General features: G+C 40.2%; 2 protein-coding genes across 6 annotated transcripts; one reads left to right on the forward strand and one right to left on the reverse strand.

Moving 5' to 3' along the window:
* The first annotated feature begins 30,970 nt into the window (after nucleotides 1–30,970).
* SEMA3C (semaphorin 3C) lies at nucleotides 30,971–150,897 on the forward strand. The gene is made up of 17 exons (XM_075713785.1): nucleotides 30,971–31,092; nucleotides 97,000–97,160; nucleotides 99,594–99,656; nucleotides 105,968–106,087; nucleotides 109,839–109,929; nucleotides 113,852–113,971; nucleotides 115,990–116,132; nucleotides 118,173–118,287; nucleotides 120,321–120,390; nucleotides 123,148–123,292; nucleotides 128,121–128,343; nucleotides 138,362–138,450; nucleotides 140,623–140,664; nucleotides 141,930–142,087; nucleotides 145,118–145,185; nucleotides 148,401–148,531; nucleotides 150,484–150,897. The coding sequence occupies exons 1-17, from the start codon at nucleotides 30,990–30,992 to the stop codon at nucleotides 150,895–150,897; spliced, it is 2,256 nt and encodes a 751-aa protein (XP_075569900.1). The 5' UTR covers nucleotides 30,971–30,989.
* A 31,133-nt stretch (nucleotides 150,898–182,030) lies between these two features.
* CD36 (CD36 molecule (CD36 blood group)) lies at nucleotides 182,031–224,466 on the reverse strand. Of its 5 annotated transcripts, none has more exons than XM_075706936.1 (14): nucleotides 224,429–224,466; nucleotides 210,719–210,955; nucleotides 202,781–202,941; nucleotides 200,456–200,600; nucleotides 195,649–195,828; nucleotides 195,410–195,501; nucleotides 194,927–194,973; nucleotides 192,313–192,382; nucleotides 190,477–190,664; nucleotides 189,544–189,662; nucleotides 186,397–186,470; nucleotides 185,558–185,612; nucleotides 185,197–185,361; nucleotides 182,031–184,458 (listed from the first exon to the last, which is right to left on the reverse strand). In XM_075706936.1, the coding sequence occupies exons 2-13, from the start codon at nucleotides 210,836–210,838 to the stop codon at nucleotides 185,197–185,199; spliced, it is 1,416 nt and encodes a 471-aa protein (XP_075563051.1). In that variant the 5' UTR covers nucleotides 210,839–210,955; nucleotides 224,429–224,466; the 3' UTR covers nucleotides 182,031–184,458. The 5 variants fall into 5 exon arrangements, with proteins under 5 accessions (XP_075563051.1, XP_075563043.1, XP_075563025.1 ...); XM_075706928.1 differs by lacking the exon at nucleotides 224,429–224,466 and adding an exon at nucleotides 223,681–223,767 and having other exon boundaries at nucleotides 210,719–210,952; XM_075706910.1 differs by lacking the exon at nucleotides 224,429–224,466 and adding an exon at nucleotides 223,681–223,767.
* Nucleotides 224,467–287,484: the final 63,018 nt, after the last annotated feature.

Genomic DNA, 287,484 nt, shown 5'->3' on the forward strand with positions numbered 1-287,484 from the left:
TTCAGTTAGAACCCATGTTACCTATCATTGCGCTTTCCTGGTTCAGGTTGTCTACTGTTATGCTTTCCAAGTTCAGGTTGGTGTTTACCATCAATAAAGTGTTTAATTGATCATTTGGTGTCTTTTCATCTTAATTTAGCCCAAGGGAATCACAACACCTCCATGATCCTCTCTGGGCAGCCCAGTTTGGTTCATGACAGATGCCAAGCTGAGTGATGCAGTTGCTAAGCTTCAGGGAAGGGATGCCATCCAGAGGGACCTTGACAGGCTTGAGGGGTGGGCCCATGTGAGCCTCATGAAGTTCAACAAGGCCAACTGCAACGTCCTGCACCTGGGTCAGAGCAATCCCCAATATCAGTACAGAATGGGGGATGAAGGGATTGAGAAAAGCCCTGCTGAGAAGGACCTGCAGATACTGGTGGGTGAAAAAATTGGGCATGAACCAGCAATGTACACTTGCAGCACAAAAAGCCAATCGTATCCTGGGCTGCATAAAATAATAAACCATGGCCAGTGGGTCAAGTGAGGTGATTCTCCCCCTCTAGTATCTTCTTGTGAGACAGAACTCACAAGATGCACCTGGAGTACCGCATCCAGTTCTAGGGTCCCCAGTACAAGAAGGACATGGACCTGTTAGAGCAGGTCTAGCCAAGGGCCACAAAAATGATCAGGGGGATGGAACACCTCTCCTGTGAAGACAGGCTGAGAGAGTTGGGGTTGTTCAGACTGGAGAAGAGAGGGCTCTGGGGAGTCCTTAATGCAGCCTTTTAATATATAAAAGGGGCTTATAAGGAAGATGGAGAGAGACTTTTTACCAGGGTCTGTAGTGGCAGGACAGGGCACAATGGTTTCAAACTGTTTTAGACTGGACAGAAGTAAGAATTTTTTTATGATGAAGGTGGGGAGACAGGGGTTTCCCAGAAAGTGTGGATGCCCCATCCCTGGAAGTGTTCAAGGTCAGGTTGGATGGGGCTTTGAGCAGTCTGATCTAGTGAAAAATGTCCCTGCCCATGGCAGAGGGGTTAGACTAGATGATCTTTAATGGTCCCTTCCAACCTAAACCATTCTATGATTCTATGACAAATGTAGCTCATTGGGGCCTAACTCAATAAGGCAGCTACTGCTCGTCTGTGTAGGTTTTGCTCTTAGGAACAGGCAATTAAAATCAGTGCAATAATTGAGAACAAAAGGTTTACTGCAAGAATTGGTCATTATATTTTTATGTCCTTGCATCAATTAAAAAGGTTATTACGTGTTCAAAAGTTAGTCATTTGATTGGTTCATAAGATAATAAAGTTGTTTAATATAGCAATTTGATGTCAAATAATAAGGGTTCTATTTTCTGATCAAGTTGAAGGTGTTTGAAGTTGTAATACCTTACAAATAACCTTTCCAAATTTTCTAGAAATTATATCAAGATTTATCACTAATAGCTCCAAGCAAAATGACATTCCATCCACTGCTGGGCATAATTTATTATCCACAGAGATCTACAAATAATGAGGAAAAATCTTGAAAATAAAACATGTACTTTTTAAACTTTAGGAATTACCAGGAGTAGAATAAAACCAGAAAACAACTAGTGGGATTGAAAATGTTTTATCAACTTTCTTTATCCATACTTTCTTAAATTGTCCTCTCTCACAGTTTCTGTGAAAACTTTGTTTTAACTTTTTCTTTTTTTTTTAAATAAACCTGAGGTTTTGGACCATGTTTTATAAATATGCTGTCTTAGTTGTCTTGCCAGGTTTGCAAGTATGCATCATTAGAACTATATACTACACATTGTATAAAGGAACATTTATAAAAAGTGGAATCAACACTATTTCTCTTTTGTCACTCCTGGAGGAAAAAGCTTAAATATCCATCAAAAGCGCAGAGCATATCTGAAAGAATTCTTTGTCAGAACAGTGGCTGTTTCTAAAGGCAATTTCTTAAGAAAAAAACATTAGCTACTCACAGCCTTGTGTAAAAAGGTAATGATAAATGTAAAAAGTAATTTTCAAAGACACTGGTTACACAAAGAGTTGCTTGTTATTTCTTGTTATGTCTGTGATCATCAAGGCAGTTTTTGCTTCTTGTTTTTCATTAAGATTTCAATCAGCTATTTTTTATTGTATATATCATACACACAATTGTAATAAGCTCCAGATCTCTGCCTTGGCAATAGTTTTCTAAACAACACAAACAAAAGACAACACCATTGCAAGACACTTAGTAAGTCTGGAATGATTTACATCCAGCTACTCTACCGAACTATTACGGGTTGTCTTTATAACCTAGCTGAGAGTAACTACTTTATTTTCTACCATGAATTCTTCATAATCAGGAATCCTTGTGTGGACACTTCTGTACTTTTACACTAGCTGTCCTCTGCAACTGATTCTAACAACAATTCTACACGTTAATGTTCAGAGGCTTTCATTAGTACTTTTCTTGGAAATTAGGCCAACGTACTTAGTCGTAACACTAAAGAAAATTGGCATATGATTGACAAATCACATTATGTAAATACTGAGAACAGAATAATGCTGAAGAGTATTTACACCGCTGCTGAAAGTTAAAAAACAGCCAGGAATGAAATTAAGAAAAGAACTATCAGGCCAAAAAGAAAAGACTTGAACTTGTGTTCTTATTTTCAATTGCAAGGGTTTTTTCTTTCTGCCGGTGTGCATTACAACTTGCATACATCTCAGTGCTATTTTTCATTCTTCTTGTAGCTTCCTCCACTTGAATAATAACACACAGAGAAAGTCAGCTTGACTTATGGTTTAATCCTGTGAGATACTGAGCTTGCTACTGAAGATGTTGGGAGGCAGACACACCTTTTCTAGTATTTATCAACGATGAGCTGAGGGAGGACTTTAGATATTGAATGCCCATGAAAAATCAGGGTCCTGGGCATGTTCGTAAAGGTGTGGAGACTCTTCAGGATTTAGTCCCAAAGTTGTATTTTGAAATTACTTCTTGTAACAAAAGATGAATTGTAGCAGGGGGCTTGCTTTTTTTTGCTTTTTTTTCCTTTCTATGGTACATTGGTGCCACTAAGTAGCTCAAAGCAGCCTAGCAACAGTTAGTACAGACTGTATGTGTGACAGAAACACCACATTCCAGTTCTTATCATTTCTGGGATATGGCCATGAGAAAGAAAATATGCCCAGATCACTGCTGAGTGAATCTGAACTGTCTGCTCACAGCTGGGTATTTCAAAAGAGCCAGAAGAACCGCTGCTGTCTTGTCAGCTGCTTTACAATAAGAGAAAAAATTCCATATCAGCACCCTTTCCTCACCCTTAATCACCCTACCATCATCTTCTACAAAGGAGGCAGCAGAGTAATTCAAGCAAACTTTGTAGACTTTAGCATATATTTGCATATGATGAATTAGAAATTGTGAAGATTAAGGGTTAGCTTTGATCGAAGCAATAGGTATGGCTGCAGGAGCACAACTCCAAGGGCAAATAAAAAGAAAATTTCCCTACCACAAGAATGGCATTACATGTCTACAGTAGCACTTCCCCAGTAAAGCTGCAGGTACTGGGAAGGACAGCATGCCTCCATGGGAGAAGAAGCCCTTGGACAGCCTTTGAGGGGGCAGAGGCATTCAAAGAGTTTCTAAGCACAACCCCAACTAGCAGAACTACGGGGAGGAGAGGAGGTAGAAGTCCATGCCTCACTTTAAAGACGACTCCTTCTCTTTTGCAATCTGCTCAGAGGAGGATATACTAGTGTGAAGTAGGTGGAGGGGGTGTGTGGGCAGAGAGGCAGCAAGACCCAATCTTTGTCAGCTACACACTACATGATCACCAGATATAGGTGCAATTCCTCAGATGCCAGAGCATTTCTTGACTTGGTCCCCTGAAAAATTCCCAGATGAGCTCTTCTGCCTAGTCCTTGATGAAGTTAAGGTGACTTAACATGTTAGCTTTTGGTCTTCCTCTGCTGGGAAGGGCCAGAGGGATCACTCTTATCACCATCACTTATCACTTATCTGGAAAGGGCAATTAGTGTCAGAGAGAGAAAGAAGATATTTTATGGGATTTGACCTAGACTTGTTAGCAGGCTCAGTAGCCTCTAACAACCCAGGAAAAAGCACATGGAGAAAAAATACAGAAATATGAAGAATAAATTAAATAATAGGTTCCCAGGAGAGATATGATCCAGACTTCATGTGCAATAGTGTATAAATATAATGAGATTAAATACTTACAGCAGTAAGGATCAAAGGCCAGGTTTACAGCACATTTTTGGCAGGGTTATGCAGAAACAAATCAATGCCTGGTGGCTGACAGATGCCTAGTAGGATGGTCCTATCTCCCAGTGAAATCGGGGTAGGTCAAAAACTTCTGAAAATCCCATTAAGTGCCTTAGTGGCAGCTAAGTTAGATTTTGAAAAATTTAACTCTCAGCTAAATCATCAATCCAAAAGTAGAAGATAGCAGTCAACAAAGGATTACAGTTTTCATCATGTTTTCTGTCTCACACAGGAAAAAGGAAAAAGCAGAAATATGAAAAATAAAACATTACATTTTTAAGAGTTTGTAATGACACTAAGAATTTCACATCTGTGTTTTGGATACAAATTGATGTACTATATCCCAAAAAGCAGATAAAATCCAAAATGGGAATACCAAAACATTGAAGCACTTTTAATTTTTTTACAAGTCTGATTAATATTCATTAAACTTAGCTGACATGACAAAGTTCAACATAGTAACAGAAACCTATTGTGATCTAATATACTATTAGAAAAAGCAGCATGGCATTTTCCGAGTTTAGATTATCAGTGGAAAGTTTTAGCACAGATGTCACTGGTCTTTCCTGTGTGTGTCATGGCCAGTATCCCCATACTGGATACACAGTTTGATGGTGAGCTCACTCATTTACCCCTCAAAATTGCCAGCCCAAACAAAAAGACACCACTTGCATCACAAGCTCGGTGACTCATACCATAAAATCAGGCTTCCTCTTTATTTGGACCTTGAACAACTGGCTTGACCCAAGATGTAACAACTGTTTGCAGGGGAAAAAAAAAGCAGCAATTTCCCTTAAGCATAAGCAGAGCTGGTAATAACAGACGTCAGCTTAAGTGGGTTAACAGGGTCACAGAACCATTTACGTTTTGTTTGGTGTGTGAGTTTTTGAAGTTCTGTGTAGCTTTTAAACAAATGCAGTTTTTGTGCTAGGAAAGGAGGGGAGACAACCCCAGCAACCTTTATACGAATAATAGATCTGCTAGCTAAGAGAGTTCAGAAATCTCACTCCTTTATGTTGGAAACTGTGTTACTGACTACAAATAAATATGCTTTCAAAAGCACAGGGAGCAAACAATTTAGAAGACATTGCAGACAAAACAATCAGTACTCTTTTTAACCTGAGCAGATACCAATGCTTCATATATTCAATTTGATTTTTCATTACTATTTTTACTTTAAAATTAAATTTTGTTTTAACTTGTGAAGGTCTTCATTATTGCCAAATCAAATTTCCCAGCTATTTCTCCCTCTATTGCCCCCAGACTCAGCTAATGCCCTGCATGTTTAATCTGTGCTTTTTATCATTTGTGCATTATCAATATTCATAACTATTCTGCAGACAGATTTCTATTCCTCTATTACCCTTATATTTTTCCTTTGCTTACACCTGTACAACCCCATTGCCTTCATAGCACATCCTCAGGTACACCTGTGTAACATTACTGAGAATAATGGCCATGTTATGCCACCTTATATATTAAAAAAAACCATTTTATTTATAAAAAAGCAGAACTGTAAGTGACTCTCCTTGGACAATACTGAAATTACCATCTCAAAGACATAACAACATAAAAATCTAATGCCAACAAAAGAACGTCAAGTATTACATCGTTTATTCATATCAACCCAACACAATCAAACTACGCTCACAATCACAAAATGCTGCAGAAGTATAGTATAAAGAGACAACCTTTTGTTCTCTATTAATCAGAGATAAGCGCAGGTTACCTAGTTGGGGTTTCACTAGAATTACTAATCAATTTCTGGACTATAAGGGGATTCAGTGAGAATTAAATCCTTAGCAAAATAAAACACAGGAACTATCAATACTGTTTATGCTTCAAGATATTGTTGTGATTTGTCACAGTGAACCAAACACAACCACCAAAGCAGAAACAGTTTAGGCAATCCACAGCTTGCTGCCAAATATTTCTGAGAATTCACATGGTCAAGCACACAATATATGAAAAGACAACTTGAAATCTTTTTCCTCTCTGCCAGACAGGTGGGCATTGTCTATGTAGAATTATTATTTTTTTTCCTTTATTTTTTCCCCCACCCTAAGAGCTGCCTGGTACAGAGAACTCTCTGTTGATAAAAACAACTCAGGCTTGAAAGTTCAAATCTATATCAATACTTACTGCCAACACACAGAAGTGAGGAATGTTTAAGAGTTAGTCACAACAGTGAAGTAAGGGGGTAACATAAAACTGCTCCTTTTTGTTCAGCCCTCAGCATTCCCTGCATTGGAGCCCAGACTGCCGTGGAAACACGAGCTGAGTCAGACAGGGGAAAGCTGCTGAGCCCATGGGCAAGCCCTCTTCTTTTGCACCAGCAGAAATCCACATTCATCCCTCTGTCTTTGATGCAATGATTAGGCCCGTATCTGGGCTTGCTGAGAGATTTTGGCCTGGCAGATCTTAGATCTTATTTTGGTAGTCAAAAGATTCCAGAGATGGCTTCTAAAGAAGGGTACTTCTTTTAATGATTGCAGCCATCTCCTAATATTTTACTATATCACGGCAGTGTTTCATCCAGAAGAGCTTTTTAAGTTATCCAGACGTCATGTGAAATATATGTCTGTCCATGGTCCAGACTGATTATGAAAGCTCCAAAAATCATACCCAGACTTCATCAGGAGTAAACTGACATCATCCTATTGAATCTGTTGACTGCACTGTCTATATCCAAGATGCCTAGAACTGCCAATATGGGAAATATATTGCATCACCTGCAAATTTTATACATCCTTTTATAACCATATAGAAAAAATGTCTGCCAGTATATAGGGGAAAAAAGTTATTTAATTATTTTTCTCCTTGAATTATAGGAAAGTTCAATAAGTAATCTTCATTATGCGGTAAGGATATCTCCCCCTTCATAAGTGCTTTTCGTTCCAACATTCCCTCACCAAAATCTCATAAAACATTTTTATGAGCTGTATAAGAAAAAGTTGTTCTTATTTTTCCGTACTCAAAATACACAATATCTATTGTCACAGGCTATGATTTTAAGCTATTCAGTGGAGGCTGTCTATCTGTCTATATATTAGATAGATGACAAAAAATCGCTTTATGTTTGGATCCCTTACACAAAGCCAGTGCACTACACTTAATAGTTATCTAGTAGAGCTCAGCTCTGCGGTACTTTCGTTCATTCTCAGGATTTTTGTTTTACTGGAATACATCCACACATAGGGTATGAAACATGAATCATTCTGACTTAGCACATTACTTTTCTGGGAGGAGGCTTGAAAAGTATTGTGTCCTTATAAAACTAGAGGGAAATGTAGGCACCACTATAAACAGTACTTTCACTTAGCTGTAATTTGCCGAGGCCCATAGCACTAACATATCTGTACTTGCTAATCACCAATTTGGATAAGTGCTAAGCCCTGCAATTTTGCAAGTCTTCAGATGTTACGGGAGTGTTTTCACTTCTCAAGATCAGACCTTCAATAAATTATGGGTTACTTAATAATGGCAAATGATCAGCTTTATGTCTCATCCAGCTTTATGGATCATCGTCAAACTATGAGAGGAGAGTAAGATCAATTTAATTACAAAGTTTGAAGACGACTTACTTATTATTACTCATTTTCAGAGCTCCTATATGTCTGTCTGCTGTATGAGTCAATATCCCCAGGCATATTACACTAGACTTCTGCATTAAATTGGTCCTCTTAAGACAACAAAATGAAATGCAAGAAAAGTGATCCCCTTACAGACTTCCTGTGTGGAAAACTTTCTGGTCACACATGTTTAAACACAAAATACTATCCCCAATTTGCACCTCCTCTTTTTCTCTAAATTCCAGACAACTGGGAAACCCACATAGAATCATAGAATCATAGAATTGTTTAGGTTGGAAAAAACCTTTAAGATCATCAAGTCAACCATTAATCTACCATTAACTTAACACTACTGAGTCCACCACTAAACCATACCCTTAAGTGCCACATCTACACGTCTTTTAAATACTTCCAGGGATGATGACTCAACGGCTTCCCTGGCAAGCCTGTTCCAGTGCTTGACAACCCTTTCAGTGAAGAAATTTTTCCTAATATCCAATCTAAAACTCCCTGGTGCCACTTGAGGCCATCTCCTCTTGTCCTATCACTTGTTACTTGGGAGACTGACACCCACCTCCTTTCAGGTAGTTGTAGAGAGTGATAAGGTGTCTCCTGAATCTCCTTTTCTCCAGGCTGAACAACCCCAGTTGCCACTCCTCATAAGATTTGTGCTCTAGACCCTTCACCAGCTTTTACATTCTTTGATGGCAGCATCACTGCAGGTAAGTACTTCTAAGACACATCTTTTGTGATCGTTTTCATCACGTATAACACCAGCCACACTGCTTTGAGAGTCCATCTAGCCCAGTAATGTCTCCAGAAGTGTCCATTTGTGGACATATAAGGAAAAAGAGGATCAGAGCAAGAATGCATCATATTTCACCCATAATATCCTGTTTACCTCCAGCTACTTTCAGATTTATTTTCTAAGTGCTCGTCCAATCTGTCTGTTAACCCATATAAATGCTTTGCAAACAGCATCTTTTGGCAAAGAACTCCACAGTCATAAAACCTGCTGCATGAAGATTCACTTCTTTTTGTTTTGAAGTTCTCTACTACTAGATAATAGCACAGGGGGAGCATCTGATGGATCTTGTACTGGAAAAAAAACTGAATAGATTCCTATCTACCTTCTCTATGGCACTTATTATTTTGCAGATCTTTACCTTACTCCTAGGCTTTCTCTTTTGTAGGCTACCTACTCATTTATTGCTTGTATGAAAACTGTTCTATATCTTTGTTCAACCTTATTGCCCACGTTCCTTTCTTTTGAGATAGCCAAGTACACAGATTATGAAACAAGGAATCATACACTAGCTTAATTATGTTTTTTTTGTTTCTCTTTCTATTACTTTCCTAACATTTCCTTACATTTTATTTTCTTTTTTTTTGACCACTGCAACACTCTGAGCTCATGTCTCCATAGAACTATTGTATCAGTGAGGTTAAAAGAATTATAGAACTAGTTCAGTGTATTTTAAACCTTTGAGGCTTTATTCAAAGTAGTGATGTGCTAAGTAGTTCTGATAATAACTATGACTGAATAGTAGAGCTTTCATTGTTGGCTTTAGCTGTGATGTTTCAGTGATGAGAGACAGACATTCAGCTGACAAAGAAGTTACCATCTACAGCAGCTCTGATACTGGAGTAATCATGCCTGGCTATATTCAGGTGTGGTATAATGAAGAGGATAAGGCAGCATTAGACTGCCCTATAAATAAGGGCTGGTAAACGGTAGGTTTCTATGACACATTTGTACAGTTATGTGGTATCCACCTTTACAACTGCCCTAGCTATATTTTCTTCTATAAAAAGTCCCAAGACCTAATTTCTACCTCTTTGTCTTGAGACATCTGAGGAAAACAACAGCACTCTCAGCATTTTGAAATTCTTGCAGGTTCATTGTCTGCTGAAACAAAAGCTCAGTCAAAAATTGGGACAGAGGCTAAAGAATTAAATAAAAAAGTTTCAAGTGCCTGCTTTTGTGCTAAAATACTGTAGTAAAATAGCCACATTGCCACATTAACAAGGCATGGGGTGTTTTGATATGACTAATTTTCTGGGTGTTGCAGAACCACTTTGGTAGTCACTGGCTACAAAGTCACTGTGCTGCAAATGTTGGTTTCTTTGTTAGTTAAAATATGTACTTATTCCAGAAACTTTCTAGCCCACCACTGAAACACTGTACCTGAATTCAACACTACATTGCACCAAACACCAGCCACAGTGTCAGTATCTCCCATTTTGTGCTCACATTTTTTTTTTTTTTTAGATAATGAAGGCATAATTTTATGCTGCTTTCCAAAGACACTGGTCTTGTTCTTTCTCATATGAATTAGAATTGAGGAGAAAGGGTAAATGCTTGCTCTTGCTGTTAGAGAGAATGGAGATAAGACCTGAACTATCTGAATATTTCACTATCCTGCTTTTAGTTTGTCTTGATATAGCTCCTCCAAAGCCCCAACAAGAGCTTTTGGCAGGGATTCCTGTTCCCATGCATAGTGTATGCAATGTTATCACTCCTCATTAGATCCTGTTGATTCACTTTGGTGTTAAAGGAACCCAGGATGGATATCTGACCGCTTTTAGAAGTAACTGCGTAGCTATTATAATACACAGTGTAAAGACTTTTATTCAGGGACAGATAATATAGTCCTGAGAATATGAAATGTGAAGAGGCAAAATATAGATGAAGGAGGAAAAGGTTCAGGGTACTGTAAAAATAAAATAGCTGCAAAGAGCAATTGACATGTTCCTTGTTAAAGCCAGCATTTCAATTGGGGGCGACTGCTTTTAAAATACTGTAAGAAAGAGCAAGGTTGCCAGGTTGGATAGCTAGCTTTAGATGGAAAGCCAGAATAAGGTGTAGTTTGAGCAGAAGATCAAAGAGAGGGACTTACAGCCATTGCATGGCATGCTGGCTACTAGCACAGGAAGCTACAGTCAAGGCAACCAAGTCAAAGACACAGCACAATTATTTAAAAACACAAATTAATACAGCATGTCCCTGCTTGGCATTCAGATCTGTTTGTAACCCTATAACTCAGGCTGGAAGTGAACTTCTATTAGCAGGAAAAGTAGAGAGAGAAACCATAAAATGCTTTGCAGATCTGGTTGTCTTTATCTTCATTAGTGAATCTCGCCAACCCAGTGAAATTATTCCAGTGCGTAAATGATTGAGCAAACCTTACAGAAAACAGAGGGGAAAGTGGGAAGAGAAGCACATGATATTGTGGAAAAATCTGTTGACTACTTGACTGCTTAAGAGATTTTTTTTGCCCCAGTCATGTTAATATGTTGGTGGCAAGGTCTCTCGCATTGCAGAATAATTATTTTCTCCACAATAAACTTTTAGATCAGTATGTTCAATGAACAAAAGGCACAGGGGATTCACCCTGCCATGCTACTCTAACCTTCTGCAGGATACGGGCCTTACGATTTTTCTAAACTGGCTTTTATTTAATCACTCTATGCAGACTCATAAAGCCAGGACTACAATTTCAATCTCACAATATATTGAAACAAAACTGGATTTCAATTCTTCATGAGCTTTATGATTGAGCTGATTGCATATACAGATTCTCCTGATAAATAAACATGAGAAACAGCAAACAAAGAGCAGAGAATGAGTCATACAATCTTCAATCAATGATACTATCCTGATCAGCATACACATGGCAGTAAAGATACAGGATGTATCTTTGCCTACTTTCTCCTGAAGTCACAATGAGCCTTGGGATCCCAATCTATCAGTCATTCAAGCTGGCACATAATCAGACACACGCTGTCTGCCTTTTATGCCAAGCACCCAACTTTCCTTTGCATGGAAATAGGAAACCATTCATTGGTGCTACAGTAAGAGAGGTAGCAGCAGCAAATTTTGTTCTTGTTAGTTTGCACCAAAAGACATTTGCCTAGTTAGATTGCTGTCAGGAGTATCATTCACTTTCTGTTTATCCCAGAAGATTTGTTTGCAAACACTGCTGAACAAGTCAGCCAAGTTCAATATTCTCCTAATGAAATAAAATATATCATCATGACAACTATTTCTCATGCCTAATTACAATGCCCTCATGGGCTTTAAAATTTTGCCAGTGCTGTTAAATAACTAAAGGCTTGATCCTTACAACTCTTTCCTTGCTGTGCAGCACTTAAATTATGTGAGCCCTCCCATTCACTTCAGGGAGATTGCTGGAGTCATTCATCACAAATCAGGATTCTATCATGGGCATCTGTCATTAGATAATGTCAGTGTCTGCAGGAAGCCCAGTATTTTCTATGATGGGTCACTCAACACAAACTTGAAGAAAATTCAACTTTCTTTTGGTAAACTACTGCATCCTTAAGATACCAGTGCTGTAGCTGGTGCAGTTACTCATGTATTTTGGGAATAGGCAGGTGTGCTGGGTGCGAGGTTTCAGGTACACACATTATCCTGTCATATTTCACAGTTTCAGGTTCCATATATCCTCCTTTTCATTTCCTTATTTTCTCTGCCTTGGAAGAATTCTTGTACAGTTATGATATATGAAGATTTTTTTTTTTTCCCCCAAAGGCTCAAAAATGCCACGTTCACTTCCAAACCTATGTCTCTTCTCAGACAGCAGTGCAGTGCAATGCTGCCAAATCCAAACTTGCGGGCTAGATGCCTTGTTTAACAAAAGTAACCTGAAACTCTGTAAGCTTTGTATAATGCTAACATCTGCATTTATTTAGCTGTAAATTATATGCACGAGGCTAGCTCCTAGCTGGTGTAAACAAGGACAACTTCTCTGAAGTCACCGAGGATTGCCTCCACTTACACAATCTAAACATATGGTATATATTCATCAGTTCCCTTACACAAAGTTGGTCAGATTGCCAGTGAGGTATTCATTCATAGACTACTCATACATACTCTTCTGCTTAAATTAAAGCCCTCAATTATAAATTCAAATATATATCATTGCTCAGATCAAAGATGTGCTGAGGCAGTTTCATCTGGTACAAACAGTTCTTGAAACCAACATCGATTCTTAAATATTCCATTTAAAAATGAATCTCAGAAAGTTTAACTCTGTTGCAGCTGTCCTTTTGTGCACAGATTGGGCAACTGTGTTGGCTCTTTCTCTGCTGCTCCATTCCCGCTCAGTCGTGGATGCAGAAATACCTACTTGCTGTGCATATATGGAAGAGAAAACTCTGGTTTCCCCCTGCCCCACAGCCTGTCCTCAGCTTTTACCTCATGGCCACTAGCCCATGCCCAGAATCAACCGAAGTTTGATATCCAGCTCCTGGCTTAAAAGCGAGGAAGAGCAAACAGAACAAGAAAAGAGGACAGAGAAGGGGGGATCAAATAGCAATCTTGACTACATAAAAGGGAGTTGCAAAGACAGAGGCAGATTCGCCTTGCAGGAGCACAGTGGGAGAACAGGGGGTGATCAAGGAAAGGATGGGCCAGAAACGATGTAAGGAAACTCCACTTAGACAGGAGGAAAAATTCTTTGCTATGAGAGTGCCTATGCACAGGAGCAGGCGGCAGCAGAACATCAGCCCTTGGAGATTTTCAAGACCTGACAGGATAAGGAACAATGTGATCTCACTTTGAGGTTGGATTTAACTCCAGAGTTAGTCCTGCTTTGAAAGGGGATTGAATGAGATTAAATCCCTGCAACCCTAAATCATTCTGTGATTCTGTGGTTTAGTTCAACTTATTTTTCAGGTAACAAAAGTGTCAACAACAGACAGTTCCAGTGACTGCAGGTGAGTAACACTGCACTAACATTAATATAATTTACAACGAAACCCATGCACTCCTTTATGACTGGGATTATATTATATATTATATACTTTAATATGATGATATGATATGATATGATATGATGATATAATATATAGTATAATTTTTTCATTTAAGCTCCCCCCTCCCCAACAGATGATAGCCTAATCTTTCTGAGATGCTCTGATAAAATCTACAATTTAGGCAGACACACACACAGAGAAAGTGAGAAAACACTTTCAGCTATTTGTTATAGAATACAGGTTTCCTGACCTAACGTGCCAGCTTTGATAGCTTAGAAGATTTTGCTTCATCCTCAGCAAGAAATTTCTAAAGAAAATGTAGACTTTAAAGAACAGGGACATGAAACAGTATTATAAGAATGGAACATTTTAGTGTCTGGCATTTTCTGTATATGTTAAATATCAAAGGATTTCCATCTCTTTTGATACTAAAGATTAAAAAAACAATTTATTGGTCATTTTATCTTGATGTGTTTTCTAAATCTGTAAATGCTAGTAAAATACACTTTATTTCTAACTTCTCTAGAGCTTATGATGATAACTAGATGTTTTGTTTGTAAAAAATGAACTTTTTACTCCAAATTCCCTTCAATGCTATTATTCGCTGTTTATTTTTTACTAATACCAGCTAAGATGCTATAACCCCCAGAAGGAATCTAAGTGATTAAAAAAAAATCCAAAATGTTGTTTGTTTGTTTCCCTCATATTAGTACACCCTATATAAAAATTACTTTTATTTAGACTGTGTGCAGGGGGGGCCTCTGCTCACTGAAAGCAGCTGATCTGTGTACAAATTCTGTGTTCCTGTGTCATAAGAAATTACTAACTCCATACATGGAAATCATGTTTTTCACTTATTGCAATTGTGCAAAAGGAACATAAAAATAAAATTAAAAATTAAATCATTCTCTTCTGATTGCAATTTACATCACCTTGCACCTGTGTAAACCACCAAACAAGGTGTGAAGTAGTCAGCTGCGAGGGCCAAAACACCTCTTCACTAACAAAAATGCTTTAAAAAGATTATTGTCAAAAACTAGTTTCTATGATAGGAAAAGAAAAGTAGCATCTTTAAATATTTACAAAGTGAATGTCTATTTTAATACCAACTAGGAAATCAACATCCTCTCTAAGATGTAAATAGTCTGACAAACTATTCAGAATGAAAAATGTATTCGACAACTTGAGCCCCATTATCTTTTTATGAATCTTTTGTGAATAGACTTGATTTTTAATAATGCTCTCATTATTCAAAAATATTTTAACCAGTCATTACCCAAAGATGAAGATAAGCAGGAGTAAGTCCTGAGGCTGTTTGAGGTGGCTCACAAATATTCATTTGCACTTGAAAAGGGTTTTTTGGGGTTTTTTTTTTTTGCATATCGGAATTGTTCTTTCAGTGCTCACAGAGTTTGAAAGATGATAGAAGATACTCTTGGTAAATGTTCTTTTTCCCTGCAGTGACTCCTTTCAGCTTTAGCTATGTTGCTAACTTCTTGCCTTTTCTTGATTTGAAAGGAAGTCTCATACAAATACAGCAAATATGTGACACTATCTTAGACAAAGTAGATTTGCACAACATCAAAAACACAGGTATGTTCTGGCTTTACTTCTTAAAAGCTCTTCAGTGTTTGCTTTAAGTCATAATGGATTAGTTTTAAGAATCCACCTAAAGGCAATATATCATTAGGTGAAGAACGCATCAGGAAACAGATCCTTTCTGAAAAGTTTCCTATTCAAACAGAGAAGCTAGAGAAAGAATGTGGAGAGGGAGTCTTCTTGCCTCCTTTTCTGTGGGAGGTGAAGTTATGGCACATAGGAATGGAGGTGAAGTTGTGATACACAGGAATTAACCATCAAGATCACAGAAGAAACTCAAAACTCTGCATTTATTTCAGGTTTTAGCTGGGGGGAAAAAAAGATTGTTTGGTTGGTTGGCTGGTTGGGTTTAGTCCAAAACCTGCAGCAGTGAATAGAAAATACTTCTGTATAATCTCATTTGTTTTTTGACCAGGCCCAACCTGAATAAATATTGTCCCCAAAACCGGGCAGAAATAGGAGAATGGGACACCTGAGTACAAGTTTGAAGCATGCAGAAGGCTGTAACATTCCTTCAGAGTGATGCCACAAAGGAGACGAAAGGAAAGTGTATCCGCTGGCCTATGGAAGCCAATGACTCTTGAAGTGATAACAGATATTTTCTTCTAATAGAGGAAAAGTAATAGGTCTTTCGTACCTGACTACCCCACCTGTTTCCAAAACAGTTCTAATGAACTGCCTAAAATAACATTTCATGAAGCAGTTGTGTGTTTAAAGGTACTGGAAAAATACTGAAAAACCTTGAAACCTGGACCTAATGTGTGTTCCCAGGATGCATAATCTTTGTGCTAAAGAGAGAACTAAAACAACAGAGGAGGTACGCTTTTTATTATTACTATTATTATTAAAAGATAACCTAAGCCTGCTTGTAATACAAAGGAGAAAATTGCTTGGCAGAAGGCTCCCAAATAGGTGCAGATGCTATTGCATGCCCATCTCCAGTTGAGTCTTAAGGATGTGTAATGCTCTGGATGGAAGTGCCTGCATTTCCAGCAGCCGTAATACTTTGTAGCACCTAAAAGGGCCAACAGTCGTCAGTATAATTCCCCGTTAGTGACTACAATTTTCCAATTATTTACATGTAACTACAAACTTCTATTGCTTCAGATCTCCAAGTATGTAGGTAATAATCACAGCAATAACAATAAAGACCACAAAAAATTACAGAAAAACAGGAAGAATTTTGGAAGTGCAGTAGCCAGGATGTTTGACAAATAAATATTGCATGATTTTGTTCAGCCATATATGTGAATCCATACAAGTGGTTCCACAAGTCATTCCACAAGTGGAGCAAGCGCAGCACTCCCAAAAGCTGCCAGTCATGAAGCTGTCTGATTTTAACCTGTTCCCTATAAAGACACCAGTTTGCATGTTGGAATTTAGCCCAGCTGTAGTCCATCATTTCAAATATTTGTTACTTGATGAATTTAACAAAAATTCTGGCATTCTTCCTAAAGCAGAAGGAGGGTGAAAAATCTGAGGTTGCAGATGCAGAATTTAATTGATAGGATTTCCATGTTTAATGGCAGGGATTCCAAAACAGATACTGAGCTATCATTGCCTTAGGGAATATATCTAATTCTTATCAAGACATGCAGGTGTTAGCAGAAATTGTTTTTCAATTCTTAACTCAGTGGACCTACTGGCTTCACCAGAACAATCTTTTTTTGTGCCAGCTGCAGCATTGGCTTTTCAACCCTTAATGTAATGTCCGTGCAATGAGGAAGTGGGTTGAAATTCAAAGACTATAAATCTTTCCCCTACAGAATTCATTTAATATTAATTAATAATTCTTCATAAAACTACCCAGATGACAAAATCACCAAATTCAGCTCTTAATTTCAACTACCATTTTCTGCAAATAACAGATTACTGCTGGATCCCTGCGCTTTTCTGGTATATGCCAATGGAAAAAAAAGATCTGACAAGCTGGAGAATATCCAAAACATATCTGAAAGCAATTTGTATTCTGCTTGTCAAATTGTTTTTCCCTATAGTTGTTAGTGAAAATGATTTAGAGGTAGAGATCATGTGATAAATTACATAATTCTGGGAAACAGGACAATAAAATACATCCTTGGTATATGCTAAATAATATTAAGTCAGAAAATGATGTTCTGAGAGACTCAGAATTAAAGGAATCCATTGCTTATTGGGGTGAACAAGGATGATGCGACCAAATACTTGTCTAGAGACATTTGCAATACCTGATAGAACAGGCATACGGGTAAGACATAGACAATCACTGCCCAAGACACCCAAGATGTGTGGTCTTGAGTCTGTCTCTCTTCATGAAGAGCAGAACTGCAGCTTACATGGTAACAGTCTTTCAGGGCTCTGAAAGCCCCACATAGCACATATTTTTTTGTTAACAACTTTTCTTGTTCCAGAATGAAGAATTTTCTATCTTTCTGGGAAATAATCCAACATTCATTGACATTAGCAGAAGTCATTACAGCATGTTTTGGGATCTAACTTCTACTCTGAATTTTTTGCTGGGGAGGGGAGAAGAGACAACTCTTTTCCATCCCAAAGGTTTCTCAGGTCCGTATTTCGACATGGCATATCTCTGTATTCCTCCCATTCTCACAACCTACATCACTCATAAAAAATGTCAGAGGCTCAGGTTTAAGATCTTTTTCTTTTTTCTTTTTTTGATTCACAGCAGGAACATAAGAATTCATGTCTTTTGTCCCACATGGGCTCTACTCTTTTCTTCAGTCCTTTTTTCATAATAAAGCTTCCAGGGTCTCATTTTTGCTGTCTTGCTGCTTGTTTCAAGGGAAGCACATGAATGCATCTTTAACTTCCATTCACATGGAGAGCATAAGCAAGTGCTTAATGTTAGCTCTGCCTAGGCATACTTTCTGAATTGCGTCCATAGGTCAAACCACCAACTTCTGGCTTTGTCGTCTTCTGTGGTAATTTCTAAACTGCAAAAGTAGTACTTTGCTGCTTCTTTGGTCTTCCCTTGTGTTTTCAGGCTATCCAGTAAGAAAACCCAGGGCAGTGAACTATGCCTGTCCCAGTAACTCATTTAAGGTATTCCTAATTGTAGAAGTATTCATATTTTTTAATCCTTCGGTGCATGAGTGTATAGAATTGCCATTTCTTAAAACATATGTGCTTATGTTGAGATGCATTTTCTATTCTAAGTGCATGAATAATGCCCTCTTATGGCAAAATTTAGGGATTCCCAAAAGTTCATCTGGTCTAAGATCATTTACATTACCAATTTATGTTCACAAAAAAACACTTATCCTGGAAGGAAAAAACAATGAAAAAGAAAAATATGCCGTGCATGATATTACACTCATAACGAGTCATACTAACTATTTTTAATTTATCCTTTCTCCACTTCTGGGATATTTGAGAGGAAAATCCAGTCTTAGAAGCATTTTTTTTAACAATAAGAATAAGGAACTCATTTTCAGAACATTTTGATGAGTGTTCTTTGCCAAGTGCTAAATCAAAATGGGTGTATATAAAACAAAGAGCAAGCATATATTATGCTTGTATTTATTGATACTGACAACAAAGGATTTAACTGATTTCTGGAAGTGTTTGTAATATAAGTAAACTGTAAGGAATAAACAGGCAAGACTGTGGTGAAATATTACCAAAAATGTTTGTCTCCAATTTCATAATACTTTAGAAGTACATTAAGATAAATTTGTATGAAGTAGTACAAGTTAAGTGTTTTAAATGTTAGCAATAGCAAATAATAAAGTTCTTCAGAAACATTTTGTATCTATTCTGTGTTTTTCTTTTGCCTTTTCTTCCTCCTAATTGACTTTGAATAACTGACAATGAATAAATTGATTTTAAGTTATAGAGGTGTAATTTTGGATAAGATACTGTGTTCTGGCTGCCATCCAAACTATAGAATTTTTTTTGCCTTCTTGGCTTACAACAAACTACCACTAATAGATTCAAATAAAGATTCAATTAACAGATGTTCTGGAGAGAGTCAGATAAAAAAAAGATAAATATTTAGTGACATGTTTACGTTGTTCGAGAAAAAATTAAATGTAGACTCACTGTAAATTGTGGTTCTTTCAATTAGAAGCCAAGAACCAAGCTAAAGCAACAGAAACTTTTCCGTATGATAGAAAATTCTGAGACTTAATTCACAATGTTAGATTACATGATGCTGTATTCCTCATGCATCAGGTGCTTCCATGAAGCCTGTGTTAACTTTGGATGGGCAGCTAATAAAATAATAGGCATAAAGCATATTTTTAATCCATAACAGCCAATAAATATGTAGGTCAGATGCTATGACTGCTTCTCAGTCCTTTTTTAACTAATAAAATATGATGTTAAGCTGATGAGTTAATGTTATTTTAAATTAACCCATATCCTGATTGTCCTGAAGCCCAAAAAACGTACAAAGAAGTCAGCAGACCCTCTTAAACCCCACTGAACATACATTGACTTCATAGGCTTTCACTATCTAGGCCAAATGTTTGCTCATGCTTTTTAAACAACACATTCTAATGAATACAATGGGGTGGCTTTCAAGAAGGGTTTTGATGATTGAAATATGATAACTTAATATACTGCAGAAAGCATTTTTAAGAGCCTTTCAAAACATCTATTACACTGACAGTGAAAAAAGGAAAGCAGAGGCTCCTGTCCCCGTGAATCATGAGCATTCGGAGGCACTGTATGACTATCTGTGACAAAGGAAGAAGAGAGTTCACACAATCAAGAATACAGCACAGAACACAATCAAGACCAGAGTTTCAATTTCATCTTCTTCAGGACCTGAGAAGAATGCAGTAGTATCTATATAACAAAGCACTAAAATGATCAATATTACAGCTAAAACATCAGGCCAACACCATCTGTACCACGCTGATTCCAGAGACAAACCTTGGTTCATAGCAGACAACATGACAGACTCTTTAAGAAATGGAAAAGAACACTTTGCTGGAAGCAAGAATGTTGTCCTGGTTTCAGCTGGGATAGAGTTAATTTTCTTCCTAGTAGCAGGCACAGTGCTGTGTTTTGGATTTAGCATGAGAATAATGTTTATAACACACTGATGTTTTTAGTTGTTGCTAAGTACTGCTTATGCTAGTCAAGGGCTTTTCAGCTTCCCATGCTCTGCCAGGTGCACAAGAAACTGGGAGGGGGCACAGCCAGGACAGCTGACCCAAACTGGCCAAAGGGCTATTCCATACCATATGGTGTCATGCTCAGTATAGAAACTGGGGGGAGTTGGCCGGGGGGAGCAATTGCTGCTCAGGGACGGGCTGGGCATCGGTCGGCGGGTGGTGAGCAACTGCATTGTGCATCACTTGCTTTGTATATTGTTATTACTACTACTACTATTACTTACTACTACTACTATTTAACTTTATTTTATTTCAATTATTAAACTGTTCTCATCTCAACCCATGAGTTTTCTCACTTTTACTCTTCCGATTCTCTCCCCCATCCCACCAGGGCAGGGGCAGTGAGTGAGCAGCTGTGTGGTGCTTAGCTGCTGGCTAGGGTTAAACCATGACAAATATCTTCCTTAATACTGAGATAATACTATGGTAAAGAATTAGGACTTCAATCCTATAGCATCTCAATGTTTTCCACCTTGGGGGAACTATAGGGTACTTTGGATTTACTTTAAAATTGCCACTGCTACTTCCGTTTCCTAAAGAAAAGGTAAGAATGGTCATAGTGGGTCACTTGAGAGATCTTGTTTAAAATCCCTACTCCAGTGATAGGTAGGATGTAATGCAAAAGGATCAGGCTTGATGAGTAGGAGAGGAGACATCTCTGGGGCCTGTTCCATTCCTTGGTGTCCTCTGGTCCATACACAGATCCTTGACATCTCCAGGGGTCAGTGGGCATTATTCAGATTGTTTCAGTCAATGCTCCGCTTGGCATGCATAATTTAAATTATGACCTTTTTCATTAGCTTTTTTCTTCTTTCATCTAAGACACAAGTTCTTTAACTGTTATTTCTTCTGCATGAGAAAAACTTCCTCAGGGAAAGTAACAGGGACACTGGCCAACAGGACATGTTTAGGAAAGGACAAGGCATATACAGAATGGTCCTTCTGCTCCTCTTCTAAAGTAACAGCTTGCAGAATGCAAACAATATGCAGTGAGCAATTAGCTGACAAATACCATCAGTGAAGCTTAGTCTGTACTTACAGAGAACAAAACAAATCGAAGACTGCGAGGTATGCAGTCATTACTTTTCATTTGAAGATGAAGGACGGTGGGAAATAGGTAGGACTGTGCTGGTATATTGTCTGGGACCTGACTGGGGTGGATAGTTTTAGATAATCAGGCTTCTAGGAGTGTGTTTCAAACCTAAGATGAATGGGAAAAAAATAATAAGCTTCTTTTTTTTTTTTTTTTTTTTTTCCCAAACCAGTGATTCACATAATGGTCTGTAAACACTGAGTTAGCTGAATCAATGGCAGAAAGTTACCTTTCCAAAACCTCCTTCCAACAGAGTGAGAGGACTCCCTTGAGTGCTGTGAGCCCGGTAGCATGTAGCAATGGAACAAGCAGCAGGCTGGAGAGTGGCATATCAGGCTGGAAACTTGCCATCACGCCCAGGGATGTCACTGCCCCTTTCTATGCTGCAGTAATTTTCTCCCTTCCTTTCCCTTCCTCTTCCCTTCCCTCTCCTCCCCTCCCCTCCCATCCACTCCTACCTCTATTTGTCTGTTTGGATAAAAAAGCTTCTCCATAACTGCTCCTGCTTTAGTTCCCTGTGTGTTTGTAGAGCTCCTTGCACCATAGGACCATCATTCCAAGTAATTCCAATACACAGATTACACATTGTTGCATCCTCTACGCACTTGTGCTTTCTTGTATTTATAGCTTTCTTGGCCTGAAGCCATCCTTGGTGCATCAATGACCCACCCCTTTTATTCAAGTCTTCCTAACACATATTCTTACTAATCAACTTGCAAAATAATGATTACTTGTTTTGTTAAAAACTCAAACCCAGCTTTGTGCAAGCACAGTGACTCTGGTTATATCACTGACCTCATTTAGTCATAGCGGCTGAAAGGTAGAAGATCTGACCAAAACCCTGTATTTCTCCTAAAAACAGCAATAATGTGGTTGCCTTGCTGAAAAGGGGAGGCATGAAGGCCTGGTAGGATACCAGGAATCAGCTTCCATCTTTTGTACAGACACAGAAGTACTTATTTGACGATGACCTTACAGAAATCACAGTCTGTTCAATGACAGAGATCAGTAAGAAGTGCTGGCTCACTGACTTCCAGAGAAGCCATTCAGCGCTGAGTCTATTTGACTGGAGACAACTGGAGTTTTATCAAACTACTAGCATAATGTTTTTCTCTGTTCCCATACAGGTAGTAGTGCTTCATTAATGTGGTCACACTGATCCTGTTCCTAAGCACCTACTTTTTCTTAAGCTGTGAAAAGACCAATTGCCTCCTGCAAATGGACTTTCACAGAACCTTAAGTAGTAAAAAGCAAACTGATGAATTCAGTTTGACAACTCATTGTTAGTTACAAGCCAGCAGTTTCATAAAGCTTTGACCTTGGCGATGAAGTGTCACTCTTCATGAGCAGTCCTTATTTGACCCACCTGAATAAGCCCATTGACAAGTTAGGGCACACTATGTCCGAGGACCTTACACCATCTCTGATCACACAGTGGTATCACCAGTAGCTTTATCTGTACTATCTCTTGAATATTTGGACTATTTGTTGTGAAAAAGAACATAAACTGCTATTCATACTAGCACACCTTCAAAACAAACACCTAATAGCTTTCCCACAATGAACTGCTGATGTATTTCACACTTTCCCCAGTTCTTGTCACTGTAAGAAAGAAAATTAACAACGATGAACTAACTGGATTATCTAATGACCTTGAATTTCTCTAAGGTGATTTGACATTCATAAATGAGGACAGAGGAAATAGAAGTTGATAGCATTTTCTCTCATGACTTGGAATCTGGACACTTAGTGTACACACAATTCCTTTGATTTTTAAGGAAGGAATGGATTACATTTGACGGTCACTTTATCATGCCTTTACTACATTTTTCTTTATAATAGATCTTGATTTGATCTTGTCTGAATTGTAAGTCTGTGCTTGTGTTCAAAGCAGAAACTGATTATTGAGCCTGTTGATCTCAATGGCTAGTTGTTGCCAATCCAGTGAAATGATTTGATTTTTTTGACTATGCTGTCTTTAACCATCCAACTGTGTCTCAGGAGGTTCCTGTCTTCCTTCTCTGCCTTCTTCATCCATCTTAGTTTCTTTTCTCTGCCTTCCCTCTTTTAAACTTGTGTTCCTTCTGATTCTACTGCCTCCTATAATCTGTGCACTTTTTCAGGAGCTTAAAATCTAAGTGGGGAGAAACAAAACCAAAACAAACCAAAAAAGCCAAACCCCAAAACAAAATGTTAAGTAAACGCCCCAATGCACTCTTGTCTTTCTCGTTCCTGGCTTCAGTTACTGTTTAGGTCTAAAGCTAGGCCTGGGTCCATTAGGATGATTTGTTTGGGTAAGAAGCAAACGCCATGCACAGATACAGCAAAATCAGCATCTGTTTGTTTTGGCCACGAGTGTTTGCCTGCTCAGATCATACCACAAGAGTCAGAACTGCTCCGACTCCGAAGCTGAGAGCGAGGGCCTGACTGTCCTGACACACGTGATGCAACCTGGAGTAACTGCGCTTTGTTAAAATCTCACATGCACCAAATCAGAACTAGAAGCAAACTGTACGACACCTTGTATGCTTTGTGTAATATAGGAATGATTACAAATCAGCTGCAAAGCGGAGTCCAACTTACTTGTCCTCATCCCTGTGTTAGCCTGCAAAACACACAGCCTGGAAAACAAGTGTCTTGCATACTTTTCATTTCACTCACAGGGCTGATTCATGCCAGTAAATATTGAAACCCCACCTCATAGTTTGGAGAAGTAATTTCCATTCCATGAGTTTTGCTTGAAGCTAATACATGCTATTACAAAACATCTAAAGTAAAACTTTAACCATTTCACTCAGCCCAGCTGTGAAGTTCAAACTGCTTTTTAAAGTTAATTATCATGCTCTGACCTGCACATATGCACATGTTAAATATAAATAAATCAATACGGCATGCTTATTCTTGTTTCAATTTGCTTTTTGTTTTTAAAATTAGCATACTCTTGCTTTGCCTAACAGATATATGAGTGCGATGGTATCTCACAGATTAAAGTTTTGTGTTTGTCTCTTTGTAGTTCATTTGCTATTTTATAAACCCAAAGTCCTTGAAGGAGTGTCGGAAAGCCCCATAATTTTCCTCAATGTTCCATTTTACCTTTTATCTCTGATGTAGCTAGCACATGTGAAAAAGAAATGCAGAGAGCCAGATGGCTCTCCGGTGTCCATGCGTACAAAAGCACTAACAAACACAAGTGGCTTTAACTAATGCTGATGTTGATTCATGCTTGAGTATATTCTTTTTGTTGTCTTTTTCTAATGCTATATTATTAGGAGCATGTGTTTGTGATCTTACATAGAAGATTGTTATTCTGAATTTTAAGAAGAAAAAGTAGAATCATCATACCTTTTTTTTTTATTAAGGCAAAAATATCTGGGGAGGACAGTTAGAATCATCACAATTTTTAGTGTTGGTATTTCATGGTAACATTCTCCTTTTCCTTTGACTGGTATTGCCAACCATTACACATCTCCCAAAAATCTCCTAAAAGAGAGGTTATTTTGTATTTGCTTTGTGGTTTTCTGTGCACTCTCCTCTGAATCACCCTGCAAAGACCACAGCAAGAGGGAGAATACTGAATTAGCTGATTCACTTCTGTTGCTTGGTGTGGTGAAGTCTGATTGCACTTAGTTGTGGGGATTTTCCAAAGCAGACAAGTGACTTCTCCTTTTGCCAGGGTGCTGCTGTCAGACTGAGGCTTTTGAACATCACCACATTTCAAGGATGAGCAGCATCATGTTGACAGCCACACTGCCTGCCCATTGAGAGAACAAGCTCCCTGATGGCTAGTTTAACAGTTCTCTAGGACAGCAAATGTTCACACATTTCTGCATAGTTTACTTGTGTTAAGGAGGAGAACTGGAAGAGCATCAATATTTTTAAGGACTCATGATCTGGAGAGTTTAGTTCATCTGAAGGCATCAGTGAATTCATCCTCAAGATATGAAGTGGGTCAAGCTTTTCAAAATTCTGAACCCATTTCTTTTCTGGCATCAGCTGCAAATCTGATGTTTCACTTCAGAGGAAGGGGCACCCCATATTTTCAGGTTCTCTGGGATTATAAGTGCCTTATACCACTGGAATTTCTTGCTTGAAGGAAGCACTAACTTTGCTAGGCTGGCACTGAAGCCTGGGGGAGAGACTATTTGAAATATGTGTGACCCTAACTCATGCAGATGAGCTTTTACACCAAGTAGCCTAGACACAGACCATAAAGACATCCACACGTATAGACAAAATTTATTTAGTAAGGGCACTGTATTCAGGCTACTCCCTGCTCTCTGGCTATAATGCATTAGTATTATTGACTGCTTTGGTTAGTATGGCCAGAGTGTGTAATAGTTGGAAATAAAATTGTAACTTGAGTATGTGCACTGATTCGTTGTGGGTACTTGTTTACTTGTTAACATACTTCTGCCTGTGGGATACGGCTACAAGAGAATCACGAGATGTGCTCCTTCAAAGTATTGCTGTGACGGTACCCTGCCATGCAACCTGCACCGCCTCAGCTGGATGAGAGACCACCTCTCCTTGCAAAAGCGGGAATCTTGATTCAAAACAAGTTTGCACCTAGCAGGCCAGACTAGAACAGCAAACGCTTGCAAGACAACTTAGGAAAACCTAACCCAGAACCCAAATACTGTTGTTTGGAAAATTCTAGTGGCTTTAATGGAGCTATGCTGCAGTTCACCTTTTCCACACACCTTGGGTAAAATTTTCAAAGCAGAAATCTCAGCAAAGCCGGAAAGTCTGCAACAACTAATAGTTCAGTATCTTGGGGGGGGGCAAGAAAAAAAAAAAAAGAGCTTGAGCAAATGCAGCTCCCAGACTCCTAAACTGCAAAAGAGCTTCTGAAAGCTTGTGGTAAAACTCCTAGAGCAACCAGGAGACTGAACTACAAATCTAACGACTGGCCTAGCGCTCCTTTCTTACTCTTCTTCGCTCATTTTCCTTTAAAGTTTCACACGGAGCAAATAATTCAGGGGGGAAAAAAAAGAAAGCCCAAACCTCTGAGCGGGGCTGGATGCGACCTGGTTTTCTCCTCAGCACAGCCCCGGCTCTTTCCCTCTCTTCACAGTGACACCTACCGGCCTCCCCCGAAAGCTCCCCGCTGCCCCGCCGCCCTTCCACCCGCGCCCGCTCCCCGGGCGCTCGGCGCCGCCCGGGCCCGCTCGCAGCCCGGGGCCGCTCCCCGCGGGGCCGCTCTGCCCCGGGACCCCGCTCTGCCCCGGGACCCCGCTCCCCGCCCGGGGCCGCTCTGCCCCGGGACCCCGCTCTGCCCCGGGACCCCGCTCTGCCCCGGGACCCCGCTCCCCGCCCGGGGCCGCTCTGCCCCGGGACCCCGCTCTGCCCCGGGACCCCGCTCCCCGCCCGGGGCCGCTCTGCCCCGGGACCCCGCTCTGCCCCGGGACCCCGCTCTGCCCCGGGACCCCGCTCCCCGCCCGGGGCCGCTCTGCCCCGGGACCCCGCTCTGCCCCGGGACCCCGCTCCCCGCCCGGGGCCGCTCTGCCCCAGGACCCCGCTCCCGCCCGGCACCGCCGCCCCGTCCCGTCCCGCCCCGCCGGGCTTGGCCGGCAGCCCCGGCGCTGCCGTCGGGCCGCGCTCGGAGCCCCGGGCCGGCGCGCACAGCGGGGCAGAAACTTCGCCGGCCGAGTTTCCCTCCCTCCTGCGGCGAGCCCCGCGGGCGCGCAGCCTGCGCGTACGGGGGCCGGAAGCTCCCTGCGGCTCCCTGCGGCTCCCTGCCGCTCCCTGCCGCTCCCCGCCGCTCCCCGCCGCTCGGGGCCAAGGCGGGGGCGGGGGGCTGTTCCCCTGGAAGGCCCTTGGCTGCACCGTGCCCCCCCGCGCAGCGCAGCCCGCCCCGGCCCGGCGCCCCGCGGCCCCGCTGCGCCCTGCTGCCCAGCGCAGCCCGCGGCCCCGCGCTGCCCGGGGCGGGCCGGGCCGGGCTGGGCCGGGCGGCCGCCGCGCTCGGCGGGGTGTGGCCTCGCCATTATTTATGAGCTCCAGCCCCTATTTGCTCAGCTAATGATGCACCGGAGGCCGCGGAGCCTCGCCTCGCTAGCGCGGCGGCGACGGGGGCCGGGCAGCGGCTGTGACTGGGAGCCGGAGCCTTCAGCCGCGGCGCCCGGCGCCTCCCGTGCGCTCCGGGGAGCCTGACCGGGGCGGGGGAGAGCGCTCCCGGCGCACGACGGGTCCAGCTGCGAGGATTATTTCACAAAGGAGCCGGGAGTACCTTTGCACCCTCCGGGAAGACAGACTTTTTTTTTTTTTTTTTATTCCCCCCCTCCCAGCATGAGCCAGGTTTGGAATTAAAATGTTCTGGTGACAGGAGTGGAGTCCATAAACTGATAGAAACCAGATAGGAATCTGTATTACTGGTTCCTCCAATAGCTGGGTAAGCATAATTGAAAGTTCTCTTTCTTTTCTGTAATAGAATCATAGAATCGTTTAGATGTGAGATGTGTTTGATGGTTGAATTTTCTTACCGTTCAGAGATAGTTAAAGCAGTATTTTCCAGATTAACATAGTCTGTGTTTGGCAGGGGTTTCGTTTTTTGGGGTTTTTTTTTTTTTTTTTCCCCCTTTCTTTCTTTCCTTTCTTCTATTGAATGATTTTCCTTGCAGGATTTAAGGGTAGTACTCAGGCTGTGGCGGATGACACCTGCACAGCACTTTGCAGCAAAGCTATATAATACTTTCCAAAAGCAATACAGCATGCTGAAAGTGACCTGCGTGGCAGGAAAACTTCACCACCACTCTTTAGTAACGGTTTGCCACTTTGCTTACAGTTAGAATAGGGTATAAGAGCAGAAATAGAATTAGACATTGCTTTTTGTCTGTCCTAAAAGATTCTTTAAAAGTACTTGCAAGGTTTTAGGGTTGTCTGTGGGTTGTCAGCAGAGATCATGTGCACAGGACATGCTGAATATAGTATCATGACTTACTGAGATAAATTCAGAACTGGGATATAAGCCCAAACCGAGATTCAAACCTGCAACCAGTTTGTGTTCAGTTACCAGGTATGCAGATCTCTGAAATTACACCTATTTCCATTAGGTAACTCACGTCAGACACCCTGAGGTACCTTTTTGGCACCATATACATTTATTATTTATGTGTCTAACAGGTGGGTAGGAACCATGCAGCTCAGAATTTGAATCTTACATTTGCCTGTCACGTCTGTGTTAACGGTGAAGATCTGCAATTTGAGCAACGAAACGTAGCAATGTTTCACTCCTATAACTGATCACACTAGAATTGGCAGGAGGCATGAGAGTGGGAGGGAAATGGTGCTGAAAGGGTTTTTTCATTATTATTTCCTACAATATCATTTAAGGGAAGAGAGAAAGCCACACACTTGTTCCTCTGACTTTTTATCTCTATTGCGAAGAAAGCATAGTGCTACTACTGTAAAATACTAATCCCATTGCATCTGTTAAATCACATGTTCAGCATGATTGGCTATTTGTTTTGGCCTGACAAAGAAATTTTATCAGGATTTAATGGCATTTCTCTCTTAGAAGAGGGGTAAGTTAAAGGATATCCCATGGGCTAGTCACAAGGTATTAAGTTTAAAGCTTACAAAGCAGCATTAAAACTAGAGTTTCTGCAGCCTGTTTAAAACATTATTCTTGGCGAAAACTCTGCAACTATCATTTTATTAGTTAACAGACCCTTCGAGATAATTTGGAACTGGGCCAGAATGGATACGTTTCTCCTGTAAACCAGATCTGTAGCCGGCAAATTTCTGACACAGTTTTTTTTGTCAATTAGCAGAGTTGTAGTGTTACTTGATCTTCATGCGTTTCTCAGTACTCCAGAGCAAATCATGAAGGAGAGCTTAGAGCGTGTGCTGCAGGGCTGTGCCCGCACTCGCATGCTCTCCATCCCGCCCCCAGCTTCGTGTGAAGTTCTCCTGCAGAGAGAAGCCTTTCAAAACGATGTACAGTGAGTGGATGGGGAATGACGGAGGCAGTAATGAGATGCAGGGCTTTCACCGCTAAGTCAGTGGTGTGGATCCAGCCCAAATTGGTGTTGACCTAAAGTCATCCCTGTCTGACAGCTGGTTCCTGCCGTGCGGTGGGGGTTACAGCCGGTTCTTTCAGGACAGGTGTGAATCTCGGAGGGACGGAACAAACAAGCGTGTAGAAATACTGGCTTCCACTGGAGGGACTGTAGTGCTAGAGCACAGCTGAGGTAAAGTATAAGATGATTGCACAGGCAACAAAACTCTTCATGAAATAAAGGTATAGCCTTTAGTGCTGTCTTCTAGCTGTAGGAGTTGTATCCTTCAAAGTGCTTCCAGTTACCATAGAATCAAATATATCACCTGATTAACCAATAAGTGATGTCTAGTGGAAGGGCTGTTGATGCCAAAAAGAAAGAATATATATAAGCAGGGAAGTAGAATGGGCCTAAAATGAGAAGTGTGCTTTATTCACATTTTTACAGCTGAGCTGAAGAACGAAGTTGTTATCATAGGTGAAATTACATTTGAACTTCACAATTTTTGGAGAGATGCCATTTAGGAGCATTATAAATATGTAATATTCAGCTTCTAATGTCTGCTGGGTTTTATGGGTCTGGTCCAAAGTCCATTGGAACTGACAGGAAAGTGCCACTGATTCCAGTGAGCTCAAGCCCTTCCTGAACTAAGAAAAGATGCAGATTTGTTTTGGGGTGTTCTCTGATTCTCTGAGGAGCTCAGTCTCCTCAGCAGCTAAGCCCTATAAAATGAATGTAGATTCAGCAGGTGTGCAGGAGGACTAGCGGAAGTGTCAAGTGTAATGCACTGTCCAACACTGGGTATTCTTAGTGCTCTATAGCAGTCTATGACAGCAGGTAAGTAACCCAAAAGGAGCTAGCCCAAAAAGCAAATGTTGAGTAACAGTTTCACGCATGTTGAAATACTTCTGGTTTTGATGGTTTTGAAATTAGTGACGTACGTAGTCAGGATTTCATCTTAAAAGAAGATCTAGAGGGCTATTAAGAGAACTCAACTTCCTCAAACTTAAAGCTCATTTCCAAGCACCTTTGATTTCGAATGTTAAAAGAAAAAAACTAAATAACAACCCAAACCTACCCCCCCGCCAAAAAAAAAAACCATAAGAGGGAGATCAAATATGATGTAAAGTAAGGAGAGATGTCTAAAAATATCAGCCAGCTTTTTATTCGTGAAACTTTATCTCCTGTCCTTGCTTTGCTTCTGCCTTGACATTTAGTATAATTATTTTTCCAGCAGGTGGAATTGTCCTTATTTAAATAAACTGAATCTAATGCTGTAGTCTGCCTTAGCCAAAACTCAGGCTCTGTTGGTTCATAGTAACAGGCAGAGAGCTCCTTTTGTGCCAGCACAGAAGACTGCTGGAGAAAACCATTTTCAGATCTGCAAAGTAAAAACAGAAGCGCCCTACCTCCTTCGCATTATCGTATATTATGGCTTCAGCTGGAAGAGCTTTCTGACACAGATCTTTCTGTAGTGTTGTTTTTGCTCCACAAAACTGTATAACAGCAGTAATGTGGTATCTCTGTCTTTCAGGTTTCGTTTCTTGGATATTAAGTTGCAAACCTGGAGATGGCATTTCTTGCGCTGCACGTGTTGCTTGGGATATTTATTTACTTTAGCAGTGTAAAAGGATCTTCCCAGCCTCAAGCAAGGGTGTTTTTAACATTCAATGGTAAGAAAGAAGATAAACATTCTTAAGCAAATGTTATGATTGAGCATTTTCTTCTTCCCCTTAAATTCAGTAACTGAGTAGAAATTGGCTTTTTGATCTGCATCCACAATTATTATTTGTTGTTTGTGTTGCTGAGGTACCCATCAGCCTAAATGTGATTTTTACCTCAAGTTCATTGCTACTATAGCTATAGGTACATAATTAATAATACCTTCTCTTTATTTTGAACGTTATTATGACTTACTAACAACTAAAGATTTTATTTCTTATCCTTAACTTTGTTTTTGGAAAGATGATAGCACATGAGGCACATGGCATGTAGCGGAAGTTATTAATGATTTGAGTTGCTTTCATTCGGTGCTGAACTGAGACACATTATACTCTGAAAATCAGGCTGCCTGAAGGTTTACCAAGATAGTTAGTTAGCAAGACACAGAGTCCTTTGACAAAATGTCATTCCTTGTGCACTTTGTACAGTGTGTCAGATGTACAGAGCGTGTAGCAATCACTGATGCCTGCACACTGTAAACAAGCAATCAAAATTATTATTTTCAAAAGAAAGGTGCATTTACTTCTGAAGTGATGAGCAATACCTTATTACTGTAAATACCTCGGTATTACTTTAATAATAAGGTAGATTATTCTTCCAGTATTAATCCCCATCTTAAACGCTGATTTTTAGCCACTACTTCAGAATATATGTGTTCTTTGGTCTTACTGATTCTGTTAAATTTGAACAGAAATTGTCTGTCACTAAATAATGGGGGCATTGGCTTTCTTCAGCCCTCTGCCTTTTCTGCAACGGTGTTTGAGGCATGAGGACTTGCTACTCCCTGCACCAATACCGTCTGCTTTAGGATGGTGTGTATGGTTCACAAGTGCAGGGATGCCCTGCAACTGCCATGTCCTGCCATGGAAATATTCTGTGTCTTTAAAGAATCACTTTAAAAATAATCGTAGCTAGTAAGTACCTCAAACTGCTATTTGCCGCAATGATCGTAACTATGTACTCTTGAATCTGAGAGACTTCTGGAAGGAGACCTGCCAAGTTAGACCTTCCACAAATACCAACCAGCAGACCGAACAATTACAAGATATTGTGTATTGTAGAGCATAGGGCCCTAAACTTACAACCGCAATGCTTAATAGGTGTAAATTGCCATGGTTCCAGAAAAGCAATAGTAGAAATCGCGTTCCAAGAGGGAACTGCCAAATGAAGAACTAGGTGGGAATTTCTTTTCCTTGCTTAAGTAACACTGGCTTAATGTAGATGGCACTGATTCAGCACAGTTCAGCACAGAAGCGAGTTTGGCTGTGGTTGCGTGTTACACTCGCTGGTTTGTCACAGTTACGCAAAACAAGCTGGTTCAGATTTCCACATCGTGTCCGTGGTGGCCTCGAAAGCAATCTAGGCTTCCCCTGATCTCTGGTATGAGCATGAAGTAGGAAGTGTTCAGGTTTTGTGGTATTCAGCCTTGTGAATGGGAAGGAATCACTAGGAGGGGCAAATGGTTTTAACCTGGGCTCAGGAGATTGGCGTTTTGTTCCTTGGCTCATCGCAGGTATCATGCAGATCTGAAACACAGGACCACCCCTAAAAACCCCAAAACCTAGCGATTTGGAGAAAATAATGGCTGGGTGAATTGACGCCTTAGTTTCTCTGTGCCTCTCTGAAAGGAGGTGGTCCCTCCTTCCTTTCCAAGGGGTTATGGCAGCTGTATGTCACCCAGCCCCTTCCTCGGGGGAGGTTCTTGGGCCCCAAGAACTCTGCCACCCCGTAGCAGCCCTGGGGACGTGGCCTCAGCTCTCCGGTTCCTGACCATAGCCCTGCTGGGCTGCCTCGATTACGGCTTGCTTCCGCAATATCATGTACAGTAGTTGCATGTCTTGTGTCCTCTCCTTGATTTTTAAAGTGATGCTTTGAACGGGTAAAACTGAGTGTGTCTAGCCTCAGCGAAAGTTAGAGGAAAGTAAGTGTCACCAGAGCCTTGCAATACTATCTGATTCTCCTAAAATGGACATTTTACTTTCTCTGATACTTATCTCAACATTCAGCCTTTCAAAAAAAATTGCATTTTGAAGTACTTGATTTTTAATGGATCTTTCAAAGTCATAAAAGTAAGAAATTAATCATGCATTTTATAATATGACAAGTAATGTCTGGAATAAAGGGCTGAGCTTTTCATACAATATAAAACCAGTAATTTTATTTTTAAGCCCAATTTCCAGATGGTAAGAAACAGCTTTCGTTATGTGAAAAGAGTTGGAGGTTGTTGTGTATAAAAAGGTAATAACCCCACCTGTAGTATGAATGTCTGTTCTACAAATCTTCATGTATTTACGTGGGTACTGATATAAGAGAAAAAGGTGAAACTTTGTATTGTTCTCTTGCCAAGTGTGGTAACATACTCTTTCTGCATAAATCGCTTCATAGCTTATTGTTTTTAAACCATGTAGAACTAGCAAGTTATTGGCTGTCTCCTTGCCCTGAAAAGTTGTCAGTTTTTATGGAATTGTCACTCTTTTGAAGTGCATCATTTGAAAATAAAACTATAATTAGGACTCCTTATGTCTTAAATGACATTAGACAATAAAGACAAGTCATCCAAGCTTAGGGTACTTACATGATATTTTTCAAGTTCTGAATTGGATTTGGCTTGGTGTCTATAATTACATTGCATAAGTTTTGGGGGTAGAATATATGCAGGAGGAGAAAATGAGTGATGCTTTTCAAGGCTAACCTGCTCCTTCAGGATCAAGTCAACTGAGCTTATTCACGTCGCAGCATTTCTCATGGGAAAATTCAGCAAGTATCTTGACCTATTCTGTTGTTCATCAGGAAAGATAAAAATGCGAATCGTTTGAATCATGGGCTGCTTTTCTCTTTGCCGTCTACTTCATTAAGAATCAAATGTAATTAAAATTAAGCCTGGATAATACCTCAAGAGCCTGATAATAGGGATTTTGCAATTAACTTCAATGGATGAAGGACTGCAACCCTAGTTTCTATTTTTGAAATCAAAAGCCTGGCCCCTTGTCTAATTAAAATGTAGTTCATGACTTAGTTGGTGTTAAATGTGCGCTTGACGTGAGTGTGGAACCTACTGCTGCCTGCACCCTGAGTGCCTTGAAAATTGCAGTGCCGTACAGAACCCAGAGGCCCAATTTCTGTTGCTTTGGACCTTGTATAGCCATTTACTCAGAGGAAGGAAAAGGCCCGGCTGGAGCTGAACTGCATGCTTTGCACAGGTACGCGCGGTTATGCATGGCAGTAGGCTTATGGCGAATCAGGTGAAGGGGTTCTCACTTTGCTTGGGATGATTTGTCATAACCCAATTGTCCTGTTCCACTGTGATGGCTCAGACCATCAGTATTTCTGCAACATCTGCACTTGAAGAGCTGCTGCAGGTGAAGAAAGAAAGGTGGCTCTAGCTTTTTCTGATTCTGAAATTGCAAATTGCAAAGAGGTGAAGGCTGTGGTGCAGCAGCCGCAGTGATGTTGCGGAGTCACCTACTGTGTTACCATGGAGCACTGGGAGAGCAAGGGAACTTGGGATGAGGGAAGAAAAGGACTTGACACATCTCCCTACACTATTGGTATACCATCCCCCCTCCTCTTACCTCTTCTGGCACCTTGTCCCCAGAATAGGTTTTCCTTAATCTACTTAAATCACCCACCATAATTTAAAGCACCATAGTTTATTTTCTCCCCATAGCAAAAGACTTACCTTATCTGTTTATGAACTATCAAGTACAGTGCCTGCTGTTTCTCAAGCTGCATGCATTCCTCCTTGTTACTGCACGTTCCTGAACAGATAATTGGGAGCTGTATCCTTCAGTCTTTACAGGGGCAGAACCTTTCTCAAATCCAGTGGGAGTATTATCAAAATAAGAAAGGAGTTATTAGACTCCCGGGTAGTGTCAGACTTGTTTCATTCCAATTCAAATTTACATTTTGGGTTTTATTGCAACCCTAAGATGTTGGGCCATACCATTTGAACATTAGATTCTGAATCAATCAAAGCAGTTCCAGTACGTATTTTTGAAAATACACTCAAACACATCTTTTTTGAGCTTTGAATTTATATGGAGATGCACAGCCAAGTGTTAATTTCACAATTTACTGGGAACATTTCATGCATTCCTACCTAAAATGTCTGGTCAAGCAGATATTTCCCATGCAGATTCTCCCATTGTCTCCAGTGAAAATTCCATATGAGAAGTGGATCAAGGCTAATTTGCAGACGGTTTTGTTCCTCTTTTTGTCATAAAATTACTAGAACACGTAAAGCACTTTTAAGAAAGTATCAGCTGAGTTCATTAATGACAATTAAAAAGCATAAAATGTCACCAGAGCAACAGCAGCACTTATTCAACTGTCAACATATTTTAAAAGATTTAATGCAACCCCTGTGGTTACCCTCAAGGAAAAATAAAGGAACTGTGAACCATTTTCTTTGAGCTCTTGAGCAACAGCAGTACAACTTGTTTTTAAACAATCCCGCATTGTAATGTTAATGTTACCACAGTTAATAAAAAGTTCATTTATTATTTGGGGGACTTTGTGCTGATGACAGTCTAGTAGGCAAGGGTTTATGCTCAAATAGTAGATTGGATCTTTGGTGGTGTCCACGGAATGAAATGAAGTAGAGGTAAAGCATATAAAATGCAAAATGAAGTAGAGGTAAAGCATATTAAAAAAAAAAAAAGGGGGGGGGGGGGACGAGCAAAGAAAGAGAGAGAAAAGAGAACCATGGTTTTATTTTTGTTTAGATGCAGAACTCATACAGAAATCTCTTGAGTGTTTATATAGTTGCATAATTTTCACCGAATTGTGGGTCAGATTTTCTCAAAAGTAACTGATTTGTGGTTTTCACAGCTTCATGAATCTTAAATAATACTAATTTATAAAGCGCTGAACACCAGCCATGTGAAAATTCTTCCGCTTCAATTGTCTCACACTGGAGATCTAAAAACTTAACTCACTTTTTGAATACTGTCAATTAAAAATAAAATCCTTTCTTGTCTTTAGTAGCGAAGTTGGTATTTTTACGTTTGGTCTAATTGACAACTTTTGTTGTTCTTAAAGACAAATACCTCATTTACAAATTGAAGTCTTTGGGGGTCATTTTTAGAGTTTATCTTCTCTGTATATGATTTTTTTTTCTTGCTTTGCTTGCTTTTTATAATCGCACCTGCGAAATGACATTGAATCTGCTTATTCTCACACTCTTGTTCAGTGGCAGTGTCACTGACTTGACTTCAACTTCATTGTTGACATGAGTATACAGGAGAGGAGAATTTCTTGTATTGTTTCTGTATTTAGATTGTGCCATGTGCTCTAACTTCAGTTATGAAAACAATCAAGCAATAAAGCTGAAGTCACGGGTGATGTTTGGTCCAGTTCTTTGTTCTCTGACGTTACCAGAAGAGGCACCCTTGGAGGAAAGCACAAACAAGTACATGGTCTTCAAAGTAGTTAACTATCAGGCCCCAAATTTAGAGGAAAAGCTTGTAAATTTGATCCTACTCTTGGATGAAGAACTCATGCAAATTTTACAAAGTTTGAGAAGACTTGAGTGTTTCTTGCATGATAAAAAGTAGGTCTGTTAGCTAAGAGATGACTTCCTTTAATCTCTCTCTGTTCCCCAACTCAGGCAATATGACCCGTATCTGAACCATCTCTTTTTTTTTTGTATGGAAAAATCGAACTTTATCTTAGAACGTTTTGACAGGTTCGACATATCTTAGCTCTCTCTACTTGTCATAGAAGAAAGCAGCTTATCTTGGCCCATTCCACTGCTCTCTCGTTACAATTCTCCCTTGTGTTGCCTGTCCAAGGCGAACGCTGAAGTCCCCACATAGGCAGTTATATTGCCATTATCGTACAACACATCTCCTTTTATGTTTAAAAAAATGTGATGAGAGAAAAATGGCATAGACAGTTCTATTACCCTATCTTTTTCAGGCCTGTTCGAGTACCAGTAACAAGAGCTTCTCTGTGAGCCATTTCCATGCTGGATAAGTTCACAGTGCACTTTGATACGTGGTGCTGCACGAGCCTTTTTGTCTATCGGATGTAACTGACGTGACTCACAATAATTGCTCATTTTATTGAAGTGCGTTGACTGAGATCCTGCCATGAATAAATACATAGACCAAGACCTTATCCTGTCATTTGAACTGGCTGTTTCCTCAACATGTGTGTTTTGTTCTTTTTGGTGCCGACTTTTCAGTGTCCTCAATAGCACTCCTTAATAAAAAGGCGAGGCACTCTTTCTTGGGGAAAGGCCTTTGTCATGGGGACACAGTTTGCTGATTTACAGCGTGCCTTCTCGTCGCATCTTGCATTCAGACAGCGATGGCTGCAGCGGACACCAGGTTAAAAGGCGGCTCTGTGGTTTCCCCTGTTCATCCGATTACAGACTTGGGGTCTCAGGGATGCATCTGAGGAGTGGAAAATACTCCATTACCTGCGTGAGTCAGTGTGATGTTGGATCTTCTGTCTTACTGTGAAGTGTGCAAATCAAGTGCGTGTTTGCGGTAATGAAGTGAATGATAGTGATTAACGGAGGGTTTACGCTGTCTGGCCTTCCTCCCTTCCCTTCATACCTCCATCCTTATTCAATGCAAACTTGACAGAATTGCATTTGCACCATTACTTCATCTGCCATTGATAGGGCTTCTTCCTGGAAGCAGAAATCCTGCTTACTGGTTTGCTGAAGCGAAGACTCAGGCTGGTCACAGTGGGAGGAAGGTAAGGAGTGATAGCTTTGCCTCTCCCATGAAACCGCTCTGGAGCTCAGACCATCGTGCCCTTTAGAGAACTGAGTTTTTCTTCTTATCCTTGTGAATATAAGGCTAGCTGTCTCTCCTTGAGGAAAAGTCTCTTGCTTCTTGTGTGGGTAAGATTGCTGGAGGTTATGTTTCCTGCCCCTTTGCACAGCAGCTCCCAGCTGCTACTCTCACCCAGCAAACCAGTTATGCAAAAGTGAGTGCTACAAAGGCACCTCAATTACCGCAAGTAATACCCAGATTATACCTAGATTATTTTCAGAAACACAGTATAAATATTTGTAACTAATGACCTTAAAATAATTACTTTATATTCCAAGACAGTGATAAAAACAGGAGACAATATTCTGAAGAAATGTCCTGCTGCCGTCTTACATCTTATCTACAAGAAACTGTAGCCCATGGTATTTCCTTACTATCTGAAAAAAACCCCTTTTTTTCTGGAACCCCACCATCAAACCATCTTGATAAAAACCACTCTGGAACAGCATTTCACCAGTACACAACTCCAGTGTGCTCAATCAGGGAGTCCTAAGAAATGCAGGATCTATTAGGAACTCTGTGTGTTAGGGAGAGAAAGTGAATTTCAGCCCTGGTGTGTGAATGCCCTCAAATCACCGTGAGTTTAGAGTTTGGTCTATGAGTACCTTTCAGGGCGAGATTCTTAATTTGGCCACCATTTTAGGAGTGTTATATGACGTCTTTTATGACATCGGTAATCCTGGGGAAAGAAGAATGGGTTTGGTTTTGGGTTTTCTTTATTTTTATGTGGGGGCTGTAAGGAAATACTTCATATAAAACTCACCCTATTTTTATGAGAATTTTTTACTTCTAGTACGAATTTCAAATGCAAATTCAATTTTTTGAAATGCAACATTTAGAAATAGTTTGGAATGAATACCCAGACTTTTGAACTGTTCTGTTTAATCTTACTGCTCTGGGATAAATGATTGCCTCACCAAAATTATCTTCTAGAATGTGGATGAGGAGACATCACAAGCACCCTGGATTGCCAAGTTGCTTAATGGAAAAAAATGTGTCTTGGCAGTTAATTTTATTAAAAGAAAAAACAAAAAAAAACCCCAAAATTAAGCTGAAGCCAAATTCTTTAAATAAAGGCATCACTTTCAGCCGTTAAGAGGGTCAGACTGGTATTCTGTAATGAAGAAAAAGGACTTTACACGGTAAATTTATGTATTTTGTATTAAAATTCACTTTCAACTATCTATTGTCTCAACTATTGTCTCCTTTTAGTATTTCCTTTGCAATTTCTCAGTTCCTGTATTGCTTTGCAAATGCAACTGAAAAAACCAAGGCCTTGTAAATCCTTCCCTGAGAGTAATAGGCTTTCTCAGTCACCTGTTTTTCTGATCATTTGTTGTTGTTTCTTAGAATTTTTTCCTTTTGCTTAATACCATTTCTCTTTACCATTCTAAATGAAAAATACATTTGCTTTTAAAAGCTTCAAGTTATGTAGAATAAATCAATTTCTGTCAGCTCAGAATCAATTAAATTGGGCAAATATTTGGCTTCTTTTAACACTGTATAAATCAGGCTATATTTCTCAGTCTCACAGCTTAAAGGAGCTGCAGAGTTAGATTTACAGGGATAAGGGAAATATGTGAGGCAAGTGTCTGATCGCTCATTCAGTTCAACGGCTGGGAATGACAAGGTTCGTTTTCTTTCCTTCTCATGTAACAGACCAAGAATGCAAAGTTTTGAACAGCAGAAGGAGAAGATAAATATCATAATATGTATGCACACAAAAATTAATAGTGTAACAGGAAACAAAGAGGGAAAGATAGTAGGATAGATGTATTCATAATCCTGCAGTAATTTATTTTAATGCAAAAAGTCATGTGTATTCAAAACACTGTATCATACATAAATCAGTAGGTACACCTGCATTTTCTGCTTATTGATCCCAAACATTTTACTAGGTGTAAACCTAAAACTGATACAGAAGCTCCTTGAAAACAACTACTGATCTCAGAAGACAAGAAGAGTGGAGTTTTCTTGTCCTCTACTGAGCCACAGCCAGCCAGGGAACGAAACACGGTGTTTTCCTTGGGGCGAACCCTGTCACGCACTTCTTTGGCCTTTCTAGTGCATTTCAATGGCACAGGACAGTTCGTAACACATTTAATTCCTACAGTTCTTAGAAATTCCTCCTTGTCTGAAATAAGCAGCCTGCATGCCTGTCATTGCAGTTTTCTCAGATAGTCTCTGTGTTAATATGTTGAGTGCTCTTACAAGGCACGATATCAAATTAGTATACAAAAATGTAAGCACTTGCATCTTCAGAATGGCACTTTCTGGTTTTTTAATATCAACCAATTAAGATGTTATTTTCAAGGAGAGGCTTGGCATTTTTTCAAAAATTTACTTTTTGAGGCCTGAAAAGGATTTAGTTGGCATGGAGAGCTGATCCTGGGCTTAGAGTTTTCGATGGCTTCAGCGTGAACACAGCTGGAATTTTTTAAGCTGATTCGACTAAAAACCCACTTCCTGCCACTGTTGAAAATAATGCACCGTCATTTTATTTTTCCTAGAGCAGACAAACCTACAGCAAAGACAAAAGAGTTTAAAGCCCTCATGAGGTGTTTTATTGTGGTTTGCGTTAGGGAAATAAAGCTGTGCATACATGGCTATAAAATACGAATATGCCTGTAAAGCCATTACCTCTGATTTAATAACTTACCATCTTTATAGCGTTGATAAGTCCCTTTAAAATGAGAAGTGTGTCAGCCATTCATTTCTCCAGTAGAAACCTTGTTTTTCTTATGGATACTTGCAAATGTAAGACTTTTTCAGACATAGTTTTCAAAAGTAGAGGAGGAGAAGAATCAAATGTCCATGATTTTTATTTCATTGGATGCTTCTTCAAGCTCCTTCTCTACTGTTTCCTGGAATCAGGTAAATGTGTTCTTAAGCTCACACAGGCAGCTGAAAAAGTCTGTTCCTAAAGGTGCAAAACTGCATAAAATTGCAAAAATAATTTGAAATGTTCGGATGTGGCGTACACCACTATCTGTACTAACACTGTTCAGAAAGTGAAGCAAGGAGAAGACTTACAGACTTGGACAGTATGGTTTGGCCCACCAGCCAGATCTGACAAACAACAGGTTTTTATCTCGTCCCATCTTTTCCTTCGAGACACGGGAGCATCTTTGCTTGGACAGTATGTGTTTCCTTAGCCGATGAATTCTTCCTTCAGCTCCAGCAAGCTGAAGATGAGCAGTGAGTTCATGAAGCACTAGCGTGGTGTTTGTAGAAGAGAAAGAGCATGAGTCTTGATGCATTTGTGTGTATATGTGTGACTGGACTAGTTAAAGCTGCTGCTGTATCCACTTCAATAAAAGCAGGCGCTGGGGGAGAGGGGCAAGCACAGCAATTCAGCATCTCCCCAGCAGCTGGGGAGAGCAGACCACCCTGATGCAGGAGCTCTGAAGAGGGTTTTATGGAGGAAGGTTGTGCCAGCTGAATCAATACTGGGGCAGGTTTCATACCTACTGTGGTAGTTTACATAGATGTGTCGGGGGGGTGTGTGATCTAACAGAATTAATTTTTTTTTTTTTAAAAAACACAACCTTCCTTGAGTTGGATTTGTTTGCAGATACAGGAATCTGCCACAGGTGATGACTTAATTTTCATTTGCTGTTTCAAGAAAAGACACATTTAATTCCAGATTCTCAGGGTGTCATTGACAAAGAGCTTTCCCTTGCAAGAGCACTCCAGATACATCCAGTACTGAAGTACGGTGATGAGATCCCTCTCCATTATTGTTATTATTATTATCATTATATTTGTGCTTCTATTGAGTGTATTTGTATTGGTATTTTGGTACTGGTATTGGTATTATTGGAGTCAGGCATTGAATGCTGGGTATGAGGCAGCCTGTCCTTCTCTTTGTATACTCAGTTCCTCTCTTATCTTGTCCTTAAAGAGGTGAAAGAAATCTGCCTGGACTTGTCCAACAGGCAGGCAGCTGATTTTTTTTCTTTTCACTCTGCATGGTCACTGTGAAGGAGCTTTGCTGTAAGGCTATTCTCTTTCTACACATGAGGGGACAATGGCATTTGGAGGGGTTTGTGGCTTGCTTATGCCTGTTGAAAGCTTTCGTAGCCAGCTGGAGAAAACTCCCTTTCAGATCAGGTGGGATGTGAGACAAAACAGCTAACGTGTAAGATCAACTAAACTTGAGATTGTGTGTAACATCAATAAACCACAGCACTCTGAATAAACAAGGTGGCCACTCACTGTTTACTGCTCCGTTTGCTTATTTTTCCTGCTCGTTGTCTGTGATGGCCCCAACCTGTTTGCTGAACAGCTGAAAATGAGTGGTGTTCAAAGTGGGTCTAATTCTTGGTTGATAGGTATGAGTCCTATGTGGAAATGTGTGACAGAGAAATAGCAGACTGTGGGACATTCTTTTTTCTCTAAAAGGCCCTTTCAAGAAAGCAACTGTTTCTCTGCGGAGAGCGAGGGGTGACACAGCAGCTGCCAAGAGGTGGAAGGGCCTTGCTGAGGTTACTCACAGGCACAAGAAGTTGGGGTGCATTTACTCCACCTCATCTCATGTTGTATGAGAACATCCAGCCATACCGGCTGCTCTAGAGATAATTTCCAGCTCCTTTGAAGCTGACTTCAGATCTGATACCAGATCTTCTCATGCTGAAGAAAGTACACGCGTGTATTCTCTTTAGGCTCAGTTAGAAGGCAAAACGCTAATTTTCTACGCAGGAGTTGAGCATGGGTCTGACCTACTGTGTCATTTATGTGTTAAAAGTTTTCTGCAATCCTGCCAATTCATTTGTTTTGATTTGTAGAGAGGAGAGATCAGGGAAAGAGATTGTTGTGTCCAGTTTTGGGCCCTCCCAGCCTGAGGTGCTGGCAAAATAGAAGCAGCTCGGTGAGGGGCTTCTGAGCTGCGAAGGGGTGCTGGAGCGCGTGGTGGACAAGGAGGCCGAGACCGCTGAGTTTCTTCAGCCTGGAGAAGAGAAGGACAAGGGGCATCTCGTGGCTGTCCTCAACTGCCTGATGGGGAGATTATGGAGAGGACAGAGCCAGACTCTTAAAGGTCACAGGTTTTAGCAAAAGCAGTTCTGTTTAGGCGTTAGGACTTCCTTTTCTCACCATGAGCATGGTTGGACATTGAGGCAGGTTGTCCAGGGAGGCTATGGGCTCTCCATCATTCCAGGTACTCAAAACTCAGCTGAGTTAGATGAGGTCCTGTGCAAACCCATCTCATCTTCAATAGCTAGCCTGTTCTGAGCAGGATTTTGGCTGACATAACCTTCAGATGTCCTTTCCAACCTGCATGCTTTGTGGTTTTGTGACTTTATCAGTGATCAGCAGGTGTGAGCATTAAGACGTTGGTATCTATTTTGGCAGTGTTTCCAGCACAGCTTATCTACTAAAGCAGTTCTGAAGAAGAAAGTTAGCTTTTCTCAAAAAGGTCAGAAATCTGACCCAAATGACCTGGCAGCCGGTGTCCACAGTGGAAGCTATAAACAAGCAACATCAGGAATTTTTATTTAGATACCTACTGCAAATTATTGTGCCTGAAGTGTGGGCTTCCAAGCTTAAAAGATTGCATGTTGTGTAAAATGTTTTCTTACAGTTTAATGCAATAGATTTCCCTAGTGTGGAAGGGGAAAACAAGGTCTGTCTGTAGTTGCACAGTAAAAGATAAAAATTCCTCTTCTAAGGAATGGCAGTAATCCTAGATATGCAGCATTACATGAAATGATATGAAAGCAATGTCAGATGATTCTACCTGTATTTTCTGCACACAATCTCCTTTGTTCTCTTAAGAAAAAGAGATTGCCTTCTTGCTGTTAAACTGAGCTCATTCATAATACAATGAGTAAATCACTACATTTTGTGATGGAGTGTGCAGAATGTAACTATATTTACAGGTGCAGAATTTATTTTTTTTTTTTTAAATTCTATTGAACTCGTTTAATACCAAATTAAAATTAAAGTGCCATTAAATAAGTGACATTTCTGACCAAATTTCACAGTCCACATTTGGTCTCAGAACAGATGTTAGAACTTTACTTATGGTGACATCTGGTTCTAGTTTACTTTCAAAGTTTGTATCTGTACATGTGTATAATGTTACATAGAACAGATAAAGCAGGCTTCTGCAGTACATACTGTGTTTGTGGGGGTGTATGTGTCTACTTCTGGGCAGGTTTTATGTTATCTGATGTATGGCAGATGTATAGCAAAAAAAGTTTGCAAAAATGATACTAAAATGGCAAAGTCCAGAGTGAGAAGTTCTAAACTACCTGGCCACATCCTGTTTCATATGCATAGCACCCTAAATTTGTCCAAGCTTTGGTATTTTCTTTTCAGCAGCTGAGTTTGCAAGCTTGATCTCTGTTCTTTAATAATAAATGTGCACACACACACACACACACATGCATGCACAACCAGCATACAAAAAACTAGTAATATGATACGTGCTTCTGAGATTATTCTTTTCAGTCATGTGATTGATACTGTATTATTTTGAATATTTGAAAAAGTCATTACAAGTGTATTGATTGTTAGGCTGTGCAGACTTAAGGAAACTTTCTTTAACCTCTCAGAAAGGCTGTAATGGTCTCTTGCTGACTTTACTTAGCAAAACCACCACATTTTTCCTGTTGTCCATAGAATCACAGAATCGCATGGGTTGGAAGGCCCCTCCAGCCACCATCCTGCTCCAAGCAGGTCTGATTAGGTCAGGTTGCTCTGAGACATGTCCACTTCAGTCTTGAATAACTGCAAGGGTGGAAATCGCACCCTGTAATGTCAGTGTTCCAGTAGCCTCCCAGTAGGTCATGGTACACAGCAATAAGGTTTTCCCTTTTCCTTTGCTTCTTAAAACTGAACAAGCCCAGCTCTCTCACCTCTCTGTGTATGCCATATGCTCCAGAAACCGTATTAGTTCTTTGGCTTATTTTTAGTCTTGGAAGGTGATTCTTCCGTTCTAATGGTGAGCTGCGCGCTTCAGTAACTGCTCGCCATCTCTTCACCGCTCCCCGGGCTCCTCTCCACATAGAGTATGACCAGTCTTACTCTGTTCGTATTACAATAGTTCATCATTCAGCTGCTTTAAAACTTGAGTACAATCAGAATCAGGACCATATATCTATCTGTGTATGTACTTAATGGCTATTGAGTTGTTTCAGTGTCCAGTTGGGGAAGAAAAAGGAGGATTTTGCTGGCTGCAGTGGAGTTAGAGTCAACTATTGAGTTTTTTTTCCAGAGAGTGTGAACGAGTGTGTTGTGTCCCATGGCACTTGCTGAGTATTTCTTGAGACTAGATGTCATATCAAGAGGAACCCACCTGCCAGCCATTTTTAGAGAAGTTTTCCTATAACTTTCTGAGAATACCTTTCGATTCCTGACCATAACTCAATTCACATAAGCAATTTAAAAGGAAAAGCCTGTGAATCCATTACCAGTTCCCTATTAATTTACATTTTGGGCATTAATTCTTGTCCCTGCGGGAAGCCAAACCATTGTGTCATTTTGGTAATACCAAAATAGAAGCAGAATAGCTTGTATATGAATGATAAAATAGAAAAGATCTCAATTCACTGCTTTAAACTCTACTTTGTGCAGACAAATTCATTCTCTGTGTGGTAAAGGATAGGTGGATTTTGTCTGTAAAGAGGAATTCATTTTCATTTGATCTGCCTTAATCCTGAGGATATGGGTTCAGATCCCAGAGCCATTGAAAATATTAGCTTGATGCTTCCATCAGCCTTCAAAAGCTCTGTGATTGAAGGCTCTCAGCAGCTTTTATCTACTATAATAAATGCCAATGATAAAGAAGACTAGATGAGATGAAGATATTTTTTGAAGAACAAAAAAAACTATTTTCCTTCTAAAGTAACTTAGGAAGAAAGTCCTTTCATGATTTCTTTATTGATAGAAAATACCAACTAGATTGTTCTTGGATAAAGTAATTGTTCTTTTCCACAAATATTGCTTAGGATTTGGGGGTCACAGTTCATAGCAGAACATGCCGCCTCTGTTTGCCCAGCTACCACACCTTCTCTGCCTTGTCTCTTCCTGCACGTGAAAAAAGAGGCTGAAAGCAAGGTAAAGGGGATAACAGATTTAGTGCTGCTCTGCTTGTAGACCATAATTACTGTAAATGGTGTTACAGGATTAAGAATTTTTGCTTCCATGTACATACCCACCCGACAGGAATTCTGCCCTAGTATTTACCACAGTGAAGAGCGCATAGTCTCTCAGTGTGGTTTTGACTAGATAGCAGCATGCAACGGTGATCCAGAATGCAAGAATAAGTCTTGCAAGTTTTTTTACTATGTTTTTTTTCTTTACTGTTAAGTCAGGATTGCAACAACTGCAAACTGCTGCTCCAGCATAACTAGGGCGATCTAGATAGAATGGGACCTCAGAAAGAAGCAAGCCAAAATGTCAAAAACAAAGGAAACTCTTAAGGAGAAAAAGGACATGGAAAGGCTGTTTCTTCCAGCTTTCATTCTGAGTTCAATTTAACGGATGTTACACACAAATTAAAGTAAGATTGTGTTACAGAACTTTGTGTTACAAAACTGATGGTACAAAACTTAAAAAAAAAATCTGTATTCATGTCTGTGTCTCCATACAGTTTGAGCAGATGCATTTTAATTTTAAAATGGTCCGCAGAGATTTATACACCGCATACAGCTTGCACTGCAGCAGTCTTTCTCTGCCTTACATGTTTCCATTTGGTTTTGGCAAAACAAAAGGAAACAATAACTAAAAAGACATTTTATTTTCTGGGGGAAAAAACCAGAACAAAACATCAATCCTTCTGAAGTCCACTGATGTTATTGAGCTTTGGATCATGATTGTATTTTCCAATGGGTTCAGTATTTCAGTTAGAAATCTACATTTAATCACTCTCCACCCTAAAAGAAGGTGTCTAGTTATGAACACAGTGATACACGACGGTGTTCAATGGTTTTTTTTCACTGTAAGAGAGTATTCAACTTCCTAATGAAAGTTAGAATGAAACCAAAAAAGATTAGAATGAGTTTCTCTGTTTTTACATATTTTTACAATTTTTTCTTACATCCCAACTTCAGCATGAAGCGTTTATCCAGTTGAGAGGTTTCAAAGTCCGTGGAAGTGGGGATGCATTAACAGGGGGGCACTTAACACGTCTCAGGACTGGCTGCTTCCTTGGCAATGATGAAAACGGTACACGTTTGCTGCTGTCCCTTCCTCACTGCCCGTGCCAGTAATTGCCACTTTGTATTATTTATAGAGACAGAGTTGGTTTGCAGGTTTGTTTTTTCCTTCTTTTCTCTTTAGCCACTACCCCACACGACTGCACCCAAGCTTTTTGTTGAGGTTTGTCTTGTGGAAGCAGAATGAAAAATTTGTGTGTACTTTGCCATCTTATGACAACGGGTAGCAACTGAAATGAGCCATGTCAAGCAACTACCACAAAAAGAAATCAGTAATTTAGAAGTTCAGACAAAGGTTAAAGAAACAGACCTTCTCTCTAATTGTGCTGTCTCATACAGTTAGTTAATATTTTCACATTTGAGGATATTTAATTTTCCTAATTGAAGGAATGTTACACTACAGTTCAGAAGAGAATGTGAAATCAAAACCAAAATACTTGCTTTTTCAGCAGAGCAGTGCTAACGCTTGTGTTAGTCGGTGGGAATAACATGGGGGTGGATGGGAAACAATAATTCATTACTGTCTCTCCTGCAGTCAATTAAATATGTCTCATACCTAACTGATTAAAACTGCCTTTTTTCCATTATGATAATAATAATAAGATTATTCTGAAACAGACTGAGAGTAGGATCATTTCTCCCAGCATCTCAAATCTTTAAAGGCAGTGAAAAAGTAAAATCCAAATGCCAGCTTTACCAGTCTGAGTTTGATTATGCAGAGTCAAAATCAAATAAAGATTTTTCAAAATAGAAAGAAGAACAAGACACTCAGCTACAGAGTGTCTTTAATGAAAACAATCTCAACAAGGTTTCATAAGAAACATGAGATACCTAGAAATGTTTATAAACTTTTTAATACTGCTAGTACGAATGTGGCCATTTGTGCTAATGCTGCCTCTTTATTCACAGGGGTGTTGGAAAAATAAAATTTATTTTTGACTCTGAGACTTGCAAATATCTGACTTATGAGGACCATATAAGTACTGAGGGGGTAATTGTATTCTCTACAAATACAATTTCTATAGCTGCAAAGTTTTTCTTCCTACTCTGATGTTGACTCCTGTTAATAGCTAGACCTGCTGAATCTTAAACATTGCAACACATTTGAGAAATTTTCACACATTATAAAACCATGGGTCAGAAAGCTGATGATCCGCTGGGTAGATACAAGTTTAATAGATGAAGATCCTATGTGAAATCACAGATTGTCTCATGTAGCAAAGGAGTTCCTGCTTTCTGTACCCTTCCCCCGTGTCCAATTTGGCTGCCTTTCAAATAGTATAATTACAGAAGGATTTCACAGAGTTGATCTCTTTAACATCCTTCTCTTTCTGTAAAAACTATTGTTATTTATTTCTAAGCTCCTTAAGAGGCTGCATACTATTTTGCCAGGCTAAAATGTTCTTCACACTTAACCGTCTCCTCCAATTTGATTTACATTTGCTCCTTTCTGTATCTACTCTCCTGCCCAAGTTAAAAAGTAAAAGAAAGTAGAAGAGGTGTTTGGGCCTCTGAACACATTGCTAAAAGGTTCCCTTTTCTACACACAAGTGTTCGGAGTATTTTTCACAGAAGAATAGCATAAATTATGGAGATTGTGTTCACAGAACAGTGAATGGTATTGTCACTTTGCTTAGGAAAAAGTAATGGGGTTGTAAAGAAATACTATCTGCTTTATTAGGGTAGAAATTGACAGCTGGAAAAACAAGGGCAATAGGCTGGCTTCCATTTTCCATTGATTTTAGCACCTAACATTCAGAAGACTTCCTTTTCAGCAAAACCACATCCACGCTGCCTACACATGAACACACAATGCTCTTTTGCTTCAAGCAGAGGCAGGTTAAACTTCATTAGGAGAGTAAAGCTTAAGGAAAGTTCAAACTGTAACAGATAGTAATTTGACAAATAAAGAATTAGGGTTTGTTTTACTAAAGCAAAAAATACAGGCTAGAGCGAGGTTCCCATGGTTCTTTTGTGCCTTTAACCATTGGGTAGGAATACAGTCACTTTTCACAATCTGGTTTACATACCGTATAAGCCTGTAGCCACATATGATGGCTTTTTTAACGCACTTAAGCACCCAGTGGAAGCACACGTATCTCATTAAATAAACAAAAATATGCCTATAAAGTATTTACCTTAGAGCAAGAAATAAGAACTGGAACAAGAATATATGTTCAGAGAATTCTTAGGTAGATGCACCAGTAGCTCAGCTTAAAAGCAACAAGAATGAATGCATTTTATGTCTGGATAGATTGGATTAGCTTTCTGTAGCATCATTAAATTCTCACCTGAGCACCCTCATAGTTACACACTTTCCCAGGCCTTGCTAGCTCTAGGATAAAGGGTGGATCACTGCAGTTGAGTGACAGATACCTGTGGTAACTGATGAGCTGTGATTTGAGAACTGAAGTTGTTCTCACTCCACTAGCAAACTGTGTAATGGCTAACGTGCAGTAGTGCAATCATGTACAGAGGTCTCTAACATTAATACCTGAAAACTTTTTATTAATTTGTATTGGATGAGCTTCAACAGACAATTTAACGAATTATGCTACTTGCTCTTTGTTATATGCTGGAATGCACAACAATATTACAAAGGGAGGCTTAATACAACAAAGGAATAACGTGCTGAAATGCCTGGCAAAACCACTATGTGCCTGGCTCCTGAATGGTGTTCAAAGCCTGTGTTAGGTGTCTGTGCTTGCTCTTGAGCCCATGGGGAGAGTTAGGCACCTCAGATTGGGGGCTGAAGCAACCCTGTCAAATAGACCAATGCTGCCAAAAATCATCTTGCTTCTTCCACCATTACCTTGAAGTAGCTAGGGGAGAATCTTTGAGGACAGGAGTAGGACACAGATCTTGGTATTTAGTTGTCTTATTCAGGTCTGCAGGGAGGTACCTCCATCAGCCTGGAATCCACTTGCAGGGTCATTGCCTGAAGAGAAATGCTGCATAGTTTACATTCAAAGAACTGAGCGCAGATTGCTTTCTTTTCTGCACTGTATATAATAAAGAGTGAGAAAAAAATGTTTTAATTTCCATCTCAGCTTGGAAGCAAAGAGACAGAAGTTTCAATTCCAGCCTGTGTTTCCTAAATAGCTGTCATACGTAGGAGGTGTAAGGTAAGCTAATCAATGAAGTGTACTTTTCACTCCTCCCTTTAAGGTCTGCCCACTATCCACAAAAAATAATGCAGAATGAACTGAACTGGACTGAGAAGCATAAAGAGCAGTGGATTAGATCTGAGCCCTAGCTGCAGGTTTTTGTTTTTATAATTGCAACTTTATTTTATACCTATTGGTAGCTCTGTAAAACAGAAACTGTCCATTAGGAGCAGGCTCCAGGATGGTGGAAGACCAGAGCTGTGGCCAGCCGCTGTTCCATTCTTCACATCCACCAGATGATTCCTATAGCCCACTGTCATCAGCCAACTGACCCCAAAATCTTCTCTTTTGACTGTCTTCTGCACAGATTAGGCCTCAGAGATTAACTGGTAGGTTGCATCTCCAAGGCTGGTTGTAGGGAAACATCTAATTTTGAAAGGCTGCTACCACTTCGGCCTAATTTTAGGCTGGCTTACAGATGCCAGAACTGAGTTAATTTTGTGTATGTCACCATAAGATACTCCTGTGCTTGCAGGTTTTAAGTTCTTGCTGTTAGGAGTGAACAAATCTGTCATTTCTATATGCTAGTGATCCCCAGATGCTGCATACAGACATACAGAGGTGCCTGTGTTCTGGAATGGATTTAAGCCCTGGTGAATATCTCCTTAAAACTTTGATAAGGTTAATTAAATTGTTGTTTGGTGCTTTGTAAGAACAATTTACTTTATGACTCGAAGGAAAGTACTGCACTGAAAACAACTATAAAATGATGAAGACTGTGAATTTAGTTGTTTTATAAATTATTTTTACACAAGTAAGGGAAAAAAAAGAGATAAAACAAGAGTCGGGGTGATTACTTCCGATATAAGGCATAGTTTGTAGTCAGTATGTGTATCAGAACAATCCTGAAGATACTCATTTAAAAACCGTGAAGTGCATGGCAATACATACTTACAAGCGAATTCTGAAGTGCATAATTAATAAAAATTGCCCTATGTTGCAATTACAATTTGTGCTGACAGCGAAAAATACAGTTTGAAGCCACACATTTCGGCTGACTCCCTCGTCTCTCTTCATCATTCAAGTAGCCTTCTCAGCTATGTATGTGGGGGCAGCTGCATTTACCTCTAATGAAATTATGCCAGCAGAGAATTTGGCACGGTTTCATTAACTTTGCTTGTTTCTTGGAGCTTTTATGTCTCATTCCCTCAAGCAACAGGATAGATATCTCTTCAAGATACTTGTGAATTCAGAACACTATAATTTTTGCCTCAGGTAAGAAAGATATCTAAATATCTTTCTTTCCTAATATGTACACATGTACACACACTTCTCTATCCCTTTGTCTATGTGTGCACACAAATATACATAGGCAAAAAATGTCATTGTGAGACCTCTGTCTTAAGAAATAGACCAAATCAATATTAAAATCCAGTCTTAATGAAAATACATGTCTTATAACTGTAGGAATCTTGAAAATCAGAAATATTAGAAATCTTTAACTCCTATAACCCACCTCATTTTAAGTGAAAAAGTGTTCGCTCCAGCACATTTTTGTAGCGCTTTCTCTTGTTCAGGAATGAATGTCCTAAGCACAGAAACTTTTTTCTGAGCTGTTATTTCAGGAAGAAGAATTATTTTCTAACTATGAGCCTTTGTTTTCTATTTTGTAACTCTTTGTAACAGTGAATTATACTTTTGTGCACCATCCTAATCCTATCCCGTCTGAGCACAGAGCACTCACACAGAACTGTTGTTATGTTGCTTTGCAATAATTTTTTGGCCTTGCTGGCCATCCTTTGGTTTGTTTGTTTGTTCATGTTTTCTTGATCTTCCTTCATAATTCAGTCTCTTCATCTCTTGAATACTTACAGCGTTCCAAACTCATGCCAATTTTCCTTCACATTACTTATACTGAAGAGTTTAGCAAGGGAGCTCATTATTCCATGGATAATCTCAGGGTGGTAAAGGGCTTTTCTCTGACGGGATTCACCCAGGTAGGGTTCAAAGTAATGCTAAATACAATTCAGTGCTTTTTTAATTTATTTCTTGCAGGTGCATATGCTTCCGTTGTTCTAATGGTAATTTAATTTGTGCAAATCCAGACTAACTCCCTTGAAGTCAGTGAATATGTATCACCTTCCTCACTGTGCATTAAGGTATTAGATACTGTAGAAATACAGTGAGCCAAGTCCGTAGGCACCCTAACATATCACCAGTGACAGTACTAGTGAAGTAATGGAGCCAAGACTGTGGACAACTCTATTTACATGCTTATGTGCACGCTGTTTCCTGAAGCTTGTCATTTTGCCATTGACTCACCAGCTGTACAAATGCGTAGGGCTGCACTTTCAGCTTTTTAATATATTCAGGCGCATGTCTATTCTTGCCCTCTAAAGACACATGTGCAGTAGGACAGAAGCATAAATTAGAGGGTATGTCATTCCAGAAGTTTTCAGACTAAGTCATCCTAGATTTTGCTATTCGCTTTGACTGGAGATGGAAATCTCAGGTTTTACCTACAAAAGGAAATGATACCTGAAGTCACGCACCTGAAGGTCACTCACGTAATTTCCTTACTGATGCCCGAGACAGGGTTCCCTTGGCAGGTGTAATGGGGGAGACCCGTGCTAAGTTGGGTTGCTGCTAAGGGCAGGCGGCGATGCTGCATTAGGCTGCTTTCACCTCAGGGATTTGTCTCCCTGCTTCACCCCACAGCACTTCATGACTCTGCTTTTATGTGTCAAGGCAATCTGCTGTGCTTGACGTATGCAGACAAGAAGCAGGGAGGTCCAGATACGGTGCTATGATACTGGAATAGGGACCTCACGTTGTAGGAACCAGTTACATGTTTCTCACTCTGCAACTGTTAGTGTCAGTATTGTTACTAGGGTTGGAATATTCCAGTGAAAGCAGATTTTATCAGATTTGTTCATAACAGAGACTTGCTGCCAACTCTGAATCCTTCCTTTCTATATTCCTCATGTCTATGGGTATGTCTGTTCCTCTGAGGGCTTCCTTGAAGAGCAGGGTTTTGACTTGGTCCTACAGACTTGTGCTCTGAACAGTCTCGTATTTAAACAACGAGGGTATTTAGGTCTGAAGTTTGGTGTGAGCCTCAGGCGTGGTGTAATACTGTTTACTCAGACAATTGTCACTGGTGCCAGCAGTGCTTATTATACAGCTTAGAAATCTGCTGCCTCCTTGGCCCCTCTTACGGCATCAAGGCATATCCCGCAGAATTTACTCATCCTCTCTGCATGCCCTGAAAGAAGATAGTGATGGAAAGGAGATGAAAATGTAGTTCAGCAGTGGAGTCGTAACTGCTGTTGTGCAGTATGCGCGTAAAATCATCTCCTTATGCCTGCTGCTTACTATGTAACAAAAAAGAAGTTGCACTGCTGAGGAATTTGCACTCTTAAGAAGAAAAAGTTTAGCTGATCCGTCAGTTCTTTGAGCTGGAGTTGAAAGGGATAGAGAGAAACAAGGGCTTGCGGAGGTGAATAGGCTTTTGTTAAAGAGCAATAGAAACCAAGAAAGACTTGCCATGATGCTCAGGAAAAGCTTGTGTTTTCTCTAATGCTTAAGATATTTTTTTCTAGCAAATGTATCCTTGCAAAATAGGACCCAGGTAAATCAAACTAACAAAAGAAATTAGACTTATATGGTTGGTTGTATTTTTTTTTTTTTTTATTTTAAGTGCATAAGATGCCTGAAGGCAGTTTTAGCTTGCATAGGTTTCAAAGGATTGTAAAATCAGTTATATGGTATGTGCAAAATAAGAAGACTTTCTGGTTTGTTCGTTTGCTTTCTTTGTGGTTAAATGTCTGTGTGCCATGCAGCAGGCAGGTTTAAAGTGCAGAAGTGTTTAGGTATGCAGTAGGGAATGGTGTTTAATTAATGATGGTTAATTAATTTGATGCTGCTGTTCTTTGAGTAAATTAATGTAGCCTGTACTTTTTGAGCCCATTAGCTTTATCAGTTCCTTGAAGGTATGAAAAAATTTGGAAGAAGCATTAGAACAAGTATTAAATAAAATTCAAAATGCTTATATTTTCATTGGAATAATTAGAATTTGTCCTTGGATTTTAAAGCAGTTTTTAATTGCCTACTGTGAAGAGTTTTTGCATAAAAGCCAAAAAACCTGGCTGAGAACATTGTGCAATACTCAGCGTATCAGGAGAACATTGTGCAATACTCAGCATATCGGGAGGCTCTACGTGGGAGAGCCTCTGCATAAGCTACAGAAATGGCATCAAGATCCGTGAGATTTCTAGGAAAACAAGACTCCGCTATCATGTTACAATGTGGACTAGACATCAGAACTGAAAAGAATATAGGGGAAATCAAGCATTCTAATCTTCAGTTGCATTTTATGTAATTTTTGCTCCTGCTTCTCTCCATTACTTTCCAAAATTAAATACAGAGCTTTGTCTAGTAATGCTGCAGCAGCTGTAACGGCCATTCTTCCCGCGGCTGGTTTGACCCTTTGCTTCTCACACTTTACCCAAACCTGTGTCTGAACAGGGACTTTGCTGGGGCAGTGGACGTGGGGGTGCATCTGGCCGCCCCTGCCCACTCTCGGTGCCCCCGTGAGAGCAGCCCGGCACCCCGCCGGCGGCCGCGGCCGCGCAGGACTCGCGGCGCTGCTCTGCGGGGCCACGGCCCGTGCCGGCCTCGGCGCTCTTGGCTTTTGGCCCAGGTGGCCGGGCTGCCCGGCGAGGCGCGCCGGGGTGACGGCCGTCGCTCCGTGCCCGCGGCGCAGCGCAAGGCAGCCTTCCCGGCCGGAGGTGCCACTGCCGGCAGGCAGCTGCGTCTGGCTTGGGGTATTTTTGGAAGTCTCTGAACTTTACAGTTAAAGATGTGTCAGAAGTAGTTAGGAAAAGTTCAGGAGGCACTGAGCACTTGAGTGCTTGCTTTCTAACCCACTGGTCTGACAGCGTTAATAAAACCTAGTCTGACAGTCCTGAACTGAACCAAGTGGATCAAGCTTACAGCTGCAGGTTAGTTTGCTTAATTTGCCTCATGTCCAGAAATTACTTTTGCTGATTAGAAACCCTCACCATTTGTTAAAAGTGATTAAAATACATTTTCAAGTTTCTAATAAAGGAGAGCTTTTAAGGCGATGTTTTTTCCCGGGGATGAGGGAGTTGCGATACGTTCTGGATCAACGTGGGCTGAGCGAGCGCTTAGCAGCGCTGCTGAGGTGCTGCAGTGGCCGGCTGTGCTCGGCAGTGCTGGCGGAGGGGTGAGGGGGGCTAGAGAGGGGGTGGGGAATGATGGCAGGAGGAGGGCAGAAGTGGACTCTGCTTCAGAATGAGCAGACCAGCCAGGAAAGTGCTGAGGTGCATTAAAGTAGGAAAGAAATTTTTATTTTTTTAGGTTTTTTTTTTTTTCTTAGAAAAGGAGTCATGAAAAGCTTTGGTTAGTCTGTCATGGAGTCTAATTTAGTTAACCTCGGTGGGCCACTTACCGGCTTCCAAGCAAGGAGGAACTGTATCCATTAAATCATGTTCAGAATGAATAAAAATTTCCTGTTGCTTCAAGTGTTCCACCTTTTTCTTCTGTAATGCTCCTAAGTATTTCCCACGAGGGACTCATTTGCTTCTCAGGGGATTTAGCATTCATGTAACAGTCCAGAAATATAATTGTCTTATGATTTGGTATTACAGGAGTATTTTGAAGAGATTTATGGGGGGAGAGGGTTACGAGGAACAACGCAGTGCCCGCTGTCTTCTCACAACAGGTTTTTGCCGTTCCTCCCATGCACTTTGGCACCTGTAAAGGGCTCAGTGTGTGCTGCTCTTTCACTGTACCTATTCCTGCTCTGCCTCCCACCTTTGTCCCTACCCTCTGGTACTGCGTACTGCTTTTGCTGCCTTCACTTCTCTCTGCCCATGAAGTAGAAGCTTAGAAATCATTAAATCGCTAAAATCACTAAAACAATGTAATGCAATGTTTTGCTTCTGCAACTGTTGAACAGTTGTAGTGAACGCTGCCTGGAGCAGAACTTCTAAAGCATCTTGGAGTAGTGATTTGTGATCTGTCCACCCATACAAATCCACATCCAATATATGTATTTTAATTTTGTAGCTATTTTTGGCTCTCTAAAACATAAATGACTGCAGTTTTTCTTTTGTTAGTTTATTCTGTTTTCCAGTATAAGCAGGTCTTTGTCTAGAACACACAAGTAAAAAGATTGGGGGGAGTCTTTGGGTAAAAATGTTTTTCAGTCTAAATATTAAAAGTATTAGTGGGACCAGATTGGATTGTGATTGGTCCAGGCTGCTATTAGGCTAATTCCTGAAGAAAAGTTGAGTATGGAAACAAAGCAGTTTACAGTGAGAATCTCCTGCGCTGCAAATCTAAATTGAGGGATGGAAAAAGAAACACTTCCCTACAGTGGTCACACGTAAGCTCTTGTTCCTTCAGGGGTCACTTTACCCATTTAGCTGTCCTTAATCATTACTAAAACAGAACTACTTAAAAATTCTAAATGTTTTTCTGTTCATGTGATCTTCTGAGCTGAGACTGTGCAGCACTTCAACCACTAAAGATTACAGCCTAGTCTACGGATGTGTACCATATAGGAAGAGGCTCTTCACATTTTCTGCCTGATAACTGTATTTTTGCTTTCTCTCTTTGTGTTGTTTTTAAATTTGCTCAAAGTGCTTTGAATCCTGTAGTGAGCACTGTTTTCACTAGGTAGTAAACTCCAATACACTTATAGCAGAGAAGATTGAAGCTTGCATTCATGGAGCCAATGCATGACTTGAAAGCTTCAATGATGAAACCTTTGCCTGTAGTCTACAATTTCTACATACTGTTTCCTGAGCATTCACCTAACTCTTTTAGGTTTTTATTTTCTTTATATATTTTGGGTATCTGCCATGAACAGGACACTACTTACTGTTCAGCATAAAGCAAAGTTGATGAGTGTATTCAGGGAGGAGTTGTGTCTCAACAATATGTCAAAAGTTGGGAAGTTAAAAGAGTTTGACACAGCTCTTCTGAGTGCCTCAGTTGAAATCTCTTTGAAATGTTTAACTTTGCCACTTAGTATAATTTGTTTTACATGTCCAGCCTAGAAAGTTTCAATAAATCTGACTTGTAATACTGCTAAAAATAGAAATTTTGATACACCAAACACTGATCTGTACATGTGTGGAGGCATTTTATGGGGAAAAGATAGATTCTCATTTGAAAAATCATTTCCGTTATGTTCTGCCTGTATAGCTATTTTGGGGTAGACACTGTGTAGGCCTTTGGTGTGAGCTAAAACAGCTTTCTTCAGGTTCTAACATAAAGGCCATTAAGCATTTCACAGAAAGATTCCTACAGATTGCATGGCTGTCTGGCTGTCTGGCCATGCTCTGTGCAACAGGTGTTTAATTATGATCTCAGTCATGTATACCAATAGTCCTGGGTGCTGCCTTTCAATACTTGGTTTTAGCTCAAAATCTAATAGTTTCAACTTGATATCACTATTGATTGATAGCACTCCAGTGCTCATGAATTTCTATCTGTGTAGTAAACACAGCAGAAAAAACAGTCCGAAGTTCATTTGGTCTAAAAAAAGGCAGTTACTATGACTGAATTATTATTATTTTAAGAATTGTAATAATTAAAAAAAAAATCACAAAGACTCACACCTACTTTTTCCATCTTTTCCCTTTTAGCCATCAACATGTTTTACCCAGCAGGTCTAACAAACAGCCATATGCTCTCTAGTCTCAAGGGAAGTAGTTCCAGCTTGAAAATCAATATGTCACTACCAGGCTGTGGTAATGGATGCTTACAGCAGCAGGTTTATATAAGCTAATGGTACACCGTGCAACGGCAACTCATTTAGATGAAAGGGTTGCCTAGTCTCATTCAAATGTTTGGGGCAGCAAAAGATGAATGTTTGTAAAAGTTAATCAAAATGGAAATCTGTTCACTGAAGAGCAAGCTGTCTATACGCTGGAGATCCTACCAAGGAATACATTCAGTACACTAGTCCGAGCTTTTTTTTCTGCAAGATGTTTTCATATTTGTGGAATAGACTGGCGCTATCCTATGAGCCAGCATAAAACAGCATAGCTTAAACTGGGGCTTTTTCTTGCACAATTATCAACACCTCTGGCCTTGGATAAGCTGGAATAAATCTGCACAAAACCGAAGCTGTAAATATGTGTGTGAAATTTGGATAGATTTTTACAAAAATACCCACAAATCATCAAGAGTTGGATTTAGGTATGCTTTGAAAAGAGAAAGCCTAAGTGAGAGGCCTAAAATAAAGGGGATTTTTAAAAGAATCTTACCTTGATATTTTTTGCGGTTTGTTGTGGAGAGCAATGATGGCATACCATATGGATGAAAATCTGTTGAAACAAACTATTTTTATGCTGTGTGCCATTGGAAAGCCATTCACAGTGCCACTAGTGACATCCTGCTTGCTTCCACAGAAACTGCTGCTAATACATTGTACCTTAGTGTCTTTCAGAGGAGTTAAAAAACTCTTCCAGTATAGCGTATCACTACCTCTTTCAGAGCAGTGGAAAGCAGTCTTCAGTACCAAGTACAAAAGAAGCTGCAGACATGTACGTTGTTAAAAACATGTACAGTTTCCCTTTCTTTTCATATGCTATATGGTAATGCTCAGAGTCTCGTTTCTTTCTGTTGCTTGAGACAACCACAGTGTATTTTTTCACCTAAAGTATGTGTTCTAGTTAGCAAGGACAAGAGCAGGCTTTTGGCTAGAAAATACACATTCATCAAGTCAAGCAAGATTTCTGTCCTCTGATCATGAATGGTGACCAACAAGATACCCAGACTTCCAGGTTAATCTGGCATCTGTTTAGATTCTCACTTCATGTGTAGTACATAGCCCATTTTACAGAACCTACTTCTCATTTCTGTCAATACCTTGCCAAGATAAGTTACCTCTCTAGATTTGCTTCAACCTATTAGAACAAGAGGTCTCGAGACAGTCCTTTCCATTATTTTGGATAAAATAACAGTACAGCTCTAGAAATGAGTGAAATTGCATGCAGGAGAAAGGGATGCCATTCCTAATTGTGTCTGTTTAATTCTAATGTGCATAGCTTGTGGGTTTGTTTTTTTTTTTAAAAGTGCTGAAACACATAGCCAGTGTGTACCTTAATCTCCTGTTCAGACATGGTGTTCTTAGTTTAAATAACTAGTTAAAAAAAAGCTATTTAAACAACCCTTTATAACTTGTGGGAGCCAAAGCTTGCCTTGTTGAGCTTTTAAAATGCAACTAAGCCATGTTTTGGTGATGCATGTGTAACTCTTTCTGTTTGTTTATTTCAAACTCTTCCAGCAGCTTGTTTTACATATATTTACAACTAAAGTTTCATCGAAAGGACATGTGGCCTCTTGTTTGCAAATTTACAGGGAGCATCAAAGGACATTATAAATACACTGAAAATTTCCTCTAGCAAGAAACAAAACCACCAGGTTATTTATGCACTATGTATGTTTATAGCCTACTTCAAAGATTTTGGTTACCTTAGCTCTGAGCCGTGGAATCTTTCTGGCAATGTATGAGTAGGTCAAGAACTCCTACATACACACATCAACCTGGCAGACTAAGCCCCATCTTGCCATGATTCAGTGTACTTGTGTGTTGCCTGTTGTCTGAACAGTGATCTGAAGCACTCATAGCCCTGTGAAATGCAGAAAAACACCTGCTTTTGGCATCTTTTTAAAATCTGATCCACTGTCCGTTGAAGTCACTTGAAAGATTCCCATGACCTAAATGTTGCTGTGGAGGCTCTTGTCTCAAAGGGAGCCTGTCAGCATTTTCTGATAGGATCCCAGGTTGGATAAAAAGTGAAAAACTGACAAACTATATTATCAAAGATCAGAAAGCATAAGAGCTTGTGAAATGGGAAGCCTTTCAGTATATTAGGTCAGCTATTCAGAGTTCTCCCTTCGTATCAGCCTGGAAATAGAACTGATGAGTGAGCATGGGTGAGAATTAGACTCATTACAAAACTCTTCCAAAACCCAAGCATGTGAAGACAGCATTACTGAAGGAGCAAGTCAATCACTAGAAGGCTAGAAAATAGCCAGCCTAAATTTAACCCATGATTTGTGATCATGTATTGTGAAATTATCATGCCATTTTGTATGCTACCTCCATCTTTAGAATTAATCAGGGCCTGAGCTGTGATTCCTGGCTGTGGATGTCTACTGTCATTTATTTGCAGAAGGTACAAAGTGGAAGAGAAACATTTCAACTCAATGTTTCTGAGGGAATTGAGTCCTCTTCTTGTCTGTTCCACAGTTTTCATTGACAATGCTAGACCAGTCAATTAAGTAGTGCTTTCAGCTGGTCACAAAGTGCTTTCAGCAGGGATGACATTCCTGTTTGATTGCAAATGTTTAAACTTGAGGCTTGATAATAAGCATCATACAACTGGACATATAAAGTGCTATGCAGTATTAAAGTCTACAAAGAAATACATCTTTGTATCTTCAGTTGCATACCCCAGTTTTTCTTAAATTCAATTCTCCATCTGTAAGTTAACAGATATGTTACAATGGTAATTTAGTTAACGTTTCTAAAGGCGTTCAGATACTACACTGAGCAGCATTGAAAAACCCCAGCAGAATGAAAAATACTGCTTTCAAAAGAGATTGAATAATTCCTATCACTGAGGAATGAAGATGAAAAAGTATGGTATTACTTCAAGGTTATTCAATATTCCATGCACTGAGTAAGTTAATTGGAGTACTAAGGAAAAATGTGCTGCTGTAATTAAGAAACATGCTATAATTCATAATATTACAATTCACAATAACATAGAGGTCAAATTAGATTTTATTCAGGCAGTTTCCATCTTCTGAGTGCTTGAATTTGCAGTGTTAGTTTTCTTTCAAAGTAAAGCTGAATGAATGAATGAATGAATAAAAAACTTCACAAGACTCTTTTAAAAAGCACTCTGAGTGCCGCCTTCCTCTTCTGCTGAAATTCTACCGTCATCCTAACGCTCATAAAAATCATAAGCCATATTGGATTTTTGAGGTCATTCAATCCTCTGCCACTTAACTGGCAAAAGCAGTGAGATGACTCTTGTTGACCAAACCTAGAAGAGAAGTCACGTGTGACCATAGGCCAGCCTCCCTCCTGGTGTTACCCGTTGTATTTGGTTGAAGGGGTTACCTCCATATCCTGCCTGACCTCATGTTGGAAGGGCAGAAAGGGTGTAAGACTGAGGTTGTGGAAAGGGTTCGTCTGAGACAAGTTTCTTTCTCTTTGGTCTGGCATCTTGGCCTGACATGCAGCAGTTGGTCCAGGCTGGAATGTGTCTCTGCTAGGCAACAGGCAAAGTGTCATTTCTCAAACTTGCACATTTTGGGCACACACGGTGCTTTTTCCACAAGACAGAAGAGGACACTTCTTTGTAAAATTTCAGAACAGTCATTGAAGGGATGCTCAAGCCTTTTATATGAAAAGTTATTTACACTAGCCTGATCAAGATGATATATTATCCCTAGCCTCCTTTTTTAGAATGTGGAGCTGAAAATTTCCAGGGTTTCAGCCCAAGGCAGACAGCCAAGATGGAAAAATTTAGCCCAAACCATTTCAGTTAAGCAATTGAAAACAAAAGTGTTGGGTAACCTTTGTAAAATCTACAAACCATGTAAGACTCTATCAGAGTGGTCATTTCTGTCCACTGAACTACTAGAAAAATCTGACTAACCACATAATTTAGGGAAGTTCTACAAATAAATTGACCTAGAGTGCAAATGAATGCTAGTATCAGAGATCCTTGCTTTCTTTTTGTGTTGCAGTGCTTTTAAGCAAACTGAAGTTTCTATAATGATACAAACTATTTTGAAATGTGGGTTTTAATAATAAATCCACTAAAACCTAACTTTGGCCTAGAAACACTGCTTGTTAATTGATGAGTCAGTGAAGAATGGAGGAACTGCTCTTACTCAAAAGTGTTACCTGAGAGCAGGTTGATGATTTACTGTAAGCCTGATTCTGAATTATGCAAGTGCTGCAAACATTTTTTTATCCTGCAGGTCTTGATATGAGTAGGAAACGCAAAAGAAAAGTACAAAGCTGTAGCTGACTGGAAAGAGAGCAAATAAACTTGTTGGGGTTACAAGTTTAACAGTTTATGTCAGTGGGGAGGAAGGAGATGAACACTGATCATAATACAAGAACAAGTTAAAGGATATTTAGACCAGCTAGGTATTTTCAAGTGTGAGCAGCTGATTAAGTTTATTGTAGACAAATTTAAGGAAAGCATAAGGAATCCTTCGGTTCCAAGGCTATGTTTGTGTTATGGGGCATTAAACAGCCCAGGTCTTCACTAAAAATTATATTTGCCTCCAAAAGAGATCATCTGCATCCAAAGCATTTGCTGGGAATCATCCCTGGCCATTTCCGTACTGCACCCAACCTCAATATTTGGTTGGGAAAGTACTACCCAGCACCAGCCCAAACAATGCCAGGCTCCTGTTATCACAGTTTAACACTATAGACTTGTGTCTTCATTTTTAGTCACATAATAGGTGTCTCTCTTACTGGCTAAGTGCAGCATTAGTGAGTCTTTTCAAGAGTACTTGCCAAGTGGATCAGAGCATGGTGCATCAGCAAAGGTGAGGCTGCCCCTTGTGAAGGTGTAAACAGAGGGTTTAAAAAAGTACAGACCTGTCAATAATACTGGAACCGAAAAAACTCCCAAATTAACAAAAATGCTGTAACATTCATTTTAAGTGCATTGGAAGGATAATGAGGTGAATAGAATCAAACAAAGTAGATATTTATAAGGACTAAAGTAGATTTTAGTCTGATCCAAATTCCTTCCTTGATAGAGTGTCTGCTTTTATGGATGTGAGGAAGTGCATCTGTTACAGCTTGATTTAAAATTGCCCCATTTCAAATTCATGAAAACAAACTATGGAATTAAGGTCTAGATTAATTTAATATGTGCTTAGTGGGTGGAAGGTAATTTAAGAATACTGTTTTGCTGTCAAACTGGAAAGACTTCTCTAGAATGATTGTAAAGTGTCTGTCTGGAATCTATTTCTATTACACATTTTCAGCAGCAGCTTGGATGATGGAATAGAATTTCCACATTTGAACACGACACCAAGCTGAGAGGAGTTTCGAGATTGTTAGAGGATAAGGTCAGAGCTCAAAATAATCTCATTGAATTGAGAAATGGTCTGAAATCAATAAATTGAAATTCAATAAGGAGAACTGCAAAGTCTGTGTGTGCAATTAGGGAGAAGACATTAAATGGTCAAATGAAAAATGGAAGAAAATTGGGCAGCAACATCACAGAACTGGAGTTATGCGTACTACCTTGCAAACTGAGTAAGTAATAACATAAGTGTGTCAGATAAATTCATGGAAATGTCCATTTCAGGCACAGGACGCAGTTATTCTACTGCACACTGACGAGTGCAGCTTTGGTCACACACTTAGCAAAGATGTAGGCAAAGTGAAGGGAGCCTGGAGGACCACAACAGGACTGATAAGAGGTATGAAAGATATGACCTGCAAGGAAAGCTTGAAATAACTGGGTTTGTTTAGTCTGGAAAGAAGACGCATAGTGTGGGAGAAGGGAACCTGATAACAGTCTTCAAAACTGTTATAGCCATGGGGGTTATCAGTTGTCCCCCAGATCCACAGAGGACAAGGCAGGGAGTGACTAACTTAATTTGCAGTAGGGATTCATAGGAGAAACTTTAACTGTGCAGACTTAAACAGGTTGTGTTGGAAGAGTGGGAGTGGTGGTCCCCAGAGAATTACACATTTATCAGAAAAAAACATTGTAATTGTGTCTGCATATATTGATCCTTCTTCAACTTAGCAGGATGGTATAATAACATTGTGATCCTTCCCAACTCTGCTTCTCCATTTTGATTTGGTCCATTACATTAGCTTCCATGTGAGTGGTATAATAAATAAAACATGCATTTCTTGCCTTTGCTGAAATATAAATTAGTCAAGTAATTGGCAGCAATCCATAACCTCTAACATTTTTTAATGAAAAAATTATTATTTTATGTTATTTCTCCAGTAGTTTTGTAGGAGGACAAGATGTTGGTGTTTGAGTCTGCTGAATTATACATTTTCCATATATCTGAAATAAATAATACTGCTATATTCCATACATTTCCATAATATATGTGTTATAAAAGTTGACTCATTTTCATGGTCTCTCCACCACAGTCCATGCTAGGGCTGTATGGACTGCTTATTAAAAAGTTAAATGTCTGGAAGTGAGCATCTACACAAACTTAAAAATGAAACCTTTCCTCCAAAAATGTATTAGTGGTCATAATTTTTGGCTCTAATATGGATCCCTTTTCAAAGTGAAAATGAGCAAATCTAAACCTACTATCTCAGATCCATAAAATCAGACAATATTTTGCCACCAACTTCAGTGGAAAATAGAGATTTTTAATGAGCTAAAGGTGGCTCCAAAATTCACTTTTCAGTTGCTTTTGCAAAATTGCATATTTTCTGATACAGGTCTGGGATGACTGCCATCTATGAGTGATGCCATGGTTTGCGTTGTGGTGCCTAGTATTATAAGCCTGTCATTTCCCACATTTTTCATTCAGCTTTCATAATTTCTCCCCCCCCCCCCCTTTTTTTTTTTTCCATATCATACTGTGCTGAGTTGAGTTTCCTGTACTGAAGATGTCTATTAACATTTCTGGAATCCCTCTAGGGATGTCCCATGTTCTTACCCTGACTTTAACTGAGCCAGAAATTTAAACAGAACAGTACAGTATGCCCAAAGAAAATACAACTTGAGCTATTGGAATGAACCATATATACCAGAAAGGAAAAATGTAAATGTTGTTACTGCCAGTAAGTTTTACCATGGCAATTCTATTAGTTTTGTGGTTTTATAACTTGATTTTGTGCATTAGAGCATTCTTTGTGATCTCAAGTGTTTGCTCACCTTTAATCTCCGCTCGCTGCTTTTTGAGTGGCTTTGGTCATCAATATTAAATGAACATGAATATTGAACTCCTGCACACACATTTGTAAAAGTGCACCAGTCCACCTTCAATATTGGAGTTAAGGCACAGTGTGGAGCAGAGTCCAGACTTGGCAGCTCTCTGGGCACATTAGGCAAAGGCTTCGGTACGGCTGCAGCCCACACCAGCACCCCGAGGGAAAAGGAAGAAAGCAAAGGCTGGTGAGGATGCAGCAGCAGGGCTTTGAGGGTGACCAAAGATGCAGTGACACAAGGCAGGAGAAGAAGAGAGGGCAGTTAAAGACCAGCTGCTAAAAAGTTAAAAAGCAATGTACTAAAGGAAGAAATAGAAAATCTGCACCCTGGCTTAAGCTGAAGTTTGTGATACCCTGTGGATTCTACCATCCTTCCTAAACTGAGTAAGATTGTCAAGATTTTGGATCCTACCCAGTTTACTTTCAGTATTCTGCAAATGAGTAAATAAATAGCCTCCCTTTGCTTCATAATGAATATGCTCTTCTGTAAAGTGTACAATAAATTGAGCGGATTGATCACATTCTCAGTCTGGGAAGTGCAAAGAGAAATAGCTTAATTTTGTGTTATTTGTCCCTTTCAACCTTAAATGTGGTTATTGCAATAGCTAGTTAGCTAGAACTACACCAGAAAACGCTTCCACTGCCGATGCGGTCTGTACATGGTAAAGTAAGTTTTTGCTTCCATGTACTAGATCCTCAAACAAAAAAAACAACCAAACAAATTATGAACAACAAAATCCAGGAAAATAATTCTTTCTTACTGTAACAGCTGTAGTGGCATTTTGGTAGTATCTCAAAGGGCTTCACCTCTACAAAAAGTCAGTAATAACTGTAAACAATGTTACTATACACCAAGTTTCTGGAATAGGCTATATCTCTAATATCTACCATTTCTGAAATTCGACTACACATTTGCATCAAACTTATGGACATACAATAAAAAATTAATCACTTGATTTGATGAATTTGTCTTGAAAGGACATAGAAGTTGGGCTGGTATTTGCCAACTGCTTGAATGTGACTTCTTTATGTGTGCAAATAGTGCCTAAGTGACCTCCCTGCCAAGAACTGAGCCAGCCTAGATCTGCCTACATTTGAAGATAAATACCACAAGAGGCATTTAGCCAGCCTAATTCACATACGCACAAAGTGCATTTGTGTGGAAGGAAGGATTACTGCACCTGTATGCAATTTTTTAGGCCAAAATTGGTCTGAATTAGTGATACCACACACAGAGATGCAGAGGAGTGAATAAACTGATGATGCTGATTTTGAAAGAATGAGACAAGGTGAGCCACCATCCCTCATTGAGCAGCGATAGTTTTTTTCAAGGAAGGACAGGAAGGATGTGAGAGCTTCTGGCTGAGGCCAGGACTTGGTCTTTTGATGGTTTGTAGTTGGGTTTTATTTTTTATTTGAGGTTCAACACAAATGTTTTACTTGGACTGACCCCTCCATGTGGCCACACCTGAGATAAGCACAGCAGAACTGGAAGCTCGATGCGTTTGTCATGTTGGATTGATGTGATTCATTATGCTGATAAGGAGTAGTAAAGGCCACAGGGAGCTAATAATCATGAGGTGGGTTTGGCTAGTAGAAGTCTAAGGTAAATGCTGTGTCTGGTTAAAACATTAGTGATGTAAAAACACCGCTGGATCTGCAGAAAGGGGAGGCATCCCCAATATAAGCTATAAATGCATCCGGTTGGGCTTTTTCTTCCATCAGTCACATTTTTGTGAAGGTCAGCCTTTCCCTCGCATGCCAAATCCACTTGCCTGGTAGCATTTCTTATCAGGTACTCCCACAAGGAATGATGAATACTTAATGTGCTGAATGTGTACAGTATCTGCTTTCTGGTGGGATTCCAGCTGTAAAATCACTTAATATTTCCATGATTGAATATTAGGGACCTAGGGGAAACATACTTATTTGACTGTCTGAAACTGCTGTAGCTGCTCTAAAAGCCTTAGTTCAGATAACATTATGAGTTTTACGTACAGTTTGGTTCCAGGATGCGTCCCTGGAACTGAGAATCGAGCGCACCTCTAAAAAGCACTGAAATACAGGGAAGATCCGAACTAGGTTTGCAATTCTGAATGTAGATGCTAGACTGAAGTTACCCATATGGAAGAAAAGGGAGAGACTATAATCCAGGGGCTTCTGTATTGAGAGTGTTCATCTATTTAAGCAGCATCTTTTTTGATATCTCAGCCCTCTCCTGTGCTCCAGGAAAACCCCAGGTTTTCCCATCAATAATTAAAGATTTCTAGATTAGATCAGAAATGGTTGTTGCACCAGAAATGCAACAGGATACAGGCATTGCACTTCCAGATGGGTTAATGCTTTTAAAAACAGCATAAGCATCAAAATATTATGACATACCGCACACTGTCCTCTTAGGGAGAGGGTAGGAGATGTCTTCTATCTTGTTGACTTTTAAATGCAGAGGTCTGTACAAAAGTCTATCAACATAGTATTTGAAATATGTACGTAATATTTTGGAAGGAAAATTACTTGGCAGTAATGCAGAATGTGGAAGGAGATGGCGCAACGGGCACGTACTGACACGGAGCTGATCTACTGGCTGTGCAAGTATTTGAAGCTGATTTACTGATGGCAGAAATCGCCTTAAGGTTTCATAATTGTTTTAATTACAGTGGGTTGGAATCAAATACGTCTTCAGCATTTGTGTGCATAACTGTTCTGTCCTCTAGCTATAGGAGGAAATCTTCCTAAGATACAGCTGTGACTGCAGATGCGCTCCTGGTCTGCCAGGCTGATCCCTCTGCTATCTAAATGACTTCATGTAGCTCTGTAATTGTACGGCATGCTTTTCATACCATTTAACAAAAAATTGTCCCTTTAAAACCCAATGCATCCTATTTGGCTTGTAATTGAAAATGTTGGTGTCTGCGAGGTCTGTAACCCCCACCTGCTGAGACAATAAAATCTTTTGATGACACAATGTCTCAGTAGACTGGGGCAGGGAGAAATGTTTGCTGCACTTGAGAGACTGTGATTTTCTTCACAGCCTGCTGGTTTGGATTAGAATCAGAGATGAGTTTCCAAGTCAGCATGTACAGCACCCTGCCAGAGAGTTGTTCTTGGAGCTGCTGCTTCTTTGTAAAATGCAGGGGGGGTGGGGGAGAATAAAAGGAAAAAAAAAGGAATGGCTACTGGCAGCTTTTCACTCCTGCGTGTAGGATATTGTAGAGACAACAACCAATACTGTCTGAATTTTGCTGCAGCGAATGCTGGGTGGGCAGTGTGGTTTCTCACTCTTGGTAGATTTTGTTGTTAGTACAGCAGTGTTAGAAAAGAAAGGAGAGCTTTCACTGAGACCAGCAGCACTAGCAGCATGCATTTAATATTTGAATGAAGCGATAGCTCTAGCTTTTATGAAAAACATCGTGGAAAGTTTATTATATGTTTTACGGTTTCATATTTACCCTCAAAAGGAAAACACTGTTTTGGAAAATATAAAATGTATTTTCCTCCAAGTGGCTGAAAATTTTCCAGTTTCTATAAAGAAGGGTGAAGCAAACCATTACATTTACAGGGATTTATCCAGCCTACACTACAAAAGTATGTAAAGAATTTCAACACAGTGGTTGTTTGTAAGATATTCAGACCTGTTCTGCTGACTCAAAAACTTGAATGGTAGCAACAATATTTGGCATTTTAGTCATGTTTTTAGAGAAAGAAGCATCAAAAGCTTTGCAGGGGGCATTATCCAATAGGTAAAGTGAAGCACAGAGAAGTCATCTTAATTGTCCAAGTTCAAGAGAGCCTACATTACTCCTGTAGACACAGACATGAGCATGATACAGCACCCCCTCTGCTTCTGAGTGTGTTACATACCCTGATAAAGGTTTTAATGTTTAAGGAAGCAAAATTAAATTTCTGCCAATTTTGCCTGGATATGTTTTGGCAGAAGGCTGACCAAGCAGCTGTGGTGCCTCCTGCAGATGGAGGTTCATCTTCTTACTTCTTAACGGCTTTACTGTGATGCTTTGAGCAAGTGCCTTAGTCCTCTGTAATTTCCCATCAGTGGATCAGTATCGATGCTACCTACATCACAGATACACTATGAGAATAAAGGCACTTACAAATTTGCCAGGTGTTATGGTAACTATAGGCATGTAGGACAGAACAAGAACAGCATTTGTTACTGTGTGTGCCTGGACTCAATCTGAGTCACCTCAACAGGGACTCGGTAATGCAAAGTCTGGGTCAGCGCAGTCCACAGAGAGTTCATAATCAAGACTTAATTTCCATTATTTACTTTCATCTTAAGGTGTATCTAGTTATGCTTTACATAAACATCTAAAGGGAATTCCAGCTCCTAAATCTTCACTTTGCTGATCACTAATCATGCAAGTTCTTGTATACTCATGCACAAGTTGTTTAGAGCTACACAGAGGGTATTGGAAGAGAGGGACAGTTTGCAGTTTATTTAATTAATATTTCATATAATCTTACCAAAAGAGCATATAGAGAAAGCATTCTAAAAAATTACTCACTGTGGAGCAATTGTTTTGATAGTGTCCCTTCTTCATTCCTTGTTATTTAAAACCTCTTCCTTAAAAAACAAAAAAGCATGAAAAGAAGACATTACTCATGCAGCTTCTTTACTAGCTGCACTCTTCTTTATGAGTTCTGCATCCTCAGTTTGTAACCTTAAATGGAATTACTGTGTTTGCTAATTGTAAACTAAGTACATGATTAAAACAAAGTTCCTTTTCTGTATCTGGCATCGCTTCCTATCTTTTTTATTTTATGAATTTTGGCAGAGACTACAGGACCATACATATCTGTGGAATACAGTATACTGTATGCCTGTATTATGAAATGACATTATCTTTTTTACTGAAAGTACTAGAGGGTGGGGCTCTCACAAGCAATTACGGCCTGACAGGACAAATCTTACTGAAAGTGAGTTGTATTGCTAAACCTCTTAGATGGAAAATTCCTCTCATATTTTTCACGTTACGGCAATGAAATCTGTATAATTTATTCCAACCAGCAGACATACGATGTGAATCACAAAGAAAACAAGATCATAGTAATGTAAAACTATAAACATATCGAAAGGGGTACTTTAGCATCTTTTTGCTTACACCAAACATTTTTTTTCTTGGAAGCAGCAGAAGGAAAAGCAGTGGGCTTATTAATGTCAGCTAACTGTGCTCTTTGAAGTCCTTGGAGGTGCTACCAGTTTCCTTAATAGGCAAAGCAATGACGAAAATGAAATCCAGTTCGATACTAAGAGGGGTATAGCTGATGTTCCAGAAAACAAACACCTTTTCCTTGCTCGCCTGGGTGACTGAGCTGCCTATGGGAATATCCTCTCTTGCATTTTGGGTGAGATGTGTTCTCTCACGCAGTTAACTTCGCTCATGGCCAAAGGCAGAGGCGGCTGCTGGCAGCTGCCCGGCGAGCGGGACCCGCTGGCCTCCTTGCTCAGAGGTCCGTGGTGCGCCCGTGTCGCGGGCGGCCTTAGAGGCGGGTAGACTGAGAGGACAGGTGTCATCTGTTTATCGGCGCAAATTACCCTGGCAGAGAGGGTTAGCAGCCTTACCGCGGAGGCTGTCAGATGTTTTAGTATCTTGTTAGCTTTCATCTTCTGTCTGGTGGATTGTAGTGCCTTCTGCCGTGCCGTGGCTGAACACCATTTTCCTCAGGCCTCACCGTTATAGCTGCAGAAAGGCTTTTGCTACTGTAACACTGGATTTTTTTTGACTTGGTTAACTAACCTGGTAATGAAGCTTTTCGTGCCATCTGCACCACGTCAGCAAAGTGATCTTCAGATCAGACAGCAGCTGGGCATGGTTTTTCCTGACAGATGGTATCCTGTCATCTCTTTAGCAGCTGTTTGGACATGGCTGCACGTCAGCGCCGCCACGATATAATCATTGTAGTCCTGTGAAGCAAGTCCAGCGTGACCCTTACGGCACTTGGCATCATGCTGTTGGTGGCATGTTTTGCGAGAATATTTTGAAGAAAGGGTACGGAAACAAGAAATCTGAGCACGTGTCGCATATGTCCTTCCTTTCCACACTTTTATGGGGAGCGACAAATGTGTTCAAGCATTTTAACAGTAAGTCTTTTGCTGGTTGCAAACTTAAATTTTGGATTTAGAAAGCTATATAGAGTTACTATGAAACCGTGCCAGTTTTGCTGTAATGTTACATTGTTCTGGCTTTATTCCATTGGTATTGAAGACATAGTCTTTTATATGTAGTATTTAATTAAAGTTCTAGGCCTTGTCAACCAGCAAATTTTAAAATCAGCCAGAGAACATTAGTGTAAATGGTGGAAAGCTGCTTTGAGAACATACTTAAATCTTTTCTCTCACTTGATATATGCAGTCCTGACAATTCTAACTGAGTCAGGATGGGGATACAGGAGTTAAAATACAGAAGTCAAAACTCTGAAGAAAAGGAGCAACAGAATAATTTTTCATCTTGGAATTTAAATGTTTAACCTGGCTGGTATAATGAGATTCTTTACATTTTTAGACTCTTGTATTGTAAATTACAAGCCTTAGCCATGTGTTTTACATCTGAAAGCTCAGTGCTCTTCCCTGTTTAATGTGCCCTCAAAGATGACAGTATCCTTTTTTCCTTTTTTTTTTTTTCATGTATGCATCTTCCACTTAATCACGTTATGTGCTTTTTCTCTGCCTATGTTTGAAGTACCAAGTGTAACATTAACAGATGTGACACAGATTCTCATATGTCTTGGTGACTGGCCCTACAGAAAACTTGGTTGGCAGTCTTTTTGAGTCATGTGCGCCGCGCCTGTGTTTATATATACACACATACATACATTTGCATCCAAGCCACTTAGGCCACTATCTCAGAGTTCAAAGAATCTGCAGTATGAGTGCTAATTTTGTCCAGATGTAAGTTGTTTTGGTCAAACCAAGTTGTACGTAGGACCTCACCACAGGAATCTCATTTCCAATGCCTCCTTCCTTGACCTTTTCTGTGTAGTTAATTAGCAAATATTGTGACTATCAGTGAGGATTGGCAGGTGACGATTAGATTCTCTGTTTCTGTGGAGGATGTTATACTTGATTTTACCACCAGGCAACACAGCTTGGTCGGTAATATGCACGTGAGAAAAAGCTCACATGGCCATTAAATCATTCAGTATTCTTCAGTGTTGGTTAAGTTTTAAAGAAGTTCAACACACAAATACAAAACATATTCACAATGCAGCCAAGTGTACAACAATAGACTTCTTAGCTTCTCTTTGTTTGTTTGTTTGTCTTTTTTTGCTGACACTGAGAAATAACAAAAATATTCCCAAGATTATTGTGGGTTCTCTGTGCTCGGTAGCTATGGAGTCTTAACATGCTATTTTTGGTCCAATTCTCCCTTACAAAGGAGTAGTGAATAAAAACAAATATGCTACTTCTCTGTCATCATTGTTTCCAAAGGATGGTTTAGAAAGGTTTTCAAGGACATTACATTTTTCAAGGGTGATGAGTGGGCTTTGTTTTACTGAACTACAACATTAAAAGACCAAAAAATGTTTTCCAAATATCCAGGCCTCCGACTTTCTGAGGATTCCACTTTATTTTGAGAATGAGAAGCAGCAGATATTTGCTGATGGTTACAGATCATGCCAATGAAATAGAAATCTGTGTCCACGTGCCCAAGTTACACCATTTAAAACTCTTCTGCCCAAAGTTGTGCTTGTTGATAATCTGCTGCACTGTCATCATATAAATATACATTTTGGCATGAATGCTATGCAACCAATGTACCTCTTACAAATCCAAGTAGTAGAAAAGAACAAATGAGGAAAAATCTGAATGTCCAGAGCATTGGCATGTTAAAATTGACCCATTGACACAGAAAGCATTTTCCTTTTAACATGTTTTTCGGGTTTTTTTCTGGGAGGAAAAAAAAAGCTCCTTTTTTGCTTATTTGTAGCATACATATTTTCCTAAGTATTTTGCCAGCTAATTAGTGTTAATCATGAAGACTGATCTTTGTAAAGCTTATTTTCAGCCTTGGCAAGTACTGTTGAGAGCACCAGCCAAATCTTTATACCTGGGTATCTTTATGTATCTAGATCTGGATAGGTAGAGGATGACATGAACTATAAACCAGTATTACTGACAGGTTTCCAAGTAGATACGCAAAAGCCACAGAACTCTGTCTTCAATGTCAAAACATAACTTTGTTAGATTTTTAACCGTAAATATTACACAGTATATATTTCCACACTTAGCAAATTAATGCGCATTACAGACAGCTTGAGACATCACTACACCTAGGTTTTGCAGCTGCTCTGGTTTGCAGGATCCTGCCAGCTCTCAAGGCTGTGGAGTTAATTGGAGCTGGATCCGCACCCAGGCGCACCCAGCTGCTGCTGCAGTTTGGCTTCTGATTCAGGGGTTGACCACCTCCTAAATCAGAAGAGCCAGAATAAAGTTTGATGGCTTTGTGCTTTGGATGTGCTATCCTTTAGGTGAAATGTTAAACAGAAGTCAGGTTACTAGAGTTTGAAGACTCAGACACAGAGTGTGAGCCCATATACAGCTGCGTAAAATCTAAGTCTCTGACTTTTGTGTTTCATCTACCACCTGCATCTTTGTTTGGCTTCAGTATTCACTTTTTTTCTTATCCCCAAGCTTGAGTGTTGTTTGCTGTATGGTGTGAAACAGCTATTCCCTTTAACCTGGAGCTGGTTGTTGAGAGATGTGTTGTCTATACTGTGTTCATTCTTCTCTGGGCTATGTTTTAAGACTTAATTAAAGTGGTTTGGGATCCTTGGGGCAGTGTTACTGCATGTTATTGTGTTATTACCTGCTGCAACATAAATGTTGGTTACTATTTTTTAAATTGCTTTGTATACATGACCTAAATTTGGAAATGTAATACTCAAGATGGCACGTAGGAAGGTTGAGAACATTAACCTGATTCTTTGGAGACAATGTTCCAATTCCTTGCCTATCACCAGATTTCCTTATGGAACCTACTGAAAATAAATTAATAGTATCCATATAAATATTTCACATCCTGTTGTCCTCCAAAATGAAATTCAAAAGAAAGGTTACTAAGTTTCATGCTGAAGCAGCTGATCTGGTCACAGGAAGGTACTTCAGTCTGGTCAAGTAGGCCATTCCTACTCAAGATGAAAACTTCCAAAAATTAAGCGAGTCAATTCCATTACTTTTTCCCTGGATGTATGTAGCAAGCAGGATCTCTTCGTGGACACCAGCTGTGAGGCTGTGTGCTTCCCTGGAACACAGCATTTTGTTTGAGAGACAAAATGTTTATTTACCAAATGCAAGAATGCATTCATTTTATTATTTTTATATACTATTTTCTATCACTTTTTTGCACTATGAACACTTGCTTTATTAGTTTTACCATATTAACTAATTGCTACATGTAATTTTTGCTATTTGAATGCTTGTATTGTCTCATAGCTGGATTTGCTGTTAGGCAATTATTGATATTCAGTCAGCCTGAATGAATAGAGTTGTTGTACTTGGAAAGCTGAATACTTTATATAGCTTTAACAAATTAATTAAACCTGCTATTATTTAGCCTGCAGGTCTAGCTGTATACAGCTTAATCCTAGTTGTAACAGATACATATGTATTATGAGTCCATAAAGACCTATATATTTCTAACTAGTATTTATGATTTCCCTATGCAGTGTTAGGCAACAAATGAAGCTTCTGTGAAACATTTGTGCTGGGAAACATTATCAAAAACCTCATTATTATATGGCCTATTTTTACAGCTCAGTCAGTTACCCCGATGGGGAGAGCTTCAATAAAGTCAAGATTTAGTTTGCTGCTGATAAACACAAGAAGTTTGAAGGCCAACATTCATTCCATCTGTACTCAGTCCTTTCTCAGACTTAATTCTGCGTGGCTTTAGGGCCACCTTGTTTGACAAAGTGTGCATTGGTTCACTGTGTCCCTGACCTATTGAAAAGAACATTTTCTGTTGCATTTCTATTTTATCATAGAATCATAGAATCGTTTAGGTTGGAAAAGACCTTTAAGATCATCCAGTCCAACCATTAACCTATACTACCAAGTCTACTCTAAGCCAATCAAGGGTAGACTAGACTAAACCATGTCCCAAAGTGCCACATCTACCCGTTTTTTGAACGCTTCCAGGGGTGGTGACTCCACCACCTCTCTGGGCAGCCTGTTCCAATTTATCTATAAAGTTTTCCTATTGCCGCTAATACTATACCTGATAAGCCATGTGCTTTATACAGAAGATTCATTCATATGGTCACCCTCACATCGGTTTCTTCCATGTCATGGCTTTCTCCTTCCTCTGGAGTGGCATGTGTGCCAGGACCTGCTGACTGTCCTGCTGCACCAGGAAAATGAGCCTGCAGATCAGAGAGGCCAGGATATTGCACCCCAGGAAGAGGTCAGGAGCACTTTCTGGAAAGCACATTCCCTTGCAGAAGTCCTTGGCGTCAGCCCCTGGCCAGCATGCCCTGCCCGCCCTCCGCAAGTGCCCTGACGTGGGGGGTGTAACTGTTCACACGACCCTGCATGTGGAGCCTGGTGTGTTCAGGAACAAAAACTTGGGAGGTCTCTGATGGTCTTGGACCAAGCCCTGTGTAAGACTCGGCGCTGATGATTGACCATGCCTTTGTCTGAAATCATGCTTCAGTTCATGTCAGAGGAAGGACTCTGAAAAAGTAACTCTGAAAATTACAGAACTCCAGGAAATATCAAACCACTCCTGTTCCGAACAAACTGGAGGTGTTACCACATTTCCCGTGAGAGCTCAGCTCTTCTAGCTGAGCCGTAGAAGAATAGTGGGAATCAACACTCACAATAAGATTTCAAGGAAGAAATTACCAAATTTCTTTGAATCTTAGTAACTGGCCTCATTTCGGAGGAATAAGGAAAGTTTTATTGGTTTATTTCACAGAGATGGAGTCACCTGCTTCTATTCTGTTCTTATTATGAGACAGAAATAATTTGCTAGTTTTGTGATTGCTTTATGATCTTTGCAGTACCAGTAACTTTGTTTTCTTAAATCTTCAACCCCTGATCTCCTTTAGCAGAAATGGTCTTGAATTAGATTTAGTCACACTTCTGCTCATTCCTATCTCAGTGTAGGCCAATGTTTGGCAAAAATTATTGTATTTGTCTTGCTATTCAGATTGCTCCAAACACTTCTCTTTCTCTGCCAAGTGTATTTGTTTGTTTGTTAAAAAAATGATTTTTCTGAACTTTTGACATATGTAGTATTCCTCAAGGCAGTGATATTTATAAGAGTAATAAAAATTTGCACCTTCCTTTGATGCCGGGAAAGAGGATGGCAGGGTTAACTGGATACCAGCGTATCCTGCTGCTTCCTTCTGAGCACACAGGGGCAAACATACATTCTTCTTTGATCTCTGAATTTTCTTTGAAGCACATCTCTGCTATTGGACATGTCAGTGGCTGTTTCAAAAATTCCTCTACTTTTTGGGCCAAAGCCCTTACATTTTGCATTTGGGACACTGACTCGCCAAGATATACATACATGGCCAAAATTTTTATTTTTTTAGGGAACTTCAGAACTTTTTTCTCTCCGGATATGCATATGGGTTTTCTTTTTCTTTCCTTACTATTCTCCCTGTTGTTTTTGTTTTCAGGGTGGTGATGAGTTTATTCATTGTAATAGCATTCTAATGCAGTGACATAAATCCTCTGCTAATAGGAAACAGAAATAACAAATAGCTTCTTATACATTCAGTGCAAAGAACATTAAGTATAGCAAAAGTAACAAATGTCAAATAGGACAAGTCAGAAACCTTAAGAGTTGTCAGTGGACTTCGATGTCAGTGACAAGGTGTGGAAGTAACAAGCCTTTGCCATTTCACATGCTGTACTTGGAGGCTATTGGGTGCCAAAAATTGGGTTGCTAGATTGCATGCTTATTTCTCTCTAGAATATCTGTGTTGGGGTGTTTTTTTTTCTTTAAGTTTACAAGAGAAAAGATAGATCTTTTTGCCCACATCAGACTTTCCCTTGTTCCTCAAACATTATTATTAATAGCTGTTAACCGAGTGAAATGTATACCATTAAAACACAAGGGAAACATGTTTAGGAGGTAGGAGAGGAAGATGGGCTGAGTGATGTCTTAGCTTGATTTTCAGTAATGTAGGAGGCTGGGAGTGAAGTGTATTAGCATGGGCTTTATAAAAGCCAACATCCTTCTGACAGGTTTCCTGGGGATATACAACCAACCTACCCTCCCAGGACAGTAAAATTTTGAATCTCATGAAATGTCTTGGTCACTGCACAGCATAATTTGAACCCATAAAGGAAAAAAACAAATTCAGATTGTGTTTCCAGCCATTGTTATTTTTAGTTAAGCCACAAACCATTAATGGCTATTTAAAGTAGGGGGTTCCACATTTTTCTCCTCAAGCATGTGCTGTTTATTTGCCGCCCATGCAAGTATGCAGCCAGAGAGCTTGGTCCCACCAAGGACATTGGAAAGGCTTCAGAGGAGCCAGCTTGCACTGGGGCTCTGAGAAGGGATCCTGGTGTGCTGCATACAGCCTCCTGGGGATGACTGTTCCCAAATGATTTCTCCCTTTGCTTAAGGAGAGGCCAAGATGCTACCCTTGATCTTACAGGACATGAAAGTGGGCCTTGGCAGTAAGTACTCCTCTCAGTTACGATCTTGGATGACTTTTGGCAGATCATTTTCACTCTTTATATCTCTGATTTCTCTTCTTTGACTTGTTTACAAAGGTGCAACTGTTTCTGACAGAGATTGCCTTTTGTCTGTGTTGCACAAAGAGTTGCAATTTTGCTTTGAGTCTGAAGTAAGTTAATACTGTCTGACAAATAAATTGTCAGATAGATATGTTAGCATCTTGGGCGTATGAGGAGTATCCTTCCACCATCCCTCTTTCTTTCCTTAACCCAGAAGGACTCTTGAAAATGGCTGTTCTTAAATGCATCCAAGCAAGATTGCATAGAGGCAGGAGGAAGAAATCAGCGTGCAAACCAATTTTCAGCTGTATTGGCAATCTTATTTCTAGAATGGTATTTTCTTCTCTTCTTACTCTCTTCCCCCCCAACCCTCTTATTTCTTGTTGATTTCCTCTGCTGGGATAGCAATACATAATTGTGGCAGCCCAGTGTTTATTCACAAGTTCCAGCTAAACTTTAGCTTCCTATCTTTCAGTAAAACACTGCTGTGTATTTTAAAACACTGACATCGCTATTCCCATCTGTAATAGCTAATGCACTATTTTCATTTCCTTGCTTGTTTTCTTTTTTTTTCCCTCATACATGAGTGTCTTTCTTCACTTTCGTTTTTTACCTGAAATTAAAGACTGGTCCAACAGAGCATTTAAAGATGCTTAGCTTGCATTCCTGAGAAGTCTTAGTGGAACTTCTTGTATGTTTTCAGTTAAACTCTTAAGTGTTTAAATACTTCATTGGAGTAGACCATACTACAGCTGTAGCAGATGAAAATCTGCCCCTATTTTCTTCTTGTACACTGTTTGACATCTTTAAAAGTTCCTGGTTTATTTCAACCTTTTAGCCCTGTCCTACTGAAAATACAGCCACCAGTCCTTCAGTGAAATCTTGTGAATCCTATTGACTGCAAAATGAGTGAGTGCAGGTGTAAAGATCTACAGAGGCTGGATCGTCTCTGAAAGTGTAATCTCTTTGGAAGGACATGAAAGGAAGATGGAAGTTTTATTAATTAAAGTTACAATTTGTTACTTTCATGTTGCTAATGATTCCTGCAAGAGATATGCATGACATAGCAGTATTTTAAAATACTTGCAAGAAAAAATACGTAACCTCTGACCTATGGGCCTAGTGTTTTGAAAAATGTCATGATCATTTATTCAAGGAGGTGTATTTTCCACCTGTTTTGAGATCTCATGGGGAATTGACACCATTAGATGTGCCCTTATGCAGATCAAGTAAACTGAGAATTATTTGTAAATTGGAGTTAGAGCCTCATCTCTTTAGGCCCTGTTTCAACTCAATAAATCAAGGCAGGTTCCTTCAGAAGGAGCTTCAGAGAATCTAAGCTACTCCCCTGCTCTGTTTAACCCTCTGATTTTTCTCTCTCGGTGAGAATATATGGAGCTTCTAGAAACTGGGCTCCTAAATTCAGAACTTCAAACTAGATGCCTGCAGCAGACTGTATGACTTTCTACAGCCTACCTGAGCAGCATATGGACAAACTCACATCTCCTTGGGATTTGACTTTATTAATGGAAAAGACAGACTAGTGCAAGCCATGTCCCTACCCTCAGACAACCTGAAATTCTTAAAATAGACCTGCTGAGCCCCCTCTTAATTGTTTATGTATTCACTGAATCAGAAAGGGTGATGGAGCTATTGGGTTTTGGAAGAATGCCCTTGCTTTTCCTCTTCCTATAATGTTTGCAGGTCTGTTGTAACTTAATGGCAATCCTGACTTTGGGTCTGTGGCTTGTGCTGCCATACAAAATACTGTTGACCTTCTACTGGCCTGCCTTGTTTAATATTCAAAGGCAATTGTTATATATCACTTTCCTGTGTGTTTCTTGCCTGTTTATTTGCTCCAGAAGATGATGCTTAGATTGCTTGTAATCCTAATGGCCTCAGAGGATTTGGCTTTGGTTTGAGTTGTTGAAGTGGTTGAGTGACTTCAATAGCAATGATAACGTATTTATCCTGGATCTCCCAACAGAGTGAAGCAGGCAGAAGGCAACCTGAAGGAAAGTTCCCAATATGAATATTTCTCTGACACTGTTCAAAATGAAAATTAGGAACCCAAAACCTTTCAGCCAAAAGCACTGTTTAAAAACGAATTAGAAAAGAACAAGCATTTGTATGAACCCCCTTCCAAATTATTTAAGCCACTATAAAAAATTTTGTGCACTGATATTGCAGTAAACTGAAATTATGTAATATGCTGTCCCTGCCCTTCTGCACAGAGGTTCAGAAGTTGTCTGTGGCCCCATCTTGAGGAGTTTATAATCTAAATAAACAAGAGAGACCAAAGCTAGAAGGAGAAATACACAAATGAAATGATGCACCCACAGTTACGCAGCTGGCCAGTAGCAGAGCTCAAGCTAATCGAAAAGGTCCTTGTCACCAGAAATATGTGTTTTTTCAATAAGAAAAGCCTGGGTAGAGGCAGCTAAAAGCCAATTCAATTGGCTTTCAGCAACTACTCACTATAATTTTAGAGGCAAGACATAGGCAAAAATGTGTCGCCTTAATGAATCCACAAAATGAGACAAAAGATCTAAGAGCGTCGTCTCCTGTGTCATGAAACGGAATCAGGAATAACACGTCACTTATCATAATGCGGTGTTCTGACATACACACTCACAATAATTGCTTTTTGCCTTGACATATAGCAAAAGAGATGAGATTCTGGGAATATCTTTGTACGTTGTCTGTTCCAGAATGGTAATGCATATTTTTTATGTCCTCAAATCTTAATCATCAGCAGTTATTTTATGCCTTTTCTATTTTTTTTTTTTTGCAGTACAGAGGCAAGCTTGTTTAAATACTTGCTCATTTCTGATTAGAGTGTTTTTCCCAAGGCTATTGACATGGTTTCCTTTGTTCAATTAAATCTAGCCAAGTACTAATGTCTCCTGAGTAACAATATCATTACAGCAGAAAAAACAATTCAAACAAATTACACTCTATAGTCACTTGTTAGTCACACATCCACACACTACCACTATTAATTAATGTAATTGATAGGTCTTATTTCAATTAAAATCATGCAAGAGTTATAAATAACCTTGTCAGGTATTTAAAATATCATATTTGAACAACTGAATGGATTTTTGGTGTCAGCTACTTGAATCAGGATTTTTGCAGGATATGAATAATTTGGAGGCCAAGGCACAGCACAAAAATTGTCAATTTTTGCAACTGTATTTTATAATTTTAAAAAAAGAACTGCTAGCCAATGTTTGTAAGTGTACTATAGTTCACACTCGTACCTGGACTATCTGTCACCTCGACTGATGCGCACAAGCTCTTACCAGCTAAAAGCACAGTCCTTTGCCTTATCGGAGAGCTGGAGAAAGGAAAGCAGAACTGAAGGAGAAAACCTGTATTAATTATATGATCTGCAGAGTGATTTTTGTGAAGGGTGTCTAAATACCGCTAATATGCAGCCTGACCGAACTTGCAAACATGTATTCACATGATTTTTTTGCATCTATGAAAAGCCACATTCTGACTGCTTCTGTAAGTAGTGTTTTCAGGGCCTTTGGTTTGCATTGGCCTAGCGTGTGAGGGGCAGGGGGATATTAGGTGGCATTTAATGTTATCAGGAAATGAATGTAAATGTATTCAAATTGCAGATATTTTATTGTCTTCCTTTCCTTCCTCTTCTCCTGTGTCACTTGCTTTCTAAGATGATAAATCCAACAAGTTAATTTACCACACTCCTGTCTGTGTGATTTTTGTCCTCCTTGGAGGTTTTTGATGCAATTACATTTGAGTTCAATATACTTGTAACGAATTAGATATTTTTTTATTTCAGTGGCCCAAAGTCAATCAATGAAATAAACAAACAAAACCCTTAGTTAACTGTTCTCAGATAATTTTTTTTGCTGTCACTGTTACACTTGTCCCTTGAGGTACCAGGTGAGGCAAAGTTATATTTTTATTATACTGAGGAAATTCACCTACTTCTAGTGTTGTCATCTAAATGTTAGCTATCTACTCTGAGTTAATCATCCAGGCTTCTTTTCCAATATTTAGAGGGAAAAAACCGAAAACAAAACCAACCAACCAACCAAAACAAAAAAAAGCATGACAGATAAACCCAAACAGGAACCTGCAGAAGAATGTTGAAATCAGCGACAGAAGACAATACGGTGTCAGTGTGGCTAAGTTAGGTTCTTGTGTCACTGTCCTTCATTTCAGAAAACACCTGAAAATGATGACTTTATTTCTCCCTCCTTCAGCAGAATGTTTCTCCTCAGAATATTAATTGATTGTTAAGATTTCCCTTTTCTCATATCCAAGCCTAAAATACGCTGCCCTCATTGTCTTGTCATGTTTTAAGCCTGAAGAAGATGATGTATTTTCTGGCACTGCAGGATTTGTGACCATTTCAATCGGTACGAGGAACGCTGATGGATTAACTTCTTTGTGTGTACTTTATCTTACAAGTTGTAAATCATTAATCGTTCTTTTTCTGGACTACCACGCATTGATTTGATGTGATAAAGGGACACATCATCTGACAGGCAGTGACAAGTCTGAGACAGTCCACTTTGCCTTGTCCTGGTTTCGGCTGGGATAGAGTTAATTTTCTTCCTAGTAGCAGGCATAGTGCTGTGTTTTGGATTTAGCATGAGAATAATATTGATAACACACTGATGTTTTAGTTGCTGCTAAGTACTGCTTACACCAGTCAAGGACTTTTTCAGCTTCCCATGCTCTGCCAGGCGCACAAGAAACTGGGAGGGGGCACAGCCAGGACAGCTGACCCAAACTGGCCAAAGGGCTATTCCATACCATATGGCGTCATGCTCAGTATAGAAACTGCAGGGAGGTGGCTGGGAGGCTGCTATCGCTGCTTGAGAACTGGCTGGGTATCGGTCAGTGGGTGGTGAGCAATTGCATTGTGCATCACTTATTTTGTATATTATTTTTTTTTCCCCTTCCTTTTCTGTCCTATTAAACTGTCTTTATCTCAATCCATAAATTTTACTGTTTTTTTTCCGATTCTCTCCCCCTTCTCACTGGGAAGGGGGAAGTGAGTGAACGGCTGTGTGGTGTTTAGCTGCCTACTATGTTAAATCACAACAGCATCCTGTGGTTCAGCTCAGGAATTAAGACTTTTGAGCGCAGCAATATTGTATCTGCATGATTATTTGACTCTGGCGCATGTAAAACAGAATTAATCCAAAAGGGAAAACATACTTTGCCAGACTCAGAATGTTTTCTTTGTTATGAAATCAACAGGTATTGGTGAATTCTTTGGTAGTCATCTTCTGGAATATAAAGTAGCGTTGCTGCACTGAGTTTTCCTGTAGAAGAGATGATAATAGTTGCAACATGCCCAAAGTTAAAGTAAGGGGAGTGCAGTATAGCAAGGTCGTACCACCAGGAACATATTCAATGCACCAGTTAGGCACCTAAACTGACACCTAGGTGGGAATTAAGAACCTAAATTCAGAATATTAATTTGGGAAAATCCAGCCTAGCTCATAATGAGAAATTTTCATAGACGAAAGCTGTACTACTGAGCATGCCCAGCACAGTGTTTTTCTTTGTATTGGGTTGGAGGAGGTGGCTGCCTAAAGTTTATTGGCATGCAAACAAAGTAATTTCTCTGCGTAAATTCTTTGGTGAGCCTGATATGCATGGTCAGGCCTTACCAACCTACACCAAATGGTTTTGATAGCTGTAAAAAAAAGCAGAAGGCTAATGCCTGAAATATTCCTGCAAGAAGCTGGATATTTGTGCTCTCCTCAGTTCTGCCTCAAGGTTGCTGTACAAGAAGGGATGTCTGACAGGCATTGCAAAGCTGAGAATCACATTCCTAAGAATGATTGTCTGCACTCCAGCTTAGTACTAATAGCAGGAGTAGAGCCCCAGCATCTGAACTTCTAGGTCATTTCTAACCATGAGCTCATATTTCAGCAAGTTTTGAAATTTTACTTGCAAACAACTGGTATATTTGATAAATTTGGAGACTGCATTTCTGACAGTTCACTGGAGAGCTAAGAATTGATTCCTAATGCTTTAAGCATATCTTATGCCAATGGTTCTCTGTTGATTTTATTGGTGTTGAGTGGAACATTTGGAGCAATGCAATGGAAAATTAGGTCAACAGACTACTGGTCAGTGACGATAAAACCCAGGGTTGTGTAAAGCGGTGTCATTCTCAGGCTAATGATACTCCCACAGAAAGAGTAGATTTGATAACTTTTGTAGCACAAATGAGCAAGATGGGTATCTCTAGATTGTAGTGTCTTCTGAGGATGATATATATTTAGGCTTTACAATAGATTGCCACCAAAAATACATAAAAATAAGTTGAAATTCCTTATTTTACACTCAGTATGTATCTGATGCAAGAGCCCTGCTTCTAGGAACTTTCAGTGCCAGTAAACTGCCCAGTAACCCAGCACTGAAGAGTAAACAGAGCCAAGGAAGAGGAGCAGCTATATAAGATCAGTTTAACAAAGTTAAAAGTTATTAGAATTGCTTTTAGTTTTTCATAACAGATCAACCGTTGAAGTATACAGTAAACTACTGTGAAGGTGAAGCTATTTAAGGGAACTAGTCAAAATATGTCTTATATAATAGTGAAAGCCCTATTAAATAAACACCAGCTAAAAGACTTCAACCTGCTAAATATTTTGCATTCAAGCTGAGAGTTCAAAAGGTCACTGTTTGGCATTCCTCCTCATGGGCAAATCTAGAGAAGTTAACATGCCTTTAGTAAACAAATTCTGATTAAAAGCTATTCAGAACTGTCTCTGTCAGAATCACATGGTAGAGATTACCTTTCTACTACAATAGAATTCATGGCATTATCTATTTAATGGAGCTGAAATGGATTGTGCATTAAGCAGCATTATGTGATATGACACAGAAACACTAAAGCATGTGTACCTGTGAAATGGAGTGATTTAAACGTATGATGCAATAAGCCTAAATGGTTAGCAGGAACATGAATTGGAATAATACCTTGAACATAAAAATGCCTTTCATTTGGTTTTTGTGGTTTTTTTTTTTTTAGCAAACATACATTAGTTGAACTTGACAGTAATTCTGAAAGGCAGGTAAATGTTGTTATAAACATATAGCAGATGGTTAAACTGACATAAATGGAGGGTGAGAGATTTGTTCAAGGTCAGAGAGCAAGTGCCCAGGAGTTCTGACATATAGTTCCCTGTTCTGATCATGAAACAAATCTCCTTTGTTCTAGATATTTGTGCATTATGCTTTAAATGAGTAGCCACTTTATTTTGCTTGTGCTTCCAAAATATGAGTACAGGGCATAAACAAAGGACACAATCTGTGAATTTTGCCTTTAAAGTTAGTGCAATTTTTATTTTGTTTCAGGATCAAGGACACAGGGTCATATACTGAGGGCACTTGCATCATCCTCTGCTACAAGTAGTAGTTTGCTACAGAGATAAGTGGTTGACTGTGATTGACTTCTGTCCCATACTGTCCACTACTACTTTCTACGCTATACCTGCAGTGTGCCAATTTTATCTGTCAGGAATCTACATACCCTTCAGTTTTGGATAGCTGTTCGAGTTCTACCTTCCCTAAACCTGCTGTTTCTATGGTGAACCTGTAAGACGTCCATGTAGTACGTTAGCAGTGTACATTACTCTTCTTGACTTTTCTGCCTTTTACCTGGAAGCAATGGGTTTTCTTCCTTTTTCTCTTTGCTGATGTTCAGCACATCCAAATGAACTAATAGCTTACTCCTGTTAGAGACTCCTACCATTATCTAAAAATGGTACTGTTGTAATCATGAGATGCTTCATAACTGAGAGTTGAATGTAAACAAGCAGGTTGTATCTAAATTTTTTTTATATCTGTGGACATGCAAGAAGGGCAATTCTTACACTTTTTTCCCTTCTTTTGGCCAAATACTGGATGGTCATCCTGCTGAATAAATACAGCAAGTCTAGTTTAAACATGGAGTGAGTGACTGCAGAAGGCTTATTTATTTAAATGGCTTCCCCTTCAGATGAAATCTAAACAGAAAAGCATAAAAGTTGTCTCTTAAATCCAAACCAGAGTTTTGGCTGAGCTTATTAAGTCTGAAGAGTCTGGACTTAAAACAAACAAACAAACAAATCTCTCTTTTTGCCTGTGAAACACACTTGAAATAACTTCCTCCAGCTATTTCATTTTAATTTCAAAGCCTTTTTTGTACGTTACTGAGTGCAACCCAAAAACAACCCAGTCAAATAAATGCCAAACTGTTACCTCCACTATACATATGTAATGCAGAGAGTTTATGTGACGTGTCAAGTCAAAAAGCAAAATACCAGCAGAACAGGATTTAGAATTGAGTGGACTCTAATCCACCAGGCTATGCTCAGCCCACTAAGCATGACTTTTATTGTGCACCCAAATACCAGCTGGTGATCACTTGAAGATTGATGGTAGCACGCAGCTCTGGAATGTGCTCCTAAATTCACTCTTTGTGTCAGTCTTCATGGTGTGAAAAAGAGTGAAATACGGTTACGTTCTGTGTGTTTAAACAGCAAGCGTGCTACCCACTGAACACGTCTCCCTGTGGGGCTTGAGCACAGCACCCCTACTCCCACTAACCCACATCTGAAAAATGACACCTAATAGTGACAGACCCACTTCCAGCTTCCAAATCCATGCAGAAATCAAGTAAGCTTAAATAAAATAATATTCAATGCACACACGCTTGGAAGTATTTTGGTTTTGAAGTTGACATTAAAAACCCCCTAAGTCTTCATTAATTTAATATTGAAAATATTCATAACAATCTTAGGTGTTCAGCAACACAAACAGTGAACATTGATGATGAAATTAATAATTTGCAGTTGCGTGCAACCTCTGAAGTCCTCTGGGGGATGTGGCCAAACCCTGTGTCCAGTGAAGCAGGTTGTGGCATTAGTCATTTGGAAAAAAAAAAAAAAATCTTAATGTGCAATCTGATGAAACCACATGGCTATTCCTCTGATGGGAGTGAATGTATTTAATATACCAGAAAAATGTATTTTAAGGGAAAAAAAAACCCAACAGGAAAACATTTAAGGATAGACTTGGCCTTTGCTCTTCTCACAAACCAAACTTCCTTGGCTTCACGAGGCATCCCAAACACCCACGTCCAGAAAACATCTCGCTTCCTGTCAATACAAAAGGCTGGGTGGCCTCTTGGATGCAAAATCAAACTTAATCAAAGAGCCCAAATTAGGCTAGAAGGGGTAATTTAACCATACAGAACAACAAAGAAATATAGGAAAACGAAAGAAGAATATTCTGGGGAAATATTCTACTATTCCAATATTTCTATTCTAGAAGTAGAAATATCAAGAGGAGATTTGGATAAATACAGTTGTGAAAGAACTGTGGAATTGAGTGTGGCTGTCTCTTTTGGTAAAGTTCGTTATCTCCAGTATAATGACCCTTCTGGCATCATGTTGGATTAGGGGTTCATTGAAGGTTCACTGAAGGGGGGATGCCATTTGCTGACCTCCAGCTGCTTTGTTTTCTCACATAGTGGAGTGAGAATAAGTGTTTCTTTTATCCTTCCCAGATGTAAAGCAGAGCATCCTAACTTTCTAGACTTGGTATATAGAGGTGATTATCTGATCTATAGACAAGAGTGTATAGACACCAGGTATATGCATACCATTGACTGACATACTGATACTGATAGGAAACAAGAAAACACACTAAAAAAGGAAGCAGTAGTTTACCTAGTTGTATGTGATACTGACCATCCCACATACCTGCTTCCTTATTTTTTCTATAGACAACTTGACTTCTTTTACGAGCATCCCTCTGTATTCCTCTGTATTCAGAATTGTCTGTGTCTAAAAATACCACCCTTTAATTCACCAACCCGCTGATATGAATTTATTAATGAAATTCTTTTCAATGCGAAATACTGACCTCCAAGCCTGCTTCAGCTCCTGTCTGAGTAAATTTTACAATATTTTACTGAAGAATGAATAAAAGCTAAGCACTTGGGATTTAGCTTGATCTCTTTATGCCTGATGTTTGCCTGATAGCTAATCCTAATTTGATTAAAATGGTAATAATAATAATGAAACTGTAACCAAGCCTGCATATACGAAATTGCCCTTTTTTATACAAAGTAGGGGTGAGAAGTGACTGCTGAAGAAAGGACCAATATCTCTCTAAGGAGATCTGTGGATAAAGTGGCATGGCTAAAATTGCAGCTAAAGTTGGTAACATCAATAAAGGCAAGGATTACTGCAGCAAGGGCAGTAATGCCAATCCTAGATATATAGAGATTGGCTGAATCTCTGGGGAGGTTGCTCTTTGAAGGAGAGAAAGCAATATAATGAAAAGGGTTTCTCTGCCTCACCACAGTGAAGTGGGTTCTTACTTTGTTACAGAAACCATAATGAAATATTTCAGTGGTTAAGCTGTGTTTTCTCAATGAGTTTTTATTAGCTCTGGCAACGAGTAATTCTGCAGCTTAGCGACAATATGCTTGGAGAGAAAAAGACTGCATGTGAGTTGATGTGAAGAGCTTTTTCGGTCAGAAAAGAAGTGAAAGGACTGCTATCATACTTTCATTATTTAAGGTGTTGATTATTTTGCAGCATTTGATAGTTCTTCACTACAGTTCAGAGGCACAGTTGTTGGTACATCAACGAAAATGTATTAACACCTCAAAACTGCACATTTGGGGGGTAGCTGCCTCTGTCAGTTTTGCAAAGGGCAAATTGCGTCTTCACTGTCTACAGGCTACCTCAGTAAACCTGCAAAGTACACTCTTACACTGAAACAGAAAGGTAAACTTGCAAAGAAAGACAATTATAGCAGGAAAACAACCTACCTTTCACTCAACCTTACTTACACTCTCCCTGCTCCTCTCTCTCCCTCGCCAGTATTCAAAAACATCCCAGCTGACATCATGTGCCACATCAGTTTGTGGGGAGTAAATAGTCAGGTACTCAAACCTAAGCCTAAAAAGGTTTGCTTTCATCACAAAAACAACAGCCTGAATGAGATGCAAAACTAATGAGAAATCCACTCCGACCTCGTTCTCTTCCCAGAGGTCAACCCACCAGCGGCAAACAGGATGAAGACGAATGAATTGGGAGAACAGCTCACAAATCTCTTGTTGTTGCCCAGCTCTGACTTGGAGAATAGCATTAACTTCGGTCTTAATTCATGTTTCAGACAGACAATTACAATAATTCACTTTCTTCCATTTCTCGTACCTTTCTTTAAATTTAGATCAAAGAGTTTTGGTGTCTGCATACAGTCAGGGCTTCAGCTGGCCGGTTAGCCCGATAGCTACTCGGAGCATTTCTCTGTGTGACTGGGCATTGCAGGAGGACGCACGGCCGTTCCTCCAATGAGGTGATCGCTGGCCCACTAGAAAAAAGAGCAAGAGAGAAAACACAAGAGATTACAATGAAAAGATACACTGCTCCCAGAAGTAAAATAATGTGGAATTTGACTTCTCCACGGGTGTGGCTTTTTTCTTGCTCAGTCTCAAAAATAATGTCATACTTGGCAACCGAAAGCTTCTCATTCCTGGATCTGGAAAACAAAAGCGTCTCGAGCGCGGATGGCAAAGCCACTGTGTGCGCCCAGGCTAGTGGGACAGGTTGAGCTTGTGCAGCCTTAGGCACGCGGCAAGGACCCTCGCCGTGTCTGTTGGAAACAGAAGGGTAAGCTCTGCGTGACTGTGCCGACTTTGAAGAATGCAGCTTCCAGCTCTTGGAGAGTAGTTTGCACACCGCAGAGCTGTTACACAGAAGCTCTTTAGACACAAGGCACGGAGAAGACTGGCTCCCATCTGATGTGGCTAACTCAGCTGCAGTAATCTTAAAACCAGTCGGGCTGTCTTTATGGCTCTCCACAGTTGCCAAAGTTGTCTCTTTGGTTTGGGGACCAAAAATGAGAATAAAGCCTGGACAGGTTAATAATGGGCAGAAATGAGCAAGGTAATATTTGAAAAATCAGATATCTTCTGGAAAGTTCTGTAGAGTGGCAGTATTTGTGACCTCTTCTGAAATAAAATCCACAAATTGCAATTATATAAAGGGATGAAGTTGATGACCAGTAAAATGATAACTGAACACTACTTATTAAAAAAACAAGAAGCCCACTCTTCAGTGTTTTTATTGAAATACCTATACAGACTTCAGTGGAGTTATTCCAGGTTTACAGCAAGGTAAATGGAGGAATAATCTGAAAATTATGCCAAGAAGTGTCTCCAGCCTAGTGAGACTGGCTGGCTGGAGGGTGTGGGTGGTCTTGCATAACTCTCAATGAAGGAATCTCAATAGTAGAATATTTGGCAAGAATTGGAATAGCTATGCAACTGCAGTTTGGAAAAAAGTTGACATATTTTTCCTCTTTGTTTCGGAATGGGGCTTCTATTGTGGAATGTGGTACGATTTCATCATGACAATATCTGTAAGTCAAAAAAAAATCAGCATTTTAATAGTGTCTGTTCTTCATAATGTAAAGCTTCAATAAAAGTGCACTTAACCTTGTAGGGTATGTTGGGTTGATGAATGCGCCACAGAGCCATGTTAATAAATTTTGTCACTCACAAGTAAGTGACTTGCTCTCATTGTGTGTTTGCCTTGGCTTAGGCAGCACACTCCTCCCACACAAAACTGGCAGCTGCCCACACCTCAGTGGATCTGCCTCTCTTTCTTCATTCTTCAATGTAGCAAATCAAAGATGAAAAATTCTCTGATAGTTTTTGATAGTGTTAATAAAACAGCACTCTGTCATGAAAGATTCCCCTTTCAGTACAACTTTTAAAAAGCCCCAACATCAAAAGCCAGTTAGTACTCCACTGTGATCTTTTTAAAGTCTACAAGTTACCAGGATTTTCGGATGTCTGTGTGTCTTGTGAATTGTAAAACAAGGACGCATCTACTGACATATGTGAACGCTCTGCTTAAGGTCAACTATTAACTGGTATGTCTTTTCCTATCAACACATGGTCCCCTTCACAAAGAGCTATTGAGTGTTTTACTGCTCCTAATGTGCATTTTGAGCTGCTCAAAGTGACAGATTGTTCTTCAGACATGCTAGAGCTACCTTGGGGCCTGATTCTCCAAAGATTTCACCTTGCAGCTATTATTTCTATTTATAAAAGACTGCGCTATCACAATCCAGTAATGTTTAAATTCCATTTTCAACTCATTTAGCAAATATACCAACAAGTATTCAAGGTGTATATTTAAACCAGATCATATTTAGACATCACTGACATTTCTGTGTTATTTACTCTTATCCCAAATACAGCAATTAAGTTTCCTGCTAGCAAATTATACTAGCTCTGGGCAAAGAGGGCTCCTGTTTCAGCATGTACTGTCTGAACTCCCTTCCTCCCTATCCTCCAAGTCATCTTGTTAATTAGTTAGCCTGTGATTTTATGAGCACTTGTAAATCTATTTTCTCCCCTCTCGATCGCTCTTTTTTTAAATAAAAATATAATTAAAACCCTTTCAGACAGATTCAGAAGCTAGCAAGTGTGCACATCTGTGATTTCCAGTCCTTACAAACCTATTAACCTCCTTATACAAAAAGACAAATTTCATTCTAACAACATTTTTAAAAAGTGCAAAGACTTCTCATGTGTGAAGAAGAGATAAAGAGATAAAGAAAAGGTCAAAGGTCCACCTGAGCTTTTTGGGCCCCGTGTGGTTAAGGCACACAAGGGACTGACTAGTAGCACATCTGGCTGCTTATGGCTCTTTGGCCAAATGACTGTGGACCCATTTATAATCAGCTTCACTTGAGAGATGGCTGAGGCTTGGGTTTTAGTTTGAACGCTGCATGAGCAGTGGCAAAATGCTGTAACAGCTCTCTTATCTCACCCTTAAGTAGAAGGAATCAATATAGGTTTCTTCAAAGAAAAGGAATATTGACAGTGCAAAGGTGACTTTTTCTGAAGTTTTGAAAAGAACTATTTCAGACTTGTTCTTTTTCCATACATAAAATTAAATAGTCACATTGTATCCTCACAGAGTTGAAAAGCAATATAATAAATAGCATACTTTTTCCACAGGTACTACGTAAACTATAAAAATAATAAATTTATTTCTTCCATTTCCTTACGCTAAAAAATCAGAAATACAGCTAAGAAAACAATAGTTAAAATTATTAAATTCTTATGAAATCTGATGCATTTTAACTAGATCTTTTCCAGTAATTTCTACTAATAAGGTACAAAACAGAGAAGTTAGTCAATACAAAGTAGAAAGGAAAATACTTAAACTGAAATAAAACAGAGCTTTTCGTCTAGCTGAAGCATCTTTTGAAATTATTTTTTGTAACTTTGCAGATACCTCTGGTTCCACTCACATTTTTGAAACACATAACCATTCCTTTCAACGTTAGCAACGTTATGTACAGTCTCTTTCTAAATATATATGTGCAAATTACTTTTTCACCTGTCCAAAAGTGACCTCTGAGTAAAAGGGATGCCATTTCCATTTCATGCTATAAGCAAAAACATCATTCTACTTAAATATTTATTTCTAGGGGAAAAAAAGAAAAAAAAAGGCGGGGGGGGGGGGGGAGAGAAAATTGGTTTCATTCCAGTTCCTAGAAGGTAAGATTTTACATTGCAGTTTCACATTTGGCATGGGCTGGCATATTTGTTGGCACAAACTGAAGGTTTAATGAGGCTTAAGAGAGTCTTACAGTCTCCTTAACTAGAAGCTAACATTGTCAAGCCTACTGCTAGATGTATACAAGGCTTGGCATTTGTGGACCCCATACCCCATGAGGGAATAAAAGACGACAGCATTGTATTGCTGACTTCCAGATCACTAAGGCTACATACATAAAATCTGTGCCAATTTGGGCAGCAGAGGTTCCCTGCGGACATGTAGCCCATCCTTCTGGAAAGCTATGTTTCTCCCCTCCACTGTGGTGCTGTGTGTGAAACTGGATTTCTGTGCTTTACTCCCTGCTTTTTCTTGAGGCTCATACACCAAATCTCCGCCTCTGCTCTGAACTTCCCCATAAACAACCTTCTGAGACTGAATCCTTGTGCCAGCAGCAAAGAGGAAGAAAACATATTATTTCTTGTACTTTACCACAGGGGATCCTAAATTAAAAGCTTGACAGAGCATCCTAGATTTGCTCAAAGAAGCCCTGCCAGACTGGAAACCTAGGGATGGTATAGTGCAGAGACAACTGCGTGCACTCTTCCACGTATTGTAGTTTATCCACAGCTTATCTGTGGATAAACTCAGTGCTTTGAACTTGGGCTGGGGATGTTTGCATACCACAGCTGTAGCTTACCAAACTCCACAATATAATTTCTTGATTATATTGAACTTTTCAGTAACAAGTGGTTAAGTGGGTCTGCAAATAGGAAATAATCTTATTTTGGGAAGGTACTGCTAAAAATTGTATTAGTTTCAGTAACATATGTATCAAACACCTATATTAGTATAAGATGTGTACTGAGGAAGTTAGTTATATAAGGTTCTTATCTTACATATTAGGGATTATTATATACCTTACCTTAGGAAAGTCAGGCTGTGTTTTCAGCATTGTGACACCAGTGAATTTGAATTAAGGAGTGATGAAAGGTTGATGTTGAGTGATTAAATAAGACATTCAGAGGACAGCCTGATGAGTGGATCTAGCTCATATACCCGTATGTTGGTTGGACAATTTGGGTATAACAGGCTGTGTTTGTCAGTGGGGGAGATATCTCCACCTTCCTGGATTTCCGGTCTTTGATAGCTATAATCTGTTTTGTTCTGGCCAACACAATGTGTTTTGAGAGTTACAAAGGCTTTTGTGATGTCAGTAATGGATATTACACAAGTATTTTCTTGTTTCTCCTGTGAGAACACAACCGTTTTAAAAATAATACTTGCATTAACTTTTGTGGTGGATTAGAAGGATAATTAAAGAGTAGGTATTAAACTGCCTATTGTCAGTAAGCTGTACACTGTGCATGGAGAAAACTCCCATGCATTGGGATCTCAAAAATGTGCAGTTCAATAATAATACTACTTCTGGGGAGAGAGTTCACTGAAGCTTTTTTTTTTCATTAAAAGGGACAAAAGCTATATAACCTGTCCTCTAAGATCAGATTTCTAACACTAGGAATCAAGTAGGTATTGGCTTTATCAATGAGGAAAGCCAAAACTAAATTCACTGACTGAGGAAAAAAGGGCAAACAAAGAATATTCTTGTATAATTAAGGATGACAGTTATTTGCATATGGAATATATTATAATATTTTTTTTATTGCCAAACAAAATTGTCAATATTTACAGAAAGCTGTCTGCAACATCATTCTCCATACAGGGTTTACTGCCTTGAATATTTGATTAAATTCCCAAAACATGGAATAAAATTTGCTTTGAAGGTCAGTAAATGTTTACATCATTTGCTTACAAAAACTTTTGGAGATGAAAATCATCTTTGCAGCCACCGCTCTTTCCAAGTAACAACACTCAGATAGTAGATCATTAAAAAATCAAATTTTCTTGGGTGATTGTGTGGTAAATTTTGTTAAATGAAAAGGAAATGTGATTAATTATAAATTCCCACCCCATAGCCCTAAGAGGCTAATAAACTGTAAGCTTCAGCACTGAAAGAAATAAAACTAGTAAATCTGTATGACAGTATTTGTTTCAGGGTTTTCCTTCCATCTTATGATGTTGAGTTTCCATAGTCTCATGGTATGTCATAAGGTATTCTCATCAGCAGCTTGATGGAGACAGATTACCCTTCAGGTGCCTTAGAAAGAATAATACCATTGCGAAGAGGTTAAAAATCCAGGAAAATAATGGATTTTAGTAAATGAAAGTTATGGAAATCAAATATCTCTATTTTTGTCTCTTGTTTAAAAACAGTCATCATCATCTTGATCATCTTTTATGTCAATCATGGCTTATTCTTTGTCAGTCGTCGTCAGTCACTGAAGCAATAAGGGGGGGTATTATCACTGTGCTATCACTGTGCTCGCATTTACCAGTATTGTGCGGGAAACTGCTGCCTCTCCCAGTTTGTACGTGCTTTCCTAGGATATCAAATACACAGTTATGAGAAGGTTAAGTTTCACCTTACAGCTGCCAAATATTACAGTAAAGTTAATAAGGCCACCAGGAAAAGTGATGAGCACTAGCTTCTCAGGCTTGTTATGAAAGGTCAGTCTGAGAGAGAGCAGAGGGACTGCATTTTAATGGCACTATGCTGGTGAGTCTCCCAGGTGCCTTTGAAAATCCTAGCTAAATGCTTACAGGGAGGATTTTTTTAAAATGAAGTAAAACAATTGATTTTTCAAGCACTGAAGAAAGACTTATGAAAATGATGGGGACAATTTTCATATATATTTAATGAGTGTTGTTTCATTTTAAACTTTTAGGTGAAGACTGTAAATCGTGATTGTATGTTTATCTTTTGTTGATGGACATATGAAATAGAAATATTATTTGTTAATTTTTTTAATTTACTATAATAAATGCATGTAGGCAACCGTTAGCTCCCAAAAGCTATCACACGTCTATCAAAACATCATATCTTTCAGTAATTGAAAATATTTTTCATCTTCCTATGCAACTATTTAACAATCATGATAAAAATTAAGGGGAGCTATGTATCATATTTATCAATACAAATCATACTCTGATAAGCATTCTTTCAATCATTAGATCTCTAGTAGACAGGTATAAGTCCTAATCTGCAGCCTTTGCCTGTATGTTGTCTACAGCTTGTCAAAAATTGCTCTCCAAGTAATTTTCAAAGAAAAAATTATGCTTCCAGCTAAATAAGTGTTTTACAGAAAGCACATACTTCAGGCACACTTTTTTGTTTTTTTAAGAGCAAATATCAAAAAATATTTTTGTTTTGAGAGGTTTTTCTTCCAAAATATCATTAGTTCACATTAATCTAGTCATCTAAAAGACATAGACGAATAATTTTGGATAAGACATCTACTGTTTTCTATAGTGAAATAATGAGCAAAAACTTTGCTTTTAGCAACAACTAGGCTTTAGCAACAGTGACAAGCCCTGTTGTCCCAGGCAAACAGTTTGCAAAAGGGATGTGGACTCAGTTCTTAGATTTATGAATAAACATTATAGGAGGGCTTCATTTTTTATGTTCTGTGTATTCGCCACCCTTTTAGAGTCACAGGAAACACAATCCAATAATAATGCTCATGAGGTAAGAAGACATAATTATATGTTAAATATTTGAATAAGGAGAAATTGATTATTAAAGTTTTGTTTTTCTATTCTCAGCTCTTGAGAAATATCCCTTCTGTTATTACCGAAAAGAAAAATAATCTGAGTGGGCATCAAAATATATTGGCCAAGCAAAGGCAGGAATGCTGAGCTTTCTCAAGGGCAGAAAGTAATACTTACATTGCAGATGCTTGCGCTATTCCTGTAACAGGCCTGATCCTGCATTACTGAGATCAAAGGACATTTTTTACTACACTTCATTGAACAAAGTTTTATGTGGAAAAAAACCAGAACTAGTTCTACAGTTTTGATAGTTTGATCCAAATCCCACAAACAAACAACTGAATAAATGGACACATTTAGGCTTGACTGAATACATACTTCTTTTGTTTTAAATAAGCCATTCTTAGTGATGAAGAACTAAAAAAAAATTAACCTTGAAAATTATAAAAACCTATTCTGAGTGAGGCCCCCTGTTAGGAAAAGAAAGTAAACTGTTCTTACGTAGTTTTCATTGATCTTGTGGATTTTCTGCTATCATAAACTTCAAAATGTATTGAACACATTGATTGAATTAATATATGATCTTCCTTAAAAGCCGAAGCTGTAAATAATCATATCCATTAAAATAAGAATTACTTAGATGAATGAATACCAGCAATGCCTGATTTTTATGAGATATGTCTAGCTACTTAATGTGTCAAAAAATTGCATTCAAACTGGGAAAGGGAAATTTTTTTTAACTCAACCATTACATTATTACCAAGTGTCTGATGAGGGGTTTTCCTCTCTTATTGACCCCACTTGTGTTCAAAGATGCCTTTATTTAGAAAGAAATGCAGTTGTGAAGAGAGAAAGGCAACTGAACAGCTTTACTAACTTGTTGTCTTGACTATTTCAGAGCTGCAAGAAACTAAGACCTCCGAATATCACAGAATATCCCACAGTCCCCTGGATTACAGGATATTATTAATGGACGAGGATCAGGATCGGATCTACGTGGGCAGCAAAGACCATATTCTGTCTTTGAATATTAATAATATAAGCCAGGACCCTCTCAGTGTAAGTTCAAGATTTATTCTGAGAATCCAAGGTTGCTTTACTATATGCCTTTAAGACAAAAAAACTCTATGCCTTTAAGACAAAAAAATATGTATTTCATTATTTTGTGGCAGGCAAAAGTCCAGGCACACACCTTATTGAACTGTTAGTCCTTCGTTTATAAGTAATACAAGATGAACAAACTATTAGCATGGCTGCTCCTCAAACACGGTTTAAAAACTGACCTGTTTACTCGTTTTGAAGCAACATTCAGAATGGCTTGGCCTCATAAGGAAAATCTGTATTTGTTGATGGTTTCCACTCCTCTCCAAGATTTAAGATAATTCAGAGAAACACTCTTAAATGCAGCTTGTAAGGAAGAATAAGATACATGCAATCGTTTTCAGGCCATAGGGAAAAAACCAGCAGGAACAGAGTTGCCTTTGACCTTCGACTAGATTTTTGGTTTTTGGTACTTTGAAGTATTTTGCAGTCCTTTGTTATGTCTGTGTTAGCCCTCAGCCTTCACTTGGGTAGCTGAGACACCTCCTGTTTGGGTTTTTTTGGACACTATAACCCTCATCTCCTTCTTGACGCCACCTCTTTTCTGGCTTGTTCTCTCACTTAACTGAGATGCCATTTTCTAAGGACTCTTTGTTCCCACCTCCCCGTCCCTGTCCCCTGTAGTAGGCAGCCTGGGTATGGAAAGAACTGATTTATCAAATGTTTAAACCAGTTTCACAGATTCCTCTTTTGTTTCCAGAGCCAGTTCAAACCCAGCTTCTCTGCTTTTAAAATAGGTGTCCTGCAGAAGTACGTGTGTGCCCAGAAGCCTGACTGTTAAGATATTACCTCTCTGCAGACTTTGCCTTGCCTATCTTTAGATTATCACAGCTACAACACTACCTTAAAGTGTACCGTATAGGCCTTGTTCTACCAAATTCATCTGATCCTTTAATCTATGGGCTTTATTACTGTACCTCCGGAGTATGGAGGGGCAGAGATATCCAGGTTGCAGCAGTGAAGTTAAATGCCTTTCTTAAAAGGCAAGGCTTTTAATGTGTCAGGAGAGAGAGAGAGAGGCCCCACTGGAGGGTGATTAAGAGCGCTTAAATTAGGCTTTGCTCTGAATCACCCTCTGGACGTGCCTGTCTACCTGAATTGATTGTGGAGGTTGTTCGGGGAGGCTAACTCTAACTTACACATTTAAATTAAATGCCTCTCGTGTGATGGCGTGAATGCGTCCTCCCTCCTCATAATGGCACAGAAATCTTCCTCTGAAATGGGGGGTCCTTCTCTGATCTGAAATAGCTTGTATGACCCTTTTGCTGATTGCCATCTCACCAGTGCTCTGGCCACCCTTGGCTGGAAGCTGCTGTGCTCCCGCATGGCATGCCTCAGCCTTCCCTTATCCGGTCGCTTTTCCGTCCATGCAGAGCCCGGGTAGATCGGAAGGCCTCTGTTGCATGAAATACATTCTGCACTGTAAAGCTGGGAGGCACTTCAACAGTCTTTTAAGGCCTGGAAAAACAAGAATAATACAAAATCAACAGAAAGCAAAAACACCTGAAATTTTCTGGCAGCGAATGTGATCACCCAGCGTTAGGCTCAGAACTAATCTCTGCAATGCCACACGTTCTTTCATTCATTTATTTATTTTTATAACAGGTTCACTTTGCTAATCTTATGCCTCTATAGAAACCCTATACACATATGCATACATACCTACAACTCTCTGCATATATATATATGTATGTGTATATATAAAGAGATCTTTTAATGCTATTATTTATGTTTAATGCTATTCTTTATGTTATGTTGAGGCTAAATGTTATCAGGCTCTGTCACCTACTAAATTTCTAGGGAGAGATTTCTAATGGATGTCTTTTCTATTTCAAAATCAAGATAAATAATGGAAGAAGCTCAAAAACTTTGAGTATAGATCACTTAAACATTCAGGCATTGAGGTGCTTGTCAGAAAACTGTCTGTAGTGCGAGATATCTTGGAAAGAAATCAAGAAATCAGCCTGAAATATTGAGATTTGAAGCAAGTTTTGTCATAAGACAGCCAAACTTTTACTGGTGTGAACAATTGCTAGAGGTTCAGTAGAAGCAAAAAAGTAAAGATGGACAGTAATTTAGACGATGATGAAAATATCTCTTATTTAGAAGAAAGCAGTTTAAATAAATTGATTAACTTATCTTAAAAATATTTAATAAAATTAGTTTATATCAGCCAAAGACCTGGGCCTTTATTTTGTTTGCTGCATGCTAGACAGAAAGTGTTTTTCATTTATCAATGAAAATCCTTTTTTTGCCCTATGATCAAGGTGTGAAAGATAGCAAAATGTTAACTTCTTAGTGTAAGTTAGGCAGTGAAATGTTTTTTCGTTGTCATTTAAAAATAAATTATATAATAAATATGTTACTTAAAAGATATTTCTCTCCTTACAGATTTTCTGGCCAGCATCAGCAAACAAGGTTGAAGAGTGCAAAATGGCTGGCAAAGATCCTACAGTAAGTTACAATCCACATGCACATACATACACAAGTTACATATTTGGCAATAAAGTAAGAGCATCTTGAGTGCAGCCAAAAACAAAATGAAAGAAGTGTTTGTTTTTGCTTTTTAAATGCTCTGCAGGCCAAACGATAAAGTGAAATTATGAAGAAGCAAACTATGTAAATACAATGCACCTTCTGATGTTGACAGATGTAAAAAGCTATGCCTTGTCCACTTCATAGAATCATAGAATCGTTTAGGTTGGAAAAGACCTTTAAGATCATCCAGTCCAACCATTAACCTACACTACCAAGTCCACACTAAACCAATTAAGGGTAGACTAGACTAAACCATGTCCCGAAGTGCCACATCTACCCATTTTTTGAACAACTCCAGGGATGGTGACTCCACCACCTCTCTGGGCAGCCTGTTCCAATGCTTGACCACCCTTTCCGTAAAGAAATTGTTCCTAATTTCCAACCTAAACCTCCCCTGGTGCAGCTTGAGCCCATTTCCCCTCATCCTATCGCTAACCACATGGGAGAAGAGCCCAACACCCACCTCACTACACCCTCCTTTCAGGCAGTTGTAGAGAGCGATAAGGTCTCCCCTCAGCCTCCTCTTCTCCAGGCTAAACAACCCCAGTTCCCTCAGCCGCTCCTCATAGGGCCTGTGCTCCAGACCCTTCACCAGCTTTGTTGCCCTTCTCTGAACACGCTCCAGCACCTCAATGTCTTTCTTGTATTGAGGGGCCCAAAACTGGACACAGTATTCCAGGTGCGGCCTCTCCAGTGCCGAGTACAGGGGCACAATCACCTCCCTGCTCCTGCTGGCCACACTATTCCTGATACAAGCCAGGATGCTGCTGGCCTTCTTGGCCACCTGGGCACACTGCTGGCTCATGTTCAGCCGGCTGTCGACCAACACCCCCAGGTCCTTTTCGGCCAGGCAGCTTTCCAGCCACTCTTCCCCAAGCCTGTAGCGTTGCATGGGGTTGTTGTGACCCAAGTGCAGGACCCGGCACTTGGCCTTGTTAAACCTCATACAGTTGGCCACAGCCCATCGGCCCAGCCTGTCCAGGTCCCTCTGCAGAGCCGTCCTACCCTCATCCTACCTTCCTTGCCTTTTGTTCTTGTTAGTCGTCAAACTAGGCAACAGGACTTTTCCAGCTATGCCCTGGGCACGACGCTGAACCGTCTGCTCGGTGTGGGGCAGCGCCCGGGCTGGCTGCTCGCCCGGGAGCAGACTCCGCAGGCGGGTGGTACCCACTGACTGCAGCCTGAAGGCCCCACGCTCAGGAACACCCCAAACACCTCCGTCCATTACTCCCACAAAACAATGCCGAAATGAGTACCTGGAAACCAGTATGCTTTCCTAGAGAGAGGTAAAGGTGAGCTCTGGAATCACAGGAAACACAGACCATGGAGTGGTTATGTTGAGTCACTTTGCACCACATCTAAATGCAGACGCTCTCCAAAAGACCTAAACCAGATGGTAATTTCCCCATACACTCTTTATAAATAATAGATAGAAATGTATTTTGAAAGGCCCAGTGAGTGGTACAATACAGCAGATCCTGCCTTTGGAGGAGTTGTATGTTAATATGGTTATCTTCGTAAAGTAATTTGAATTTACAGTCTGTATATGCTGAGATTTTATTAACAGAAGACAGCTAAATTGTAAAACAAAAAGCAGAAAGACACATTTCAATTCTATTCAGTTACCTTTTGAGTTTTTACCAGTTCAGCAGCACCTAAAGGTCTTTATCCTGGTTTTCTTTTTAACTCTTTAGATATAGCTGTTTTCCAACTGATATTTTAGTATTAGAATTCAGAATCTAATCTGAGCTAGAAAATTGCAACTTCTCTCTACTAAATTTATAAGAAAAGCCAGTGAAATTTTGCTGATATTTTTATTTGAGCAAAAAACTATGGAAATCAGAAGCCTTCACATTAGGTATAATCATCTTCGGAACGTACTCCTCAGCATATATCCAGGATCATAATTAATGAAGTGATTGAAGGACATAAGCAGGTGTGTATAAATACAGCTTTTAATTTCAGAAATAATACAATTAATGCAAAAGTCCACTGACTTCAGTATAAGAACTGTTATTTATTTCAAAGTTCTCTATAGCGTGCCTAATATTTCTATTTATTTTAGCTACACATTTTGTATTGTTAACTAAGCCTACAGATGACATGCAATTCAGTTACTGAAATGTTACGATAAGTCACCTGAATCCATTTTGAAAAATATGTGTGGGCTTTATTTTGAAAATCTATTGCAAATGCTGATGAATGTAAGGAAACCAGCAGGTTGGCCTACTGGAGGGTTGCTGTAATACTGCTTTTTCAAAACTGCGGGGAATAATTCACTATATTGCTGCAGAGCAACAGAATGTTTATTTATGAATAACTATATTATGGTTGGTATGGCAGCTTATCTGCTTTCTTTCCTGATAGCTAGGGTAGTGAAAAACAAGTATTTTTCCTATTGAATATCCTCTTTTTCTGTAAATCTTTACATTGTTCTGGTTACTGCAGTGTGAAGTAAATTTTACAGCTAGTGGCCTGTTAAGCTGCACTAAATGTGAAAATAAAATGTATAGCTTTGTTAATGGTGATTGACGTTGACCCTAGTTACTATGTCAACTGCATCATCAACTTGTGATAGACTGGTTAAGGAATTTTCTTTTCTTTGAAGTTCATTAGTCTCAGTCACGTTTCCAACATATGATGACACTCTTCTAGGGCAAAAATAGGAAAAATGTAGATGATACTCTTAAGCAGAAAGTAGTATGTGATCCATGGGAAAAAAAACTAAGACACTACTAAGTACTGGACTCTCCAGAGAACTTTTACTCTTGGATATTTAGTGGTAAGACTTTCCTAGCTGTCCTGGTTTCGGCTGGGATAGAGTTAATTTTCTTCCTAGCAGCAGGCACAGTGCTGTGTTTTGGATTTAGTAGGAGAAGAATGTTGATAACATGCTGATGTTTTTAGTTGTTGCTGAGTACTGCTTATGCTAGTCAAGGATTTTTTCAGCTTCCCATGCTCTGCCAGGTGCACAAGAAACTGGGAGGGGGCACAGCCAGAATAGTTGATCCAAACTGACCAAAGGGCTATTCCATACCATATGACGTCATGCTCAGTATATAAACTGGGGGGGGGGTGGCTGGGGAGCAGCGATCGCTGCTCGGGAACTGTCTGGGTATCGGTCGGCGGGTGGTGAGCAATTGCATTGTGCATCACTTGCTTCGTGTATCATTATTATTATTATCATTATTATACTGTTACTATTAGCATTACTATTTTACTTTATTTCAATTATTAAACTGTTCTTATCTCAGCCCAGGAGTGTTTCTCACTCTTACTCCTCCAATTCTCTTCCCCATCCCATCGGGGTAGGGGGAGTGAGCGAGCGGCTGCGTGGTGCTTAGTTGCTGGCTGGGGCTAAACCACGACACTAGCTTTTAATCATAATGAAGTACCCAGATGTTGCTGCATTAGTGGACAGATTTCTGGATAGAATCTCTGGTTTTACAACATATTAATTGTGGGTACAGCTAATAAATATCCTGCAACATAGTTAATTAAGAATGTCCATGTGCATCGACCTTAACTGATTTTTTTTAATCCCAGCTGTGCATTGCAGAAGAAAAATTAAGTTCCAAAAATAGAAGTTTACATTAAGTTTCTTAGTATTTGTCCTCAAGAATTTAAAAGACAAAAAAAAGGCATTGAAGAGCAGCTGCTGCTCCCACTAAAATCAATGACGTGTCTTATTGAAAGCTCACTGAAATAATGAGAAAAAGAGAACCCAATGCTAAATCACTCTTTGCAACTTAAAATTTTTAATTCCATTCTTGTGAGTTTCATTCCTGATAATAATGGGAGAAGCAGAGAATGAATTCAGAAGAATTAAGAATTTCAAATGAAAAATAAAGGAGCGGGGGCAGTGAGCGCATGATAACGTTTGGCCTGTCAGAGAACAGTGATTATCACATGGTAAAAGAGGTATAGATAGACTTGGAGCAGCCACTAAAGGACTTTATGCAATCAGTGAGTTCTTTTCCAAGGCAATTTGCGTGGGGTTCATTTGCCCTACCATTAGACTAACATTGGTGTCTGAATTTGTCATCTTTGGCTGCTTTTTTGTTCCCGAAAAGAAATTGTCATCTCTAAATAGCATGTTCACCAGGCTAACTTGAATGCTTACATTAGTGTGCCATCTATTTCTCGCCATTTATGGCCATGAGATCCTTGGGTGTAGATGTCTGACTTTCAGATGTCTACAGTAAGGCAGTTCCCCAGACACTGCTACTGAGTGAGTTTTGGTGTCAGCTCCAAGAGAAGCACTGGTAGTACGTGAATATCTACAGCTTAGTCGCTGCCTTTGACAAACATCCACCCTAAAGATAACTATCTCATGTCAGACTGATTTAAAAGCACAAAGTACTCCAATATCAAGGAAAGGGAAATAAACTGAAGCATAGGCACTCTTGAATGCCAGTTCTACAGAATATATTCTGAAATAACAATTTCTTGCTTTCTTGGGTTGTGGAGTCATGGTGCAGTACCCGGGTTAATCATGTAGCAAATTACAAATGGAGTTCAGTGGTGCAAAACTAGAGAGATGGGCAAAGGCTCAGAGAAGGTCATAAAATGGTCTTTCTGCCAGACAGCATTAAAATACGAGAATGTTGGTATTGAACCAACTTGTGTTACTTGTCTGTAAATCATCAGTGAAGAGACATGAAGACACAGTATGTGTCAGATGGTTACCCCAGAAGGCTGTCCTTAAAGAAAAAAGATGTTCACCTAACCAGCCCTGTGTTCTTGCCAGACACTTTGGAAAGCACGTAGCGTGGTACCGAAGCAGAGTGGCAAGTGCCATGTACCGCTACTGTTCATGTAGACATTGTTTCCTGGTCCTGATCCTTGAAGGGTTTCCTTCTGAGATTTCTCAGCAAGTAATCCCTTGTCTAGGAGTCTTCTAGAAAAGTTTTCTGCAAACAGCAAGAAAAGAAAGCATCAGTTTACACTCTGGCATATATAAGTTAGTGGTATACCTTCACCTGTCCTTCTTCCCTTTCCACAGCTGTAATGTGGATTGGTAGTACTGCTGAGAAAAACACGATTTTGATAGCAAGACATTACTAAAGCCATCTTTGAGCCAGATTAAGATAGCTGGATATGAGAAAATGGAAACATTTAGGAACAGCCCTCAGCTTTAGCAAAGCAATATATTTTGGCTGGGTTAAAGGATTTTTCTGATATATCTAGAGCTAACACTTAACTGAGGACATGCAGTGTTCCCTGTAGAGAAACTCCTTCTATGAACTCTGAACTACCGACAAGTATGCACCAGTTTTCAGATGTTGTAGTACGGTACCAGCTCCTGCTGAAACAAAAAAGTTAATGCCTTTACATATAAATAAACTGTGCAGTCTGCTGAACAAGGATTAGCTCTAATGATTTTCATGAAGACAACTGATGACAGAGTTTCCAGTCCTGTACTCACAAAATACATGCAGTTCTCACTGTCTTTGGTGAAGGTTTGGATGATTGAATATGAAGGCAGTTCTGGTATCTCAGTAAGAAAAATATTCAGGAAAAAATTATATTTTCAACCTAAAGTTCATTAACAGTTGATCGTAGTCAAAAAAGGAAAGAGCAAGAGAAGAAAGGGGTGTGCTGGAGGGAGAAAACTGTAAATCCGGTGGTGTGAAACTGTGTGGTACTTAACATTCTGTTTTAATTTTCATGCCGATTTAAAGATGTTACCATTGATCTTCAATATGAAGCAATAATTCACTGCAAACTTGCTTTCTGTCATTCAGAGTTTTAATGTTTTGGAAAGAAATTTTTTACACAAATAATGGGATCTCAGATTTGGGCTTGCTTTGTTTTTTAATTATCTCCAGCTATGATGAAAAAATTAGGGGAAAAAAAGAGACTGTTTTGGAGGTGTCCTTAAGGAAACTCCGTATGATTACTTCTTGTTTTCCTGAAGAGGCCCTGCTTCCTCGCATGCAAGGTACAGAGGAGTCTGTGGATGAAAATTAGATTGCTGTGTGGAGATGGGAAAGTTACATGCACTCCCCTGTAACTCCTCTCTAGTGCCCTATCAATGCCCAGTTCCCAGAGTAGGAAAAATGGCCTGAAAAGAAAGCAGAAGTCTACAGCTCTTCAGAGACTACCAAACTCAGTAGCAGTTGTCATGATACTATTAAAATTACAAACCATGTTTATTCCCTAGAGTTCTCAACATCTAGTAACATTTGCCAGTGTGAAATTATTTTTTACTGTTTTCCCTGCAGCATGGCTGTGGAAATTTTGTGCGTGTGATACAGTCGTACAATCGCACACACCTGTATGTCTGCGGCAGCGGCGCCTTCAGCCCCGTGTGTGTGTATGTCAATAGAGGGCGCAGGTCCGAGGTAAGTCTCTTAATTTTATCCACTCATTTTGTGGTGGGCCTTACTCGTGTTACGCAAAACTCAAAATTTTGAAAATGCAAAAATCAATGATCCAAATAGGTTCCTTCACCCATGTTAGATAGAAAAAGAACAAAGATCCGTAGTTTTCTGACCTGTTATCAGCAAGAAGCAAAGCCATGGTCAAAAGCCATGCCTCAAATGTGATGTTTGTCCAAAATTCCACAGTCATACCAAATGCTGGGCTACATTTGCTACTCCTTTTTATTTGACATTGTCTGGTGAGTTCATTCCTATTATTTGTTGGAAAAATTGCCAAGAAATAGTTGAAAGGAAATGGCCAGTTAGACAAAAAGTAAAATATGCAGTCCACTTTTCGTAACTTCCATGTGTCACTGATTCCTGGGAGAAGCCCTTAAGTGGGCTAACTATTCACGTATGTGAAGGTTTGCTGGACTTCAGCTTAATACCCACTAGATGCAACCCCAGTACAGGTAACTTTCATCTACTGCACAAGTTTTGCCCCAGTAGATTCTGCCAGGATGAAGTCGGTAATTTTTCTCATTGCTGTGGGATCTTCCAGGGTGTAAATCTTATTTTCTCTGGATAGGTCTCCAGTTTTTCTATATTCAGTTTCACTGTATATTTTCAATATATAAAGCACCAGATGTTTCATAAGTATATTGTCCAAGTTTCCTGATTTGAAAGTGAAATGTTTGTTTATGTGCAAATGTAATAGGTAATTAATTAAGCAACCGGAAGGAGAAAGCACTTAACTGAGACCCAGCACCTCAGTAGCTTTTGGGTCAGATTCAAGTCTGCAGGCACAGGGGTGTGCAGTATATTTTCCTGTACACTGTGGAAGCAGATGTGTTGGGAAGGAAGATCAGAGTGTGCTACCTGGAGTTTTGCCATGTGAGGGCAGCTTTAAAAGCTGGGCTGGCTCCTGGGGAAGAGACTGGGAAATTCATCACTGATTTCATTAGGAGTGAGATGGGAATACTGGCCAAGACCCAAGACTACTGCAGAGGTTGCCAGGGAGGTGATAAATCATTGCTTCTCCAGGTAGGTTTTCATGAGATGGTCTCACTGATTTTTGGTAGATCTCTACCTGGCTCCAGCCTCCTTAAGACACCACTGCACCTTCAGTCTTAATGAATTATCTAAAAGTAGAGGATCATAGGCCTGGATTTAAAAGTGCAAGCAAGCAGAACTGAATAAGTAAATCCATCCTTCTGGTTAACAGAGTCTGCATTAACTTATTTTGATGTATTTTGAAACAGGTCAGCTTTCCTCGGCATTATCATGTTTCTTGACAAATTATTTAAAACATGAAAAGTGATCTCATTTGTCTCTAATTAATGCAATATTCCTTTATCAGCTTAAGTAATAGTACTATAGTCCAGAGAACTCTAAGTCTCATTATGTTAGGTTTTCTGTAAAATGACGTTGGGGAGGGAGGGGGAGGGCAGGAAATGACATCTCCAGATGATGCAAGAGGTTAAATTTCCTAAGTTAAAAATAAAGATACGTGTCTTGGAAGAGCAGAACTGACTTCACTTAGCCTGTCTTTATAGCTACATGCCTATGATCAATTGATTAAATAAACTGCTGTTTCAGACGTCTGGAGTCTGTCAGACACTTGACTGTAGGCATCGCATGCTCAAAGCCATTACTGTACAAGCCAACAATAGCATAACAGTTTAAAACCAAGCATTTCCTTCTGAACTCATTGCATATATCAGTGCATGACTAAATAGAGCACAATGAAGAACTATGTATTGTTGATGGGACTAGCGAGAACTCATTTTTTTCTCTGCTTTTATCATTTCACCTTTAATTTAGTGCAGTTTTCCATACACAGAAGGCTGGTTTTGCACATCCAAAATGGGTACTTTAGAAAGCACATCTGTTTTTCTCTAGAAGATACAAAGCCTGACAGCAAGAGTCAGATCCAATGACCATTAGAACTGAGCCTGTTTTGCTCTTTTGTCTCCAGGATTCCACATAATCTCACAAAAAAGCTGGTTTCGTTGATGAGGCACAATGTTGCCCTTTTCCCTGAAACAGAGGTTAAAAAATAATTAATTCTATTGCTTGGCACACTTGATACTTTGGTCTTTTGATAATGACTCTCTTAGTCATCAAAATATATTCTAATGTCAAAGTAAAGGGAAACAGAAGGAAAGGTAATCACTATGTGAATTAATTATAGACTAAAAAGTAGTTTAATATATATGAAAATCAAGTGTAATCCTGGAGCTACTTTAATAGTGCAGTAATGGGCATTTTGAATTGGTAAATAGTGGTATAATATAGTAAATATGGAGTAACATCAAGCTGCATATTAATCTAGAAGCAAAACAACAACAAAAAAAATCCCAAGATCATATTAGAAACTTCATACGTATGTTTTAACATTGTTTAGAGAGCTTATTACTGAAACAATAGATAAGATCTCTGTGATTAAATTATGCAAAACAGAAGAGAGGGAAAAGAGATGGGGGTAATGGATATGAAAACTTCCTGCTGTAGCTGAGCATTTCGCGTTGGTGGAGTCTCCAATTCGCTGTCACCAAATAGCTGCTCAGTGATCTGTGTGGCATCCCCATTCCCCTGTGATTTACATTAATTGTTAAAGGAAACAGAGTTGCCTCCCTTAGTCGAATAACTAATACCTACATGACAGAAACCTTTCTTTGGAATTTTTGACAGCTACCTTTTCCTGTTGAAACAGAAGTGTTTTAAGTTTGGCTGTTTTTTTCCTTGCAATTGTGTCTTTTGGCCTTTTATTAAAGATTAGAAGTTTGTTATAGGAGGCTAGGCACAAGTTGTTTGTTTGGTATACAATGGTATTCAAGTTGATGTGCTGTGGATCAATGTCTCTGCCATTACTGACTGCAATTTTTAAGGAAAGGACTCGGACCCAAGAGTCCCTTCTTAGTCAGCATACTGTGCTTTTCAGTATTGCTGGGAATGAAGAAGTGAAAAGGCACACCAAGGTGGGCGAATTTTCTAAAGATATTCAGACTGTATTTCAAGCTGTTGTCGAGGTTGCTTCTACTTTGCCAAATGTATTTCCTATTTATAAATCACATAAAATATAAACAACCCCCCATACCAAGATTCCTAAACGGCAAAAAATTTCCAAAAGATTTCAGGCTATGCAAGAGATATTGATAAATCATCTGTCACTATGGAGCTGGAGCTCTCTACATAATCCAAGAGATGGTATTGAAGAAAATAAGTAAGATTTAGGGGATTTTTGGAGATCTGATAGCTCAGTAAAGATCAAATTATTTATACTATCACCAAATGACAATTGTCATAAGAGATTTTTATTTAATATGTGTTAGTGTTCTAGTATCTTTATTGTAAAGTCCTAGACTAGTATAAGTATCACCATGTATTTAGCAAATAAAGTATAAATAACTGCAAAAACACAGAAGTAATCTCCACAGATGTTATTGCAGAGATCAGTCAACCTCTCCAAAGCATAACTGAGCTAGAGGAAAGAATTCTTTGTTTCAGTGTCTTGAATTTATAACAAGAGTCTTGAAAATAACGGGGTACCACTGAAAAAGTTGTCTAAAAAGATGATGAAATTCTGAATACGAAAGCTAAACTGCTGATAGTATAGCAAAAGCGCCCAGCAGTGCGGAGCATTGCTAATGCTGGAAATAGCCAAGCATAAAAATCACTTTATGTCTGATGGTTTCTCAAATGAGAAGTGACACACAAATCTACATTGCAGGAACAAATCTTCAAGATCGACTCAAAGTGTGAATCAGGAAAGGGACGCTGTTCTTTCAACCCTAATGTGAACACGGTGTCTGTTATGATCAGTAAGTAAAAATATTCCCAAGTTGCTGAGGTCTAAACCCATATGATCATGCGTGGTGTGGATTGACGAGATGCCCGAAACGAGCTGGACACAGAATTCGGCCTCCAAGGAGCAGTACTTTGTGTGTAACTGATGGGCACAAGGGTTGGGTCCATCCTTGTTTCAAGGTTTACATGGAGCTGAAGGTGGGTGTACAAATGAAATGCAGAAATAAGCTGTTGAAAGGGAGAGAGAGAGAAACAGAAGACAAAAGATTGTCCCTTTTCCAGCTTACACATTTTTTCCCAGGGTTAGTTTCAACTTTGCATTACCCTGTCTAGCATTTTGTGTTTGAACCGTTTCTGACCTTGTTCATCCTAGACACCACTTGTGTCTCATTTAATTATTTGTAAAATATCAGAGTAGCCAGGGAAAGAAAGCCTGAAGACTTTAGTTACTTTGAATTTCATGTTTGTTGTCATCTCTGCTGTAGAGCCCACCAGCTATTGCAAGGCTCTTCATTCTTCATTTGGCTTTATACCCAACCAGTTTTGCAGTTTTCTTCCATTTGAAGGGCCAGAAAGTGATACAACTGACACACCTCAAATATTCTTGTGATTTGGTGGCAACTGTACTCAGTGACTGTGAGATATATCCCATACAAAGAATTACTGCAGTGCCTGTTGCATACCTAAGTGAAAATTCAAAGGGGGCATACGCTTTGTGCAACCTAAGTTATCATTAAAAGAAACTCTTTTTGGTTTTTTTTTTTTTCCCCAACCAGGAGGCTTACTATATATACCTAGTGTAACTAACTGACCTTTCACATTTGCAGCATGTTCACAGACTTCTAGTGCCAAAGCCTTGATTTTTCAACATGTGCCTACTCCTTGCTATATTTTTGGCTATGAAGGAATAGCAGTTGCACAGATTTTTCAGGCTTTCTTAGCAAATAAAACTTAGTGCATACAGGTACTGCATATTTCACCCATGGTTTACAAAGGAACAATGTGTGGTGTTTCTGCTGTTCGGCTTCCACTGAAATCAATGGCAATTACATATAATGCCAGATATTTCCTTTAGTGTTTGAGTTGCATGGAGCTTAAGGGGAGTGTCATATAGTCTATCCTACGTGGTCTGTTTAAAACATGAATTAACTTTTTGGTTTTTTGATTCCTCATTGCAAATATATTTAGTGCAAAGGACAAGTAATTTCATTCACAGGGGTATGACCTGAAGCACCTTTAGAAAACAGGCAAATGCTACCTAGATAACTCTCTGAACCTTGGCTGCACTTATATCTTTATCTCATCAGTGATCTATGGTCAGTGTTTACAGACACTCACTCTGTAAAGAAAATGTTTGTTCAGAGTCAGTGATGGATTAATCCACTGCTACTCATTGCTTTTCTGGTATTATTAAGTGAATCAACTGTCATTAAAAAATAAAGTTTCCTTTCCTTGTTCCTTCTGGATTTTATGAAACACCATAAAATACATTGTTTCTGAATTACTGTATATACAGTGAGCTGATTTTTTTCTACAATAGATCTATGGCAGCTTTGTTCATCTCGGTAGACTTTACGGTAGACTTTACGTTATATTCCTTGATCTCTCAGTTATGTGACTGAAGAGACCTTCCCTAGCGTTTGACTTCTCTTTCATGACATAATTCATCTACAAAGTTTAAATTATTCCACAAAGGTCACATTCTTTTTCAAAAGACTCCCACAGATTGAGTTTTATACTTTGTCCCTGTTACTGCAAAGTCCAGTCATTTCAAAAACATGAAGCTTGAATGAATTTAGCTTCAATATCCATGCCAGGAAAGGGAAGATTTTGAAAATCACAGCTTGAGTTAAAATGCAAGGACTGAGCCCATGTACTGGACTCTTCTTTGGGCATTCTTCTGCAGGAGGAATTCCTTCCCCTCACTTCAGAAGATAGGAAATACTGCCAGACTGGGTAACTCTTCCACAACAAAAGAACCATTTTTAAATATAGTTGCAATTTCTTGACCATTTTGGGCATCACCAGCCTAGAATACAGCGGAAAAGCTGATTCACTCTTCAGAGGAAAATGATGCTATAAAAACAAATTTGAACTTGGTACAGTTTGCCATTGTACGAAGACACTTTTGCGTCAAAGCAGTGAAAAATGTCCTTTGAAGAAGCTTGGCATAACTAATGTGCAGGATGCATGTCTCTCTCCCCACTAAGACTCTGAGATATTTATGAAAGCAGACATACCTCATCAATTCAGTAATTCCACCAATAACAAAGAGAAGTAGTGTGAAATAGTTGTGCTGTGCAGACCAAGTGCTGTGCGGAATTTAAGAATTTAACCAAAAGGAAGTGGAGCTGACGGATATCATCTGATACATGATTAGCAAGTAGACGCTAGGAATGCTTAAGACATAACTAAAAGCTCTGATATGTAATAGGATTAAAATTACATAGTGTAGTACTATTGTTAAAGTGTGTGCCTATGTGTATATGCATAGGACTATATATACATAACGTTTAGTGAGAACCATAAGCCTGATATCTTTCAGCCAATTTATTTTATAATAAGAATTATTATTCAATGAGGCAATGAGGCCAATATACAAAATCAGTTATAAATCAGTATAGATCTAATATTCTGTCAAGACATGCTCAGGAAGTAAATGCTTCACAAACATGCAGTCAATGCATTGTTTAAATCCCCTGTGTATGAATCTTGTCATCACTAGGAGAGATGAGAGCAGAAGAGTGGCTGCTGGCTGCTCTGCAGGGGTTCAGTTCAGGCTCTAGCCAGCAGCAGAAAAACAAAATACTCAAGAGTTTTAATTGTCTCATGAGCCAATAGTCTTCCATATTGATGTGCGCGCGCACGCACACACACACACACACACAGAAGGCATAAAAATAGCCTGAAGCACTTCTGAACCTGTGACTCTTGCCAGCTTGACCACACTCTCTGGGTAGTCCAGGAATTCAGACAAAAACATCAATCAAAGGACCCAGCTGTACTGGAATGTATTCAGCCACCACTCCCACTCTAAGAGTTAGAGTTTATTTTAGCTACTGTTTTCTACTCTGGGGTTTCATTGTCATTAGTCAGTGGAAATTGCTTGGTTATTCATGGAGTAGAAGATGATAGTATATGTAATTAGAATTATAATTATATATATGTGTATTTATGCACACACACAGACTCACACAAACACAGATATACATCCTGACTGATGGACTGTTTTCAGCCCTGCACAGGGAGCAGAAGTTCATAGTTCTGTTAATGTAAGTTGCATGTCTAATTCTGTTCAAGCATAATGACCCTATACTTAGAATCACGTACACGAAAGGGGACAATTGTTGTTCCGTATTACTCTGTGTAAAGTTCAATAATAAGATTGTCTGGCCTTTGCAATACTGAAGTCAGCTTGAGGCTGCCTGGGGCAGCCTTGACAATACTGTTGGTAAAAATTGGCACCGATCCATTGACTGCAATAGATGTTGTGCCAGTTTACACCAGGAATAAATTCAGCCCAGTCATTTTGTCTACTCCAATAACAAAAAAAGCTTTTTGAAGTACGTACTTTAAAAAATGAATGTGATTCTTTTTGATAACACCAGCCTGATTTTCCAGTGATCCTTTGCAGTGAAAGTTGAACAACTAAGCTTCACATCAAAGAAAGGCTCACCACATACGCAATTCTGCTGTTGCATTTAATTATGCAGTTCCCTAAAGTCTTTAAGAAAAATCTGATGATTCTTGTGCATTCTAGTTTGTGTCTTTGTAAATCAGAGGGAAATCCCATTCCCATGACCCAATATTTATCTGTATTGACTCCTATGTAAATAGAGCTGATGAGTTTAAAATAAAAATAGATCGATAAACATGGATTTCCCAAAACCCGTAACAATGCATTTGCTTTTTCCCCTCCATTTCAATTCTTTGCAGATGAAGAGCTTTTTTCAGGAATGTATATTGATTTCATGGGGACAGATGCGGCCATTTTTCGGAGTCTGACCAGGAGGAATGCAGTGCGAACTGACCAGCACAATTCCAAGTGGCTGAGTGGTGAGATGCCTTTGTTTTACCAGAGCTTTTAATGGGTTTCACAGAGATTTTGCTTTGTTTTGTTTAAAAGAAAGAGCTTGTCTTTTCAAGAGCTTTTCTCTGAATGTAATTTATGAAGTTGAACCATGGAGAAATGTGTGTAAATACATATTGTAGACAATGCACAGATGTAAAAGGTTCACTACATGAGCCAACCTCTTAGGCCACACCACCTGGTGGCCTTTTTTGCATTAAGACTGAACCAAACTGTTCAAAGGAAAGTGTATGAAAACCTTTCAAATGGCAAGTGGTCAGACAGTCTGGCTTCTAGGGGAGTGCCTTCTCCACCTCTAAGGCATCAGGCATTGCCTTAAATTAGCGTGCTTGATTCTAAGTTTTTTCCTAATGTATTATCAACTTCAGTTAATTCAGGCTGATCTACCTCTGTACAGAAGACTCACTACCACTCGCATTCAAAATGTGTGCAGAAGTCCCATTATCAGAGAAGTCAGTGACAATAATTGCCATTTATTTCAGTGGTAAGAAATTGATTATCAAAACACAGTAGGAAAACTAATTTCTGAGTGCAAACACTTAACTCTTGGCTTCACTGAAATCAATGTGAAAATTCTCCCTGACTTCACTGATAAGAAGACTCCTTCCAATTAAACTATTTTGAATCAAAGAGGTGGTCAACCCTCTGAGCAGAGATAGATGTCAAAGGCTACAGAGCAACTTACATAGCAGTTCCAATTTAAAAAAGCCTTCAGGTATGTTGAAGTAAAGTTACTGTTTTTGTCGTGGCTATTTTTAGGGTGACTCTTGTTATTCCTGTGTGGCTGCGACTACAGTGAAATCACAGGATTGCAATCAGAATAAATTCAATTCACTATGAACGGGAAACTATGTCTACTTCCTAAATTTTTCTTCTGTTTGCTATACATTCTTACACTTATCTGCACACTCTGAAGTGTGCACCCTAAAGTGAATTAGGGAAAAAGAACCATTAAAATGCCTAATTTCTGGAAAATCTGCCTGTTACTTATGCTCAGAACAGGTACTTGACAAGCACAATTTACTTCCATGTTTTAGAGCCAGAGTCATGACACTTGTTATATTGATTAAGAATGGGCTCATGTGAATAGAAAAATACTGCAGTCTAATGTGAGTTTTCTGTCAGAGATCCAGCCTTTGTATCGGATTGTTTCAAGAGTTGTACTGGATTTCAACCAATCAAACAATTTTGCATGATCATTGAAAAGATATAGCCTTCATGCAGGAAGTTTCTTCCTTCAGACAAAGGAGAAGGTCTTCTGAGGACTCCCTCCACTGTCCATTATATTTAGCATAGGAAATTGCCAAAAATGGATGTTCTGCAGGTACCAACACCAGTAGAGGTGGTTGCCTAATAAAGGATTGCAAGAAACTAGTGCACAGTCACCTGCATGTTATAATGTACATTTTAAACTACATTACACTAGTGCTCCTTTACAGTGTTTTGTATGTTTATCAACCTCTGATATGAACTCAAATGCTGTTCAAGCATTTGCATATTCTGCTTTCCTTTTTCAGTGCTCCAACAGCTATTTGTGTCTCTTATTTATGCATTTTTGAAGTACCTTATTTGTTCTTTTCCTAAAGAGTCTTTTAGTAGCTCACCTTTATGTTTTGCCTCAGTGAGTCTTTCCTTAAGTGCCCCTGATAACACACTGATTCTTCCCTCTTCTTCCTCCAAGTCTTTGAATCTCTGCAGTAATCTAATACTATTGCTTCTGTATTTTAATTGCTTTTCTAAAAATCTGCTGTGGGATAAAATGTGAGGATGCAGAAACTTAAGGCTGCCAGCAAGAAGCCATTTACGTGGCAATATGTGGTATATCCACACATGAGGCTAGAGCGTATAGCCTAACCTGCCACAGCAGTACCTCTATATGCATTGTATAGCGTTTCCTTGAAGCAGCCAGTGACTGTCAAATCATTATTTGTGTATACTGATGCATCTTTGGGTTTCATCTTTCTGGTACATTGTTTCATTTCAGAGCCTATTTTTGTGGATGCTCATGTTATCCCAGATGGCACTGACCCCAATGACGCCAAAATCTACTTCTTCTTCAAAGAGAGACTCACAGACAACAGTGGCAGCACAAAGCAAATTCATTCAATGATTGCAAGAATATGCCCAGTAAGAACCATTTTGTTTGCCAGGTTGTTGGGACAAGCTGCTAGTGTGACACGATAAGCTAAAAGGCTAAATGATTGAAAAGCCTTTGATTTATATTCGAATCAAATTTCCTGTTTCAGCTTCCACATTCGTAATTAAGAAGAGCTGTTACTGAACACACAGATAGGGTCTGAACATGTGATGTGTATCTGGCTGTACCTATAATCACATGGAAATTTACAGATTCAGGAATCTGTGTATTTCTCTGACTGACTCAGAATAGTTATGAGGGTTGAATTTCCACATTTGTTGTCCTTTGCATGAATGAGGTACATTCTTTGCTTAGAAAAACTGAATTATAAGACAGTGAAGTCTTTCACACACATAAAAACACACTCAAAATCTATGAAACACATTGGAAATATCAGAGCCAAGCTTTTAAATGGGTTGATTTAACTTTCAAATATTGCTTTCATTTTTACAGTATCTGTCCTTTCGGAGTTCTTGTATTTATGTATGTGTGAGCCTAACTTTAAAAACATGCACAGGAAAATTAAATTCAGGAGTTATGGCTGCTTCTGCGCAGTAATTAATTTATGATCGCAGCACTCCTCATTGTCTCTATTTCCTTTTTCATATCTATAATCAACTGTAGATGAAAAATGATTGAAGCAGCTATTAATAGCTCTGGTGAAATGGATTTTTTTTAATGAGAGCAAAATTATAAATGCATGATTACTGCTAGCCTTTTCGTGCCTTGTTTTGGAAAGGTTCAGGAAAATAATTCTGAGCGTTTGTGTATTCCTTGTCTTTAATCTGGGTCTTCTTTAGAATTTGATGCTTTGTGATGTTGTTGTGCATGTGTGTGAGGGCATGTTTGGAATTGTGTTAAACTCCCTCTCTAGCAATGGGATGAGGCATGTGATCTCTTCTATAATCTCTGTTTTCTGTATTTTTTTGAGGATGCCCAAAGGCCTTTCTGGGTATTTTGCAAGAAGACATTTCACACAACTATAGCTGTATTTGTTATTGTTACTGTTATAATGAAGCCCAGATGATTTCCGAAAGGCCTCGGCCTGTTCAGACTTAGACTGAAGTCAGTGGCAGAATCCCAAAGCCAATGAAAATAAATCTGAGTCAGTCATATTTGTATACTTGTATACCATCATATTGATATATCAACACCTTTGAGACTGGCCAAATATATTAGTACAATGGTGCCAACAGAGACACACCACACCCCCCCAAAGACCTCTTATGGGTCACCCAAAAAGTCTGATTACCCGCTCCAAGAGCACCAGTGAAACATGCACAGCATTTCATTGAAATCACTTTTGCCTAGCTTCTACATTTCCTTTCTCCCTTTCCTTGGGTGACATTGTGCTGTGCAGTTTGGATGCTACTGCTCTTATCTAAGGTGTTCAACAGCAGAATGAGGAGGGAGCTGCACCATCTGGTTTAGCAGTTACTGTTTCCACGTTGCGCTGGAGAGAGATGGGGAGATCCTTGAGCAAGCTGTGACCAAGCCAGCTCTGGACCAAGCTAGGAGGACTTGCAACAGTGCAAAACTAGCTTGACCCATGCTAGCCATCATTTCTGAAATTAGTTCAGAGCGTCCATCTCATAGGCCAGCATGGCTTACTAGGTCAGATGCAGCTATAAGGCTGTCAGCACTAGAAGAAACATCCCACCGTAGGACTATTAGACCTCTTAGAGGTAGCATGGACTTCGCCACACTACCTGTCAGTGAGCGATACGGATCTCCACAGTCATTTCCAATCATACCTACACGCATTGCTGCTGCACAAAATCTACTGCCCAACCCTCCCAAGCCTGCTAGCCCAGCACAGAAGGTCTGCTCGGAAAACTAGTTCTTGTTTTTCCTGTATCTGAAGCGTTTAGATGAGGGGATTTGGTTTAGGCTTATCTATTTTTTCATATTGAATATACCAGCATAATTGTCTAGATGACGAATCACGTTAACCTGAGGAAAATGTGGGAAAGCCCAGGAAAATATTAGCTGTGTTGTATTTTTTTTCTGAAAATAATATTCCTTTTCAGAATGACACGGGTGGTCAGCGTAGTCTCGTGAACAAGTGGACAACATTCTTGAAAGCAAGACTTGTATGCTCAGTAATGGATGAAGATGGAACAGAAACATACTTTGATGAATTAGGTATGGCAAGAAAACCCCTTAAAAGTTTTATCTAAATCCTGCACCCTGCGCATATTTAATTATTGATGTTCGTACAGCTCCTTAGTCAAGTTGCTGACAGTAAAATCTTGACCCTGTAGAAATTCATGACAAAATTCCCCTTGCAGTTTTATGACAGGAAATTAAAATTCATAAATCTCTCTGGGTAATTATCATTATAAAGATAATTAATCTTGACTATGTAAAGGAATTATATATGCAAAGAATTAATATTTGGAAGTGAATACGTAAATGAAGTCTATTGTTACTTTGCTCCTAGTTAGGATTATGATAGAGGTTTTTTAACATACATTTCTTTGAAACTGTTTCTTATACCACTGTGTAACATACAGCTTTTCTGCAATACAGTTTTTCTTTTTTCATCACTGGATAGAGGCCTCAATTTGATAGTTCAGGATGATACTAATAAATCCTGTTACTGGCACCAGCAATAATACTATGAATAAAGATTCAGTGAATAATCTATACTGCAGTCACAAGCTGTATAAGGAATTAATAGATGCATGTCTTGATATGTAAGTGCCAAACAACATTATGAGAAAGTTTCAAATCCTGTATTGTCCACAGCTGTGACATACCAAGTCATAGTTCTAAATTCCGGTACTGGAAGATCTGGTATGTGTATTAGAATAAATATAAATATAAATCATATAAATAGCTAATGGGCCCCACACTGGGGCTGCATCTGATTCTGACCTTCTTTCCACTGTAATCTCGCTCTCTTTTCTCTGTCATTATTCCTGATTCTCATCATAACAAATGGGGTTTGGAATCTTTCTGACTTTATATCTTTACAAATATTCGGTGTACTTGCTTTGGTTCAAGGTTTCTATGGAACCTGATGGGCCTAGGAGCAGATCCTAGCTTGCTGTAACCCAGAATGTGCAAGGTGCTTGGAGGACTGACTTTCAGAAGTTCCCAATGCCTCCTAGCACTGCCACAGCAAGTAATCTTTCAGAGCTGTGATTTACAAGCCCACTCCTCTTCAACAAAGCAGTAGGATAACTGCTTTTAGTTTTCTGTATGACAAAATGGAGGACCTTACAGAGTAAGAGACAATGTTCTCATCCTGGGCTCCCAGCACAATCTTGTAGCAATGAGTAAGAAGAATACAACGGCAGCTGGAAATTCATGTATAATGCAGAAGAGTGTAACTGCCAGTCCTGCATGGTGAAGTCTTTTGCTTTTGACGTATTTAAGGGAATGTTTAAAAATTTCAGAGGGTTAATGAAGGAGCCACATTAATGGAAAGCTAAATAACATATTTCATGATAAAAAGCTCAAATTGTTCAATCTTTTTGTGTGTTGTAAAATAAGTTTAAGAGGTAGCTTGATTATAGTTATTCAAAACATTTGTAAGGAGAAACTGCCAGAGATTAAAGTATTGTTCACTGAAGTGTAAAAAAAAAAATCAAGAGATCAGAGGTAAATGTGGGCAAATTCAGTTCAGTGAGTAGGTACAGTTTTGCATAGTGCGGTCAATAAATTCCTACATGACAGAAACTGGGAAGTTTGCATCTCTCAGTGTCTTCATTCCAAAACTGTGTGTCATTCATATCATGTTGAAAATGAGCTAGTGAGGGTGTCTAGAACGTGTACTTGATGATAAAACACCTAGTTGTCCTGCTGTGCATTACATCCATCTATGGGAACTCTTTGACCTACTGCAGCTCTAATGTTTGTCTACTGTTGAGCAACCTGCTGAAATGAGATCCAGCTGAGAGAAATCTGCAACATGGATCTTGAACATATTTGAAAATCTTTGCCTTCTGTCTTCATAAGGCGAGATGGCATGGAGTTAATTTCCAAAACTGTTTCTGAATGTTCAAAAGCTTGATTTATGCATATGGTCCATTCATACGATAAGTCTGCTTTTTCCCATTGAAGTCTGAGACAGAACTACTGCTGACTTCAGCAGGAATAAAGTTATAAATTAAACTGGAAAATAAAGTTTTCATTAGTATTCAAAATGTTTTTCCTTTTCTTTCTTACAGAGGATGTGTTTCTTTTAGAGACAGATAACCCCAGAACAACGCTCGTGTATGGAATTTTTACAACTTCAAGGTAAATGGGGAGATTTGAAAAAAATTACCTTTCTGAACTGCCCAATTTTCTATATGGAAACTGAAAGTGATGGTTTGTGGTCAAGGCTGTTCTGTGCAATTTTGTATGTCTGCTGTGGCCATCATTTGCATGCAGGAGTAACAGTCTCAGTATGATTACTGTTGGTATCCATGTTAGAGCTATGCTACTTGGAGCAAACTGCTCCCTGACGTACTGTCAGCTGGCACTGGGAAAACGTTTCCGTGGAGGGCCACTTGTTACCCTTCAGCAGCGGAAAGCTAAAGAACTTCAACACAGTGAACTCATGTGGCATCTGAGAGCAATTAACACCTCCTGAAGGACATCCAGCACCCGAAGGATCAAACCGGGAATTCTTACATGAGTTCATACAAATCATTTCCAGTCTCGCAGCTGGCAGATGATCGCACAGATGGCAAATAACCCATGTCGGCTTCAGTTGGCTATGAAAATACAAGCTTATGTGGCATTTGATCGCCTCCTTGCAGCATTAAGCTCCCTGTTATCAGTCAGTAGTACTCACTATGCACTTTAGAAAGCATTCAATGAGTTCCCAGGGGCTATGGAAGTACTACATATGGCTTACTATGCTGAAACTCTCCTCAAAGATAGACCGACAGGTGGACCAACAGATTCTGCTATCTTTACCTTTTTTTTTTTTCACTTTTCTCTTGCCCTTATCCCATAGTGTTAGTATACAGAGTAAAATAGTTACTGCTTACTGATTTCTGATATGCTCTCCTGTATTATTTAACTGTTATTACTTAACTTCAAAGAGGTTTTTTGCTTATTTTTTTATTTCATTTAATTTATTTGATCAAATTAGCAAATTATTTAACTTATTACTAGTAATTGCTTTAATGGCAATTTCTAAGGAAAAATCCTTGCATGAAAAGATGTTTTTTCCCAATACACTTTTCTGTCTTTTTTCATGTGGATCCAGGGATCTGCTTTCTCAAATGTGTGAACCAGCCAGGAAAATATGATTTTATGATATTTAATTGGGAAAAAAGGAATCCCGTAACGTGTAAACATCTGGTGCTTTCTACATTTCATGATTCCTACTGCACAAAAAGAGAAAATGCTAGGGTTATGTTTAGCAGTAAAACCACACTTATGATTAGGTTGTGGATGCAACATGCCTGAAGTGGAAACACTTTTACCTAATTCTCCTGGTATTCCTGCAGTGGAAATGAGGTTTGAATCACAGGACCATATAAGGTGACAACAAAGAAAAAACTTTTCCTTTTCCTGGCTCTCAAGCTTTTTTCTCTCTCTATTGAAGTTTTTAGTCATGCATTTCTGTTATCATGAACCACATAGTCCATGCTTTCTTTCTCTTTGTTTGACTACAGATTGGATGTGCTACCTAGTTAAATACAGCAGTCATAATGATGTTTACTCCTTAGCAGTTCCTTTATCTTCACCTCTGCAGACTTCCAACTCAAAACAGTAGCAAGAAAGAAACGTCCCACCAAATAATAAATATTATCACTTTTATCTAAACCATACAGAAGGAAACCAAGTAATATTGAAGCGAATTATTTTGGTGGCATAATCTGCTGTAAATCTAACATAAAACATCTGGAAAGATTAAATACATTTCTTAAAAGCTATTAATACCTACTAAAATTTCCACAAATACCATCATCCATCTGAAAGGTTCCTCCTGCTAATCCATGTATAGCTGAGAGCAATATGAATTGCATTTTCCTTGTTTAGACCCTATGTGTAATGTTTTCATTTTTTTTCTGGAGTGTTTTTTTTCTTTCTCAATTGAAAACAGAGGGTTACTTGGATTATCTTCATCCTACAATTAGCATCAGGCAGATTTCAGACTGTCTGGAGTTCCCACTTGGTTAAGATAAATATCCCAAACCTTATATGCAGTGAGTGAGAAAAAAAAAAAAAAAGGAGTTAATTCACTCCAGTCAGTGTTAGCATCACTCTGGAAATTATTCCCCTAGTGCCCTCCATCATCATGGAGTGATGGAGGCCATTCAGGGCTTGCACTGGCTGAGGAGACATCTGAGACCATTGCTGAACCCAGAGCAGTGGAAAAATATGCCCTTCTCATAGCTGACCCCCTGGGTTCTCCTCAGGAAGCATCGAACTTCAACTCTTTTGAAGGGGTCTTTGTAAAACCCGTTTTGTGGGTGAATTTGAGCACTGTGTAGGAGTAATTCCTTTACAGACACAACCTGCCCCCATTTTGCTTAGAAAAGCTGGCAACTGATTGTAATAATCTAACCAACTGTAATTGCGCTGGATGTTTTGATTAATATTTTAGCCACGTATTTTAGGAGGCTCATGGAGGTCTTGTGGTTAATATACTGGTAGGGAGTTCTGGAAACCTGTGCTGAGCTTGGCAATACAAAGTTTATAAAACTCTTGTCTCACTGAAGTCAGCAATATTTTTGCCATTGATTTAACTAGGGCCAGATTATATTTCTTTTATGTTTGACGTTAGGAAACTTTCTTATTCCACCAGTAGGGTAGTACCTTCCTCCCTCTTTTTTCAGTTCACTGTTCAAAAAGGTGCTAGGTCTTAAGGATTAATGGAGTATATTGGGAAGCTAAATTAGATGGTTTTAAATGTATTAAATCCATGCTATAGAAGCATTAAATTGTATTAAATATATTCTTTTAGAGTTATCTTTCATTACTGGACCATTCAAAATGATAGAAAAGCTATACAGAAGTTGGTAGATTGCAATACTTTTTCCTACTGTCTTCCAGCTCCATATTTAAAGGCTCAGCCGTGTGTGTGTATCATCTGTCCGACATCCAGACGGTGTTCAACGGGCCGTTTGCACACAAGGAGGGCCCAAACCACCAGCTGATTCCATATCAGGGCAGAATTCCATACCCGCGACCTGGCACTGTAAGTACAAAGATGTTTATGCAGGCTTGCCAATTACTTGTCTTTGTTTAATACATAAATAAATATTACTTATTCCAGGAAAATGGACTGTATGTGACTATGACACTTAGTTACAGTTCAGAAAAATTTTATTTGCTTCTGAGCTTGCCATACAAATCACATAGTATCTGGAAATCTTTTAGAGAATTAAAAGTCATGCAAAATTTAGTCGCTCTTGCTCTTTCTGCTCAAAGGGTGGTAAGAATTATTTCATTAGATGGCAGTCATATTGTTTACATGTACATTTACATTTTGTGTGTATGTTTGAGCAAAAGATAACTAAATAAATAGCATACAAAGATGGCACTGTGAGTGTGTTCTACAGTCTGGATCCAAACCTCTGTAAGTCTGTCTTCAGTCTGTGTGAATTTTCCATAGCTCTCTGAAGTTTTACAGCTCTACTGGGATGCCTGGGAGATGTAGTAGGAGAACAAGGCTTCTGGGACTTCTCATTTGACTAGGTCTAATACCCTGTCAGGTATTGAACCTTAGATGAGAAACCTAGAAACAGATGAGTTTTCATGCCAGTCAGTTCATAGTAGTCCTCCTTGTTAAGAATGCTTTTTGTATGCCTTGAAAATTTTTCAGGACGTTCTTTCACTGTATCGGGGTAGTAATAATCTTCCAATAAATTCTGTACATCATTAGGGCTAGCTCTGTTTCCAAGTTTTAAAAAAATGTCCCATGAAAGATTTTAAACAAAATTGTTACTTTTTTCTTTGTTTCAGCTTTATGGTGTATAAAAATTGCTGTTGATGCAGTTTTGCCTTTCTTTGTTTACTTATGTGTACTACTTTTAATTTAGAACTTGCAGAAGTATGAAGTCTAATATTTCCACCTTTAATGAAGAAATAGGAACTTTCTCTAGAATCTTCTCTAAATCCATATTTGCTAAATAAATTATGGTAGTGTGGATTTTTGTTGACTCCTATGAATTCTTCTTACAATTTCTTAAGTATCAGAATTAAATAAGTATGTGCAGAATCATAAATCAATCAACAATGATGCAGTTATTTGTTTTAGATTAACACTTTGTTGCTTTTTGATTTATCATAGGAAATTAAATTTATTTTAATTTTGCAAGTCACTGCAAGAACTTTTAACCATATCACTGTTTCGTTCATATTTGTCTTTGTGCTGTAGATCTTGTTCTTTCTCTTTCTTTCTCTCTCATATACTAATGCACAGATACATGGAATAGCTCACACAATTCTTCATGACATTTTAGTGCAGTTATTACTGGCTGTAAGATTTAGGACTTTGTGTTCCCAGATCTCTAGAATTAGTTAATCAATACCTGATATTCCACTAAGGTCTAATGCTAGCATTATTCTTTCTTTGCAATTAATTCATACAGCTTTAATCTCATGAGTTCACTGAGGCTTTAAGCTTAAACTTTACAAAAAAAGAAAATAAATGGCCCATTTAAACAGGAAGTTTCATGTTCTTGTGATTAGTCACATTTCAGAGTTTCTTGCTGCTTCAGAATATTGTATTTGTATGTGTTCCCTCAACCACTGCCATGTTATTCTTGGTTCGCCTCATGGAGGCTTATGAGGTATTCCAGACAGGCCTAAAGAAATTGGGCAGCACAATGGAAAGGCAAAAGAAAATTCAGATTTGGATTTAACATGGTGACAGAAATTGTATACATTTTTCAGATGTGCCAATGAGCTCTGAATTTGACGATAAATTCTTAGATCATAGCTCACACAAAAAATAAAGCCAAAAGAGATTCTTTCAAGATGGTCATTGCTGGTTTTCTGATCACCAGCTTTTCTGTACTTCCTCACAATTCAGCCACAACACAGTATCTTAAAGGTGCACTTTCTAAGCTGGGACATGTTTGGCTTTGCTTTTATTTTACTGCCAAGAAGTTCCACTTTTAAATGCATGCCACAAACTCTATTTTTCACTTATGTCAAGGTATCTGTAAAAATCAGGGCATGGGGATTTTTTTGCTGCTCAGAATTTGTCTTCTAAGGGTTAACTTTGAATAGCTACACTTGCAGACTATGGGGCATGAGGCTCTTTCCTCTGAAACTTAGGTTTCTTGCAACTTCTGGGATGCTGGACTAGACAGGGATGCATTTTTATATAACATGGAAAATCCTACTTTACAGTTGCCTAAAGAGATATTCATACTAAACCTCTGTACAGAAATGAATGTTCATTGTGTCATAGTACATTGAATAAACAATGAAAAGGCTTCAGTATAGCTTCAGTAGGATTAAACAAAGCAATACGTTCATTTGGCCGTAATCAACTCCTCGGTGTTTGGCTGCCCTTCTCTAAATACCAATGGTTTCTTATTTCTCCACAAACAAAACTTACTTATGGAAAAAGAAAGGAAGAAAATTTACATAATTGGCATCTTGCTACTAAATTCAGTGATGTTTGAGGATAGTTTCCGTTTTTCAGAGTTTATAGAAATAGTTTTTGTACATACAGCATGTTGGGGAATAATGCTGTAAATTAAAGAATTCTGTTTCTCTCTGCAATCTAACTGCATGGTGATCAACTGTGAACATAATTATCATGTAGCCAAGTCCTTGAATGAGCTGTGAAGGATATACATTCAATCCCTCCAGGAAAGGGAGAGCTTATAGGGTTCTTCAGTAACATCTTTTGCTTGTCATTGGTTTATATGGGGGATAGCAAAAGAATTAATTGATTAAAGATGTGTGTTAAGGCTTTGCTCAGAACAACGATATAATGTAAGTTTTTAGGGTCATACTGGGGTGAACCATAACACAGACATTTTTGCAGGAAGTCACAGACAAAGGAATTATGATGTCCAAGTCAAGAATGGAAGGAGAGAAAGTATCAGAGAAAGTCTTTTAACTGAGCTGTGCAGGACAGGAAAGTTTAATTTGAACTGCTCGTGAAACAGAATCCCTCTGGAGAGGAACTGGGGTCTGGCAGATCACTACCAAGTAGAATAATCTTGCTAATAGCGTACAAATTTATGAAGACGGTTCTTTTCTCAGCATTTGTTGCTAATCTGGAAGACTGGATGGAAGTGCCACAGAGTGAAGGAGTAGAGCAAACAAGATAATCAGAATTCAATTTTGTGAGGACGTAGAGGGCTAGCATGTAGTGTCATTTCTAATGAGAACCAAACTAAAACCCTCAGGATAAAAAAGAGTCCAGAAGAATCAACTGTCAAGGATGTCAGATGGGAAAAGAGACCCATATCTGAGCTGAGTTCTGGTTCTTCTTCCTGAAGATAACTGGTGCCAGAGAAGTTTCTTCTAAAGAATTCCTACCAGAGCTGTTCTACTTTGTATAATTAATTAAATCCTAATTGAGCTAGAAGATTATTCTAAAGCCTGGGATTAGGCTGCAGTCCCCTTTCTACTTTGTTCCTGGTATTGCCTGATGAATAGTTTATTAGGTGCACAAGACGGAACAGCTTTTAGCAGCGAGGGTATAACGGGCACTCCTACCTGGTGGTTAAGAGGAATCCTCTGGGAGGTGAAGACCCAGATTCTAACGTTTGCTCACATCAGGTAGGTTGGACACATGACTCATATATCCCCAGTGAGTTTCCTAGTCTCGCAGAGTATGATTCATTTTATATAATTTTAGCCATCTAAAAGCAGGGCATCTAGTCTGAATTACTGACTACAGAGGAAACCTAGATGGCTAACTAAGAATAAATGCCTAACTTTGAGACAGTAGAAGTCAGGTGAGGTAAATGTCTCCCTAAGCTACTAGCTATTTTCGTGTCTGTGGTTTTGACCAGAAATTCCATCCTAGACATAAGAATGGTCCTCATCAGAATAAACAAGTTTCCATGAAGTGCTTCGTATTAAATAAATCAACATTTTCCAACTGGAAAAATATTGTGTTGAAATATTTCTGAGTAGCTCCAATACTCTGAGGAGAGTTTCACAGATCAGAAATCTGGTAAGGGGTGAAATGAAAGCTCAGGAGCAGCAATAAGAAGTGCAGTAATGGTGGCTGAAAAAAAGTCATGTAAATTAACATAGGTACATCCAGAACATTGTACCAGTTACTGACATAGCTCCTGATTTCTTCCCACAGTCTGCTTTTAGTTTCACTCTCAGTAAACACTTGAGATTTCTAAGATTGCCTTTATTTCCTCATGAGGTCCAGAATGCCTCAGGGCTGATTATTTGGATGGTTCTTCATTACATGTAAAGAAGTATATAGAGCATTCATGGACCTCTGTTATTTCTCAGGCACAGGGCAAGGTATAGACAAGGTCCTGTGAACGGTCAGTCTTCTCAGATGTAAATGAATTGTCATGGGACCCCCTCATCAACTCCATATTACTGTTTTTTCAAATGAAGATGAGTCACAGGCCCTTTCACCATCTTCTAATCAACGTAATGACTAGAGGGATATTGACCAAATTACAGTTAATATCAGATTTTACTGTTTGCCTTTGTACCAAATTATAACTGAACCCTTGGTATCTTCTCATACGAATCACTTGGACTTTTTTTTCAACAGGCAGTTGGGAAGCATAAAGAATGTGGAAGTAGGTCCAGAAGTATGGATCTTTGCCATCGAGATGGGTTGTGAAAGAGCAAACATATGTTTGTGTTTGCTTTATCTGAATTGATGGGAGTTCAAAGCGTAGCTATTTAAGCACTTCATTCCCATTACTGGAACACAATTACTTTCAGTCAGAGTCTGAAGTGCTCTTTCGGGAACTTACTTTGTCAACTATCTGTCAATATTTGTAAATGACTTGGAGATGAAAACTCTCTGAAAGATGGTAAATATTGTTAAGCATTGCTGTGCATGGTTCTTACAGTGTCCAGGAGGAGCCTTCACACCTAATATGCGGACAACGAAGGAGTTCCCGGATGATGTTGTGACCTTCATCAGGAATCACCCTTTGATGTTTAATCCCATTTACCCAATACACAAGAGGCCACTAATCATCCGGATAGGAGCTGACTACAAGTATACAAAGATTGCTGTAGATCGAGTGAATGCTGCTGATGGAAGATATCATGTCTTGTTTCTTGGAACAGGTAAGACAAACAGCAGCAATTGTTTTCCTCCATTGCATTATAATTTGCAATCAACTCCACTCTGTAAAATTTATAGCTTTCAAAAATGTTTGTTTAAACATATTTGTTATCTATGAAAATGTCTGTAGAAATCCATAAATTATGCTCTTCTGACTTCTGTGCATTTTTGTTTCCTATAGATGTTAATTATCTGCAGGAGATACAATGTATTGATATGAATTTTATTTGAGACAGATATCAACACTAGTGTATATTGTATTTGATCTAGATTATAATACTTCTCTTGAATATGGTTTGTCTGCAGTATGATTCCCCGTAAGAATCTGATGCTCTCTAGCATGAGTAAAAATACCAAAATATGGCTTTGAATTGTTTTGTATACTCTCATCATCATTATTTAATATATGCTGTGTAAGCTACTTCTGAAGAAAAACACAGGCTGATCAGGATGTCACAAAGGCAGAAATAACAACTCCACAAAAAAAGTAAAAATATGAAAGTATTTAGCAGAGAAAAAGAAACAAACAGTTGGAGTCCTAGCAGTAGTGGACACAGAGAATTTGATCCAAATATTCTAAAATAATTTCTGTCTACTGTAACCTACATTTTGTTTTTAGTCACATCCAATTTGAATCTGGTGTTAACGCTTCTGAAGCCTGCAGGGAACAGGTCAAGTGATTCTTGTATTGATCAATTTTGATTTTTTAAAATATTCAGGTATGAATCACACTCTTCTGATTGGAGTGGTACTCTGGCTAGACCCTAGTATTCATTCACCCCTGAAACTCCCGCTGGCTTAACAGGGCATTATAGGTTGATAGGCACAAAGGCTAATCTTTTTTACTACAGATGGTTTCAAATAGAACAAAGGAAAAGAACTCCAGGAGAACAAATATATCTCTGAACATCAGAAAATAATTACAGAGATGGCTTGCATTGTTTCTATGGTTCATATATTACTGGGGTCCTCGTTGTTTTTTGCTTGTGGAATAACCGTGTCTGCCAGCAAACTCACATGGGGCTGGGAATAACCATCCTGTTATAATAGATTTAGGAAGCTGGTGCTAAAAAATCTCTTAAGAATGTCAGGCTTGTATAGGGGCAGGATTAAAAGGAGGCTAGCGGCATACTGTGCTGTATTAGCAGAAGTGTATCCAGCCAGCAGGTTGCTGGAAGGGATTCTTCCCCTGTATTCGGCTTCTGTCAGGAGTACCATGTCCAGTTGTGGGCTCCCCCGTGCAAGGAAAACATTGACCTAATGGAGCAAGATCAGCTGAGGGACCGTAGCATGTGAGATATAAGAAGTATCTGAGAGAATTGTGTTTATTCAGAGAAAGCTAAGAGGAGACCTTATTGCTGTTGAGATCTTCCTAATGGGAGGGTACAACTATCTAATGGGAAAAAACAGATCTGGACTCTTCTCAAAGTGCTTGGTGTCAGGGTGAGAAGCAATGGACACAAGTTGCAATGCGGGACATTGCAATTAGACGTAAAGGAAAAGGCTTTCACTGTCAGCATGATCAATCATTGGAACAAGGGCCCAGAGAGGTTGTGTATTCTCCATCCTCGGAGACTCAAAGGATTCAAAACCCAACATGACACAGCTCCAAGCAACCTGCTCTAACTGGACCTGCGTTGAGTGGGGTATTGGACCACATGACTTCTAGAGGCCCCTTCCAGCCTACAGGGTTCTGCGGTTCAGTGAAAGGAAACAGGAAAACAGAAACAACTCATTCATGTTCTTGTGTCAAACCTTTACCGGGTCACCATCTACTGTACTGTGAATGCTTAGTATGCTGTAAGGCATAGTGAGGGTAGAAGAAGCTCTGGGTAATGAATTACATTAGGAATTCCGTGAGGTTTTGATCTGGGTATTTTTGTTTTCTTGGTTGGCAGTTGATAAATAAGTTTTAAGGTGTTCATGAAGATCTCTTTGATCCTACTTGCGGAGTCATTGGAAACTACCAAATTAAGCTCATTAGGACAGGGCTTTCTTCTTGAGGTGTGTTCCCCACCCCCCAACATGTAACCACTTTCATTTTAGTTTAATTAATGCAGCTACAGTTCTTGACTTTGGGACCCTTTAGGGTCATTTTCCTCCTTTCCTACAGAAGTAAAGAAAACAGTCTTTGTACACTACCACAGAAATATCAGAAGTCTTAAAAGATATTGTCCTTACTACTGTTATACAATTCCACAAGAACTCTTAGTAAAAGAGAAAGTTTGATTTTCTACTAGCTTTATTCCTTGCCAAGTCACTATGTCTAGCCAGAGTAGTAGCTTGGTAGGCTAGTACAGGTCTTTCAAATGAACATATTACGCATTTTTTTAATATAGTGGCACCATTGTTTTAAAATACTCTGTAAACATCTAATGTTAATTGGAGGAAAATTCTACTAAAAATTAGTGGAAAAGATAAGACATATAAGTTTCCAACTAATGTAGGGTTCTTAATGTAGCAGTGATAGTTAATACTGGAAATGTATTGAAAATTTGAAATGTGCATGAAAGTGCACAATACTGATATTTAGCATTTCTGTCATTCTGCAGGAGGTAAATACAGTTCATTTCATTTTCTACTTTGATTAGGTTCTGACTCTTTTTAGGTGATCAGTGTGGCCTCAAACATACACCCATGATTTGTTAAAAACATGAACTTACCTCAGCTTGTTCTTACGTTTTGTTAGTCCTCTTCTGTGTATCAGCAGAGGGTCCATTAAAGGGCAAGTACGTAAACTGCAGCTCTTGATACTTTATATTCATTGCTTTATCTTCTGCATTACACTGGAGATGAGGATCATTGTCTGCTTTCTAGTGAGTTAGAGGAGAGGCATTATTCTTCCTGAGTAGGGTACAGGACATTAATAGCTTCCAAGGTCTTCCTCAGAAGAAATTGGTGCAATGTAAGTTACTGCTTTTCTTGTCCCTTTGAAATTAAAGTGATCAAGTTTCAGCCACTAAGAGGAAAAAACTTGTTTTCTTTATTCTCTGCTTTCGGTGAGACTCAGGAGGATTCGATAGAGATATTAACTGTCAAAAGGCATGCAGAGGGGATTTGCTTTGGTGTCAGTTTGTCCCAGGAAATGCAAAAAACACATTGTATAGGAGAATTTCATGTGATAATTTCCTTGGGAGCCTGGAGCCCCACAGCCGGAGACAATGGGACTTGTCACCTGGTGACAATTACACTCAGCTTGGATGACGAGTTACTGCTGCTGAACTGAGATGTTGCCAGCCATGTCTGTCACTGTCAGTGACCTGTCTCATGCTTGAAATTGGAGTGTTTTATGTCTTGCCAGATGCAGAGCACACAAAATGTTTAGCTTTTCCTCTCTTCCTCCTCTATAGCCTCAGTAATAAATCAGTTCCTGAATGCAAGTGAAGAATAACAGAAGTATAAAGCTCCAAGAACCCCAGTAGTTTTCATCATGTAGCCATGGCATGGGTGGGTATAGGCAGCTGTGTGATTTTTTTCACATTAATGTGAACTAAATGTAGTGTTTCCTTTGCACCCCCAGACAAAAGTGCTGAGCTCACAGGGGCTGGTCCATGCCCAGAGTTAATACGTTGCTTTTCTCCCTCGCTTGCCTACATAGCTAACAAAATAAATCCCAGGGACAGACATTGTTCTTGCAGCATTCCACCCGCTTTTCAGATGATAACGATCTCCTATTTTCCCTATGCTTTTCAACCTGAAGACTCCCAAAGCACTTAACAAAACTTGCTAGTTTTGTTAAGTCCACCCAAAGGGATCTCTTAACCCCCCTCTGAAATGAGCTGATTTGGAGTAAGAGGCAAGTCTTTAATAGTAGAGAGCAGTGCTACAAGAGAAGAGTGCTGTATACCTCATCTTCCCAAACAGAAACCCAAGGGATAATTTACTTGGCTATAATGTAATCACTCATTTGTGTATTTGACAAGGGCGATGCTGATGATACTTTTCCCTATGCAATGAGTAATAACACATTCAGTTCAGGAATTTAGGCTTACAGTTCTGCTTCGATTACCCCATTTCTGTGGTAGGCCAGGACTCAGTCCTGAAGTTTTTGATTCACCCCAGAGTTCTACTGTAATTACTTTACTCATTTCAGTTATCTCTAAAGAACCCTAGCTTTCAACATTCTCTGTTTATCATTTGGTAGATTGTTTTCCATCTGAGTTTTAAGAACAGCCGTAAAACAGCATGAGAACATTTTCCTGAGATTAATATTTATTTTTTAAGCATGCCACCTACTGCTTGCAGTACGAAAGCCTTCGGTCAAAGTACACGCAGATTGCACAACCATAAGATTATGCATGGGGTTTTTTATTGCTCTTGGTGTTATGAAAATATTTAAATGTCTGGGTCAAACTTGGGTACATTACACAGCCATGGGCACCAATAGGACTTTTCTCAGCTCCTTGCTATCAAGATAGGATATGTTTTTGTGTAAAGAGATCTAACTTACTGTCGTGAAAAGGCACTTCAGACTTTAGTGTGGCTTATTCAGATGATTAATGTGGGCCACATGCATCTGATGTGGCATGAGGTTGATTGATGTTTCTTATTATCTTTTCTTTTCTGATGCAACACTTGTTTGCAAAGTCTGGATGCAGTAAGTGCCTTCAGAGCATAAGGTTGTAATACTTGTTTTCATGGTGTTACATGATGGCTCTCTTTTTGGAAAACTAAGCCTCGCTGACAACGGTAGCCTCCAGTAACACAATAGCCAAAGTCATGTAATGAGCTACAGATTCTAATGGAGAAAGATAATCTGGTCAGAAGAGCAAGCTTGCCTCCCACAGACTCGCTGGCTGCAGATTCGTGTCTGTGAGCTTGGGAAGATGATGCTGCACAACAGTGGCACAACAGGCGGCAGACAGTTTCCTTCTTCCTCTTGGTCATACTGCCTGAGTCATTCAGGACCTTTCATTGACCAACTCATCCAATGTTTTTTCACAGACTTTTAAGAAGATATGTAAGTTGAGATGGCATTCCTCCACTTGTTTTATTTTCCCTGTTCAGTTTTCATTCAAACAAGATCACAGTGTGTCCCAGAATGTTGACCGAGCTGGAGCTATGTGCAAGTTTTGCCCTCAAATGTGAGCTCATTAGACATATCTGCCTTTTTGTTCTTTGATGCAGCTTGAAATGACTTTACAAAAGTTTCACAGCAATACTATGAGCTGGAAGAAAATTTCACCTGACAGATGAGTGAACTAAAGCACAAGAACGTTAGGTGCCCATGATGGGAGCCCTGACTTACAGCAGATACCTAAGGACAGCAGAGAGTGTGGGGACCTGGCGCTTAGCCCTAGCTGCTAACCTGCCACCATCTCAGGTGCTCTGCTGAGCCTGAACATTTTCTCAGAGAGATTTTAAGCATTCTGCAGACTCTTTGCTTGCTTTCTTCTTTGTAATGTTATTTGTTTGCATCAGGTTCAACTCAGATTAGAGACCAAAAATAATTAAGCTGCCATCAGGCTGACAGGTACAACACAGAGAAAAGTTTTCAGAGGGTCTCCAGCAATGTCAGACACATCAGGGAGGGGGATTACTGCAGGAGGCCTCTCTCTGAAACTCCTGGCAGGGTAGCAGTTGGTGTCCATTGCAGTCATTTTTTTATGATGTGGAAAAGTCAGGGGGTTTATTTGTTGTTCAATTTGTGCATGTAATGTGGCTCAGGGGAGGGATTGGTCCTGACTCTCTTTGAGGCTCACAGTACTGACAACTGCAGTGTTCACTTCAGGCTGGGGAAATAAAAGCTAGTAGAAATTCAGAGAACAAGATTTAAACTCAGACCTTTCAGCTTCTGGAATACAGATTACAGCCAATTACCTGTGTATTTTTCATTACTGCTCATTAAGGTTTGCCTTTTCCATTGCCCATGGTCAGCCAGACCAGGAATTAGTGTAATCAGGCGTAGTCCAACTGGTATCATTGAAGCTTAACTGACTAATACCGGACAGAATCATGCACTGCATTTCAAGGAAGTTGGTATTATTATTATTGTTATTGTTATTAATTTGTCTCCCTTCCTTCTTTGGACCATTCCTTCTTCATTCATTTCCCACTCTGCATACTCTCTACTCCATTTTTTAGCCTGCAGGATGTTAACACTTTCCTCCCTTGCTGTTCTCTCTTTCTCCATCCCCTCAGAGGGGACACAATCTCAGTAACATTGGCTTCCACGTCACGCTGGGAGACTGCAGTTGTTCAGGCAGGTTTGTAACACAAAAGCAGTCGAGTCGCCCTTGTCCTCCTGCCATCAGCTTGAGGGAGATTCCTTCTCATTTGTCTGTCTGCCCTCGACTTGCAGGCTGCTGGGCTGCTGTGAGGCTGCATACAGCTCCTGGTGAAAAGTCAGGGAAGTGGTGAGCATAAATCTGCCTCTTGACTTCGTACATTCTTCTGGTGGATCGATATTCTTGAGACACAATAGCTTTTTTCATGACTATGTGAAATCATAACAGTGTAGAACAGTTTGCAAGTGGATTTCTGGAAGTAACAAGTAAACGGCGAAGGAAACCATCCTGTTCACTTCTACGATTTTTACAGAATTAGCTTATAATTTCATATGTTAACCTAAACGTGAAAAAATTTGACTTATACTTGTTTGATTATCTCTTATGCCTGGCTTACAACACAAAAGATTATCTATTATGAAATACACTGGGAAACAGCTCAGGCACTGCTACTTTGCATGTATCTCCTGCAGTGCAGTACTGCATCCTTTCCAACTTTCCTTCTGACCCAGGGAATTTAGTTTGCTGCCTTGCCATTAAAGGAAATAAGCAAAGCTCAGATGTACATGTCTTTCTGACATGAACATGATATAAGTGCTTGATTTGTCAGCTACTGTGCTTACAGTGGAGACATCAGCACTACTGAGAAAGGAGTAAGAAGGGTTTTCTGGGCACAAATATTTGCTTTTATTTTATTAAGGAACAGGCTGAGAAACAGTAGAAAACCTATCTTTAGAAGGGGTGGAGGGCTATAGCCTACAAGCTATGTCGGCTTCCAATTCCATGTATTACAATGTATTACAATTCCATGTGTTGTTGGAATTACACACACACACACACACATATATATATATATGTACAGGCTATTGGAATTCCTTGCTTTAAGTGGTTTCATTTAATGAATAGCTTTTTATTGCCTACTTTCCCTACCATGAGTATTTATTTTAAATGTTGTATGGTATTAAGTTTGCTAATTCGTGTAAAACAATGGAACATTCCTTTCTGCAACAATCTGTCCCTCATGGTACAATACTGAGTCAAAGCGAATGGTAAAATATTGAGTCAAAGGGAATGAATACCAAGGTAAACAGTCCTTAACTCTGTGTATTTTGCTGGGGTGTGACAAAAAAGCAGATAGGAACCTAGTTTTCAAAGAGGAAAGTTTATTAGGACACAAGGACTTGGCGTCAAGCATTATCAGTACTTTCTGTGCCAATGCCCAGGATAAAATCTCCCCTCAGGTTCTGATTTCAGTTTGGGGCAACGTTTGAGGAGCAAAGACAATTTAGGAATTTTAAATGTGTGGCATGTGCTAATGGATCATTGAAATAAACCGGTTCTTCAGAGGCTCAGCAGCTTCACATTCCTTTGCAGGTAAGGTCACTGTCAACATGCTTAGTGCCCTGTATGTCAGGGTTACAGGTAGTTGACACTTTGCACGCAGCTGAAAAAACCCACAAAAAGTTGCAACTCCTTCCTGCACTTCTGATACAGTATTTTGTATGGTATAGTTTCATGTTAGAGAGAGGACATTGATAAAAGGATGCAAAGAAGCAGAGGTAGACTGGGCTTAAGCTGTGTACGTTTGTGAGTGGGTTATTCCCTTTAGTAGGAGCAGAAGTACACACACACACATGCACATGCACATGCACATGCTTCTCCTTGGCTCCAAAGAGGGATGCATCTGCAGCAGTTTAAAGCTTCAGTGGGTCCTGGCAGTTAGTAAATCTCTCTCAGGTTCTCATAGCTTTGCTAATACTGGCACCCCATCTAGACCACAGCTGTGCTATCATAAGATTTAGTTGCAGAAAAGTTTCTTCGGAAGGAACTGGTTTATCGTGCCATTGTATAATGAGAATAAATGTTCTCCATAGAAAATTCTCATGAAAAATTCATGCCTAACGTGCCCTGAGCATGTGCAATTGATAGCTACACATTTTTAAGTCTTGTCAGCTTTTGATTTCTCTATTCTTTTTTTTAAATGGCAAAATACTGCAATGTGGTCTCTGTGTGTGGTCAGGTTTCTGGCTTTAAACCTTATTTTTTTTTAAATAAAATATATTATTATTTGCTGGCTTTCTCCAGGGAAATAGGAAGATGTAAATTATTTACTGTAACCAACTTGCCCTGCAGCTTCAGCTATGGAATTTAGTCACTGACCTTAAAAGCAAAAGCAAAATTGCCCTTTTTCAGTTTACATTGTCTACATCATGAATTGCCAAACAGGAAACTGAGATTCCCTTTCCTTGGTCACAAATTCATAAAAATACACATAGATACTTACCTATATTGTGCTATACTAATGTTTTACCAATCGCACAAGTCTATGTTGCTCATAAAACATTTGAAGGCCAAACAGAATCTATACCATGTGGTCTCATTCCTCAGAATCAATACTGAGCAAATAAATTTATTCTACTCAGACTAATTTCCAGGCCTTTCAGGCAAGAGGAATTCCATGTGCTATGCTTTTTCCAAGTAAAAATGCTTGTCCTTGTGATTCACCCACAGTCTGCCTTTTCTGCCACATCAGAAATACTTCAGAGCCTGTCTCAGCCTTTAGAAGCCTTCACAGGCAGACCACTCTATCTCATGTATTCTTTCCACATAACAAATTTGGAAAACTAATCACAGAATCACAGAATCAAAGAATGCTTTGGGTTGGAAGGGACCTTTAGAGGCCATCCAGCCCAACCCCCCTGCAGTGAGCAGGGACAGCTTTAACCACATCAGGGTGCTCAGAGCCCCGTCCAACCTGACCTGGAATGTTCCTAGGGATGGGGCCTCCACCACCTCTCTGGGCAACCTGTGCCAGTGCTTCAACACCCTCATTGTAAAACATTTCTTTCTTATATCCAGTCTAAATCTATTCTTTTTTAGTTTAAAACCATTACTCCTTGTCACAACAGGCCTTGTTAAAAAGATTGTCCCCATCCTTCCTGTAGGCCCCCTTTAAGTACTGGAAGGCCGCAATAAGGTCTCCTCGCAGCCTTCTCTTCTCCAGGCTGAATCACAATATAATCACAAATATCCCTTTGGTCTCACTCATCACATCTACCCTGCAAAAACACTGCCATTGCCCCATCCTGCTTACTTCTTACTCCTTTGATCTGAGTGGATTTGGGAGGCTTGAAACTGTATTTTTAGAAGGCAGCCATGATAGACTAGCTACAAGATCTTCACCTTGCTTTTCCTGTTTTTTCTTATGGTCCAAAATATTAACTCCTACCAATATGTAATGGACTTGATTATTGTTTGACTTTCCTGAAAAAAAAGCTTTCATCTTACTTTGTTTAGGTGTAGATAGGGTTATTCATTGGAAGGTTTACCTTTCATGTCATCAGTTGTCATTATGTTTTATTAATGAATATGAATATATATTATATTCTGTAGTAGCTCCCTTTTACCTGTTTATATTGCTGTGTTTTTTCCTTAAGATCATTAGGATAGATACTGCCTCTGTGTGTCTGTACAGCAACTAGTACAGAAGATACTGATTTTGATTGATCTTTTTGGGTAGAATGGTAACAGTTATGGTAGTAATTCCAATCTTACTGTGACTTCATGTTCATATATGAGAATAATACTACATATAGTATTCCTATATAAGGAATCATCTCATGGTTCTTTCTGACACCAAACCCTAGAAGTTACTGAACATTTCTTACCTCTCTCTATGTCATGCTTTGATGATTTCTTTTCATAATTAATAATGGTCCATCTGCTTTTTTCTTCCTCTCTCTCTCTCTCTCTCTCTCTGTGACATGGTCTCACTTTTTCTCATCTTTTCCAGATCAAGGAACCATACAAAAAGTTGTTGTCCTACCCACCAACTTCTCTGCAAGTGGAGAACTAATTTTAGAAGAGCTGGAGGTTTTTCAGGTTTGGCTTGCTCCTACTTTTACTCTTCCAGTGTGTATGTTCACACAAACACTTTGTTCTAAGAGACTTTGGCAAGGACAACTGTGACTTGATAAAAGATCAAGTAAATGTGCATACTGTCAGCTTGATACCCAACCCAAAGAGGAATATAAAATGTCTACTGTTATGAAGGCTGTAGCTAGCTTAAGTCCCTTTTTTCTCCTATATTTAAGTTACTTATTTTTTATGTAGTCATACTGGCTAGAAGGATTTTGATAATCACATTTTTACGAGGTCATGTTATAGTGGGTGCCAGAAGGCAACTTTTATCATTGGCATCACGTATTGAGACTGTCACTATTTACAGATGGAATCTAAGATTTCTGTACTACTTTGATTATCTGATAATCATCCTGATTCGGAGCTGCAGAATGGAAGCAAACTAGTGATGGTTTTGCTTAACTCCAGTTCTTCAAAGCCACATGCCTCTGGAGTTAAGAAAGCTACAAGCTTAACACAACATAAGCTGAAAAGAAACAAACAACTACAGGGAGAAATAAGAGAATAGCCTCTGTCAATCACTCTGGCATGTAGCAGCTTGTAATAACCTAAAGAATATGTTCACCCTCATGCTGAAAAATCCCTTTCACATTTTTGAATGGGCTATTCTTTCAAACAGGTAGTCTTGGGGCAAATGGTAGTACGCATCTATAGACTTAGTTAAGGGCTTTGTCGTGGTCTTTTCTCTATTTCATTGAGGGGATACAAAAAGGAAAATTTAAGCTTTTTGGGCTAGACAGGCAGCATTAACAATTTCTTTAAGAAAAGGAATACACTCTGTGTTAACCCTCATAAGGGCATAATTAGTTTCCTAGGCTTTTGTTGAAGACTTCCCTCTAAAAAAGATATATGGGAGTAATATTACCTAAAGAGTACCCTTCACCCAAGTATTACTAATTCCATTTACTGAACGGTAAATTAATACAGCAAGCAGATAGGTGGGCTGAGAGGAATCCTGACCCTAAACCTAGTTTCTGGGCTTCTGTGCACAGACTTTTTTATCCTGAACCCTCAAAATCATGCTATTGTAACCTCTGCCATTGCAATCTGTGTGGGCAGCGTGGCACTATTTTGATGAGTCTCTCCAAGAGAGCGGGAATGAGATCACTGGCTGTGCGATAGTAAATATCGAGAGCAAAGCACCGATTCCTTTCCAGAGTATATGCAAGGAAAGGAGAATGTGGCATCAGATCCAGTGTTGCATTTGACCTTGGGTCTCCAGACAGTTCATGAAATACTACAGCAGCTCTAAACTCCTTCAAACCTTTGCCAGTTCACATGATTTGCAGCCAGATTTCCTAGTCCTGGCCTCCGTGCTCTGCTTGTAGTCCGCTACAATTAATCCTGGCCCACTGCTATGGCTTTCCTTTGTGACTGAGTAAATGCTAAATCTTAAAAAAATTCTGGACATTTTTATGACCATCAATTTTATCATTTGTTTGGATGAGAAAAATGAATTGTTTCACTTGCTTAAGGCAATGAATGTGGTAATTCCTTTTCCAGCTCTTTAACATTTGATCTGGACATAGACAATAATAGACTACAGTGATGACACACAGTAGTATACAATACTGTTTCTGGGAAAGAAACATTCAATAACACACATGCCATTTTTAATATTCTAGTCATTGATAATCTGAAAGTATATCTTGGATAGTAACCAAACTGTATGCACTGTAGATAATGTGTAGGAGAAATATGACATATTCTTATCTGGATCATGTGGTAAATATGCATGAGCTATTATATGATTTTTCTTTATCATCATCGTCAAAGAACAGACATTGTTTCTTATTACAAAGTGAGAGTAATGGCTTCAAAACACACTGCTCCTATATTGCTGAGGTAACACAGATGCGGGTTAATTAGAAGTGTACAAAAACTTGTTGATTCACATGAGTAATAATAATGAGTTTAGCAAATACATTTAGCAAGACATTACTTGTATTTATGTCATTTGTTTAGTTCTGACAATAGCAAAAAATTAGTAGGAGTGAGTGATGCCTTTCCAAGATATAAAAAGTTACAGTTTTCTTAGATAGGACTTAGGTTTTATTAAATTTTAAATTTTAATGTTGGGACAGTATTAACAGGAGAGTCCTTGTAAATGTGGTTTGGAATTTTGTCTTTCAGAGTAATTCTCCTATAACAACAATGAAGATCTCATCTAAAAAGGTAAAGAAAAGTGGAATGCTTACTTAGTGCTTATTAATTGAGCAATAAATTCACTTAAAGGTATTAGAATACCAATTGTTGTGCAGCATACTAAATATAGGCAGGAGATTTTCCATAATGAATATGGAGAAACTTGACTGACGTTTGCATGAGCTGTTTATATGCCTCAGAACCACTAAGAGAAAACAATTTCTGTTCATTATGTATCATTTCTAATTCACTGAAAGTGTAAATTTTTTTGTTGTTTTTTTGACAAGTAAGGGAAGAAAAGTACTAAAAAAGGAAACTTGCCGTCCCCTTTTTTTCTTTAAGTCCTAAATAGAAATTTCCCCTTGGAAGTCTGGTCAAGGCAAAAAGGCAGTGCTGGGGCTGTTGGGTCCAAGGTGCAACTCACGTGTTTAGTAGTAATAACAATGGCAATAAGAATGATGAAAACAGCTGAGAGGATTTCTGCTGCAATGTTAAAGACCCAAACTAAAAATATGTATTCCATGATTTTGCAAGCCATATGTTGCTCAATATTTTACAAAACTACTAATAAGTAAACATTATTCACTAAATTGAATTCAGTGTAATTTTTTTAGGTTTATGACAAAAAGATGAGGGGAGTTTCAAGGGTTTTGTTCAATATTTCATTTATATTTTAAGAATAATTGATTAATTGTTTCTGAGTAAAACGGTCATTTTGGCCCAGATTTTGGTGATGACCTATTCACTTTGAACTTCTTTTGCAAAAGCTCTCGTTTATTATAAAAGTTCTGTTGGCTTATTTTTCCAGGTATATAAGGCTATCGGAATCTGGCCCTAAGCCTCAACATAATCTCTAGGTTTTATGTCTTGGAAATCTATGCGCTGGAGAATCCAACTAGGAACTCTGCATAATATTTATTAAAGTGACTATATGCAGAGAAAATAGTTAGTTCAAAGGCTTGAGCCAATAATCCTCACTGAATAAGAACCAAGTTCTCAAATCTGAGCAATATTAACTCAGCCTGTCTGCCCCAGAACAGAACAATGACACTCAAGGTCCAAAAAACATTAACAATCCCCAGTGTTTCTAAGTTTTTTTCTAACAGGAAGGTGGAAATATTATAGGCCTGTTCACCTGGGAGACTTCTGTTTAACTTGGCTTTATAAATATTAGTGGCTTCCCTCTTGGTCTTGAGTTAATTCCAAAATTAATTGAAAGGTTTTTAGGTGTGTTAGCCGAGTCTTGGGTGAAGCTCCTCCACATCTGAAATAAATCTTTCCCTTTCCTTCTACAGCAACAGTTGTATGTGAGCTCAGATGAAGGGGTCACCCAGGTATCCTTGCATCGCTGCCACATCTATGGGACCGCCTGTGCTGACTGCTGCCTGGCCCGAGATCCGTACTGTGCCTGGGATGGCAACTCCTGCTCCAGGTTTTATCCCACAGGGAAAAGGTGGGCAATATTAAGCAGCAGAATGAAATCTGAAGGAAAGGCGGCTTTTGTTCTGCTATGTAGCCTGGGGTGTTGTAATGTGATGGAGAAGTGGGATGTCATTCCATTCAGGAGCATGTACAAACAATACCTTGCTCTGTAGCTATTGTGCTTGGCATTATTCATCACCTAGGAGTGTATGCCGCAAGAGTGTATTCTAAAGAGCTTGCCTTTTCATATTTAAAGTAATAGACTGAAAAAAAAAAAAAAAAACATTTCTAATCATAAATATTAATCCTTCTGTCTCATGCACACAAAATCAGTGAAACATTTGTTCCCTTTGTTTAAATTCAGTTGCTCACTATGGGTGTAATTATGATAGCCCTAAATACAGCAAAATATCTCTCAGGCTGTCTGAGGAATAAAATAATTTTTTTTTCTTCTTTTTTTTTTTTTTTTTTGGTCCTCATTTACTCCTAAGTGAGAAAAATTATTTCCAGGGAAATTTTAGGCAAATGTGATTTCCATGTAATGCCAGCACATTTGGGGTTTTTGACATGAGATTTATTAAAGCAGACAGGGAAAGCAATTTCTCTTTAATTTACAACAGAGCTAATAGTCCATCTCATAATTCTTATGCAAAACAGGAGCCTCTTTCCTCCTCCCGAGGGAAATATTTAATAGCAGGAGGCTGTAGTGAGCTCTTGTATTACTAAGATTTCACTTCATATACAAACAAAGCTACAGAATACACAATGAGCTATTACTGCAGAGAAGACAAACCTTTCAGATGTATGCCAGAGCTTTACCCACTATGTGCCACTGTACTCATTCCCTGCACCTGAGCTGCAGATGCAGAAGACCGGGTGCAGTTAATGGGCTTCACTCCTTTACCTACATGGAGGGAGACAGTAGACAGAAATAGGCAAAGCTTTGCTCTGCTCCAGTGACCCAACCAGCTGATGGCAATATTATCACCTGGGATTAAAGATAATTACTTTTGTTATTGCAAAATTTTCTTGATTTTTGCAAATAATTGCAAAGTTTTCCTTATTTCAGATTAAAAGGTAAAGCCCAACCTGGCCATGTAGCAATTGGTAGAGTACCTGGGGTTTTAACTGCTTTCACTGAGCGTATTCAGCCTTCAGTCTGCAACCTCATTCTTTTCTTCAGTGGAAACAAAGGCCAGAAGATGTGGGAAGGAAAGAAACAAAAAGTCCCCGAGTAACAGGCCACCTAACTCCTACACTAACATATTTGCTGAAAGATATAATGAGCAGTCAGGTATACCCAGTCTGTGCAGTTTCCAGTGGATTCCTTGCCATCCCCATTATGTACACCCAGGGTTATTTCCACTGGGGCTTGCTTTCATGCTGACATTTTGTTTGCAATTTGCTTTTTATATCAAACCAAAATAAACACCTAAAACTGTATGGAAAAAACCCTGGTTTTCACATGTGAAGGAAATGAGTTTTCCCTTTATCTAACAAGAAAGATTATGAAGGAGAAAACATTGGTGATCAGAGCCAAATCCCATCGTCTAGACAGTAGTATCTGCAGGGCACATTTGCTTATTTGCTTCTTTTGACACTTCTGTCTCCCATGGATTACTGAAGTTCCTCATGCAACATTGATTTACCTCAAAACACCTGACAGTATTACCTTTATTTTCTAAAGACCACCTCTCAAGCTTTTTTTTATAAATATCAAACTGTAAGTTTACATTCTCAGAACTGCTTAATGCAAGCAGCGTGCCATTTCTGACAGTTTGGACGGCTCACGGTAGCCCAGGAATCCTGAAATTCACTCAGAAATTTTTCATTCTCTCCTTTGACTCACATAAATAGTTCACAAAGGTTAAGATCCCAAGGCGTAAGATGAAATATTTTTGATGGTAAACATCAAAAATATACTTGGAATGTCAGAAATTACTCCTTTGAAACATCACCCTTCAGATGTTTCCTTTTAAAAGAATACAGTGAAGGATCAGGTGACACAGGACTATAAACACTGTCTCTGGGTGTTTGTGCAGTACCTGGTATAATGTGACCACAGAGGCATCACCCTTCACTCAGAGGTACTGGAGCTCCAGGGGCTTTTTGTTGTTTCTGAGCTCACAAGCCATTAGTGCATAGTTCAGAATACAGCTGTTACATATCCCAGCAGCATCCATTTGCAACAGTCTATCACCAGTATATTTTTTTGTTGAACTTGATAAATATTGAACTAACTTACAGAATATTCAGCAAACAAAATAATGTATCTTAAGAATAAAAAGTTCAGGTACCAGCTTTTCATGCACTGACTTCTGTGAGCTATGACCTCCTAGCCAAGGAGGACTGAAATGCCAGTATTCCCAATCCCAGTAAGATCCCTAGCTAGTTTGCTACAGAATCGTGATCTTGCATCTCTCATCCAAGTAATATAACAAAGGCTCATTTAGAAGTATTCTGAGACTTGGTGAGTTTGAGTATCTTTTGGAAATAGTCACATACAGGGCAGAGCTGAATCTTAGCTCTCCACCATTCTGGATGAATACTTCAGTCACTCTGCTACCAAGGTGGCTCACAGGCACCAAAAATAAGGTGCCTGCCAAAATCAAGGCAGGAACATGCCCCATGTCCTAATTTTCTGTTGTTTGCATTAGATATCAGCACTGTGACTCTCATGCATCTCATTCTTAGGTGCTTGCCTTTATGAAGAGTTCCACCTGGGGGTTCTGGCTTTGAGTGTTAGGTCTTGCAACAGTGAACATATGTCTATTTTATGCATCACCTCTAGCCCTTACATTTCTATACCTCCATTCTACTTTACCTACCAAAGGTACGACCATTTTATAAACTTCAGCAAACAGATTATTCACTTAAACAGTATCTTCACTCTAGGAAGCCTGCCAAGAGTAAAGCACACTCACTGTAGGTCATGAACTACCCCTAACAGTTGATCCAGTTAAAAAAAAAACAAAACCAAACCAAAACCCACAAATAAAAAAATGTTTATTTGCAGTGTAGCTATCTTGGAATAACATTTTGTTTTTACAAAATATTTCAGGAGGAGTCGTAGGCAAGACGTGAGACATGGAAACCCTCTGACTCAGTGCCGAGGTTTCAACCTGAAAGGTACTGTAATTTAGAGATCCTCATGCTATATAAAGAATGCATGGCTTTCCTTTATGTGATTCATCATAACTCACATTATCTGTGTGGTTTACTGGTAAAGCACAATTATTTTCCAAGTCTGAGTTTCCAAGTTTTGTTTTGATTTTAACATCTTTCCTTGCAATTGCATGAAACTTGCATATACATGATAGTCATGAACCGTGAAATACATAGTTCAGCATATATGAAATGAGAAGCTGACAGTGTTAACTAGAAATAGGTACAGTTAACTTGAGGGCTCTTCTACTTCTAAATCCGTTCAGTCTTTATTATAAATTCATCTTCATGCATTTAAGTCTTGGACCTCAGAATTATTCTGCATATTTGAGGCCATATTGTGTTTTGGAGCACATCTTTCAGCAAACAGCAGGTGCTTGACCTGTCTTTTGAGTTATGAATATTTCTTTCTCCCTTTACATGGGAAAATAAACCATTCCAAATCTCTTTAAGAAGTCCCTTATTTTCAGCTGGGCAACTGTCTAGTTAGCGTGGCACGGTGCATGTGAACAGGGGAGCCAATGCTCTGCCCTCCCAGCTACCACTTTCTCCAGATAGATGGACACCGGTCAAATATTGCCAAAGTCATAGTAAGAGTAGACACATACATGAAGGCAGCTTAACCCTCTTCAACCCCATGCATGTCTGAGCTAGGCTGTGGCAATGTATGCCATCAAACCAGGACACGTTAGAGAATTATGCTCCTTTCACTTCTGTTTCTGAGCCTGCATTTTGAAGTGCATTCTCATCTGTACCATCTGGAGACCAAATAATAGACCTGATTGTAAATTTTTGATTGAATTTTTTGAGTAAAAGAACAACATTTTAAGAGTTACACGTGAAATGTTCCGTTAACAATTCCACTGGAATAGCCTCCGCTGGGTCTCAGAAGAATCTCTCGGATCAAAACAAACTACAACAGTCAGTTGGGTGTAGATCCCTCAGCCCAAATGTGGCTAATCCTGCTCTAGCTGCCAACCTACAGCGCCAGTGGGTCTTTCCCCATGACTCAGTATTAGGTCATTTATGTGAAGCTGAATAGCTTGAACAGGCAATTACAAAAGATGACCCCACCATTCCAGTATGCACCTGAGCTCTGAGAGATCCATATTAAAGCTTAGGCTCTGAATCATGAAGTAACTTGAGCTGCGTGTCCTACCTTGCAGGCATGTGCTGTGACCACTCATCCATTGTCTGTCCCAAGGGTGGGTGTCTCCTCTTTCAATGGGGAAAATGTGAAAATGTCAACTGTCTGCTTTCTGGGCTGAGGGGAAACAAATGTTTATACCTTGACAGTCTTGTGAAACAGGTTTCTTGTTTTCCAACCTTTTTTTTTTTAATGTGGATGTATTTATAGGTTTATGTGTTTTAGCAACTTTAAAGGATGTTTTGGTGACAGCAGTGGGATATAGCATAGATGGCAGTTGTTTCCCCTGTGGAAAAAAAGATAAAAAGAAACAGCAACTTAGACTCTTTCAAAATATAATTAAAGCCATTTATAGCAAAACTACTATGTTTGGGGAAAAAATGAAATCTATCTAAAGGACAAAAGAGCAGTGAGTCGGGCAATAGCAAGAAATCTTCCAAGTTCATCGGGAACCATAATCTTGAAACAAAGCCTTTAAACATGGTAGGTTGCATGCCTTAGACCTCTCAGCATGTATAAACTCAACATTTTTGGCATATTGCAAATTTTAAATAGGTCATCAAGAACTAAGGGGCTTGTATGATTGCTTTTCAAATGTTCTGTTTGTGTTATGCTTGTGTTTGCCCTTATGGCCATTAGAGAAATGCATCTCAATCTTTTTCTTTGCATGTGTAAGTAGTAGTATTATGGACTAGGTAAGAAGTTACATATATATTGATCAATTAAACAGATTAAAATGCATTTCTGTAGTACACCTAGTTCCAGTGTACATAAAACCAAAAATGTGTTACAAGTCTGATTCTCACTGTTCCATAGCTACAGAGGTCAGCCCACAGATAAGCTCTTTCCTAGCTTATGGTCTTTGAATGCAAAATAATTGCACGTTATTCTCCTAAAAGTTACAATTGATTTTGGTACAACCTCATAAATGTGCTAAAAACTTTGAAGGACTAAACCCAAGCAAAGTCTCCTTCCTTCAGTAGAATAGACTCCAATTTCACATATCAGTTGATGAAAGAAGCTGAAAAGAATGGAAGATAAAGTAGAATCTGAGGAAAACCAGTCTTATGACTGTGCAAAAACAGAGTCTGATATTAGACATGTCAACCTCTAGGTATTTGCATTTCTGATACTGTTTTGTCTCCATTGCTCCCTTTTTTTAAAAAAAAAAAGTAAGGGGAAAAAAATCTTGTAATTTATGTACCATGTAAGCTTTTAAATCTGGAAGTGTATCATTTTCAGGACAGATATGATGATTTGGGCCAAGCAATAAGCATCTAAAAGTTCCTATCAGTAACTGGCAATTGTTCATCTATCAAGACTATAAAGGGGCACAACAAGTCTGAGCGATGACATATGCTCAGCACTTGCTCAGGTGTTGCTGGAGTGCTATAAATCTGTCCTGCTCTTTGTTGCTGGCCTGTCTACGTATTCATTGCCTTTCAGATTTAGAGCCAAGTTCCTTCCTTGCTTTGCGAGAGAAGCGGAGGAGTGGGAGCCAAGTCTGCCCTCTCTCGCCTGGCTCTGATACTGCACGCAGCTGGAATACGGAGCCTTCTTTAGGGCTTGCTGCTGTATGTTGAGTCATACAACCATATTCCATATTCCCCCAACTCGTAAACTGAAGTGTGAAGAAATATATTAAATGCTGCGTTATCCTTTGGATAGTTCTAGACAGGTGTTCTTGTAGTAGTAGAGAATGAGATCATTTCAGGGAACAATATCCCTGAGCTCACTTATCCCATCAGCAGAGCTCACCAGCCCACAGGTATCCTACTTTCTCAGAACAGGCCATGTCGGATTGAAAACACTGGTATTTGGAACTGGATGTGCCTCGTCAGATTTCATTTCATTTCTTGAAAATTTTGTGCCCTAAATTGCTAATGTGCCTTTATTATTGGCCAATATCAGGATCAGACATACTTCATTTCACCTGTACTGCAAACATTTTACCTGTATTGCAAACAGTTATTTGCTTTCTATATCGAATCACCATTCCCAGTAGTCTGACCTGTTTTCTTTTTCTTTCTAGCATACAGAAACGCTGCAGAAATAGTTCAGTATGGAGTAAAAAACAACACCACCTTTCTCGAATGCACACCCAAATCTCCTCAGGCTTCTATTAAATGGCTGCTCCAGAAAGACAATGACAGGAGGAAAGAGGTGAGTGATTTGAGCAGTAGCTCTGGAAGGGACCTTGGTCAGCATCTCATCTACTCCCCAGACCTGGGGGGAGGAAGCATTTGTGTTTTCATCAGACAGTCCGGCTACAGTGAAGCTGGAGAATTTGTATGGATGCAGGACAGTGACCAGCACTTCACTCAAATAAGGGCAGACTCTGCAGTATAGCTGGGACTTGACTCCTCAGCCCCACTGATTTCTATCGGACCAGAACAGGTATCAGAAAATTCCTGTCAGCCCCTAAAGTCAGCGACCTAGTTAATGAATTTTTCCTTCCCATCTTACTAATTGCAAGCTGAAGATTTGCAGCACTCAGGACTTCTTATGGATCTGAGGAAATAGGCATAAAAGCAATAACCTGTATAAAGTTCAGGAAGAAGTCAGCATGCAGTAGCCCTTCTGTGCTATTGAAGAGATAAAACACAAAAGCGGGAGAAATGTGAAAGGTTTCTTTAGCAAGAAACTAGTCCAGGCTAAGAACACGTATTGACAAAAGCATTTCCCCACCAAGGTGCAATCACATTTTCCATTACTGCACTCTCTAGGGCTCTCAAGTTTCAGCACTGTAATATACAGTATGATTGTTTATGGGGAATGTGCCTTCCTTAAGTAATATAAAAGAGGAAAAAAATAAATTTCAAATCCAAGGCAGTTACTATATGAATAAAAAGGAATATCTTTCAGAAGGAAATATTAAGTGTCTGTTGACAGATTATAAATACTGAAAAGCATTTTTCTCATATCGAGCCTTCTTCCAAAATCAGAGAGGACTTCGAAGCCTTTCACTGAGTCTTTCATGCTGTTTTTCTCATGTACTCTTCAAAGACTCAAGCCATGTCCTGGCAATCTAGGTCCAATTCTTTAACCCTTTGTTTCAGCAGAACATCTCCCTTTTTTGTTCTTATGTTCAATAACTGTATCAGAATCAATGAAGTTTTAAATAGCAACAGAGAAACTAAAGCAATCAAAGGGTTAATTACCTTTCCAGCTCTCAGATTTCTAAAAATCTTACCTCTACAATATCTACAAAAGTTTACAATAACAGAATAGCATAATAAATAAATTAATTCCCAAGAGAATCAGATATAACGCAAAGTGCAGTTGTAAAATAGGAAAATCATTCATAAAAATACCAGCACTGGTATGCTTTCATATTGGCTTAAATTAGTGATTTTTACTTCACAGCAGATATGCAAAGGGACATGCGCACAGTCATTTATAATCAGATGATAACAAGCTGTGGTAACTTGCTTCCTTCAGATGATGTGACCATCTCCTGGGACTGTCCAGAGTCTTAAGCCAGAAAGGAAATAGGAGAGTAGAAAAATTGCTCTTGGTTTCCAATGAGCCAAGTCCCAGCTGAGGCCACTGCGATGACAACTTTTATACCAGGCTATAGACTGCAGTGCGGATAGAGTTCTTCAGAAGTTAGCCCCAGGAACCTGCTCAAAGTCAAAATATTTAACTGCAAGCTGTCTTGTGTTCAATGGCAGATCAACCCCCAGTTCTGCACCTTTCTTCCATCAAGTCTCAGCAGCAATCTGTGACACTGGCAGAGACATTCTCAGGGGTGTAACCCTGGCAAATAAAAGTTCATTTCTCCAGCTCTTCTATTTGAACATTATGAAAACTCTTCTTTCATGGAGTCTCCAGATTTGCGTCTTTGTCTTCACCCTGATCAAATCTATTGTAACATAACAAATAAAATATTGAAGTAATTTTCTTGAGTGACACTTACCTACCTTGAGGTAAGTTCTCTCGTAACAGTAGCAATAACAGTGGTCTCTGGGAGATGTGATAAAGCCAAATATAGTACCTTTAAGAAACCCTTTAAGAAAGAAAGAGGTGTTTGAAGTGAGACTTACCAAGAGATCCAATACAATGTTGTTCCATAACATTCCCTAAGAAGTTGCTTCTGCCTTTTTGCCCATTAGGTCAAGCTGAATGAGAGGATCATAGCTACTGAGCAAGGACTCCTCATTCGCTCTGTCCAAGACAGCGACCGGGGGCTTTACCACTGCATCGCAACAGAGAACAGCTTCAAGCAGACCTTAGCAAAGATCAATTTTAAAGTGTTGGATTCCGAGATGGTGGCCTTCATGACTGACAAGTGGTCCCCTTGGACCTGGGCCAGCTCAGTGCGAGCGCTGCAATTCCACCCAAAGGACTTTGTGGGAGCTTTCAGCCACTCAGAAATGCAGATGATTAACCAGTACTGCAAAGACAGTAGACAGCAAGGTCAGCAGAGGGAAGAATCCCAGAAGATGAGAGGGGACTACAGCAAGCTAAAGGCCCTTATCAATAGCAGGAAAAGTAGAAATAGAAGGAATCAATTACCTGGATCTTAATTTTATTTTGTAGTAACAGATATCTTTGTCCTTACTGTAGGGGGCTTATATTTGTCTGTTGAGAACAAATTTGAGCAAATCTGATGAAAAATTAAACGCAAATCCAACAAGGCTTCAGAAAAGATCCTCCTCCCAGTAAAATGCAGTGTAACTTAACTGAAGAAAATAATGCAGAGCATTTTCTTTCCTAGATGCTTACTGACAGTAGGTTGGGCTCTGTCCTAGAAGCAGAACTGAGTATTCGTCTTAAACCAGATTTGCATTTAACATCTCAGTATTTAATTACAGCTGAATACAAATTTTTACAAAATCAGTGCACTACCTTGCAACTCTGGAACTGTACCAACCAGACTGGTGGTGAAAGAATCTGGGTTAAGATGCATGCTCAAAGTAGGATGGTACTAAGATTTCCTTGCACTGCATTTAAGAACATGAGTTTCTTCTTGTTTACTGCTCAATATTGGGTTTACAGCTTTCACTCGTTGTTCAAATCATGTGAATACATGCTGATAGGAAGCAAGTAAAGTATAGTAGAAATGTTTCATTCATTCAGAGGTCAAATGAAGGAATGAGTAGAAGAAAAACAAAAAAAAAAATTATACTTTATGAGAGGAAACACTGATTATTGTGCATAGTATGAGTTGTAATAAATTCATAAGTTCTGGAATGTAACTTAAAATATCTCTGCTCATATTGATTTTTATTAAAATAGGGTCTCCTATAATACTACGTAGCTTTATAAGTCGCACAAAGCTAACATGAGAATGTTCATTATATATATAATTTTGAAAAACACCTAAGTGACTTAGGTATTTTAGCTATTTTGCAAAGAATTACACTCCAGTTTTTTTCAAAGGACAGAATGTGGGTATACTGTATAGTGTTTACCCAGAAATGAAAAACATTTTTAGTCTGTTCCATGATTAAATTGGAGATTGTCTGCAATGTGGCAACAAGTCATGAGTGTCTTTGAAAATTTTAAACCATAATTTTTTCAACTGTTTTCTCAAAGTTGCAAATATTTTAAGTAGCATTTTTAAATTAAACCATTTCAATTTTCCAGTCTTTGTACTCTTTTTCTTTTCAATGTTATTTTCACAATTTCTTCTTATTTTCAGTTTTCTGCTGAAAAGAAGATCAGGAAAATAAAAGAAAAAAAAAAGAATGAGGGGAAAAATAAAACTGAAAAATGGGTTTAGGTCAAAACCAAAAAGTTTAACAAGTTGAGAGGCATATTTAAACAGAAATATTTTTGTTTAAGAAGCAGCTGTCAGGTCTAATGAAGTATGTTTGGTTGAAAATTGGGTAAATGAGCATCAAGCCATCCTGGGAAAAACTTTTTTTTTTTTTTTTGATCAACAGTAATGCCAAAAAATAGGGACAAATATTCCTCATTTTACTATGTAAGTGCAGAAGTCACTGAGTCTGTTCAAAGGAGATAGATAACAGGGATTAAAAATGTATGAGTACCTTAGAAGCTTAGAAAAATATTTTATAATAGTATACAAAAATATAAACTAATGTTCAGCTCAAAACTGAGCTATGTCCAAAAAAAAAAAGAGAAGGTAAATTTATGGGCAAAAAATTAAGTGAAAATAATTTCTGAACCCAGAGAAGATAAAAAAAAATATTTTTTAAAAGATGTTAGTTCCAGCCAGTAACAGGTGGATACTGTATTTTAAAACATAGTTTTAAACATTTTAATGTGTCTTAGTTGAAACTCTTTGGGCATTATTTTGATTCTGCTTCTATTAGAATGCTCTGGGAGTAACTCTACAGGGTGTAGACGGACACCTCTGGGTTTGTGCCAGTGTGAATTCAGATCTAGTGCAATGGAGGTAACTCTGGGATTTACCTGATATCCGATAGATGTCTGACTTTATCACCACCTGATGCAGAATAGCTTGGAAATGGGCCCTGATTGATCAAACCACTTAAACACTGTCTCCAAGTCCTTTTGATGCTGGTGGGAGCTCTTTGAATTTCATTTGTGTGCTTACTGTTTGCTTCAAAGGGGATGGCAGTGCCAGCCTACTCATATATCGCCATCTAATTAAGTGCTTTCCTTAATCAGGGCCTAAATGCGTATTTCTGCAATAAGTAGCCACTGGTATCTAAGGTCCTTCTTATGGAAACCAGCAGGAAACTTTCTCTTTGACTTCAGTGAGCTTGGCTCCGGCCCCAAGAGCTAGCAAAGCAGACTCTGGAAGAAGAAAAGTTGGTTTCTTTTTTCCCAGCTGACTTTCAGTGCAGCAAACTACTTTTTTTTTTTTCCCTGAGGATGACTGACTTCTGAAGTGTATAAGTGACAAACCAAAAATCGAGTGCCACAAAGTGAAACTACCTCCTGGAATGGCATTAGTGCGTGTACTCTGCGTGCTGCCATGCTCTTTCTATTTCCCCAGCAGATCCACTGCAGAGTTCGTGTGATATTAATGTCCATTGTGAAGATCGTAATTGCTTCCAGATGGAATACAGTGATTAATAGGTATTTAAGGGTACAATTTACCCTTTAAGTGGTTAGGTACAGTGATATTTTAATAGGTCCCCATTAGGCCTCAGAAATTATAGTTACACTGTTTTCTAATAGAATATTGGCAATAAGGGATTCCGTTAAAACAATCAGCATAGCTTAGACTATCATATGATTATAAAACAATATTTTTAAAGCTGCTTCATATACCATTATTATGGTATGACTGTTTAAGGGATTATACTTAAACTAACATTTTTCCTGCTGCATGAAAACTCCAGCACATATATAATAAGCTTCTGTCAGTGCATAACCGGTCCAAGCTTCCATGCTTTAGCAGCCTTCCCCTGTGTATAGAGTAGTCGGGAGCCAGATGCTCAGCTGGTATAAACTAGCGTAACTTCCTTGCTGTCCATTTAGCTACTGTGGTTTATACCAACTGAGGGTTTGGCCCTAAATGTACAGAATAGACAAACTGCAATTTTTATTTGTTTAAAGTAGCCCCTCTACTGTAGGTAACACCAAAACTTAAGACTGTAATATTGTTTGTGCTATTTAATACTTCCTATTTTGAGGATTACTAAATAATGTATATAATTTTATTCCTTAAAAAATACAAAAGCAAAATGACTTCTAGGCATAACTTCACCAAATGTAAAGATATGTTCTCTGCTAAGAACTTCACCGTGTGCTGATATTTTTTTGGCTATTTTTATTTTGTGTAGTTTGTAAAGTTTGCTGAAATCTTGACCTAACAATGTGTTCTTTGCAATTGTTACTGTAGATATGCGTGTTTTATTAAGAAAATCTTGTTTTTAAAAGTGTAGGTATGTTCCTAGCATGATGAAACTGTCATTGCAGTGAATATGCATTATATAGTGTGTAAGAAAGAACAAAATGTAGTTTAACATAGTGCTATTTAAAGAGTATCTATTTGCCTGACAAAATAAAGTGTGTTGCAACAACTTAACAATTTGTTGTTTTCCCCTTCACAGATGTGTGTTAATAATAAGAAACTTTTTTTTTTATCTGAAAAGCAATCCCATAGACTTTCTTAAACAAGTCCAAGAAGATATTCGCAGTGTCAGGTATTACAGCTGATCAGTTCTGAGCCCTGCTCTGCACTGAACACTCAGTCACAGAGATTTCCAGGAGTACACAGAGTCGGAGATGAATGCTTTCAGAAATGACCCCATGTCAAGACCCTGCATATAAACAGGTTAACATTTATTCATTGTAAATAAAGGAAAAAAAAAGAAAAATTGGGTTTCTACTAGAAGTATAAAGTCAATCAGAAATGTCCAACTTTAAAAAAGGGGAGTGAAGTGTAAATGCTTTCTGCTTTTATTTCACTGGGAAATAAAAAAACCCAAACAAACACAAAACCAAGTGCATTCTGTGAAATTCTGCAGACGAAACAAATTTTATTGTTCAGCTTTTTCTTTCAGCTGGGACTCAAGACATTCTCCAAGCAGCTCTGCAGGGGAGGCAGGCTGGTGGGGCTGCGCCGCAGGGAGCTGCAGCTCTCCCATTTCCTGGTCTGTCCTTGGAGTGACATAACCTGCCCAACACCTACAGTACGCTCCTTTTTCCTGCATCTGTCATCCAAGCAGTGTTATTATTGCTCTTCTTATCGTCTGTTTTTCCAGATGGGTTTTAACAAGAAAGCATAGGGCCTCCTCAGTTCTTTGGGATAATAATTGAAAATTAAATGTCACAAATACTGACCTTCACAACAAGGTTCTGGATCGTTAAACCCGGATTTTGATTTCCCAGACAGATAGGTTCCTGCAAAGCTTTATGAGGTGTGAGTGGATAAGATTACCTCACTCCAGGATTTCCGTACTGGCTAGTTCCTAGATGTGGTGACACTGGATAGTTACCTGCTCAGCGCTCAGGCCAGTCTGGGTCATAAGCTGAGGTTTCGAGCACTCCCACGTGCTCTAGGAAATGTTTGGATCGGGCTCCAAAAAAGCAGGGCATTTACAGAGTTTTACACTCTTGAGACACCTCTCCCAGATCTGATCCTCCGTCTTCAAATCCTGCTCAGTTGTCTTTTGCTGATCTTCTGCCCCTTCTTTCTTCCCCCTCTTGCAGGGTTACAGCATGGTTCAACACTTACTGCTCTGACTCCTGAGCTCTGAGCAGTGGCAAAACAAGATACGGGACTCTCGACATCAGATTTGAGATCCTCAAAGATCTGAGCATTCTCCATTGTCTTTCAAGTATGTTAGAATTTCTGCCCCCTCCCCATCTGGGAGTGACTGCCTTTTCTACGGTCTCTCCTCTGATGACAAGACCTTTCTAAGGTCTCTCTTAAGTGAAAGCAGGATGCAAACCCCACACACGCAGTCTGTTGTGATGCATGTGCCCATGCAGGGTCCCTGTGGGACAGAGCAGTGTCAAGTGCAGCCTCCTCTACGCAGCCACAGAAGCCCAGAGGGGACCAGTGAAAAATGTTGCCCGCACAGGAGGTACCGCTAACAACAGGGCGGCCCCCAACGCTACAGCATGATTGCTGCCTCTGGAATTAATTGTTGCCTCCAGAATTAAGTTAGCAGCTGTAATTCTGTGGGGCAGGCCATAAAAGCAGGTTGAGGTATTGTGGCTTTTGCCTAAAGCAATAGACTAGGTCTCAGGAGACCAATGCTTCTTTATCCTTTGCACTGCAGCTGGCTTGCTAAGCCCTTCTCATGCACCCCAAGGTGGTCTGGGGAGAAGTGACTTCATGTGATACGAGCCCAAGTAAAACTACACACAAATACTTACCAGCAGGTTCCAGATAGATATATACATACATACAGCTACCTGCATACAGAGAATCTTTTCTTTCCACACAGTATTTGCTGATTCACTTAGCTTCCTTTAACATTAATGTCCTTTTCTTGCTTCAGCATAGGCAGAATCAGACCTCAGGGTCCCAGGACATCAACAGCTTGTGGGTAGAGCAGTTACCATCTCTGAGAGCATTTTAAAAGACAAGTAATTGGTCAACAAAAGACCTTTCTTCTAATCACTCCTCTTTTCTTACTTACCTTCTTCTGCACTATCTTAACAAGAATTTCCTTTTAGCATCAGGAGACTAGCACAGTGTAAGAAAAAAAAAAATGTGCTGTCATTTAACATGTCTAATCTAAACTAAAGACTGAGATTTAAAGATGTTTTGGCATTCTGAACACTCCAAGACACAAATTCAACACAGCTGGCTCAGCAGTCAACAAATAATTACTTTACAGTGATAGACTGTCCTGTATCCCAGGACTCATTATTGGTTTCTATATACAGCTTTACAGAGCAAACAACATTCACGTATTCTTAGCACTGTATCAGCTTCATTACTCCTGATTTGAATGCCAGCCTTATAAATGAACTTGAATGTTTGCTGAGCTCCGCATTCAAGACAGTTCAGGCCAAGGGATTTCAAAATATCCAACATTTTAAAAAGCCCTAAAAGTTTTTCAAAGGATTTTAGAAAAAGCAAATTAAAAATGGCTAGTGGTGTTGTCCATGGGAAATAGGAGTCAATGAGAAAGACTGACTTCTAGCTGAGCAACTTGTACAGCAACATATAGCATGAGGAAAGAGTAAGCAAGAATACATTTACTTAACCTTAGGTTTACCACTCTTTTGGACAGTTGTTCCTTGGCTCTTTGCAGTAGTTCTTTTTCCAGTATCTGCTCTCTGTCTCCATTTCAAAGGTCCCTAAGAGACACAGGGTTCTTTCTTACTTTCAAGTTGACATCTTAGGACATGATGTCCAGGCCATCTTTTCAGGACTTTTGTCTAGTAAGACCTCAGTAAAAATAGTACTGCATATAGTATTATCTATGATATCCGCCTAAATCATTTCAGCAATTGATACAATATTTGGAAAAAAACTTACAGCATTTTTAAGACTTTGCTCAAAATGACAGACAGAGAGGAACAGGACCCCAGAAAAAAAACAGAGCAATACAACATGCCCTGGTCCTTACATGAACACTGTGAACATTGACTTGCTACTGCATGTTGTTATATGATGGAACAATATGATGCTTTCAGCCTTGAGGGTCCAATTCTCCCATAAGTCAAAGCTCATGAAGATTAATGTCCTTTCACTGCTCAGAACAAGGATTTGGCTGGGCCCTTTTGAGAGCTTTTATGCCCCCCTCAATTTTTGTTAAGAATTCAACCACTTCTTCTTTCAAAAGCTCTTCTTCCTTTAGTGTTCTACTCCCCTTTTTCTGTATGGACTCTTCTTTATTCCCTTTCCTTTCCTCAGTTGAACTCAGGCTAGTAGTCCCAGAGGGGCTAGTTTAATTTAGCTGTTTTAATTACAAACCCCATTCACTCCAATACCCTGAAATATATTACCTATTATAATCTTCAGAAGATGCCACACATTACTGGCTTTGTCAAGCTTGTCTGCTTCATAGTGTCAGTTAACAAACAAAATACAAAGAAGTACTTCCAAGATGTTTGCAGCCTTTTGACCTGAAGAACAAACATCAGAACCAGACTACTTAGTTGAATGTCTGTGTTCACACTCAAAAGATGTTTGGGTAATATTTTGTTCTTTTTTTTTTTCAGCACTATATTCATATTGCAGGCTATTCTTTATTTCATGCCTGCCACTACAAGTACCCTAGCTCAAGGATTTTATTTTGAGGAGCTTGAGATAAAGGATGGAGAGAAAAAAATATCAATAGATTATATTATACAGAGCTATTTGACAGATTGCCGGTCACAAATACATTCAGTTAACTACCTGTAGAAGAAATTATTCTGTAACACAGAAAGGTCAATAATCAAAAGGATTATTCCAAGCTATCCAAAACAATAAGGACAAAAAAACTGTTCCTAAGACTGTTTTCTTTGGGAGAAAGATGAAAGGCCTTTGCCATGGAAGAGAAAAATCACCTTTATTATCACAGCAACAAATCCAGATGCCTCCTTCACATATATGGGACAAAAGGAGCTTACAAGATTTCTTCCCTTTCCAGGATTTCTAAGGATTAAAAATATTTATGATATCTACCTATATATGGATTTGTCCTATGTATGAGTCTGTCCTGTGCTGTGTCCTCCACTTCACGATGTCTGGCGCTGTCTATCAGGAAATGGTTAAAGCAGACAATAACATGCCTGGTGGATTATCCAGGGCTCCAGAAGTAGGGAATAATGTTTGCTGCCATTTGGTAACCACCTGGCCCTGTGGAGCATGCTAGCCATCTCCCGGCACAGGGGCTGTTGTGGTGCAGTACACACTGGCCCTAAATGGAGTTAGACGGTTCATTTTCTAGTGTTGCTGGAGATCAGTTAGAGATTAACAAAGAAAGAATTGCCTTGCCAGTTTATTCGTTCCTGTCAAGAAGGCAAGCTGTTATTTTGAAAGGAGCTAACGACACGATGGCGAAAACCATATAAGCTAAACAGAAACTTCCCCTGCATCCTCCAGCCAACTGTATAGTCAGCCAGCAGAAATCTTGGAAATGGTACAAGTCTTCCTGCATTGAGAGCACTCAGGTTTGGATGCCAAGAATAAATCTCACTCTGAGGGAAACCTCTGAACTAACTGCTGTTGACTGAGCTGTTACTGGCTGTGAAGGCAGAGCTGAATGTGGCAGACAGTGTCATGCCATACCAGATGCTGCCCTCCCCCAACCACATTTACACCAAATTTTGCCTTACTTGTCAGTGTGAGAAGAGGAGATGGTGCAGTTCCCCTTCCTTTGCCTCAGACTGGCAATTCTGGCCCTCTCCTTTGGTTCACTCCAGCTACTCTGTGCTGTCCCAGAAAGCTGAAACAGTCATAAACACTATTTAACTTGTTGATTAAGTCAGTTCACAGCTGCTTTTCATCACCAGAATTTAGCAAAGCAACCATTGGTTCTAGGCCATTATTTTAAGTCTCTTTACCAGGAGACAGCACTAAGTTGCACAAAGACAGCTTTGGGACTTATCAGCATCCTAAAGGACACAGCACTGGGAAGGTTGGTGCAATAACGAGGAAAGCTCTGATTTGCAAATAACGCTTGGTAGTGACCTCTTTCAGCTGTAAGATGGAAGAATAGTTTCTGTAATGTTTTATGCATGCTGCACACCTGTATTTCACTGAACAAGACAGTCCTTAAGATACATCATACCTTGAACTTGAAATTTAGCTACTGGAAAAGAGCAGGAAATATATAATTCATGAAAGAACCAGAATTCAAGTCAAGATAGTTCACGCTAAAATACCCTGAGTCTTGTGCAATGTCATAAGCTCCTTGGCTAACACATGCATCATCTAGCAATTCCCATCCCCAAATCCTAGGAAAGATCCAGCAAGTATTTCCTTGAAGACACATTAAATTGCAGCCCTGTCCAATGTACTCCCTTTCTCGGTTCCTTAAGCCAGGTTCCTAGTGAAAACTCCTACTAACATTAGTTACTCAGCTTGGATGAGGGAGGGCTGAATAAAGCCTGTGGGATTTGGCTTTCTGAGAATCATGTTCAGCCTCCTTTTTCCTGTGTCCAGGGTCTTCTGCATTTGAAATCTTTCTCACCACCTGATCGTGGGTGCTCTATATCCTCTCTTCATCAGTTCATTCCAAGCCACTGAGAAGAACACTTTATTTTCTGTGTTATTTATTTTAGGTTACTATGGCCATAGAAACCATATATGAAGTCAGGATATCGCAAACAGAAAGTAGTGAGCAATTATTCAGAAGGTATTTTTTAAAAAAAAAAAAATAACCAGAGAAAAATGGGGTCCGTACTATTTAGAAAAAATCAAAAGCAAAATCAGGATTAAATAAAACCATTACGCAGTAAAAGCCAGATTCTGCCATTATGCAGAGAAATTAAAGAGAAATTAAAATGCACCCTGCTGTTGATTTTATTTGACAAATCTCAGTCATAACTGTGACAATTTTATTCCTCTCCATCCCCTCCATACCCCGAACCACTCATATCCCCAAATAACTGGATTATTTCCTCCACACAGAGTAGTAAGTAAGACAGCTAAACAGTTTCTTCACTGGACGTTCTCTCTTACACAAAGCACCACATTTTTTCAGGAGTGGATGCAGCCTTGAACCAAACTGGGAGACGTGCAGGACTTTGCGACCCTGGCTGTCCTGTAAGCATGCTGTTTAGTCCACCAACTATGCCGACACGGTTAATTGCCCGTTTGATGGCATGTGACAGTCAGGGCCTGTTTGCTGACTTGAAGTTGCCTCTGAAGTTGGCTAGATGGTGCTAGAATACACTTCTGCGTTGCATTAACAAGCATATGGCTCATATTGTCCTTACTGTTGATTAGAGACTACTTAAAACTTGGGTTTGCAGTGTGCCTCCACACTTAAAAATTGTAAAATAAGTCAGTTCTACAGTCCAGCCCTGGACCAGAAATTATCAACAGTGCCTCATTAACTAAATATTGAGTTGATTTTAAGGATAGAAATTTTTAAAAAATTAAATTTTAAAGATGTCTTCCATTGCCATAGGGTACAGCTGCTTGGCAATATACCAGTGCTTTGTATCTCTGAAGGTTATTTTGTCTTCCTTGATACAGCAATTTGTACCAGTTGTGCAGTTTAATTTTCCTTGCTGCTGCAAATCTTTACCCTTGGTCTCCCTAGCTGTCTTTGCAGGGTGGTTCTGTGTTTTCCTTTGTTTGTTTGTTTGTAACTCGCTTGGGTCCACCAAATTGAAGAAACATGTGATGTAATTAATATGGGAGCACTGCAGAGACAGTTGAGCACAGCCTGAATTTATATTTTCATTTGGCTGGTCAGAAAATTGGTTGCAATTCAAAATGAATGTGTCATCACAGATCTCGCACTCTATTCTGTGGACAGCTACACACGCACAGCAACAGCTGAAATGAAAATGTAAGTCTCAGAGGATATTTAACCTCTAATATTTTCAACTTCTTTTATCACCACTGACCCCAAATTGCATATCTGCACAAAGATAAAAAAAGGGTTTCAACTGCTGAAAAATTAGTTATAGCAATTAAATGCAGCGTGTACCAATATAGTTCTCATATTCTGCTTGTAAGCAAAGAGTTGCCAGTATTTTGTAACTAATCTTGGGAAGATGAGTTGGACCTTTGCTGTATGTGCTAGCTGACTGCTGTAAAGCCTGCAGGAGCAGCATGCCTACCACCACACAGTGACTTCCAGCAACACAAGAAAGCTGATTACAGCTCAGCCATTGCCGTGAATGTGGTTGCATGTTTGCAAAATAGCAGGAAGCTCCCTTTTCCCTCCAATCTGAAAACTGAAGAAACAGAGAGACTTTTTTTTGCAGCCCATGGGCTGGAGAAAACACAAAAAAGAAGAGAACTGACACAGAGAAAACACTTTTCTGTTAAGGTAAATATTGATGCAGCTGTTTATTGCCCTATCTACTGAGAAAAACAATACCTCTGTAAGGTCAAAGGGTTTTCAAATAAGCATTAACACATTTCCTGGAGGAGTAAGTTTCAAATTATTGCAGAAGGACCTGTCACGTGAATGCAGAACTCATTGATTCATTCATGTAGGATTTGCTTATGTCAGTCCTCCCTCTTGAGCAAGAGAGATGTCGAGCAAGTCTCAGGCCACAACTTTGGGCTTCTTCATGTAGTAGGAATTAGTTAGAGGCTCTGGGCTGGATTTTCAGTGCAATCTGTACAAAAGGAAGGTTTCAATGCTCAAAGAGAGCAGAGTGTTGGTTTCTCTGCTAGCTGACAGTCCTGAGCACTGTGTTATTAAGGCTTGTGAGGTTTATTTTTTCCTTTCTTCTCTTTTCCATGTGAAGTCAACCAACCTCAGCAAGAGAGACTTAGATACCCGTGCCCAAGATGCAATGAGTGATCTAGCCTCAAGTTGGTTGAGAGAAGCAGATTAAAATACCTTCTGTTTAGGGAGGCATTGGCATTTAGGTTAGCCCCATGACCTGTGGCAGGAGGAGGGCAGGGGTCTTGCTCTGGGTGTGTTTAACTGCGGTTGCACATAGTCTGAGAACAACTACAGTCTCATGCTTTGTAATCGGAATAATATCTGCTGTGGAAATCCTCAAAACTCCCAAAGCTTAGGTAACTGGTGTGCTCACATGTGGGCAGATGAAGCTTAGCTGATTGTGGCCAGGAAGTGTCACATGGCACACATAGCAACTTGAAAGATTAATTCCAAAATAAACCTCAAAACCTCCTCTCTAGTGCTGGGCAGCTCTAAACACACCAAATATCAAGATGGAAGGCATTCCTATGAGCTTCTTTCAATTCTTGGTCAAAAGGTTAGAAATAAGCCTTTGTCATTTGTGGTATATCTCATCACAAGCCTGAAGCTTAGAGGAATCATGACTCACAAGTTCCTCTTTTTGTCCATTAACTAGCAAGAGGGTGTAATGTGCTGGTGTAATACCTATGGTAAGGACACATAACACTAGGTGAGATAAGCCTCATCATAGCTGCCTCCTCGGATGACTGAAGAGTCAGGTGCTGGAAGGGAGGAATAGCAGTTGTTACAATCCAAACTGGGCTGCCCAGGAAGGATTGTGGCAGTTCTGTGATTCCCTTGGGCTAAATTAAGGTGAAATGAGACCAAGCGACTGATTAAACACTTTATGGATGGTAAAAAACAACCTGAACTTGGAAAGCGTAATGGTAGGCAACCTGAGCTCTAAAAGCATAATGGCAGGCAACGTGAGTTCTAACTGAAATACTTATAAGAGGAAAGGAAAAGGAAGAAAAGGGACGGGGGGAAGGAGAGAGAGAGCTCACCACCCTTGGATCCCACGATGTCGATGGTAAAAGTGGCAATCCTCCAGCAGCGGGTGCTCACGCGGCAGTCCTCTGGCGGCGGGCGTGCTGCTCTCGGAGCGCAGGGCCTCCGGCTGCGCCAGCAGTCCCGGCACCGGCTGGGAGAGGCAGGTCTGGAGTAGCAGCAGCATGGAGTCCTCAAAGTTGTGTCTTTTATAGGCTAGTCCCCACCTCTAGTCTCACCCCTTGAGGAGTTATACAGTTCTTGTTCCAGAATGTTCTTCATCTTCTGCACAGGTGCCATTGTGGGGGTGGTCGTGAGGGGTCTTTCAGGTAGTCATAGAATCATAGAATCATAAAATCATAGAATCGTTTAGGTTGGAAAAGACCTTTAAGATCATCCAGTCCAACCATTAACCCACACTACCAAGTCCACACTAAACCAATCAAGGGTAGACTAGACTAAACCATGTCCCAAAGTGCCACATCTACCCATTTTTTGAACACTTCCAGGGATGGTGACTCCACCACCTCTCTGGGCAGCCTGCTCCAACGCTTGACTACCCTTTCCGTGAAGAAATTTTTCCTAATATCCAATCTAAAACTCCCCTGGCGCAGCTTGAGCCCATTTCCTCCTGTCCTATCGCTAACTACTTGGGAGAAGAGACCAACACCCACCTCACTACAACCTCCTTTCAGGGAGTTGTAGAGAGCGATAAGGTCTCCCCTCAGCCTCCTCTTCTCCAGGCTAAACAACCCCAGTTCCCTCAGCCGCTCCTCATAAGCCCTGTGCTCCAGACCCTTCACCAGCTTTGTTGCCCTTCTCTGGACATGCTCCAGCACCTCAAGGTCTTTCTTGTAGTGAGGGGCCCAAAACTGGACACAGTATTCCAGGTGCAGCCTCACCAGCGCCGAGTACAGGGGAACAATCACCTCCCTGCTCCTGCTGGCCACACCATTCCTGATACAAGCCAGGATGCTGCTGGCCTTCTTGGCCACCTGGGCACACTGCTGGCTCATGTTCAGCCGGCTGTCGACCAGCACCCCCAGGTCCTTTTCGGCCAGGCAGCTTTCCAGCCACTCTTCCCCAAGCCTGTAGCGTTGCATGGGGTTGTTGTGACTGAAGTGCAGGACCTGGCACTTGGCCTTGTTGAACCTCATCCAGTTGGCCTCAGCCCATCGGTCCAGCCTGTCCAGGTCCCTCTGCAGGGAGGCCCTTCCTCAAATGAACTCTGTATGACCTCGGCCGTACCTAGTGAGTTGCAAGGCACATGAGAAGGCAGAACTGTGCATCCTCTGACACGCCCTCCCATCTCCGAGCCAATCAGTTTCTCACCTGTGGCTCAGTGCTGCTATGGAGACCCTACTTTGTCGCTATGGAGACCTTAACTTGTCTCTGTGCAGACCTTAACTTGTCCCACCACAATGTTTGAGACATTAACTCTTTCAGTCTCTCACAGCAGTGACACCAACACCATGGATCAGCTGAAAGACTTCGCATGTGCCAGCTCACTCAGGGGCATGTACTGGGACATATGCAGAGCGAGTGCCCTGGGTTCATTCCCCTCTTCCCTCGGCTTTTGGTGAATGGTAATGTACTCTAACTGAAGAGTATTAAGCTCTTCCATATTGCACTGTAACAGCACTCAGGGGCTCCAGGCCAGAGCAACGGTCCTTCACTCTTGGCCCTGTTCAAACACATAAGCGATGTCCTCCATCAGATCAGAGGCAGAAGGAGTCACAGGGCAGGGTGGTTGAAAGGCTGCAGTGAGGACCGAGTTGCTTGACTCTGGTGGGTATACCTGGATGATCATCGACCTCTCCATGCTGCTGGGGAGCAGCTCCCAGGAACAGCCTCCTCCACCCTTTCCAGCTTCCAGACCACTACAAGCAGAAGAGATGTACAACCCTAATGTTCCTTCTGACAGAGTAACTCAGACTGCCCAGCACACCTCTATGACCATGGCAACCCACCTGATCCAACTGGATTTTAAATAATCTAATCTGATTGTAGGAAATGGCCTTTGGCCTTATGCTTCTGCTTTTAAAAGGATTACTTCGGTTCCAGTCATTGTATTTATGCATGAACCACCCACTTTGATATGGAAATTGTGGCAGCCCAAGAGGATTTCATTAAGGAATTAGGGAGGAGGGCATATAATGTCATTTGCTGTAACTGGATCTACAGAGCCAATCAATAAGTGACCATATGTGCATGAGCCAGAAGCATTTCAATACCCTTAGCATCCCTGTTAAAAAAACAGTGCAAGTGGGAGCTCCTTTGTCTGTGACACAATCTTGTGGTCTCAGGCATATTGCTTAAAAGAATTGCACGAGCCATGCTGTCATATCAAACTGCACAAAGCAGGCAGATTTATTGTCTGCCTGGAAAAGCATGGCAACCAAAAAGCTTTGCAGTTCCAAGCCGAGGACTTGACGGCACTGTAAGAATAAAACCTGCTTTATATCAGAGCTTTCATAATCAGGACATGTTTTGCATTTATGTTCCAAGTTTGCTACTCTTAAAGGTCAGTTTTGCTCGGAGTCTGAAAGAAATTCATGGTATTAAGTGCTAATGCAGCTGTAAATACAGCTTTCTAGCTTTTTCCATTTTATTTTTTTCCTCCTGTTCTGTTGGTTAAAACCCTAAACAGCTGGTGTTTGCTAGATTGCATTCTTAGAGTGAAGAGTTTGTCCAGAATGTGTTCATTCCTCAGGAATCAAGTGACCACACCAGAGCTAAACAATATGTAAAGCATACAATTTATTTTGGACTATGATTTCTCCAGATGCTGAAAGCTGGTACAGTTATTAAATTTTGACTACAAACCACTGATTTTCAGTAGAAAAACGCATACAAGAAAGAGCAAAAACTGTTACTGGGAGGCATTATTTGGAACTTTGCTAAATGCTTGCTGCTTTCATACCTTCTGGTTTGCAACACTCATTCTCTGAACACAGAAATGAGACAAAGCAGATGAGGTTTTATTTGCAAGAAACCTTTCATTAAGGCAAAATGTCTCGAACTAACACTGACTGCACTAATGGCAAGATTTCCATTGAATTTGTGGGATCTGGGGTGGACCACCTATGTGAAGGCAAACCAGGTCATCATTTGCATTAGCTCACACATGGTTTGCAATCCAAACCTGTACTATTTAAATGGCATCCATTGTAGTCTACCTTTATCAGTTGCTCTTTTTGGTTAGGTAGGCCTCATGATCGATCACTCTGGGGTCACATTTTCAGGGCTCTTTACAACCAGAGCAACCAGAGCCTTGGACCCAAGATCTAGGGGCAGCTGACTAATTGTTATTTAAGACCCATTGAAATTAATAGGAGTCATAGGTGTAAGCAGTACTTCAGTGATCAGATCTCTGAACATTTGGGTTTTAAATGCCCTATATGTGAAGATTTAAGCTCTGGAAGACAGGACTGCTGCTTGAGAGAAGTGCAGGTCTGAGGCCCGCCTGCGACCACCAAGAGCTGGCACTCTGATGAGTAAATGTTTTTTATCCTATGATATTACAGTTATTAAACCACTTCAATCCTGCCAAGAAATCTGCGACTCTCTTCAAATCCTTTTCCTAATCCCATAAAGCTCAGAAATTGATGGCACCTGAAAATGCCTGTGCCCTTCCCCAATGCAGGGCCAGGCCCTGTCAGGCTACCAGTGCATCGAGGCCACCTGGCCTCAGGCTCTGCAGCTCTCTGCACCGACATGTTGCCATATGCTTTGAGAAAACTGTTGGCACACACTGAGTAAATTACTAATACCCCGTGTGGGAAAGCCCTCGACACGCATTTTTGGCACTTAAGCATGAAGTTCTTCAAGCAAAATGCTGGCGGGTACTTAGAGACTTTATCGGTCTTGTATACAGGGTTGAGTTATGCAGGAAAAAAAGACAGAATATGTCCAACATGTTTGCATGTCTCTTCCCATATTGCGCTCACTTTCACTTTGTTGAGTTAGGATGGGCTGAAGGGCCATGGTACATGTTATCTTCTCAAATGCATTTCTGTTGTTACCTCACTGCCAGTTATCTGACTTTACCACCCCAAGTAGTTGGGGGTTTCAGGTATGGTTGTGCATGGTGTTGTGGAAAAGTCATTATCATGGCAATGGGTGGTTATCAAGGCAGAAGAAATGGGTGAGGAGGGTGTGATGCAGTATACAATGTAATGGGTGTGTTTGCAGATGAACTAATGGAGAGTTCCAGCTTTATCGGGCGGTGAAATTTTACTTTTTGTTCTTATTTATGTGGGTATGTGGTCATGATGTCATGGGTTCAGCAACTGTTTGCTTCACAGTACAGCTTTTTACATGTTTGCTAGCTGACAAAGCCTGTCTGGAGGAACCATCAGCAGCCACTGCTGAGTGCTGGAGGAAGCAGACCAACGGGGACAGAAGTAGCAAAAGGCTGTATTTTATATATCAGCAGCTGCATGTGCTCCCTGGTGAGTCAGCAGCTGGAGATGAATTCATGCGATGGCAGCTGCCTATGAAATCTTCTTTGGCAAAGCCAGTAATGGAGAAAGTTTAATACACGTGGCATATCTGTAATTTTAACACACCTCCACCACTTCCTCAGACCTGGAAATGCTCTCCCTGCCCTTCAGGCACTCAGCATGAAGGCTTAGCCTTCAGCAGGGACACCCAGCTACCATGCGCCGTGCTTCAATCAGGCAAGACTTGCTGCAAAGTTCATTTGCAGAGCTAATTTGAATAATGATACAAGTTTCTAAATCTACATTTAAAATGCACAAAAGCCTTCGCTACAGTACCAGCTCTCCACAGGATCATCTCTGTGCCAAGTTCAGTTTGTATGGGTAAAGCTACTTAAAACTCATTTTTCTTCAGCAAAAAGCAGGTGTGCCAAAAAATAATTGCAGTCAGTAGTCAAAGGTAGAGATTTCTTATTTACAGTATATGAAAAGACCAGTTAGGTGATTATATATATGAAAAGGCCATAAGAAAAATTTTATACCTAATGACTGTAAAATTTAGGATGAAATCCTCAGCCTAAAATTATTACCAGAAACTTCCATAACGTACAGTGATGGTTGGACACACATCCAATATCCTCCTTACACCAGACGTAGGCCAGGCAACAGAAACCATATCTTCAGGACATCCACACACGCATGTCGCAAATAGAACCAGAGAGGGAAACTTCAACAAGCCCAACATTTGGCACCTTGTCTGTTTAGCAACACAGAGAACTTCTGGTGTAACATCCTGGTCCTTCTTTCTCTGAGGAATAACTTAGAGGCTAGTTCTGACTCTGCCTGTATAATTCAAGCTGCTTGATTTTGAAAAATAAAGTGATCATCTGTCATTGTAAAGGGTCTCTTGAGTGTTATGAGGAGTGCTTTCACCTAGGTGTTAGGATGTCATGTCACTGACACCAACACCATGGTGTTCTAGAAGCTTCCCCTGTGTCCAGCAGCCGATCCCAGCTGGCTCCGAGATGGACCCACCATTGGTCAAAGGCTGAGACAATCAGCGACGGTGGTAGTGCCTCTGGGATAACATATTTAAGAAGGGGGAAAAAAAAACCCAAACAACTGGGCACAAACTGCAGCTGGAGTGAGGAGTGAGAATACGTGAGAGGAATGACCCTGCAGACGCCAAGGTCAGTGAAGAAGGAGCGGGAGGAGGAGGAGGAGGCACAGACTCTAACACGTCTCTTTTGGTCAGCAATTGTATACAAAAACATACATACATATATACATATCAGTCCTTCAGCCCATCCACAAATAATCAGTCCTGGGAAAAGATGTGATCCAGCCCAACAAAACCTTGTTTTTTTGTTCTTTGATGATATCTTCCATTTTAATGTGATTGAATTTCAGGGGGGACTCATCTCATCTCTTCCCTGATTTATATCAATACTAATAAGTTGTTTCAAATTATTATTAAAAACAAATTCTTGAGGAAAACCTATTTTTGATAAATCATTTCAATAGTCTTCTTAAATACCTTTTATAAATATTTTTAGCTTTAAAAACATGATCATGTAAGGAAAAACATGTAACACTTTTTTTAGTAAGTTTTGCTTTCTCAACAGAAGATAGACTGCCATCCAATCTTCCTGCCTCCAGGAAGCGCACACGTTGTCGTGGTGGGGTGGCCCTGGCTGGACACCGGGTGCCCACCAAAGCCGCTCTACCGCTGCCCTCCCCCGCTGGACAGGGGAGACAAAATACAGTGGGGGAGACAAAATACAGTGGGGGTCTCTTGGGTCAAGATGAGGACAGGCAGAGACCACTCGGTCATTACCGTCACAGGCACAACAGACTCAACTCGGGGAAATTTAATTTATTGCCAATCAAATCCAAAAGTACGGTAATGAAAAATAAAAACATACCTTAAAAACACCTTCAGCCCACCCCGCCCTTCTGCCCAGGCACGACTTTACCCACATTTTCTCCACCTCCTCCCCGCAGCTGGCGCGGGGGACGGGGCACGGGGGCTGTGCTCTGTTCATCGCGCGCCGCCTCTGCCGCTCCCGCCGCCGCAGGGGGGGCTCTGGACCCTCGAGCGCAGCCCCCCAGGCTCGTGCCGGGGCGGCCGCTCGTGCCGGGGCGCCCTCGCTGAGGCGTCAAAAAGCGCAGGGCGAGAGCGGCAGCCCCGCGCCCCGCCCGCAGCGGGGAAGGGCGGGAAAGGGCGAGCTGCGGATATAAGGCAGCTCTGACGCACAGTGGGCGGGGCCAGGAGTGACGGCGGCCAAACCCCACCTATAAACGCAGCCCCCAGGCAGCGCGGCGAGCAGGACGGGCGAACAGGGCGCGAGGGCGTGGCGCGAGGGCGTTGTCGCGGCTGGGGCGCGCGGGGGGGCCGCGTGCCCCCGCTCCCCGCTGCAGGGACGCGCAGGCGGCGGTCACCGCCCGCCCAGGAGCGGGCCCGGCAGCTGCGGTCCCCGCCCGCCCGAAAGCCGCCGCCGGGAGGAACGCGGCGACCCAGGCGCAGCTCCCGCACAGACACGCAGCCGCCCGGGGCTGCTGCGGGGAGTGCCTGAGCCTGTGGCGTGTGCCGCAGGGCAGCCGAGACGGCAAATGGCTTCGCTGCGAGCGGGGAGATGATCCGCTCGGCCTGGGGCGGAGCCGAAGGAGGAGGTGGGAAGGCTGAGGAGTGTCAGGAGGGCGAGAGGGAACAGACCGGTGGAGCCGCACCCTCCCGGCCCTGGGGCCAGGGCAGCAGGCGGGGGCCCCACAGGAGCGGAGGATCCCCTGCCCTCTTGCCGGCAAGCAGGAGGAGGGGATCCAAGAGACGGGGGGATGGAAACGGGTCCCTGCCCGGGGCGGCAGGCGAATCCCCTCCCGGCCTCCCTCCCCTCCCCAGCTGCCCCCACACAGCAGATACGGGGCTCTGGGAGCTGAGGGCCAGGCGAGCGGGGAGGGAGGTGAAGGCGAAGGCCCAGCCAGGGGGTGCCGAGGGCCGGTCAGTCACCCCACGGATTACGACTGCCCCTGTTAAGGAAAAAAGGAGGGTAATTGTGGTGGGGGATTCCCTCCTGCGGGGAACTGAGGGCCCGATCTGCCGCCCGGAGCCATCCCACAGGGAAGCCTGCTGCCTCCCTGGGGCCCGGGTTAGGGACGTTACCAGGACACTGCCCGGCCTCGTGAGGCCCTCCCATTGTTGCCCGTTGCTGGCTGTACAGGTGGGCAGTGGTGAGATTGCAGAGAGAAGTCCTAAGGCAATGAAGAGGGACTTCAGGGCACTGGGGCGATTGCTCGCAGGATCGGGAGCACAGGCAGTGTTTTCCTCAGTCCCGTCAGTGGCAGCTAAGAGTGCTGAAAGGAATGGGAAAACTCACCTGATTAGCAGGTGGCTCAGAGGCTGGTGCCATCGGTGGAATTTTGGGTTTTTCGATCATGGGGAGGTTTACACGGCACCGGGCCTGCTGGCGCCTGATGGAGATTGGCTGTCTCCAAAGGGGAAAAGGATCCTCGCCCATGAGTTGGCGGGACTCGCTGAGAGGGCTTTAAACTAGGTTTGAAGGGGGAAGGGGATATAAACGGGTGGAATGGCAACGTTGGGGACAAAATCGATAGCCCATCTCAAGTGCATGTACACCAATGCACGTAGCATGGGCAACAAACAGGAGGAGCTGGAAGCCGTGGTGCAGCAGGATGGCTATGACGTAGTCGCCATCACAGAAACATGGTGGGACGACTGTCATGACTGGAGCGCTGCACTGGATGGCTATAAGCTCTTCAGGAGGGATAGGCAGGGAAGGAGAGGTGGTGGGGTGGCTCTGTATGTTAGGGAGTGTTTTGACTGTATACGGCTCAACAATGGTGATGACAAGGTCAAGTGCTTATGGGTAAGGATGAGGGGAAAGGCCAGCAAGGCGGATGTCCTGTTGGGAGTCTGCTATAGACCACCCAACCAGGATGTAGAGGTAGATGAAGCATTCTACAAGCGGCTGGCAGAAGCCTCGCAATCGCCAGCCCTTGTTCTTGTGGGGGACTTCAACTTGCTGGACATCTGCTGGAAATACAACACAGCAGAGAGGCAACAGTCTCAAAAGTTCCTAGAGTGTGTGGAGAATAACTTTCTGACACAGCTGGTAAGTGAGCCTACCAGGGGAGGTGCCTCACTTGACCTGCTGTTTACTAACAGAGAAGGGCTTGTGGGAGATGTCGTGGTCAGAGGCCGTCTTGGGCTTAGAGACCACGATATGATAGAGTTCTTGATTCTTGGCGATGTAAAGAGGAGGGGCAGCAAAACTGTTACCATGGACTTCCGGAGGGCAGACTTTGGCCTCTTCAGGACCCTGGTTGGGACAGTCCCTTGGGAGGCAGTCCTGAAAGGCAAAGGGGTCCAGGAAGGCTGGGACTTCTTCAAGAAGGAAGTCTTAAGGGCGCAGGAGCGGGCTGTCCCCATGTGCCGTAAGACCAACCGTCAGGGAAGACGACCGACCTGGCTAAATAGGGAGCTTTTGCTGGGACTCAGGGAAAAAAGGAGAGTTTACCAAATTTGGAAGAAGGGGCAGGCAACTCATGAAGAGTACAGGGATCTTGTTAGGTCATGCAGGGAGGAAATTAGAAAAGCAAAAGCCCAGCAAGAAGTTAATCTGGCCAATGTTGTAAAAGATAATAAAAAACATTTTTATAAGTACATGAACAATAAAAGGAGAGCGAAGGAGGATCTCCATCCTTTGCTGGATGTGGGGAGGAACATTGTCACTGAGGACAAGGAAAAGGCTGAGGTATTTAACGCCTTCTTTGCCTCTGTGTTTAACAGCCAGACCAGTCATCCCCAGGGTACTCAGACCCCTGAGCTAGAAGATAGGGACAGGGACCAGAATGGAGCCCTCATAGTCCAGGAGGAAGCAGTTAATGACCTGCTATGCCACCTGGACACTCACAAGTCTATGGGGCCGGATGGGATCCACCCGAGAGTACTGAGGGAGCTGGCAGAGGAGCTCACCAAGCCACTTTCCATCATCTATCAGCAGTCCTGGTTAACAGGGGAGGTCCCTGATGACTGGAGGCTTGCCAATGTGACAGCCATCTACAAGAAGGGCCAGAAGGAGGACCCAGGGAACTACAGGCCTGTCAGCCTGACCTCAGTGCTGGGAAAGATTATGGAGAGGTTCATCTTGAGTGAACTCAACAGGCAAGTGCAGGTCAACCAGGGGATCAGGCCCAGCCAGCATGGGTTCATGAAAGGCAGGTCCTGCTTGACCAACCTGATCTCATTCTATGACCTGGTGACCCACCTGGTGGATGATGGAAAGGCTGTGGACATCATTCACCTGGACTTTAGCAAAGACTTCGACACAGTCTCCCACAGCATTCTCCATGGGAAGCTGGCAGCTCATGGCTTGGACGGGTGTACTCTTCGCTGGGTAAAAAGCTGGCTGCGTGGCTGAACCCAGAGAGTAGTGGTGAATGGAGTTAAGTCCAGTTGGCAGCTGGTCACAAGCGGTGTTCCCCAGGGCTCTGTTTTGGGGCCAGCCTTGTTCAATATCTTTATCAATGATCTGGATGAGGGGATTGAGTGCACCCTCAGTAAGTTTGCAGATGACACCAAACTGGGTGGGAGTGTCGATCTGCTCGAGGGTAGGATGGCCCTGCAGAGGGACCTGGACAGGCTGGACCGATGGGCCAAGACCAACTGTATGAGATTCAACAAGGCCAAGTGCCGGGTCCTGCACTTGGGTCACAACATCCCCATGCAATGCTACAGGCTTGGGGAAGAGTGGCTGGAAAGCTGCCTGGCTGAAAAGGACCTGGGGGTGTTGGTCGACAGCCGGCTGAACATGAGCCAGCAGTGTGCCCAGGTGGCCAAGAAGGCCAACAGCATCCTGGCTTGTGTCAGGAATAGTGTGGCCAGCAGGAGCAGGGAGGTGATTGTCCCCCTGTACTCGGCGCTGGTGAGGCTGCACCTGGAATAGTGTCCAGTTTTGGGCCCCTCACTACAAGAAAGACCTTGAGGTGCTGGAGCGTGTCCAGAGAAGGGCAACGAAGCTGGTGAAGGGTCTGGAGCACAGGCCTTATGAGGAGCGGCTGAGGGAACTGGGGTTGTTTAGCCTGGAGAAGAGGAGGCTGAGGGGAGACCTTATCGCTCTCTACAACTCCCTGAAAGGAGGTTGTAGTGAGGTGGGTGTTGGTCTCTTCTCCCAAGTAGTTAGCGATAGGACAAGAGGAAATGGGCTCAAGCTGCGCCAGGGGAGTTTTAGATTGGATATTAGGAAAAATTTCTTCACAGAAAGAGTAGTCAAGCATTGGAGCAGGCTGCCCAGAGAGGTGGTGGAGTCACCATCCCTGGAAGTGTTCAAAAAATGGGTAGATGTGGCACTTTGGGACATGGTTTAGTCTAGTCTACCCTTAATCGGTTTAGTGTGGACTTGGTAGTGTAGGTTAATGGTTGGACTGGATGATCTTAAAGGTCTTTTCCAACCTAAACAATTTTATGATTCTATGATTGTATGATTCTATGATTCTTCATACTCTTCCCCTTCTCCAGCGTGAGTCCTTCCCATGGGCTGCAGTTCTTCACAAACTGTTCCAGCGTGGGTCCCTTCCACGGGGTGTAGTTCTTCAGGAGCAGTATACTCCAGTGTGTCCCCCCCACGGGGTCACAAGTCCTGCCAGCAAACCTGCTCCAGTGCGGGCTCCTCTCTCCATGGGGTCACAGGTCCTGCCAGGAGCCTGCTCCAGTGTGGGCTTCCCATGGGGTCCCAAACTCCTTCGGGCACATCCCCCTGCTCCGGCGTGGGGTCCTCCCCGGGTGCAGGTGGAGATCTGCTCCCCCGTGGAGCTCCATGGGTGCAGGGGCACAGCTGCTTCACCAGGGGCTGCACCAGGGGCTGCAGGGGAATCTCTGCTCCGGTGCCTGGGGCACCTCCTCCTCCCCTCCTTCTTCACTGACCTTGGCATCTGCAGGGTCATTCCTCTCACATATTCTCACTCCTCACTCCAGCTGCAGTTTGTGCCCAGTTGTTTGGGTTTTTTTTTTTCCCCCTTCTTAAATATGTTATCCCAGAGGCACTACCACCGTCGCTGATTGTCTCAGCCTTTGACCAATGGTGGGTCCATCTTGGAGCCAGCTGGGATTGGCTGTTGGACACAGGGGAAGCTTCTAGAAACTTCTCACAGCAGCCACCCCTGTAGCCCCCCTGCTACCAAAACCTTGCCTCGCAAACCCAATACAGTTATGATTAAAGACAACAAATACACACAGATGGATAAATACTTTATTTCCATAAATAATGGCCACAGGTGAATAGTGGTCTAACCATAATTTCAGCTAGACTTGACTTACCTGTCATCTAACTTTTAAAACCAGCTTGCTCAAGTGCTGGTTCTCAGCAGGACTTGCACTATTAGCTTGACAATGGGGATCAGAAATGGATGATATGATATCCTGCTCTCTCAGTAAACCCTACAGAACACGCTCTAGACAAATTTTTGAAGGTAGGCTACAAAGTCAAGTTTGCAGTTTACATTATATTTTTAGTTCCTGTCATTCAGGGCTGCTATCATGGGCACCCTATTAATTGGATATTGTTATTATTGGTGCAAATATGTTATCTCAGTATACAACTCTCTATCTAGCCACTTCCATTGTAATATGTGTGTTCTTTCCAGATACAAAAAATGGAAACATAACCTCCTTTCTCTACAACCAAAACATGTCCTGCAATAAAGGCAGTATATCAGTTAATGGTTAGAGCCTTTATTTACAACAGAAAATCTGGGAGGGATGCTGTAACCATATCTAAACAAATATATTAAATACAAAATTACACAAATACAGAGCCATTTCTAGACATGTCAGCATTGTAAGTAAAGCTGAGCTCAAATGCTCAAACAGGTCATGGTCAGACATCCTCGTGCCCACAGGAAGAAGAGATAATCAGAGAAGGTGAGTTTTTTGGGTGGAGAATGGGGATATTAAAAAGGAGGAGTCTTGGAACGTAGGACTTGTTGGTCTGATGGTATGGTAAGGGGCAGCAATTGGGTTTGCTGAGCATGAACGTCTTGCATGCTTTCTCATGTTCTTCATGGCTCTCCAAGCAGGCACCAGGGTCTGCAGCAGCTGGCAAGCAGCAAGTGGAGCATCTTTTACATTGTTCACAGGCCTGAAAGTATGTAGTCTCTCCAAGTTCAAATATTTCACCATTTCTTCACAAGCTGAAATGCAACTTTGTAAAAAAAAAAAAAAATTCTGTATAATACCTATTTCTTGTGGGAGCCGTACACTAACATATATGAATGAATTAGGTAACTGTTGCAACACTACCAAGCTGTGTGAGGTGGTGATGCAATGCTTATTTTATGCTCCAGATTAATGCAAAAAAAGGGGCCTCAGCTGAAGTCTCACGTCCAAGTGTATCCACCCAAACCCCGGTGCAGGGTGAACCACCCTGGACCGGAGATACGAACTTGGGACTGTCAGCCTGGATATTGCATTGCCATCTAGTGCACATCGCAGAAACTGCATCGTAAGGCCTGTAGGTTAAGATGCACAGCACTAAACGTATAAAAGTAACGAGGGTTTTAAAAAAATGTTCATTTGGAGGGTTATTAGGTAATGGCAGCAGGAAATTCTTAATAGAAATCTCCAGTCTCATCCCTCTTTTGCTAAAGTAGCAAGAATCAATATTTTTAGGAAACAGCAAGAGAAATTTGAAGCTTTCACCCCTTCTGTTTTCCTTTCCTGGGTGTAGGAGAGCCCAGGGAAGAGCTCTGTGTGCCCTCTGTAAATACAGAAAGGACAAGCTGAAGGTAAGCCTTGCACAGTGTTTCCTCTTTCAGCTCAGTATTTGCTTGCAAACAGAATGCAAATATGTAACTCACAGTTCTCATTCAAAATTATTCACTCTTTGCCTTTGGGATTGCTCCATGGTTTGCACATTATTCGTACACTGCAAACAATGACTCAATGAGTTGTGAGCATTGATCTCTGCTGCTTCTGGCAGGTGTGTTGCATTCTCAAGCTTTGCTGCACCGGTGTATGTGAACCAAAAAAATCAATATTGTCAAAACTGTAAAACATACATTTTTATATCTAAACGTGCCATCCAGGGTTTCAGGCTGCAAGAGAGCGTTTCTTCCTAACCACTATTTTGGAACATCCAAGAAGTGGCTGTAAAAAAACCTTAGAAGATATTAGCAAGAGAAGTTAATAGAAATCTGTTCCTGAATTATTTATCTGGGTATTCTCTTCATTCATTTCTGTCTTCTGCCTACAAAGAGCTTTAGGGGAGCTTCCATAAAAGGGCTCAGGTGTGAAGCAAAAACAAGCAAAGGATTTAAGTTTTATGTATCTAGTCCCATATCTATGGATAAGGTAACTTGGCTGCTCAGCAAGGGACAGTTGGGTACCTGAGATGGAGATATGCAAAGGCCAGCTGTCTCAGAGGGACTCTGCCAAAGCTAGTCAAAAAGTCTTGGTTTCTAGCCTCCTACATGACTTTTGTGGCCTCCTGTACTCATTACCTCTCTTTCTGCCTTGTTTTCAGCCCAGCAACTGTGTTAAAGAGCCCAGTCCTGAAAATACAGCTATGGAAAGAGATTATAGAAAGATCTAGCAAGACTTCTCACATGACATGCTCTGTCTGGGACATTTGAGGTATCCATGAGGGACAAGCAGTATGATATGGACTCTGTGGGAGACCCAGGCCTTCCTAAACTAGCTGCTAATAGAAAAATTAGGTGTCCTGAGATGTATTCCATTTATATAGTTACGTGATTGAGACTGTTTGCAGCATTCCTGCTTTCCCTGCTTGGCTTGCATGTGTGTATGGCACACACCCACACTTGGTAGGGTATCAGTAGTGAACAGTTTGGGGGCTGGTGGGCAACAAACTCACTAGTGAGATGATGTCCCTGGTGCCCCAACCTGTGCAATGCCCAGGGCCTGCTGTGTTCAGCCTTGTAGTCCTTCTTGTGGAGCACTGCAGCCTGCCTTTCACTTTATAGCCATCCACCTGCACACCCCTACCTGCATCTGCAGCTTTTCTCCCTGTCCTGGTCTTCCAGAGTGCTCTTACCCTCATTGCCTAGCATGGGGGTGCTCAGAAATTGCTGTTACGGCTGTTCAGTTGGGTTTTGTTGAAAGTCATTGCCATTGCCATGTGAGTTGCCTTTCCTTCTTCCCTCTACATTTCATTCTCCACTTCATAATTTTTATTTTAAAGCCATATATTAGGGAGCAAGTAGATCATAGCAGATAAGAGTTGTTCAGATAGACAATTAACATTTCCCAGTAATGTACACACACAAGGCTCAGCAGCCAGTTAGAGCTGCAAAATTATTCCTGATTGAAGCATGTGCCAGTCAACTCTAATAGCACAATGAGGGAGGGCAAGCGAGATCAAGATGTAACTGCAATTACTTTGAAAATGGTATTTGCAGGCAATGCTTCACTGGAGAGGATGCCCTGAGAGGGTGCTCATCTGGAGGGACCCCTGTCACTTCTCATCCAGGCTGGCCACTCTGAAGCGCATTCCTTTTTTTTTTTTCCCTTCTCTCTTTTCCCCTTCCTTCCTATTTGTTTGGGTTTTGTTTTGCCCAAATAGAAGAATCACTGTTACAGTTGCTGTATATCATGAGTTACAGGCCCCACAGATAAATCTTTGTGCCTGTAGACCTATTTTATCATCCTTTGTGCAACAGTGAGAACTTCTGGTCTTTTTCAGATGAAGACCAAATAGGTGAATTTAACCACTTGTCAAAAATTTGTTTGTTCAGATTGTTCTGATTGTTCAGAGATAGCTGCTTAAACTGTCTCCTGTGTGTGCTACATCAGAGAGGTTGATATGCAAAGTCAAATATATTAATTTAAGGTAGCACCACCACGATATGTTTGACTTGTTCTGTCTCAAATGTAAGCATTTTAATAAGATCAATTTTTCAGCTATTCATGAATAAACATATTAGATACCCAGAGAGGTGGTGGAGTCACCATCCCTGGAAGTGTTCAAAAAACAGGTAGATGTGGCACTTCGGGATATGGTTTAGTCTAGTCTACCCTTGATTGGTTTAGGTGGGCTTGGTAGTGTAGGTTAATGGTTGGACTGGATGATCTTAAAGGTCTTTTCCAACCTAGACGATTCTATGATTCTATGATTCTATTCTATACTACTGAATAACAGCTATCACCTGCTGTCTGGGAGGCTTTGACATGGTGTGATCTGCCCTTCACCACAGCAGCCTGGGCCACTGACCACTCATGTTTGGGAAGCCATGAAGCACAGATTGCAGGACTGGCACTCTTAGCAGATGACTTTGAGCTAAATACACTCTTGAAAGTTTTCTGCAGGGGTATGAGGCATTGCCATGTTAAACCATCTATGCAGACTTGCCTTTCTTTATCTTTGTGTAAAACTTGACCAGACTTCACGAACCTCTAGCCTCTTCACTCAGGTATTCCAGACAGAGCAGCTCCTTTGGGGTCAAAGCAGCATTAAACAGAAGTACTTAAATGTTTTGATAGTTGGTGCTGCAATGCCTAAGGCGTGCTTGGCCCCAGGAAGGAATTCAGGTGAAACACAAGGTAAAATCTGGCTCTTCATCTGGATTCATAAAAGCTGGTGTGCTAAGAAATAGATCATCTAAACTCCAGGAAGTGATCCGTCTTTCTCCTTCCTTAAGGAGAAGATACATTTAGCACTTGTGTTATATTTCCTGCAGCTGGCTAGAAAGGGAGATCAAGAGTCTCTGGTCCTTGATTTTTTTACTACTTCTGGTTTAAACCCAGTAAGAATTAAAACCAGCACTAAAAGAGTCCTCTGTCTCTCAATCAGTATCCAGAGCCAAGATCCCCTTCATCTTTGTGGATTAGCACTTATCTTCCTCTAGGACTTAAGCTTCATTTGAAGAAATACAATGAATCATAGAACACTCTCTTCATCTGAATTAATGATGTACTCTAAATGATTTCACATGAAAATAGAGGCTTTTGAAACCCACATATTCCACATTCTGACTGATACCTCTAGTCATTCACTTGTTTTTACTGCTAGAAACATTGTGTACATCTGTCAGATACAGCTCCTTCAGGATTGTACTAAGTGCCAAAGGATCTTACGCAGGAGACACGTATGTACATCCTTTCACCAAAGCGGGTGATGCTCCTGGGTGCTCAGGGAAGTCTCTGTCTCCTGCCTGGAAAATTAGATGGCATCTGGAATAGATTTCCTGAATTAACTTCTTAACTGCACTGGCTTGTCATTAAATTAAAGTATATGCTTTGCGAAAAGTTCTTTCTTAGTGCTTTTTCCCATTGCTCATAGGAAAAATAGAAACAATTAGAGGGTCCTGGTTCCCCTTTTGTCCTTGTTTTCTGTCAGTGTGAGTTCATGAATGTCAACAGTGTTCTTCAATTTATCCTGCTGAAGACAACCAGGCTGAGGTTGTCAAGACTGCAGAATAAAATGCAGCTGCTGCCACATCAGTCAGCGTATGTGTGTGTATGTGTGTATGTGTCCATCCATGTGCATTAATTGTGGTGATAACTTCTGATTTCGCAAGGCAGACCCAGTGTTTGACCAGTGCAAAGATAAATAGTTACACCTGTAGAGTGAATTCACAGAAAAGGATATGCTTCCACATTTGTGGTAAAAACACAGAAAATGTCTGGATTTATATGTCAGCGCCAAAAAGTACGTGCACCTCCAGCAGGCTTTTACCTTCTGCTGCTGGTTTGAGGTGAAGGGCAGATCACCCCTTTCATGTTTTACCTCCTATCATGAAAGAATCAGTGGAGAAATTTACCTTTAGAAGCATTCACATATGTGGGCTTTCCATTTGGAAAAATTATGAGGAAAAAGTAAAGGCAAAAATGCGACTTTCCCGGTCCTACACACATATATTCTAGTGGGGCTGAAACTGCAAATGTGTTTAAGGTGCAACCAAAACCTAAGTCACATAAAAGAGCACACACATGGCTATATGTGAGTTCAGATTTGTCCACAAATCCTTGGTGTTACACAAGTGATGCTGGGCAAGAAATAGTCCTGAAAAATATGGGTGTGCCTGGTTACATCAAGCATGTATTTTGTAAAACAACAATTCACGAACTCAAGGGAAACCCTGGCCTTAGTAAAACAGTCCAGAATGTTAATGGGCATCAAAATTTCTGGTTTAGTGCTGCATCCAACAATCTGTCGTTCAGCAGACACTTAGGATGTGTTTTTTCTCATCCTGCTTTTAAAGTGATGTAATTTTTTCTGGTGATGTCAACTGGCAGAAGAAGCAACAATGAATTTAACCAGCATTATTTTTGACTGCCTATGCTGAAATGAAGCAGGAGAACTTGTGAAAAACTGTATGCCCTTTGGGTGGCGCCTACTGCAAAGCATTTGGTTTCTTTTCTTACACAGTAGAGCTGAGAAAAGTCCCAGCCTGGAGCTGGCTGGGCTTTATGTCCCTGGCTCCTTTGGGTACTGCTGGGAGGGAGTGCGACCACAGAGTATCAGGGATACCTGGTGTGCAAAGAGGGGACAGAGAATAGAAAATGAATAGCATTTATTTATAAATTCAGTTTGCATTTGGTAAGTGTGGGACATTTGCCTTTTTGGTTTTTGGTTTTATATGGCTACTGAAAAAAAAAAAAAGCTGTAAACGTATTTTATTAGTTATTAAATATATATTTTTTTTAAATACCGTTGATGTGTACACCCATGAATAAAACAAGTCCTTGCCTAATCTCACAGTTAAAAGAACAGAGAAAACATGATTTTTCTTTCTTTTTCGGGGTGTAATAGCATGTTTACATTACCTTAACAAACACTGGTAGGCTAGGTGGGAAGAACAGGTTTTAAGAAAGGCTTTGAAAGCATAATTAGAATTAGAAGTCAAAAGCTGGCACACCTGCTCTGGGGTGTAAGTATATGGGCTGGGTCAGATCTGATTTTCACCAGTGATTTTCATCCATAAGGACCTGTGGTGGGTAGGGAACGTGAGGCACGAGTGTAGCCAGCCGCCCCTCCCGCCCAACTTGCTGGGCCAGCAGAGCCAGCAAAGGATGTTGTAATGTGCTGCTGGATGTGCTAATACCATCCTGCCAACACCTCCAGCTCAAGGGAGTTGAAAGCAGGTATCCCTCTGAGCTTGGTTTCCTGGGAATGTTTTAGAATTGCTTCAGTTTAGACATACTGGTGCTCAGCTGTGCCCGTAAAGTCTCCTCTTTTTTGTAATCCAGAGCATAAATGTTGTATGTCACTGGTTTTTATAATATATCAAGCAGTGACGTGAAACGTGGTGTATACTTCTAACCAGCTGTGATGTGCCAGAGTACAATGACATAACAAGGTTAGCCATACGCTTGCTTACTCATGAATTTATAAAATCAGTCTCTAGGAAAAGAAAACACACCCAAAATGCCAAGAAAATAAACACAAGGAGTTCATTGTCCAATGCAGAAGGCTTAATTTACAATTAGACATAAAGATCTCAGAAACAAGAGTTTGAGCTTTATTTTATTTGTATGGAGTTCATTAACATTTCTAATAAATGTTTATCCTGCATTGTTTGAACAAATGTAAATACTTCACATTAGCCTTCATAACATGAATTAACAGTAACTGTAACCAATGCTTTGGACAAAATAACTCTGAATATAATTCAAGTTCAGTCTAGGTGCTGAATGTAATTTAAAAGTCCAAACCTGCATTGAGATCAATGAGATTATACATATGAACAAACTTATTTGTGTGCATGCAAAATTGGGCCCTGAGGCATCTAAAATCATGGCCTGACTTGCTGGATCACTGCTGCTGGAACACCACATAGCACTAAACAACACGAGTAGCGCAAACACTAACTTGCTGACAATGGACTTGAAGCCAAAGAAAATGAAGCTGAAATGCTAGTGTATCAAAAACGACAGGAACATTGCTGTTGTTACTTTGGTGAACAGATCTCATTTTTAGATCCTGGCATGTAAGACTAGTTTTATTATAAAAACCTGGTGTCAGATCTTGAACCACAACAGAGCCATGCATCTTTCAGAGGAGAAGGTGACTTAATGACTTCAGTGATCCTCATACTTTTTTGACTAGGTCATAGGACTCTCAAGATGCCTTCAATTGCGTCAAACTGTCCCTAGACTAATATGAGAACAGAGCATCACATATGACACCAGCAATAATGTAGACGTGAGAGAAAGGTCTTATTTTTCATTGACTAGCAAGCACCTTGACTAATCAAATTCATTGGCTCTCTAAATGGGAGCAGAACTTCCCTTGAGTGCCAGGCCTCCTTCACATCTCCTGCCCTGTTACTTTGCATTTCCAGCTCATGGCTGGAAAAAGAGAGTGTAGCCAGGTACCACATAGACCTTGCCTTCAAGAATAATCTCTTAGGATTTCTGTGATTCATCAGCTCTGTTGGTAGTTACACAACTTTGTCCACAAGGAACATGGGATTAAAACAACAGCATTTTAGTCTGTTGGTTTTTTCCCTTTATTTCCAAAGGGTGGAAACACCTTACTAAGGATACCTGCTGAAAGATATTGTCCTTTACTAGCAAGATAAATCCTTCTGGTTTAAAAAGTCCATTGTAGAGCTATTTCCAAACACCAGGCTATGAGAGGCTGGCCATTTTTGATCTTCCTTTTTCTTTGCAGCTCTTATTTAAGGCAGCAAAATATCCAATAAGAAATTGTTGAAAATGCTCAATTTAGGCTCTTGTTCTGAATTCAGTGAGTCCATGGGTAAAGGCGAAACCCCACAACACTCAATATCTGCCCCATTGACTCTCATTTCTAAGATATGGCATTCAGATTAAATGAAAAAGTAAACCATTTACGCAAATGGCAGTGTTTGCTACCTGTCTACAGGCTGATGCACCTCATTAAATAAATGGTTGCACGTACTTCCTTGTGGCAGATGGCTTATCAGTAAAAAACCGGGGCTACCTGTTTTCATTTATGTTCTTCTATAGCAAGGAAGCAGAACCCTCTAATGTTTGATCAAAATCATTATCTCAGTCCTTCCTGTGCCTGGAGCATTCTGGAGTATTTTCTCTTGACCCTAAAGATGATATGAGATCATTCCATAAGGGAGGCCTTGGGCAAAGTGGGATTAGGGCAGAACAGAGGCTGGTGTTCAAGCAACAGCCAGAAAGAAAAGCACACAGGAAGCAACAGTAAGAGCAGTGGAGCAGGTTGGGAGTTAGGGAGTAGCTCTGTTTGCTAAACAGCTGTGGAGCCAAATGTTGATGAGCTCCATCAACATATGAATGACTGTGGTGTATCTATGAGCCATCTCCATATAAAATGTATAAAACACGTGTTTTAGTAAGTCTTTTATTAACTCCATGTATTACAGTTAGTAATTTTCAAAATAAACTTCACATTCAATGCAATTCACATCCCTGAATAAAGGACAGAGAGCAGTTCTATTGCAGCAGCTTCCATTCCTTGAAGGAACAGAAAGAAACATTGCAATGGGAACATCCAGAGCACAGCATGAGCTCAAAGGTGTTGTCATTCCCAGCCTGTGCTCAGAGACAGAACATCAGCAAATGGCTTTCATTTGTCTTGCAAATCCCAGAAGAAAAAAAGTAGCAAGTTGCATAAATGGCAGAAGGTGGACTAAAATCCAGCTGCATCTCAACTTCAGTCTGCTTGAATGTCATTTAAAATATGTAGCAAGGTTCAAATAATCAAAGTCATTTGAAAGCCTAGTTTCCATGGTGGCCTCTTTAGTGATGTCAGAAGTGTGGACCTTTGGAAACATCAGCTTATTCGGGTTAGTGAGTTGGTCTTCTCAAAATGGAAAAGCATGTTGAATTCCATAGCATGTAGACTGACTGTGCCTTGCATCGTATCTTTTGTCTCTGAATTTTAACGTGTTGCTTGGCTGAAATTTCCATTAAACATTGCCTACCTCTGAAGTCTTTTGTTACCTGTTGTGAAATAAAATCAGAATTCAGCATGTGATGAGGTAAGTCTTCTTCTTAAAATATCTCTTTACTAGAGCATACTTTTCACCATAACATTCATGTCTCTGCACTTCATTTAAATCACTTCGAAAATGTGTTTGTTCCCCTAGAAGTCAGTGCATTAATCTACCACTTTGTTATTTTACCCATGATGGGAGTATATTTAGACTTAGTTGGCTAGATATGTTCAAGAGATGTTTAGACTAACATGACAGTGATGCACAACTGAGAGAAGGAAGTGAGAAACCCTATCCATCACTCAGTAAAAAATGTCATTTACAGTGGGTTCTCTGAACACCAGAGAGGGGTATGTCCTGGAAGAGCACAGGAATCTACAGCTGTGTGGCCTCTGTCCCAGAGAGGTACTAGAGGGCACTTCTGAACACTTTAGCAGTCTTGGTTAAAATGCCTATTTTCATAAACTCACGACAATCATGTTGTGTTTTGGAATAAAAAAAAAGTTGGTCTTCTGATATAGTTCCCAATACCCTCTCCTGGGTGTGTTAAGAGCATCCTGAAATACTAAGGCTGGGAAAAGAATTTTAAAACATTACCTAAATTATCTGGATAATTTCCCACAGAACAACTGCTGAATTTGCTAGTACTTAAAAAATAGGAACAGCTAAATAGGTAATGATTCTGAACTTCTTGAAACTGAGGAGAAGTTACTGCAGAGGACTAAGCCATTAGTGCTTTACTTACTTATTTTAATTTCTTTGATCTGCATATGAAATAGGAACCCATGAATGCGAGGAACAGCACAGAACCTGCAATCATTAACACCATCTGCAGCACACTCAGCATCTGGACCCGACCAGTGACTTTTTTTCTGAACATTTCTGCTTTTGCATCCCCGATAACAGCAGACTGAAACAGTGCAAGAAAAATGTCAGTGAAAGGTAAGTATGCAAAACCTCACTTGCTGAATATATTCTTGGCATGTGCAAATCACAGCATGAGTTTAATTGCCCAATTTCAGGGCAGCAGGACTGAAAAAGCTAGGCCTCTTTTTTTTTCTTTTTTTTTTAAACAGTGAAGATTAATAGAAAGAAAATATACTAACCTCATTTAGCCAAAGAAGAGGAAAAATATAAGGTTTTTGAACTTTTGATAAAGCTCTGAAATGAGAAAATAAAATAGGTATGGCATGTTACCTTTAGTTTGGTGCATAAGCCCAGTCTCTACTTAAATATTTTTCTTCTCTTCTAACTACATTTCTACCTTCCAGTTGTACCTTTTTAGTATAGTTTTGGACTGAAAAAAGATAAGCCTACGATTAATAACAGCCATTTCACATATCAGGTAACCATCTCTTTTTTGTCTAGTCTTCCATATGTGGGTAGTCAGAAAGAAGAAAGGCTGGACACAGCTAGGTGTTGGTGGGAGAGTCTGAAGATCTGTGTGGTGTTCACCTGCCAGATGTACAGGATGCCAAAATGCACGTCTGTACATGTACATTTGGGCCACTGAAGAGAAAAGAAACAGCTAGAGACCCGTCAACTGTTGTGATAAAATCCATCTAGTGACAGAGCATACATAAAATGTCTCTCTCATTGGATTTATTACAGAAAATACATTTTGCCTCCTAGTTCATCCTCATGACACCCATTTGGGGTTTGTAAGAATGTTATTTTTAAGAACATGTTGCTTTGTAAGCTTCTGTGGAGAAATCAAGTGTGTGTTAAAATACTTGGGCAGTGCCTTGCTCAAGAAGGCTTGCTCTTTTGCTGAAATTTATGTTCTCTGAAAAGTTATGACTAAAATTTTTGCAAGCAAGATGAAAAAGGTTTGGGAAAGTATTTTTGTTCCTTCTTTTCCCAACCATTTCTACTGGCACTCTCATAGGCTAATAAGCCCTCTTGAAAAAAGTCTTTAAAAACAAAATAAGGAAGTAATACTTACTCAATTTTTGGTGCAGGCTTCACAAGGAGGTTTACTTGCAGCCTTTTCGCAAATTGTAGTGTAAAACCAGTGATCTAAAACCAGAAAAAAAACCCCACATTAATTTAATTTTTTTAATTGGATGCCTAAGCCTAGAATATGGACTGTGTCAAAAAGCACTTTGGTATTATTTTATGTTTTGAAGGATTCCATTTTTATGAAATTGTAATGTTTCTAAGGGTCTCTTGCCACAAGAATGGTGACCTTGTATCAACGGACAAGGAGAAGGCTGAGGTACTCAACAACTTCTTTGCCTCAGTCTTCACCGGCAACCTCTCTCCTCACCCCTCCTGAGTCGATGGACCAAAAGATGGGGACCAGGGGGGCAAAGCCCCTCCCACTGTAAGGGAAGATCAGGTTCAAGACCACCTGAAGAACCTGCATGGGCACAAGTCTATGGGACCTCATGAGATGCACCCCAGAGTCCTGAGGGAATTGGCTGATGTAGTTGCCAAGCCACTCTCCATGATATCTGAAAAGTCCTGGCAGTCAGGTGAAGTCCCTGCTGACTGGAAGAAGGGGAATGTTGTGCCCATTTTTAAAAAGGGAAGAAAGGAGGACCCTGGGAACTACCGACCTGTCAGCCTCACCTCTGTGCCTGGGAAGATCATGGAGCAGATCCTCCTAGAAGCTATGCTCAAGCACATGGAGGACAGGGAGGTGATTCGAGACAGCCAGCATGGCTTCACCAAGGGCAAGTCCTGCCTGACCAACCTCGTGGCTTTCTAGGAAGGAGTGACTGCATCAGTGGACAAGGGAAAAGCAATGGATGTCATCTACTTGGATTTCTGTAAAGCGTTCGACACAGTCCCCCACAACATCCTTCTCTCTAAATTGGGGAGATATGGGTTTGATGGGTGGACTGTTTGGTGGATAAGGAATTGGCTGGATGGTCGCATCCAGAGGGTTGTGGTCAATGTCTCGATGTCCACATGGAGACCGGTGACAAGTGGAGTCCCTCAGGGGTCTGTACTGGGACAGGTGCTATTTAACATCTTCATCAATGACATAGAGAGTGGGATTGAGTGCACCCTCAGCAAGTTTGCAGATGACACCAAGCTGAGTGGTGCGGTTGACACGCCAGGAGGACGAGATGTCATCCAGGGGGACCTGGACAAGCTGGAGAGGTGGGCCTCTGTGAACCTCATGAGGTTCAACAAGGCCAAGTGCAAGGTCCTGCACCTGGGACGGGGCAGCCTTTGATATCAACCCTGATATCAATACAGGCTGGGGGATGAAGAGATTGAGAGCAGCCCTGTGGAGAAGGACTTGGGGGTACTGGTGGATGAAAAGCTGGACATGAGCCGGCAATGTGCGCTTGCAGCCCAGAAAGCCAACCGTATCCTGGGCTGCATCACAAGAAGCGTGGCCAGCAGGTCGAGGGAGGTGATTCTGCCCCTCTACTCTGCTCTGGTGAGACCTCATCTGGAGTACTGCGTCCAGCTCTGGGGCCCTCAGCACAAGAAGGACATGGACCTACCTGTTGGAGTGGGTCCAGAGGAGGACCACAAAAATTATCTGATGGCTGGACCACCTCTCCTACAAGGCCAGGCTGAGAGTGTTGGGGTTGTTCAGCCTGGAGAAGAGAAGGCTGCGAGAAGACCTTATTGCAGCCTTCCAGTACTTAAAGGGGGCCTACAGGAAGGATGGGGACAATCTTTTTAGCAAGGCCTGTTGTGACAAGGAGTAATGGTTTTAAACTGAAAAAGAATAGATTTAGACTGGATATAAGAAAGAAATGTTTTACAATGAGTGTGGTGATGCACTGGACCAGGTTGCCCAGAGAGGTAGTGGAGGCCCCATCCCTGGAAACATCCCAGGCCAGGTTGGACAAGGCTCTGGGATGGGGCTCTGAGCACCCTGATGTGGTTAAAGCTGTCCCTGCTCACTGCAGGGGGGTTGGGCTGGATGACCTCTAAAGGTCCCTTCCAACCCAAAGCATTCTATGAGTCTATGATTCACTTCTCACAGAAGTTCTGATTTTGTGGCTTCACCATAGTGAATTTTGTAATCTGCAATTAAAACTAAAGGCAAAAAAAGGTTAAAAATACTAATTCAGTCATGAAATGTTTCATATAAAAATATGTTTTAGGGTTTTTTTCCACCAGAAAATAGCTAAATTTTCTTTTCTATAAGAAGGGTGTTTAACTTGCATAGGGCTGAAAACAAATGTTTCATATCAGAACAAACATATCAAAACAAAGACCAGATCTTTTCTTCATCTCCTTCTTTTCCCCTCTGTCCTCCACAAAAACAAGACAGAGTGTGATTCTTGAAAATTTTGTATCAGGTTCAGAAAATTCTCATTGATGTCTCCATTCCAAATAAGGTGAAACAAAGATTTAACTTTAGATATCCTCAATGACGTTACATCACTTAACTGTCAAATTACATGACTAAAAGTATTTTAGTGAAAAATCCTGAATTTTACCTTTTCATCAAAATTCAGAGCAAAATAAAATTTTGAAACCTTAGAATTCATGACACAATTCAGAAAACTTTGGTAAATACACTGAAGAATCTCAATCACTGGAACAGAAGTAGAGGTAAAATTGGAGGCAATCAAAACCAGAGCTGTCACAAATTCATTCAGTTTGGGAGCTCTGTTGGACAATCTGAGTCACAAAGTCTATATTAGGTCTGTTCTAAACTAGTCTGTTCAGACTTCTAGCAATTTTCTTGGAAATAAACTGATCTATGTTTATTTAATATCAATCGAGATAGTAATTATACAAAAAAGGCTAGTTATAGAAAATGAAAAAAATTAAGTATAGAGGGAACAGAAGAACTTTCATAGAAAAGAATTTTCTCAAAGGTAATAGAAAAGCTATAGCACACTTCAAAGTCTGCAGAATCTATTTAATCCCACATTCCCAATGAGGAAATTTCAAAACTTGTTTTCCAAACTTTGAAGGTCAGAATGAGACAAAGTTCTGCTCTAAATTTCCCCTGCTAAAACCTTAACACTTTTGTGAGCAGAACTTGCAAAAGCAAGCATGAAATTATTGTGTCTTCTGCTTGTCCCTCTGGTAAAAGGCCTACTCTACTACAATTAAATTTAAACATCGCAAGTTTACTGAGTAACAATTATCAAATATTAGCACTTACAGGCTCTACATCTAGAAACGTCTCATGCTCCTTCTCATTTGGGCTCAGGCCTTCAACATCATGTAATATAGAATCACTTGCATGAAGAAAATGTGGAAGAGAGATAAATACCGGTCTTCCTATTTGAAAAAAAAACAAACTCACTTGAATCATTAAGCTTTGTTTCAGTGCTCATCTTCTGAGGCCATTTTCCATGCAGACATAGTTTTAGACACACAATCCTGATAAAAATGTTAATAATCCCAGCCCTCCCCCCAAATTTTGAGCATGTCTGTGATTCTACTGTCGTAAGGAAAATTTGCATAGTGAAATAAATTGCAGTTATAAAGCCTGCTTGTCTGTGCCCACACTGTGGAGCTGGCAGCGCTCCCAGTTTCACACTGAGGTGAGGACCTGACTATCACTGTTTCTCCCCACCCTAATGATCTTGTTTTAGTGGAAAGCAAGACTGAAGGGAGCCCATGCTGTCCACTCTGCACCAAACACACTCTGTATATATTTATTTTATTAAACCAAAGCTAATCTTAGCCAATAGTGTCTCTCAATCTCTGCATGTGTATATACTTGTGTACACACACATACACAGACTACATGTGTGCATTATCACAAATACAAGGACTGTGACTATCTCTGGCTTTTATACAGTGCCTATAGAATCCTCTTCTTTCCTTTCTATACATGCATTCCTGCAGTTTCAATATGCAATCTGTAGCATCACGATTTTGCATAGCACTAGGCAAAATACAGAAATACTATAGTCCTCATTTTGGGAAATGAGGCTACAGAAAAGTGAAAGGTCTCACAGGCAATCTGTGGAAGCATTCACAGACAAACACGAACATCCTGGATCTTCGAGTAACACCTCAGCTACAGGACATGTTCTTTTCCTCCCAGCTAAATGGCTTGTTTGGCAGTACCGTGTCACTACTATACCTCCTTTGCAGGCACTAATGTCTAGGACTCCAGCTAGTGTGCAGTTCTTTGATATGATTTCATCTGTACAGAAGCAGTAATTATCTCCAACTTCAGCAGGTGATGCAAATGCTTCACGAGGAACTGTGAAACGATAGAGTGAGATCCCCTTCACTTCCTGCTTGCCCTGGAAAACTCCATAGATCGATCTAAACATCAAAGAGGAGAGACGTGTTTCAGTCATTTGGATTAAAAATCTGAATTCCTGGCGGTATTCCTTAAGAATCCCCCAAGTGCCTCTCTCTCAAAAGAAACAAGTACTCCAGAGAGCCAATGCCCAGGCTCCCTTCACACTGTTCAGCAGTTTGCAGGGGTGTTCCTCTGTAATGGAGACTATTCCACACTTTCACAAAAGGATGTACAAGCTCAGCGGTGAACATGACAATAGACAAAAAGACAGACAAAAATACTAATACTACTAATAAACATTATACACAAAACTAACAAGAGGTTTTTTCCCTACACACTTCTACACCGACTGTTTTTATGAATATTATGAAAGTTTTTTGACTACAGTAGAGAAACTTATCAATATAAATCAGCTCTGCTATGGGTTTTTGCTGACCTGATGATACTAATCTAAGCTTATGATGCAGGCAACATTCTGCATATAACCTTCTTCCATTGCATATGAATCAGAATACCACTTAAGCTTCTTTTTGCTGATACATTGTCAATGATACGGAGAAATGGTTGTTACACAGTAACGTAACCAGGGCAGTGACACTTCGTATTGCAGCCAAACAAATGGGTTTCTGGGTTTTGCAACAGGGACAGAACCACTTTCCATGACCCCATTTCAGAATGACCTTTGGGCGATTGTTACTGTCCTTCTTCATTGTTCATTAATTGTGAGAATTTAATGGCCAGAGGGATTTCTCAAACTGTGTGCAATCGATCCAAAGAACTTTATCATTTCTCCTCTGCGTAGAATTCCCTTTTCCATGACTTCCATGTGAAATGCTTTCCAGTTTGGGGATACAATTACTTCACAAAAAAAAAAAAAAAAAAAAAAAAGAACTTCAACTTCATGTAAAAACATTGATTTTTAAAAACAAAGTCTGCAAAGGAAACGGCCCGCTTTAAACCTAGTTAAAAGGAAGCAGCTGTTTCCAGGCAGCAAAATAAATAAAGGGGTCGAACCTGTGATGCACTTTAAATCTTTTAACCTTGCTTTCAGTGATCCCACTGGAGAACTCAGGGACACTGGATAGAGACAGCAGAAGCAGCAGGCTGAAAAGCCATCAGTATGGGATGTATTAAGCAGGTTTGTTTGTTTGTAAATACATAAAAATAAAATATGTAAAAATATCCTGTGAGAAAACAATTTTGTGTATCTAGTGGATGACAGTAAATCCTGTTCTGCATAGATGATGTTCTGCAGAAATGCCAAAGACAAGACTAACTGGTCCCTGCTGTACCTATTGCCTTCTCAGACCAAATAAGGTAGGTTGTAGTTTGGGTCCTGATCTTAGAAGAAATTCAAGACTTTGAACCCTGTGGCCCTCAATGTCTTTCATAGATCTGTAACAGCTCACAACAGTGTCAGGTATTCCTGAATTATACATCTGTAAGTGGCTGAAATAAAATACACTGCAAATAGCTTGCTACTTCACATAAATAAAAGTGACAGAATCAGGTTCTGAATCTTGAGCACAGCTCACAAATTTACTTCTGTTTAAGTGAAACGTTTATGTTGAACTGCCTCGGTGACCTGAGCCCAAGCAGAACCACTGCAGCTGCCCTCTGAAACAAAACAACATTTGGGTGGCACACACCAGGGAGGCACCAGCCTACCTGCAAATATCGGAGGAGAAGAAGCGCAGTGTCTGATCCTTCTTAACAAATGGTGGGAATGATGCCCCATCTGTGAATAAAATAAGAGTTTGAAAGCAATTCCTCTTAGAAGACATGATTAAATTTCTATCTCAATACTCAGCTGTTACTTTTCTATAAAGCCATGAAACAGGTAAACAAAATGAGTCATTTTTTCAGGAGAATACTTACGTAAGTTATTGCACAGTGACAGGCACTCCATAGACAAGATTGTATTGTTTTTGAAAGCAAGCCAAATTATGGCAGCTATTTTTTTTTTTTTTTTTCACAGATGTGGAGCTGTATGATCAAGCCCATTAAAAACAGAGGATACAAAAACCAGTCCTGCTTAATACGAATCCCAATACCTGGTGCCATTGCTTCAAGGTTTATGCAGTCTAAAGATGTACACCTTTCTAGAGATGCTTGGTTCATTTGCAGTTATGGCACTCAGCGCTTACAAGAAACACAGCTTTAGACTTCAAAACTGCCTATTTAATAATCAGTGCTAAACTTTTTTTCACCAAATACTGCTCAAGCAGACCTCTTCTTTGTAAGCTGAGATACTCTCTATAGCTAATGGAGAGAAGGAAGCACTTCTAGGGCACAACACATCTCACCCCATGGTAGACATGCCAAATAGGTCAGAGGAATAGCACTTTGGTGATGTCTTTTTCTCCACTCATTATAAAAAGAACACAGCCAGTTCAGATGCCTATTTCTGCATTGCAAGCGTCCAGAGTTAAGTAAGAGGACTCCCTGCCATTTTCGCAAACAAGGTGTTGTAACAAACCTTTAAACAGCACATTTGTTACTCTTTGCTACAATTCTGTTTAGTTGCTTAGTCAGCAGCCGTAACCAAGGGATTGAAAATGTTTGTGTTATCTTTGAATCTAGTTGGCAAGAGCTAAATTACATACTGCTACTTGCCCATGGCTGACAGAAGCACTTTTTCTTAAAGAAGATCCAAGATCATCCTAGACACCCACTCTATTTCTAAATCTTGGCAGTCTTGGAGAGTTTGCAACCATGGACACATTTCAAGCCCCATACAAGAATACTGCTTAATATTTTTATCTAGATATTTACCTATACTATACATTCTGTGCTTTGGTGTGAAAGCTTACAAGAAGGAATTCCCACACTTACAAGACTTTTTAAACCTGCTGCTTCTCTAAACACATGATCTCTCCTGAGCAGTCACACTGAATGCTCTTGTAAAACTGTGCGATAACCTTTGCTAACAAGGAAAAGTTCCACATTTTCACTGTACTGGAGCACTTAGTCTAGTTAGCTGAGTGTGTTTATTCCATCAGCTGTGGAAGAAGAAAAAACAAAAAGCTGATCCTGAGAAGAAAGGATTCAGGCTCCACAAGAAAGAAGGAAAGTCCCAGAACCTGAGAAAATATTCTCTGATAAAATTAATTACATAGTTTAAAAAAGAACTAATCCTTCCTGATTCACATACTTTTGGAAAGTCAGATTCTTGTAATGTCTTTGAAAAACTTCAAAATAACTTGCCATGTGCTCTGGGTTATAAGGAAAATGATCTATTGCCAGAGGAGATTTACACTGGATATTAGGAAAAATTTCTTCACGGAAAGGGTAGTCAAGCATTGGAACAGGCTGCGCAGAGAGGTGGTGGAGTCACCATCCCTGGAAGTGTTCAAAAAACAGGCAGATGTGGCACTTTGGGACATCATTTAGTGGGCATGGTGGTGTTGGGTTGATGGTTGGACTGATGATCTTAGAGATCCTTTCCAATCTTAATGATTCTATGATTCTATGCCAGCTAAAGTAGCACAGAAAAGGGAAAAAAAAACAACCCCAAACCCTGCTTGTTTTGGTACTTGCTCACTGAAGGCCTACAGCTCTCTGCAAAAGCCTCCACCATGACATCTGCCAGCCTTAGCTCAACAGATTCTGGTGTCCTCACAGCAAAGTTTTCACTCATCAAGAAGAAAAATACCATCTTGAACAAATGTCTCTTAAATAACTCAACTATTTTCATATGCATTCCAAAAGCAAATTCAAAAATATTCCTCTCTAGCTTATTCATTCCAAACTAATCTACTTCTCTTCTTCATCCATCTTCACTTGCTAGTGGCCGCCAAACCACCCATCTGACAGCCTTCTCCCTTGTCACCTCAATTTCTTTTCATATCTCAGTGGTGCATTTAATTTAATTTTTCAACACTGTAAATGAATGTATATTATTAGAAAGCGAAGATAATTTTCAACTGCTATAGCAGAGAAAAAGAATCTTAGTTATATTTTACCATAAAGATAATTAGTAGAAACAGAGCGCTAAATTCTTTTCTTGTGTCTCTTCCACATTTACTCTAGCTGAAGAGGGTATGTGTACATGGACATATAAAATAAAATACAATAATGTATAATATATATATTATAATAGCTACACACATATGAATGTAAAATAGTAGTAGTATGTATACATTCATATTTATATAGACATTTAATATACAGAATACAGAACTGTCAAAGCCCAGGGGAATTAATTTAAAAATTGTATCTTATTATTCCCTAGCAATATCAAGAAATGTGTTGAAGTTCTAAAAAGCTTTAATAGGCTCACCTGTGCCATTAACCAAATCGCAGTGATCTTTCCAGTATGAAAGATTCCTTTAAGACAAAAAAAAAGTCACGCTGCATGTAGTATATTACACCACGTAATGCATTTCATTACCTGTATTGCTAAATATAACTGCTCCAGTATAAGCCTGATCCATTAGCAAAGTCAGAGCATAGAGATGTTCATTCATTTATTCAGATAAACTATATGATGCATTAGAATAGGATAAAAGGGATCTAGCTACTTAAGTACGCAAACCAGAAGTAACTACTTGTATCAAAGAATCAATAATTGTCTCAAATCTAGGCTCCTAACAGAATCATGAATAGCTGAGAGAGAAAGGTGGTTTTGCTAAGCCAAGGGCTTGATCCAGCTTTCCTTGAATTGTTGAAAATTTTCCATTTATCTATAGCTCTAAGTGAATCCAGCCTTAAAAGCCATACCTTGAAAATATGTATGGTTTTTAATTATACAATGCTATGATACCTTTTGTTTTTATAGCTTTCAATTATTGCTGTTTTTTTAATATCTTCTTTCCCAGTATAGACTTTGTAAAGTCCGTCGAGTGTCCCATTATACTGTAACAGACACAAGAAGAAGGAATAAGTTAGAAGTACTGAACCAGATTGTAGCATTGTCATATTTTTCTTCCTCACAGCAGCTGCCTTAATTTTTATTCACAGAATGGTAACTGAAGGCTTTGCCTCCTCATTGGTTTCACTTACCGGGTAGAAGACTCCCAGAACTGGGTCCAAGGGGAAGGGGACCTTGTTTAAGAAGGGATCTTTGTATCCCCACAGTAATTCTTTCACTGTTCTGTTCTGCAGCATAGATGACTTAGAAGCTTTAATCCAAGTATTTAATAGTAGTTGTATAAAATTGTTTGTATACAAGGCAGGTGCAGCCTACAACAGCAATAAAATTAACATTTAGTATAAAATTCTGCATGTGCTTTGGATCAAAAACACGGAGATTGACTGCAAGAAATCTCTGTCAGAGCCAGTTTCCAGAGTTGCAGCTCACTGTAAGTTAAGTTTCTACTTAAAACTGACAACCCTTAGCAAAACAGTTATGGGGCATAACTTACATAGAGGCAGACAATTTGTCTTTACTGCTTGCATGAGTACACTAGATCATCCCTAATCACAGAATCACAGAACAGCTGAGGTTGGAAGGAGCCTCCGGAGATCATCTGGTCCAACCTCCCTGCTCAAGCAGAGCCACCAAGAGCCAGTTGCCCAGGACCATGGGCAATATCTCCAAGTAATAATCTCAAATCCCTGTCTGTATAACATGGTTGTACCACTTCTGGTTTTCTACCTCTTTTCTGTCATCTCCACATGTCACATACTTCAGACTCAGTCACACTATAAACATGTAAGCAAAAATATACAAGCCTTGCTACTTATTGGTTTAGATAAGTGGTTTAGATTTGCTGTTATGCTAGCAGCAATACAACTGTATTCTGCATAAAACTGACCAAGTGCTGAATCTCCATTATTTCTTAGAAAGACTATATATTTACAACAAACAAGTCCTTTCTGAACAGCTTTAATTCTAAATAATGGATAACTTTTCCTAATTCGATGAAGAATAATGTAGATTTACCAGCAGTAATTGTAATGAATGTTCCCAGAGGCATAAACACAGTCAAGTCCCTAAAGGCACTGAATAGCTTGTGAAAAGCAAAAAGAAATTATCTATGTTAGCCTGTCTGGTGAAGCAGGAAATTGTAACAATTTTGATAACTAAATCTGTTTAAAAACAAGTCCTTCTCTTAGAGCAAGTGCTCAGCCTGTTGATAGACCATCTCTTCGTACTTAGTGCTATGGGGATAGCAATGGAACAGTCTCTTCTGTTCCCATTTCCTGCCCTCCTCAACCCCATGAATCTTTCACTCTTGTCTCTTGAACACAGAGTAAGCAGAAAGCATGGATATGACAAGTTCATGAGATAGAGGAGATGTGGGTTCAATCTCCTCAAGGTTAAGAAAGTGTGAAAAACATCTCTGTGAATTCCCTTGTGAGTATTTTGACAACGAGGTTATGATATAGAATCATAGAATCATTTAGGTTGGAAAAGACCTTTAAGATCATCCAGTCCAACCATTAACCTAACATTACCAAGTCCACACTAAACCAATTAAGGGTAGACTAGACTAAACCATGTCCCAGAGTACCACATCTACCCGTTGTTTGAACACTTCCAGGGATGGTGACTCCACCACCTCTCTGGGCAGCCTGTTCCAATGCTTGACTACCCCTTCCGTGAAGAAATTCTTCCTAATTTCCAGCCTAAACCTCCCCTGGAGCAGCTTGAGCCCATTTCCTCTCATCCTATCGCTAACTACATGGGAGAAGAGACCAACACCCACCTCACTACAACCTCCTTTCAGGGAGTTGTAGAGAGTGATAAGGTCTCCCCTCAGCCTCCTCTTCTCCAGGCTGAACAACCCCAGTTCCCTCAGCCGCTCCCCATCAGCCCTGTGCTCCAGACCCTTCACCAGCTTCGTTGCCCTTCTCTGGACACGCTCCAGCACCTCAAGGTCTTTCTTGTAGTGAGGGGCCCAAAACTGGACACAGTATTCCAGGTGCAGCCTCACCAGCGCCGAGTACGGGGCACAATCACCTCCCTGCTCCTGCTGGCCACACTATTCCTGACACAAGCCAGGATGCTGTTGGCCTTCTTGGCCACCTGGGCACACTGCTGGCTCATGTTCAGCCCGCTGTCGACCAGCACCCCCAGGTCCTTTTCAGCCAGGCAGCTTTCCAGCCACTCTTCCCCAAGCCTGTAGCATTGCATGGGGTTGTTGTGACCCAAGTGCAGGACCCGAGGTGGGCTCTGCTGGACTCAGGTCAGTGCTGTCAGATGAGATAGGCAGAGCCTCTCTGGGAATTTGGGTTTACATCAGTTTTTTTCTGAACAACACCATGGGGCTTGGATCCTCTCTTTCCATCTCCCCTAACACAGCTGCTTCCAGGCGTAAGCCTATGCTTAGACCCATAAAAAGCTATGTAGTGTAAAGTGTGGGAGCTGAGCAGTGTTAGTTAGTACTGTGACATGAAGTACAGGAAACAAGAACAGCTTCCTGCAAGAGAAATGCTGGCCTAAATTAGGACACAGGCAGAATATATCTGGTCTGAATAGGGTCTGCCTTTATTTATTAGGTCTTTTCTCCCTGGAGCAAAGAAGGCTCAGGTGGACCTCATCACAATATTGCAGTACTTGTAGGGCAGCTAGGAAGAGGAAGGAGGCTCTTTCTTCACAAGGAGCGACATGGAGAAGACAAGGGGCAATGGGTACATGTTGCACCAGGAAAGGTTTCATCTTGATAGAAGAAAGAAATTTTTTACAGTGAGAACAGTCAATCACTGGAATGTCATGGAGTCTCCATCACTGGAGGTTTTCAAGGTGCAATTGGACAAGGTTCTACAAAATCTCATTGTGCTGGTTTTGGCTGGGGTAGAGTTAATTTTCTTCATAGTAGCTAGGATGGGGATATGTTTTGGATCTGTGCTGAAAACAGTGTTGATAATACAGGGATGTTCTAGTTACTGCTCAGCAGTGCTTACACAGTCAAGGGCTTTTCCGCTTCTCACTCCACCCCACCAGCGAGCAGGCTGGGGGTGCACAAGAAGCTGGGAGGGGACACAGCCAGGACAGGTGACCTTCACTGACCAAAGGGATATCCCACACCATATGGCGTCATGCTCAGCATATAAAGCTGGGGGAAGAAGAAGGAAGAGGGGGATGTTTGGAGTGATGGCATTTGCCTTCCCAAATAACTGTTAACGAGTAATGGAGCCCTGCTTTCCTGGAGATGGCTGAACACCTGCCTGCCAACGGGAAGTGGTGAATGAATTCCTTGTTTTGCTTTAGTTGTGTGTGCAGCTTTTGCTTTACCTATTAAACTGTCTTTATCTCAACCCATGAGTTTTCTCACTTTACCCTTCTAATTCCCTCCCCCATCTCATTGTGGGGGGAGTGAGCGAGCAGCTGTGTGGTGCTTAGTTGCCCACTGGGGTTAAACCATGACACTCATCTAGTCTCCCTTCCTGTCGTGGTTTAGCCCCAGCCAGCAACTAAGCACCACGCAGCCGCTTGCTCACTCCCCCTACCCCAATGGGATGGGGGAGAGAATCAGAGGAGTAAGAGTGAGAAACACTCCTGGGTTGAGAGAAGAACAGTTTAATAATTGAAATAAAGTAAAATTGTAATGATAACAATATAATAATGATAATAATAATAATAATATACAAAGCAAGTGATGCACAATGCAATTGCTCACCACCCGCCGACCGATACCCAGACAGTTTCCGAGCAGCGATCGCTCCTCCCTGGCCAACCCCCCCCAGTTTCTATACTGAGCATGACGCCATATGGTATGGAATAGCCCTTTGGCCAGTTTGGGTCAACTATTCTGGCTGTGCCCCCTCCCAGCTTCTTGTGCACCTGGCAGAGCATGGGAAGCTGAAAAAGTCCTTGACTAGTGTAAGCAGCACTTAGCAACAACTAAAAATATCAGTGTGTTATCAGCATTATTCTCCTACTAAATCCAAAACACAGCACTATGCCAGCTACTAGGAAGAAAATTAACTCTATCCCTGCCAAAACCAGGACACTTCCTCAGAAAACATTGGATCAGATGATCTTTTGAGGTCCCTTCCAACGTGGGTTCTATGATTCTGTGATTGATTCTGTGATTCTATATCATGTTAACACAAAGCATCTCTTCACTCTGCCCCTAGCACCCACCCTCTCACAGCAGATGCCATAGAGTTAGTGCAAGACAATCAGGCAACATAACTGGGGCTGAATATAAATCTAAAAACTGTAAATGTCAGTCAAGGGCAAATATTGTCAGGCTGTGACAACACAAAAACATCTGGACTCAAAAGGCTCTAGCACTACTCTAGGTGGGGACCCCTGTGCTTTTCTTTGAAGGACTAAGGTCTCAGTAGGGCAGGAGAGCTCCGTGGATCCCATTGCAGGGGTGCTGAGGGGCACCATGGGGAGCAAGCAGCTGGGGCAGTCAGGCCATGTGTACACTGAGCATGGGATTTAATACAGCCTCCCCTGCAAAGCAGGACTGAGGACATTATGGAAAGAGTATGGCAAATACGTCTTATATTGTTCATGCTGTGCCTCACACAGAAAAGAAATCCATCCACAAACTCTTGATTCATTCCCACACTAAAATTGACTAGGAGGATGCTTTTTGATACATCCCATCCAAACTGATGACTTTGCTTCCATTGACAGGAACAAGTCAATTTTCATTTATGGTTAAGATCACCCTGGGAATATAAGGAAACCATAACATATATGCAATATGTCCTCAGATTTTTTTTTTTTTTTTTAAAGACAGTAATACAGCTATCCTCGGTGTAGTTGACACTCATGTCATATGAGTTCATAGAGAGGAAACCTATCCTGTGACAGTTTCAGTATCACTAATGCTAACTTCTCCCTTATTTCCTCCAGTATCTCAACATTTGAATGTGGGCATTATGGTTTTGTTTCTTTACTCACAACAACAGCAAGGTTGAGGCACGTGATGGTATCATTTTCTGTCCCAACAGACATATCAGGTTCAAAACGAGCAATGTTAGGCAGCATGTAGGATATTGTGCCATCAGAGTTTTCCGTGATATTTTCTTTGGGTAAATATCGCACCCTTGAAATACAAAATAAAAACAGAATGGTTTTAACATTTGATTTTTGAGACAACACATAACCATGCCTGACTGAAGTTTTTTGAAGTATTTTTTTATGAACTTTATTAGTTGAATGTTGAACATTTTATAACCACTGAAAGGACTGTAAACTTTTCATGAGATACATATGTAAAAATTCCATTTTCTGTAAAATATTTTTCTTATGGAAATATTTCCTTAGTGCTAAGGATTAGCCTAATGGATTTTTTTTTTCTTGATACTAAAATGAAAACAAATATCCTTTTTTTATTTTTATTTCATAAATGGACCTTGTATCTTTTTATATTTTGGTTTAAACTAATTAAGTTTTGTCACTTTTTTTCCTAAGCTTTCTTATGGTTGCATGTAATTGGAAGGGGATGACTCAGAATGGTTAATAAGCACTCTTAAGTTTTGATTTGATAGGCTTGTGTTACAACAAAACAGATTACAGGTCAAATCCATAATGGGAGTCACTTTGATAACATTTCATATGCATGATTTATAAGCAGTGTTTCAGCTCCACTGAGATTCTTGTAAGCCTCTCAAGCATGCCCTATCAGCAGGTCACAAATCTCTAAGCTGCTGCAATCCTAGCTTTAGCTCAACTCTTGAAGTCCCCGTCCTCTTGCTGACCCTTCTGCAGGGGCAGCATCCAGCAGGCATCACATGACTTAGTCTATACTGTGGGTCCACAAAGCTTGTCCCAGCTCCATCCCAGAAGGGATCTTCAGGGTACTCCATCAGATCTTCCAGCCTGGGCTTGGGGGACCAAAATGTTCAGAGACCATTTCCCCATGGTACAGATGTAGCTAGTGCAGGTGGGCTTTACCCCAAAAGCAGCTTGATCTTGGCTTCTCAAGATTGGTTTGTAAGGATGTCATATTAATTAATAGCCTAATGTGTAGAGCACATACCTGAAAATTGGGAGGTTTTTTTCTAATTAATGTTACTTCTAACTCGAAACAAAAGACCCAAACCAAGGTTTCCCAACAGAACTGCAGGGACAATTGCATTTCAAGGCCTGTTGTTCTACATTGTAATAAATAATTAAACATTTAAAGGGAGATTGAGAGACAGACTCAGTGTCACAGTGTTTCAGGTAGGCACAATATCCCAGATGAGCATGACCGCAGCATTGAGAAGAGCTACAGCCATCATTTCTTACATAGTCTCATCTGGGCTTCTGGCCAAGTTTTTTCCTTGAGAAAATAGGCACCATCACCACCACCAGAGTAAAACATTTCTGTTTAGCAGGAGTTCACCTTCTGCAGTATTTGTTAACTGATTAGTTTCCTGATCCCTGTGTAGCCATTTCCTATGTCTTCCCAGGTACTCTATGAACCAAGAGGTCTCTATTTCCAATGAGAAATAAATAATATTCTAGGCATCAAAGCACCTCAGCTGTAGATGTTACAATGCAAAACCATCTTGCAAATATAATATACATCCCCAAGATATAAAGAAAGAAATATCATTTTAGGAAAGCAATTTCATAACAAGGGTGCCTGTGATAGCTGGGCATTGGTCTTAATGAGTCAGGAAGCATCAACTAGTCCTATGTCAACATCACATTTAAAATTAAGCAAATTATTAAAAGCTTCCCTGAATGGGGATGGACTGCTGCATCTAGGCCCTAGCTTATACATTCGGAAAAATTAATGTTTTCAGAGGAAAAACTGAAAAAGGTAAAGCTATAGATTAAAAATGTCATAAAGGAAGAAAGAAACAAAACATATTATTAAAATAAATATGAGTGATACATGGGTGGTAAGATAACTTCTTGGTTTTAGGACATCTGGCATATTTTCTTCTACATAAAGAAAAAATGAACAAAAAATTGGCAAAAAATGAACAGCAACAAATGCAAACCTGCCTGTGTGTTGTTGTGGCAAACACCTTGCTAATGAACAATCGTTCTTCACATGAGCAAACAGCTTCACACCCATTTACCTATTTCTTCATGTGCTTTCCCAATGTGAGACCTAATACAGAAAGTGTTTGTGATTGCTGTGTGTAGTTGCAATTTAGGTATTTTTGTCAAGTCTGACTAAAATATGAGACTGGAATTTCAAACCCAAATTTTAACTCATTAGAACTTTCTCTGACTTTAAGAAAACTTCTGATATGACACGTTACATATTCAGGGGGCTTTGCTTACCTGTATGTGTAAGGTCCTCTTTGCTCAAGTTTTGGACGTGCTCCTTTGTCTAATACCTCTGAAGGATTTTGCACATGGAAAACCCAAAATTGCCTGTAAACGGAACTTCCTGGCACAAGCCAATTTTCAAAAGCAATGGTACCATTTGCAATGACAGCTTCCTAAAAGGACAAAAATCAAAGCTAAAATTAACCACAAAAATGAGTGAAAAGCTGCAGATGATTGTAGAAGATTCCCAAACAAACAAGAAAAAAAGCTATTTTATCATCAATACGAGCCATGCAGTGCACATTTTTGGCCAACATTTGAAGGCAGCCTGACATTCCTGCTCAGTGAGAGCAAAAGTGAGTCCCCCTAAAATAAGTGACCACAAAGCTGATATAATTGCTACTGTAACCAGTAGTAAAACTTTCTTACTGCTGTGGTTGGGCATTGCCTTAGTTCCCAAATACTTGCCAAATCCACTGATTATTTCTAAAAAGAAAATTTTTGAATGACTGAATGATACCCAGCAGTTTTTAGAATCCATAAATTACTTTTCATACATTTGCAAATAGCCCAGGGGAGGAAACAAGAGTTACCTCTGAGCATTACTTAGGCACTAATTTTGCACCCAGAGAAAGCAAATAGTGTTCCTGCAGGACTCTTTTTTTGTGTCAGAAAACTCTCGTCACCAAAACACAAACTTTCTAAGAAACCTCCCCAGTTTTGATAACATTTTTTTAGGAAGGTTTCCCAGGTACAGGGAATGAGGGAAAAATACAGATATAAGGATGAGACAGGACATCAGGAACCACTCTAGAGTAACCAACAGCTTTATGTCTGTGGCACTCAGCTATAGTATGGTAAATGCCTATTCAGACCTTGGGACTGCACAGTGAGAAGGAGAGTTTGAAGGTATGTTTCCTGTATTGTCAGGGGAATGCCTGCTCTGCCTGGTTTACATCAAGCCTCTTTCTATAGGATTTTCACAAAGTCCTGGGATAATGTTTTTCCCCTCGGTGGTAAAAATTTAGAAAATATTTTTTCAGTAAGTGGAAAAATCTAGGCTGCCTAGCTCCAACATATATAATGTTTTTTTACTAGAGTTGTGCAATATCAATTAGGTCATTTGCACAGCTCACAGAGTCCCAGGAAGCAGAAGGCTGGAATCCTCCCAGATAGCAAGAAAAGACATTTTAAGTTACTGGTTGCTACATTTTCTTTCTACTTTAATTTTCTGCCTCTAGAGTTTGCTTAGCAAGCACCATGAAAAAAAAAGGATACTACCAATTAGGAACCACTACGGTTAGAAATGAATACCATGTCTTGGAGAACTCATAACACAAGCAGGGCTTTGTCTGTGGAAAGCCTGTGTGGTGGAGTTGCAAATGCCTTGCTGGCAGTGTAAAGCACTGGGCTTGCTGACTGAATATTTGCTATAATATATTTGTGTTTGTGTTAGGGGGGAAGGAGACCTTGCCACAGAAAATATGTTATCAGCTTGAGATCTTGCACTCATGCCCGACAGCTAAAATTCTCTTCAGCCTTGTTTTGCAAACCTCAGGAGGCCAGACTCTATCAAGGCTGTGATCCAGCATGGGGCAGACCATCTCCTTGGTGAAAAGAGAAATGCTTACATGATTTGGAAATCATCTTTTCAGCTTCCACAGAGAATTTCTCAAAGGATCTGGGAGAAGCAGGCTGATATAAAGAAATGCGCAGCTTGGTCTGCTCAGAGTCAGTCTGTGATCTGTACTCAGCAGGGTCCTGCAACAGGGGCAGGTGCCAGGATTTGACCTCTTGCCTCTGTGTAACTGGGATAGGGAAATGGTTAAAGATCCCTGGCAGCTGTATGGTCAAGAGGACAAACTAATCTCTCTAGAAGTCAACAGCACACAGGCACAGAAATGAATAAAGAAGTTTCAACCTTGTGACGACAGATTTTAAAGCAGTGTTACTTGCTGCTTAAAAGCTTGAAGTTTTCCCCTCCATCCATTCCTCCCTCCCCTTATAATGCTTTGCTAGGGGTAATAATGGCACAGAATATGTGAACTCCCCTGCCACTGGAGATTTGCTCCGAGTGCCTGAGCCATAAGACTTCTCCTGCCATTCTTGAGAGGTACAGAAATAGTCCCCAATCTGCCCCTAGCTCTAGACATTTTGGGCACTTTGAAAAACACGTATTCTGCACTGATTACATCTTATGACTTTGTGTTGACTTGGAAGAATATAAAGAACATTCTTCTTCACAGCTTTCTCCATGTAAATGATCTTATTTTTTCCAAAGGGTAGACCTTTGCCTCTAATCCTCTCTCTGCTATTGCAGGGAATGCTAAGAATGTGCAGGACTTTACACCAGCTTTTTAGTACAACCAGGACAACTTTCCATGTAAACTGAGACTGTAGGCTATGTGATGAGCCTTTTCATGTACTTTCTGTACTGCCCCTTCCTGCATTTTATTATACTATGTAGTTTCTTATCAACCCAGGACAAATTTACTGTCCACCTAAAGAGGTAGGGTGGCTCTTCTTTATTTTTTGTACAAGAATAACTACTGTGTCTATACTATACCCTCAGGAAATGCCAACAGAGAAAAGTTACTTTGGGCATTGTATGAAGAGGACCCTGGTACCTGAGTACATGGGACAGCAAGGTCACGAGTTACTGTGTGGATCTGCATCCTGCCATTTACTCTGTGCTAATGCCACCATGGGCACTCTTGGGGGATCCTTCAAGGGGACAGCAGATCCAACCTGACAGTGCTGCAGCCAAAGGGGCAAGCCAGCTCCCACAGCCCCTGGTACCTAATCTGTGTGCCTCACCCTTCCTTTGTGCCAGTTCTCATTCCTCAGGGAGCTGTTTCTGCCTGCTGGACTGGAGGAAGATTATTTCTTTTTTTTTTTTTTTTTTTTTCTGGGTTACCTTTCCACCAGTGAGCCACTTGGCTTGGTGGTGTGGGTAGGAGGAAGGATCAGATGAGAGCCAGAGTTAAAACAAGGGAAGCAGCAGGACAAAAGAGGGAGGGGGAGGAAGGGAGCAAGACCATTATTTTCGGTGGCATTCAGCCATTATTGTTAATAACATTTCTCCCACAAAGGAGGTGTGTGTGATTCTCTGTCACATACTTTGGGAGTGCAAATGGTGGGTTAAAGTGGAAGAAAATCTAGAGCTCTGTCTTTATTCCTGTCTTCGTTTAATAAAACTAATATCCGCACACCAGCAAGCCCTTGGGTTTTGGCTATCTGACTACTGGTGAGGCCAGCCCTAAATATTACCCCTCTCTCTGGCTGGTCACTTGTATATTCCCCTAGTAACACTGCCATGCTTTGTGATATTATGAAAGGGGATTTGGGAAACTACTAATTTGCAGTTGATAATATGAAACACTTGTCAACTCCCTAGTCAACCTACATCAGCTCTAATATGTTATGCAATAGTTAAATAGTGTTAGCAAAAGTAGCTATACAATATGTAATTACTACACAACCAAGTTCATCTCATGACCTAACTGTGCAAGACTGAGTGAAATGAATGGGAACTTTAAATCCTTTTGTTTCTGACACAATTTTTCCCCCACTTGTGGTGGGTCAAATGGCAATTCATAAATTCAAGCAATAGAAGCTTGCTATACTTTTTTGCTTTATGCTAAATTCAGCCATCATGATTTCTGACGAAGAAATCATGTAAGACAAAGTTGCTGTCTTGACAAAAGATCTGGCTAGATGGAGGAAAGATGCCATCTCCTGGGAACCGAGAGATGCCATGAATACTTTAGGCTGTAACAAAATTGTTACTAGTTTATCTCTATGTGTTGGGCTGCATATGTAAGTTGGACAAAACAAACAATACAATTGTGTAAAACTGAGTAAGAAAGAGTGAAGCACTGAGGTATTGTGGCAATCGTAACACCATTCTGTATTATCAATTCATCATGAATTAAATACATTAAGTAAAATTATGTGGCTTCTGTTAACCTCCTGAGCTCACACGCTCAGGAAAAAAGCAAAACCTCTTAGAGAAGTGGTGATAAAGATTTTTCTGGCAAATGTGTCAGCTACCAATGGGTTTGAGTGGTTAGACCTAGCTAGAAAAAAAAGCTGATCAGCTGAAAAGAAATGTTTTATCATAACTGAAATGATGGGAATTTTGCCTAAATAAATAATATTGTTTTAAAGGAGGAAAAGGAAAAAAAAATAGTAATTGAGCCATGTAAAAATATCTCCTTTCAACAATATCAGATGCAAGCATTCTGATTTGCTGTTTTGAATTCACCTTTCCTTTTGATTTTTTTTAATGTTACACATGATAATATCTAATAATAATGATAATAGACATGATAATGTGCAGCCAAAGTGTGTGGAGTCAGTTAAAAAGGTACAGTTTGATAGCCTCAAATGAAATATTTTTTGTAAAGAACTCTGAAACTTTCATGTTTCATTCCTAACTTACCAAGGACAGTTTTCTAAACCCCTAAGGCCTTCACGGAAAGGCATCTCTCCCCTCTGGATACATTCAATATTTGGGGAAACTAGGATTTTTGCCCTTCAGTATTGAAATCAAAGGCACCTTTTAAGGGGGAAGTCTCCTGTCCCCGAATAGTATCAGAGCTGAAATAGCTTAGTACTAATCTCATTCAGTGGATCCCTGCCAAGATGCTGCTGGTGGTGTCATTTTAAGTGTGCTCTTCAAGTGACAGTTTCTTTAAAAAGCCTCTAAAATGATTCAGAAAACATATGTAATGTTGAAATTCTTTAAACCTACTGGAGGCTGGAGTAGAAACAGCGTATCCCAAAAAGATCCGAGACACAGGTAGAGCAGTCTGGGATTAGAGAAGATAGCAATATGTTTTGCGTCGAAGCACAGATGTATGTTAATAAACTGGAACACATGAAGAAGTGACATCTTGGTGTTACATGGACTTTGTTTGGGTTGTGCACCCATGGACTGTTCATGGGTGGAGACCAACACCTGCCTGCTAGGAGATAACAGCCTGTACCCTTAGAGTGTCTGCCAAATTTCTAAGGGCACCTGAGATTGTCTATACACTTGCAGATGCTTTCTCTTTGCTGCAACAACAGTACGCAGCCTTCCAGCAAAATATGTCCTGCCGTGTTTACTCAGGCTAATCTCTTAATGACTGCAATAAAGAAGAAATGAGGCTGGTAGGGCTTGGTAATCTGCAAAGGTGTGTGCCTAAGGGAAGCATGCACAGGCTTCCACTGCTAGCAGAACAAGAATGGTAGGAATTATTGATTGCATTGATTTTTGAAACTGAAGTTGTCCGTATTTATTGGGAGATGCTAGGAAGCTCAACTGGACTTGCTTGAGAGTAAACTGATGATAATGCGATTTGACTAAATCTTGATAACAAGTTAATTTATGACAGTTTGACTTGTTATAGTATGAAGTGTCCTAAAACAGAAGAAAAAAAATTTATTCAACATTTGTTTCTCTAATCCAGCAATAACATTTTATAGCAAAATTCATTTCCCCTAGAAATATCAATTTGGTCTCACTGTTCTGCTGTCAGCTTGTGTAAAGAACTAGGATTTACTCCAAGATAGGATAGGCAGAGGAACAACTAGGGGTCTTTTTTTAAGCTTTGGACTATGCAGAATTTAAGACATCATTTTGCTTATAATAGTGATATCTGAAACAGCTTTTCTCCTTTATTAAAAATATGTCATTTTGATATTTGTTTTCACCCAGTGGGTGAGGACCTAAATTCAGGTATTACCTTATGTGAGTCCAAGTGGAAATATAAATGCTTACAGGCCATATCTGAGAGAACACCTTGCCCATTAGGTTTTTTTTCCTGTCCTAAAGTCTCTATTCTTGAGAAATTCCAAATAAAATTGTCATTGGAACTGATCTGTTTCTACCAAACATTTTCTTAAAAAAATTACATTTCCAAAAGTGAAAGATTTCAGAAAAAAATGTATTTTCAGTATGCTCTGTTCAGCACAGCTCTTTCCTTTGCAGTCAGATCTATATTTATCTTAAATATAACTGCAGTGAATAACAAATACTTGTTTTGCTTACTAGCCCTTTCATCAACATGGATAAATCAGAATTAGTTAGATTCCATTCCCTCTTGAGCATCTGCAGAACTGATGACTTTTTTCAGCTGTTGCACCTTGGCATATCTTTTCTGAAAAGGAATTGTCTTAGAGTCTCATGGTCTCACTAAATAGTCAGCATGATAAACAGGAAAAAATAATCTAGTATGACTTGTGCTTAGGAAAAAAAGTATCAGTTTACTTAAATAAATAAAGCCTCTACAAATTTACTTTTTTTGTTTTATATGAATACTGGTACACATTTTCCTTTTTATATATATCAAACAAGCTGCTTTGAAATAGGTACAAGCATCCAAAACATGATCACAATGCAGAAAATTATAAAGAGGTTGAGGAAAAAATTCCTCTGTCTAATACTTTACCACTAAGAACACACAGAGGTATAATTTCATAGGCAGACATTTGCAAACCATGCTGTATAACTGGTTCATTATTATAAGTAAACAGATGAACACAGAATATTGCTAATATGTGTTATTTGCTTTGAAAATACTTAATGGCATAACACAACACTCTGGATTAACTCAAAATAAATATTTAGCGTAAGGAGATACACATTTTTAAAACTACGTGCTTTCTAGAAAAACTGCCATTTCATCAATATGTCAATCAATTAAAATTATTTGCAAATATAGAGGGTATGACTTTTTTGTAAAATGTTGCAAAGTGGGTGAGACATTACCTAGTGAGAATTATTTTTTGATTCTCTATAAATTTGAAAATTTCATGAAAAAATACAATAAGAATTGGAAAATTCCTCTACAGTTACATTTTCACTGAATTTGCTGACAAAATGAAAACATTATGTAGAAGCCATTTTTTCCATTTTTTTTTAAAAAGTGATGGTAGAATCTAGGCATGGCCTCAACAGACAGTTTAACATTTCCTGATAGTTCATATATCCACCTCCTCAACTGACTTCAATAGCTGTTCAGTTAAGAGCAGTCTTCCAGAAGGGCCTTTGAATAAGTATGTCCAAGATCTCCACCATTTTCAGCGCTACAGGAGATCATTAGAAGGACTAACCATCAGCCAAAGACCTTAAGGTTTCTAGATTTTTAACTGTAGGAGAGCCCACCTTGGCTGCAGTGACCCCAAGGAGACTCCATGTCTCCATGGTGGACACCCCAGGCCTTCCATGGTCTTTCACTCCAGATTACTCCATGATTTAGGCCCTCAGTTATATACCCTTTTCACCAAAGATTTAACAAACTAACTTTTCTTTTTTCTTTAAAAGACAAAACTAGATTTTAAAGAAATAAAGTCATCTAAACCCCCAGAAAAGATCTACAACATTCTACTTCAATTATTCTTCACGCTCCTTGAATCAAGGAGATGTATCTTATCAGATCCTGTAGTCTTGTGGAGCACATTGGCTTGGATCATATAATCAAAAAATGTGAGCTGAATGTATGTAAGCGTAGGATTAGACTCTGCATAAGAAGTTTGTTTAGATTATTTGCAGTATGTAAATATAAATGCATAGAGTGAGTACCAAAATAAGAAAAAAGTACAGAAAAATAAGTAAGTGGGTCATCATGGGGAAAAAATAAAGAAACTAGAAACAAATATAATCAAAATAAAAAATGCTTACTTCTAATTTACATTACTGAAAACACATCTTGAAAACAATATTTTGCTTTCTCATGTGAAGCATAAAAGACAGCAAGCAAATAAACATGAAAATATAATTAATATATTTAAAAAATATTGCTGCAGCATCTATTCCCAGGGAAGTTTAGAAGGCATATATTAGAAAAATTAGGTTTAATAAAGAAAAAAAAAAAGTAAAAAAGCAGAAACAGAACACAGTATTTAGAAATAATGACTACTCAATAACCTCTAACCATACAGATTGAAAGAAAAAGTTTGTACCTTTTCTACTGCTTTGCCTATAAGCTTATCTCCAACTGGTATTAGAACTCCTCCGAAGATAGCCAGCACAGCACCGATGACAGCCCCAGTGAGGAGCCCACAGTTTCTGTTACAGCCCATTCCTCTCCTTAGTCAGGGTGCAGACAGACAACGTAAAGCTATCCTTGCTGTAATGCTTGATGGTTTTTTCTCACTTCTTGGTCCCAATAGACTCACAGATCTTCCTGAGAGAAGCTGCTAACATAAGGAGAGAGTGCACAAAAATCACATTCCAAAGCTCAAAGTACAAAGTGCATGACATGAAGCAGGTAGGAAGATAGCATGTCAAACCAGCCAGCCAGTGACAGCTGGGGGTGGGGAGGGAAGGGAAATTAAAAAAAAAAAAAAAAAATTACATGTACTTTTGACAAGATAGTTGCTTGTTACAGACCATTATCTTTTTTTATTGCAATTCTCTAAAAGATCGGTAAGTTCCTTCATTAGACTTTTTTTTTTTTTCCCCCCCCTCTGTTGAATTAGGACAAACTGACAAAATTACTATTCAGCTGACACTCTTCCTGAGGCAAGCACCTTCTCTAAAATCATTTTGTGCCAAAGGAGGAGGCTATAGACCTCTGGTTTTATCACAGCCTGCAATGCCCATGGCTCCCATTTCAGGCAAAACCAGAAGTTTACACCACTAGTGAGAGCTACACAGGCTGTTTCTGCACAGTGCCAGCAAGGCAGTCCTCAAGGTCCATCAGCACCTTGGTGGGAAGGGCAGCCTGTAATGGGAGGCCCCTACGAGAAGGCTGTCTTTCCAGATCTCTGTCAGTCCGGTCTACTACTGAAGGGACAAAACTTTGTTTCAGCCACTTCATGACAAAGGCGTGACTGGATTTTCCTTTTAGAGCTGCATTTCTACCAACACCTAGTTTCATCAATCCCAATTGCCTTACAGAAAGGCAGACTTCTTAAAGCAAACCTACATTTTGATCTTTGAAAGATACAACACCTTATATTTCAAGATCATTCAGTGTCAGAAAAAACAAAAATCTGCAAATACTCATTGGAAAACAACAGTTGCTGTTAATATGTGCTAACGTATCTTAAGATCTGGCCCCTAGTGAAAGGTGTTGTAAAGAAAATCAGAATTATACCAGTGCTGAGAGATACGGTAAAACATAAGCTCCCAGTGATATTTTTTCCTATTTGTTATTGTTTAGGAACAACTGAGACAAAGAGCTGCCTAATTTGCAATTTATTCGTGCTCGAGAATTAATCACACCCACAGAAATTGCAAATTTGTTATTTGCTTTAGACCTCCATTTAACAGAAAGTCTACTGTTTTCTATTTTAGATATCACTGTCGATATCCTTTTTATTCTTACCAAATTCTGTTTGTTAACATGTTGTGGTCATCTCTAAATAAATTTTAAAGCAGGTATTAGTTGCAGAGTTAATCACACATTCGAGGCCAAACACAGAGAGAAAAGGAAAACAGAAAGATGGAGTGGAAGAAAAACTCAATCTGAATTCCCAGTTTACTCTTGAGTATGAAAGGGTTAAAATATCTTCACGGAGTTCTAAACAGTAAAGCAGGAGTAGGAATAGCATGTCTTTTATTTTCATAAATGTGGTTATGAGGTCCTTCTATTAAAAAGAAAAGGCACACACAACATGCGCTGATATAAAAGGTACCATGGTCAGCAGGCTACTGATGTGTCCTCCCACGTCCTCCCAAACTCACAATTACATCATGGCTGTGCCTGAGCCCAGACTGCTCCTTTTATCTGCATTAGAAACCCACCTTTGGCTGCTTTTGTGCTAGCAGCAGTTATGGGTCCCTCGATATTAACAATGACTATTTCTGTACATTTGAGCTCATTTGGTATTTTAATCATTTTTCCTTGGATACTTGCAAGTAGAATGACCAAAAGACTACTTGCAATCTTAGAAAAATACCCTTCCTATAAAAGCCAGCCAGTCCATCCACCTGCCACCAGGTGATTCCTTGTAGTTCCCACATCAAAACTTTTCCGTTTGATTGCTCTACCTACACAAACAAGGGATGAAGGAAAAAACAGTTTTGTCTAAAGTTTTTGACTTTGGCTAGGGACTGTTTACAGTGGTAAACAGTATTTCTGCTGGAGGAGGTGCACCTTATTTGAACGGCAGGTTTACTTAGTTGCTTTCCTCTCTACCAGCTCTGTTACTCTGGTGCCTTTGCACATAACAGCAATAGAAACTCATGAAACAGGTAACATCAAGAAAAAAAAAAAACTATTTTCCCAAACTTTTCATGCAACCTGTTGCACTTTTCACAAAGATAACTGAAAGACAACTTGACTGAATTATAAAACCACCAAGTTATTAAAGGCTCTTTGATATAGTGGGTGGATGCATAATGTGGCTAACAGCAAACTTCAAGGCAAACTCAAGTTAGAAACTCATTAGACCTGAAGAACTTTTAAGTGAAAGTCACTAGGACCAACTCTCATATCTTTGTAGATATGTTCAGATCAGGACCTTTAGTGTGGCAAAAGGAGAGCTGTAATACTGCTGTGCATCTCATTGGATAAGTGAGGTCAGGATTTAACAAATCTGACTGCTGTTACACATTGTAACAAATCTGAGACAATGCAGAAATTCTCAATGAAGTCAAATTCTGAAAAGTATGTATTTTGGGTTAATTTTTTCCCCAATGCTATCTATTCTAGCAGATTTTTTTTTTAAAAAGTGTGGAAATACACAGTTTAAAATTAAAAATGGAAATTTTCTCTTCCATAAATGTTTAGAGAGGGCTTTTAGACATTGTCAGACTTTTTTTCTTGGCTTACATACTGAAGCTTTTCAATTTCAACAGATATACACCTTCCACCAAAATAAATTTCCATCTGTTTCTACAAGCTGTTCCAATGGATTTTTTTTGTGTTAGGCAGACTAGGTATCTCTCATGAGCACTAGCAATAAGCAGCTAGAAAGCAACTGGCTGCTAACAACTTGTGTCTATTCCAAGCTTTTGCAAACTGTAAAATAGTCACCCTTCTCCCACCAAAAACAATGCAATAGCAGTCTAGACATATCTCAATTTAGGCAATTCAAATTATCCATTACACAACTGCAGCAGAGAGCACTCACAACATAACGCTCAATTTCACATAGAAGTCAACAAGCTATTCCCATCTATCACAACTGAATGTAAAATATGAAGATTAAAGTAGAAATTTCCAATAAGAATGCAGTTGTGTCTGAGAATTCATATTCAAGTGAAAATAATTTACCTTAAGCAGAATAGAAAGTACCATAACAAAATTAGATAATGTCTATGAGACTATAGTATCAATTAAACTTAGATTGGACTACAGAATTAATAGGAATATTCACCCCATTCTAGAGTGTTTGGTATGTACTTTTTAATATTGTTTCAAATGTCCTAAATAGAATATTGGCAAATGAAATGGTCCATTCAAATCTCTGAAAAGACAATTTATAAGCAACTGAATAGGAGGAAAGATGCAAAATGTTATTAAACTTTTTCTTCCCTACTTAACTTATACTTCTGTACATGTCAGTTTAAAGCAAGCCCTTATAAAAATCAAAGAATATTATCTGTATTTTCTTCATGACTTCTCCAGCTCTAATAGTAATTTTTAAACATTGCTTGACATGGCATTACTTCAGTTCTGACAGAGAATCAGGTTTATTACTCCAAATAAGAGCAACTACATGGGAAACAAGCAGTGTGTATAGTGAAAATTAAAATGGGTTTTGAAAATTCCTATTAAGAGTTTTAACCCAAAACCACGGTGTTTCTTTAAACATAATTTCAGTTTCTCCAAGGTCAGATGGTGGGATTAACAATCCTGAAATTATTAAGAGATACATTTGCACAGAAGAGGTTATTTCTGCCTTTTTTTTTTTTTTTTTAATCTTTGACATACTTTGAAATTATAGTTTTGAGTTTTTATCTGCAATAATAAATGCTGCAAATATCACTTTAAAAAGATGTAATTCTTATCAATTCACATGACTCCAGAACTGTAGTTTCAAGTATATTAAATATGAAAAGACAGAATGCAATTGGGAAAGCCAGCAATACTGAACATAAAATACCACTGCTAAAATAGTAATGAAGCATTTCACTAATACATGTAAAATTCCACTGTTTCTTGCAAACAACTTTGCAAAATCCTGTCATTTTATTTTATATTACAAATAAATATTTTCAAGAGCTTTCCACTAATCGATTTTAAAAGTATTTCTGAGGAAAACCCTCTGATTTTAAACATGGTATCATATGACTCACCTTAAATAACAGCAACAGACTTTTCAGCTGAACGTACAAGTACTTAACACATGACTTGCATCAAGTTACTAGAAGACAAGCAGCTAAATCTCCCCACCAAGCACATACCTTCTAAACTCTGAGGGAGTGTTTATATATTCCAAGAGACGTCAGTTCCCTCTTTTTGCCCGAAGAAAAAGTTAAGTTGTGTTGGTGCTTGGGGGGGGTGCGTTATTTTTACAGTCTGACTAAAAGCCACTACCTACATCTCGTGGCAATATACTTAGCAGCTGCAATCTTTGTCAAATTTTGGTCCAAGCGAGTCAAAGGTCAAGGAGACAAAAGGGTAACTTACTTATCTGGTTCCTTCTTCTCTAATACCCATTTGCTTTAAAACTGCTCATATTAGCAAGTTATGACTAACCAGTTCCTGACAGCTTCTTTAAGATAGAGAATATTTTCAAATATTCTTTGCTATATAGCATGTTCTGCTGTATAAATAAAGCCTTACTATTGCAGTCATTCTCTGTCAAAATACAGGCTAAACACCTTTGCAGCTTATTCATTGTGATAGTATATTTTCAAGTAATAAAAATCAGGAAACTTCAGAATATTTTCAAAAGGTTTTAGTTTGTTTCATTTGGGTTTGTTTTTTTTTTTTTTTCTCCACACGTTGGATTACAACATTTCCTCACAAAGTGCAAAGGCTCTTCCTCTTTTATTGGAAGTTCAATGAACTTCATCCCTGAAGCTTTTTTTTCTTCATGTATCTAAAAATCAGTTATTTTTACACTAAAATCTGTGTAGACCAAAGCGTCACCCCAGCACAGTGTCTACTAATAATTAACAATAATCAGTTTGGCAAGCTTTTGCAGAAACATTTTTTAAATACCTCCTCATCCCAGGTGAATTAAATTAATAGGTTGTTTGAAAAAATTCTTCTGGCAGCAGCAAGAGGAACTGATTTATATTTAGCTTATTTAATTACAAGAGAGAAAATATTCCTAAAAATAGATTCTCACATCCAGACTTTCAGGGTATAGCACTGAATAGTTTGTGATCCATGTTTAATATTTGCTATGTGTTTTGACTGATTGTTTACTGTTCTGGTTTTTATATTGCCCTATTTGAAAGTTAAGCTTTTGCAGAAGAAGCTCCCTTCTTCTAATCTACTTCTGCTAAGTAAATCTAAGGTGGCTGAAGATTAATGAATTTGAGGTTTTGTCTCATTGTAGTGAAAGCAAGAGTGAAAGTGAGCCTGGTCCTTTGAAAGCAACGTGTAGGACAGTCTTTGTTCAAGGCTCCCTCTCAGGGAAAGTTGGTAACCCTGACTCCAGTTTCACATCCTTGAAAAGAGCAGTATATTTGCTTTCCTCTATTCTCTAATTAAAGAGTGGAATTTAACCATTTGAAGAAGCAGCCCTCCACACTATGGTTCCCATGCACTACTTTTATGAATATTATCATTAATTATTTCTATTGGACATCTCTTCGTATGATGCTCTCCTGAGGATGCTCTTGTTTGGGATCCCCCAGCTTTCCTCCCTGGCTGCACTGCCTTCTTCACTGCTGATTTGTCTCTTCTAAGAGGAAGTAATTCCAGTTACTCACACCTGCCCATGGAGATGTTCCCTACCATGCTCATTTTCCCCATTTGAATTGTATGGGATTCAGTGTGCACCATTCATAAGGGAGGAAAACATCTACTGCACTCTTTTTGTTGGAAACCTAAATGCAGGATATAATGAAGCTCGATTTTCAACATATACATGCTGAGTTGTATCAGCTAATTTTGTGACTTATGATATCCTATCATTGTCCTATATAAGCAAAATCTCTTCTAGCAGGCAGTGCTTGGCAGTGAAATGAGGACTACCAAGTTCACCTGCAGAAACCAGCTAAAAGGATTTGAAGCTAAGAGAGAAGTTGTGCACTTTTGGATATCAGTCATTTCTCTTTCTTAAAAACAAACCAAACCATAAGCACTTAATGTCCTTCTGTGTTCTCTGGCTTCATATCAGGGTTCAGAGGTTATAGGGGAGAAAACACAAAGCGATGACAGAAAAGGAAAAAATTAAGTACTTCATTGGAGTCCCAGTGGTGCGACAACAGACAAACTACCCTACGAGGAGAAATTGTTGAGAAAAAGAAATAGTGTGACACTCACATGCTTGATGAAGACACAGAAAACCACAGGAAGCAGAAAAAGACAAATGCAGTTGTTAACTCCAAATGAAGTCCACCCACATTTCCTGGAATAAACATACTACTGACAAGAAAATGCTGACGAGATGAATGTGATTCCTCACTTTTCTAGACCTCTCATAAGCACGGCCTTTTGGAAATCGCTTTCTTTGGGGTGTTTTCTAAACACAGAGGGAACAGATGAGGAGAGTTATCATCTTTCTATACGCCCTGAGATTCCTAAACACTCAATAGCTCCCCCTTTTTTCTTATGTCAAGATCCCTTCCATCAGGGGATGACATATTTAATGACACGTATAATTTGAATTTTGAGGATGCCCACATAAACATTCCCACATTCCTGTGGGAATTCTCTGTTGTACAGTACAGCGTGGCATGATTTTATATTCCCATTTTTCCACAGTCATGGCACTCTCAGGGTTTTTCTTCACCTGCCTATTATGAAACCTGTAAAAACTAATCTTAAAATTAATCCCTTGTCAGATGTGGAGATGTGGCTGAGGTTAGCAAGCAGATTAGAAAACTCCAGGAAACTGCTTTCTGTACTTTTGCACCCCCTGAATTTTTCAGAGGACACTAATCTTAAAAAAAAAAAAAAAAAGCCAAACAAAAACATCCTTGTAGTTGTCAGGTGAAGTGCCAAGCCCTGGGGCAGAAGAAGAGGTTAGTGTTTTTGGCATTCAAAACATGATCTTCTATAATCTTTTGAGTACTCTTCCTATTTTGAAATAAAAGTGTGAAGAATTATGTTTACCTCCTTCCCATGGCAAGTAAAAGCACAGATTTATTGTTTATCCGGTTTATTCCATTAGCATCATCTTATGTGCTTCTACACTCCCTACCCAAAATCCTGTTGCCACCATTCAGTGGTCCTCTCTGGCTTCTCCACAGTTATTAAGTCCCACAAGAAGGGTTGTATCTTGGACAGTAGTGAAAGATTTAAAGCATTCAAAAAAACCCCACAAAGAATAAGAACATGTGGATCCTGTCCCCAAATAAGCTCTTTCTGATTCAACACACTCATGTTCACTCACATGCACCTAGTTCTACTGAGGAAGAGAATGAGGAATATGAATCATCTAGAGAAGAAAATGTGCAATATGCCACCAGCTGGGTGAGACTTCTGTCCCTCTGCATGTATTGGAGATACTAGGAGATGTTCCTTCATAGGGAGTGAAATTTTGTATTCATGAAAGACAGTTTGATTTCCTATGGATATGAAATAATATATGTATTTCTTACATTATATATATATTATCATATAACATATATCATCATGTAATACATAAGCAGCAGCACATGAGCTATCCACCTGGACCAGCCTCAACAATTTACTTCACTTCTATTGCATAAAAGCCTCCCCTAGAGTCAATATGGCCTATCTTCAAGTAGTGCCTATAAAGAACTTGAATATATAACACCCAAATTAAAAAAAATAATAATATATAACTAATAATTTTTTCCTAAATGGTATGTTCACTGTCTTTGTTTTGGGTACTTTCACTGTGACTGCCGTTTTCTACCACCTAATCTTCCAAAAGCCCTGGGAAAGAACAGAGGCATATGGCAGCAGTAGTCACCTCACTTTAAAAGAAGGGAGTATCAAGAGATTTCAGTTGTGTCAGTTTTGCTTTTAATATCTTATCTCTAAGGACCTAAAAGAAAATATGGTTTCATAGCAATAATTACTTTCTTGTTTAAAGTTAACTACAAATATTTGTTGCAAAAAACTTTATCCAGGTAAAAAGTAGGCATCTGGCCTAAGGAAGATGAATTGGTTTCTTCTCGTCCCAGTGGAGAGGTATGAGTACTTGCACAGACTCATCCCATCTACCTTAAAAGCTTATCTTAGGCAAGTATGTACCATATCCTTTGGAAGTATTGATGTCTCTCCTTTAACTATAGAGGATCAAACCAACACATTTAAGTTAGACATCTAACTTTTCGAAGGTTAATATTAAAAAAATTACACTCAAACTGCCCAGAAAGGTCTTTCAGCTCCTCCCCTCATCAGTGTGCCATACTGGTAATACCAGGACAGCTATACAAGGTTCTGGGAAATGCAGACAAGCGGTGAAACAAGAAGAAAATGCAATGAGAAAACTTCAAAATATTTACCACCTGACATTAATGGAAAGTTTGGCCAAAGATTGCAGAGGTGGTGTAGCATTTTTTTGCCCACCTCACACCACAGACTTTTACTGCAGATGTGTTGGCTTTCACGGCTTTCCAGTGCATGCCCTGATGCATACTCCAACCACTCATATAAAGCAGTCTTCAGCCCCCCGAAAAAAGATCCTCCCAAACATGCATTAATACCTGATTTCCCTTCACAAGAGCTTGGAAGACTCATTCCAAACTGCTGTGTAGCTCCTTCACTACTGGCTAATGACTCCCAACTATAGTTTTCCCAGCTCTGTGAAGTGTTAGGACATAAGGTGCTGTCCCTTGTGATTCTCAATGTGTTCTGACGATATGGAAAGCATCCTAAAATACCATTGGCTCAAGCCAACTTGGCAGCAGTGCAGTGGAAACAGTGTGATATATTTGGCTCCTGCCAGTGATGAGTTTCTCTGTCATATTGTAAATAGGTTCTATAAAGGAAAAATGAATGATGGAACACCCAGCTGCTGCTTCAGTTCATTTTTTTCCCCAGAAATATCGATTCTGAGCTCTTCTTCACTGACTATAGCATGCATAAACTGATGCCTTTCTCAGTCCTCAAAATCGCTTCTAAAAATGATTTTCAAATTATTTTATCAAGGGAATGAGGTGAAGAAAGCACAAGACCGGTGGGGATAGAGCTGACTGATTCTTTCACTCCTGTGGGTTCATGTAGGAGTCACTCAGAACATAGATAGGAAGGAACTTCATAGAACCGAACCCAATACAGAAACTGTAATATAATAACTTAGGCTTCTGAGTGAGCCATAAAAATCTGTTACCTGAAGGGCTGGGTCAGTCTATTAATACAAGAGACTTTTCTCACTGAAACCTAAGGAGGTCACAGAGAGGAGGCTCCAATGGTAGGGGAGAAAAATTTTGAAAGCAGACATCTTCTGAAAGTCAAGAGGAATTTAGTAAATCTTGTCCCTGCTTGGATATATTCCACTTCTTGCAAAACTCTTCTCTTTGGTTCTCAGAAGTCATGGAATAATGGAGTAATTCAAAACTCACTTCGGTGGTGCAATACCTGGTTGAGAAATCCTCACCATAGTGAATCATCCCAAACAGATAATTGCATGGCTTTGATGAATGGCTGTGTAGCCCTTATGTTAGCTTTTGTCCACCAGCTACACCATAATTTTGTCTGTGTAATAATTAAGAACAAAATACGTACAGGAGATTTTTCCAATTAATGAAGAGGTAAGTTTAAGGTCAACTTTTCGGTGACTTCTCAAGAGTTGGAGACCTGTCAAATAATTGACACACTTTTCTTTCAGTTCACATGTTCCAGACCTGGAGACATGTCCTTGGTCTGAGCAACATGCAGAAGACCTTCCCTGGGACTTCAGTTCAGCCTCAAACACAAGGTACTAAAGCCAAACCATAAGCCTACTGCCAGAAAAAAAACCCTGTTCTTCATCAGGTCAGCACAAGACGAAAGCTTTACTTAACCAACCCCATGTCCTGGAACAGTTCCCCAGCCCCACTTTGAGAATCAGAATTGGTGGTTGGGATAGCACCAAGAGATCCAGGCCTCTGCCAGCAAGACATATGTTTTCCACCTAAAGAAAGGGCAACATAGAAAATCATCTGAAGAATTATACAGGCCAAAGCCCTTCCTGACTAAGCTTTCTCCCTCAGAGGAAATCTCACAGACTACAGCAGTGGCAGCATGGAGCTGATGGAAGCACTCTCAGAAAAGCAGATTATCCCCTCCAGCTGGCAGCAGAAGTACAGACCAAGTGGGTCTTTCCTATCAGTCTGGGTGAGGAAGCAATACTCAAGTTTCAAGAAAATGTGCTTGGACTGCCATGGAGTTTTTCACCTTTTATAGCCTTTCCCTATGGATCTGATGAGCTAGGCTTTGTTTAAACTACTTTATTATACAAAAACTTTATTACACAAATTTTCTTATACCAAAGGATGCTTTTTCTCCTCTTTATTCTAAGTGCTAATATGTTACTCTTGTGTGCGGGACAAAAAAAGAATTTTTCCTTTTTTCATATTTTTCTTGAGAAGGTATTTAATTACTATAATGAAAGTATAAAACATAGATAAGACACACAAAAAGAACCCCCACTGAAAAATAAAATCACCATTGCCACAAGAGATACCTCGGCAGGAACCGGAGGTCTTGAGAGCTGAGGAAAATTTGTGTAGTATTATTGCATATTAAGAAACGTTAACAACTATGAAGAAGAGAGCAGTAGAAAAAGTACTAGTGGTGATTTCTGTGCACTAGCAGTGAATGAAGCAGGCAACTAATAGACACCTGAATTTCTCAGATTATGACATTTTCTGATGCTAAGGTACAGGATTATTCTTCCAAATGAAACCATGTTACAGAAATATGCATGTAACTATCAGTTACACAAAAAGTAGTTCCAAAATGTAAGAATTTAACTGAAAAAACCTACATTTTGATCATTTTTCTGGTTGTGCCAATTTTATAAATGCTTCTGAAGTATCACTTGAGGACAGAAAAAAATCCCCAAAATTAGACAAGTACAGACTACACATTTTTTTTATGAACAGGACATTTTTGCCAAGTAAAAAAAATAAATCACTGGGTTAATATCATAGTTATTGTATCAGTTGTTAGAGAATCAGATCACTAAAATAGCACAAGTTATTAGTATTTACATGACTATGCTATATTTATTGAGTTGATCTCAGGACTTATATATGAAAATTAATTTAAGATATGTTACATCAGCATCTTTACTGGACATGAATTATAATTTTGAAACTGCACAGAAATGCATATATATGCCTTTTCCTATAATTAATAATTACTACAGTATTTTCAGATGTTCATTTATAACACTTATAAAACATGCATTTTATGATCAGCCATACACTTCATACTTCTCTTCATTCATATTTATTTTTTATAATAAATGTATATAATCCTTTATATAATAGACTTTTTTAGATACGATGATTCACAGACAAATGATTATATACACTTGTTACAGTTTGATATATGAATACATTAATTTTTAATTGCAATGCACAGTGAAATATTAGCAATATATTAAATATTGTGAAGTTATTATTATGCAAGTGAAATAATTTGATTATCAGTATATTTACTCTTTCTAAATTTTAGTGAATGGGCTCCTCTTAGAGTTATAAACAGTCAAGTGCAATAGTACACTCACAAGAAATGAAATCAATGCCCAACTCTGTACTGAGAAACTGCATTTACTCCAGGAGCAGGGTCACATACCTGTATGGAGGGAGAGCTGCTCTCACTACTCTTGTCACCAGAACTGGAGAGCTGCAGAAGAGTCTGCTAAGTTAGCTCCCTATTCACAGAAAAATTAGGTTGCTGTAGCAACCCTATAGCAACCCCATCTGCCCAGTGCCCTGCAAATTAGTTGATCTTCCATCAGCCACAAAGAGAAATAGAAAGTTGCAGACCTTTTAAACTTGGTAGTCGAGCTCTCTCAAGTGATAAGGAAATAGAAGACCTGTGACCCAAAGATAATACTCTCTCACATGCTTTGCAAGAAAGACCAGTTCTAAGAAATCCTTTCAGCACCTGCCTCTGATCTCTTTACCGTCTGCAATAGCCCAGCACTTGGAGGCAATGTATTGGTTCCTATTGCCAATCTAGAGCAAGCTTAATTGACTTTGCTCTTTGAAATAACTCTTTGCAAACAGTCTAATCCCAGTTAATCCTCACAACACACTGGAAGCCAGGTAAGGAGTTTCATATTAGAGATAACTCTTCAGATTTGGGCTTATTATACTTACTTACACAAAGCACGGAGACAGGTCAGAATGAGAGATCACAGCTGTCAACACAGCTATTCAAATTCACGAGAATTTTTCTAATGATTTCTACAGGCTTTGGTTCAGAACTTCGATGTCTATATGACCATCTAAGCCAAGTGACAGTGCTATTGCTTCCTCTGCCTATCCTTCTGGATCCTTGCTAGATCCTTTTATCATAGCAGTGACAAAGTGTTTTAAAAGTTTTAAGCACTGTATTAATTTTTTTATTTGAACAGCTGATTGAGACACCTTCTTCCAGGCAGTTACAACAAATAGCAACAGTGAGCAGCCTGTCTGCCAAGGCCTCTCATAATTAAGGTAAAAGCTGTCCCAGAAGGTTAACAGGACCCTGAGGTGACTCAGTATGGCAGGAGCTATAAAGCTACATCCCACACATCTAACTCAAGACGCATCCCATGGCATAAGGCTCCTTGCCTGGCTTTCTATGAAGTTTCTCCTTCTCTGAAGTTAGTCAGAAAATGAAGCAACAAGAGAAAGGGAGAAAACAAAAATATTCCTGAAGTTTCCATTAATTTCTGACCTTATGTGAATGCTGTTGGTCTACCTTTGGTCTTCTTGGGGTCCCATTGATTGCTTCCTGTGTGGCTTTTGCAGCTGCAGCCTCCAGCCTGTTGGCAGACTTCCCTTCTGCCTTCCTTTCTACATGTGTTTCCTTTTAATGCTGTTTTCTTCCCCAAGAACCTCCTCCCTCCTCCAGCTCTCTGTATATCTCTCCTACCTTCCACCCTATCATCTCAGCAGTCACTCCTCCATCAAGCATCTCCTCTGGTCTGTCTCCTCCCCCATTGCATTATCCTCTAGTCTTTTCCCCTACTTCCAGAATTTACAGCTTTCCATAAATTCTGTCCTTGTCCCCTGCCATTAACATTTATGTTTCCCCAAATCTCTCATGATACTTTTTTCTTTCTTCTCCTACTTCCCTTCTTCTCCCTCTGCCTGAAGTCCTGGCATATAACCTCACACTATGAGTTAATCAAAAAGCTGGTTGCAACTGAAAACCAGATTTATCTGTGGTCTTTGGTTATAAATAATAATTTAAGTTTGGTAACTTAATCCTGTAATGTGTTCTTGTTTGTATTCCTTCCTAAAGCCTCAGAACTGTAAAGCCCATGGTATTCCTGCCCATTATCCTTTCCCTGCCCAGCTGTCATTCAGCACTCTTTTTGAAGTCTTCCCACTTCTAAGAAAATTAATATTGAACAGCTTCACCCATACACAAAGAAGCAGATGTGCCAGGTAAGGAAAAGTAAACCTCATCCTCGACTTACCTGCACCAGAACTGAGAGAGGATCTGAGATGAGGCTGGGAACAACTCAGACTCCTCTGAATGCAGGGTCAGACAGGTTCAGTGGCAGAGCAGGCATACTGGACTACCAAAACCAGTGCTGTGCCCTCCCTTCCACCCCACAACAGCTAGAAAGGAAATTGAATGTATCCTTCACCTCTGCCTTATGCTTTGCGGAGTCAGGGCACTTGCTAGTGTTTAGCATTTAAAAACAATCCTTAAAATTACATAGGATAAAGATTACAGAATTGCAAACATGCCATCACAGCATGAAACACCCCAGGCTTGCTTGTGGCAGAGTGCACGCCCTCCATCTAATTATACTCAGGCTTCTCTGTTTTAGGCAAAAAGTAACAATAGTCACTTATCAGATTCCCAAAATGATATTGGAGAGGATTCAGCAGGACACTCCCAAGACTTTCTGGGTAGTAACAGCCACAGGATTACAGACATATAAATGCTCAGTCCCTCCAGCTTCTGGCAACTCTTTTTCCATGCTGCACTCTGCTCTGTTAGTGGTTTTCTAGTTAGTTTTTTGCCAGTCTTTCTTTCACAATTCCTTTTCTCAGCTGCCAGATTCTAACGTGGACTTCTCCCCCTTTCCCTAAGCCTTGCTATCAGGCTGTCTGCCCACCTCCTCTCAGAGCATAAATCTTGACCATATCAGAACAGTACCTCTAAAAGTCTTGGATGTGCAGACTGAAATGCTTGTCTTAGCATTGCACCTTCATGCAATAGGAATTTTTTTTTCCACTGTAATTCTATGTGTGAGCGCCGTTTCAACAACAGTTATACGTTCTAGGTCTTACTGAACATTGTATTTTCCAAAGTCCGTGTACCCAAGGGAGCATGCCAGTATCTTGATCAAACACCATGGACACCTATCAGCTGATATCTGTGCGTTTATCTACCATGCCTCCGTCTATAGTTTTAATGTGTCTGTGATTCTAATGTACACATTCCTAAATAGTGTCTGTAGGCACACTCAAGTAATGTGTATGAATCTCCTTATAACCGACAGAAACAACTGCAGTGAAGATGATTTTTCATGGACTTCCAATAGCTTTCCTGGCAGACAGCTCTCATACATTAGATTTATGAAAAACCTAGCAACAGACAATTTCTTTGCCATTTGGAGACAGCATATCCTGGTATTTTGATTCTTCATCTGCATGTGATAAGAATATTCATCTTGGCATGACAGACATATGTTGCTGTAAGAATTGGTGAGGCTTGAGAGGATCTTTTCTTTTCTTGGATAGTAAACATGAGAACGTATTTTCCTGTGGATATTGTACTTTCCTGTGCCCAAGTAAAATGCAAGGCCCCTCTTCTTTAAGGGCAATAATATTCCATTTTTGACCCAAGAAATATTTAAGCTTTTATACATGCTTGTATGTACACAGGAACACACATGTAGGTGCCTTATTTCAGTTTCAAAGAATGTCTCCTGAAACTTAGTGTGTAGCTGAGCTCTTTTGCCTCTTGCAACCTTGCCTATTGCCATTTTCCATCATGCAAACACCCTGAAAAATACCACCTTTTTCTTGGAAACTTCCATGTGTGTCTCACTGGATGTATGTGGTTAGGGGATTTGTGCCTACACAGACCTTTGAAACTGTGTTATGATTCCCCGCACAGCCTTAACCAAGCCATACTTTTCATACCATTCAGGTTCCTCACCTGAAGAATGGGGCAGTAATATAGACCTATTTCTTTGGCATGTTGCCACACTTAGTGTATTGCTTCAACTGAGGTGCTTTCTGAGGTGTTACAGCTCTCTTTAATGTGGCTACTGTATTTCTATGCAGCCTTCCTTTTCTGCTGATGAAATTCATCCATGAACAGATTCCCACTTTTAGAAGTATGCCTCATCTAAATACCATTTTGATACTTCACGTTTAATTCACATTATGCACCGGGCATGTCCTCAGTGCACATTCTATAGACGGGACAAGACCAACTTCCAAAGTATAGACCAAATGCAAATGTGTTGTCTCAACAAATCACCTGATTTCACTTCCAGATCTTTCTGGATCACCTGAAAACATATCTTGTTTGGATCTTATAATCCTAAGGATCAAAATCCAGCATAAACCTGTCTTTAACTATATATGTGACGTCTTCCACCTTACTGCAGGAAATCTTCTTGCTGTTGTTGTTCCCTGTTGTGAAGGTGATGTGCAGCCCTTGAGCGTCCTAGGAGAACTGAGCTAGTGCATTGTTTTCTCTGTGTGAGCTTCAGTAGATTTTTTCAGGACTAAAAGTTAACAGATCTTAATTAAAAAAAAAAATACAAACCAGCAAAACTCATGCAGTGGACCATAGCATTTTTTTCTGAAAAATCTTTAGTGCATTTTGAATCAGTATGCCATTTTGCTGAGTAAAAGAAATCAACTGCCATTTTGGGTAGGATTCATCTTTCCATATTTAGTTGTCCACATTGTAGACATCTGAATGTCTGCCCAGAGTCCCTTCATTGTCTACAGAGAAAAATATGACTTTCTAGGATTTGAGTCCTCTCATCCTTACATGATAAATTAAAAGCAGCTCTTATGAGCTACCTGTCATGAGTGTCTATCGGTCTGCAAAAATTTAGCTCAGAATATTCCCACTGTGACATGAAGTTTCTCCTTTTTCCCTAAGCAAAAAAAGGAGTATTATTCAATATAATACCCACAAAAAGGCATGCAAACATGCGCTCCAAGGATCTTGAAGGATTTTGAGGATTTCAGAAATAATCTGTATTCAACTTCATGAGGCATCAGAAGAAAGCAGAAACAAATACAATGATAATATAAGCTTTATCTGACCTGGTCTTATCCTCATTTTGTAATTTGGACTTAATCGATTCTGGGATTTACTTGCTATGGGGAGAGTTTCATCCTGAAAAAGTGACCGTCGTTAGCAAGACTTGATACAGTGACATAACTTGAACTTAAACAGCCTATGGGCATCATTCCGGGGTTTTGCTCAGGGTGAATTTCATCACAGTTCAAAGAGTTCATATGACTCTTTATTAAATAATCACAACATGAAATTGTCCTATTCTGATTCATTAAGTTTTTTATTATTATTTATTCTTATATTCTTTTTTCCACCATATTGTAATTAGTAAAAATGAATTTAAAACCCAATTAATTAAGAATTAAAATTTGTCAAACACTCTGTGCTTACAATGCATGAGGCCTAAACTTCGTGAAGTACTGATGGAATCCCAATCAGTGGTGTTCTTCAAGCAGTTTTAGAAGCACATAAAGGAGCCATCATATGAATTAAATAATTATGGCTCTTAATTAATTAGATATTAAGATATAAATTAGTTCAATATTAAGGTTTAGCAAGGAACACACTAATCTAGACACACCATGCAATGCTGAGTGACATTAATGAAAAAGTATTACACTGACAAATATGTAACATCTATGTCTTTCGTATGGCATCTCTAATAACAAGAAAAGACAGGAGATATTGCAGTATATAGCATTTCTGTTCAGAAACTACAACAGCACTGAGCTTGTCTTTGCTGTACATTGCATGAGTAATTGACACTTCAAGTAAAACAGTAGGATAGCAAGATTTTTTTTTTTTTTAATGAAAAATGAAAATAGCTCCTGAAGAGTTCAGTGGCTCAGTCTCTGACATGAGAAATGGACTTTTAAAGAGTTTATAAAGATTCAGAGCCCCTGAAAGTAGTGTTCTACCTGTTTTTTAATAATAGAGAGCCTAACATAACTCTAAAGTCATTAATAAAAATTTCAAGAGAAATTTATACAGTGTTAATACACGTCTATGCATGTTCAAGAGTTAGAAATTAGTCTGAATTTAGAAACTACAAAGTGGCGTAGCTCCTTGTTTAATGACAACACATCCCTGCCAGATTTACTCAGGTAATTGAGTGTTCACAGCAAATCCCCAGAGAGCCTGTGGGGAAGCTGGGAGAGCTGGCATCGCTGCTGAGTCTAGGTGGTGAGACTGGAAACTCCCGTATCTCAAAGCAAAATGTCAGAGTAGGAATTTTTCCTAGGCCTGTTGCCTAGGCCTGCTGCCTACATGCCCAGAACTGGTGACAGCAATTGTCCTCTTCTCCGACTGAGTCTGGACAAACTTGGAGCCATTCAGAAATAGGAGCCAGACCAAGTGACAGATCACAGGAATCCAAAAGGATTTACATCAGCAAAGTGACGAAATTACATAAGACAGTGGAATATCAGAAGTTCTGTGGTATTATTCAGTTTTTCACAGTTAAAGACCATTTATTTCCATGTATATTCTTTAAGTCTCAGCAGGGCTGAAAACAACATCTCAGCTTTATTTCTTTAAACCAAACACTGCAATATCCTAATGTACATTAATCCTAAAAATGTTCTTCTCAGAAGTCACAAATTATACAGGATGCCTTCAAATTTACATAGCTGATTTATGAAGACTGTTATTTGTCCTTTGGAAAATCAGATCATTTTTAGTTGAAATTACCATGTTCCCCAAAATAGAGAGATTAGCATTGCAAAAAAAAAATTTAAATGAAAAATTGTTGGTTACTTAAAAAATGGAAGTGGCATGGGGGTTTTTGTACAGTGTCTACACAGTGAAAAATAAATTTGTTGGTTTAGATTATTTCAATCTTGCCAAATAGCAATTGCTAATCATCAAAAAATATAAATCTCAGATCTAGATTGCGCAGGTGGATAGTTCTCCACTATCTCTTAAAACAGAAGCGAAAAGACTTTCTGTCAATTCTTTTACCCACATAACCCAGAATTTTGCCCACCAGAGTCAGCTGGAGTGTTCCCAGCAGGACACTCACAGCGCTTAGCTCCTCTCCTACTGGAAAGTTCCTTAACATTTGTTTTTCACCTCAGCAGACTTGAATTAGCATTCATTTCTTTGGCCTCTCATCTGTGTTTTCCAAACACAAGCGTCATATCTATAAAACACCTTTTGATGAAAATGTAAGGTTGAGCATGCCTTTTGTCTTTTGAATGAGCACTGACTTCCAGTATACCCTACGTGTGTTTCAGCACATCCTTTCTTGGAACATCTCTGTCTGTGCATTCAAAATATATCTTCAAGGGCATAGGAAGGTGCAGGAAATAAAGCCATAGGCTTTACAAAGGACTGACAAACAGTTCCCTTCTACCTTAGCAAGCACGTGTCATATACACTGCTAGATGAAAGAAGGCATGATATCACAATTCAAGCAACAGGCTGCTGTCCCAAAGAACTGGAACTTACTTTTTTTTTTTTTTTCCCTGACAAAAATGAGAAAGCAATGTCAAATTCAAGAAAACTAAATTTTTTCATAGAGCTCTCATTGAATAGCTCATGCCCAGCTCCCCAGCCTTTGCATCTGAAGCTAAACTCAGTAGAAGACATATTCAAAAAAATAAAGTCATTCAAAAGACATTATTTTAAAAATCAGCCCAGAGGTATATCATCAGAGAATACCATTAACATCTGAATATGTTAATTTACTATTTACAACTTTTATCTTTTAAACTTTTATATAGAAGCTATAAGCTTCACTGATCTGGTCATTACATTTCTGAAATAAAGGCTGCTTTAACAAGGTATATGTGTGCCTGGACTGTTCTTGCTTCCTTGAGTCAGTGTTCCCCTATGAATTGACCAGCATTAAGAATATAATCTATTCATATCTAGAATAAACATTCTTTTATTTCAAGTTTGCAAGCTTAAACATCTGAATGAATTTTTTTTCTTTATGGAATATGCAGACTTTCTAATTAATGAGAAGCCTAAATAACAACTTGTGTTCAAAATCCCCTGATATTTGCATTAGCAGGGTCAGAATGCAGATTCCAGTGTGAAGAATGGAAATGTCTGTACCTTGTGCTCAAAGACTATCTACCCTACTGGGCAGCTGTAATGGACACTGATCCGTGTTAAATTAGGAAGATACTGAACAAAATGTCACAAGAATAATTCTTGCACTTTGTGAAGACTTGGAACCACACATGCACTTTGTGACTTTAATGACTGTGGCAGGAATTATGGGAAAAATAGCAGCCGATGTGATGCCGGAAAGTAAGAAGCCAAGAGCAAGAGACATATTTGGATTGAAACAGATCTTGACGTTGCACAAGTCATAGTTAAATAAGTGCCAGGAATGACTATTCAGAGGCCATTAGCCCAAAGATACTTGGCTTCTCTTTTCATTTTTAATCATTTTGTTCCAGGCACGTACAAACAATGCCTAACTATAGGAAAGTTGGGAGGCAATTTTCAACTCCAAAGAGTATGTAAAAGGGTAAAGGAAACTCTGATGTTAATAAGGGAGAACCAGACTTAAGAAGTACTATCTGAACAGCCTCAAGGGACTTGACAGCAAATAGACTAACAATCCTCAAGCATGACTACGTTGTGCAAGGAAATTAGGAGAAAAGTAAAGATTCAAAAGAGATACTAAAAATAACAAAGAAAATAAAAACTAAGCAAGTGTGGTGGCTTGACCTTGGGTGGCTGCCAGGTGCCCACCAAGCTGCTCTATCACTCCCATCCCTCAACTGGATATGGAAGAAAATACGATGAAAACCTCATGGGCTGAGATAAGGACATGGAGATCACTTACCAATTATCGTCACGGGCAAAACAGACTCATCTTAGGGAAATTAATTTATTGCCAGTTAAACGAGGTAGGATAAGGAGAAATAAGAAAAAATCTAAACCCAACTTCACCCCTGCTCTTCTTCCTGGGCTCAACTTCACTTCTAACTCTTCTATCTCCTCCCACCAAGTGGCCCAGGTGGACAGGGAATGGGAGTTGTGGACTGTTTATAGGACTTCATCTCTGCCACTCCTTCCTCCTCACACTCTTCCCCTACTCCACCGTGTTGTCCCTCCTATGGGATACAGTCCTTCATGAAATTCTCCAGTGTGGGTCCTTCCCACAGACGGCAGTTCTTCACAGACTGCTCCAGTGTGGGACCTTTCCACAGGATACAGTCCTTCAGGAGCAGACGGCTCCAGTGTGGGTCCCCCGCAGGGCCACAGGTCCTGCCAGAAAACCTGCTCCTGCATGGGCTTCTCTCCATGGGGTCACAGGTCCTGCCAGGAGCCTGCTCCAGCGTGGGCTTCCCACGGGGTCACAGCCTCCTTCGGGCACATCCCCCTGCTCCAGCGTGGGGTCCTCCCCGGGTGCAGGGGGATCTCTGCTCCCCCGTGGAGCTCCATGGGTGCAGGGGCACAGCTGCCTCACCAGGGGCTGCACCAGGGGCTGCAGGGGAATCTCTGCTCTGGTGCCTGGGGCACCTCCTTCCTCTCCTTCTGCACTGACCTTGGCGTCTGCAGGGCTGTTCCTCACATATTCTCACTCCTCTCTCTCACAGCTGTTGCACAGCTTTTTTTGTTACCCTTTCTTAAATATGTTATCACAGAGGTGACCAATGTCATTGATTGGCTAGGCTTTGGCCCGTGATGGGTCCACCTTGGAGCCAGCTGCAACTGGCTCTGGTGGACATGGGGACAGCTTCTAGCAGCTTCTCACAGAAGCCACCCCTTCAGCTTCCCCCATCCAGCTACAATAACCTTGCCATATAAGCCCAATACAGGGAAAAGAAAAGGAATTATTGTGGACATATGAAAGAGTAAGCTAACAGAAATATTTTAAGCAACTTTGACTTTATGAAATCAGCATTACCGAATAGGCTCATCATTTTACTGTGGATCTTACAATGTTTGGCATGGTTAAATGCCTGTTTGTAGAGTCAAGTGTTAGTATGAGTATCTCAGCTTTCATTTCTGAAAAAGAGTTTCTAGCTATTATAGTTATAGGAAAAAAATGGAGAATAAAATATTTTTGCAGTGAAACCAGTCTCCTAATACCAGCAAGTTTAACTTCTTATTCCCAGGGCATGTGGTAGGGTTGTGTGTGTTGAAAATTGCCAATTTTTGCAAGATTCTATCAATGTTTGTTGGAACTCTAGTAATTACATTTTAAATATTGAAATATATTCTTATTACATAATTCTTGAGAGCGAATAATTTCAGACTAGATTACCTCTTTTCCATAACTCTAACAGAGTGGTAATAATTTGAGACCTATACACAGAATCCAGATTTTACAGTTTGTTTATAAAGAAATGAAAAAGAGATTACAAGACTCAGTGCTGTCTTAGCAGTTCTTAAATAAGGCATATATGTTTACTTAAAATACATTATTATAGACTTCCATAAAGTGCCTGGAGAGGCAGATTCCCTCCTTTGGTTTCACTGAAGTTCTGTTACATTTCAGTGTGGGGTTCTATGTTTCAAATTTGTTTTTTTTTTTTTACTCAGAAGACTTTTGGACACGGCTTCTGAATGTCCTTGAAAATGAACTCCTTTTCCTACAGATTTCTAGTCACACAAATGCAGGAAATTGTTATAATAAATGTTCTATAAACAGCTTTGTTTTGATAGATTAGCATTTCTGATTCTTCTAACCTTGCACTGATTTTTCTGGCAATAATTTAAGTGAAAAAGTAAGAAAATGTTCTGAAGATTGCAACTATTTCAATAGTATCTAAGGAAACAGTTATTCTTTTAAAGTGTTCTGAATAAAAGTAAGTGAATGAAATACAATTAAAAAACATTGCTTATGAGGAAATGGTCTGTTGGTGATTCCCCAGTGTCACAGGGTTTCTCTGCACAGAGAAGTACATGAAAACAATGAGGAAGACAGCACTTAATCATAAAGCAGACAGGCCTGACCTTGTCTCAGTCAAGTGTGAGGGAGGATTTCTCAATTGTTTTTTTGTGCATTGCCTATTTCTAGCATCTTGTCATCCATCTAGCAATTAGAAATTCTGTCACTTGCAATTGCTGCCTAAATCAGTAATTACTTCAAACCATGTAGGTGATTTAACATAGTCCTATTTAAAAAGAATAATTCAACAGCAGCTGAAGGCTTGATGGAAAAGCAAACCTATAAATGCAGTAGCTGAAATCAAACATCTTCAGTGTAGGCTGTGTTTGTATGTGGGAAAAGCTCTTCTAATAGCAATAAAACTCCTTTCAAGAAGTATTTACTTATACTTTAATTGAGCAAGTATATTTATAGATGTATTATCACAAGGCAGTTCATACTCATTTTGATGATAATACAACTGTTTGTAACTGTCTTGAAAGTATTAGTTTGCATCCGTGCATGAAAAATAGATACGTGCATGTTTTCATTGTAAATCCTGGTGTTTTGCTAAGGGACAAGGGAATGAACAGAATTTTGAAGTTATATTCATTTTGTTATGTCATAAGAGCCTCCAGGAGTATCTGTTTTTCATGACATGCAAATGTCATCATTACTTTCATTACCATCATTACCACACATCTGTCATTCCATCATTCCTTCCCTCCCACTTCAACACACCTGCTTTAAATAATAATTTTCCTGATAACTGTGATGAAGAAACCACTGAAGCAAGTGAGGCTGAACAGATAGGAACAAAAACTGACTTAATAGATTCTTTCTTTCTCATAGTCAATAAGAAGAGTTAATGCTAACAGGGTGCTCCAGTTTGAGGGTTTTTTATCTGCAGCTGGGGTCACCTCTGAATGCATATGAGTCAAGGAAATGGGAGGTGGAGGTGAGAACTGGCATTTTGCTGTTCTCTGTACTTTATTTATGTTTGAAGAAAGCTGAAAGCTCAGTTGCATGACCTATGCTTGAAGAGTGTTCTGTATTTGGGTTTGATTGGTAAAGAGAAGCTAGGCACTTTTTTACTTCAGCAAGAGCTGCAGGCAACTGCTGATTTTTTATTTGGGGCGTCTAAGTTGTGATTTCTATGTTAAATTGTATAAACTACAGTCCAAGTGAGCCCATAAGCCCTGTTTGTATAGACCAAATGCAATATGCAATAAATGCAATCTACTTTTGAGAAATATACCAGTATGTCCTTGTATCCCTTGTGTGTAGGAAAATATCTTATTTTTGGCAGGGGCAGCAGCTTCAATCCACAATAGTAAGTCCAACACCTAGTGCAGTGAGTAACTGATTGGGATTTCAGTTCAGTCAGAATGTCAAATTAATACACTTAAACAAATCCTTACCTTATTTATTTAAAAGATCAATTGTAAGGCAAAGTCCTGAAATCCTCGCTGGCAACAGGAGTTTATCTGAGAAAGGATATGATAGTGTTGGAAAAGGATACAACAAAAAAAGTGTTCAAAGTCTTTCAGAATTGAAACATAGTCTGGAAAAAACACGATCACAAATGTTTAACAGAAAAACTGTCTATCTGAGCCAGGACAGGTAGGTGTTAATCTACAGTATTCCATGTCATTGTAAACAGTTTTTAGCTTATTCTGCTTTATGCGGAGTAGAAGGTGTTAAAAATACATTGCAGAAAAGCTCTGGAACATTTATCTTTTATAGTTCTAGTCTTAGAAATAAATCGAAACAGTAGAGGATTAATCCATTGTTTAGAATTCAGCCCAAATTACACAAGTAGAAGATTAAGATACTATTGTTCTATTTTAAATCAGTGAGCTACAATGATTATAGAAATTTTACCAACAACTGAAATCTTGCAGAAGAAACAAATCATAACCTTAGAGTTGCAATTAAAATCACTAAGCAGAGCTCTTCTGGTTGGTGGCGTCTGCCAGGTTCTCAGTTTCCCCGTGGAGATTAATAATTTTCTGGGAAAGTGCACTGGCACCACTGGCAATCCAGGGCACGTTTCAAGCCACAGTAAGTGCTGCTGGGCAGCAATCCAGACAGGCAGGTAGAAGGGAGGAAGGAAAGAGGAAAAGGTGCAGAGGAGAGGCCCAGCTACAAAGCAAGATATAACAAATTCAACTGGCAATTACTGCACTTTACCACTATTAGAGTAACATAGACACGCAAGCATGGACCTTAATAAAACTTTCGTCAAAAAAATTACAAGAATCCTCAACCTTAACACGTAAGCACAGTGGGTTTACAGCCAAAGATGACAGCTGCTATGAGCAGAGATCTGAAAGGGAAGGGCTGCACAGAAAAGTTAAGAGGGAAGGAAACCCCCAGCAACGCGAAACCGGCACAGTTTTGATACAGCGGTAAAAATAGGCAGTCATCTCCTGTTAGTAACCATGTCTTCTGCCAAGATGAACTTCTTCACAGCTATTCTAAAGTCTTGGATTCTTTTTGGAATATTTTGACTTGGCTCTATGACGATTAAGTCCCAGCTTCCCCTATGCTGTTCTACAGCATGGTGTTTTGCACAGCAAAGGAGCAAAATGGGACAGGCTGAGAAAGAATCTGAACTTTGATCTCCAGTTTCTAATATTACATCCTTAACCACCAGACTCCTGTACAAAGGGAACTGCTTTTGCCAAGAGCACAACAACCTGGCACCCAGGCTTAATTTCTTCCCATTCACTAAGGTGTATATCCCAGCATAATGAATCCCACTCCTACAGCCTGTTCTGGAACCTGGAAAACTCAAAATCTCATTTATAATCTGGTCCTATGTCAGAATATGAAGAACTGCCTCTGGGACTAGTTATGTTTCTTCTTCTTAGCTTCTTACCTAAAATTTAAGTAGATGAAGTTGAGAGGAACTTTATTATAATTGTTAAATGTTTTAATTTTTATTTAGAAAGCTGACAAGTTTTTGAATATCCAGTGTTCCAGGTCCATATGCAAGCATCTAACCCAGTAGGGTGATACCAATCTTACTGAGTACTTAGAAAATATCTTCGTTAATTTGAAGCTGGGAGCTTCTGTGAACTCTGTTTTAACATAAATCAAGGAAATAGGTGAATACCAAGGAATAGTTAGTAAAGGCCTCCCCTTTGTCAAGGAAAGTCATGCCTCAGAGTTTTCTTTGAGGAAGGGAGCAAAAGTGGACACAGGAAAACCTGTGTAAGTAGTCACTTCAGTTTGAAAAAATTGTTGAACACAATCATCCATCAGGTGTTCCTGAAGAAGCCAAAGTGGCAAAGCATGAGAAGGAAAACCCTTAAATGAAGAACTGCACAAAAGATGGGCAACAGACGGCAAGAGAAAGTAATCATTTTTTTACTGATTTGAACAAAGCTGGGAGATCAGTAGGGGAATTATGCAGAAATTTGCGCTGGGGCTCATGGAGGTCAGAAAAATTTTAAAGATTAAGCAAAGAGGAAGAACAACAAATTGGCAAATTTAGTGATAACAAAAACTTATTCAGGTAAGAAATATGAAAACTGGTGTGAAGAATTGCAGAAAAGTCTTATGACATTAAACAACTATGCAATATTTTTTTCTGAAAATATAAGTGAAGTAATGTATATAGAAGAAAACAGTCCTAAAATTGCTGGAATTGAGCTGTTATCAGCCAGGAATCTGAGTGATGACAGATTTTGGACAGAATAGGCAGTTCCTTGAGAATGTTCTCTGAATAACAGTCAGAATAGCAAACATAATGTTGGGAACTGAATTGAATTCTTTATCCTGCAAAAGAGACTGCTGAAGTAAGACACGACAGAGTTCTGAAAGTAGCATGATAAAAGCAAATTGTTCTGTCTTCCAATAAAGAAATGAAACCTATTACCCCTTAAAATGGAACAAAAAACAACAGCAACAAAACAAAATGAAACAAAACAAAAAGATGTAAAAATAAATGCAAAACAAAAAGAGGTGTGCCTTTATACAGCTAAGCTATAGAATTACTTGCTGCTATTAATTTACTTGGGTTCAGAAAGAAACAGAAAAGGATTCTTGAAAAAAAAATCTTTTTAAAGCTTTTTAGTACAAAAAGCTCTTTGTCAGTAAGCTACAGCCTGCTATAGGCTGGGGCACTACTCAAGAGAAATCTTCTCTCTTCTTATAGTGTTCTGTAGGCATTTCCTATTTGGCAGTGTTCAGGACACTAGGCTAGATGGACTTTTAGTTTGACCTTGTTCTTTTGTTTTTGCAATCTTATGGAAATTAGATATTTCATGTAATACCAAGGAGTCTGACTTTACATCCAATTGGTTCAGCCCTGGCCACTGAAATTAAACCGAGTAAAATGAGCTTTCTGTTCCTCAGTTATGATCCTCTCCCAGTTATGACAAGTAAAATGTCACAGTTCAGCAGAATAGAGCAGCAGTTCTAGGGGTAAACAGGAGAAAGTTGATAGCAAGATGATCTTTGTGAATGTTTTTTTCTGTCTCTTTTGCTGACTTGTTCCACTGCAGAGAACTCATTTCTTCTGCAGGCATCCTTCTGTCATTTCAACTCATTTCACTTTGGGGTAGTCTGAAGAGTAGTTTGACTAAAGAAAATTATCAGATACAAATATTTGGCAGGGTAGGTCTGGTACGCAGATGTTCTGATTGCTGCTAGCTGTTTGGCACTCCAATGTTTATTTGTTGTGTTGCTGTGACTCTTCATGTATGTACTTGATAATGAATCTCTACCCCTTAGAGACTGTGACAAGTGCATTCAAACTGAGTTGATTAATTAGAGTCACAGAGTTTCTTCATGAACACATCTGACTGAAAGTTGAGTATGCTACTTGTTTGAATATTGCGTTTGATTTTGAATTACAAAACAGGGCCACATGGGATACTTAATAGTAGAGTGAAGTTTTTCACTGTTACAGGGTTAGGTTTTTTTCCCAGAGGGACTGGGGTTTTTTCCAGAGGGACCCACAAATACAATTAGTCAAGAGTCTCAAGGCTGTAAGAGTGTGGCTTTTGTGGTGAATTTTAAATTTTATTACCTATTTAAGTTTTCTTAAAAGGGGAAGAGAAAAATTCTACAAAAATGAGTGAAATATTCAGGAAATATTATGGTAGCTTTCAAATGAGCCATTAATATTCACAAATAATACCCATCGACTTTTTTTCCAATTTCTTGTTCTCTTTTCTACTGTTATTTAACCCCTTAAAAGTCAAAAGAACTTTTTTTATTATTTAAAATAGATCCTTCTATATGACTAATAGTTCTCTTTCTGTACCTCGCTATTAGTTTTCTCTAATAGTGTAGTTTTCTAAATAGCGTGGCCAGTAGGAGCAGGGAGGTGATTGTCCCCCTGTACTCGGCACTGGTGAGGCCGCACCTGGAATACTGTGTCCAGTTTTGGGCCCCTCACTACAAGAAAGACATTGAGGTGCTGGAGCATGTTCAGAGAAGGGCAACGAAGCTGGTGAAGGGTCTGGAGCACAGGGCTTATGAGGAGCGGCTGAGGGAACTGGGGTTGTTTAGCCTGGAGAAGAGGAGGCTGAGGGGAGACCTTATCGCTCTCTACAACTACTCTCTACTTCTCTAGAGAAGTAAGGCTAGCCTGAACAGTGAGAATGAGCACTGACTGTCTATGTTTAGCACTTCTCAGTGCAAGATTTCCTTGACTGTTTTGAACCATTCCAACTAGCTCTAGCACTGTGGATATAGGACAATCAGTGCCACTTGGCCTCAGTGATCCTCACTTGGTTCTGATCCCTTTTTATTTGGCAGTATCAACAGACTCCTGGAGGCCTCAGGTGAATGAAGTTTTTTAGGATTTTTGTGATGCCTAAATAGTGGTTAAAGGTACACCAGACATCACTAGCTCAGCTAAATTAATCTCCCTCTCTGCTCTTTGGAGAAAGTCAGGAAGCTGGAGAAGCAATTCAGACCTTTGGGACCTTCGTCCTCTTCTGCTTTCTATAAACTGCAGAGGGGAGCTGAAGTGACTAACCTCCTAACCTTACTAAATCCACTACATGTCTGGATTTAGGCCCCAAATCCTCTTGGGCGTAATTTCCTTCCTCACACTAGCACTGGGGATAAATGCATACGTAGGTATAAGAACCAGAGTGACTGGGACTAGAGCAGAGAATGAGTGCTGTGCATGTATTTAAGGATGAACTATTGTAACATTTGGCAATGAGGCCACGGCTCTTACCCTGTGTCTTCACCAAGGAGAAATGACACTGGGATCTTTTTGACTATATAAGGGCCTCATCATATTATTCCTTTTTAGAGTTTTCCACTTCATTGATTCCAGTGCTGAAACCTGCTTCTTTTCCTTCACAGAGCTGGAACACAAGATCCAGTTTTTTTTTCTTCAAGCATGTATGAACTAAGCTGTTCTTACAAAATATACTGAGAACAGTTAAAAAAAATCCCAACAAACAAAAAAACCCCAGGGTATTCCCAGTAAGAATAAGTACTTATTAAAATTACTCATTAAGAAAAAAACCTATAAATGTTCCTAGTAAGAACATTGCACAAAATATGGTTTAATTAACACAATGGTCCCTAATCCAGAATTGCAGGATGTGGACTAAATATTCCACACTACCCAGGTCCATATTCTGGACTTTCACCACATTCAAAGCATCATTTTGGCAAATGGTACAGAACCTGCAGTCCTGTTTCAGCTCTTTTTGAGGACAGTGGTGAAGACTCCCACTGTTTTGATGGGGTTTTTTTGGTTTTGTTTTCATTTTGGTGTTTTTTCTTTTGCATGTTTCATAAGCTGTACCAATGCCTACAGCTAAAGGTAGAAATGGCAACCTGCAACTGGCACCTTCTGAGGCAGTGCTTAACATTGAAAGCCTTGGAAGAATTCAATAATCACCTGTGTTACTTTTTCCAAGGAGGTGGCACCCCTAAACCCTCTAGTATGCAATGATTCTTTCATAAAGTTCCAGCTATTTGAAGTATGCAGATTCAAGAGAGACAATGAAAATAATTAAAATGTCACAGCAGTGCAGGTCAACAGCTCCCCATGGGCTCGGGCAGGGGCTGACAGCACCAGGCTGGGCTGGAATGGGGGTCTGGGCCATGGGGAGGGTGGGGGAGGCCCCAGGAGGGGGTGGACAGGGACATTAAGGCCTACTGCTGCCCTCAGGATCCTGACAAAAAAACAACTGCAGACGTCCACAGACCTTCTCCTGATTTAGTTCCAGGATTTAGAGCAGCCCCACACCCTGTGTGCTGCATTGATCTGCCTCTGTGAGAAGAGACACTCAACTGTTCCTCTCCCACCTCACGCCCAGAAGCATGTCCCTTTTGTTCAGATGGGCAGGGGAAGGAAAACAAGACAGAAAAATCTCCTGGAAACTTTACAACCCCAACAACAAGCATGAGGTGCAAAGAAAAAGGAACAGAGGTGAGTGCAAGACTCCGAGTGATGAAGTTGAAGGATCTTGCCCAGCCTGAAGAGCCTTTGTACTCAAGCCCCAGCAAAATATCCAGCCTCATTTGACCCCTCCTCCTCCTTCAGTCATCATTTATTTGACAGAATGATGCTGTAACACACATGGAGTTTTACTGGCTCACCCCTGATATTCCCTAAAATTAGGTTAACACTGGGAGACTTTACAGGTAGTGTAATGATGCACATCATTATTAATCATTTCTGGGATGAACTTAAAAGTTTCTGGTCATCTCAAAATCACACCTCAGAATTCATGCTAGTATCCAAATAAATGCCAGCATTTTAGCAGCTTCATGTTAGCTTTGACAGCATTGTTTTTGTACACTGACCGGGATGTTTGTCATTCTGCCAGACTTTTAAAAAAGAAAGTTGCAGTAAATCAAGGATCACTTTATAACCACAGAGTATTTTTGCATAAAATTGACAGGTATTCATGAATAAAACTGCCATATTTAGGGGAAGGTCAGAAAACTTGACTGGCTTGACATAGCCACTGTGTAAAACTTTTCTGTTTCATAATTAGTTATCTTCTATTACCCATATACAAAAGCTATCATATTTGTGATTCCCCCCAACTACTTCAAATCACAACCAGTGTAAGTTATTTTTGTCCACCTGTTTTAAAATGTACTTTGGGTGGTTATGGAGCTACGTCATATAGATAAAACAACTTAAATTCTGTGCACTGGTGACTTGAGTGCTTCACCTGTGCTGTTCGCAAACATGGGACTTGGCTGTCAAAGTTAAAAAATTATAATAATTAGAACATTTAAGATACATCACGCACACAGCATGGCTTAAAGCTACATCCAAGTCCTGTTTTCAGGACACACATACTTTCTCCTAAGTCACTAGAAAAGACTGAGTCTAACTGTGACTTTCCAAATTTGATTTATAATATCAAAAAGACTTGAGGCACAGGAGAGAAGCTGTATCGTCTACATCATGGGGAGCTGGGGATCCTCAGGAGCCAGATTTGAGGTTAAGCTGTAGAAGCTCATATAAGGAAATCTGCTCCAACAAAATAATCTCTAGGGTAAATGAAGAAATTACAAGTTGTAATTTATAAGAGGAAGTATCAGAAATTCTAAGAGGAATTGTAAGAGAAAGTATCAGAAAAGGCACAAAGATAGCTTGTGCATTATGAGTAAGACCTGTGAGAGGCAAGTCACCAGTGAATGGCCACTTACGTACAAAACTGCTTACAGTCACAGTCAAGGAAATCCTTCACTCAGAGTTGATCATTTAGACATCCTGGCTTAACTGCAAAAAAAAAAAAACTTAAAATCAAGCAGAAATTGCTTTTAGGGATCAAGGTATGCCTAGTGTTGGCTTTCAGCCAGATGGGCCATGGCAGAAAGTATACAATGCAGGCTAGTAGTTGTATTTAAAATTTATAGAGCCAGAGAAGAAGAAAACCCCTCTGGTACTTGTGCACAACAGCTAATTAGACACTGACGGACAAAGATAATGAAATGAATTATGCTGTTTTCACACCAGTGTCATCTAGGGTGACTTTTTACTTGTTCTGAATTCCTACACAGGGAGGAATAAAACTACTTATACAGTCACATATAGGCGGATGTGTAGCAACCTACTGTCATGTTGGAATATGTTGGAATGCCAAAAGCTAAACTCCTTTACTTGCTTAGAAGCACAGTTGCCTTGCCCCAGATGAATATGTGCTTGTATGTTACACACTGAGATCCTGAAAAGTCTTGGATTTGTGTGAATATCTACAGATCACCTAAAATTAATTCAACACTAATCTGTCATAAGTACTTTTCCTCATAAACATCTGTGTAGGGGTGTCTATATAAACTATCTGAGTACCCATTCACGATGTGGTGACTGTAGATTTAATTATCTCTGCAAGAAGAGTTTAAACTCCCATCACCAAGAAAGCCTTAACTACCAGTTTGAAATCAAAGTCACAAGTAAGATCATGCTTATCTCACTGTTACCCCCTGCCCCGGGGGGTAACTTTTCTTTTTGCAGAAAGCAAAGTCTTCTTATAAGTACTTTCTACTCCACCATCAATATCCCTCCTGTATTCAGTTCTTCCTTGCTGTGCTTTTATCTTTGACAAGGACTAAAAAAGAATAAATCCTGCCCTGTGGGAACCTAATTTTTTTTCTTAGTGTCTTGCAATATCAAGAATTATTGTAGCCTGACATGCTCCTTTTTCTTGCACATACTTTTTATTATTTGTAAGTAAAGTTTTTTTTTAAAAAAGCAATTTGTAAACTAGTAACAAATAGTAATTTATTTCCAACTCCATCTTCATTTTTCTAAATATTTTCTGTATATCAGTTACTTTTTCTTTGTAATACAACCTTGTTCTTAAAACATCCCAGCATAAGGGTGGTTTTGGGTTGGTTTGGTTGTGGGGTTTTTTTACTTCTGTATACAAGTCTCAGATTATAGAACCATATTGAGATACTTAAATTCTTCATAAATATTACACTTTACTGACTGTTAAAAATTTCAGGTCATTTCTATAGTTTAGTAGGATTTTGCATTGCAATCCTCTTTACTATAGTATTTATAGTCCTCTGGAAGGTGAAGTGCAGTTTTCCTGTTGGATAAGACAGACAAAATCACACTACTTGTTTGCTGTGTTTTTAAGTTCACAGCCCTCTATCTCTCTAGAGAACTGACCAGCCATCCTCTACTACTTATTTCTCCTTTACTGCTCCTTCCCCACCCTCAAAAACACACATATTGCTGCCTACCACATTGAACTTAGGGCCATGCTCTTTCATATCTGAGCCTTGGCTGGATGAAATAGTGGTGAAGAAGAGGACTATGGGGCCCCTTCACCTTACCTCAATGTCTCCTACTTTCCTCAGCTGTTCCATCTGCTCAGTGTTCTTGTTTAACCAAAGAAAAGTCTTCTCTGTTCAGGAGTCATTTAAGTGTTTGCAGTTCCAGAAATCTTGTTTTACGGTACATTCCTGACAGCATACAAGGAGGTCAAACCTTTCGAAATCCCTAAACTCACATTTGTAGAAGATCACCCTGCAGTCAGCATCTTCTCATGAGGAACATGCTCCCTATATACTGTTACAGACTCACTCAAAACTCACCTGAATTCAGGGCTTGATGGAAGAACCACCCTAAAAAATTAGGATTACCTTTGTTGCCCTTTGCACAATCCTACAGCTTTGTGCATTGCACAGTCCTACAGCCTTCTGTACTCAAAGAGCAAGACTATAGCCTGCAGAGAAAGAGTTGAATGAATCTTTCCAAGTCTTTATCTAGGATTCTAGTTTTCTTAGAACTTACAGTCAAATTATGAAGTCAGGCCAACTAAAGTCTGGGAGAGTTTTTTTCTACTGATATGAACATCAGGTGGTTAAAGTCACTGCTTCTGATGGAACTCCAAATGCATACTCAATCAGAATTTGTTTCTGGACTTTGGACAAGGGATTTATTTTACACGTTTAATATTCTTAATCAGAAAAAAAAAAAAAAAGTCAATCTTTGCCCAAATCACAGTGTTGTCCTAAGGACTAATTTCTTAAAAGCTTTTGGAACCTTTGGTGAGATCCTTAGAAAGAACATGCTTAATTAATTACTATTATCATTATATACTCACCTGAAGGCTCAGTGGAGAAATTGTAAGTGGTTTTAAAGACAACCAGTTTCTTTGAAGGGAATAAATTAAGAGTGTTGGCTTCTAAATACAAAGTCCAAGGGATGATAGATGTAAAGAGGCTATAGCATGAAAGATCTGTCTAAGAGGCAAGTGGTTATATGCATTGCAGCTGTGTGTTACAACCATTTAGGTGGTGATGGTCACACATTTATTAAATAAATGGTGAGACAACTTATATCAGATGATCAGCTTGAACACCATTCCTGAGTGATGAGAGTGTCCCTTCAGCAGATGTACAGCTTACTAACTGCTGCAATTCAGAACAGAAAAATGAGCTTCTCCTGGGCAGCAAAGGGTTTCTGCACAGGGAGGAGGACATCGAAGTGTCTCTTTCATAACAGAAGACCTCCTAGAAAACTAGTTCAGCACATACATACAAAAAGATGACCTGAACATTCGTTTCTTCATTGGCTGTGTTACTTTAAGCATTCCTCATCTGTCACCAGGCAGTCGTTCTCAGCTTGATCTGTCCCTTCTGCTAGGTCATTACAACCAAACCCCTTTTTTCCTGGGTTAGTTTCCAGCTGGGTATGTTCCCTAATACAGTGAACTTGAAGCAGTACAGAGGGAACACATGGGATGGTAAGAGTGTAGGAGCTGCTTAATCAGTTTAAATGCATATCTAATATTTATGCCAAATATCTAAACGTGGCCTCCAGCAGCTGGTCAAGTAAGTTAACACCATTCTTATAGTTAGGTTTGCAACATAATATAGATACTTGTAGGGCTTCTTCAGAGTCAAACAGAATCAATAAGGAGTTTCTAGACATCTGGAAGGATACCCATGTTCTGACAATTCATTTTAAACACAACTTCATCACTCACTATTGGTTAAACTGTAGTTTTATCACAGCTCATATAAAAAGCAACATTTTGTTGCAGAGCTAAGGATCAGATCTAGAAAGAGATTTGGATCCAAAGTATCACCACCCATTTCCTATCTCCACCCAGGGAACAAAAAAAGCCATACCTATATATGTTGTAGAAGACTGAAGGATCATTTTCACAAAGCCAAACTCCTGCTCATGCTGCCATGGTTAATCTACCAGCTCAAATTTCTCAGCCCAAGTATGTTAGAATTCAGGATTAAACTGACTCAGCAATAATTTCTGTCAGGTGAAATACAGCTGCATGAGCCAGAGTCAAAATTTGCTATAGCAAAAATGACAGCTCTCTGCACAGTAAGGGGATTTATAGTAGTAAAATAAAATAAGTGAAAGTGTAAATCAGAGGAAATTACAAGAGTGCTCAAAAACCAAAGACTGAAATACCGGATAGGATTGAGTTGCTAATGGTATATATTACAGTGTCATTTAAGCTTAATTATTACTGGTAATACTCCCCACATCCTTAACTACAGTGGCGTGATACCAGATGAGAAATATTTTCCTCTCATTCATAACTTTGAAGGAACACACAGGATTATGTAGACACAGAAGAGATCTGGGCAACTAGTACTGCGTAATCACACAACTGCATTGCTTGATCATGAAATGTATGGCTTAATATTTGTTCACTGGCAGCAGGCAGAAGAATTCATAATCAAATCACTTTGTATCTAGTGCATCTTGGACTTTTTTTTCCCCCCACAACCATTAGGCATGTCAAACTGTCATAGGTTTAAATGGGGAGAGGTTCCCACTATGAACTTATAGTACCTTCTCACTACTGTTTGACTCTGGCATTTGTATGTAGTATAGTGTGTTCTCAGATCATGTTGCAAAATGCATAAAGACAGTGGCAAGCTGAAGTCAGACACAAGTCAGAGGACAATGGGGGCTCCTGAGATAGTTAGAGCTCACAAGGAAACCTTCGTGAAACACCCCAAGGGAAACAATGGATGTTCCACTAAGAAGGTGACACAGCCAACAGCCCAGATGAAATGCCTCTACACGAACACACGCAGCATGGGCAAAAAAACAGGAGGAGCTGGAAGCTGCTGTGCTACTAGAAAGCTACGACCTGATTGCCATAACCGAAACTTGGTGGGACAAATCCCATGACTGAATGTGGCTATTGATGGCTACAGGCTGTTCAGAAGGGACAGGCGAGGAAGGAGGGGCAGAGGTGTTGCCCTCTACATAAAGAAATAAATACAGTGCGAAGAGCTGTCCCTGAATTATAGCCACGAGCAGGTCGAAAGCTTATGGGTAAGAATCAGAGACAGAGGCAACAAAGGGAACCTTGTGGTTGGTGTCTACTACAGGCCACCTGATCAAGGGGAGCCTGCTGACGAAGCCTTCTTCCTCCAGCTCCAGGAGGCTTCGCACTTGCAGACTCTCGTCCTGCTGGGGGACTTCAACCACCCTGACATTTGCTGGAAAAGCAACACGGCAAGCTGTAGGCAATCCAGGAGATTCCTAGAATGCATAGACGACAACTTCCTAAGCTAGGTAATAGACACCCCTACCTGAGGGGACACGATACTGGATCTGATGGTCACCAATGCAAGTGAGCTCATCGGTGACGTCAAGACTGGAGGCAGCCTGGACTGCAGTGATCTGCGTTGGTGGAGTTCACACTCCTGAGGGACATGGGAAAAGTGAGTAGTACAGCCAGGACCCTAAATTTTAGGAAAGCAAACTTCCAGTTCTTCAAGGAGTTAGTACAGAAGGACCCCCTGGGAGATGGTCCTCAGGGACAGGGGAACAGAACAGAGCTGGCAGATCACTAAGGACACCTTCCATAGAGCACAAGAGCTCTCAGTCCCCAAGTGTAAAAAATCAGGCACGGAAGGGAAGAGACCAGCATGGCTGAGTCGAGACCTGCTGATCAAACTAAAGAGTAAGAGGGAGCGGCACAGGCAGTGGAAGCAGGGACAGGTGTCCTGGGGAGAATACAGGGAAGCTGCCTGGTTGTGTAGGGAGGAGGTCAGGAAGGCCAAGGCGAGGATGGAGCTGAATTTGGCAAGGGACGTTGATACAAACTTGTATCAATGGACGAGGAGAAGGCTGAGGTACTCAACAACTTCTTTGCCTCGGTCTTCACCAGCAACCTCTCTCCTCACCCTTCCCAAATCAATGGACCAAAAGATGGGGACCAGGGGGGTAAAGTCCCTCCCACTGTAAGGGAAGATCAGGTTCGAGACCACCTGAAGAACCTGCATGGGCACAAGTCGATGGGACCTGATGAGATGCACCCCAGAGTCCTGAGGGAATTGGCTGATGTAGTTGCCAAGCCATTCTCCATGATATTTGAAAAGTCCTGGCAGTCAGGTGAAGTCCCTGCTGACTGGAAGAAGGGGAATGTTGTGCCCATTTTTAAAAAGGGAAGAAAGGAGGACCCTGGGAACTACCGACCTGTCAGCCTCAAACTCTGTGCCTGGGAAGATCATGGAGCAGATCCTCCTAGAAGCTATGCTCAAGCACATGGAGGACAGGGAGGTGATTCGAGACAGCGAGCATGGCTTCACCAAGGGCAAGTCCTGCCTGATCAACCTAGTGGCTTTCTAGGAAGGAGTGACTGCATCAGTGGACAAGAGAAAAACAATGGATGTCATCTACTTGGATTTCTGTAAAGTGTTCGACACAGTCCCCCACAACATCCTTCTCTCTAAATTGGGGAGATATGGGTTTGATGGGTGGACTGTTTGGTGGATAAGGAATTGGCTGGATGGTCGCATCCAGAGGGTTGTGGTCAATGGCTCGATGTCCACATGGAGACCGGTGACAAGTGGAGTCCCTCAGGGGTCTGTACTGGGACAGGTGCTATTTAACATCTTCATCAATGACATAGAGAGTGGGATTGAGTGCACCTTCAGCAACATTGCAGATGACACCAAGCTGAGTGGTGCGGTTGACACACCCGAAGGATGAGATGTCATCCAGAGGGACCTGGACAAGCTGGAGAGGTGGGCCTCTGTGAACCTCATGAGGTTCAACAAGGCCAAATGCAAGGTCCTGCAGCTGGGACAGGGCAACCCCTGATATCAATACAGGCTGGGGGATGAAGAGATTGAGGGCAGCCCTGCCAAGAAAGACTTGGGGGTACTGGTGGATGAAAAGCTGGACATGAGCCAACAATGTGCGCTTGCAGCCCAGAAAGCCAACCGTATCCTGGGCTGCATCACAAGAAGCGGGGCCAGCAGGTCGAGGGAGGTGATTCTGCCCCTCTGCTCTGCTCTGGTAAGACCTCATCTGGAGTACTGCGTCCAGCTCTGGGGCCCTCAGCACAAGAAGGACATGGACCTGTTGGAGCGGGTCCAGAAGAGGGACACCAAAATGATCCGAGGGCTGGAGCACCTCTCCTATGAGGCCAGGCTGAGAGTGTTGGGGTTGTTCAGCCTGGAGAAGAGAAGGCTGTGAGGAGACCTTATTGCAGCCTTCCAGTACTTAAAGGGGGCCTACAGGAAGGATGGGGACAATCTTTTTAGCAAGGCCTGTTGTGACAGTACAAGGAATAATGGTTTTAAACTAAAGGAGGATAGATTTAGACTAGACATAAGAAAGAAATGTTTTACAATGAGTGTGGTGAAGCACTGGAACAGGTTGCCCAGAGAGGCAGTGGAAGCCCCATCGCTGGCAACATTCAAGGTCAGGCTGGATGGGGCTCTGAGCAACCTGATCTGGTTAAAGCTGTCCCTGCTCACTGCAGAGGGGTTGGGCTAGATGACCTCTAAAGGTGCCTTTCAACCCAAAGCATTCTATGAGTCTATGATTCTATGACAATGTCCTATTACCTGAAGTGAATTCCTACTCCTTTTCTTCAGTGTAACATCTTTAGATAGACTAAGTAAACATACATTCACCAGAACTTGAACAGAATGTAGATCCACACAGAAGCTAATCACAGAAATGTTAGCTAGAAGGGGTATGTCCAGAGGTCTCAGGTCCAACTTCCTGCTTAAACCAAGTTTCATCAGTGCTCTATTACATCAGCTGCATCTTTGCTTAGCTATGACTTGAAAACCTCCAGGAACAGATTCTCCATGGAGTCTTCCAATGCTGCATTATCCTGCCCCCACTAAGTAAAGAAGCTTTTCCTAATGTTCAAAAATTTTCAGCCTCTGGCTCTTTTCTCTTGTTATACATCTGCCACTATTGAGAAGATTTTGGCTTTTGCTTTACAATTCCCTCTGAAGTAGTTTTAGACTGTGGTTACATTGTCCCTTGGCCTCCTCTTTGCTAGATTAAATAAGCCCGTCAACTTTAAACTCTCCTCACGGGTCATATTCTCTAGGCCCCTAAATCACCTTAGTGGTTGGATGGATTCTCTCCAGTTTCTAGACTGAGTGAGATGGCCCCAAACTGTACAGAATATTTCACATGCATCCACACCAGTACCATGCAGAGGGTAATAATGACTTCCTCAATTTGTGGGACATGCTTTCCTATTCAATAAGCAGTTTGTCTTACCTACAATGAAAGCACACTGTTGGCTTATATTCAACTTGGTGTCCACCATAGGCTTCTCAGCAAGTTTGCAGCTCAGTGAGTCAGTTTGCAGCCTGTAGTGATGCCTGGTGTTATCCTGCCCTAGGCACAGAACATCAGGATTCTTGTTGAACTTCTGTCGTGGTTTAGCCCCAGCCAGCAACTAAACACCACGCAGCTGCTTGCTCAGTCCCCTTGCCCCGGTGGGATGGGGGAGAGAATTGGAGGAGTAAGAGTGAGAAAAACTCCTGGGTTGAGAGAAGAACAGTTTAATAATTGAAGTAAAATGGTAATGATAATAATAAAAATATAATAATAATAGTAATAATAATATACAAAGCAAGTGATGCACAATGCAATTGCTCACCACCTACCAACCGATACCCAGACAGTTCCCAAGCAGCGATCGCTCCCCCTCGACAACTCCCCCTAGCTTATATACTGAGCATGATGCCATATGGTATGGAATAGCCCTTTGGTCAGTTTGGATCAACTATTCTGGCTGTGCCCCCTCCCAGTTTTCTTATGCACCTGGCAGAGCTTGGGAAGCTGAAAAGTCCTTGACTAGCATAAGCAGTACTTCGCAACAACTAAAACATCAGTGTGTTATCAATATTATTCTCCTACTAAATCCAAAACACAGCACTGTGCCTGCTACTAGGAAGAAAATTAACTGTATCTCAGCTGAAACCAGGACAACTTCATAAAGTTTCTGTCCACCTAGTCTTCAAGCTTCTAAAAATCCCTCTGGACTGAATCTTGACTGTCAACATGTCAATCATCTTACCCAAATTTAATGTCACCTATAAATTTTCTGAGGATGTGGTCTGTCTCATCATTTGAGATGCTGATGATGATACTCAACAATATCAGTCCTAGTATTGACCCCTGGGGCATTGTTATCAGCTGCCAACTAGATGTCAAGCCATTGATTGCTATCATTTGAGCCCAATGGTCGAGTCAGTTTTCAGCCCATTTAATGCACACTTCATCCAATACATGCGTCCTCAGTTTACAGTTGGGAAGGCTGTGGAAAATGGTGTCAAAAGCCAAATAAAGTTAAGGTATCTGATATTCACTGCCAGCCATTTTATCATATAAAGCAGTCAAGTTGGTCAAGAATGACCTGTCCTTGATAAATTTCTGCTTACCGTTCCTGAAGGACTTTCTTGTCTTTCCAGTGCTTGTAAATGGATTGCAGAACTACACGATGTCCAGACTGAGATGAGGTTGACCAATCTTTCTGGCCTGGAGCCTCCTTTTGCCACACTTAAAGATGAGCATATTAACCTCTTTCCAGCCATAGAATTTCTCCAATTGCTATGACATTTTCATAGGTAACAGATAGTCATACTGCAATCACACTTCAGAAAATACCATCTAGCCCATGGTTGTGAATACGTTCAGCTTTTTTAAGTAGTTTTTAATTTGTTGGATTCCCACTGTTGGCTAGTCTCCTTCCCAATCTCCTATAGGTAGTGATATGGGAACAGTCTTTGTGGTGATTGGGGCAAAAAATTCAATGAGTACTTCAGCCTTCTCAGTATCATCTGTCACCAAAATAACTCTCCCATTCATCAGTGAAAACACATCTTCTCTAAATTTTCTTTTGCTACTGCCATGTTTATAGAATCTCCTCTTGCTACATCCCTGGCTAGTTTTAGCTCCAACTGAGTTTTGTCTTTTCTGTTGTTTTCACAAAATGCCTGAAGAACACATAGATATATCGCTGTCCTTGTTTCCACTTCTATGCTTTCTACATACTAGTTCATTAAGAAGTTCCTTGCTTTGCTGAGCTGGAATATCGACAAAATTCTTCCTCTTCCTATAAAATTAATGTGTGTGTGGATGTTCTTGAGCTTCCAGTAAGTTTCCTTTAAAAGTTAGCCAGATCGCTGGAGAGCATTTTCTCCTCATGGCAGCCTCTGAGAGGATTCTGCTTGGAAGTTCCCTAAATAAGCTTAAGTGAAATCGTCCTGAGGTCTGCAGCCCTAACTCTGCTGGTTGTCTTCCTCACCTTCCTCTGGATCTTGAACTTGAATATCTCATGGTCACTACAGTGCAAACTGCCATCTACAACCACATTTACAACTAGTTTTGTGGGCAGAAAGTCAAACAGATATCATGAAAATTTCACAACTGGCCCGTGCTGACCTAGGAGAGAAGCTAGGATGTAAATTACAGGACTACAAGAGTAAGTCTTTATTCATGTGCATGAGGTGTCCCATTCAAATTGGGGCACACCAAATGTGGTTTTACACATGGTTCTTATACCTTTCAAGCGTTTAGGTACAACATGATTTGAGCAATCACTACTTACACACACACACTAATATCTTAAAAAGCTACTATTAATCTATGGTGTCATCATCCATCTGCTTCTTTCTTGGTCTAGATGTCCCTGGAGTTGGTCTTGCTACAGTTACTTATCTATGATGCCAGATAATGGGAGAGTTTCACAGACTGTTGGAAAGGTTGGTGTTATCTTAGTGGGCTTTAAGATTTTGAGAAACAAAAGTCCTTATCTTTAGGGTGGGGGCTGTCCTCCTCCTTGCAATGAGCCTGGAGTCCTTTAGTCATGCTGACTTAACCATGACTATGAAGTATTTAATGTAAACTATAGATCTCTTAAAAAAGCTAATACAATTTCATACTATTAAGAAAGTTCATACAATTTCATACCATAAGGACTAATTGGTACAATAGTTAGGGAATGAGATTTTCCTAACATAGACCTGTCTGGCGTCTCTAACATTTATACTAGAAAATTTTCACCAACAGGATCTAAAGATTTCTTGGATTGTTTGCACAATACTGTCGTCCCCTCCCACCAAAAACCTCCCATGGGGACATGAGTTTGTGATCAGGACTTCTGCACTGATTTTGATGCCAGTTGCCCACATTTCAATTGAGACTTTGAAACCTATGGGGCCTTTCACTTAGACACATCTAATTGTGTTTGTTAGAAAGGGCATATGTTATGCTGACAGACTAAAAACTTGCAACATGATTTTGCCCCAACAGAAGCTCTTGTTGGTAAGCACCCAGCATACCCAGTCTGTTGACTCTACTACTGCTCATGCTATGACAATGCATGCAGGCAAGTCATGAAAACCAGTCAGAGCTTTGTGGAATCAGATTTCCTGTTTCTAATGCTCTTCCTTTCTCTTAGACATTCAAGAGTGCCACTGTTTTACAACCTATTCTCCCCTTTGTGGGTAGTGAAATATGGCTACACACTTATTTCAGTTCAATTGAGTGGCATATAGTTGCTAGCTAAATTTACCTCCACATGTTTTCATAATTTCATCATCATTCATTCCTCACTGTTAAATGTGCATGCCTTAGATAAAGTACCACCTCAGTCTTTAGCTGTAAACTAGCCCTGTCTTAGAGCCAACCCTCAGCCAAAAAGCTGATTACTGTTCACTGGTGCACTTGCACTGAATTGCTTCAAAATTGGCTTGTAGCCAAAGACACGTCAACTCCAGATGCCACTGGACTTTCACTTCTGCTCTAATCCAGCAATCCACATTTGAAGATTCATACATTTTAGTGAAAACCAAATACATTCTAGTGAAGCCCAAATTACTCTGCTTTCTTCAAGTGTAATCACATTAAATTCTGTGGCTTCCAATATGCCAGGGGTCAGTTGGTTGGTTAATCACAGCTCAGGCTCACCAGGGTGCCCCAGCTTCAACCAGGACCTCCTGGTCCAGAGCCCAAACAGCTGATACCAGAATTGGCAGCAAATCTCCAAACTCCCTCCTTTTGCTCTAAGACCAGTGCTCCCCCACTTTTTTTGACTGTGATTACACTAAACATATTGCTACATGAAATAAAAATGGGTAGCTTTAAAGATTACAGCAGCACAGAGAGAGAACATGCTAGCTGTCCCTGTGTTTTATCTCAGCTCAGAAAAAATGATCAAGCAAGGAGAATCTAAAATAAAACTTTTTTAATATTTAACTAAGCTTATCAATAATAGGAGAACTGGTAAGCAATAAGCTGCAGTTTGAATATTTCTTGTTATTTTTACATGACCTTTATCACTTAGTCATATAAATGACATTTCAGTCTTGATCAAGAAAAGATAAATGAGACCATTTATGTGGAAAAAAAATATTCACATTCTATTATTGAATATTTTATGACAGCCTTTTATATATGTGTGTATCTGCCATGTAAGGGGTGTGACATGTTTTATGATCATCAAGAACAAAAAAGAAAGATAGTTGGTTTATTATTGTTTGTCATAGAATCATAGAATAGAATCATAGAATCATTTAGGTTGGAAAAGACCTTTAAGATCATCCAGTCCAACAATTAACCTAACATTACCAAGTCCACACTAAACCAATCAAGGGTAGACTAGACTAAACCATGTCCCGAAGTGCCACATCTACCCGTTGTTTGAACACTTCCAGGGATGGTGACTCCACCACCTCTCTGGGCAGCCTGTTCCAATGCTTGACCACCCTTTCCATGAGGAAATTTCTCCTAATTTCCAGCCTAAACCTCCCCTGGTGCAGCTTGAGCCCATTTCCTCTCATCCTATCGCTAACCACATGGGAGGAGAGACCAACACCCACCTCACTACAACCTCCTTTCAGGTAGCTGTAGACAGCGATAAGGTCTCCCCTCAGCCTCCTCTTCTCCAGGCTAAACAACCCCAGTTCCCTCAGCCACTCCTCATAAGGCCTGTGCTCCAGACCCTTCACCAGCTTCGTTGCCCTTCTCTGGACACGCTCCAGCACCTCAAGGTCCTTCTTGTAGTGAGGGGCCCAAAACTGGACACAGTATTCCAGGTGCGGCCTCACCAGCGCCAAGTACAGGGGGACAATCACCTCCCTGCTCCTGCTGGCCACACCATTCCTGATACAAGCCAGGATGCTGTTGGCCTTCTTGGCCACCTGGGCACACTGCTGGCTCATGTTCAGCTGGCTGTCGACCAACACCCCCAGGTCCTTTTCGGCCAGGCAGCTTTCCAGCCACTCTTCCCAAGCCTGTAGCATTGCATGGGGTTGTTGTGACCAAAGTCCAGGACCCGGCACTTGGCCTTGTTGAACCTCATACAGTTGGCCTTGGCCCATCGGTCCAGCCTGTCCAGGTCCCTCTGCAGGGCCATCCTACCCTCCAGCAGATCAACACTCCCACCCAGTTTGGTGTCATCTGCAAACTTACTGAGGGTGCACTCAATCCCTTCATCCATATCGTTGATAAAGATATTGAACAAGACTGGCCCCAAAACGGAGCCCTGGGGAACACCACTCATGACCGGCTGCCAACTGGACTTAACTCCATTCACCACTACTCTCTGGGCTTGGCCACGCAACCAGTTTTTTACCCAGCGAAGACTACGCCCGTCGAAGCCATGAGCTGCCAGCTTCCCAAGGAGAATATTGTGGGAGACAGTGTCAATAGCACCACGTATGGCATTTTGAGATTTGTTTGACAGGATACTGTAAAATGTGTGTACAATACTTTTGGTCAAAATCATGTATTTAGAAGTACAAACTTATAATACATTTTTTATAATACATTTTTCATTATTGAAGTGAATGATTGAAAACATATATATATATATATAAAATTTAAATGTATATATAATAAATTTTTGAAAAATCTGCTATGGGAGAAACGGATGTGAACTGCTGCAAGAAATACCTGGGCTAAGACTAGGGCATCCAGCAAGCTGAGCAGCCTGAAGGCGCCCTGCCCAGCAACCCCAGCCATTCACCTACTTGCTAGCTAACTGCAGAGAATTTCATTTTATAACACCAGCATTTTCCCAGTGTTCTGTTACAGCAGAAAATTATCAGATGCTATGAACAGTTCCTTTAAATTATTAATCCAGTGCACTGTTTGCTTTGCAAAGTGACACAGATAGATTAGAGTACTCAGATATTGTCTTCAGATATTTTGTTTGCGGTAACGGAACATGGACAGAAAGACCCCTTTGCATTAAAAAGGACAGAGTTGATTATGTGCTGCTACATGCACTGAAATACTCCATATCAAAGTTTCTTAAGTGAATGACTTAGTACCAAATGTGTGAGGCTAAAGAACTCAGTTCTTCAGTTCTCCAAACATGATAAACTTCTTCTGTGACCTTCTGCAATTAGCAAAGGCTGTTACAGACCCTGAGACTTGTCCATGAATTTTCTGCTGGTTGTGGTGGGTCATAGACAGTAAGAACTGTTTGCTTGAGGAACTATGGAGAACATAACATGGACTTACTGCTGAGACAGAGGTTTCGAAGTGTAATCCAGCAATTGTACAAGTAACCTTTATTCTAAATAAGGATTATTTTAAAGGAACACTAGACTGAAATTCTTCTCACAAGATGGAACTATTCTTATTAGCTTTAAAGAAAACATGATAGATGGCTGCTGTGGCCATTAAAGCAGCCTTCTTTCTGTGTAGTGCTTAGTAGAAACAGGTTTTCTTTACTAAGTCTCCAGCTGTGCCTCTGGGAGCAGTACAGAACTGCCAGTAGGCCAGCTGCATTTTGTGTAGTGCTGCCAGGAACAGTGTTCCAATATTTGTATAAACAGTTTGTCCCTGTTGTTTTACTGAGGAAAAAAAAATTGCGTAGTTTCCAACTGTGTCTAAATTTGAGCCTTCCTGCATCTTGAAGGATAATCACATCAATACGCAGGAAGTGGAATCTAATCACTGAGCAATCGGGGGAAGGACCTATGCTCTAGTAGCACGCCTGCATTTTGCTGAGCCATAGCTGTGGGAAATGCAGGGATACCAGAATAACTGCTCCTCTGAAACACTCTGTGAGACCACGTGATAGCAAGAATTTACTACAAAGAATGATCTGCTCACCATGTCATAGTGAAGTAATTACTGTCAGAACTTACACTGCTTTACATCCACCTATAGTGTAAAAATTTCTCAAATTTACTCTTATAGTTACAAAGCATGAGGGAGAAAATAGACAGAGCTGAGTACTCTGTGACTGTGTTCATTACATATACATAGACATGTTAAGGCTAATTAAATACCCTCTGCTGCTCTTGCAGCTTTGGTATTGCAGACCCCCAGCAACCCCATTGATGTTCTTGTTCCTTAACAGTTAAGTACACAGAAGGATATTCTATACTGATGCAGAGCAGATTCCCTAGAGTCAGTAGAATAATACCAGTATAACAGTAATTCAAAAGCCAGGAGCAGGCTCCCATTTTTCAACTTTGGCAAAGCACTGCTAAGTTTTCCTTCTGTATCTTTTCAGACTTTGCTTTCCTGATTTGGATTTTTAGTTTGCATTACAGACAGAGGTCACAGGAATACCTGTTTTCAAACAAAAGTTTTGTGTTGATCACTATTTTGTATATTTTAGATTGCAATTGTACTTTTTTTGTGTAGTAGTGCTGTCAAATGCTACTATGAAACGCCAAAGCATAGGAATCACAGCAGCCACTGTCTCAGTATTCAAAAAGCATCTAAACACCCCTAACAATAACATAGCCCTTTCCCCAAGCTTTGTGTTCCCCCAGAAAATTCCAGATTCTCCTGAAATTAAATAGAGTCCTCTTTTAAAGAGAAGAACAAATCTTCAAGGTCTGTTTGATCTATTTGTTTAGGGTCTTTAGGAGGAAATGTTGTGCAAATGCCAAAAAATCAGTGGGAACTGAAAAGTTGGTGGTTGTGCTGGAGGGAGGGCCATTTCTCAGAACAGCAAAAGGCTAAGTGGCTGCAAGTCAGAGGGCTCCTAAGGAATGTAGGGAGACATAATCACATGCATCTTGCCACTTTTACAAAGAGAAGGAGCTCCAGTAAGCAGTGTTTTGTAAACTGAAAGATCAACATCCCACATCGGTAACAGCAAAATAAACCTGGGACCATGCTCTAAAACAACTGGAAATAAGTTTTGGGGTTGGGCATTTTAAAGTGCTTGGGTTTTGGCTTTTTTTTTTTTTTTTCCTTTTCATTTTTCACCAAATCACAGCATCTACAATGCTGGTATAATGCAACAGAAGAGAAATTCATAGACACATTAATGAAAATGCATTCAATTCAACTTGGCAGCTTAATGTGTAAAAAACCATAACCTTACACGCTCCAATATCTGCTACTGCTGTAAGGAAGGTTTTAAAACTCCAGTCCTGTATTACAAGATTAAATTCAGGAATTTTTACCTGAAACATCAAAATGAAAATGTTCCTAAACAATTTACTCAGAAGAAAACATTATAACAAGTCTGGTTCTGCTTGTTAATAATTACGTTAACATCAAAGTTCCAAAATTATTTTGAAGACAAGCACAAATCTATATTGCTTATTCAAGAGAGCTCCTAAAAGTTGATTGTTATGAAATAAAATTCTTATAATCTCTTCCACAGAGTGTCTAAGTTCTCCAGAAATTTCAAACGACTTCACTCATTTTCATGGTACAAATCTATGCAAATAAATCAGAAGTGAGCTGACACTAAGTATTAGCACGTACTGGTTTATTTTCAGTTGCTATACAACTAGAACATGAAAGCTTACTAAAAATCACACACATACATCGCTTCAGCATAGTTCATGAACATTTTTTGTCTTTTTTATGCTGTTTATAATAATGAAATACAACACTTACTCAAAGTAAAAACACCAAAGCAACTGTGTTTTTCTAAGTAAAAGCCATTTAGCCTCTTTCAAAAGAAGTTAAAGATCCCACCATTAAATTACGTTGCTAATAGAAGATGTAGCCACTGCTCAGGTGAAACAGGACAATGAAGAATTCAGGTAAGTAGCATTTGAAACTATTACTTTCACAAAGCATCTCAGAAAATACCTAAAATTATTCACTATGTCTAACAGAAAATCCTAATGAGAAGGAACAGCCAGAGCTGTTGTTCAGTCCATTAAAGGAAATTCCCCAAACATGGTCCTTCATAGAAAACAATCTCTAACAGTTGTGCATAATGGGCAAGAAAATTTTAGAAGCAGCACTCCGTGATTGAGAGAATCACTACCAAGGCAATAGAAAATCATCTATGAGAAGTGGAAATCCTGGACCCTGTTTGCAATCTCCAAGAATAAAGGCACAGTGTGTAAAGTGTATTCAATATGAGGAAATGTATTATTAAAAAAGATTAAGCGTTCCTGAAGAATGGATGGATGCCAGCCATGTCCATGACAATAGCCATGACTACATTACCCAGTCTTACTAAAATCCATTTAGCTTTAAAAGAGTGGGGGAAAGGTGCATTCTGGTTTTGAAAAATGTGCAGTTGTGTGTTATTTCAGTGACAGCAATGAGCCATCAACATAGGACACAGATGGCCAGTTGTCTGTTCCTTCCAGGAAAGGGAAAGAGGACCTTCCAGAACTAGTCCCGGTGTCCCCAAATATCTCAGACAACCAGTTATAAAAGGGACGACCACTGTGCTGGAATGAAATAGGGATTTTCTGACCATTCCTGGGTAACAACTACTCCAGTCAGAACTGTGTCCCTGTGCTGATGAGCAAACTCCAACAAACCTTATATTTTACCTCTGTGAACCCTTATACTCCTTTCTTATAATACATGCAAATATCAAACTCAGAGCTTAAACCTGAAGGCCAGAAGAAGAAGAGTGTTTGCACAGCCAGGAAAGGAGGCGACACAGCTTGGCATTTTGGGAGACAGTCACTGAAAAGAGGTGTAGCAGGAACAGGTTCTAGACAGGCACTCCACAGTACTAAATGTTCCAAATGAAGCAACACAATGGTTTGCAGTTTTTTGTAGAAACATCTGATGAGTTTCCCAAAAGGAAATTCTCATCAGATTGGACTAATACCAACAAACATGTTATTGACATAAAGAAAGGTAAATTAGCTCACATTGAACTTTGCTTTGCCAGAAATAGATTGTACTTGAGATAAACAAATGATAGCTTGAGTAGCTGCCCACAGCCACTTCTGTCAACACTGTTCTGAGAAACTAGATTGCTTTGTTCTTCTCTCTAACAGAAACACATAGCAATTGCAGTTAAGGTGCACAGTAATATTAACTGGCTCCTATAGATGACTGATTTAGTCATGGGCAATATAGGCAATTGCTTAGGAAAGAAGATATAGAAAAAAACCAGCTGTCCTTTTCTCCTACCCTTGTTTATGACACTGGAGCCTTGCAAAGATGGCTTGTCTTTCTGTGGCAAGTGGGCTGGTGCGCAGTGCTGGGGAGAGGAGAAAGAGGAACTCCTCCCAGGCACCAGGCACCATCCTTTATTTCCCTGCCTCCTGCGAAGTAACACAAGCAGCAAGCCCAGCTCCACACCTTTTCCCACCAGCTTCGTCTTCCCTCCTCGTAGTGGTAGTTGCTTGGCTCCAACCAACCTTCACCCACCTCCCAGGTCCACTTTTTGGAGTAGTAAAATTCAGTGTTAGCTCGAAGGTTTGACCTGTCTCTGTTGCATAGGTGGGGAATTCCTGTGCCAGGTAAGTCTAGGTCTAGGAAGTATTGTGAGACAACCCTAAGGAAAAATACTTGTGCCTCCAGAATAAACAAAGATGAATCCTGTGGTTTGAGGTTTAATCTCAGAGCTCTTCCTATGAAATGCTTTATATAACATGTAAAAGGGATGATGCAGCACAGCATGAGGTGGAGGACAGTGTAACTTGCTTTTCTCTGAAATCTTCTGGTAATGTAATGAGGATTACATTACACTTGCTTGTCCAAGGGTAGCTTCAGACTTTTCTTTTAATTTCATGTTTCCATTAGAGGACATAGCTCTTCTCTTCCTCAGAACACTGCTTCTAAAACTCACCCTAAAAGAAAACTTTCTTTATAAATGTATTTAATATAGATGTGTTTGTGTGTCTGTTTCAGTACTTTTCCAAACAAGTGGAACAACTAGATTTGGGGATTTCAAAACCCCCTTCTCAGTCTGCATGCAGAAATTGCTTCCCCATCTCTTTCTTTCTTACTATGAAGTGTGTGGTTTTAGTTTATCAGTATTTTTATTTCAGAGCAATGATGCATTTGGTTTTACCTTAAAACATTTAGCTTCGGTCAGCTATCTTATAAAGTCCAGTAAAAAATTCTGGTTTCAGCTCTAAAAAAAATCCTTTTTTGTTTTTGTTTCTAATCTCAATTCTAAGCAAAATCCTCAGAGGCTAAATGAGAGAAGAAAAAGGTTTTGTAGTCTCCAGAGAGAGAGATAGGGAGAGAGAACCTTTCCCAGTTTGGGGTTGGGGGGTATGGTGGTGGATTGTGGCTTGAGGTATGGGCATACATACTCTTCATATTATTTAAATATAAACTCTGGAAGGTCTTAGGAGGACCTGCACAGTGTATCCTCCCAATAATTTAGTCATATATAACCTTTGTCCTCATCATTGTCCCTGACTGAGAGGGCCCCATACTGAGTTCATCTGAACAAGCCACTAAGGAGGATGTGGAGAGTCCATAACCAAGATGACGACAGCATCCCAAATTCTGCTGCTGCATTGGAGCTCTCTAGTGGAATACATGCTGGAGAGCGGCCTCCTCCTATTTTGACTACCTAACAAAACACACCAAAATATTGGGCTTGATTGTTATTCTGAGTCCCTGTGAAGATAAGTGAGGGACAGAAAAAGTTGGCATGTTCCACAGCACTCTCTTTTTCAATACCTATTATGTTTAAACTAATTCCCCTGAAGCCCTTAACAGCATAATCTAGCAGAGGAACAAGGGGAAAAGTTTTCTGCTGGGATTGAAGGTAAGGCTTCTAGATGGCCAGCACATCATGTCATTTGACTTATACTTTTTAGTTTGGTCTAGCTGGACACAGATAAACATCAAACCCACAGAATTAGACTGAGCTTGAAGAAGATTCGGAATTCTCTGTTTATCACATAGGTTTTGCTGGTTACTTCAATGTTATAATCATTTGAATGGGTAGCACTAATGGTCCAGACAGAAGTGAGATGGGACTGCTGTGGTTTGGATAACTGAGGTAAACAGGAGGTAGTTAGCACTCTCCATCAGCCATGGAGGGGTACTGTAAACTAAAACTCTTTTATCTTTCCTGCTGTTCCTTCATCATTATAAGAAAATCCCATTTAAATAGGCCTGTTGAGGGAGCTATAACCCAGAGAGGGTGGACTCACTCTCCAACTTCTTCCCTTTTCCATTGCTGTTTGACCACATCAGAGGCTCTAAGATAGTTGCAGCATGGTAGCTAGCTGGATGCTCATAAGCACCAGGTCCCCCATTTCAGATCTAGCATGAGTACAGGGCTCCAGGAAGCGTCTGTTCCAGTCCTGGTTCAGCTTTGGATCCCTCCACTTCTTGGGTGTAACACCATGAAATTAAGGGACAGAAGCTGAGGAAAATATATAGGAAAGTAAGCAACACACAAAAACTTAAAGGGATATGTGCATTTCTACCGCATCTATACACTTGTGAAGAAACAAGACAACAAAAGGTGCCGATTCATGAGACCAGCTTGCAAAACTTGGTAGAAGAAATGTACAGCCATATACTTCACAAGCACTGTCAACAGAATTTCTGGAAGCTTTTTGGAAACAAAGCATATATTTCTGCTTATAAATTTCTTGCTATTCAGTTAGTTGCGATCAATGAAAGGAACCAGCTTCGAATTTCCATGAACCGTTACGGACCCTGTCATACGGCAAGCAGAATGAAGCCCCCATAATCAGGAGGAAGCAGTTAATGACCTGCTATGCCACCTGGACACTCACAAGTCTATGGGGCCGGATGGGATCCACCCGAGAGTACTGAGGGAGCTGGCAGAGGAGCTCACCAAGCCACTCTCCATCATCTATCAGCAGTCTCGTTTAACAGGGGAGGTCCCAGATGACTGGAGGCTTGCCAATGTGACACCCATCTACAAGAAGGGCCAGAAAGAGGATGTGGGGAAATATAGACGTATCAGCCTGACCTCGATACCAGAGAAGATTATGGAGCAGTTCATCTTGAGTGCGCCCAACAGGCATGTGCCGGTCAACCAGGGGATCAGTCCCAGCCAGCATAGGTTCATGAAAGGCAGGTCCTGTATGACCAGCCTGATCTCCTTCTATGACCTGGTGACCCACCTGGTGGATGAGGGAAAGGCTGTGGATGTCATCTACCTGGACTTCAGTAAAGTCTTTGACACCATCTCCCACAGCATTCTCCTAGAGAAGATGGTGGCTCATGACCTAGGCAGGTGTACACTTTGCTGGGTAAAAACACTGGTTGGGTGGCCAAGCCCAGAGAGTCGTGGTGAACGGAGTCAAATCCAGTTGGCAACCAGTCACAAGCAGTGTTCCTCAGGGATCCGATTTGGGGCCAGTCTTGTTTAATATCTTTATCAACGATATGGATGAGGGCACTGAATGAGACCTCAGTAAGTTTGCAGATGACACCAAGTTGGGTGGGAGTGTCGATCTGCTGGAGGGTAGGATGGCCCTGCAGAGGGATCTGAACAGGCTGGACCGATGGGCCAAGGCCAACTGTATGAGGTTCAACAAGGCCAAGTGCCGGGTCCTGGACTTTGGTCACAACAACCCCTCGCAACACTACAGGCTTGGGGAAGAGTGACTGGAAAGCTGCCTGGCTGAAAAGGACCTGGGGGTGTTGGTCGACAGCCGGCTGAACATGAGCCAGCAGTGTGCCCAGGTGGCCAAGAAGGCCAACAGCATCCTGGCTTGTATCAGGAATGGTGTGGCCAGCAGGAGCAGGGAGGTGATTGTGCCCCTGTACTCGGTACTGGTGAGGCGGCACCTGGAATACTGTGTCCAGTTTTGGGCCCCTCAATACAAGAAAGACATTGAGGTGCTGGAGCGTGTTCAGAGAAGGGCAACAAGGCTGGTGAGGGGTCTGGAGCACAGGGCTTATGAGGAGCAGCTGAGGGAACTGGGGTTGTTTAGCCTGGAGAAGAGGAGGCTGAGGGGAGACCTTATCGCTCTCTACAACTCCCTGAAAGGAGGTTGTAGTGAGGTGGGTGTTGGTCTCTTCTCCCATGTAGTTAGCGATAGGATGAGAGGAAACGGGCTCAAGCTGCACCAGGGGAGGTTTAGGTTGGAAATTAGGAAGAATTTCTTCACGGACAGGGTAGTCAAGCATTGGAACAGGCTGCCCAGAGAGGTGGTGGAGTCACCATCCCTGGAAGTGTTCAAACAACGGGTAGATGTGGCACTTCGGGACATGGTTTAGTCTAGTCTACCCTTGATTGGTTTAGTGTGGACTTGGTAATGTTAGGTTAATTGTTGGACTGGATGATCTTAAAGGTCTTTTCCAACCTAAACAATTCTATGGTTCTATGATCCTATGATTCTATAAAAATTCTCAACCTAAAAGATGTTTCTGAAATCCTTGTAATTTTTTTAAAGTAAGTAAACATCTAAGTTTTAATCTGGCATACATCATTAAGGCATGTGGTAGAATATCTCAGTGTAACATTCAGGAGGGAAAGGGAAACTATCATGAAGATCTTTGCAAGCAGGCAAAAAGATTATTTGAGGAAGAGGTCACTGAGTAAGCTAAATACAATACACTAGGACTCACTTGAATGAGGAGAGAAATCATGTTGTTGAAGCAAAATCTTCAGATTTGCCCTAATTCTTATAAAGACACCACAACTAACGAAATGTAGGACATGGGAAATCAAAAGCAGTTCCATTCTGTCTCTCTGGGTTAAATATGGCTGCATTTAGTGTGCCATAACAGTCCCTGGTAGAAATTAATCCCATTTGTGTCTATAAAAAATGGGATTTCCATAATCTTCATATATAGCTACCAGTACAGTTAGAAAGTGTTCATGAGATCTAGTAGAAACCTTCTTTGTTATAAATTATGACTTTTTTTTTTTTTCCTGACCTGAACATCTGATCTCCATTCTCCTCAAAATGCATGTTTGGTATTTTTAGGCTATCATGACCACTTCCACATTGCATTTCCTTGTTAGTCTATTTTCCAAGCTTAAAAAGAAATCTGATTTTTTTTTTTTTCACTATGACCATTATTTCTATAAGCTCATTTTTTCCTAATGCTTAAAACAACTTGTCTTTGCTTTGTTACTTAAACACCATAACCCCCTCGTATATTCTTTATTAATTAATAATGGAAAAACGCATCTAAACTGTCAAAACTATTACAAATACAAGCATTCTCAAGGTCATACTTTCAGATTGCATATATTACATTAGACAAATACATCAAAACAACTTTGCTGTATATTTCTTGTAAAAATCAGGGCATAGTGGAGGTCTGTTGCCTATTACATTCATCTGGTATTTACTTACAAAGTGGTAAGGTGAATGTATACAACATTTTTGTCTAGAATGCCTCTGACATTTTCAATCTGAAAATGTGTAATAAGGAGAAAGAAGGCTATTTCTAGACTTTTGCCTCTATTATGAGCACTTGGCTCTAAGAGGCTTCTCTAAAGGAGATGACGGAACTGAGCCCTGTCTTGTATGAAACTCCTCTTGTATTTCAGCAGTGTAATGTTATCTCTGGGAAGAACTCTCCTTGACTATGTTGACTTAGATATTATCAGCTACAATTCCTTTCAGGTATGCCTGTTATGACAAATCTGCAACTCTAAGACAGGCATCATAATCCGAAGACCACTTTAGTAGCCACATATTCTGTATATCCACTTTCTTCTTTCCCTTAGTATATAAGGAGAACTGAGGCTTTCAACATTTTCCTGCCCCTAGAGCTACGTCTCTATTTTTTTCCATATACTTTCCATGTACACCCACAGAGACTCAAAACAATTCAGAACTTGATCTGTAGTAAACCATGTTTCTCTATAGTGGACTATAAATCTGTGTAGTCAGACAAACAGTAGCCAATTTTGTTTGCCAGTAAAGTTAATTTATATTTCCTTGTCTGCTCAAGAAAAGAGTTCTGTATTATTTCTGTTGTTTTGTTTTGGGATTTTTTTTCCATTTTGAAAGGCATGAGTTCTGAACAAATGTTTTAATATTCAGACTACAGGCCAATGAAGCAGGTAGAAATTATCTCAGAGATTGATTTCATTCTTAGTTATTAATTAGATATAACCTCTGACATAAAAATGCCCTTTCAAAAGTGAGACCTAGATGGATGGTTAGACTATACAATTAATCTAGTAAAGTGAAATTAAATGTGTTATCTTGCATGCAGAATAGGGAAAAAAACCCAGCCACCCTGCACACAAAAGAGCTCTTGTCAACACAAAGATGCATGTGGCTATCATCACAGGGGTGTTCCCTGGCTCCCATTGCTCTTGGTCACTGTTTCCTCATTTTGTGTTCATAGATCAACCACTGGACTAGTTTAATGAAATATGTGTTTCTACCAATAAAATTATTTCATCTTGTCACTCCTATTCTAGTGTGTTGGAAATTATCACTAGCTTTGGCCATTTTCCAACTTTCTGTCAGTTTTCCAAACTTTTTTGGAGCGATTCATGAGATTCACGTGGACTTTTTGCCCAGCAGGTCTCAGAGTTTATCAGGATGTCCCCAGAGTGACTGCCACTGATCACAGCAAGCAACCTCCAGTAACTAGTCAAACATGTTCATGCACTGAAGTCTAGAAAGGCTCCTAACTTCAAGATCTTTACACAGTGTTCTCCTAAAATGAGAAATTGAACTTTGGCTCTGGGAGTCTCTCTGGACATTGATGACATTGCCATTTGTCCAATGACTTCGAGAAAAACAGTTCATTCTTACCTTCTATGGTAAAGCAATCTTTCACCAGACACTTGCACAGGAGAAGGACACTATTCAAATTCTCCCTGGAGAATTGCTGAATTTGGAGCAGTGAAAAAAAGATGGAGGGTTCTGATGCAAAAGATATGCTTCTGATGAGAACCATGCTCAGAAGAACCTTTGTGAGAATAATAGTGGGAGCACTGCAGATGGAGATAAAAAAAGGTTTTAGCATTCTTGCTGAAGACTTCTAGCAGCAAAAGATGAGGCCTCTATACTATATGCTGCAAGTGTGAGAGGAAACTGAACTCTGGAAATGCCTATTATTTTTCATTGCCTATGAAAAGGACAGAAGGTGACTAGTTTGGATGTAGACTTTTACACTGTAGGCATCTGCAGACAGTTGCAACTAATGTCAACAAATACTTTTCAACATTATAACAGCAGTGACAGAATGTAGTTTTATTAAACATTCATGATTCTAATGAATCATCAATAAAGAACACACGACAAAAGTGAACGATAAATCATTATTTACAAGTATTCATATTTATTTTTGTTGTCTCTACACAAATGTGCACTTCTAAATAATATGATATAATCTAAAAACATTGTTTTCTTTTCATAAATACAAACGTGCAAACAGGATACTCAAAATGACATCTTGGGCTATTGAATGGTGATAAAGCAAAAGGATCTTTCAGTTCTTTTTCGCAGTGTCATATAATAAGAAATGCCCCAGGAGAATGTGATGAGCATTTCCCAAAGTACGCACATGTCAGAGAAATATCCTCTTCTGTCTTTGGGCATGTCTCTCGGGAATCTTTTAAAAGTTACATCTCTTCCTCCTACTCTTACAGTTCTCACACAACTCATGATATTTTTAGCTTTGGCCGCTGTGACATCTCTGATATATTAAAAAGAAAAGAGAGGAAAAGGACAGTATTGCCCACACTGTAGGTCTGTATTCACAGTGATTTATCATCTGTTTTCCTTTGTTATTTGGTGCTTTTTTCCCCAAAACTCTCCTCAGTCTTGGATCTTGGAAGCGGCAAGACATTTTCACAATTTACCCTTACTATATAGGATCATATGTTCCAAGAGGATGATATGGGGAGGATGCTGAGCCGGTGGCTGATCAGCACCTTGACCAAAAAATGTTAGTTGTGGATACTGAGGCAATCACAGACCAGAGGCAAACTAATAATTTCAACAGAGGAGCAGGGAGCTCATCATTGCTTGTTCACTTCTGAAGGCAGCACTTTTCCAGATGTTAACCATCAGCATTCCCCACAAATCAGAGAGGGATATTATGAATAAACTGGTAGGCAAACTAGGAAAATAGGCTGCTGTGGTTCTCACTTGATAGCGCTTAGGGTTGCTGCAGGAGTGGAAGGAAGCTGCAAGATGCGTGGACAGCACTGAAAGGACCGTTTTTCTAAGTAGTCTTTATGTTCCTATGGGACACAGATATTGTCTTCCTTGCACACGGATCAGCATAGATTGTACTGTAAAATACATAGCATGCTGCAACCATCTGAAGAAAAGTGCATCCTTGAAAGTGTTTGTCTGCCATTTTGTGCTGGTTTTGGCTGGGGTAGAGTTAATTTTCTTCATAGTAGCTAGGATGGGGATATGTTTTGGATCTGTGCTGAAAACAGTGTTGATAATACAGGGATGTTCTAGTTACTGCTCAGCAGTGCTTACACAGAGTCAGGGCCTTTTCTGCTTCTCACCCCACCCCACCAGTGAGAAGGCTGGGGGTGCACAAGAAGTTGGGAGGGGACACAGCCAGGACAGGTGACCTTCACTGACCAAAGGGATATTCTACACCATATGACATCATGCTCAGCATATAAAGCTGGGGGAAGAAGGAAAGGGGGACATTTGGAGTGATGGTGTTTGTCTTCCCAAATAACTGTTAACGTGTAATAGAGCCCTGCTTTCCTGGAGATGGCTGAACACCTGCCTGCCAATGGGAAGTAGTGAAAGAATTCCTTGTTTTGCTTTAGTTGTGTGTGCAGCTTTTGCTTTACCTATTAAACTGTCTTTATCTCAACCCACAAGTTTTCTCACTTTACCCTTCTAAATCCCTCCCCATCTCATTGTGGGAGGAAGGAGCAAGCATCTGTGTGGTGCTTAGTCACTGTCTGGGGCTAAACCACAACACATTTATTGACTAATTTGCTCTAACAGTTGGAGATATTAATGAAGCCAGAAGACAAACAATGCTTCTACTGACCTTTTGTTTTCTAAGCCTATTATTATGCTAAAGGTACTCTTAATTCAAGGGGTTTCAACAGCTGGGGCAAGAGAAGAGATGGCTATAATAAAGGTTAAAAAATCCAGGAAGCTAAAGCATCTTGGCAGCCAGCATCCTGGCATAAAGGAACTAAGCGATAACAATAATACTATGTTAGTATCACATAACATACTGGTAAGACTTCCTCTAAAGTTTGGATCACACCTGTGATCTATGTGATTCTTTCTGCTGTAAGCGAAACTCCCACCTCCAATGTTGCAGATTTGTGCATATTGTGAGCATAGCAACCACCTCAGCCTGTTCTCACACTCTAACGCTAACTTAGGAAGCACAGGAAGGTGCAATGCAGAATAAGGCTTTGACAGTCAAGATCCAGAAAGGCTGATCATGAGACAGCTTGCAAACACTTTGTCCTCTATATCAATGTCAGCTTCAGAACATGTGGCTTACACCTACAGAAACTGAGAACAATTATCACAGTCTACCTCAAGTCTATTAATAAACTGTCACAGCCTTCAAACCAAACAGGTTGTAAGTAATCTGCGTTCAGTTGTGCCAATTTTCTTTGGCAAGCCAAGTCTATGAATTGCCCAGGGAATGTCATAAACACACCAAATTCTTTACTGAAAGTGTCCTAACAATTTACAAGCACAGACATTCCAGTTCCAGAATAATTGCCAGATGGTCTTGAATTTACTAATATAGCTGCTGCCTATAAATTCAACAGATAACTGAGAGTAGGGGACAAATACTGAGTGAGAAGACGTTTCTTTCTGTCACATGCCACAAGATAATCCACGAGACCTGGTCATCTGGAAAAGCAACCGGCTTTGCTAAGCTATGCATGTAGGGAATGGTTTAACTACAAAGTGGAAATCTGAACAGAATATGGGATTGAATATATATATATATATATATATATGAGGAGTTTGATCACAGCTGCTGGAGCCCCGCCCTGTAGTGTATGCAGTTCAGGGGGACTTAAAAACTGAGCAGGCACAAATGAAATCTAAGACCGAAGCAGAGCACCACACTGAAGCACGAGGCATCACAGCTCAGCCAGCAGGACTATGACAGGTACGTGACCCTGACTCCATGGAGCTGGAATCACACAGGGCAATACATGGCATCCAGCCAACATTTCAACCCAGAGATGACTTTCCATCAGGGTGACTCTAAGCAGCAGAGGGCACACATATAAATAAAGACCCTGACAGAGTTGTGTGAAATATCAGTAACACAGCTTGCCAGCTGCACAACACTTTAAAATAAGGGATGGGCACTACAATGACTTCTGGAGGAAATCTCACCCTGCACCTGATGAATGTACTGCCACAACAGATTTAATAATAAATATGAAAACACAAAATCAATTGCCAGAACAAACAAAACAGCTGGGATGTGACACTATAACATGGCAAAACTCAAGTTATCCCACAGACTATCTTAAATAGCTGCAGCCCTACCTTGCAGAATTTCTAATGAGAAAATTACTCAGATGAGCAAATGGGAAAACAGAGTCACTGTCCAAACTGGCAGATTCTATTCTGCACTTCAATTAGTGGCAGACTCAGATAAAGCCAACTTTGAGACATAATAAATGCTGGGGGGGGGAGAAGAAAAGAAAAAAAAAAGGTAGAAAGAAAAAGATAAGAAAAAGAAAAGTGTAGAAAGAAAGGTAGTTAAGAAAAAAAGGAGGGTAATTGTGGTGGGGGATTCCCTCCTGTGGGGAACAGAGGGCCCAATATGCCGTCCAGACCCATCCCACAGGGAAGTCTGCTGCTTCCCTGGGGCCCGGGTTAGAGACATTATTAAGAAACTCCCCGATCTGGTATGGCCCTCTGATTATTACCCGCCGTTGGTTATGCAGGTTGGCAGTGATGAGGTTGCAGAGAGAAGTCCAAAAGCGGTCAAAAGAGACTTCAGGGCACTGGGGCGATTGGTTGAAGGATCAGGAGCTAACGTAGTGTTTTCCTCAATCCTGTCAGTGGTAGGGAAGAAGGCTGAAAGGAACAGGAAAGCTCAGCTGATTAACAAGTGGCTCAGAGGCTGGTGCCATTGGTGGAATTTTGTTTTTTTTCATCATGGGGAGGTTTACACAGCACCAGGCCTGCTGGTGGCAGATGGAGATCAGCTGTCTCCAAAGGGGAAAAGGATTCTCGCTCATGAGTTGGCAGGGCTCATCTAGAGGGCTTTAAACTAGGTTTGAAGGGGGGAGGGGATATAAACAGGCTCAGCAGGGAGGAGCCCAAGGGTGGCATGGCAACGATGGGGGTGAAATCAATAGCCCAGCTCAAGTGCATCTACACCAATCCACACAGCATGGGCAACAAACAGGAGGAGCTGGAAGCCCTTGTGCAGCAGGATGGCTATGACTTAGTCACCGTCACAGAAACATGGTGGGACGACTGTCATGACTGGAGTGCTGCACTGGATGGCTATAAGCTCTTCAGGAGGGATAGGCAGGGAAGGAGAGGTGGTGGGGTGGCTCTGTATGTTAGGGAGTGTTTTGACTGTATAGAGCTCGACAGTGGTGATGATAAGGTTGAGTGCTTATGGGTAAAGGATGAGGGGGAAGGCTAACAAGGCAGACGTCCTGCTGGAAGTCTGTTATAGACCACCCAGCCAGGATGAAGAGGTAGATGAAGCATTCTATAAGTGGCTGGCAGAAGTCTCACAATCACTAGCCCTTGTTCTCGTGGGGGACTTCAACTTCTGGGCATCTGCTGGAAATAAAACACAGCGGAGAGGAAACAACCTAGGTGATTCCTGGAGTGTGTGGGAGATAACTTCCTGACACAGCTGGTAAGCGAGCCTACCAGGGGAGTTGCCTCGTTTGACCTGCTCTTTACTAACAAAGAAGGACTCATGGGAGATGTCATGGTTGGAGTCTGTCTTGGGCTTATATGCCGCCATGATATGACAGAGTTCTCGATTCTTGGCGAAGTGAGGAGGGCCAGCAAAACCACTACCATGGACTTCCGGAGGGCAGACTTTGGCCTCTTCAAGACACTGGTTTGTAAAGTCCCTTGGGAGGCAGTCCTGAAAGGCAAAGGAAGGGTCCAGGAAGGCTGGGCCTTCTTCAAGAAGGAAGTCTTAAAGGCGCAGGAGCGGGCTGTCCCCATGTGCCATAAGACAGACCGATGAGGGAGACAACCAGCCTGGCTGAACAGGGAGCTTTTGCTGGGACTCAGGAAAAAAAGAAGAGTTTACCACCTTTGGAAGAAGGGGCAGACAACTCATGAAGAGTACAGGGATCTCGTTAGCTCATACAGAGAGGAAATTAGAAAGGCAAAAGCCCAGCTAGAACTCAATCTGGCCACTGTTGTAAGAGATAATAAAAAATGTTTCTACAAATACATTAACAACAAAAAGGGAGCCTGTTGTGTCAAGAGAGGCTTTGGAAGGTACCCAATTTATCGTTATAAGTCCGGTCGTGTTCAGTGCACTGAACTATCATGATTACAGATTCACAAATAACTTAGGCACCTTTCGTCTAGTCGTGCTGCATGAACTATCACGGCCACACTTAAAGCGTCTGGTTGCATTCAATGACCACTATCACAGCTAGACCAATAAATCAAAGCAATTTATTAAAGCAACAGGCACACAGGTTCTTTGGCTTACCGGTGATAAATTCACTGACTGCAAGGCACATGCAAATACCAAAGCTTTGGACAATACAGATGCATCAAAAGACATAAAAGTGACTCTATAGAGGTTTCTAAGTTTCCCGGGGAGGCACTTGGTATAACCAAGTGTTAGATTCTTACCCAAAGGCGTCCCGATGCGGGGGGAAGAGAGGCTCAGCCCGTCGACTGATCCCAGAGGTCAGAGTAGTACACAGTGGTATCTTCCCTAACATCTCCTCTCTCTTTAGGCTAGTTTATACTATTTTTTTACCTTTCAGGTGGAGCTTGAGGGACTCTAGTCATACATACTTTGTTACGATTGGTGTAAAATTTTCTCACTTTGCTTTAAAGGTATAGACTCAGAAAAACTCAGAGCGCAGGCTCAGTGAGGAGTGGTCTCACCTTGGAGGCAGGTGGGTTTTGGGATGGAGGTGTGTTTTGGTATTATAATGACATTATAATGAGTAAAGGTTACTAAAGGACAGCATTTTGTCAACCTCATGATAGTTTGTTGCCTCCGGGTATCACTTATGCAGCTTATCTGTGCCATGGTGCCCCTCGAGTTCCCTTATCACAGGGCTTGGCCGTGATGTCTCCACACCACTCCACCCCCTGGGCAGTTCCTCTTAGAATCAGCACACCAGGCTGCCCTGGGCTGACATCCAAGATTACAGGCTTGGGGAACTTCCTGTGGAATCAATTCTAGCTGCATACCACCCGGATTGCTTCTTCAAATGCTGTGCCTTTCTTGAAATCGTAAATCTAAGTCTATTGTCCAAGTCACCTCCAGCAATTACTCCACAGGAGCCAAGGAGAATCTCCATCCTTTATTGGATGCAGGGGGGAGCATTGCCACCAAGGATGAGGAAAAGGCTGAGGTACTTAATGCCTACTTTGCCTCTGTCTTTAATAGTCAGACCAGTTATCCCCAGGGTATTCAGCTCCCTGAGCTGGAAGACAGGGACAGAGAGCAGAATGAAGCCCCCATAATCCAGGAGGAAGCAGTCAATGACCTGCTATGCCACCTGGACACTCACAAGCCTATGGGGCCGGATGGGATCTGCCCGAGAGTGCTGAGGGAGCTGGCAGAGGAGCTTGCCAAGCCGCTCTCAATCATCTATCAGCAGTCTTGGTTAACAGGGGAGATCTCAGATGACTGGAGGCTTGCCAATGTGATGCCCATCTACAAGAAAGGCCGGAAAGAGGATGTGGGGAACTACAGGCATGTCAGCCTGACCTCGGTGCCAGGAAAGATTATGGAGCGGTTCATCTTGAGTACGCTCAACAGGCAGTCTTGTTTAATATCTTTATCAATGATCTGGATGACGGCATTGAGTGAGACCTCAGTAAGTTTGCAGATGACACCACACTGGGTGGGAGTGTCGATTTGCTCGAGGGTAGGATGGCCCTGCAGAGGGATCTGGACAGGCTGCATAGATGGGCCAAGACCAACTGTATGAAATTCAACAAGGCCAAGTGCCAGGTCCTGCACTTGGGTCACAACAACCTCATGCAATGCTACAGGCTTGGGGAAGAGTGGCTGGAAAGCTGCCTGGCCGAAAAGACCTGGGGGTGTTGGTCGACAGCCGGCTGAACATGAGCCAGCAGTGTGCCCAGGTGGCCAAGAAGGCCAACAGCATACTGGCTTGTATCAGGAATAGTGTGGCCAGCAGGAGCAGGGAGGTGATTGTGCCCTGTACTTGGCACTGGTGAGACCGCGCCTGGAATACTGTGTGCAGTTTTGGGCCCCTCAATACAAGAAGGACCTTGATTTGCTGGAGCGTGTCCAGAGAAGGGCAATGAAGCTGGTGAAGGGTCTGGAACACAAGGCTTCTGAGGAGCGGCTGAGGGAACTGGGGTTGTTTAGCCTGGAGAAGAGGAGGCTGAAGGGTGACCTTAATGGCCTTAAGCTGCATCAGGGGAGTTTTAGATTGGATATTAGGAAAAAATTCTTCATGGAAAGGGTAGTCAAGCATTTGAACAGGCCGCCCAGAGAGGTGGTGGAGTCACCATCCCTGGAGGTGTTCAAAAAACAGGTGGACGTGGCACTTTGGGACATGGTTTAGTGGGCATGGTGGTGTTGGTTGATGGTTGGACTGGTGATCTTAGAGATCTTTTCCAACCCTAATGATTCCTAGTTTTTACTTTCATTAAAATGTAATGCAGCCACCAAGCCAAGAAATTATTACTCTACCCTCAGCTGGTTTAGTGGTGGACTTGGTAGTGTTAAGTTAATGGTTGGACTGGATGACCTTAAAGGTCTTTTCCAACTGAAATGATTCTGTGATTCTATGATTCTGTGAAAGAGAAGCAATTAAGGAGAGAGACATTTGCACAAAGCATCTGTAGATGCCAGGAGAACAATACCTCAGGAGACTAGAAAGTAATTCTACTTAAAGTTACAACTTTGAGAATAAAACTGGAAGGATAATATTCATTTGTGGAAATGATCATGTGGTTTTGAGGAAGAAAAGCATCACTCTTGAAGGCATAAACTAATGTGCTGCCTGAAGGTACAGAGGCGTTCCCCATCTCAACATGTTATTCTATAATTACCAAATGAGGTTCACACATCCTTTTAGGCACCTGAAGTTTGATACCATCAAAGAAGGAGACCCACTCCCAGCTGTGATCTGTTATGGAACAACATGCAGACACTTTTGGCATTCACAAAATGTCTGGCTGGTTTTGTAGGCTCTTCCATTTCCGTTGCACCTAAGTCCTGACCTCATTTCTTATGAGACTTGAGGATTCAGAGGTTTACTTTTTTTCACATCGACTTATTGTATGTGCATGGAATTCTTAACATATGTGCTTATAATCTCCTTTCCCAAATAGCCAGGGAGTCTGATCTGTGCTCATTACGTTCAGGAGAAGTAGTAAAAACATCTTAATTTTGTTTTTCCTTCCCTCTCTAAGAACAGAACATTTTTGGGGTGGAGGCCAGCCTAGCTCAGGAATAAATGCTCAGCTTTTAAGTTCCTCTTTAAGGGGAGTGGGAGCTGAGAAGAATGAGACAATTTCTGTTTTCCCCTGAATTGTTCCCAGGACAATACATATTTTTCTAGGGGAAGTGTCAGCTAGAGTTGTATTAATTAGAACACTGCTTTATAAGCAGAATGGAAGAATACTAAAACTATCATTAATTCTTACAATCCCCAGAGAGTGAAAATTCCTAGTATTTTCTCCAAATGCTGCATGGGTCAAGATGAGGTACATCATGCCGCTATCTCACAGCATTGCAGGATACCATCAAGATAGGAAGTACTTTAGGTATCTTGGTTGAAGACATTTGAAAGTTAAGCAGATCTGACCACAGAAGAAGACAATGTATATAGGGTTCAGTCAGAGGCTAAAATGGTTACAAGCCACAAACATAACGAGAGACAACTTTGCTCCTCTGGAGAAATAACCTACCTTCCAGAAGTTATACTGAGCAGGAGACAGTTTTCCCAGAATAATTTCAATATGCAACTCATTTCCCTAGGAAATCTCTCTCTCTTGCACCTTATCTCATTTTGCTGCCATGCTCCATTTTTTTACTTAATCAGGTCTAACACAGAGTTACAGTGAAATGTATCTTTAAAAAATTTACTACCACAATCCTCTCTAAAAAACTACCAAAATAAGGATGTTATTTAGTTATTATTCTGTCCTGGAGTGGGAATGAAAGAACAAATATCATGCAGCCTATGTTAGCCAGCTTCCATAACTATGTTGTATAAGAATCCATAAACAGTAAACCAGATTTCTTCTAGATGCAGTGCATTATCTCAGCAGCAGAACAATGTCTTCTACAGTCTTTTCCATAGGGATTATTACAATACGGCAACAGCTCTTATGGAAAAGAAATTTTGTGGACACACTTCACACACCATAGTTCAATTCAGCTGACATCCTGGAAATCAGTCCAAGCTCTGAAGCTACCTATTTACGTCCTCGGCAGCATTCAGAAATCAAATTTTATCCAGCCACTACACAGCTGTGTTACAGTATAGAGCTGCTCATATTCTGCTGAAGGGACTGCAGTCACAGGCTGGATTAGCTGGAACAAGTCTGCCAGATAAAAGAGAAGGAACACTAGTCTGCTGGGAAAAATGTCTTTTTGTCTTTTCTGTATTTTTCCCTGCATGTTAGTTTGACACCAAAAGGAAAGGTTAAAATGTTTGTTATTCAAGGAGTTCTACAAGTCAAATCAGAATTGCGTTTGCTTTTACTCTTCGTTCATTTCTGGCTGTGCGAGGCACTGTGGGACCTGGCAGGTGTTAATATATGTGTCTACTGGGAGTTGGAATTGTTCGGAGTGGGATGTTGACAAAATATTTCCCCATTGCTTTAAGCTTTCTTTTTAACGTACTATGTTGATTGTTCACCTTGTACTAGAAAATAAATCCTTTTAGCAGACATAGCAGGCATCACCCATTTTCTCGCCAAGATCCCCTTTTCTTTTTTCTTTTTCCCCCTAAAAATATGAGATGCATCTCTTGCAGGATTCAGCAGGCGAGAGTGTCAGACACTCCAGTGAGAAATACATGTGACTTAGTTCAAAGACCTCAAAATCATTTATTCATTATAACACATTACATTCTGACTATTCTTTTTAATTTTCTTGGGTGAATCAGCAACAAGCCAGGAGAAAGTTTAAACTCACCATAGCAGAGAGATCATTTGTTAATCTTTGTAGAAAGGTCAGACCCTGAGATATTTTCTGTCCTCATGTGAGAAATCAGGGGAGATCAGCAGTGCACATGCAGTTCATAGCTCTTCCAAGTGTATCACAGACATCCCGTAAGCATGGTCTGGAGTCAGAGTACTGGTTCGGGAGACACTGAAGGATTTGGGCTTCTTTTATAGCTTTGCACTGGATGTTGCTTTTTCACTGGTGAGCCAAATCTATACATCAAGTTTAAGACTTTTGGAATGACCAGTTCTTAATCCGAACATAGTAGCTCAACCACACATCTGTCACAAAATTGGCATAGGTTCACTGAGAACACAGCCTATGTTCAGCTGAAGTATTGGTAAACTTGCCAAAATTATGTGAGTCTTATCTGGACTGATACTCAGCCAGTGAGCCCCCACTCAGCACTTAATCTTTTCTCACACAATGTCATATATCCCATTGCATCAGCATGTCTTGCAAATACAGAACCAAGGATAATGAGTGTACAGAAGCTAGTACAGTTCAGATATCTCATAATGTGTTTGAGATTTTCACAAAAAGGGAAAAGAATTATTGCATATGTCAATATTTTGGGAAAAAAAAATCTGTTTGACAGGATTGAAAATGTAACAACTCTTTATAATTTTAAAAGTATTTCCTCTTGACATTTGTAATGGTTTTTTTCTTCTTCTACTTCCTTTTCTTTTCACCTCTGTGAGCAGTAAAAATTAATGACTACACCTTTCCTTTTCCTTTTCTTATATAATTAAATGGCTTTGCAAATGTTACAGTGTCATTAGTGTGATACTACTATAGAGCTAAGGGACAAGATTTCCTTTTTTCTTCTGCTATTTGGCAATGTTTCCTCAATAGGGGATAACAAACTGGGGGGGGGGGGGGGGGGGATGGACGGACCTGAAAATCTTAGACTTCATTCACTCATTTATACCCAGTGCAGAAAAAGGAAACAGAAACATTAGGAAGGAGCAGAGCAAATAAAAAGAAAAGAATAAAAATTTTATATTGTTTAATATTTTGAGGAAAAGGGCAAGATTTTCAACTTAAGTAAGCTATCAATGTATTCTTTGCCTTTGAATATTTTTTCATAGAAACAATATTTTCTTCCCCATTAAAAACTTGAGTGGCTTTTTTTTTTCATTTTCAGTTGGAAAATTTAACCTGAAGTTTAAGAATAATATTGGTTATTAAGGAAGCCACAGAACTGAAGACCCCACAATCATACCCTTTTCCCATATAAATACAGTTAACATGGATATTAAACCTGCAAAATATTCTTCTTTTGTCAAAATGTGGAGATAGTATGAAAAAAGAGCACAAAAAGGTGAAGTATTGATTAATAGACATATAAATGTCTCAGCTGGTATTCACATCATTTTTTTCTTATTAATTTTCAGTATATTAGTTATTCTTACTTTAATAAGGCTTTTTCCCATAGCATGGAAAATACAGATGATAGTTCACCACACAAATATCCAGGACAATATCTAGAACACTATGTTCAGTTATGTGACCCTTCTGAAACAGCTATGTTAGAATTATTTTAATTTCTGAAAAATCAGGAGAAGAGCTATGTAGATCTGTTTGTGTTTGGTTTTTGTTTTGGTTTGGTTTTTTTTTTCCTTGAAGCAAGAGGATAAACAGCAGAATCCATGAATAAATGGAATCTGAAGTAAACACGGATGATTACAGGCACCTGGACTACAAGAAGCTTATCTTTCATATAACATAATATTTAAATCACTGTGGAAGCATGCGGTGCATACAGAAAAGGCTTCACAATGGGTACATAATAGGAGTAACATTAAGGAATTGCTAGATTGTATACTTGAGTTGCTCTGAGTTAAATGCTTGTCCGTATTTATGAGGATATGCTTTCAATTGTGCTTGAAAAGACTCATGTAACTTGCCCAAACACTGAATTTCAAATATGCTTGCATACTGCTCTGGATTAACTTACTTAACATTAACTTTGGACAGTGCTTATTAGTGGTTGGTATGCTACGGGGCAGGGCTGCCTTTCAGACAGATCTCAGCAGGCCAAAGGAATGAGCCAACATGAACCTCATGAATCGCAAGGGCAAATGCAGACTCCTCCATCTGGAACAGAATAACTCCATGAAACATTATGGGCTGGGAGCTGGCTAGAAAGTGGCTTTGCAGAAAAGAACCTGAATGGTGGACAGTAAATTGAGTATGAATAGCAACATGCCCTTAGGCAAGGCCAGCCACATACTGCGCTGCCTTAACAATACAGCCATCGGGTCAAAGGAATCCATCCGCTGAGCTCTCGAGGGCCCACGCAGAGAAATGTTTCTAGGTTTTGGACCACTAATTAAAAAAAAGAGATTGCCATGAGCCAATGAAGAAGATTAGAAGGCTGAAGCACATGGGGAAGGTGGTGCTGGGTTTGCTCAGTGTGGCTAAGGGAGGATCTAACTATAGTCTTCCATTAAGAAAAAGGGGAGCTGACAGAGCCAAACTGTCCTGAAAAAAGAGTCAACAGTCACGTGCTCCAGCAAAGGAAATTCCAACTAGAGAAATGGAAAAAAATTCTTCACACTGAGTGTTTAAGTGCTGGAACAGGCTACCTGGAGAGGTTGTGAAATTTTTGTGTTTGGATACTTCATAATTTAGCAATGCAAAGCCCTGAGAAACTTTAACTTTCAACTTACCTCTGCTTTCAGCTGAGGGTTGGTCTAGAGACTTCTGGAGCTCCATTCCAACCTAAATTGTTCTATTATTTTATTAGAGAAATCTAAATGAGTTTTATCTTAACTTTAATTTATGAAGCTGGTCTATGAGTTCCTTAGGCCTCAAGGAGTTTGACATGACACTCTGCAATGCCTCTTTCTTAAGGAACCTCTATGTTTTAATATAAAATCATTTCAGTAAAAGACCACTTGTGTGTCTGAAGAAGGGGGGAATTAGGAAAAGATGAGCCATTCTTGCTGGTGAATGATATATCTCAGATATCACCTGACTTTCATGTCAGTGTATTCTGTTTTGACTCCTCCAGCATGGGTATCTGAAGTATAAACGGACCTCCATCCCATAACATCTCAACCATTTCTGTCAATAAACTCAATGGATCCCACTTTATAATTGGGTACATTCACAAACAGAACTACTGCTCACACAGAGTAGAACACAGAAGATAGACCTATGAATTTGGTCTGCAACCATGAATTTCAATATATTCCCCTGCTGAGAGGACAGACAGTCCAGAGGGGGGTTTCTGATTAAATCACCTTATCTTATACATATAAGATAACTGAACAGAGTGTAGTAGCATGGTAAGATCTAAATACTCATCTCTCCATTGGATCTTGTGGCCAAAGTTTTAAAAGTACTGTGCCCAAAGGAGTGTGTCTGGATTCCCCAGCAGGAAACTGGGAAGTCCAAGTGCTGACTACCTTTGAGTCAAAAAGACTGAGCACGTCACATATGTGCACTGGCAGAACAGATTGCCGTAGTGCTACAGGGAAAACCAGACAACCTGGAGAACCTGCTGCCAGTGACACTGGAAGGTCTGCTTCCATCATGGAGACAGAACGATGAATAGCAGAAGTAATTCAGTCTCCTACTGTCATTTCTATAAACATTTACAGTAGGATGAAGCTGGCTAATAACACCAGTTTGACAATTGTCACATTTAATTGGTCTACGTTAGATATCTCAGTGCCATAGTACAGTTGGTGTTGAGACTGATACATTTTCCCTTTGGCTTGAGATGTATTGATATAATTCTTAAGAGAAGCTAAAGACTTATTTGGACAATTTTTTGTGGGCTTCACATGTCACTCAAGCTTCAAGAGTTTCCGTTTTGTGACTGAGTCACAATATCTTGAAAGAGGATCAGCGTGGCAAAAGGACATAGCTTGAGAAGCTCTCCATGGCCAATCTACGACCCAAAGATTCTCCAGCTGTTACACTTCACTGCTAGGCTAGATGGCCAGTTCTGAAGTCAACCCTAGCAACTTCTTCCAGGTTCAACTTATGTTCTTGTGAGTCTGAGAGAAGAAAAGCTCACAGAAGGATTAACATTCATCTGGTATATCACAGCAGTCAAGTAACATGGGTATGCCTACACTGTACAAGGCAGATGACAATCCAAACTGTAAACATTACTTAGTGAAAGACAGCCCTATGTGGACATAGCACCTCAGCTCCACAAACATTTCAGCTCCATGACTGTGGCCGAGTATGAGAGGTTAATAAACCTTGACTCTTAACAAGTTTCAAAAGCTCTGGCTCTGTGCCAGGTTAATGTAGCTTGCCATGGATCCAAGCAAATACCAGTGTTGACAGGGAGCATATAAGAAGTCTCTGCACCTGCTTTGTTATGTCTCTATGTCGTGGTTTAGGCCCAGCCAGCAACTCAGCACCATGCAACCACTCGCTCACTCCCCCTACCCTGATGGGATGGGGGAGAGAATTGGAGGAGTAAGAGTGAGAAACACTCCTGGGTTGAGAGAAGAACAGCTTAATAATTGAAATAAAGTAAAATAGTAATGATAATAATAACAATATAATATTGATAATAATAATAACAACATACAAAGCAAGTGATGCACAATGCAATTGCTCACCACCCGCTGACTGATACCCAGACAGTTCCCAAGCAGCGATCGCTGCTCCCTGGCCAACCCCCCCCCCAGTTTCTATACTGAGCATGACGCCATATGGTATGGAATAGCCCTTTGGTCAGTTTGGATCAACTATTTTGGCTGTGCCCCCTCCCAGTTTCTTGTGCGCCTGGCAGAGCATGGGAAGCTGAAAAAGTCCTTGACCAGCATAAGCAGTACTCAGCAACAACTAAAAACATCAGCGTGTTATCAACATTCTTCTCCTACTAAATCCAAAACACAGCACTATGCCTGCTGCTAGGAAGAAAATTAACTCTATCCCAGCTGAAACCAGGACACTCTAGAATAACTGTCATTCAGCAGATATCTCTGCACATCAGTAGTTACAAAAGTCTAGATGGCCTTGTCAATGTTCAGAGTGTAAGCGAAACTTTTTTCCCCACTAAAATGTTGCCAATGCACAACAGAGTAATTTGGAGTTGTTTTGTTTCTTCTTGTGTATTGGAAGCAATTCAGTAGCCCACTGAAAGGGCTAAAGTGTTTCCTTTGATTGTAACAGGCATTGTACTGAAAATTTTTCAGGCTTCCTTTATTTAGGAGCATACTGAAGGATATGTACTGAAAGTTCATAAATTTAGAGAATTCTATTTTTAATAAGACTTCCTCCTTTTTCATCAGTGTCATTCCTCCAAATTTTGTCAGGGAGAAGGCAGAACATTAGTTATAGTGAAATGTGGAAAAGATGAACACTCCAGTCTGAACAGTTTGTAAATGCAAAGACCTAGGAAGAAAATAAGAGAGAAAAACTTAGAAGGTGTGAATTTCCTAAGCTATCCCTCTTTCTTTGACTGGGAAGAGTATAGTAGTTTCAGAAGAAACTGAAAATAAAACCCAAGTTAGTTGAAAGACTCTGTTAACAGAGCAATCTATATTATTTGCCAAACAAAAATCCCAAACCAGTACACCTTTAATGCAAATTCCAAAATAATTTTGGAATTGGAATCCAGAATCACAAAACCATGACTTCTGAAGATATCATTTGAAAGAGCCTTTCAGAAAGTCTCTTAAAACATGTAACTCTTACTATCTACAGAATGCCTTCAGTGTACTCTCCATATTATCAGCACCACCTAGAGTGTGTCACTAGAAACAACTCCAAAAACATAAAGTTAATATTATTTACAAAGTGTGATTGTATTTCAAAGGAACATTTTCCAGACTTACTGTCTTTCAAAGACTTCCATATCAAATATACGTGGCTGATACAATAGAAGAGAGGCAGGGAGAGGCAATGTTTTTATTATTGTACCTAGAAGAAGTCAGGAAAAGATGCCACAGGACATTTTAGATTCAACTGAACCCTGTAAGGCAGTGTCTGTTGCTTTTGGCTTCACCATCATGAGCAAGTTCCTCAATCAGAATATAGCTAGTGATGATGATGATGATGATGATGATGATGATGATGATGATGATGATGATGATGATAAAGATGTCTGAAGCAGAACAGAACCCTGTTCATTCTCCTAAATCTGCTTTGACTCCAGAGAAATAGAAACAGATTGTTGTTTTTTCAGTAAACTATTTAGTTAAGGCTTTGAAGGCAGAAGTGAGCAAATCAAATGGATAAGATCTTATAGTATGTTTATGAATAGTAGAATGATAGAATCATAGAATTGTTTAGGTTGGAAAAGACCTTTAAGATCATCCAGTCTAACCATTAACCTACACTACCAAGTCCACACTAAACCAATCAAGGGTAGACTAGACTAAACGGGAGGTGGTTCTATCTCTCTGCTCTGGTGAGACCTCACCTGGAGTACTGTGTCCAGCTCTGGGGCCCTCAGCACAAGAAGGACATGGACATGCTGGAGCGGGTCCAGAAGAGGGACACCAAAATGATCCGAGGGCTGGAGCACCTCTCCTATGAGGCCAGGCTGAGGGAGTTGGGGTTGTTCAGCCTGCAGAAGAGAAGGCTGCGAGGAGACCTTATTGTGACCTTCCAGTACTTAAAGGGGGCCTACAGGAAAGATGGGGAGTATCTTTTTAACAAGGCCTGTTGTGACAGTACAAGGAATAATGGATTTAAACTAAAGGAGGATAGATTTAGATTGGATATAAGGAAGAAATGTTTTACAATGAGTGTGGTGAAGCACTGGAACAGGTTGCCCAGAGAGGTGGTAGAGGCCCCATCGCTGGCAACATTCAAGGTCAGGTTGGACGGGGCTCTGAGCAACCTGATCTGGTTAAAGCTGTCCCTGCTCACTGCAGGGGGGTTGGGCTGGATGGCCTCTAAATGTCCCTTCCAACCCAAAGCATTCTATGATTCTATGATGTCCTAGAGTGCCACGTCCACCTGTTTTTTGAACACCTCCAGGGATGGTGACTCCACCACCTCTCTGGGCAGCCTGTTCCAACGCTTGACAACCCTTTCCATGAGGAAATTTCTCCTAATTTCCAGCCTAAACCTCCCCTGGTGCAGCTTGAGCCCATTTCCTCTCATCCTATCGCTAGCTGCTTGGGAGAAGAGACCAACACCCACCTCACTACAACCTCCCTTCAGGGAGTTGTAGAGAGCGATAAGGTCTCCCCTCAGCCTCCTCTTCTCCAGGCTGAACAACCCCAGTTCCCTCAGCTGCTCCTCATAAGCCCTGTGCTCCAGACCCTTCACCAGCCTTGTTGCCCTTCTCTGGACACGCTCCAGCACCTCAATGTCTTTCTTGTAGTGAGGGGCCCAAAACTGGACACAGTATTCCAGGTGCGGCTTCACCGGTGCCGAGTACAGGGGAACAATCACCTCCCTGCTCCTGCTGGCCACACCATTCCTGATACAAGCCAGGATGCTGTTGGCCTTCTTGGCCACCTGGGCACACTGCTGGCTCATGTTCAGCCGGCTGTTGACCAACACCCCCAGGTCCTTTTCGGCCAGGCAGCTTTCCAGCCACTCTTCCCCAAGCCTGTAGTGTTGCGAGGGGTTGTTGTGCCCGAAGTGCAGGACCCGGCACCTGGCCTTGTTGAATCTCATACAGTTGGCCTTGGCCCATCGGTCCAGCCTGTCCAGATCCCTCTGCAGGGCCATCCTACCCTCCAGCAGATCGACACTCCCACCCAGTGTGGTGTCATCTGCAAACTTACTGAGGGTGCACTCAATCCCCTCATCCAGATCATCGATCAAGATATTAAACAAGACTGGCCCCAAAACAGAGCCCTGGGGAACACCGCTTGTGACCGGCTGCCAACTGGACTTAACTCCATTTAGCACTACTCTCTGGGCTTGGCCACGCAACCAGTTTTTTACCCAGCGAAGACTACGCCCGTCGAAGCCATGAGATGCCAGCTTCCCAAGGAGAATATTATGGGAAACTGCGTCAAAGGCTGTGCTAAAGTCCAGGTAAATAATGTCCACAGCCAATGAAGTAATTGTATCTTTATTTCTTTATTCTGTTTACAGCCTGTTTGTATCAGACACCTACTTAGTTAAAGCCAATTCCTGTATGGAGTGATAATAGCAACAGAGGATGGTAGGAAACTTATACTATGGGAAGCACACTTGATTTTCCATTGCTTTCCATCTAGCAAAAATGACATAAAACTTTCTATGTTGATTTATTTATGCTCATTTTCTTCCAGTATAACTGAATAGGACCTTTACCATTACACTATTCCAGTCTGATACTGCAAAAATTAAACGCACAATGAGTAGTTATACTAGCATATGCCTGGAAAAACTCAGTAGTGAAATGGGCCCTTAATCTGGAGGTGATGTTCTTCTCCATGATTTGTGACTGTAACAGTTCATTTGTAAATTCAGTTAGTGTCCAGAAATGCTCAGCCAGACTTACTTTTCAAACCTACTGAAATCCATAGGAGAACTGTACTTGCCTACAGTTCTGATAAGCAGACACCTGGCACTGATATCACACTTCTGAAACTGCTTATTTTCATTTTTTAAACAAACCAGTTGTTACTATAGCTGCATAAAGATCTTATTATGGCCTATTTTAAAGAATAAACAAAGTAGGAATATAGGCTTAACAAAACAGAGCATTTTCTTGCATTGTAAATGTATATGCAAAAATTCAGCTGTTAACAAGTATTGATTATTCATTTCTGGCAAAGCAGTGCAAGGAGGCTGAAAACAGGGCTTCCTGCTCCACTGACTGAGAAGCATATACTGAAAAAGCACAGCTTCAGATCTTTATTGCAGTATGTAGTCTTAACTTTAAGTCTGAGAAGACATTCACATTGAATGGGATGAGCACAGCAAAGGACCTGTCTTTTTCTCAGAAGACAGCTGTCTCCTGCTCTAATGGCACAGAACTCATTAGTACCACTGATGATCTTTATTGCTCTCACTCCCATCCTCCCCATCCAGTACCAGTTGCCTTCCTGTTACATCTGGGGCCCACCTACTTCTGCTGTGGGAAAGTTACTTTTCTGTAGGATAGGATGAATTAAATGCTTTGCCTCTGACCCTCTTCTGCATTTATCTTCTGACCTAAAAATACATCTAACATCACTCAAACTGCCCTGTATGCTTATATTTCCTTCAACATTATTTCCAGGCTAAACCTTATAAGCTTACGTACTGTAAAGTCAGTGTTATTGACCATTACTAGTCAGTAATTTTTAAATTGTAATATCATTTGTATGTTGTATGTATTATATAATTGGAATACTTTATAAAGTGAATAAGGATCATATTACAATTAATTATAGTAGTGCACGCTGATAAGATTTATTTTTTTGGAACTCTTAATCTGAAGAGAAGGGACCGAAAAGAAAGTATTCTGGATCTTTTAGTCCTGACAGTAATTCTACTGTTTCCCACTACCACAATATTACAGTACAGTATATTTTCTCAACATACTGCTGACACAAAATGCCAAGTAATATTTCCACCATATTGCATAAAATACTTAGAATCATAGAATCATAGAATCGTTTAGGTTGGAAAAGACCTTTAAGATCATCCAGTCCAACCATTAACCTACACTACCAAGCCCACCTAAACCAATCAAGGGCAGACTAGACTAAACCATGTCCCGAAGTGCCACATCTACCCGTTTTTTGAACACTTCCAGGGATGGTGACTCCACCACCTCTCTGGGCAGCCTGTTCCAATGCCTGACCACCCTTTCCGTAAAGAAATTTTTCCTAATTTCCAGTCTAAACCTCCCCTGGCGCAGCTTGAGCCCATTTCCTCTCATCCTATCGCTAGCTACATGGGAGAAGAGACCAACACCCACCTCACTACAACCTCCTTTCAGGGAGTTGTAGAGAGCGATAAGGTCTCCCCTCAGCCTCCTCTTCTCCAGGCTAAACAACCCCAGTTCCCTCAGCCGCTCCTCATAAGCCCTATGCTCCAGACCCTTCACCAGCCTTGTTGCCCTTCTCTGGACACGCTCCAGCTCCTCAATGTCTTTCTTGTAGTGAGGGGCCCAAAACTGGACACAGTATTCCAGGTGCGGCTTCACCGGTGCCGAGTACAGGGGCACAATCACCTCCCTGCTCCTGCTGGCCACACCATTCCTGATACAAGCCAGGATGCTGTTGGCCTTCTTGGCCACCTGGGCACACTGCTGCCTCATGTTCAGCCTGCTGTCGACCAACACCCCCAGGTCCTTTTCGGCCAGGCAGCTTTCCAGCCACTCTTCCCCAAGCCTGTAGCGTTGCATGGGGTTGTTGTGACCCAAGTGCAGGACCCGGCACTTGGCCTTGTTGAACCTCATACAGTTGGCCTGGGCCCATTGTTGCAGCCTGTCCAGGTCCCTCTGCAGGGCCATCCTACCCTCCAGCAGATCGACACTCCCACCCAATTTGGTGTTGTCTGCCAACTTACTGAGGTATCATAGAAAAATGGAAAAAACATTCATCAAGGAATGGCTGCACAAAAGTATCTCAAAGATGTTACAGATTGCAGTAAATTACCCATTACCATTACAAGAAAATAAATGCATTTGCCATAATATAAAAATGCAGCAAACTTTCTGCATATTAATAATTCAAAACAAAATATGTCTTAATTATATAAATCAAAATTCTGTCATTTTTAAATAAAGAATACATATATTTAGAGCTATGACCACTGAGAAAGATGAAAAATAAATTATGCAAATGCTTCAAAGATGTATAACCTGATT

The sequence above is a fragment of the Pelecanus crispus genome, chromosome 1 (genome assembly GCF_030463565.1).
Source record: "Pelecanus crispus isolate bPelCri1 chromosome 1, bPelCri1.pri, whole genome shotgun sequence".
Lineage (NCBI taxonomy): Eukaryota > Metazoa > Chordata > Aves > Pelecaniformes > Pelecanidae > Pelecanus > Pelecanus crispus.

Bases quoted from the DNA above. Each gene is read 5' to 3' on its own strand.
- SEMA3C (XM_075713785.1), top strand. From the start codon at position 30,990: ATGGCATTTCTTGCGCTGCACGTGTTGCTTGGGATATTTATTTACTTT. The intron at 128,344-138,361 runs GTAAGACAAACA...CATCTTTTCCAG, and splicing joins TGTCTTGTTTCTTGGAACAG to ATCAAGGAACCATACAAAAA. The intron at 138,451-140,622 runs GTTTGGCTTGCT...TTTGTCTTTCAG, and splicing joins AAGAGCTGGAGGTTTTTCAG to AGTAATTCTCCTATAACAAC.
- CD36 (XM_075706936.1), bottom strand. From the start codon at position 210,838: ATGGGCTGTAACAGAAACTGTGGGCTCCTCACTGGGGCTGTCATCGGT. The intron at 195,829-200,455 runs GTGAGTAAAGAA...TTGCTGTTGTAG, and splicing joins GCCTCAACCTTGCTGTTGTT to GCTGCACCTGCCTTGTATAC. The intron at 185,362-185,557 runs GTTAGTATATTT...GCACTGTTTCAG, and splicing joins CTCTTCTTTGGCTAAATGAG to TCTGCTGTTATCGGGGATGC.